At 44.7% G+C, this 288,358-nt stretch overlaps 2 protein-coding genes across 13 annotated transcripts in view; both read right to left on the reverse strand.

The window, feature by feature from the left end:
* Positions 1-9,982, reverse strand: part of ZNF518B (zinc finger protein 518B) — a 19,363-nt gene extending 9,381 nt beyond the window's left edge. For 2 of the 12 annotated variants that reach the window (XM_081304244.1, XM_081304245.1), the window contains exons 1-2: positions 9,881-9,982; positions 1,947-2,028 (exon numbers count right to left, since the gene is read on the reverse strand). The gene's annotated coding sequence lies outside the window, so the exon portion shown is untranslated. Of the gene's footprint in view, positions 1-1,283; positions 2,029-7,184; positions 7,614-9,880 lie in introns of those variants that run through there. The other 10 variants (XM_081304241.1, XM_081304240.1, XM_081304239.1 and 7 more) reach the window with 9 other exon arrangements.
* Positions 9,983-26,865: 16,883 nt separating this feature from the next.
* CLNK (cytokine dependent hematopoietic cell linker) lies at positions 26,866-192,423 on the reverse strand (the record flags this gene model as incomplete). Its single annotated transcript, XM_081303475.1, is given in 21 exon segments — positions 26,866-27,219; positions 31,863-32,018; positions 35,571-35,648; positions 38,944-39,077; positions 46,561-46,601; positions 49,669-49,769; positions 55,449-55,476; positions 61,383-61,490; positions 62,847-62,866; positions 63,078-63,103; positions 77,709-77,754; positions 82,697-82,803; positions 84,190-84,295; positions 84,299-84,324; positions 84,513-84,654; positions 89,637-89,674; positions 100,522-100,550; positions 110,545-110,616; positions 166,617-166,669; positions 191,261-191,366; positions 192,374-192,423. Coding segments are annotated over 21 exon segments (1,614 nt in total). The 3' UTR covers positions 26,866-27,072.
* Positions 192,424-288,358: the final 95,935 nt, after the last annotated feature.

Genomic DNA, 288,358 nt, shown 5'->3' on the forward strand with positions numbered 1-288,358 from the left:
TATTCTGAGTGCTGCAGGGCAGTGGACCAAGGCGGACTGGTCCCTATGCTCAGGTGCGCAATGACAGAGGACAAGCCAAGCCTGTACTCATTGTCAAGCAGAAGGGGGAGAACTAGGTAAAAAACATGGTAAGCCAAGGTGACCTAGGTGACTGGGGTGTGACCCCAACGTGTGTCCTGGAAAAGTCTCCACAGAAAAGACAAAGGTCGCTGGAAAGTGGGCATGGTGCACTTGAGGAAGGAGGGAGGAGTGGGCAGCTGCCAACATGGTCGGAGGGACAGGGAGACTGGCTGAGGAGAGCTGTGTGACGGGTTTCACAAGACAGGGGCTTTTCCTCTGCCTGAGATGGAGGACCAGGTGAGGCCTGGAGCAGCGGCATGACATCTGATTTATGTTCCAACAGTCTCTAGCCACCACGAGGCCAAGAGTCTACAGAAGACAAGACGATGGCAGTGGGGAGACATGGACGGCTTGGGTTGGGCAGCAGGAGTGACCAGTGTTTCCCAGAGCAACGATCCTTCGACACTCATATTCTACATGTTACTCAGGGACTAATTTTCAACTCATCTTTAATGGCACTTATTTTTTTCAAAGTATACAGAACCAGGAGCTTGACAGAAATCATTCTTGCCAGAAGCCTTTCTTTTATGATCTTAGAAAACCACTTAAATCTCTGGAGTTCAAATTGTCATCTGGCAATTAGAATTAAGAACGCCGATCCAGCATCACCCACAGAGCTGCTGTGATAACTAAGACACTAAAACCTTTCTCCAAGTGCCAGGAGGCACAGAGGGACTCAGGTCTCTTCCATGGTGGGCAATATGAGTGTCGGTCAGCAGCACAGGGCCATCAGGCCAAGATCCACACAAAGGTAGCGGGAAAGTGCTTTCTGTAGGGTGGGAAGAAGCAACTGCTACATATTCAGACCTGGCATGAAACTTGCCTTTCGAAAACAGCTTTGAAAAGCAACAAAAGAACGTACAGTGTACAATAATAAGCCCTATTTTCTCCTGCAGTGTTCTCTCCCTATTCTGCTGTGAAAGATAGTTACCTTCTTTCAAAAGCAATTTCCAGTGTGCAGTCAAACCCTGATGGCATCTAGATCCAGCCCTGACCAGCCTTGCATGCACACGGCATCCAGGCAGCTAGTGGACAGAGGCCTGGGGCTATAAGATGCTGTAAGATGCTGTCCCTCTTCTCCACCTACAGTAGGGCACCACTGCTTGGGAGGAGACACATGAATGCCCTGAGCTGGCAACACATGACACAGGAGGGACACATACCTTCTAGTCTACTGCACTCCTGGTGCAGACCACAGGCTCCTCTTCAGGAGTCACTAGAGATGAGTGCATTTTATTTTCCAGATCTATAAACTAGGTTCAGTGAAGGGAGTTAGAAGGGACACAATGAACTTCTGCTAGGTGGCCTCAGGCGAATTACCCATCTGTAGCTGCTCGTTCATTTATACAACACAAGGCCGGGCCATGTGATTTCTAAGACCAGTCTGATATCGCTGACCCTTGAAATCTGACTTGACCACACAAGAACCCTACATCTGTATGTTCATGCCGACATTCTTAGCCAGCTAAACCAAGCGCCACAGCTGCACTTAGAACCTCAGCGAACCACAGGCCCAAAGGATGCAGAGGCTGAAGTCAGGTGATAGAAGGATGAGGTTCCGAGGTTTCTGCATTCTGAAGGAGCCTTAGAATCACAGCAAAGACACTCTCCTGGGCTGCAACCGTTGGCTAGGGAATCCCAGGCTCTGGGGAGAGGGCAGGGGAAGAGGCACCTGGGTGTGGAAAGCCATTTCAGGTAAAGCTGATGTGAAGCCCATATTAGAAATCACCAGCTAAAGTGTCCAGCGACACTTCACCTTAAAACTTCCCCACCACTGACCACGCGTCAAGCTCCTCCTTCGTTAGGCAGCGGATTTTGCTTTTCACCTAGTTTTCATTGTTAACAATTTGCTCCTAAATGAAACAGGAACTGGCTTCCCTGTAACTTTCTTCCATCTTGACACTGGAGCTGCAAAAAAGAAACAACTTAATCACTCTTAATAGACCAGCTAATAATCTGCACATCTCTTATCTAGTAGTCCTTGATTCTTAATTCTGTCCCAAAGGTTTGAATACCAATCAATACGTAAAATCTCTTCTGTCATCTACCAGCCTCTGGAAGAGACTAAATTACTTAACCTAGCACAACTTGCTCTTCAACTGTTTCAACATATAATTCTCAAAAGTCACATGCCAACATTCCTTTTTTTTTTTTTTTTTGAAGAATTGTTCAACCCAGGATTACATTTGCACATTTCCAGTTTTTCAGCGTTTTTCTCAGCCTCCGCGATTTTTAAAAAATCAAGAAATGCTGTTTTGCCACTTTTCTCTCCAATCTTTTAAAAACTTAAAGGGTGTTATTCTTCCTGAAACTTGAGAACAGACTGGACTGCAAGATCATGACCATCAGCAAGAAGTGGACAGCAACTGGAAAGAAGTCCTCAGAGAATCAGGCTGGTTCTGATGCCTGAGAAACACACACTTTTTTTTGAGGCACCTCTGCAAAAATATCTAAGCAGCTGTGTGTGCGCCTCAACTTCTGGTAGGGCTATATCCCAATAAACCCACTGTAAATCGAAAACATTGTAAGTGAAAAATGCATTTAATCCGCCTAACCTACTGCTCGTCAGAGCTTAGCCTAACCTGCCTTCAATGTGTTCAGAACCATTACCTAGGTCTACAGTTGGCAAACCACCCAGCATAAAGACTATCAGATATTCATGCATTGAATACCTCATTTTATTTATTGACTACAGTGGCTATCGAATATGGTGTTGGTTATTACACTTGCGGCTGCGTGGCCTATTGGGAGTTCACTGCCTCTGCCCTGCATCATAATACTGTTGTATTGCACATCACTAGCCTGGGAAGAGAACAAAATTCAAAATTAGGAGCATAATTTCTACTGAGTGCATGTTGCTTTTATAACAAAATCATGAGTAGAACCATCATAGGTTAAACACCATCTGTATTCTGAACTGAGAATCCATAGGAGCAACTGATAATATGAAGCACGAATCTATGACCTGCAGTTTCATGGGCGAAGCAGGGAATCTGGCCATGAGTGCACTGTCAATTGTTTGACAGCATCTTTCTTGGTTTCTAAACTGTTTTCAAAATAAATTAGTATTACTACTTTGCCATTTTCCTCATTCTTGGTGGAAAAGATGGGAGGTTCCTTCAATACAAATCTGTGGCTAGTTGCATCAGGGTGTGGCCCTTGGAATAGCTCAAATGTAATACTTCAAGATAAAAGTAAATGCACAGAGCAGCAGGGAACCACAAAGTGGCCAAGATATTGGTATTTGCATATGAATACTCCTGAGAGCTCCCAAGCCCCAGTTCTTTGCATACAAAGTCCTCTATCCAAATACAACCACCAAAGAAGTTGAGTCTTCTGGATAAGTAATTGCTCAGTGGGCTGATAACAGAGGATTATATAAACACAGTAGATAAAGATTTGTGCATGGGTGCACTGGATGCTGAGGGCACTCAAGAAAACACCACACTAAATCAGTGTCAGAGTTCACAGACTTTCCCAACTCACCCAGCCATACAGAAGCCCTGTACTTGACTTCCTGGGACTAGAAACATACTTTTATTTTTCTCTTTCATATAATTTAGAAGTGCTCTCAAAAACACAGAAATAATAGTCTTATTATCATTATGGCACAAAATGTCCCTACCATTTAGATGCCTGTTTGGTATAAGCTATTCAAGCAGCAGAAGTGAGCTTTTCAATATAGAATTACCTACAGCAAAACTCCGCATGACAGCCATGCAGGAGAGAAGCAGCCCTCTGCCTAAGAAGCCTGCTGTCCGCACTGTCTTGTCCTCCTCAAAGGAAAGGCCTGGGAGGAGGCCCAACACTCTCCCGCACTGTGTGTGTGTGTGTGTGTGTGTGTGTGTGTGTGTGTGTGTGTGGTTCCTCTTCTTCATTTTTGAGCTTACTCGTCCTGATTTCCAAAATACTTATTATGGGGACATGAGGGGAAAATCGCTGAGTTTGGAAGAAACCAGTTAAGTGATACTAAGGATTATAAAATGTGCAAGATTGTATAAGTTCTTACTAAAAATGAAGCATCTGACTTCTAAATGCTGGAAGTGACTCATGCTCAACAGAATTAGCAGAGAAATAAGAGGTAAAATCGTGTTTAAAGCTATAGATTCTGGAAAGAGACTACAGGGTTTAAAATCATAGGATTTCCTAGATGTGAGGCCTGGGCAAACTGATTCCTTACCAGGAGAGCAGACATCAGCAGGACCCCCACCTTTCTATTGTTTTAATGAAGACATTTTGCCAATCATAAGAAGGGCTAAATTACAGGCTTCTTAGCTGCCTAACAATTGCTCTTTCCAGAATATACACTGAATTTCATTTTATAATTTTAATCACAATTGTTTGGTTGTACAGATTAAAATAGGTTTACCTCTAGGGCAAGACCTCCTGTTAGTTTTAGTGACAAAGGCTACCAGCTGCATACAATCTCCACAGAACTCGAACTCACAGAGCTTTGGGTGTGAGCAGGTTACTGACCTGCCTTCCCCAGCCTGCCCCTAGAAGCACAGCCACACGGTGAGAGCCCTGTAGCAGGAAGGTACCTCTGAGCTGGATGTTAGCATGAAACAGGAGAGGCAGGCCTATTATATCACCTACATTTTCGTGCACGAAGGGTGTCCAAAAAACTCAGAGCTAGTAGGCTGGCTGCTGGCATCCTCTGTGGATGAGAAGCCAACGGAAGCAACTCTTTTCAGGCATTCTGACTTAGAAACTCTAATGTCTCACTGTGGCTCCCACCACATCCCTTACTGGAGCAGGGGTACAGCTGATATGCCCATGAAAAGCACAGGAATGGGGCTGGAGGGTCTAGGGTTCAAACTCTGGTCCTGTCCTGTATTTGCTGGGTGTCTAGACAAGTGATTCCTCTCTATTTGTTGCAAGGAAACAGCTTTACCACCCTCAAACTTAAAGGGCTATTAGGAGTAAGGTATGTAAAGTCCCCAGGCCAATGGCACAGCCACTCAAAAACTGTACCTGTGTGTTCCTTTGACTCTTTGGCTATAAAAAGGCTCATCTTACTAGTTTTTCCCAGTGACCCAAATTTTAACACAATTTTACCCTAAGTGCTCAGAAGCATGTAGAAGAGCGACAGCGGATAAGGGTAAAAAAGAAAGAAATCCGACATTTGCCATGTTAACTGGACATACTTCCTCAGTAGGATTATTTAGGAAGAAACTGTTGCCTCAGCAAGAGTTTTTTTCTGACCATTACAACAAATCAGAATTGAATTGAATGGATAAATAGATCTCAACAGGAAAAAATAACAATTAAGCATTGCAATCTTTATGCCAAACTACCTCACACTTAGAATGACTGAACTGCAAACTGGGTGCCATCCTGATGGCCAAAAAATACTTCTAGAGGTTGCCAACAAACACGCTTCCCTGGGGACCTGACATTTCCTTCTGAAACTGTACTGCATGGACAACAGACAAAGAGGAAGGCTGCAGGAGATGGTTCCTCTGTTCTCCAGATGAATGCAGCTTGGTGTAACCACGGAAAGCATAATGACCCCGGAAGCAGGACACCCCGGAAGCAGGACAAAGTCCAAAACCTAGGTCTTGACACTAGTTGTGATTTCATACTGGTTAAGCTGGGCCTGGGTACTCTCGTTTGTAAACTGCAAGGAAGAAATGACTAACTGTCATGGTGCTGCCAGGTACATGCAGGTGGCTTTATGCTGGGCAGAGACATTTCATCATAAAATAAGTCAACGTATATTTGTTAAGGTTCTTTCCACCGTTGGAAAAGGCAGTAAGGTCCAGAGAAGCAGAGATTAGCAAGCTTAACAAATGAGCCTAATGGAACAAAGGTCCACACCCACCCAAGCTAGGATCCTCAATCCTGTCTACAGAGTTCTTGGGAGATGACTTGGCCCAGCTAGGCACATCAACTGAATCAATTAGGAAACAAAGGGATTTTAAGGCTTCTCCCCCCTTTACAATTTGAGAGAAAAACCTTTAAAAAGAAAGTGACCAATGCTAATGTCCATGAAGTTTAAAGCTTATTGTTTTATATATGAAAAAAAAAAAACATGCTAAGGAGTAAATCTATATTAGCATTAAGTATATATAGAAGATAAGGAAAAGGAGTACTGCAAGCAATATCACAAGATTCCTCATTAAAGAAGACTCCAAGTGACTTCGGATGCTCTTAATGATGCTAAAAATGTACACACAGATTTTTGGTTATTTCCATTTTTTTTGCCTCTGGAAAAATACCCAAAATTTTGCAGAAAAAAAAAATGAGTTAGGAGTTTAATTAAAAGTATAATCAAACAGAGACAAAATCTCCTCCTCCATTAGTGGTTCTTACCTTGGCTATGTAAAGGTGAACCTTGTCAGGACATGCCCAGGATGTTTAAGGAGGTCCCTGGAACAGTGGGTTACCTATTGCACACTGGAGTTACCTGGGAGCTTTAACAAGGATGCCTGGGCCCTAACCCCCCAAGACTCCAGTTTAATTGGAAGGGGCTGAGGGCAAGGGGCAGTCCAGACACTGAGGTTTGTAAAGCTTCCCAGATGATTCCAATATGCAGCTGAGGTTGAGAATCACCTGGCCCTCCAGGGGCAGGTGCACAGAGAAGTGCACGGAATAATGACACCCTGGATAGTACTTTATACTGGAGGCAAGGCTAAGCCATTGCCTTGGGACTGTAATGGAGTGACTAGACAGGAGGTCTCAGGGTTCTACTCCTGCCTCGCCATGTGACCTTGGTATGTCACTGATTTTAAGGTGAGTAATGCCACAATCTACTTTGCAGGTTCTCAGAAACTTGAATGTTCCTGGTAGTGCCTGGCATGGTATTGACAACAATGAGCACAGAGCAGATGATCTGATCCCAACACCCACCATGGGCTGCTGTGCCTAAGGAGTGTGACAGAAGATGGGGGAAGATGGGTAGTTTCAGTGAGGATCCCTATATCAGGGAACTGAACAGGTGTGCTCAGTGGCTGGCTGCTTGTCAATCCTGGAGCACCATGGCTCAGGTGAGGTAGAAGAGGTGCCTGAAGAAGCAGGTTCATATGTTACCTGGGTACTCTTCAAAACAAGCCTTCATGTACCTGCTTCTTCCAAGAGCAAAGGTCTGCAGAAAGTATGAGGCTTTGCTAAGGCCACAAGGTTGGAGATCAACTGCTGCCAAAGGGTGTCAAATCTAAACTGCTTTCCATTACACTGCCATGTCAAGCTGGTGTCAAGCTGTAAACTGAAGTCGCAGCCAGGATCTCCTGCCACTTGAGTACTGTTCTTACTTCCTGCCTGAAGCTACAGACAAGAGTCAAAATGTTGCAAGACTCAAGGGCTCTTCCTTCCCTTTCAGGCGTCCTTCTCTTCTCAAGCACCGAGGGCCACTGGTCTCAAAGCTTCCGGCCCTGAGTAGGCGTCTACCTTAGGCTCAGAACCCTGGGTTCCACAGCTGCCTGCAACAGAAGCCAGACAGTTGGATTTACGTCCTGGAGCTGCAAATCCTTGGTTTCTTGGGCACTTTTCTCCTAGAGAATAGCAGGAATGAGCTCTAGAAGTGCCTCTCAGACACCGATGTGTGTAGCAGTCACTTTGGGAGCTCAAATAAAGAGAGGAGTCCCAAGATTCATGTGACCTAATGCATCAGATGGCTCTTTTCCTAGGGTGGGGCCCAGGCATGGGGTTTAAAATTCTTTCCAGGTGATTTTTAAGCTACCCTACCCCCTTCCCATGATGGGAGAGTCTGAATTAAATGATCCAGCTGCTTTTACTTTAAGAATGAACCCTGGAAATTATAGTGGGCTGGGTTCGCATATGTGAACCAAAAATACAGTAGATGACAGGCAATGTGAGAACAATTGAAGACTGGGAAAATCCTCACTGGTGAAGCCCCTTTACCATAACCAACATCAATGGGTTGGCCATAGAAGTCACTCAATACAACCGGATGAAAGAATGAGGGAATGACTGAAAGCAACACCTTCCTAGTGACAATCATAAAATGTTCTTTGTTCTTCTCGAACAAAACACTAGCCCAGATCCCCTTACTTAAAGGCAAATAGAGCAGGAGAAACAGAAGTGTGATTTTTTTTTTTAATGGTTGTTACTGGGTTTTTAAAATCTACATTAGTTTAGGGTAACACGTCAGGGAGGAGTCCCAATAAAAGAATGCTCTCCTTTGTTCTTTTCAAAGCACACTTGTAATGAATGTTACAGCATAATGAAACTGGATACATGCAAAAGTGTTATTTTTCAAGGTTACTATATTAGACTCAAAATAGAAAGTAAGCAAAAAAAAATTCATCCTTGGTTAAAAAATCACAATTTAAAAATTGGAATGCTCTATTTGTATTCTACTTAAAGAAACGATATAACATTGGTTTCTAAACCATATTTTCTGAGTTGCAATAATACCCTTGGCCTGTATCTGTCATGGTGTACAATCATGGGTTGGGTTGAACTTTGCACATGTGACTCAGAAGGACTGGGAGACATTCCCATGCTCCTTCATTGCTCTTCTATAGTCAGGTACTGCAGGTTTCTGGAGGCCACAATTTTCTTCCAAGGTGATTTCAATTCTAAACTTGCAGGACAATGTTCTAAGGACTCCAACACAATGTTACAGTTTAGCAGGTAGGCTTCTATTTTTAAAGAGAACAAAGTACTTGGTATTTCACTTTTTATTTTGTAATGTCACTCTGACAAATCATTCATTATCCTAGTTTTAAAAACCAGGGGCATTTTAAGGGGATATTTTAAATACCAGCCTACACGCCGGGGTTAAATGTCCTCTTCTAAGGCTTTCTTTTCTTGGTTACCAAATGTTCATTCTTTTGCATCCTTCTCCTGGCCTTTTTAAACTGACCCCAAACCCCAAGCCAACAGGGGGGGGGGGGGGAGGCGGGCTGGGATGCAGAGGGCCCACAGAATGACACCAGGTTTTGGGGACAATTCAAAGCTTCCTCCGGCGTAGACCCCTCCGCTCTGCTCCCCCATCTCATGCATGGGTCCTCCACCGACAGGGCCTTTCCGACAGGACACCCTCTCCGACCCTCCAAGGAAAGACAATGAGGTCTGGTTCTCAAGTTTATTGTTGGCACGCTCACACCGACGGCACCCTTATCCGAGGCCAGTCCACGTTGCACAGCGTGGCGCGAGGAAGGGAGGCGCGGGGACAGAGGGACTCCCTCGTCCTGTACCAGGGGCCGTCCGGGTCCCCTCGAGAGGTCACCGGGCGATCTTCTAGCTACTGAAGACCAAAGAACGTCAACGCCGGCCTCCGAGGCCCGCAGGAGGCTTTAAAAATGGCCTCTTACACACTTCCTGCTCGAGCGACCGGTAGGGAACCTCGCAGGCTGCATCATTTAAAACCTGGGGGCGGGGACCCGCGGCCCTGCGGCCACACCGCCGCCAGCTCCGTTCTCCGCGCCGGTCCCTACCCGCCGGCCCGCGGGCGGCGGCACAAAGGCGGGCGGAGGGCCAGGGAGGGGGCGCGACCCCCGGCGCGCTGTGACCCCGGTCCCCGCCGCCGTCCCCGCCCCGGCCGCGGCCTGTCACTGGCTGGCGGGAGCCCTGGTGGCGCCCCCTGACCCCGGCCCCCGCGGGGTGCCTGCGGGGGTGGGGAGGGCGCGGGGCCACGGTGCAGGCCGGGGGTGGGGACTCCCTCCCCGGGGCCGCGGGCCTCCACCCGCAGGCGCCCGCCGGGTCCTCGTCAGGCCCCCGCCCCGCGCTGCCCCGAGTCCCGGTCCGCTCCTGCCCCGCGTACCGGGCCCTTCCCTCCCGGTCAGCCACTCACCCGGCGGCCAGTCCAGGGTCCGCGTCCTTACCCAGGGGTGTCTACACCGCCAGCGTCCGGCGCTGCTGCTGCGGCCGCCGCACCCGCTGTAGGTTCCTACCCGGGGGGGCGGAGCCGGGACAGCGCGCGTGCGCAGTGCGGTGGCTGCGGTGGCGAGGCCAGCACCAGAGGTCCCTAAGTCTGTGCCGCCCCTTGGCTTTGAGATGCCCAGGGCCTGAGCTCTCCACCCCGCCTCGGTGGCTTCTGGGCCCTGCTTTGGACTTAACACCGAACCCGGGCATTGGCATCCACAGCGCGCAATGTCCACACTGAGGGCGCACATCAGCAGCTTCCTCTGCGAAAAGAGAACTCCTTTCACCTCCTCTGGTAGCCCAGCAGACAGACGTTGGTGAGAGCCTGCGGGTCCTGGGTCCTGAGGAGTGGAGCTGGGCCCCTGCCCGCACGGAGCGTTCAGTCCTGCCACAGGTGAGCAAAAGCGAGAGCACAGGAGCTCAGGTCCTCAGCCCCCAGCTTCTACCTCCTTGCAGAGAGGAGAAGATATGGAGGAGAATGTCACATGCAGCAGTGAAGAGGATGGCCCTGGAGTCCTGGATTCGAATGCCACGCCTGTTATCCTAGCCATTGGACCTTGGACCTGGAGGTCCCATGACTTCTCTTAAGTCTCGTGGTTTTCATTTCCGTTGCGAGGCTCAGAGTAGATCACGACTGTGGGAGAGACTGCAGATCGTGCGAGCTCATTTAGCGCCAACAATTTTTCCCTCTCCGCCTAGACTACAGTACGCTTTTCAGGGAACCAGCTACTCCTCACATAATGTATGCATCTAGGGTCTTCAGGAAGAAAGATGTATCCTCTCTGAGTAAAGAAAGGAACCATATGGACAGGGCACCCTAATCAGTGATCCCAATGTAGCTCCCCTCAAAATAAAACTGCTCCCCAGAAAATAAAACTGCCCCCGCCCCCAGCAAGGGAAGATTGTGGCAGGGTGGCATCCTCACTGGGAAAGTGTGTTTCCAAGTCCTGGTAGGACGAAGGGCAAGGCTGGTGTCCAACCCCTATCTACTGGCTGCCGAGGTCAGAGTGCCTGGACCTGGGCAGTATACTGCACAGAAGACTTGCAGGGTTGCAATATTTCCCAGGATTCCCAGCACACAGTAGTGGAGTTCAGGAAGAAAGTGCCATCCAAGAGGCCAAGACCTTCTACCCTGAAACAACAGAAGCCTGGCAGAAAGAATGTTGATCCTAGAGGTGGTGCTCCCCTTCCCTGAGAAGTATCCTCTTGAACTGCTCTGATCAGGGAGCTACTAGACTCCTGTGCTGTGTCTCCTAGGGCTTAAAGAAGCAAATGGACCCCTTCTTAGACAAATACATTGAGGTGTACAGTTCAGAGTCTCCCCCAGGAGGAGGATAGGTTAAGAAGGACATTGAGAATAACAACTGTCCACTGTCTGAGAAGCTCAGCTGTCAGAAGGAGGCAAATTAGAAAAACTAGTCAGTTCTATGGATTGCAGAATCAATCAGAAGTCTTAAGATTTAGAGAAAAAATTCCTTAACTGTTAGCCCAAATTGTCTGTCCTTGTAACTTCCATTCTGTTCTCTTTAGTCACATGGAATTGATGAAAGGTCACCTGTGGTTTCCTCCACGTTTCTCTGGAGTCGGAGCTGTTATAAAGCCCAGCTTTGGTGGTTGGAAGCTGCAAGTCTGCTCCCTAACCTGGGTGAACCTCAGTTTCTCAGTCAACAGCAGACCTTCCTATAGTAGGGTTGAACAGCTGGACCTTCCTCACACCAGGTTGCCAATGTTTAGTGAGAGAGAAGGCAGGTAAGGACTCATCACAGTCTCCTGCAGATAAGATGTGACTAAAAACTAACATTTTTTTCAGAAGCCCAGATATAGTGAGATAAAATGGTTTGCAAAGGGTCTGGAAACTGGATGTTCACAGCCTGTAAACCAAGCAGGAAAGAAACCACTCCTGCAGAAACCTTTAAGGTTGACGTGTCGTGCCCCAAAAGTCTTTTGATGGAAAGGCAGTTCATCCAGAAATGTGAACCTCTGCACACTGCCCTCCTTCCCCATGCTCTAGTATAGTTTGTCTAAGTTCTTTTTCAGTGTTCTCTGGTCATTTCTGACATAGATTGAATAATGTTCCCCAGAAAGACATGTTAAAGTCCTGAGCCCATGAATATGACCTGTTGTGGGGAGAGTGTTGGGGGAGAAAGAAAGAAAACAACTATATTTGCAGATGTAATCAAGTTAAGAGGCCATTAGGGTGGGGTCCTTACCCAATATAAACAGGGTCCTTATAAAAAGAGATGGAGGAGACTGCCACATGAAGACAGAAAGGAAGGACAGCACTGAAGACAGAGGTGGACACTGGAGTTGCACAGCCACAGAGCAAGAAACACAGAGGTGATTAGAAGCTGGGCAACCAGTCTGGATTCGCCCATGACTTTTGGAGGGCATATGACCATGTTGACTCCTCAATTTCAGCTTTCTGGCCTTGGAAATGCAGGATGATAGATATCTGTTAATTATGACAAGACTAAGAATCCTCCTAGTTACAACTGCCTAAGATGCAGGAGAAAAGAGAGAAGATGTGAAAGCAACCAGTCATGTAGTGGAAGGACTGGGAGCTGCCATTCATTTTCTTGTGCATCTAAACTCATTGCTTTTGAGCACCTATGCAGTCAGGCACAGGCTGCGGATTAAGGGTGGAGTGAGGAACAGGATAATGCCAGCCCTCAGGGAGCATTCATTTTATTCGAGAGTTTTTAGATCACAAACCTGTGAAGGGATATATGATCAATATTTAGGAGTGCTACATGCCAGGGAGAAGATAAAATGGGGTAGTGCGATGTGGAAGGGAGAGAAACATAGATGGTGGAAGGCTCCCTCAAGGGGCCTTGGAGATGAGATCACACAGATGGAAAGGAGCTTTCTGCAAGGGGTGGGGCAAGTCCACAGGCCGAGAGACCAGCAGAATTTGGGCATGCTGGCAGAGGAGAAGGAAGGGTTGGATTTAGGTCACCCTAGTAATTTAAGCACTGTGTGATCCTTAGGAGTCCTTTGTTGAATTCTGCTAGAAGAAACTTGTGGCTTGGAGGAAGGTCTCCATGAATCTTCTAAGATGGTCCTTTCTCTACACCTCCCTCCACACCACACCACCCTGTTTTGTTTTTCCTATTGGCCTCAAGCACTGACCAACATTAATTATATTACTTGACCAGAACCCTACCGGCTCTTGGAAAAGGGTCAGGTCTCTTATACCAGGCCAGGATTCTTGCACTAGCATTGGGAGGTACAGACTGTAATTCTCAGACATTTTATTTATGAACAGAAGACCCGAGAAAGTGACATTTTTTTCTTCAAAAAATTTTCAGAAATTTCCAGTAACTTCCTCGAGCCTCAATTTACTCATCTGTGTAAGAGGGATTACCGCCCCTTTGCCCAGGGTCCCCAAAGTGGTATACAACGGTCTGGATACTCAAACTGCCCTCCTTGAAGTACTAGGGCGCAGGGAGTGAAGGCTGTAGAGTCCGAATTTCCTTACTCATCTTGCCCAGCTGTGTGACCTTTAGCAAGTTACTGCCTTCTCTGAGATGCTTTTCTGAAGTGTAAAACAAGAGTAACCAGAGCAGCCTTTCGGGGAGGTTGCCAGGGCGCAGGTGCATGGACCATTCCCCAGGACACACGCTCCCCCGACTGCGCGGTCTCTTTGATGGTGCCTTTCTGCGGGCGCCCTGCACCAAGCCGCAAAGAGCTTGGTGGGGTTGGTTCCAAGCTACAAACCATTCACTGGGCATGCGCGGCTGGTAGAACCTCGAATGCAAGAGCGCTGCGGTGCTCCGGGCGGCCGGTGGCGTCGCTGCGGGCGGGGCCTCTGCAGAGTGAGTAGATCTCTACCGGCTCGGACTACGGGGCGCCGGCTCCTGGGGCGCCTGCTCGTCAGGCCGCTGGCGGCCACTGTCGCCGCCCCTAGCCACCCGCTTTTGTTTCGCTTATGCATGGGGAGCGAAGCATCCGTCGGGGACTAGACCCTGGGCTTGCAAAATAACCTAGGACTCCGCAGGGTGCTGTGCACGCCTGGTGAGCGCCCTGATGCTCTCCTGACCTAGATTGCCCTGGAGCTGAAGGGCTCCAGGCGAGATCACAATCCCCCCCCCCCCACCCTCCAGTTTCTCAGACACAAATAAACACTCTTTGCTGCCTCTGGGGTGCAAGCTCCACCAAGGGTCTGTTTTGTTCATCTTGGAGGCCTCGGGGGTCTAGCGCAGTGCCTAGTACCGAAAGGGCCAGCTCCCAGCCCACTCTTGGGCCGCCGCAGAGCCGCCAGCATCCCTGCCTAGACCCGGGCTATGCAAAGTGTGGTGGGAACTGCAGCCATTCCCAGACTGACTCAGGAGGGGAGGGGACACAAAGGCTGAGTGCGCATTTAGAAACTCACTGTAGAGGAATTCGGTGGGGCAGAGTCCAACTCGGGGTGGCAGCTTCTGGCTAGGGTCGCACAGATGCATGTAGGGCCAAAAATGACTGGAGTTGGGGGAAAACCTGGTCCTTCCTTAGGTGGTTCTAGGATGCACCCCCGCCCCTCCCCCCCAACCTGTGGTCTTCTCTTGCTGCACTATTCTCCTCTCACCTTCTATTCTACTCTCATCCATACTACTGAAGCCAGATTTAAAGATAGGTTGTTAGTGTAGTTAGGTAAATCGGGTCTAGTATAGAGTAAGATAAAGGAAATGGAGGCCATTATAGAGAATGGAGTCCAGGAGACCAGAGCAGCACTTGGGGAAATTGGAACGTTAATATATGCAAGGCCAGGAACCAATCCTAAGAAACTGTTATAGAAGCAGCTCCCAGCAAACTGTGATGTGCTAATCAAAAACTGCCCCAGGCCCTTCCTGCCCAGATTACTCCTCCAGCCCACCTGTCTCCCACTTTTTGGCCTTCCCACCTGTATTCTATCACTGCAAGATAAAAGGAAACAAAGGACATGAATGTGGGAATACTAAAAGAAGACTTTAGCTATAAAAAAGGGAAGACCTCCCCTTTCCACGGATTCCTTCTTTCTGTCCCCTTCTTCCTCCTGGGAGAAGTCTTTTCTGCTGTCTTTTAATAAAGCTTCTACTTTCCACTCTTCACTTGCATGCTTCTCTGGTGCTATACTTCAGCATCAGGGAAGCCAGGTCTAGTCACCGGTAAACAGCAGTAACACTACAGCACCCAGGGCAGACCCTCCACAGAGCGAATGGGATGCCAATTCCCTGCTTGCCAGTCCTCTAGGATCCTCCAGTTCCACCAGCTAATATGTCACCAGCTACCAAGGCAGAGGGGAGAAGAGCTTGGCTTTCAATTTGAAGCCATGGATAACTTCCGCTCACACTTAATTGGCCAAAGCCAGTCACATGATCATGCCAAATGAAAGAGGCAGAGTAGCACTATCTTACCCTTTCCCTGGAGAACTGGAACTGTTTCCTAGACCATAACAGATATTGTTATTCATTTTCAGTTTCCTTTCTAGTATACTGTGAGGTCTCTCCTCCCACGAATGACAAAACTCCAGGAAGGCATAAACATTCAGCGGGATTTTTGTTCTTGCTCTTGGCTACATCCCAACACTTGCTGTATTTCTAAGGGATGCATTGGCAACTGTTCTCTTGGGGTTGACTTGTTCTCTCTTCACAAAATCTAGATGAAACTAGAAAGTGCATGGTAATGAACTAGATGTTCCTGAGAACAAAAATTGAGTTCCTCTTGCTCAACTATTGTATTCTGAGCTCCTGATACAGTGGCTGACACATTGCTTATTGAATCATTGATGATCTGGCAAATATATTTTTTGGTATTAGTATAGGAATAATAGCCCACAGAAACTCTTTCCTGTTTGTTCAGGAACTCTGTAAAGACAAAATTGGAAAACTCATTTATTTAATCAAGTAAGTTAAGCAAGATGGGAACATTGTTACTTTAACAATGGTCAGGAAAATTATCCCCTCCCCCCAGAGAAAAACTGTCATATTTAAGGAAAATGAAATTCCAGACTTTGACTTGGGGACCTCATTTTACATACCTAAGCAGAGAGTCAACTCCTTGTGCAGAAGAGCTTAGTTCCCCAAAATGTCAGATTTGGAAAACTTGAGAGAAAAGGTTAGAGGGAGGGGTGGAGCTTGGGGAATGCACCTTGAGGTGAAAGATGTTCTGGGATCAATTGCCAGAGGTTGGGAGTTGCAGACTTTTAACTCAGCTATTCTTAAGGAAAAAGTCACAGGACTTAGTGTTTTATGTTAGAAGCTGCCAGGTCTCCTCCACTTCCTACTCTCCCCTTCTTCCTTAGTAGTACCCCTCTCCCCACCCCTCTAATAGTTGGCATTGAACCCAGGGCATCCCACATGCTAAACAAGTGCCCTAACTCTGAGCTGTGCCTCCAGCCCAATGGAATTCTCTGGTGAGTTCATTTTCTTACACAGTTCCAGAGTATGTTTTATTTGTGTGTGATCTTTTCCCTTTTTATCTATCGCAAAACCATCCCTCCTTTCTCAAATGTGTCCCTATACCACCTCTAACAAATATTAACAAGCTAGTATATTATTTTTTAAACAATTACATACATTTGAGGTTTACAACATGATGTTATTGGATATATATATATATATATATATATATATATATGTAGTAAAATCGTCACTATAGTGAAACAGATTAGCATTTATCATTTTACATACTTTTTTGTTATAAGAGCAACTAAAATAATCTTATTTAACAAAAATTCCTAATACAATTTAACTGTGATCCTTACACTGTGTATTCAATCTCTAGATTTTTCCTTTGACCTACCTGCTACTTTGTATCCTTTGACTTCTTTTATTTCTTCTACCATGATGTCCACAGTAACCATTATTTTGTTTTCTATCTCTTCTGCATATTTGACTTTTTAAAATATTTATACATATGAGTGGGATTGTGCAATTGTATAGATTTTTCTTTCTGTGTCTGGTTTATTGTACTTAGCATAATGTCCTTCAGCTCAGACATGTTCTGGCTAAAGGCAAAATCTGAATAATATTCTGGTGTGTGTGTGTGTGTGTGTGTGTGTGTGTGTGTGTGTGTGTGTGTGTGTCTCTCCACTGATGAGCAGTTGGGGATTTCCATATTTTGGCTATTGTAAGTAATGCTGTAATGAACATTGACGGCACACATCTTTATGAAGTTACCCAAAAGAGGGCTTTCTGGGCCATGTGGTAGTTCTATTTTTAATTTCTTAAAGAAACTCCACAGTGCTTTCCACATTGGTGGCCCCAGTCTGTGTTCTCATCATCCGAGTACTAGGCTTCCCTTTTCCCACCCACCCCATCACTGACATTTGCTATCTGTTATGTTTGTAATAATATCCATTCTAGGGAGTATGAGGTTATATCTCAGTGTGGTTTGACTTTGCATTTCCCTGATGATGGGAAGTATTGGTACCTCTTCATCATTCCTGATGGAATCTTGGATGTCTTCTTTGGAGAAATGTGTTGGGTTATTTGTTGTTGTTGTTGTTTGTTTGTTTTGTTACTGAACTGCATGAGTTCTTTATATCCTTTATTAGGTATATGTTTTTCAAATATTTTTTTCCCAGTCCATCCATTTCCTATTTGTTTTGCTAATTGTTTCCTTTTCTATGCAGAAGCTTGATATATCCCTGATTACTTATTTTTGCTTTGGTAGCATGAGATTTTGGTATGGTATTAAAAAAATATATATATTGTCAAGGCCAATGTCAGGGAGCTTTTACCCTGTGTTATCTTCTAAGAGTTTTGTGACTTCAGTTCTTATATTTGGTTGTCTTAACCATTTTGAGTTGACTTTTTTGTGAATGCTCATCTAGTATATTCTTATGTAACTCTGCTGTAAAAAAAATTAGCCAAACGCACATTCAGCTCTTTTTATATACAGAATAATTCTACACTCATTTGTCCTAAGGTGATTTTTTTCACTGAACATAATAATCCCAGTGGGAAAATTGGTGCAGTGCTGAAGCATCGCATAATATCATAAAGCATGACATTCCACAGCAGGGATATATATCAGTAAATTTAACCATCCTTTTATTAATACATTTTCTTTTGAGTTTTTGTCTTTTCACTTGGCAGACAATGCTTCCATAAACACCCTTTACCTGTATACTTTCTCTTTTAGTAAATAAGTTTTAAATTTTATAGGAATTCATTCTACAGAATAAATTGCAGAGCTAGAAATGATGAGTAAATGAAACATATATGCTATTGTTAACAGAGTTTGCCAGATTAATTTCGTAACTATCACAGTAATTCCAGTGTCTACTGTTGTGCAAACCCTATGGGATCACCCATCCATCCCACCTGCCCCTCACCCTCCTCTTGCATTGGGTGTGAGGACTCTGAACTTTCCTTCGCCTGTTGGGTGAACCACGGTACCTGTGGTCACTTTAGTTGGTGCTCCCCTGGTAATCGTGAGGTGGAGCTTCTTTCATGTTCTATGAGCATCAGGATTTCCTCTCATATAAAATGACTATTTTTATCCTTTAAGGATTTCTCAACTGGACTCTTTGTTCTTATTGTATCAGTTTACAGAAATCACTTTTGTGTCCTATAAAAGAGCCGTTTATCTGACATTCAAATTTCAAATACTTTCCGCAGCTCCTTTTTTATCTTCCGACTTTGCTTATTGTGTTACATGTTGAATTTTCAGTGTTTACATAATCCAGTGTTCTTCACTTCCCTTGGTTTCTGAGTTTCCTGTCTGGTTCAGAAGTCTGCAGCACGCCCATCACTGCTACGAGTGCCAGAGGCATCCAACATTTCCCTGGGTTTTCTTCTGTGTTGCTCATGTGGTATTTTACCTTTAAATGTGTAATTTTTTCATGCAAATGACTTTTGTATGGGAGAAAGGAACATTCCCTCCCTTCTCACACCTTTGATACTCAGTTGTTCTGAAAATGTTTAGTTAAATAAACTACCCTTCTCTCGTTAACTTGTATCATTACCTTTATTAGATCTTCAATTTTATATTTGTGGATTTTCTAGTATTTTTTAGTTACAATGGCTCCCCTGCTCACACATTTTTTAATTGGTGCAGTATAGTTGTACATTCTGATGGGATTTGTTGTTACATATTCTAACTGTGCACAATACACAATGTAACAATTTGGCCTAATCACTCCCAGCACTTCCCTTCCTCCAACCTTCTGCCCCTTGGTCTTTCTGTGTCTCCTGGCTCAGACTTCGCTTGTTTGGTCTGACACTGACAGTTTTGAGGAAGAATGATCAGGCATTTTGGGGAACATCCCTGTCCCTCCCTTTGCATCTGTCTGATGTCGTTCTCATGACCAGAGGGTGGTCGTGGGTGTTTGGGGAAGGCCGCGTGGTAGGGTGTCCTGCTCACGTGTTGTATCAAGGGTGCATGCCCTCAACACGACTTGCTGCCAGGGATCTAAGCTCTATCACCTGGTTCAGGTGCTGTCTGCTGGGTGCTGTCTGGAGCATCATTGCTTCTAACCTCTCCAAACGCACAGAGCTTTGGAGTGTGTGCCAACTAACGTGTATACACACTGCTGGGGTTTGGATGCTTCCTCCAAAATTCAGGGGTTGCCAATGAGAGAGTATTAAGAGGAGGGGTGATTAGGCCTCCAGGACTCCTCCATGAGAATGGGATTGTAGCTCTTATAAAAGAGGGTGCACACATCTTCAGGCCTTCTGCCACTCTGCCTTCTGCCAAATAAGTACACAGCATTCCACCCTCCAGAGGCCACAACAGTTAAGGAGAAAAGTTGGAAGCAGAACTGACCAGACAATAAAACTGCCAATGCCTTGATCTTGGACTTCTTAGCCTCCAGAAAGGGAGAAATAAATTGCATCATTATTACATGACTCTATGTCTAGTGTTTTGTTATAGCATCACAAAGGTAAACGTGAATTCATCCTGATGTTTCCAACTCTAATGCGGTGTCACGTGGACCATTCTGGTCTCATCTCCTTGCTTGTCTATACTCTCCTGTTCCAATAGCAAAAGCCAGCTCTTGCCACCGGCCATCCACCTACCCCTTTGTTCAGCCCCAGTGTACAGGTACACGGAAGCCCCCACGAAGGGTGGTTTCACCAATTGGAGTAGAATTCTTGGTTCCATTCTTTTTTGCTGAGGGCCATGGCCAAGTAGGAATGACGCATCGATATTTCCTTGCCAGCGTACCCCATGTTAAATGGACTTGCCTTGGAATTTCGCTGTTGACCTTGCATGTGTGTTTGAGAAAGGTGACCCTGCTCAATGACCAGGGTGGATCCAGGATTAGGGTGTATCCTGCAGTTTGAGGAAGTATCCCCCTCCTTGGGTTAAGGGCGTTCCCAGTTTAAGACCTTGGGTTTTAGGAAAGTTCGATGTTGAGGATTATTGCTGCTGGAAATAGGGCGTTCCTGCTACCTGAGCTCCCTTTGAGTTCTCGTGAGATTCAGAGAGTATTTTGGGAAGAAAGCCTCGTGGAGGAGGTGAATTGGGAGGAGAACTGGGATTGCCCCAGAGCGTGTGTGGAGGCCGGTGTGAGTTCGGGAATAAAGAATTGCTGTTTGAATCTACAAAGCTGTGTGGTGGCTCGTGATTCTGTGCCCAGCCAAGGCTGCGGCACTTTTTGTCTTTAATCTTATAGTCTATACTCAATTCCAAAGTTAGCATCTTTTCTTCCCATGAATTCACTAATATTTTGTTAAGCATTTTTGTATGTTTGTCAGTCATATTAATCTATAATTTTATTTTTTTATATTTTATCATACTTGTTTATTTATTTATAATTGGTATTAAAACCAATCTTATAAGAAGAGTTGGGAAGTGTTCCTTCTTTCTCTAGTTTCTCCCTTTGAGTTCTTTTACCTTTTTCTGGTTGTAGTTTTTATTTGATGCTGTTCATATTAGTAGTTTCCTCCAAGGTTTTGACTGTTCCTATTTAAGATTGAGGTACAAAGATGTGGGATTAAATGTGTGTGTGTGTGTGTGTGTGTGTGTGTGTGTGTGTGTGTGTGACTCTCCTGTGGCCTGATGAGGCGGGTCTGGCTCTTTTTTAAAAAAAAAAAATTTTTTTTTTTTAGTTGTCAATGGACCTTTACTTTACTTATTTATATATGGTGCTGTGAATTGAACCCAGTGTCTCACACATGCTTGGCAAGCACTGAGCTACAACCACAGCCCTCTGAAAAAGGTTTTTACATTTAGTATGATTCTTAAAAAAAAAAAAATGTTGAGAGGATCCTTCTTGGTCTAGAGCTTTCCTTTTGTGGGAAAAATTCTAATTTCTTTTAAAGATAAGGGGCTATTCAGATGTTCTATTTCTTCTTGTATTTGTGAAAGTATGTTCTGACTCATTGGAATAAAGGTACTTCTGATATTCCTTCAGTATCTCATCGGTGCCTGTGGGATCTGTTGTGTTGTCCCTTCTTTTACTCCATGTTGGTAGTTTCTGTGTTGTTTGCTTATATTTTTGACTGCTGTAGCCAGTTTATTAATATTCTTAATCTTTTTCAAGTATTGGCTTTTGACTTTCCTGGTTTTCCTTATTGTTTATTTTTTATTTCTGCTCTCTTTTTATGATTTGCTTCTCAATTTTATGATTTTACTTCCTTTGAGCTTAATTTATTCTTTCTTTATGGCTGTAGAAACTAAGATACTTAATTTTAAGCCTTCCTTTCCCAATACAAGCATTTAAATCTATCAAACTATAAATGCTTACATTAAGTATTTATTATTTAAGATTACTGCATTCCTCAGATTTTGGAATGTGGCATTTAATTATCCATTGGGACATTTTTAAACTTCCCTTTTGCTTTCTTGACTGAGTCATTTAGAAATGTGTTGTTTAATTTCCAAAAATTTAAAGGTTTTTGTAGACATCTTGCTATTTATGATTTAATTTTTTTCTTTTTTGTTGTTCAAAGGATGTAATCTACTTTTTTTTCAGTTCTTTAAAATTTACTGAGAGTTGTTTTATGTCTTGGGAGGTGGTGCTTCTTAGTGAATGTACTATGTGGACTAGGAAAAAATCTTTATTTTATATTTGTTTTGAAAACTGGCCTGTAAGTGAATGAGGTCTGGTAGGCTATTTGTTTTCTTCCCTTATCAGTTCCTGCCAGTTGTGTGTTAAAATTCCCAACATTCATATGGTTCTGTCCTCTTTTTCCACTGGTGTTCTCCCATTTTTAAAATTTTAAACATTGATTTAAATAGTATTCTATTCCCATTTCATGGATTCCACATCCCATGTCTCTGAGGATACTAAGTACACTTCGCAGTTCTCTTCATCCTATACTTTATCTCTCCCTTTGAGTTCTTTTGCCTCTTTCTGGTTGTAGTTTTTATTTGATGCTATTCATATTAGTAGTTTCCTCCAAGGTTTTGACTGTTCCTATTTAAGATTGAGGTACCAAGATGTGGGATTAAATGTGTGTGTGTGGGGGTGGGACTCTCCTGTGGCCTGATGAGGAGGGTCTGGCTCTTGTGTTGGGGACCAGCGCAGTGTTAGCATCTACAGCACAATTGCTCTATTCTCTCGGTTTATGGTGATCCTTCTATTGCTCTTCCTGGAAGTCTTTTCTCTCAATGGCCACAAAAGGTAGCCTGGTTGACTAAACCCCAGTTTCTGGGGGAGGGATGTGTTGATTGTAATGGGTTTTTATCATGACTGTCAGTAAAAGCTCCTTTTTGTACTACAGTTCCTTTACCAGTCTTCAAGGGTAAATAGTTGCCGCAGTCTTGGCTGGGCACAAAATCACAAGCCACTCACAGCTTTGTAGATTCAAACAGCAATTCTTTATTCCCGAACTCACACCGGCCTCTACACACACGTTCTGGGGAAATCCAAGTTCTGCCGCACAATTCATGTCCCAAATACTTTCTCAATTCCACGAGAACTCAACGGGAACTCAGGCAGCAGGATACGCCCTATTCCCAGCAGCAATAACCTTAAACCTGGAACTGCCTTAAATCCAGATTGTCCTAAACCGGGAACGCCCTAAACCCAAATTATCCTAAACCGGGATACTTCCTAAAACCTGCAGGATACACCCTAAACCTGGATCCACCCTCGTCCTTGAGCAGGGTCACCTTTCTCAAACACACATGCAATGTCACAGCGAATTTCCAAGGCAAGTCCATTTAACATGGGGTACGCTGGCAAGGAAATTTCCGATGTGTCATTCCTACTTGGCAATGGCCCTCAGCAAATAGTGATGGTAAATCCCAATCCTTTCCAGATTTTTGTATTGGAATTCAGCTTGTTTCTTGTCAAATTTCCTCCTGCACAGCTGACATTGATAACTCCATCTGTCCAGTTTTGATAGATACATAGATACCAAGTCTGATGTCTTAACTTGAAGAGTTGGGACTTCTCTGACTCAGTTTGTGAATTACTTGTTAATGCCTTTGCTCATAATGTCAGGTTAATTGCTTTTTGATTTGGTCAAACTTTTGTAAACGTTTACAATTTTAATGTAATTAATCTACCTTTCCCTTTGTGATGTAGGTTTTCATCTTGTTTAAGAATTCTTTCCTTATCCCAAAGTCATAAAATTTATTAGATGAAAATACAAGACTCAATTTCAACTTTGCTTTTGGATTTTTGATTCACACAGAACATATTTTTGTTGATGATTTGAAGTCGAGACGTGATTGTGGTTTATTCTGGACGGTGGGCCACTGACGGCATCGTCTGTCTTTCCCCTAGGATGCTGTCTCCTGTCTTCACTAACCTCTTCTACAGGTGGTCGCAACTTGATTCCAAGGACCCGTACCTCTGACACAAGAGTACTCAACATTAGCCTGTCGAGGGACTTCTGAAGTCATGGTCTAGGGTACCCTCCAAGTCCCTTTGGGAACATTCTGGGAGCCCTTCCCTGACCACATTCTCCATGAGTCGTGTTCCTGCCGACCAATGCCCTGGTGGTGCAGGAGAAGAGAACAGAGCTGCCACATCTGTTATTATGTACCAGATGATTTTCGTGACACATGTGTCTTTAAAAAACAGCTTTATTGAGGTATAATTGATATAGAGAAAACTGGTATCTTTTGTATTTTGATAATGGACAACAGGTATATAAAATGATGCTCAGTGTTACTAATTATCAGGGAAATGCAAATCAGAGTCACAATGAGATATCATCTCACACCTGTTAAGGTGTTCCTTACGTGTGAAGCTCCTGCCTGGCTGTAACTCTCAGAGGAATTGTCTCTTTTTTCATTTTTATCCCCCAAATCCAGCATAGTGCTCATATGTCAAGAATTGTTCTAGAAGTTTTTTTTTTTCTATATCTGTCTTAAATATGATTTCAAAAGGGCTCTAGGGGTAATGGGAAGTGAAACAAAGAAAATTAAAGTACATTTTAAATTCCCTTTTTCCATACTCAGTTCCAGAGAATAATAGAATATTTAATTACATATTTGCTTTCACTTAAGTTAGCTCAGCTATATATCACAGCTGCTCAAAAGAAGTAAATATGCTTAGCTAGAACAAATATTACCAAGGATAAAAAGAGATAAACAAATATAATGCTAATCATATACAACCTAGGCTATCATAAAATGTGCACTGCATGATACACATATGTATGATATGGGCTCTATTTGCCAATGGGGAAATTTGATTATTCTATAGTAATTAGCCCAGATTTAATTAATTACAACTATGATGCAGTTATTCTCTCTTTTATACCCACACCAAGAAGGGAAGTTTTCTATGAAATAAATTGAGAGAAATTTATAATTTCCTGGTTGAGGACTTTTCAAGGCCATTGGGAGATTCATTAAAATATTTAATGTTGGCCTTACCACACAAACTCTCAGTGGTAATTGTTACAATGGAAACACACAGAGTCATAGGAAACCGGTTTAGATTTGACTTATTTGCACACTTGTTGCCTGGAATCACTTATTCACACCTTTGTTTCCAACTCCACAGTAGTGCCTCCCAAAGAACACACATGTGGTATGCAAATCAGTGCTATGACAGTTCTTCACCAAGTTGAAGAGAGAAAGGTTCAGAATGGGGATTATTTAGTCTGAAAAAAACAGCAACTGCACCAATGCTATATCAGACACAGCCTCAATCCTACTGCTCTCCTGAGGCTGAGTATCAAGTGGCTCTTCACACTGAAAATGAGTCAGGGTTGAAGAGGGTTAAATACTGGAATGTGGACATGCCAAGCCCATATATTGAATTTCCAATAACCAATAAAGCAGGCAAAATGAACAGAATCACCTATGAGAACCTTGGCTCCAGTCACAACTATATCACTGTAAGATTTTGGCCAAGGAAGGACAATTTCCTCAATTATAAAACGTGTTAGGAATATCTGCCCTGTCTTCCTTATAGAACTGTCTGTTGTCAGAATTAAATACAGTTACAATTTGATAGCCTCCCTGAGTGGCCCCTCTGGGTCTGCCACAGGACCTGGAGGTATGTTTTCTTCCAGGGAACTGGGCAAAGACAGCATGCAGAGGCACCGAGCCCCGGGCCACTTCTGCCCATGTGATGCTCTGCCTTATAGGCAGCCTTTGGCATGGGTCACGCCATGGCTGGCCAAGAGTCCCTGAGCGGCTGCTCTGCTTCTCCTGCTCTTGCTCTCTCCCTCTCTGCCTCCTCAGCAGCAGCCACAGGGGTCTCCCTGTCTCTCTGTTCTGCGCTTCACGGACCTCCACAGGGAGCTTCCTCATTGCAGGTTCCTGATGGAGCTTGGACACATCACTTCCAGGCCCTCATAAGGGTGAGCACCTGAGTTAGTGTCTGGGTGGATGCCGAGCTCTTCCCAGAGAGCTCTTTGCCTACTGTTTGGGGAAGGGACTTCCCTGGACATTGCTTTCACTAGATTCTATTGCCTTTGAGTCCCATTTGGTTTTACTTCTGCATTAGAGCTCCCGTCACACACACCCCCATGAAGTTTACATTTACACTTTGAGGTCATGGTGTTCCCTTGATTTCAAAGTACCTTTTTAAAAACTTACTTCACTTCAAGAGTTTATTTGTTTTAAGGTAACTCTGTATTTAAATTTTTTTCCCTTTTATGGACTAATTTTTTTTTTTTTTTTTTTTTTTTGTACCAGGGATTGAACCCTGAGCCACATCCCCAGGGTCTTTTTTAATTTTTGAGACAGGGTCTCACTAAGTTGCTTAGGACTTTGCTAAGTTGCTAAGGCTGGTTTTTGAACTTGTGATCCACCTGCCTCAGCCTCTGGAGCCACTGGGATTACAGGTGTGCTCCACTACACCCCACTGGCTCATTCTTATATTGAGGGAGATCAATAACTTCTTTGAACCTTCACTCCCTTATCTGTATTGCAAAACAGGAATCACATTAAATCCTGTTTGTCTTGAGAGGAGGCAATGTCTTGATATGCAATGTCACTGCAAGAATCAGCACTAATTTGAGGACAGTAATTCCGTATCTTTGAACCATTATTGGATTTGTTTAAAAACATTTTTTTTTTTTTTACTCAGATATATGCTCACCTTAAGGTTGGAATGGGATGTGGTCTGAGCTCCTTACTATGAATTTACTAGTTCTGTTTGTCTCAGAGTTATGGTAAACAGAGCCTGCTAGGCACTGGCCCTGTGGACATTTCACACCATAGTCGAAATGTTTGCAGTTTCTGTCCTTCAGCTGATAATCACAAGTGCTCTTGTTTCTCATAGCACATTTTATCCCTATAAAAGAATTTTCTGGATTAATAATAAAGTAGAACTAACATTCCTCAAAGTTTTTAGCACAAAGAATTGTCTGAACATTGTAAATGTGCAAACCCCAAGCAATTCTGAGACAAAAGCCAGCTCAGCACCTTGTGGAGAGGCAGGTTTGGGAACCTCATTTCATCTAGTCATGCTCCGGCCAACTGCAAGTCTTTAAGGAATACCTTCTTGCAGCCTTTGCTGCAACATGAGCATAATACCCTGTTGATAGTTTTTTATTGTTGTTTAGAAAATACTTGTAAGAGGCTGGTTTTTATCCTTGCATGTTATACACATTTCTGTTTCAACTTTCAAAATCATGTTTGATCTTTCCAATTTCCATGCATCATAGAACGTTTACTTTTTTTTTTTTACAAAGTCAAAAAAGTCATCTCTAAATACACAAAAAAATAATCTTTTGAGATAAATGCAAAACGACACACACATTGACTTCAATGAACAAGGAGGAAGCAAGGACCAGGCTAGCCAGGCGGGAAGTGTCCAGGGAGGGTTAGCGGCTGGGTGAGGTAGCATTGCTCCCTGTGGACTCCGGTTTTATCTTTGCCATCGATGAGTGTAATAGGAAAATACTGGTAGTATTCAATGATGTCTTCCACGGAATCAAACTTCTGCAACACACAAAGGAGAGGTAATGGTTTTTAACATTTTTGTGTCTGGTTACACTGTACCTAAGGTGCTCTCTTTTATTCAGGGACAAGGGTACCTCGTCTCACAATTTTCATATATAAAGAGAGGTTAGAGTGATTTTTTTTTTTTTTTTAAGGATTTGGCAAAGAAGGTCTTGAAGGGTGATTGGTAAGATGAGCAGGTGAGAGGAAGTGACAAAGGTGTTCGCCCTAAGCAGCTCTTCATGTTTCCTCCCACAGAGCCTTTCCTGGACTCAGACCTGCTGACCAAGGACCACCCTCCTGTCGCAGCCTTCCCAGGCGGAAGGACTCAGGTGGGCTGATGATGTAGCAAGTATCATGGCGCCTCTGCTGCCTCCTAGCCTCGACCCTACCTGCGCCCAGCCAGAAGGGAGGACATGGCTGGAGCCCAGGAAAGGATGGGAAGTGCTTCTGGTGCTTTCCTTCCTGCCAGCCCTCTTGTCCTCAGGAGTTGTAGTTAGCAAAGACGAGTGGTGACAACTACGGGGCCACTGGTCCTTGGCCAGTCTGGCTGTCCTCCCTGGGCTTCTTATGAAACGGGGAGGCGACTGCAGAGTTCAGTTTCCAGAGATACAAAGTGCTGTAGCAGTGCAATGGGAAGTAAGGTTATTTCACGTTTTGGGGAACCAGGAGGTGTTTTGTTCAGAGTACAGACTTGAAAAGGGCTTTGTGTGATCAGTGATCCTAAATAAGTCACAGCGAAGGTATTGAGACATGAAAAACAGACGTACAGAGCCCAGTCAAGGACGGGTGCTGGGAAGACTTGTGCAGAACTATGCAGACATTCTGATGGGTGGGTTTGGACGAGTTCCTAAGGGCAACATTTGAAGGTAGTTGGGAAGACTTGTTCTCTCTGCCTCCACCCAATCGTCCTCTGCAAGCCCCTGAGGTGAGCAGAGCAGGCGGAATGATCTTTCCTGAAGAGCTAAGGGGATTACAGCTCGGAGAATATATTGACTTCCTCAGAGTCACACAGCTGGGGGGCCAGGGCAGGAATGGAGCTTCATTCTTCTGGGAATAGGACAGAACTCATATGTTGAAATCCTCACCCACAACGTGATGGTATTAAGAAGTGAGGCTTTGGGGAAGTGATCAGGTCATGAGTATGGCACCCTCATGAATGGGGTTCATGTCCCTACTGTAGAGATCCCAGAGAGACCTTTCCGTCGTGTGAGATCAGAGTGAAAAGGCACCATCTATGAACCAGGAAGTAAGTCCTCGGCAGACACTGGGTCTACCTTGATCTTAGACTTCCCAGATTCTGGAACTGGGAGAAAGAAGTTTTTGTTGTTTGTAAGCTACCAGTTCTATAGGATTTTATTATAGCATCCCAAACAGACTGAGACAAGCTGAGACATGGGTTACCTGGTTGAAAACCCTGCCACAGACACTGTCAAAGGCTGAAAGGGTACAAGATACTTAGACTTAATTTCTGTTTTCTCTTTTCCTTAGGCTTGCCCTCAAATAATGAACTCAATAATAATCGTTTTAATGATCTACTAAGTGGATAATGTTTTATATGGCACCATAATTATAATAAGTAGCAGGAAGCAAGGCAGGTACAGTTAATCAGGTTGTCATTTATTATTGACTTCTAGTGACATGCCCACAACTGAAATGTTGCCCCCAAAGAGATTTTTAGAAAAGGTTATAATTATTACTTTTATATGAAATCATTATTTTTTCAGTGGGACAGTAAATGACATCCTAATATTAGATATTGTTTCTTTTTTTACTAGTTGAGGATCAGGGTGATTTACCACTGAGCAACATCCCCAGCACTTTTTAGATTTAAAAATTTTTTTTTAATATTTGTTTTTTAGTTTTAGGTGGACACAATATCTTCATTCTATTTTTATGTGGTGCTGAGACTGACCTCAATCTTGTGATCCTCCTGCCTCTGCCTCCTGAGTTGTTGGGATTACAGGCACATGCCTGTAATATTTATTAAGCCACGCATGGTTTAATATTGGACCTTAAAGTTTAGCTCTGTTGTGTTTATCTTTTGTATTGTGTTTATCATACATGTTTCATTTTTTTCTTGCTAAAAAAGTCAAGTACTCACATGGAAATAAAAGGAGGAGGGGTGTCAGTGGTGGGGGAAAGGCCAAGAGAGATGAGGTGAAATAAAATGATAGGAGTAGTGAGAAATAAACCCATGGTTCATTGTTCATCTTAGTCTTTGAAATTTAATTTATCAAGTAAACATTGAATTTTCAGAAACTTGTAATCACTTGCCGAGGGACCAGTGATTGAAATCGCTGTCTTCTTTCATCTTTCCCAGAATGCCGACTAACAGGACTTTTAAAGCTTAAATAAGGGTTGGTGTTCAGCAGCAGGTAAAGCTCCACAGGTTGCTTAGGGCAGGTGCCTCCCTGGCTGGCCAGGACAGGTACTGAGCCAGTCTCACTGTTGCTTAGGTGCCTGCATAGGTAGGCACAGGTGAACACGGTGTCCCTGGGTGGCAGGGACTCTACCTTTCTCTAGTCTGTTCCCAGGATGGAGCACTGAGTCTAGCAAGGTGCAGGCATAAAATTAATGTTTGGCCAATAGATAAGAAAATGGGCAGAGTGGGCCAAGTGGTGCCCCCCTTCCCGTGTCCATGTTCTTGTCCCAGAATTGATGGCAATCACCTTTCATGTTCACAGGGCTAATCTAATTTTATTGGGTAAAACCAGTATTAAATTAAGAATCTTTTGAGGAGGAGCTCATCCTAGGTTGTCTGGGGCCCCGGATGCAAACCTGTGTTTCCTGAAGTGCTGGGAGACTTTAGCGGGAGCAGAGCCATCAGTGTGAACACAGGCAGAGACTGGGAGGGCGGGGCCACAAGCCACGGAAGCCGATGATGGCATAGTTGCCAGCAGTTGCAGGGTTGAGGAAGGAGCCCACCCTGGAGCCTCTGGAGGGATCACCTCCCCATTGATGCCTTGATTTTCTCTAGCCTCCAGAATGGAGAGAGATTTCTCTTGTTTCAAGCCACCGGATTGTGATAATTTACAATAGTACCCTTGGAAAACCAACACCACAGATGATCACTAAATCTGAATTCAGGAATGAATTTATAGGCATCTGGGTAATTACATGACCCATGTTTCTTAATACATAACAAAGTGGAGTGGCTCAGGAGTTTGAATTGGGTACCTATGGGATTTGCACGCCCTTCGTGCTATTGAGGGGTGCCGACGGACAGAGCCTTTCTAGGGCCTGATCATACTTCTCCTGCAGCCCTATGGTCCTTGCCTAGGCCCGGGGCACACAGCCCTAAGGAAATGCTTTCAGGGATCACACAAGGTGGACTGGATGATGCTTATTAAGCACCTGCCTCTACATGCCTGACATGAGTTCGGTTCTGCTGGAGCTTGGGGACAGCTACAAAGCATGTGAACTAGTAACTGTCCTTGAATACCCTTTTCTCATTATGCATTTCCTGCAGAGGTGGTAACAGTGCCATCTGAACACAGATGCAGGAACCTGCAGATGTCTTGCACTTAGCAGAGCCTTGCTACACCACATTCCTCCATCTCTCTTTCCTTGAAGATGTGAGCTTCTTCTCTAGCAAGGCCAAGGCTCAGATTGAAAGGGCCAGGGACAGCTTCTCTCAAGGAGGATAATTGCAGTTCTCATCCAACGTCCAGCAAACGGTGAGCGCCGTGTAAGTGTTAAGTAACTATCTTAACTTACTTGTTCTGGGCTGTTTTCAAATGGGTAGGTCTTGATGTTATCTGTGACCTTATGAGGAAGCCATTTTTTTTCGATTATATTGACTCCCATTGTTACTGTTTATTAGCCATGACCTTGAACCAGTTACTTAACATTTCTGTGCTTTGGTTTCACCATCTGTTAAATGGAGGTGTCAGCTGCACCTGGATCGAAGGGTGCTCTAAAGACTCTGTGGATCAAGTTAGTTAATGGTTATTCACTGCTCAGAGTGGTGCCAATGCAGAGCAAATGCAAGGAGGAGGTCAGCAAATACATGAAAAGGAAATCCATGTTTAGAGGACACAAAGGAGAGAAAATTATGGGTTCATCAAAAGGGTTTTTTTTTTTTTTTAAATAGGCATTGGGTTCCTAAGGGTCCTTGATGGCCATAATTGGAGTAGCTCCATGACATCCACATGACATCCACATCCTGTATTCTCTAAGGAAGAGGAGCCTTTTAGCCCAAGCATTTATAAATCATAGAATGCTTTTCTTAAAAATGAGAAATTTCTATGGGCTGGAAGAGATGTAGAAGGATAAAGAGAATCGGAGCTGGCAAGTCCATGCACAATCAGTGTTCATCAGAGAGGGGTGATATTCTAGTTATTAAAAGAACTCATTAAAAATAATGAAAATATAGTAACTAACATTTGTGGTGAGTCCCTGCACTGTTGGGTGTTTGGCCTTCATCCACTGGCCAGTCCTCACCACACGGTGAGAACTAGCCTCTCGTCTCTTGGTTTTGAAGCAGGCGTTCTCACCCTGGCTGGGTGTGGCGGGCACATGCACTGGTCTGCTCACTCACCATGCGCTTATTCAGGGCGCCGGGGATGCAGCATCCTCCAGACTCTACCTGTATTTGCTGCTGCCAGCCTGAGCAAGGGCCCCAGGTCAGTTGCACGCACCTCATCTCCTCGGAGCCCGGTCCCCAGTGCGAACTGCTGACTCTTCTCCAGGAAGCGGATTTTCACATTGTAGACTTTGTTCCCATAAAACACCACCAGAACATAGGGCTCTGCCTTGGATTTTGTGGAATGGTCTCGGACCAAGAAAGTACCATCCTGAAGCAAAAGGAATAATGGTCATCTCTCCAGGTACACCAGTGTCCTGCCCGTGTAATGACAACAAGGAATGTTCCTGAGGGTTAGATTCCCATATGGGTTTAGTTTTGGGCAAAACTGTTGTTTATGGAATTTAATGCAGTATGTTTTTATTGAGCAGACAGCCCTCCCGGCCCTCTGACATGCTGTCCTTGCCTCTGTCACCAACCTCCTGTTTCCGGTTCTGCCTGCTGCTTGGGGCTTAGAGAGAGTCAAGCCAACATCAGCTGAGAGGGGAAGATTTTAACCTAAGTAATCAGCCTTGGAGATGGCAATGAGGACCAGGGTCCCCCATAGAAGCAGGGGGCTTTGAGCAGCTGAATACAAAATAAGTGGAGAGACCTGTGAGAGGATGGGATCCACCGGGGGTGAGGCGGAGGCAAAGTCAGGGCAAGGAAGGAAATCTGCCCAGAGAAGAAGGAAAACCAGGAGCTTTGGGGTCCCCCAAGCGTGGTAGAAAGAGAGGGTTTCCAGAAGGTGAACAAGATCAAGGGGTCCAAGGGCTGAGATCTGGCCACGGGTCACAGTGATCAGGCACACTCCAGGGACACGCTCAGGAAGATGGTCCGGTGGTGAAAGGCTGAGGAAGGGAGCGGTCCTCCTGAACCCAGGCCCCCTTGATGGTTATCTTGCATCATTTACATGGTGGGAAGGCTGCAGCTGATTGTATGGACTACTGTGTAGAGAGGTATAAATGACTGAAGATAAATATTTTAGATATAGGTTTTTATATACAATAATTACTTTATGTGTCTCTCTATAAGATATATAGACATGGGTTATATATAGTATTGTGTCTTCATATAGGCTATATATAATATCTCTATAGGTATGGATTGTATGTAGTATTTTGTCTATATAGGCTGCATATGATATCTGTAATAGCTATATAATATCTGTTCATAGGCCTGTGTTGTATATAGTATTTATATATAATTATCTATAATTGAAATTCATAGTTATAGATGTTAATATATGTAATAATGGTAAAAGTACTATACAGTGCTCTACATGCCACAAATACATTAAATTTATAGAGACCTATTACGCTACACGGCAGGCAGCTAAGGTTTACTGAGTAGCTCTTGAGGTGCCCAGCCCTTCACATACACTTCTTCATCTTTACATTAACTCTGAGGGACAGGTATTTTAACGTCACTTTAGAAGGTAAAGGGAATTGAGGCCTAAGAGCTTAAGTGAACTTCCTAAAGCATCAGTCAGTCAATAGAAAACCTAAGAGTCTAACCCAGATTCTTGCTCTTTACATACTCCAGGCTCCAAGCACATAAAGTGTGATTGAGGAATTTTTCTGGAACTTGTTCTGCATAAAGCACTCATCCATAATTGAAACCTTAATACTCCAGCACAGAGCATTGCCAAAGATCAGACAGGGAGAGGGGGCCAAGGCTCCCGGCCAAGTTATGGGTTTATCATCTTAAACTCTACATTGAATTTGTCAAAAGAAATCTGGGCAATCCCTCAGCTTAAATTAAATTATCTTCCATAAATCGGAAACACATTTTGACACGACTGAAACAAACAGAAAAGGAAACTATGCTAAGGAAATCATGAAGTCATTCATCTTAGATTATTTCTTCCCTCCATGCTTCTTGGGAAGAAGCAGAGGCAGGCGCAAAGGGGAGGGAGGGCCGTTTACTGCATGTCCAAGTGAAACATTGTCAGAGGGGCATCTGGTGACGTGCACGTTGCTTTTCTAGCATGGTCTACACCTGGGCTCCACGTGCAGGTCCTCCAAGGGTGCAGTGTGCATTTGGCACTGACCAGCCAAGGAGGGAGTCCACGCTGGAGTCTACCTTCCCTGTCCTTGCCACTCTACCCAGCAGAGGCCAGCACAGCCTGTTTAGTGGAAGGGGAGGTCCTTGAGGTGGGTGTCACCCGGGCACTGTGGCTCCCCATCCAGCTGTGAAGACTGCAGTGCCTCCCAGAGGCATCTGAGGATTAGTGAAAAGGACACTGATCTTGAATACAGGTTCTGCCACTTCTTCCTTTGTGACACAGCCCTTGGCTTAGCCTCTGTCTCCTCATCCAGGAAACGGGATGGTTCCATTTATTCCTGATATGCTCAGAATACTTTACTGGCACCTGTATTAAAACACAAATATGTTCTCTAACAGCTCTGGAAGTCTGGAGTCTAATGTGGATCTCTGTGGCTTGAAGCAATAGGGAAAATCCTATTCCACGACCTTTTCAGTTTCTAAAGGCAGCTAGAATTCCCAGCTCACGTCTCCCCATCAGTGTGACCTAGACTTCTATCACCAGATCTCCTCTCTGACCCTGCTCCCTCTTATAAAGACCCTTGTGATGATTCTGGGCCCAGTTAGTTAGCCCAGGATGACCACTTCACATCAAGATCCCCAACTTAATCTCATCCACAAAGTCCTGTTTTCCATATAAAGTGACATTCACAGGTTCTAGAGATTAGGAGGTGGACATCTTGGGGTGGGCCATGATTGTGTTTATCATAGAAATATATATAACTTATTGATTGATCTACCCATTCTGAGAATGATGTTTTATTAAAATTTATTGGAGACCCATCATATTTATTCAGTGATTAACTGACTCATATTTTTTTTTCCTTACTCAATAATGACCACTGAACCGGTTAGTTGAGGATAGGTTTTGATGTTGAATTAGTCTTGATAAACTTTATATCACTTTTAAGCCACCTACTATGTTCTCTGCACATAGTAGTTGCATGATAACTATTTGCTTTGTGAGGGTGGTTACGGTAGTCATTTGATCTGATTGCAGATATTCTAGTTCTTTTCTTTTTGGCTACATGGTAGGTTTGTACTTCCCCATCCTCTTTGAGGTTAGGTTTGATCATGTGAATTTGGTCAATGATATGTGAGCAGAGGTGAAGTCATTACTTCGGAGAGGAAGTGCAAAGATCTAGAATGTAAAGGTGGAGGCACACCATGGAGACGGCACGGCCAGCAGCCGGATCTACCTAAACAGACCTGTCTTAAACGTGGAGTGCAAAGGAGAAATGATATTTGGTTATGTTAAATGACTGAGACCCCGGGATAGTGTGTTACTGCAGCCTAACCTGTCACGTGCTGACATGCAGCATTCATGGTCCCTGTTCCTTTCCGGAAGAAGTGAAACATAAAGACCCGATGTGCCTTAGGCAGACCTTGAGCAAGGAGATGGGACTTGAGGAATCCAGGAGGAACCTTCCAGTGTTTCCACATTTGATCTCCAAACTTCCTTGGGGTTGATTTTAGTATTTTTCAGTTTATAAATAAAAAAAAAATCTACAGGTAAGGCTATTTAGGAACTCGAGAAAGTCACATAGCTGGAAAGTGGCAAAACCGAGTTGTAGATCTGAAACTGTCCCCTTTTAAATCCCCTTTCCAATGGCCACCTCCCAACACTGAGACGTTCAGGGTGATGCAGGAACTGTGCTGCTTGTCACAGCCTATGACCTAGAGCAGAAAAGCATAAGGCCACTGTGTCACCAGTGACGGCCCCTGCAGAATGTGTTACCTTGTTCTCCTTCATTAACGCCTCTTCTACGGCCTGGCGACTGTACTGTCCAACGTACCACTCGTAGTGCTGGACTTCCTACAGGACAGGTTCCAGGAAGGACATGTTAGGGAGCACCAAAGGGGGGTTCTACCTACCAGTGAGTTCACTCTAATTGTATTTTGTTCTACCAGTGCCCAGTTACAGGTGACTGTGTAGTAGAAATCCAGCACATGAAATCCTGTCCTTGAACCTGGAGATGCCCACAGCTGCTTGGAGAAAAAAGACACAGAAAAAATAACCTCAGCTGGGGATTCTGAGGTTGACAGGAGGGAGAGATGCTTGTCTTTGGGAGTCAGTGGAAAGAGTCTCTGGCTCTGCCCTCAGTGTGGATAATAGACCCTCCGTCTCTCAGGCTTCGAGACCCTGCTGAAGCTGATTGAGGGGGGACGGATATCGTTTGAGGAGCCCAGCTCTCCTGGCCATCACGAAGGCAGCAAGGCAGGAGAGGGGTGTGGATGGAGTGTCTTATGCCACTTGCCTGCAGCCATATGGTGGGGCTGAGATTTTCTCCTTATCCCACACTGCTTTATTTACATCACTGATAAATGGTTTTAGATTCTTTTGATGGTGAAATCCCCCACAACAAGGTGAAGAAAGGACAATTGGAAAGACAAACCACGGACCTGCAATTCTGACAGAGAATTCCAAGGATCAAAAAATTGGGTGACCCCTCTACAAGGCCCTTCTTATTTAGTGTCCCAGGCCATCCCCACACTATTCCTGTGAAACAGGCATGACAGGTAGTGTTGGCGTTAGTAGAGGGACGGTGGAGGCTCAGGAAGTCAAAACCTGCCACGTGGCTGGTAAGACTTAAGGACACAACCCTGGGTCTTTGGTGACTTGGTTGGAGTCTGGCCCTCCCAGTAAACCCAATCCACATACCTGGAGGGCATCAGCAGGCCTGCACAAGTGCCCACCTGCCGCTTCCTTTCCTGCCACCATCTCAGGATGTGAGTCTGGCAGCCAGATGAGCTTGCTGTTCCTAGAAACCCAGCTTTAGACCTGCGCCCAGAACCCCTCCTGTTCTCACTTGCTGTTACCCAGCTTGTCCATTCTCTTCCATCAAGATTGGGACCCACAGTCACCTCTTATTTGAGGCCTCCTTTGTATTACATAACTTCACCTCGTCCACAGCCCCAGGGAGAGTAGGTGCTGGGAGGGTCCAGAAGATAACCCAGTATGTTACTCTGTCTCAAAACCATGTGATAGGTTCCCGGCAGGAGGTGGCTTGGGACCCTACCTCCTGCTGCAGTGTGAGCTGTCTGAAGTCTGGGGTGCTCTTGGCCAGCCTGGGGCTTGGCAGGGCTCCTTCATGGTGCACTTTTAGCTATGCTGATTTATTTGTTCAAGTTGGAGGATGTGTAGAATTTTCTAGGCCTGTGTGTCTCCAGGTGTGGTCGGGAGGGGCCCGAGGTGCAGGCATTGCTCCACTTGGCATTAGGAGGGTAGGAGCAGTGTTGCCCTTCAGTTCTCTTTCTAGACTTCTGAGTAATTCAAGAGGAACATTTCATTTTTGTGCATGTCTTTAATATCTCCGACATTTTTAATCTCTCCTTTAACATAAGAGAAACTCTTTTGCTGATAGCCAGTGGCAGGCTTCGAGATCCTGCTATGATTTCATTGCCCACTTTTGTTTCTGTTGCAATGATTCTAAAAATAAGTTGTGATAAAATAATGTAAAAATTTGCCATTTAAGTGATGATTCAAAGGCATTAACTACACTTACTTCCAAACCGTTTTCACGTTATGCATCTCCAAGACTCTTTCATTCTCCGCAAGTGAAACTGCACCCATTAACAACAACTATGACCCTTACCTCTCCAGTCCTTTGGCCTCTATGAGTTTGATTTCTCTAGGTCCCTCGTATAGAGGAAACACACATTGTCCTTCAGTGTCTGTTGAATTTCACTCACACACTGTTTTCAAAATTGATTCACATTGTACCACGTGTCAGAACTTCATTCCTTATTGGAGCTGAATAATTTGCATGTGTGTGTGTGTGTGTGTGTGTGTGTGTGTGCGCGCGCACAACATTTTGCTTATCCATTCATCTGTCAATGGACATTTAGGTTCTTTACATCTGCTAGCTATTATCAATAGTTTCATTATGAACATGAGTGTACGCATATCTGTATGACTGCTTTCAATCCTTTTGGGGGAAATACTGGGAAGTAGAATTAGTTTTAAGATTGCTTCCTATCCATGGCATGGAATACAATTTTTTTAAAAAAATTTATTTAGAGTAGTGATTCAAAAGGAAAACAGTCTACTTAAAGTAGATTATTAAGTAAATACCATGGTTGGCAGTAAATAATTGAAAGCAGGGAACATCCTGTTCTAGTCTGAGCCACTCTTCTGCCCCTAAGGAACCCTGATGGGCTTGACCTTGGGTGAGATCCAGTTAGAACCCAGGATCCCATGCTTACAGGGATGGCAGAGTGAAAGGCGTCCAGGTACAGGGGAAGGGTCAATAGAAGATGTGAGGGCAGTGATTTTCCTGAGTCTAAATTAAGAGTAAAAGACAACTTTTAGAATTAGGTTGGAATTAATGTTAAGTATAAGGACAACAAAGGCCTTTGAGATGGTGCAGGGAGTATGAGGAGTGGACCAGAGGTGCCCACATGCTCTGCTTCTGCCTACCATCCTTGGCAAATTGATGAACGATACAGGAGCATGGGATGCACACCAGACAAAGTGCATCTGTCCACGCTGCATGGACAACCTGTGATGAGTGACGTCACAGGTGAGGAGAGAAGGGCACACCAGCTACAAAGCAAGCTCTTCCTCCACACAGCTGAGTGCAGACTGGTCCCAGAGGGAGTGGATCCAATGAGTGGAGCTGGTTTTACAGCCAGAACAGGAAAGAGATGAAAGACAGAACTTTGCCATCTCTCCCCTCTGTAGGTCTCTTCTGGGACAGGGACCATAGCCTCTAGTACACTGCTTGGTACATAAGTGCCCAGGAAATGTTCATTGGACTGGTCAGTGAAGTGAGTGTGTGATATGTGAATATTTCGTTTGAGAAAGAATTGCCATATGCAAATCCTAGTTAAATCCCCACAAGATTATTTAACCTCCACGAGTCCAATCATCTCTATTTTATGGATTAATGAACAAAAATAGTTGAGAATCTGGAAACACACAGCTTGAAGAAACTGATGAAACAATAGTACAGAAAATACTTTTAGAAATGTTGAACCCCAAATATGTAGCCATAAAGGAAACAAATCAATGCTAATCACAATAACCCCCTCTTGGGCATTGCCCGCTGAAGCTCTCTTCAGATGCAACTTACACCCAGAAGGACGAGGTGAAGAAGTGTCTGGCTTACCTTCTCATCAGATGGGGCTGGAAAAGGTTCTCTCCAGCTTGTGTCTGGATGGGGCAGTGTGTTTCCAGGAGGGCCGTGGCTGGCAGGGGACTGGCACCTCTGGGCAGAGCAGGCCTGCATGCTGCCCTCATCATCTGGGAAGAGAGAAGTCACTGCAGAGTGTGACGGCATTACCAGCTCAGCCTGCCTCCCCTGCACGAGGCAAGGATCCTCCCACTGCCCATCTGTGGCCACTGTCCTGGCTGCACCCACCTCCTCTCCTCGAGGGCTGCCCCCTCTGCACTTTCTCTAGCTTCAGCTTTCACCTCTTTCCCTCTCTCCACAGGGCACCCGGAGTAATCTTTTAAAAATGTCATTCTGACTTTACCACTTCCTGTTTCAAAATCCTCCCATGATTCCCTTCCTCCCTGGAACAAGAGCAAAACTTCTTCCTTGTGTTCTAAAGCTCTCTCCATCCTCACCCTCCTCCACATCGCCCGCTCTGTTCTGGCCGTAATGAACTCTGTTCAGTTTCTAAAACATGCCAAGCTCATTCACAACTCAGGAAATACCATTTAAAAAATTGAAATAATAACTTCAAAAAAATGAAACGCCACTTTTTAAACTCGAACGAATGACTGATAGGCTCACCTTGGCTATTCAAACTTAAGTAGTTGGCAAGTATTTTTTTTTTAAATGAAGAAAGTGAACTTATCACTTCATGGGAAAAAGGGGCAGCATTTGTTGCTAATCATAAATTTAGACTTTGCAAGTGCAGATTGGAATCAGGGAAAGCTTGCTTCTGCCTCTGTGACGTAAGAGCATCCCAACAGACTTTTCTGGTGAGATTGGTGGTGTCACTTGCAAAAGTGTAACTTTAAAAGTATATGGGGCTGGGGATGTGGCTCAAGCGGTAGCACACTCGCCTGGCATGCGTGCGGCCCGGATTCGATCCTCAGCACCACATACCAACAAAGATGTTGTGTCCGCCAAATACTAAAAAATAAATATTAAAATTCTCTCTCTCTCTCACTCTTTCTTTAAAAAAAATAAATTAAAAAAAAATAAAAGTATTATCACATGTTGTTATGGTTTGGGTCTTAAATGTCTTCCAAAGCCCAGGTGTTGAAGGCTTGGTCCCTAGGACATGAGGCAATTGGGAGGTAGTTGAAACTTGGGGAGCTGCAGCCTAATTAGAGGAAGTTGGGTCATTGGGGATGCCTTGAAGGGAGTGCTGGGACCCAGATCCTTCCTCTCTCTCAGCTCCCTGACCACTGTGAGCTGAGAAGCCTGCTCTACCACACACACTCCTCATGACATTCTGCCTGACCACAGGCCCAAAGTGTTGGGGCCAAGTGACTGTGGACTGAGATCTCTGAAACCATAAGTCAAAACAAACCTTTTCCATGTATGAAGTGGTTTATCTTGGGTATTTGTCATAGTCATAGAAATGAAACACTCATACTGCTAACATTGGAAGATTTCTTGTTATCTGCGAACTATTATTTTTCAAGTACCAATGTATGGATGCTGTGAAATCACTCCTAGGTGAAGGTTAATTCAAACGCTCAATAGACAAGTACATTTTAAAGTAGTCAATGGAAAAAAGATCATTGATATAGTAGGCTATCCCCTGGAACTTAAATTTAAGATACTACCACACTTGCCAAGTTTTGATATGCCATTTTCTCTATATACTTCAACCAAAATAATATTTCCATTGTATGTCCTTCCAGTAAACACAAATTAAAGATGAAATTCCTTGAATTGAGATCACAAGGATGGAGTGAGGTACAAGGAGGAATAACCAGACATTTGTAACTGCTAGTAATTCTAAGTGAGGAATATCTGTTCAGAAATCACGAGACTTTGAAAGTTTTAAAAATATGTGAATAAAATATGTATGTAAAATACTGGACCAAATAACATAGAATTGAAGAAAGGCGATCAATGCAAGAACAATTACAAGCATTACAGTCTTAATATGGTCTAAAAATATAACCAAAATTACAGTCCTAGTTAATAGATTAACAAGAACTTTGAAAGAATGGGCTACTTCCAACCTGATGAATTTTTGAGATGAAATACTAAATAAAACATCAGCAAATGTTTATAAGCCAGTTACCATAACATTTAGGATGTATCTGTATTAACTCTGCTTCTTGAACCAACTGAGCATGTATTCGGCTACAAGTAAGCCAACTTTCCTTCCAAGATGTCTAAGAAGAGCAAATACTACTACTGATATCTGGACAGTTCCATCTTGGTGGTACCATTGACTGTGGCTTTTAATGTTGAGACTAGGAGTGTTAGTTATATGGAATTATATTATCAAAATATTTGTAATAGAAAACTAATCTAAATTCAATTCAATTAAATTTATCATAGTAAATTATTTTCACCTACCAATTTATGACCTTAAAAACAGGAATATGAAAAAAAAAACCAGGAATATGGCTAAAGAAACCCTCTCCTTCTCAATTTTTATAAGTAGTAAGGCTTTTATAAATAATAAAGCTTTGAAATGATGCAGAATCCATATTCTTAAATGCTTTCAGTTATTCGTATTATTTGAGAAGAGAATACCAGCTTCAGTTTTTAAAAACTCAAACATACTTTAACTTAAAATGTTAAAGGTAACCAATGGAATTTGGAATATACAACTTTCAAAAAAGAGAAAGAAAAGGGGGAGTATAAAGAAGAGATGGGTCCAATATATCATAGGAAAAACAAACAAACTAAAAAGTCAATAAAAATAGGCTAAATAGGCACAAAATGCTATAAAATAGATCCAGAATATTCACAATCAAAATAAATACCAGAGATGCAAATTTAGCCTTTAAAAATCAGATGCAAGTTGGTTTAAAAATTCCATGATGTGCTAACTGCACATGGAGTGCAATGAAACAGAGAAATCCTAAGTAAAATCATGGAGAACTAGACACCAGGCAAATCCCGACCAAGAGAATGCTAACAGCTATGCTGGTGTAGAGTAGATCAGCTCCAAAACTTTATTTTAGATTGTAGTGCAGCAGTATGCAGAGACTCGCTATTTAAATGACCATAACTGCTTTTTCAGCATGGGTTGAAGCAGTAAGAACATTCTTGAAGGTAAAACAGTCATTAACAGCATTTCCTGCCACATAGTTTGTGTTTCATTCATAACAGTTTCAGTGATTTTGAATTTTTCATGATTTTGTGGCAACTGATTTATTATTTTTCAACCCTGCAAGCCTTGCTTGAATATTTAAAGAGTCTTGCTTAACAAAGAGTGTTTGGAAACAGTTATGCACTTGTAGTCTGTTCAGAGAATGAGTTCAACAAAACAACTTTGCTGCAGAATTTTCTCCGGAAAGCTCTGCTTGAGTCTTTGTTGAATGAATGAAATTCTGAGCATGTATTCAGCTACAAGTAAGGAGTCAATTTTGTTATAAAATTAGGGAAGCAGTTAAGCTTTGGAAGGTTCTTCTCACATACAGGGAACACTGCATTTGCATTTTACAACCCTATGACATAGGACTCTTAGAAAAGGAGGGTCACAGTAATGAAGAGATTGACACAATGTAAATGCAAGAATGACCTCGCAGGTGGTGAGTAACAGGCAAGGCAGGGTAGCCTATTGCAAAATCATACTGATATCAGTAATCACTAATGCATTCTTTCCTTTCTTTTTTTGTTTCTTTTCTTTCATTCCTTTCTTCCTTCCCTCCCTCCCTCCCTCTTTCCTTTCTTTCTATTGGAGATGGAACCCAGGGGCACTGAACTACTGAGCTACATCCCCAGCCTTGTTTTATATTTTATTTAAAGACAGGGTCTTGCTGAGTTGCTTAGGGCTTGCTAAGTTGCTGGGGTTGGCTTTGAACCTATGATCCTCATGCCTCAGCCTCAGATCCCTCCAAGCCACTGGGATTACAGGCATGCGCCACTGTGCCTGGCTTATTTTAAAATTCTTATGCCACTTAGTCTGTCAAAACTTATAAATCATTTTAATCAAGTACTTCACTGCCATTTACTAGAAGACTTTTTAATTTAATGTTGTACTTTAAATTGATTTTATAACCCTATATATTTTTAAAAATTTTTAATTTGTTTTAATTAGTTATACATGACAGTAGAATGCATTTATGCACTTTGATATACATAGATGGAATATAATTTCTCATTTTTCTGAGTGTACATGCTGCAGAATCATATTGGTCATGCAGTCACATATATACATACAGTAATAATGTCTGTTCCATTCTACTATCTTTCCTATTCCCATCACTTCCCTCTACCTAATCTAAGGTAAAGCTATTCTTCCATAGTGCCCCCCCCCCCCACCTTATTGTGAATTAGCTTCGGCATATTAGAGAAAACATTTGGCCTTTAGTTTTGTGGGATTGGCTTATTTCACTTAGCATGATAGTCTCCAACTCCACCCATTTACTGGCAAATGCCATAATTTTACTCTTCTTTAAAGCTGAAATATATTCCATTGAGTATAGACTCCTAAAGCTCAAGAAGTAAAATCAAACATTAATAAATGGGATGGATTCAAATTAAAAAGAATTTCCTTCTCAGCAAAGGAAACAATTAATAAATAATTAATACAGATTGGGAGAAAACCTTTACCACATCCATCTCTGATAAAGCATTAATTGCTAGGATATATAAAGAACTCAAAAAACTTAACACCATAAAAACAAATAAACCAATCAATAAATAGGCTAAGGAACTAAACAGACACTTCATGGAAGAAGAGATACAATTGATCAACAAATATATGAAAACGTGTTCAACATCTCTAGCAATTAGAGAAATGCAAATCAAAACTACTCTAAGATTTCATCTCACTCCTGTCAGAATGGCAATTATCAAGAATACAGGCAACAATAAATATTGGTGAGGATGTGTTGAAAAGGCACACTCATACATTGTTGGTGGAACTACAAATTGGTATAACCACTATGGAAAGCAGTATGGAGATTCCTCATAAAATTAGGAATGAAACCAGCATTTGACCCAGTTATCCCACTCCTCAATTATACCTAAAGGACTTAAAATCAGCATACTACAGCGATACAGCCACATTAATGTTTATAGCAACTTAATTCACAATAGCTAGACTAAGGAACCATCCTAGGTGTCCCTCAATAGATGAATGGATAAAGAAAATGTGGTATTTATATTCAATGGAATATTAATCAGCTTTAAAGAAGAGTAAAATAATATTTTTTAAAAATTAGTAAACGAAAGTGATAAACAAGCTGGGTGCGGTGGCACATGCCTGTATTCCCAGCGTCTTGAAAGGCTGAGGCAGGAGGATTGTGAGTTCAAAGCCATCCTCAGCAATAGTGAGGCGCTAAGCAACTCAATGAGACCCTGTGTCTAAATAAAATACAAAAAAGGACTGGGGATGTGGTTCAGTGGTCGAGTGCCCCTGAGTTCAATCCATGATACCCCCACTCCCCACAAAGTGATAAACAAAAGGGAAAACAAATCTTCCACAATTCCATCTTCAGAGAATAATACTGATACTATTTGGGGGTATACACAGGTATTCCTAGACCCTCATCCAACATGTCAAATCATGTTTGTTTTTTTTTTATTCTGCACACTGTTGGATGGTGGGTGGATCACTCTCTATGAAGTTTGGCTTGAACTCATTGATGAGAACAAGCATGTTTACCAGTGACTGAACTAAACTTTCCCAAATTCTTGTCCCAGGTGTAAGACAAGGACAACAACCTCATGTCCACAGAGATGTAGATTTCACTGGTGTCTGTGAATGTCCATCCTTGAGATGTGTAAGCTGAAGCCGTGTGCTTGAGAGGCTCTGCTAGGTGGGGTGGGGAGTGTTTTCTGCACATCCAACCTTTCCAAGGACCGGTGACCCAGATGGGGTTTTTCCTCAGGAGAATGAACACACAGCGAGTTGGTGGAGGAGTTTCACATGCACTTAAGCACAGGTCAGCAGGTGGGCCTCTGCTCTGCCTCCCTAGGACCTACCCCAATATTGGATATGAATCCAGGTCTGTTGACTGAAAGAGGAAACAGTGGAGGCTAAAGCGTTTCCCCTGCTCAGTCCAGACTTCTTTAAAGAACCTTGCTTCCTCTGAGATGAGATGAGAACTAGCTACAAGATCCCAGTCCTATGATCTACCCACAGCTGGATAAGGCCAGTCCCCTCTTTAACACTACCTTTTCATTCTTGTATTGGTTTTTACTTTGTATTATGCATGATTTTATTTTATTTAATTAATTAAATTATTATTTTGGTGCTGGGGATGAACTCAGGGGTGCTCTACCACTGAGGCACATCTTCAGTCCTTTCTGTTTTCTTTTGAGACAGCTAGGTTGCTGAGGCTGGCTTTGAAATTGCAATCCTCCTGCCTCAGCATCCCAAGTTGTTGGGATTATCGGCGTGTGCCACCAAACCTGGCATGGTTTTTCAAGCTAAGACTCTGGATTCCTCTCTAAGTCGTGGTTCTGCTTCATATCACTGCAACCCCCATTAGGGATGCCCTTCCTGGGCCTGCTCAGTCCCTGGACTTTCCCCCGAGACGTGCCAATCTATTCATCTTATACTGTTCCTGACAGCCAATCCCTGGGATTCCCAGGGACGACTCCATTGTGTTAATCACAGCTTTCTGTAGAGTAGGGGAAATGAGTTCATCTTGATCTTAGAATGGGAAAACGGAATCCCAGATGGCTTAGAGCAGAAGTGAAAGGAGGAGACCAGAGAGGAAGTGGGAAGTCTACTGAGGTCAGTGGTAGAGAGAAAGAAGGGAATGCACAAAAGCAGACAGGGTCTAGAGAGGGCTGAGGGCTGTGTGTGTGTGTGTACATCACATCCACAGGAATACGAATTACTTGAACTTTATGGATGGGGAGGGTGAACTTGCTCAAAGGTGGCCCACTGTAGGGAGAGAGGCAGAACTGGACCAAGGTCAGCAGTGCCCCTCAGCTCCCCACTGTACCCCTGGGGTGAGCTTCCTGCAGCATAACGCTGTTGTTGGAAGCGAAGAAAGAAAGGCAGAGGCACATGGAAGTTCTAGTTTGGGAAAAAGGATACTCATAATGTCAAAGCCCACCTCCAACTGTCACGGCTGCTGTGTCTGCGTGCTGTTCTGAACTTGTGCACGGGCCCTTGTGAGTTTTCTCTATACAGTTGATCTGTCAGAGGGGTCAGTTGCATTTTTTCCATTTTCTAGATTGCTTTTAGGTAAATGACTATCACACCCAAAGGACTGGGACAATTATTCATCAAAATCAACTGTTGGAGAGAATGGGGGACTGTTGCTTTGATCCATCTGCCATGGACAATACATTTGAGGAAATTAAAGAGACACGTTTTAAGGTCCAGCAACTTCTCTTTAATAAAAAAGAAATGATTCATCAATGAAGACATTTACAATAATGTTCATAACATAATGTTCATAAAAGGAAAACACTGGAAACGACTTCAGTGATTATACTTATGAATTTAAATAGTTGTATTCATCCAAAGAAATATTATCAGTCACTGAAAAGGAGCTGATCACTTCTGTGCACGTGAGTTCAGTGACTGTGAGGTTCACAAAAGTTAATTCATGTGCAGGAATATCATAGTATGATGCCTTACCTGCTTATTTCACAATCTTAAAGTGCACTTACCTCTGTCTTGCAGATTGTCGTGGCTTCGCACAAATGAAGAGCTGGAGAAAATGATAGCATGTTAGACTTTCCTATGGTGTTCACACTCCATCCAGGGGCAAGGTCAATGGTAACGGCTGAAACTGCATTAAAGCACTTCATATTTTACTGAATAGGCTAGAAGAATTGTTGGTTTTCTATGGCAACCAGAGGCTGGCTCTTCCCCTCCTCATCCAAGGCCAGCAAATATTAGATATGAAATGCAAACACTGATCCACAGAAGTTCTTCCCAGGTCACTGCAGTGAGCACACATCAGATTTTTTTTTTTTTTTTTTTTTTTTTTTTACTTTTTAAAGTCGTGAGTTTGACTTGCCTTGTACTTAGTCATAGAAATTAATACTTGGCTGGTTGGGCTCCTATTCTATAGAAACTGCTCACCCACTGAGAGTCAGCTCTAGCTGGGAAGAAGAGTACAGAGGTCTCATTCCATCTTGAAATGTGAGCTGGGTGAGAAAATGATATTGACTATTATCGGGAGTTCCATAAAGAAAAAGGGATTAGAAGGCTGTGAGACATCACAATAGCAATAAGCATTTCTAAACACAAGACAGAGGCTCCAAGGCAGCAGTTAGCGGCTTCCCTTAGCACCTTGCTCGAATTTTCTGGCTCATTTTGTATTGTGGTCAGCATCTGTGGACAGGAGCTCCAGGTGCTAAGACAGTTAAATCTGATTTCATGGTATGCGCTCTGTTCCAAGGCGTGTGCTATTGACTGAAAGAGCCTCTGGGTTAATTATCTGGAACTTGACCCTTTTCTAGCACTGATTGAAATCACCTGGGTATGGATCTGGGTTTTTGTTACCCCCAGGGAAGCCCGCGGGGCCTTCCAGCTTGCTTTGTACAAGAAAATGCCAGCAGACCCTTCGGCCACCACAGTGTGCTGTACCAAGGGTCAGACTTCTGCCATCCAGGCTCTCCACTGTTGAAACCAGGGTCCCTCTATTGAGAGCCAGTGGACACTTCTGTTAAATGTCTGAGGAAATAACAAGCAGCCAGATTGTTCTAATTTTCCAGAATTTTTAGGAAATATTGAAAGAGGAGGAATATCCTCTGAGGATATTCTAGTTCTTAAGTACAGACTTTATAAGGTCAGAAGAAAAAAAATACCAAAATAACACAACTAAAACTAAGATAAAAGTCACAATTCTTTCATTTAACAAACACACGTTGAGCACTTTCTAGATGTGTGATGTGTTTGACGACAATAACATGAATGCACATGCTCTCTGCCCTGGGAGAGCTGGCCTCTTGCAGGGGAGACACACTTGCATTGTAATCAGAGCACACCTGGTACACACTGTGGAGAAGGTGTGCCCAGCACACGTCCCTGAGCAGGGAAAGGTCACTAACGGACAGCATTGCCTTGGAAGAGGGCCTGGGGATTCTGGGAGTCATCAGAAGTCTATCACAGCAGTGCAGAGAGGAGCTGATGGCCCTGGTCTGCCTTCGAGAGCTGGGGAGGAAGGGGAGACATAGGGAGACTCAAGACATATGGTGGAGTAGGATTTTGGGAGTTGGGAATGGACTGGATGGGAAGAGAGACAATGGGAAGAAAGTTCACCAGGACTGAGGCGAGAAAGTCTGCAGGAAGACATTGCTGGTTGGGACTGGGAGTAGAAATGAAGAGCTAATTTCCACAGAATCAGCTGTGATGCTTGTGAACTATCTAAAGAACACTGATGTGCAGGTCTGGAGCCAGAAGAGGAGGTCTGGGCAGAAGCTGGAGGGAGGTGGATTATCAACATGGCTTGACATTGGGCACTGAGATGTCTGAGATTGCATAGGTCTCTAGGGACAAAAAAAAAAGAGCCTCAGATAAACTGAGTAACACCAACATTTAGAGTCAGTTTGGGAAATAACTCTAAGAAAGGCAATTATGCCAGAATCAGGAGACTTTGTGAAATAAATTAAATAAGCAAATAAAGTAAGCCAAAACCTATCAACCAACCACAACAGGTATACATCTGAATGAAAGCTCATTATCTTTTCACCATAATGATACATTTTTCTCTTAGAAAGTTATGTGAAGGAAGGGTGTTCTGTTTGATGTTGTATCACATCAGGGGGTCGAATAGCAAATGCCCTGGAAGGGGGATAGAGCAACAGTCCCAGCACCCACGAGCTAAGGGGCGAGAACATGTTGGTAAAGGCACCAAGTCGGACAAGGTGAGGATGTGACAGGGAGAAGGGAAGGGGCGTGTGGCGTCATGGCGTGTGGTGCCATGTGCAGGCCTGTCCACAGAACTGAGAGCTGGTGTTGACCAGGCTCTTACTTTATGCCTGGTTCTGCTCGGAGCTTCCCAAGTGGGACTGAGATGCTGGCCAAGTCACACTGCTCACTGGTATGGCGGCACGGGTCTCACTCCTGTAGGTCCTGCTCAACCAGAGTTCTACTCTGTCCCACTGAATAAAGACAGAATAAAAGGCTAGCCCCAGCGAGCTCCCGATTCAGTCTGGTTCTAAGCTGAGCAGGAGCTGAGCAGTGTGTGCAGGGAGTGGCGGGAACCGAGGTCGGTCCCTGGCCAGGATGGGATTGGGAAGTGGGCTCGCAGCAGCGACTTTGTGGAGGTCTTGGTTTTTGAACAAGCCACTATTAAGTTAAAGTGACTTGGTAATGAGTCATTCGCCAGAGGCTTTGTGTCTTCAGCTCTTCAGTGGAATTGACAGCTGTCACAATAAACTGATCAGGCGATTGTCTAATTGGAAATGCATTTTTAACACTATGAAGTTCTGTTCCAAAGAGACTATTATTGGCTCCGATGTGAACGCCAACTGAGAATAACTAGAAATGACCAACTTTTCCTCCAAGAGTGATTAGCATCCATTCCAGGTAATCTGATCTAGTCAGTATTCAATTCTTTCCCCTGCTCTTCACTAACACATGGGCCAGTCATAAATTAGAGAAAGAACAACATCATTAGATTCAATGATAGTTGGAGTTCACAGGTTCTCCTCATGCCTCAACACTGCCGTCAAAATCAAAAGCCAAGGAGCCTTGGTAGTCATTGTCCAAGAGAGCACCTTGCTACTCCCAAGCTGCAACCTGAGGGGGACTTTGTGACTCCTCACCTGGTCAGGGCAAGAGGAATCTTCCGCGTGTTTCGGCTTTGCAATGGCTGGGATGATGCTGGCCTCATCTTGTCATGGGAAACTGTAAAGGTGTGACATAACTTGGTCAGATTGCATGTTGAAAGTGATCAAGGACTGTTAGAAGCCAACTCGAATGTCCATAATTTCATGCAAATAATTTCTGATTATTATTACTGGGATGTAGATGTCATTGCAAACTCTACAACCCTCTCGGATCCTGGGGGTATCTTTTCTCTGAGACTATAAAAATTACATTGAGCATTTACAATTGGGAACACACATTACCAAACTTCCTGGAAACACAGAGTACTGCCTTGGGAGATATTACATGGATTATGTTACACCAGTTAGTTTAAAGACTTCTAACTTGATTCTCATTCATTCACATCACTCTGCAAATATTTACTGAATAGCTTCTATAAGATAGGTCTTTTTCCAGAATCTGGGGTCACAGTGAGAAGGGAGAAGTGGTTATTACATTCCAAGGAAAGGTGATGGGAACTAGGCATGCAATGCCTCAATGCTCGCATTTCACACAGTGTGAGTGACAGGAAGTAAGTAAAGCTCTACTTTGGATCCAGAGTGATTATGGGGCCCAAGCAGACCTTCTGAGAGATGAGCTCTGAGCTGAGCTCTTAGTGAGAAGAAAGTTAAACCAGAGGACTGCTCTGGGTGATGCAGGGGACAGGTAGCCCAGTGCTAGCACAAGACACCTGTGTTCTCAGACCCTTCCTGCAAAAGGGAGGGGAGTTTCCAGGACTCTGGTATTGACTGGCAGTTCCCAGGTGGTCACACCAGGGCTATGTTTTCTCATTGATCATCAACTTTAAAAAAGCTCTACAAACATACTCATTGGAGTTAGTTAGTAATTACATATGCCATTGGTGTGGCTGCTAATGATTTCCTTTTTATCATGGATGGAGTTAACTAGCCATCCAGAATTACCAAGAGCACAGACTACTCCTGAATATGAAATTCCATGAACCCTCTCCCAGTTGTGACTGTAGGTAATGAAGCCAGGGAAGCATGCAGACACTGATGACACTGTTTTAGGATGTTACTTTGTTCTGTGTCCAAGGTTGGTCACAAACTAAAAGTCTTTGATTGAACGACTGTGATTACTTGAAATGTGATTGGAGCTACTGACTGGTCCATTAATAACACATCCCAGAAATTCATTCTGTGCCATCAACAGCCACCCAGAGCTTCTGGCCCTCTTGAGCTGAACCATGTCACATTTTGTGCTGATGACCACTGGAGCCTGGTGCAACGACACCTGAGTTTGCATGTTGAAATTTACTGCAGGGAAGGACATGCTTTCATTAAGTTTTAAAATTATTTGAAATTGTCCATGAAATCCCCATTGCTCCATCGGGGATCTGTGGGATGTCACAAAATCAGGTAGGCCCCTCTTTGGATTTAACTTCCTCATTATATACTGAAGAGCAGACTTGAGACCCCCAGAGGATGGGCACTTGTCTCTGGTTCCCTCTTTGGGCCAGAACATATTTTGCCTCTGAACATATTTTATCATTCAAAATGGATGGCATTTCAAACAAAGGTGGACATCAGGCACTGCCTGCTCCATATCCTGCCACTTAGTGGGTGTCAGACTGCATGCCTCTCTGAAAATGTTGAAAGTGATCAAGGACTGTTAGAAGCTAACTCAAATGACCAGATTTTCATGCAAATAATTTATGATTATTATTACTGGGATGTAGATGTCATTGGAAACTCTAATGTGTGTGTGTGTGAGAGTGTGTGTGTGTGTGTGTGTGTGTGTTGTGGCAGGGACACCAAGGTCTCTTTGCCCAGTGGCAGGGGTGACAATGTGACTCCTTTTGGTAATACCTAGGCTGAAGAAAGACCTCTTATTTAACCCAGATATAAATTTCCTTGCTTAGACCAGAGGACGCTGAGTGGACTGTGAGGTCCTAGGCCCCTCTGATCCCTTCACCATGTGCACGTATCTTACATCCTGGGCTTCAGTTACAATGCTTGTAAATTATGACTAGAGATCTAGAAACAGCACATCCTAATGGCAGTAGGGAAAGAAAGTTAAGGTAAAGAATTTACCTTCTCCTGCTTCAAGGACCTGTATTTAAAAAAAAAAAAAAAAAAACAACCATTGAGTGACATTCTGTGTTACAGAATTTAATATAATACTATCTGTGCTTTTAAAAAAATTGGTTATAGTAGAATTTCAGGAAGAATTTTGTTAGCATAAATTTTTTAAAAAATAGAATTCTGAAAAAAATTTTGTTAGTATAGAGTTTTAAAAAATCCATAATTCTCCAAAAGACTGAACAAAAACCAACTGGAAAGTAATTTAACTGAACAAAAACCAATTTAATTTCAAGGGTCTTAGACATGCTTTATTCCTATTGCAACAATTGCCTCAATGAGACTATTTCCAAGAAACAACCTGAACTCTGGACCAAGCTCAGGTATAAGGTGTTCAGCCTCATGACTCACAGTGTCATACAGCTGGGCAGCATCACACGTCCAGATAAATAAGAATGGTTAACTTTGGTGTGTTCCTTGCTTATTGAACTCTGATGAAGGCATCTGAAGTAGTGATGTAGGCTGGACTGGGGGGGGGGGCACTGGGAGCACGCCTCGGCGGAGCACTGGAGTCCAGGATAAAAGCTAGGCCCCCCATGCATTTACATGCTAGTACGTCTTCATCGTACATGTGTGTGTAGGCAAAAAACAGTTCAAAGAGATATAAAATACCAACAGAGATTGTGTTTCGGTGATAAGGCTATGAGTAATCTTTTCTGTATACTTCTGTTCTGAAATGTTTTTTTTAAAAATAAGCAGAAGATACTTGCATTATTCTTTTTAAACACAGCCATTTATCTTCCCAAACATTTCCTTTCTCTTTCTTTCCTTAAAAGTGTCAGAGTTCCTGACTGTCCTTTGTTATGAAAATGTCCACATTTATTGGACTGGTATCCCTCACCACAGTGAGCTCTTGAAGAAGCAAGAATCTTTACAGTAGAATCTGTATGATATTTGCTGAAAGGCATGTTTGACCACGAATAATTATGTGAAGTTTGGTTCGTGTATTGAGTCACCTGGAGATGACCTCAGGTGTCAGTTTCATAGGAACTTGTTTAACCTATGGGATGAGAAGGCCATTGGTACTCTAATGAGGTTTGTGAAACTTTTGAAATAAAAGTGGTTTTTCTCTATAAATATGTGCAGACATTTTTGGTGAAATGAGGATGGTATTTAACTCAGCATCAAATTATTAAAGGAATAATTTAATGTCCTTGAAGTAGAGAAAATGTAAAATGTCCTTGGCTTACAGAGGAGATCCAAAGAGGTGATGCCATCTGCCCATGTTCCCATAGCCATCCTGCAGCTAAGCTGGCCCAAGCCCAGCTCTGCCAACTCACATTTGCTCCACAGATAGATAAGAAACCTGCAGCAACAGTTTGCTCACAGGGGCATCCTATGTCTTGTCTGAAGCCAGCAAACAGAACTTTTGTTTTAAAGACCATGGTACCCCTAGGATTCTGGAAGGAGGACAAACTGTTCATTAGGAGAGCAAATCAAAGCAAATCCATGGCCAAGAACAAAGGGCCACGAATGCATTCTAACCAGTGGTTTAGAAGGCTCCCTGGTGAGGCCTCCCCAGGACTTTGAACCTGGCAGTTAGCAGTGCTCACTCAGAGGCAGGAGCTCTCCGCTGTCAAAGGAGAGGGAGGCAGAAGGTAAGAGCAGAGGAGGAGCTTCCTCTGGGAGAGCAGTTGTTTTATCTCACTGAGACCCAGTCAACTTTTTGCTTGAGGGCTCTGAATTTAAAATCAATGCAGTTAGAAAAGTGCAGTATCTCTTGTTTTTCTACTTTAACTTTTTTTGTTGTTAGAAAATCAGCATATTCAAGTGAGAGAGAAATGTCACCTCCTGCTGTCCATCCTCCTTCCCTCTTGCTCCCTCCTCTCCTTTCCCTCCCTCGCTCCCTCCCTTCCTTCCTTCTTTTCTTTCTTCCTTCCTTAGTATCTCCTTCCTCTCTTTTCTTTTTACTTTAGCTCAGGCTGTCCCTCTAATTTTTAAGGCAGAGAGTCAGGACTCTGGGGAGTAGACCTGGGCTTGGCGATTTCAGGGACTGGCCTGTCTTCTGCCATCTGTGGACATTGGCAGTTTGTCACCCCTCTGTCTTCATGTTTTCTTTCAGGGCTTTGTAGGGATGAGGTGAGACTATGATTCTCTATTCACTTTGAAAACTACAGAGGGCCATGTGCATCTGAGTCAGCACATCATTTCTGCTGAAATATATTTTACTTTGCAAGACATAATTAAGCAATCACTTCATGTGCACACACACATGGCATTTGCCTCCTGGATGGGCTTTTGCAATGGAGAAATGACCTTGAATCTCAGCCTAGACAAACAATGCAGAAGCAGGTTGGCAAAACTTATGCAAGAATGAGTATTTCTATTAGATCCTGTTCTTCAGAGGACGCCGTCTTCCAACAGAAGCCAGCCAAAGAGGCAAGGAGAACCAACAGCTCTGCACGCTTCCTGCTGCCTCCCCATTTCCTTCTTGCTCGCTGGTGATTGGAGGGGGCACATGTCCTGTGAGACTGATCTTTGTGTTATAGACTTGAAGTCATCTTGAGTGGCAGCCAGCCTCTACTTGAGGCACAGAAACCCAATCTAGAGGCAGAGTTCTGGGTTCAGGTACCTTAGATGTGCAGGGTCCCCTAGCAAGAGCACAGTGACCTGCTGCTCCTTCTCAGGGGTGCTCAGGAACTCCCGTGACTCCCAGAAGGGCAGAGCATGGAGAAGTCCTCTATGGTACCACACTCATCTCATCCATTACTGATATATGTGATCCTTCTTGACATGGTTCCTTTGTGGATTTTAGGGACTAAAGGTACTAAATGTCTTGTTCGAGTGACAAACTGGACGTGTGACTAATGATGTTTGCATTCTCAAAAAAGCAACAAATACAAAGAAAAGAAGGAAGTAAACGGACCTTTATGGTCTAGCGGAGGTATAGGGCAAATACCAGACAAGAACTCAGCCCCTTAGGAGTCCAATGTGAGCAAGGTAAGGCCATTCCTGCCGGTGGATGGAAGTTTTTCATCAGTCACAGGGCCCATCGCCTTCTTAAGGAACTTCCTCTTTGGGAACTTAAGGACATGAGCCTTGGAGGGCTCTGTGATTGTGCCATCCTGCCTCATGTCCTAGTTGAGCCTCTACTGGCTCCTTGGCCATTTGTGTATTTACTTTGACTTTATCACAACTTTGCACAGAAATGTGTCCCTCTCTTCCTGGTGTGTGGGGCATTTGCCAAATTTCATAAACCCTAGTAGGGGGCAGAGCAGGGTTCACACCTAGATTGGTGAGGCTCTGAATCTCATCTGTCTGCCACTCTGCAGTCCTGTTTTCCCTGTGAAGATCAAGCAGTGTAGAGTCTACAGCTGCCAACACCTCATTTCTGTGCGGTGGAGGTTGGAATCCAGGAGGGAGGTTTCGTGTTTTTCCTGTGGGAAGGGGGCATGTTCCCACTGCATCCGTCAACACTGAATGACCATGGGGTAGAGGAGGGTCTGCGTCTACCCTCTGGATCATGACCTGTTTAACTTAGGTTTCTCATCTTTAAAGCAGGGGGATCATTCATTCTGAGCATGGCTACCACAAGAACAAAGTATGATAAGGTACCCAGAGAGAATCTTGCTCATTGTGGACACCTCATGCACACGAATTCCCTTTTTGTTTCCCAGGACAAAATTGCTACTTACCCCACGTAAGTCCTTTAAGCTTATCTGTCTGTATGAAAAAGAAAAATGGTGTTAATAAAAAACAATTCATAATGGCCAAGATAGAGTCATCCTGAGCCCTTATAAAACTCTGTCATTGCCAAATTAACAGCCCGTAATCCAGTGTGATATTTATCACTCTTCTATAAATCTAAAGCAGGTTATTTTTTTCTCATAATTTTCTGAGGAATAAAAAGAAGCCAATATAAAAGGTGGTGACTGCAAGGACACAAATATGCTTGCTTCTCATTTTAGGAGAATTGAAATAACGTTGTCATTTCTCCTGACATTTGATTCCCATGTCAGATTTCATTAGCACAGTCAGACCTATTGTTAGCTAGATTTTTAAAGCTCTCACTTTTTTTCTCCTCTGAGAAAATGTAAAAGGTTTAAATATGAAGCTGTCAGGTAGAGTGGCAGCCCAGGAAGGTGTGTGTAAAAGAAAGATTACTGACAATGAAAGGGAGCCTGAGACAGGAAAAGAATCATGAGACTGAGAGGAAAAGGGAAAGAATCCAACGAAGAATTCTACTCTGTGGACACTGGCCGAGTCTCAGCATCATCTCCCAGATGTTCATTATATTGGAAAGTCAACTTCTCCAAACCTCATTTTCTCGTGTGCAGAATGTCAACAAGTGTCCTCATCTTGGAGGGTTATTGTGAGAACTGCTAGAGATAATAAGAAAAATGGGGCATTCAGTGGGCAAGGTGTTCGAATGTGGCCAAACTCCCCAGGGGAACTAAGGATGTGTGGGCTGTGGGTGCCCGTCCCAGCTACCATGTCCATCAGTGAAAGGCCAGGAACTGAAGGATGCTGGGGGTTAAAGACTGCCACGCCAACTTCACAGGCGCTGTGGATCCAAAGCTTTCCGGGTCTCTCTGTCTTGGACAAAATGGCCCCAGAGCACATGGATCTCAGACACTTTCTGGTCTCGAATTTCCAAGCTAGGGCAACTGTCCTTGGGTTCCACAGCTTTTAACGATCATCTCAGCCCATCGGAGACAGATAGCACCTCGGCACCTCCCTTGCCTTTTAGTTAGCAGGTAAGAAGTAAGAGATATAGTCAGAAGCAACCAAGTAAAACAAACACCTGTACTATTAATTATTTTGCAGTTAAATTGAGACTAATCTCAGTATTCTTAATGTTTAAGAGACTCTGGCATAGTAGGGGTGTTGATGGACTGACTATGTGGCTTCAATTTAAACATTGATTTTTAAATAATTGATTTTGGACTTTCAATTTTAAGTTACAATAGTCAAGACACATTTTAACTCCGTTTGAAAAGCATTTGAATCAACTCCATTTGTAAAGCATTTAAACTGTGCACGAGAAATTGATTTTTTCTGTATTTATCTCTCTCTATACATTTACTTTATGTGATTTACAAAAATTGTTAAAGTTTGGTTGCTAGAATTTAAAACTACCTTGTCAGTAATAAAAGTACTTAAAATCAGGTATTCTCAATTTATAAAGACATTTCAAATATTCAAGTAGATTTAACTGAGTTTGTAAGTACTTACTAAGATGCCTTAAACTATCTTGGTTGAGTTAGTTCACATTTGTAGAACAAGCAGAGTGACTGTGTTTCTCTTCCCATAAAATAACTCAATTTATAAATAGAGCAATGAGTTTTACAGATTGAAACTTGAGGCTTCAGGAAAGGTAGGTTTTGGAATGTGTCATTTTAACAAGCTGAATTTTAAGACAATGTGGGGACTCTAAGAAGCCTCTTCTTTGCATAGCAGGGTGAGGCCCTCTGGCCTCTGCACATTTGATCCTTCCCAGGCCCACGTGGAGTCAGAGGGAGCCTCTCTGACCTCCTTGGTTTGTCCATGGAGATGGCCAAGGACACATGGCCATTAACTACTTGGAAAAAGAGTTCTTACATTATTTCCTTTGCATAATGTGTGCTTAGTATAAATTTAAGGATATTATCATTTACTACAATTGTGGACCTTCTTGAACATCTTTTAGTTTACAATGAATTGGATTTGAATCCTTTCTTTGTCATCTATGGGCTCTGTCACCCCTGATAAGTTCGGTTCCCTCTCTGAAACTTAGTTTTCCCATCTACGAAATGGACAAATCCAGCCAGTCATGGAGCAGCCGGGCTAATACAGACAAAAGACTCCTGATGGGCAGGTAGATGCAGGAAATGTTGTTGGTTGCTCTCATTATCACTCCAGATGAGTTTATGCGGTGCTTGGCCATGGTGTTAAAATTGCGGTGGATCCATAGTTGTGAAGTCCCTCCCTTTTTAATTCCCTTTCAGAGGACTTCCAGGAGAGGACTTCCACTGGAATCTTACCCAGTGGAAAGATTTCCTAAGCACCAATCTAACATTTGCGTCTCATTTCTTATAATAGAAATTTCCCCAGGCTGGGCCGCAATTATATATGGTCAAAAGTCTCTGTTTGAATTAAATTTACTTAAGTGAAGAAAAAATGAACTAGGGAAAGACATATTAAATAGGTAGATATTGTAACAATAATAATCGTGGTGCAGAAGTGGTTGAGGACATCCCACCCGTGTTCTCCAAACTTCAAAGACCTCAGGTTAGTTGCCAATGAATGATCTAAATGACATTTCTGTGAACTGAAGTGCTTCCATTCAGCTATTGTTTAGTGAAGCCAAGACTTAGCTTTAAAAAAGAGAATGGCAGAGCTGGTGGGGACAAACAGGGGCTGAAAGACAATAGCTGGAACCACAGCCGCCATTCAGGGCAGCGTGGCAATCATGGGCTGCAGCTGCCACAGCCAGGTTGTCCACAATCCATGCCACTGAGGGCCAGCTGCACATCACAGTCCCTGCCTGGGGGTGGGGGGGGCGACACATCCCCAGTGCCTGACAAAGCAGCTGCTGGGAAGGGGAGGGGTGCATTTTCCCAGCCTCACTGGGTTGTTAATATATTTTTTTTTAAAGAGAGAGTGAGAGAGGAGAGAGAGAGAGAGAGAGAATTTTTAATATTTATTTTTAGTTCTCGGCGGACACAACATCTTTGTTGGTATGTGGTGCTGAGGATCGAACCCGGGCCGCATGCATGCGAGGCGAGTGCGCTACCGCTTGAGCCATATCCCCAGCCCCTCACTGGGTTGTTTACATGTGACCTGGGTCACCACTAAGGCTGCCTGACCACCCATGTGGACCCTGCTGGAGTGCAGTGGAAATCACAGCTCTCCTCCTCAGCACATGCTCCTCTGCCGGTGGCATTCCCAGAGCCCCCCAAGACGCTGCATGCCTCTGTCCCTCAGAAGCCACTTGCCATCCTGTGGCTTTGACTGAGTTACCTCACCTCTCTGACACCTGGTGACATGATGGGCACCATTACTGAGCACCTAAGTACCATCGTAGCCTTGGGATACCGTACTTTACAGGGCGGCTGGAGGAGGTGACAGGACAAAATGCCATCCCTCCCTGGAGCCCTTTGTAGCAGAGAGATCCAGCCCAGTTCTCAACACACCTAAAAATGATCGAATGCATGTGAACTGCAACTACCCAGAGACACAAGTGCCAACCTCCCAAGAGACCAACACCACTTCAATGGTGGCATTGTTGTGTGATTGCAGGGGGACACTTCAGTGAGGGAGGGATCCTGATTGGAAACCGGGGCATAGACAAGCCTCAGAGGTCTTAAAGAACGTTCTGGAATTATGCAGCCAGAAGTGGCTCAGGTGAAATCCAAACCAGTTCTTCTGGGGCCCAAGATCCTGTTCTTTCCAGCACAAAGAAGCAGAAAAAAGATCAAAGCCCCTTCTTCACATCAAATAACCTCAGCACATGGGGTATTTATCAGTCCCATTTCCTGTGTCCTGACTTCTCTGTGGTCTGACCAGTCCTTAACATTTTGACCAAGAGTTTTGGGATGGTTCATTTTGTATTTTCAATTCTGATGACACCACGCATAGGTCTGAGGTTCTACTGCCTCTCTGCTTCTCACTCTGAAAGTGAAAATCCAAATGGAGCAAATTTGTCAACTCCTGTTCTGGTTAGGTGCCCTTGGAAGCTGTAGCAGGAGATACATGTTTGTCAGACACTCAAGGCAATGTGTCAGTCACTGCCAGGAAGCGTGGATGCTTAAATGAGCTAGCCTTTCCCTTTGGAGTGGAGGGCTAGGTTAGAATCTCAGGGCATTACAAGGGGTGAGAAGGGCATGCACAGAAAGGGGCTCAAGGTCATAAACATGCAGTAACTGTCACAGATATGTGCTGTCGATGGGGTGTAGTTAGGTAAATCGGGTCTAATACTGAGTGAAATCTAAAACGGAGGCCATGCTGAGAATGATTCCAGGAAACACAGGACAACTCATGGAATGGAAAGGCCCTAGGCCAAAGTCCACCCCAGAGGAATGTTAATGGAACCCAGGAAACAGCCCCCAACAGATTGGGAGATAGCCCATCCCAAAGAAGTGTTAATGAAGTCCTTCCTGCCCAGATTACTTGTTACATTCCATCACCAAAACTATAAAAAGGGGAGACAACCGCACTTCCATGGATTCCACCTCTTGGGTCCCCTTCTTCCTCCGGGAGAAGTCTTTTCTGCTGTCCTTTAATAAACTTCTAATTTCTACTCTGACCTTGCCTCGGTGTTATTCTTCAACACTGGGGAAGCAAGGACTTGTCACCGGTCAACATCGGTAACACCATTGGATCCTCACGTTAGCCCACAAGGCAGGAGGTGGACATTGATACCTTTCTTTCTTCCTGAGAAAAGCCTTGGCTTAAAAAAGTCTATACCTTATTTTTCAGGTTTTCAGGGTGTCCTGAGGCAGGGTCTCTTCAGCAGTGCACAGAACTTCCCTAGCTTCATGCTCCTGTTTAGGGCTCCCCGGCACACAGTGGGGTGCTCAGCAGCCACTCTGCTCTTCTCATTGCATGCCAGCACCATCCCTCCACCCACCCACCCACCAGCCAACCAACCAACCAAACAACCAACCAACCAAGTCTTCACAGCCCCATATTCTCCAGACTGTCCCCAGGGGGGAGGAGGGACAAAGCTGCCTCCAGCTGAGAACTGCTCCCCACAGGCGCCAGTGCATAAACAGCACAACCTCCATGTCAACGTGGCAGTTTGACTGCAGATGTGAACCCCCATGCCATTTCCCACAGACCAGAAGGACATGCCTTGGAACACAGGGTGCTTCTTGGAAGAAGTCTGTTACGTGGGACTGTAAAGGATGCAAAGACGAAACCTTCACCAGACAGCTGGGGGGCGATGGCATTGGCCATTTGTGTCCCCATCAGAACCCGTGCTGCATGGGATCCCCACAGAAGCTCAGAATGCGCCTGGTGTCCTCAATTCCCAGGACGATTCCTGAGATACGTTTCCTGGAGAAGTCATCTAGAGAAGTCATGCCCTGGGCCTCAACCTGCTACTGTAGTCTGCAGTCACAAAGCAGAGAGAAGGGAGGGAGGGGCGCAGCCTCAGCGCTAACTTCCCAAAGAAGGCAATTTTGGCTTTCTCTGTTTGTTGGTTTAGCCACATTTTATGCATGTTTGGGACTATAGATCATCATTAGCCCTTAATTCCAGAGGTTTGGCTTTTATATATTTGTCAAAAATGGCAGGAGCGTTTTTAACAGGAGGGGTTTAAATCATGGTGCTATTTCCCCAGCCTGAGTGTTTGGTCCTGGATAGTCAGAACCCTCTTTTGATTTTTACATACAGTGCCCTGAATTCCTCCTGGGTGTAACATTTTCTTTAACAAATTCAGGCCTCGAGGGAGCAATTCTTTCAATAGCTGATTTGATTACTGAGAGGCTGTGCTTTCTGTGAACAATCAAACCACCGGCTTCTAAAACCTTTCCCTCTGGGTGACCTTGGCCCCCTCGCCCCTGGGGCAGTGCCTTCAGAGAAGACCCCTCCCCTCCCACCACTCTTCCTGGTCATTTCACCTGCAGCAAGAATAAGGCTCTCACCTGGGCCCTCCCTGGGCTTCTGGAGAGGTGTGTCTCTGAGGGAGAGGTGCACTGCTCTCTGGTGCCGGGGGCAGGGGCTGGTGCTGCTTCGGGAGAGTGGCGGGAGGCCTGGGTGAAGATCACAGGGTGAAGACCACAGTGGGGCCTGAGCCTGCCTGCAGCTCGGGACGCTCCTCACCCTGCCTCCTGCATCCTGAGCTCTACACAGCAGCCCGACCCATTCCACATTCCACGTAGCTCCAAATGTCAGGGCAATCATTCTTCTAAGGAGTCTAAATCTACTTCCCCGAACCTGCCCTTTGATCTGTTGCTATTTCCTACAGCATGGGATGTGATTTTCTCCAGGGCATCTTGTACTTTTCAAAATGAAATGCTGCCTGTTTAGTGTTAGGAATCCTGGGGAAAGAAGAACAGAGGCCTCCATCCCTCCTAGACTGGAAGACCTGAGTTAACAGGGAAGGGTCTTAAGATCGACGAATGCCCCCTCACCCAGTTTATGTACTCATTGATTCATTGATTCATAGTGTGTCGGGCCCTTTGGTAGATGCTGGAGATGCAGAGAGGAAAAGACACAGCGTTGACTGCAAGATGCTTCCCTCTGGGAGGGAGGAGAGGGAGGTGGAGAAACCATGGCCAGAGCCGGCCACCAATGCTGCAGAGCCGCACAGGCCCAGGGAGGCAACGCGAGGGACCGACTGAGAATGATTCCAGGAAACACAGGACAACTCATGGAATGGAAAGGCCCTAGGCCAAAGTCCACCCCAGAGGAATGTTAATGGAACCCAGGAAACAGCCCCCAACAGATTGGGAGATAGCCCATCCCAAAGAAGTGTTAATGAAGTCCTTCCTGCCCAGATTACTTGTTACATTCCATCACCAAAACTATAAAAAGGGGAGACAACCGCACTTCCATGGATTCCACCTCTTGGGTCCCCTTCTTCCTCCGGGAGAAGTCTTTTCTGCTGTCCTTTAATAAACTTCTAATTTCTACTCTGACCTTGCCTCCAGCTCTTGCCTCTATGTACATGGAGAAATATCCTAGCGCCTGTGTTTCTCTGGAGAATGCTCTTCCTTAAACATATGTTTCCACATTGTAAGCCCTTCACCCAAATTCCAAGTCCATCCACCTATCGACTTATGATTGAGGTATGTGGAGTGGGCGTGGGCCGCTGCCTGTGCACCTGGGCATGAGATGCATACGCCTATTTGATCTGGTGATTTCTGTACTAAGAGAACGGAGGGAAAGAGGAAGGGACAGGCAGAAAGACACTCATGGAGAAACAGTAAGGGAAGGGACACTGGGCAGGTAACTGTGAATGAAGGTGGGACTAAATGGACCACTGGAGACTGGGTCAGTCCTGTCCATTGTGTCAGGTTTCTGGGGTCAATTGTCTCTCCCTTCAGGCACCAGCACAAACGGTTTAAGTATTAAAGCAAAACAAAAAACGATTTTCAATGTCTTACCGAGGAGGCGGCAAAGGAGTCTGTGAAATGAAGGAGAATTGGAAATTACATTTGTTGTTCTTTTCGAAGCTCCAAGGGGTGAATTTATTTTTTGTGTTTATGATTAGAAATTACAAATAATGATCAAACTCCTAGAACATATTTTTCAAGTAATATCTTAAGCTTCTATATGGTCCATATTTCTATACTTAAAAAAAAGAGAAACGAATATATTTTAATGACTTGACTTACCATGTTTCCCTTTATGGATCTGTTCTCTAAAACACAAGAAGAAAATGCAGTGAATTTATAGAAAACATTGTCAAGTGCTATTCTTACATAGGCTTAAGCGGAAATCATTCCTGTTTTAAATACTGTTGATGATAAACGTTGATTAATAGTTGCTGAGATCTTAGTAGGTACCTGGCATGATGCTAAGCGCTATACTTCTGCGGTCTTATTAAATCTCACCTTCACTGAAGAAAATGAGATGTTGGGAAGTTAACCATCCCATCCACAGTCACCCACTCACCCAGCTAATAATATATGGCAGAATGATCGTGGGGTGACTCAGAACCTCCTGTTCCTGGTTGGAATTACCATTCCTTATATTTACATCTATACTGTGTGTGTGTGAGTGCGTGTGAGTGTGTGTGTGTGTGTGTGTGTGTGTGTAGTTTTACACATATGTGTATAATTAATTTGATTTTCTTTCTTGTAACTTCATGGAACTTTTTCCAAGCAGAAGAAAAATAGAAGGGTTTTGAAGTCCCCCAGAATCTGGATAACAAAAGTAGGAACCAATTAGGCAGGAGAATTTCTCAAGATCAACTAACTACAGAAACAGCCTGACCGGGGCCTGGAAAAGATTTTTCTGACTTCTCTGCAGTTTTATTTCCACGATTCAATTGAATTCAAAGGAAATCATTGAGCTGCTACTCTGAGCTAAACCTAGCATGAGGCACGGAGGGGGGGGGAACAGAAGCAATCTTTAGAAACCTCCAGGAGCTGGGGCTGGGGACAGGTTTGAACTCCCCACCCCATGTCACTGGGGGCTTCACTTCACTTTGCTTTCTATCAACTTTGTCTTCACATTTTTTTTTCTAATTTTGTAAAAGGTCCAGCTGGCCCTAAACAACCCAATACAAACTGGTCTGGAAGATTTTAATACATCTTCCAGGTCAAAAGTAATTACTTCATTGAATAAAATTGCCCTTCTCCCTATTTCATTTCCATTTTTGGAAGACATTTTTAAAATGGGTGGAATCGACCTCTTCATCTAATTCCAAATGCTCACCGAGTACAAACGAGTAAGAGGATCTGCCGTCGTAAAAATGCAAACCATGACCTGGGATGCACCTTGCCAGCAGCCGCTGTCCAGGTGGTGCCACATCTTTGACTATTAAAGAAAAATCAGGCCACACAACAATTGCTCCAGCCACCAAATTATCAAACCTGAACTTAATTTTCCTTCATGTCATTTCTTATTGGTGTCCCTGAGGAGCTTCGTGGGCCACTGCGGGCTTGCACTAACTCGCCCTGTGGAAGCAGGAGTCGGCTCTCCAACAGGAATTATTCCAGAGCCACCACTGCTTCTGTTGGGGACCAATTCAATTCACTGGAAAGAAAATTCAATGAGATTCCGGTTCTAATGCAGCAGGAACAGTCCACTCATCCTTTTAGAGATGCCTATTCATTTTGCTTCAGTGTCCAAGAGTTTAGAAAAGGACGGGAGTGTTTCTTTTGTTCATTAACTTATTGATCACCTAGATCGGGTGTGGATTTCTTTTTAATGTATTTATTGATGTAGGTGTGAGGGAATACAATACCCAAAAAACCAGAGTTACCATTGCCTTGCTACTTACATTCCCATGGCAGGGCCTGGAAATTCATAAAAAAAAGTATAAATAGGTAATGACAGGCAAAGACAAAGAAGCAGGTCACGGGGACAGCAGGGACATGGAGAGAAGACGAGGGGCTGGGGCTGTTTTTCAGACAGGTCTGAGGAGGCATCTCTGCTTAGGTGAGGAACCAGAGGCCTGAAGAGGGTGACGGAGCATATCCTGTAGGTGTCTGGGAAGAAGATTCCAGGCAGAGGGGACAGTGAGTGCAAAGGATTCAAGGTGGGAAAGAGCGGGTAGAGAGGTCGGAGAGGAGATGGTGGCGCTGGAGGAACTCGGGGATCACCCAGGGTCTTGCACACTGTGGTAAGAAGGTTGCCTTAACCACAGTCAATCTTTTTACCACTTTGCTGACGTCCAAGGACATCTCAGTGAGTTTGGTGAGGGCATGCCACCACCAGCATGATAAACACATCCGTCACCTCCCGAGGGTTCCTCCTGCTCTATTTATTACTGTTTTTTGAATTGGCATTTTTGGTTGAGAACATTTAATAAAAGATTTACCCTTTTGGCAAATTTAAAGCAGTTTTGTTAGTAGCAGGCATTATGCTACACAGGTCTGCAGAACTTTTTCATTTTGTGTCACTCAGACTTGGTACCAGTTAAGCCTCACCTCATCACCTGCTCCTCGTTGCTCCTGGCGACCACCATTCTGCTCATAGTTTCTATGAGTTTGACCATTTTAGATTCCACAGAAGTGACATCAGACAGTATTTCATCAATGTCTGGCTTGTTTCTCCTAACAGAACACTGCCCTCCAGGTCCGACCACACCATTGCAAATGGATTGAGAGGATCCGCTTCCTTTTAAGGTGGAAACACACTCCATTCTTTATCCATTCATCGTCTGTGACACCCAGGTTGCTTCCACATCTTTGCTATGGTGAATTATGCTGCAAGGGACATGGGTGGACCTGTCTTCAAAATCCCAATTTCAGTTCTTCTGATGCAAATCAGAAGTGGAATTCCTGAATCACATGCTGATTCTACTTTTAATTGTTGGAGGAACCCCCACACTGATTTCCATGATGACAAACCGATGCACATTCTCATCCACGGTGTGCAAGGGCTCCCCTTTCTCCACATCATGGTGGACACTTGCCATCTTGTTGTTTTAAATTAGTTATCTTAACAGGTGTGAGGTGCACTGTGGCTCTGGTTTGCATTTCACTAATGCCTAGAGATTCTGAGCTTTCCCTTGTATATGCCTATTGGCTAACCCTCTGTTATCCTGGGAGAAGAAAAGTCCACCCTTGCCCATCTTCAATCAGGTCACTCTTCTTTCCCCCTGCTATTGTGTAAATTCTTGTGTGTTTTGGATATTAACCCTTTATCAGATGCATGTTTTGCAAATATTTGCTCCCATTTTATAGTTTGCTTTTCATTCATTGATTGCTTGCAGTACAGAAACATTTTCATTGGATGAAATCTTGCTTATTTTTGCTTTTGTTGCCTGTGCTTTTGGTTTCATATCCAAAAGTTATTGTCTTGGCCAATGTCATGAGGCATTTCCCTGTTTTTTCTTATGGGAATTCCATGGTTTTGGATCCTGAAGTTTAACCTTCATTCCATCCCAAGTTGGATTCCTTGCATGATGTGTCCCGAAGATCCAACTCTTTACTCTTCTGCATAATGTGGATATCAGTCCTCCCAACAGCTTTTATCGAAGAGGCCAAATCTTCCCACCCCAAATAATTGTGTATTCTTGATGCTTTCATAGAAAATCAGGACTGTGCATCTGTAGGTTTATCTCTGGGCTACTCATTCTGCTTCATTGGTCTACAAGTGCATTTTATCCTACGCTGCCCTGACCACTACACCCAGTAAGAAAACTTGAAATCAGGAAGCGCGATGCCTCCAGTCTTGTTCCTCTTACTCAAGGTTGCTGCTCAGTCTTTCCAGGTGAACATGGTGAATCATTCTGGTGCCCTGTCCATGTGTCCTCTGTCTTCACTATGTTGTTTTTCTAGCCAGCTGGTATTTCTCTGTCACTTTTTAAATTTTGTACAAATACTATCAATAACAGCACCAAGGCCTCGAGGAGGATTGAAGCCACATCAGCTATGCCCACTGCTGAGCACTGAGGCCGGGAGCTTCACTTACTCCTTGCTTAGATTATCAGTATTCTATAAAGTGGAAGGGCCAGGTGACCTTGAGGGGGTTCACAGGTGAGAAAACTAGATCAGACATGAAAGTAGCTTGCAAACAGCTGTCCTACAGCTTTGGTGGCAATTCAGAAAAATTTGACAAATTTTTTAAACTTGGAGGTCTTGTTTAATAAAGTAATAGCAAGTTAGGCATTTTCAATAATGAAAAGGTAAGATTTGGAGTTGAATCTCTTGAGATTGAATCTTGATTTTGCTACTAACTTGGGCAGGATGGTGGCAAGTACTTGATAAATGTTTATGAAACAAATGCATTGAGGAATGAATGAGCATCCTCATCCAGGAAAGTGGAGGGTGATACTTATACTTCATGGGAATTTATATGTGAAATAAATGAGTCAATGTTCTTCAAGCTGTTGTTCTTATTGTATGCCTGTGTTACTATTATAATCATGTAATGGAAAATTAGAGGGGAGATGGGAATTTGTTTCTTGGATAAGTACACAGATATTCTCAAATGCTAAGTTTCTTGTCAAACAAAAGGAGCCAACTGGTTGTTCTTCAAGGTCCTTCCTGTCTCAAAACGTGAACAGTTTTCACTTGAAGAAGGCTGTCGCGCAGGACGCCATCTGGTGGCCAGTGGTGTTACTAGCATCGTCTGCCCAGAGTGCTTTTCATTCTTGAAAGAGGTGTCAGGTCAGCCGCCCCAGGTTCCTCTGGGGAGTAAGGCAGGACGTTGGTCTATTTCCTCTGCAACCCACTAGGGAGAAACCATGAAGAAGTGAATTGCACGGTGTTCCTGGAGGTGAAAGCCAGGCTTCCTGGCGAGGGAAGAAGTCCTAAGAGACCTGTTCATGATGTGTTGTTGTTAAAGTTTCAAGACTTTTGTCACCTGGTGTTAAATACTGCCATTATTGAAAGATTGATCAAAACAAAGGTAATCACCGTGGCAGTGCACCCCTGCTGGCAGACCAACAAAGCAGCTTATGAGCCAAGTGGCTAGTCATATCGGGGTCATTGACCCCCATTGCAGCTATGGTTGGAGTCAGAATCTCATCTCTTCTGCGCCCTCCCCCACTCCAGGTTCACAGTCACTTCTGCAGCCTGAAACCTGGCCTGCGGGAGAATTCACACCAGGAGAACCAAGGTACAGATCAGGGTCCGACTTCCTGTTTGGTTCCTTGTCAAGATTTAAGAAAGCGATAGAGAAGATGTTAATGAGGCAGACTCATTTCAAAAGTGTCCTGTCTGCAGCTGTTACTTAGTGGAGAGTGAAAACTGAAGAAATACAACTTGACTCTTTCACCAAGAGATTCAGATTAGAAAGTGCCCAAGTCCTTATATGAATTGCAGCCTCGGTTTGGCTGCAGATACAATAGCTTGGAAAATCTTCAAAAGTCTTCTGTAAGGACTGTTGGGAAAAGTATAAATGGCAGCCGTACCCCAGAGAAAAAACCCCAACATGGCGCCTAAGGACTTCTTCTTCCTACCTTCTTCTTCTCTGCAGTGGCGCGAAAAGTTCCCGCCCTTGTGAACTCTCCCGCCGGCGCCAATTTCAAACCTCGCTGGCGGGGAACCTTAGCCCCAATGAGAACTAATTCCTGGGCGCAGGAACTGATATCTGGAAGAACTTGCCAATAAACGGGTGGCCTGGCATTTATCTAAGCCCTACCATCTCCCCTTTAGTTCTATATAAGCACACAGCTTTTTGCAATAAAATTGGAATTCTCCCGGCGAAGTGTCTTCGCGTGGGGAATTCTTTCAAGGACCGACTGACTATGGAATTGTGATAAAAGTGCTGTGTCATTTACTGTTATTTCAAAATAGTGTATGATACACATCCTTTTATCAGTAAAATGTAAAGTGACTTCAAATACAGATGCACTTTTCTTTTTTCCCTCTAGAGATCTAGTTTGGGTGAATGATTTAATACAAATTACTTGGCCTGAGTTTTATATCCTTATTTGTGATTTTAAAGGGCTGGCAAAGAAGATATGGAGGAGCCAATATTCTGCCTCTTAGTGCAAGAGACAATGATGCAATCGAGTGGTCACAAATGACATCTGTGAAGCCTTCAAGCTGGGTTCAAAGCCCACATTAGTCACTTACTGACCTTGGACAAGTTATTTCAATGTTCTGGGTTTCAATGCCCATGTTTTTACTGTAGAATTGAAGCCAGATTTAAAGTTAGGTAGTCAGTGTAGTTAGGTAAATCGGGTCTAATACCGAGTGAAATCTAAAATGGAGGCCATGCTGGGAATGACTCAGGGAAAACACAGGACAATTCATGGAATGTTAATGAAGTCCTAAAAAGGCCCTAGGCCAAAGTCCACCTCAAAGAAGTGTTAATGAACAGCCCCCAACAAACTCAAAGATACCCCATCCCAAAGAAGTGATAATGAAGTCCTTCCTGCCCAGATGACTTCTTTGGCCCACCTGTGTCCCAACCCCTCCCACCTACATTCCATCCCCAAAACTATAAAAAGGGGAAACAACCGCACTTCCACGGATTCCACCTCTTGGGTCCCCTTCTTCCTCCGGGAGAAGTCTTTTCTGCTGTCCTTTAATAGACTTCTAATTTCTACTCTGACCTTGCCTCGGAGTGCTTCTTTGGTGTTATTCTTCAACATCGGGGAAGCAAGGACTCGTCACCGGTCAACAGCGGTATCAGAATGCTGATAATGACATCTAGTTCCTTAGATTGTGATGATTAAATATAATAATATTTGGCTTTCACTAAGCTTTTCATCCAATTTGTGTTGAATACATGCAGTTCCCTTTGTCTATAGAATAGAATTGTACAAACCCACACTTTCAGAAATAGACCATCAGTGTGATATTCTGTAGTTAGAGAAATGGCCTTGGGGGAAAATTGCATAGATCTTGGCCTTACTCAGAACATTTAATATGTCTAAAAGTCTTATGAGGAAGTGAACTGTCAGGATACTGTCCTGGGGATTAACTTCGTGAGCGTCCCAAAAAAAGCAGCTTATGAGCCAAGTGGCTAGTCATGTACGTTTGGCAAGGCCTGTTTGAGAAGCATCTCCAAGGCTATCCACACTTTCTGAAGTTAATGGCAGCAATAAATGACTGAACCTGGTCTTTGGGCTGCGGTGGGGAGTGGTCAAGTTAGGCAAAGCCAAGGATGTCTAAAGGCCCTTCACACAAGGTCAGCTGGTGCCAGTTTTAGGCACAGGTGCTTGGACAGTCTTTAAGCTGGGCTTGGTGAGGGTGATTTACCTCCACTGTACCTGTGTCGAGAACGTTAGGAAAGGCACCTAGAATGAACCTGGGGAGGTCTCTGTTCTGCTGACCCAGGAGGGCCAGGGAGCGGGAAGGGCACAGGTGGGAGAAGTGATGGTTTGAGGCTGGAGGAGCAAGGACCAGAGGAGTGCAGTGGATGCATTTGTCCATATGAACCCTACGCGTGGATTCACAAAACGCTGGTGACCACGGATTTCTGCTGTTCCCACAGATGGGCTAGTAAGGCCCAGGGAAGGAAAATGGCTAATTTAGAAGGTTGAAATGCAGATGGGGCCAGAAGCAACCCAGGCCTCTTCTCTCGCCCCTCCAGAAGCCCCACCTAGAAGGAATGTGGGACTGAGGCCCCAGGTGCATTCCTAGGTTGCTGAGGGCCATTGCCAAATAGGAATGACGCATCGGAAATTTCCTTGCCAGCTTACCCCATGTTAAATGGACTTGCCTTGGAAATTCGCTGTGACATTGCATGTGTCTTTGAGAAAGGTGACCCTGCTCAAGGACGAGGGTGGATCCAGGTTTAGGGTGTATCCTGCAGGTTTTAGGAAGTATCCCCGGTTTAAGACAATTTGGGTTTCGGGCGTTCCTGGTTTAAAACAATCTGGGTTTCAGGCAGTTCCAGGTTTAAGATTATTGCTGCTGGGAATAGGGCGTATCCTGCTGCCTGAGTTCCCGTGGAGTTCTTGTGGAATTGAGAAAGTATTTGGGACGTGAATTGTGCGGCAGAACTTGGATTTCCCCAGAACGTGTGTAGAGGCCAGTGTGAGTTCGGGAATAAAGAATTGCTGTTTGAATCTACAAAGCTGTGAGTGGCTCGTGATCTTGTGCCCAGCCAAGACTGCAGCACTAGGTGCCCTGTGACAGGGGACAGAGATGCAGTGATCCCCTGATACACTGTTAAAATGGGCTCCATTATGGAAGTAATGTAACCGCCATTTATCAGCTGAGTCTGCTGTGGGGGAATGAAGGTTCCCAAACGTGGCCTCTGAGATTGAGGCAATCTAGATAATTTTTAAAATAAATTTGTCTATAACAGATTTATTTTCTAGACTACACTGCAAACTAGGTAGAGTGTGAGACGCATCAGCCTGCAGAGAGGGTGAGGAGGTGAACCAAGGGGTCTTTAATTCAGTGCTACACGCCTCAGTTGAGGCCCTCCTTTGTGGTGGGTTTTGTGCCTTGAAAGCAGAGAAATACCTTATGAGGGGGTGCTATCTCCTCCAGCTGACAGAGGTACCTCTCAATTGAGAGAGGTTCACCATGTGGTAGGTCACACTAAAGCTGGGATTGAACCAGGTGACTAGTCCCTGAGCCTGGCATTCAAACACATTTTAACTTCTCTGGGTAGCGAAAGTGCAGTAGGACATCCCCTGAGGTCCTTGCCTCACTCTTGGGTTCAGTGTTCCTGGCTAGATGAGGCCCTCTGGGGAGACACAGGCCTCCCCAGCTGTCATTCTGCATGCACTTGATGGAGTCCCCCTGTACTTAGTGGAGAACTCCGCACACTGAGCTCCAACTTGCCAGAGGTCACCTGTGAGCCCACACAGCTCAGGATGCTGGGGCAAATCAACTGTAGACCAGGGGACCTGCGGTGAGGCAAGCGTGCTGTGCCCCCCCCCCCCCCCCCCCCCCGCCTTCCAGGAGCCCACTCTCAGGTAGGGGATGGACACAGAAGCAGTGCCTGCCATAGGGCCTGGAACAGGCAAGAAGCTGGCTTGCGTGGAGCATACAGATGGTGTCAAATACTACTGTCTTCATTATGACGAAATCAGATATATTTCACCTTTTGAGCTTCCTATATTTCTCTGGCTTTAAAAATCTTCTTCCTCACCGTTCCTTAGAATACTTGGGGGGTCCACCTATGACCCCATGGATCCGATATCTGAGGATGCACAAGTCCCTTAGGTTAAATGGCACAGGAGTTTCAGATAACTGCTGCACACCCTCCTGTAGACTCTAAGTCATCTCTAGATTCCTCTTAGTGCCTAAGCCAACTGAGCCCTGTGGATAGTGGCTACACTGGATTGTTTAGGTAATAATGATAATGAAAAACATTTTCTACATATTCAGTATGGACACAAATTTTTGGAATATTTTCAATCATTGGCTGGTTGGCTCCTAGCATGGAACCCACAGCTCTGGAGGCTGACGGTTTGAGGAATTTTTCCTTTACCAATTTAATGTTGACCTTTCCTGGTCTTTTCTTCAAGTTGTGATGGACAATATGGAATTAGGAAATAATACTAGGAAGGAGAGAGGGCAAGCTTGCCATTCTCCACTAATTCCTGAGGGCTGCCCGGGAGAGCAGGAAGGACGGACAGGGTTTGTGTCCACAGGCTTCTGTGCATGGGGCTTTCATGGGTCAAGGAATGTCTGTGTAGTGACATCATTCCCAGAGCCAAGGTGCAGAATCACCCTAGGGGCCCATCTTTGGAGGAATGAAGAAAAATATGGTATATCCGCATAGTTAATATTATTTAGCCACAAAAGAAGAATGGAATTCTATGATACATAGCGAAATGGATGGAGCTGGGGGACCTGATGTTAACTGAAATAAGCAGATCCAGAAAGACAGCTACTGCATGTTCTCTCTCATGTGTGGAAACTAAGAGAGAGAGAGAGAGAGAGAGAGAGAGAGAGAGAGAGAGAGAGAGAAGCTGACCTGATGTTGAATACTGATTAGAGTTTGAGAAGCAGGTGGTTAAAGGGAGGTTGATTTGCTCAGTGCACACTGGATACATGTACTATAAATCACACTGAGCCCCATTAATATGTGTAATTAATACATTAATCAAAAATATATGTAACCCCCAAGGAATCATTCCGAATGGGGGATGTACAGTGAACCTCAGCAGGAAGGAACATCGGGCTCAGTGTCAGCCTGTTTGAAGTGCCTCCTAAGAGCCTGTGCTCAGGAATCTGACCCGGGGAACAAGCCCACGAATGCTGAAGTTGGCGGCTCTCCATGCCGAATCCCCTCCTGGAGACCCACAGTGCTCTGGAGAGTGGGGCTGTAGAGAGCTCTGCGGGGCTGTAGAGAGCTCTGCTGGTTCCTGCTTCTCCCAGTGTTTCCCAGGACAATGCATGCAGAGGCCCTTTTATATAATGTGACTCTTAGCCTCTCATGACTTCTAGCATCTGTGTGGAACGAGCTCCAACAGGAGGAGGCTGTAGGAAGACAGAGCTGTCCTTTATGCTGGGCTGAAAGTAAACAGTTGGTGCTGTTAAAGGAGGAGTCTCCTGGGAAGGTGGAGGCCCTCTTTTTTGTTCAGGAGTCTGTGAGGGATGCTGCGCCTCACTTCCGAGAGGGGCTGGGTGATGGAGGTTCTGCCATTATAAACCCAATGGCCCTTCCTTACACTGGAGCTGACTCCTCAGACAAGCAGATTTAGAGGCCACACCCAGGGTGAGCAGCTGGGCCCAGGTGGCCTGGGACTCCTCTGGTTTAGTCCTGAAGTCCTGCTTCTCAGGATCCCCTCAGCCCCAGAGCAGACAGGTCTTCTCCCAAATTTGCAAAGAAAAAAAGAGTGTTTTTCATTCTTCATAAATATTAAGTGATGTTGAAATGGTTTTGAGTGGAGGAGCATATTTCATCTTTGTAAAGATAGTTATTGAACATTGAAATTCTTCTATGAAATGGAGTTTTCATCAGGGAATTGTTATTGGGAGATACAGATTTTCTTGAGCTTCTTTTATTGAGAAGCTTGTTTTCCAGTTCTGTTCATGATGGCTTGTCTACTGGGAAATGCATTTGCTGCATCAAGCAGTTATTGGATGCCTTTCCTTTAGTCTAAGCCTCATTATTTTCCCTGTGTGGTGATGAGACAAGATATTGCTCTGTATTCCTATTAATGAGCGACCTCACAAAGTTTGTAACATTAACTTTGATCCAAGTATTTGTAACAGTGCCTACGTTGCTTTTGAGCTGTGGCTTGTGGCTGAAATAAACTTAAACATAAAATGATAGGGGAATAATCTTAAATTTATTTCTGATCAATGCTGAGGGCCATTACCAAGTAGGAATGACGCATCGAAATTTCCTTGCCAGCGTACCCCATGTTAAATGGACTTGCCTTGGAATTTCGCTGTTGACATTGCATGTGTGTTTGAGAAAGGTGACCCTACTCAAGGACGAGGGTGGATCCAGGATTAGGGTGTATCCTGCAGTTTGAGGAAGTATAGTATCCGGTCCTTGGGTTTAGGGCGTTCCCAGTTTAAGACAATAGGGATTTTAGGGAAGTTGGAGGTTGAAGATTATTGCTGCCGGGATTAGGGCGTTCCTGCTGCCTGAGCTCCCGTTGAGCTGTCGTGAGATTCAGAGAGGATTTTGGGAAGAAAGCCTCGTGTAGTAGGTGAATTGGGCAGGAGAACTGGGATTGCCCCAGAATGTGTGTGGAGGCCGGTGTGAGTTCGGGAATAAAGAATTGCTGTTTGAATCTACAAAGCTGTGTGGTGGCTCGTGATTCTGTGCCCAGCCAAGACTGTGGCAGATAAACTCTGTAACTTAAGCCTTGTTATTTCAGTAAAGGTGAGGCGTACAGGATGCTAAACTCCACTCTTATTCTGTGTGTGTGTGTTTGTGTGTGTGTGTGTGTGTGTGTGTGTGTGTGAGAGAGAGAGAGAGAGAGAGAGAGAGAGAGAGAGAGAGAACACACCCTGCCACTAGGGGGCATGATCCCCAAGACCAATGCCCGTCTTCGCAGCTGTGTGGTTAGGATGGGTGGGACTTGGAGATCCAGGAGTTTGCAAAGTATTATGCCCTGAAGGTTTGGAAGCGTCCCTGCAGGGAGTGAGCCTGCCTTTGGACTGCTTGTCAGCCTTAAGGGAGCCTCTTTCCTGGCTAAGCCTCTTCATGTGAAACCAGGGAGTTGAACAAGATTAACTCAAACTCATTTCTGATTCTAATTTCTGTAGAACCCAACCTTGTCTAAAAGCAGCTTGGGATAAAGGTCTTTTGAGGGCGTGGTGTAGAATCCTATTTTGCTTCTTTCCAGCCAAGCTCATGTTTCAGTTGCCTCCGCATAATTCTCTTTCCTTGCTTGGGTGGTTGATTGTGTTTCCTACAAACTCATTCCTGAGTTAGAAGCTTGTTACTTCAGAGGGCATGGTCTAGAGTCCTGCCTGGTTCACACCTAGGGCCCAAGGGAATGCCTGTCAGCTGCTTTTTCTGCTGTTGGTTTTTCGAAGAAGCTCAGCCATGTCATATTTAAAAATCACAGCTGTCCTCCTCTGGAAGTGAAGGGCTTTTCTCTGGGTGCTAGCGGTTCATCACGACAACTCACACTCTAAGCACTCTGTCTCCAAGTAAACTTTCACCCGTTTTTAGGAATAAAAAAAAAAAAAGTCAAGCGTCAGAGAAGATAAGTTCTTGAAATCTGATGGCTTCCAGATAATGTCAGATGTGATTGCAAGAAAAATGGTATAAAATGTAGATTAACATAAATCTATAACTGCTCAACTTGATGAAAAATATCACCACAGGATCCTTCCATTACTGAACCAACTGATATGGCTTTTCACCCCCTATGACATTTTGTGAGAATGAATAAATTATCTGAGAATGTGTTTGCATCAGAAATCTAGAATTTTTTAATAAACACATAAATCATCCAAGCATTTTTCCAGCAAAATGCCGGATCCTAAAAATGGGAAGTATCCTGTTAACTTCCCCCCTCCAGCTTCCTCCTTGTGTAGCAGCTTAGAGCTCCAGGCAGGAGTGCAGAACCATCCGCTATGTGAAGACTAGGACTCCCTCTGAAGGAGGCTGCTGGTGGCCTCCTCTTAGGCCCAGCAAGCCTCGGCTGGGTGAGCCTGGTTTGTGCTGAGGTCCTCTCTGTAGTTATGACCTCCTGTTACACAGGGGTTTACTTTAATAAACAATATTTTTTTTTGTAGCTGTGATCTACACCAGCACGCTATACACAGTAGGCAGCATTAATATAATCCTGAGAGATACGTCCTGTTGCTTTCCCTAAGGAACTGGTTTGCTTTTTGTTATAGGAAATTAATAACACATAAAGGAGCTTGATTTCCTTTTTGCTCATGCTACCAGGAAGCTTACAAGCCAACTAGCAATTTGATTTTAATGGAATTTAGCAGTGTGTATCTGACAATCCTACGTTTTACGTTAATCATATCATCTAAGTAGATTTCCCCTAAGATTCTAATGCTCCTCTCTCTTATTGTTCAAGTTTTTATTAACTACTCCAATACTTTTGTGAACTCAAGCGAAGTGTAGATAAGCACCCAGATGGAGAAATAAGGAGTCATGTGGATATGTGAATAATGGCTGAATAAACTTTTGAGCTGAAGAAGCAAGGACATCGTCCTCAGAGAATTATAAGAAGATAGCACAATCATGCAGTCCTTTCTCATTGGTTTCTCCCAAGACCCTTTTCTCACTGAAAGCCTACAAGCATACCGTTATGACCCAGGACATTATTGTGACCCTCTGGGTTCCTGGTCCCTTTCTCTGACAAGAGGAGTGAAAATACCTTTTCTTAGAAGGAAAATGCATCAGTCAATGGAGCTGAGTCCTAAATCTGTGTGCATGGAAGCTAAAGCTATGTGCATGGAAGTCCTTTTAAGGACTAGAGACATACAGGGGGATCCACCTGCCTCAGGGAGGTCCCTGCAGTGAGCTGTCAGCAGGCCTTGCCCAAGGCAGAGATGGAGAGGAGAAAAGCCTGGCTCAGAGAGGCTGGTGTCTAATTAGGGCCCCACAGTGGGGAGCAGCAGAGCCTGGGTTCTTTCCTTGCTTGTGCACCCTGCTCCCTGCTGTGAGCATCCCCCACTTCCCCTTGCAGGACCCCTCTGCCTCCACCCTGCTCTCTGCCCGGACACTGACCATCAGGGACACACAGGCTGTGCCACCCTCTCATTTTGGTTGAGTTCAGCCAATGGGAAGCTCCCACAGGAGCCGTCCCTTCATTCCTTTGGGTCTGGGTGGTGACAGGAAGCAGCTCCTTTGTACTCTGACCTGACTGAGTGTGCAGTCTCCTGCTGGGACCCTAACTGTGACATGGTCTCATTAAAGAAAAGGTGGCACCAGCAAGACACCACAGAATACGGGGATCAGACACAAGAGGAGAGGGATAGGTTTCAGTACTGGGGAGTGCGCGGGAGGGTGAGAGAGGCTCTGTGATGGCCCCGTCCTAGCTGCCCTGCCCAGCCAGACTTCTCTGGTGCTTCTGGCTCGGGTGAAATGGATCATTTCCTTTCAGGCTGGGACCTGCATTTTCATCTTCAAATTGAATTGTTTGGCCTGAATATTTAAAATCTGCTTTCATGTTAATTTATCAACATTTTACATAGATTTCTATTTTGCGATTTTGCTGGGTATGTGGCTATAGAAACCACAGAGTTATATATAATATAATCCATGTGTTTGAAAACAATCCGTCTCTCATTAGGCAGCAAAATACGAATTTTGTCAATTTCTCTGTCCATAGGCAACACAATGAAGAGGCACAAGCCTGCCTGACTCTAAACGACATATTTCCTGAAGGGTAATTCGGTAGATCACCTTGTGAAAGGTCCCCACTGTCACCACCAACAACACAAGATCTTAGAAATAAAGTAGACCTTCTCACACTTGGGACTTCTGTGCCATGACTTTACCTCTGGGGTGGTGTCTTCTCATGTCCTTGGAAACGGCTCTGTCTACCTGTAGAAGACAATATGACACCATTATCTCTCTAATGTCATCTAGCATCCCCTGCTCTGTGTGAGTGGATCCCAGAGACCAATGCACAAGTCCCCAAGTCCCGATGCACTGGGGGCAAGATGCCTGTGGCAGCCAGGGAGGGACATGCAGAATGTGCACTGCCACGGGGAAGGGCGCAGTGGCTCCAGTGGTATTTGTCATTAACTCTTGGGTTTGGATTCCTTGGAAAATTGGGAATGGAACCACCATTTGACCCAGATATCCCACTCCTTGGTCTATACCCAAAGGGCTTAAAAAGAGGTTAGATCATTACTATCCAAAGTACAGGTATGAAGACGCGAATTGGTGTGAATATACTATGTATACAACTGGAGATATGAAAAATTGTGCTCTATATGTGTAATAAGAATTGTAATGCATTCCACTGTCAAATATAAATAAAAATAAAATAAAAGGAAAAAAAAAAAAGACTCTGACTCCGGTTTGCACCATGGCGTTAATATGAAGATCCAGCCATCTATCAGCACGGGGAAGCCATGGAGCAGGGGATCAAACCGAGGCCCATAAGCTGCGGCTGGTCTCGGATGCTGCCTCCACCAGTGCTGGCTGTGACAACACAGGTCACTTGCCCAGCCTCTTTCCTCATCTGTGAAATGGAGGTAACAGGAGGACAGCGTCCTTGTGAGGATGGGAGGGGATGTGGCACTGCGGGCAGTGTGCCTAGAGGGTGAGGTGTCGCCATCACACTGAACTCCACTGCGTCCACATTGACGCGTCACCGACCTTTGTGCGCTGCTGAGTGTCGCGCAGGAACCCTGGCTGCAGGGAGGGGCAGGTGAGGGCAGGTGAGGACGCTGTCCTTAGGCGCCAGCTCTCTGCCTGCCTGGGCCCAGACCAGCAGTGGGCCGAGTGCTTGTCTTGAGGGCACCGAGTCGAGGTGGTCACAGTGGATGCTGTGCTGCTGGTCAGTCTGACCCGCCTGAGCGCTGGCTGGAAGTTCTTGTGACTCGGCCTCCTATGCCGCGCCAGCAGCCTCGGCTCCGCCAGAGTCACCTGTGGGGACCCTCGTGCTGGAGGGTCAGTCGTGTTCTTGGTGCACCTCACTCCTGGGCGCCTGCCCCACGGGGAGGGTCTGCCCAGTGTCCTCAGCCCACCCCTTCCTCGCCTGCTGTGGACGCAGGAAGGTGCTCTGATGTCCCATTGCAGACGGGGCTCAGGATGCCAGGGGCTCAGCACGGGGCTTCCTCGGGGCCCCCCAGGGCTCCTGCTCTTTCGCCTCAGAGCTAAATTCTGCTTGGTACCTTCGATGGACCTTCTGCAGGAGTTTCTCGTGTTTCCCCGGGGACAGGTGCCTCTGATGGTATCAGCACAGAACCCCAGGCCCAGGAAAGCTTCCCGTTGGACTTCTGGCATTTTCCATCAACTCCGGGTTTCCTGGTGCCTGCTGTGTGCCCGCAACAGTGCTGGGTCTTGAGGGCCCAAGCAGGGCTAGAGCTTGGACTCTAAAGCTGTCCCCACGGGTTTACAGGTTCTTCAGCCTCAGCTCTGTTGAGATTTGGGGCTTGGTAACTCTGTGTTCGCTCTCTCTCTCTCTCTCTCTCTTTCTGTGTGTGTGTGTGTGTGTGTGTGTGTGTGTGTGTGTGTGTCTCCTGTGTCCTGGACAAGGCTTAGCAGCCCCTCATCCTCACCCACTAGACGTCAGAACAACACCGGAACAACCTAGAAGTCTCTGTTCTTTGACAAAGGCCCTGGAAGGCAGCGCCTCCAGCCAGAGGCACTGATGACCTTGCCTTAGTGTGGGACTGCTCTGCTCGGCCAGGGCCTATGTAGAGGCCTCTGCCAGCAGCTCAGCCAGGCAGCTGGGTGCTCTCTGCCTCCGGTGCTGGCCTCGATCCTAGCCCTTCCCATGGCATGGAGACTGCCCACCTGGCTGGCTGCCTCCTTTGCTAGATGGAGGGCTCTAGCTCATCTTGATCCTCCCACCACCAAGCACAGTGCTTGTTTCACAGTAAATGCCCCCCAAACAGCAGCAGTCTGGGACAAGACTGTTGCAGCCACCCCAGGAGTGGAGATAAGAACTGGCCTCTGTAAGAGCTATTGATGATCCGTTTCACAGATAGTTTAATCTCAACATGAAAGTACAAAAGAAGACTCAGCCCCTGGAAATGAGGTGGTAATGAAAAGATAATCTGCTTATCATAAAAACTTTGATGAATCAAATAGTAATTATAAAAGTAAAACTCTTTATCTGAATGGAGGCTAAGACCTTGTTTAACTTAGAAGACAACCTCCCTCCCGGCCACATTTTCCCTCCTTCCTCTCCAGCCCTTTTCTCTTTCTCCCATGATCTCCCTTGACTTCATGGAGTGAGACTGTGGTTCCACCTGCAAAGTGACCTTGAGGTTTGTTGGAATTGGAAGCTACGAAGATGACAGGAAGGAACGTAAAAGTAGTACTAAGAACAGAGTCTTAAATTTTGACAGTTGTTTTAGAAAAGTCAAATGAGGATTATTCTTCCTAAGCAGCAACAACAAAAATTCCACCCACCAAGGGCTCATCTTTGTGTACATGGGATGGTCAAGGGCTTAGGTAAGGAAACTGAGTGCATCCACTCCTGCACAGCGGGGCCAGGACTGTGGTCAGCCATGGGTCCCACCACTGTGGAGCTCTTTCTTCCCCAGACATGGGCTGTGCTTTACCAGAGTGTCCTGACACCCTCCTGCCTGTCAAACCACCCCCCGTGGACCTGCCTCAGGTTCAGAATCTGGTGATGGTTGAGAACAGTGGTAGAAAAGTGGGAAAAAAAACCCCTTGAAGGCCAGACTGAGAAAATGTTCTTGGGAACAGACAGCAATATGGGCAGAGACTGGACTCTCCTTCCCGTGGAACAGCCTCCATTCTCCAAGACTCGGTTCAGACAGGGACTGCTCATTTTCATCGACTTAGGATCTATGGAGAACCACTCACAGTGTGGCAACTTGCCAGTTGCTGGGGCCCAAAGAGGCCCTGACCGTGACACCTCAGAGAAGGTGAGTAGCTGTCCAGAAGGCATGCAGCTTGTAAGATCGCCACTGTTCCTTGATAATGTTCGTCTTGCAAGGTTATTTTAAGGATCATGCATCATTCATTCATTTAGTCTGATCTCTACTGAGGAAGGTTTTCCTTGAGGTCCTTTATCCTGCCTCAGGGATGTTTTTCAAAGCATGCTGCACTTGCCACAGAGCCTATCCATCACTCATTTCTTATGACACCCCCTCCCCCTGGCATGTAAGTTTCATGAGCGCAGGGATCCGGTGTTCACTGTCCCTGGTCTGTGATCACAGGTGCCCCTGGCAGGCTGAAGAGCTCTGGAGTGGACATGTCCAGGGAAGGCGTGTCTTTGCTGCTGCTGTGCAGAACCGGGAGCAGGCCCCTCACGTCTCTTGCTGTCTCATTGGATAGGTCTTGTGAAAGTGGCATGGTTTGGCACAATGTGTACCTTCCTTTTCTTCTCTGTTGAGATTTGAATGTTTGTCTCTCTGAAGCTTGGGGTGGAATTGAATTGCCATGGGAGTAGTCTTAAGAGGCAGATCATTAGGAGGTGATTGAGCTGTGTGGGCTCCGCCCTCCTGGGTGGACTCAGGCCCTGTCTTGGGAGTGGGTTTGACATCATGGGGTGAGGTCATTACAGAAAGGGGGCTGTGGCCCCCTTCTCTTTCTCCCTCCACTGCACTCCCCCCCTCTCTTTGCCCTTCCGCCATGGCCTGATACAGAATGAAAGCCCCTGCCAGATGCTGGCACCTTGACCTCCACTTCCCAGCTCCCAGATGGTGAGAAACAAGTTCTGTTCATTTTTATCAATATCCAGTTTCAGATATTTTGCTACAGGTACACAAACAGATGGAGACATGGTTGGTATTAACAAAAGTCCCCAAGTCAATGTGAACATACAGTGCACAAACTAAGAAAACGTTAACAGTGAAATTCTTTCTTTTATAAAAAAACCATGATTAAAAAAGTAATATCCCACTTTGGTGTGAGGTCTAGAAATTGGACATTCCTGTACAGGGCTTCTAGGGAGGTAAATTGAAATAAATTTTCAGGAAGAAAATTAAAAAAATTATGTCACAGAAATGGTTAAAATATTTTCACTCAATGGTTAAGAAGAAAAATTAAAAATTTTATAATGGGTATGACAGATCTATAAAAATACTACTTCTGAGCCCTTGTTTATCAAATGGAAAATTTTCTCAATGTGAAAAGAAGAGAAAACCAGGTATATATCATATACAACAAGCATTCTTTTGCATGAAATATAGCTGCATAGATATGCATCAAAATATTGTGGTCAATAAACTGCAGCCCCAGGGGTGTGGGCGATGAGTAATCTATTTTATGCATTTCTTCATTAAGAAAATTAAATGCTAGCAAGCTTCTTATTAAAAATAAAAATCCATATACATTTCCATTTACAAAATACTTCCATAAAGTTATCTGTTGTAGTTTTCCAAACGGCCCTTGGAAGCAAGCTTGGCAGGGATGTTCATTCCTGTTTTGCACATGAGGTCAGAGAGACTTGGAGAGGTGGTTGGACCACCCAGTGAGCAGTTCAGGGTACTGGGTGGAGACTCTGGGAAAAATGATGCGATGATTGGAATGATTTGATTGTTAAGTCCTGGCTCCAAAGAAAGCAGGAGGATCAGATGAGATGTACGTGTAAGTCGTGGCCTGATGCCTGGCTCACGGCAAACCTTCAACAAAAGCTAGTTCTTCCTTCCAGATGCTTCCATAGCACCAGGACCCTACCAGTCATGTGTCAGCTCCTTAACCCCTTGAACCTGTCCCTCTCGTTACCTAGAGAGATGCCTTGGGGACTTGGCTGGGGCCACTCTTCCCCTGAGGTCCCACCAGTTAGGAAGTGCCCTGCTTGGGTTGGGGGTCCCATGGTCCAGCCTTTACTCACTTCTTCCAGCCTCATCCACATGTTCCTGGATGGCCCCAGAGAGGGCAAAGAGGCCTTGGCATGAAGCAGAGGAGAAGTGTCCATCACACGCTTGAAGCAGCGTGTATCTGTGCAAAGAGGAAAAACAGCAGAGTCAGACCCTCCAGTTTACAGAATCTGTACACCTCTACAAACTCAGAATCATCACAACACAGGGATGAAGCATCCACCCGCCTTGACTTATCCCTTGAGGAGAGAGGTGCCAACAGGAGAAATTGCTCCTGGGGTTCACACAAATCCACGCTGAAGTCTGGGCTGGCTGTCCTTCATATTTTCATCCCCTGAAACAGGCTGCTGATCCTTCAATGAAACCGCCATTTGACCCAGCTATTTCATTCCTCAGAATCTATGCAAAGGACTTAAAATCAGCATACTACAGTGACTTGGCCACATCAATATTTATAGCAGCCGAATTCACAATAGCTAAGCTATGGAACTAACCTAGGTGCCCTTCAACAGATGAATGGATAAAGAAAATGTGGCACATATACACAATGAAATATTACTCAGCCTTAAAGAAGAATGAAATTATGACATTTGCCAGTAAATGAATGAACCTGAAACTATCATGCTAAGGGAAATAACCAATCCCCCCCAAAACCAAAGTCTGAATGTTCTCTCTGATATCCAGATGCTGACACACAATAAGGGGTGGGAGCAGGGAAGAATAGAAATTCACTGGATTAGACAAAGGGGAATGAAGGGAAGGAAGGGGGGATGGGAATAAGACTGCAGTAGAATGAATCGGACATAATTTGCCTACGATCATATTTGAATACATGACCTGTGAAACTCCACAAGATGTACAACCACAAAAACAGGGAGTTGTACCCCATAAATGTATAATATGTCAAAATGCATTCTACTGTCATGTATTTAAAAAAACAAAACAAAAAACAAAAACCTGCGCTCTGCCGCCCCCTCCCTAGGTCCTCCCCACCCCAGCCCAGGCCCTCATTTGACAGGGTGTCCCATATTCCTCTGTTCATCGTTTCTGCCACTAGATGGAGACCTTCAGGAGGGGATGGCTACCCTTTCTTTGCCCCTGTGACCAGATCAGATCTAAAATGGTAGCTGGAGCAATGCAGTTACTCAGTGAATGACTTTTCAGTAAATGAACAAAAGGTTATCATCATTATTTGCAAGATGATTCTTTCCTAAAAACGGCCATAGATTCATTTCTGGGAGCCAGGCCCTCAGGAACCCCATGGGCCCCCCTTTCCTTTCCCAGGTGTGTTTTGCTAAGGTTGGAGAACCCTGAACGCTGCCCTGCGTGCCCCAGGGGGGAGGCCAAGGCAAGGGAAGCTGGTCTTCCTCCTCGTGGGTGTGAATTCTCGGCCATGCCCTGGAGGTCCTCTGAGGCTGCTCAGCCAAGCTAAAACCCCAGCTTTGACTCCTCCCCTTCGCCATGCCACCCCCATCTTCCCTGCGTGGCCTAGGTCCTGCCTGCCCACCTCCTGCCATGCTCCCAGGGCTCAGGAAGGGCCTCATTGTGAGAGTGACAGCAGACAGTTTGGGGCTTTGTCTCAGTGCCAGGTCCTCTAGTGAAAGCTCAATGTCTCATTCATGAGATCTTCTACAAAACTGTCCTATTATTACAAAACCCGTGTTTGATAGAGAAAGGGACTTCCAGGTACGTGCTCAAGGTCACACAGCCAGGAAGCCAGGGAGGCAGGATCTTAACTGAGGGTTGTTTACTTCAGAATCTGCCCCCTTATCCCTGCGGGGTACAGCAGCACAGACGAGCACCTTCAGGCTTGAGGTAGCCCCGCGTTACCTGCATACTCGGACTCCTCGATAGGCCTGGAGGGCCGAATTTTCAATGATGGCCACACATCCACCATCTGGAGCTCAGGGTCCTCATACTCATCCTCACTGTGGTATTCTGTCACATCCGGGGCTGCAGCGAATTTCCTTTCCTAGGTAGGCAGCAACATTCCAGGGAGTCAAAGGAAGGGACAAGGCTGGAAGGGGGCAGAGACTGCAGAGCTGGCTGGGAGGGACAGGGATCCTTAGCTGCAACTTCACTGATACAAAGGCCTGGGGTCTTAGGTAGGAATTTAATTCTTGTGACAGGCAGAATTCTAAAGATGTCCCTCAAATATTCTTATCTCTGACTGTTCAATCAAATACCTACCTGGGTACTTTTTGAAGGGACAGAACAGATTAGTTAGCTGACTTTAAAACCGGGAGTTGATCCTGGGTTACTTGGGTGAGCCCCACGTCATTATGTGGGCACTTAAACGCAATGAGGGCTCCGATTCCCTGATGTGATGATTTTCTATATATTAAAAAAATCCTAAAAGATTTACTGAAAATTATTGGAACTAATAAAGCATTCAGAAAGTTATCAGACTAAATGACCAATTGGATATAAAATCCCATGTATGTGTACAAATTAGTAATAACAATTTTTATCTCTATAAACTAGCAATAATGATTTAAAAATCAAAATTAATAAAAATGACATTAATGATACCATCAAAAAGAATAAAATGCTTAAGAATAAATTTAGCAAAAGAAGTTAAAACGTGTGCACTAAAATTTGCAAAAATGTTGTTGGAAGTTGGAAAGACACAGGACTTAATATTGCTAAGATAGGAAGACTGACATACAGATTCATCAAAGTCCCCACCAAAACCTCAGTGGCTTTCTCATGCACCAAGGGCGGGGCACGTGAGTCCACAGCAAAGGGCAGCCATCTTCGACCCAATGGGAGAGCACACCAGTCCTTTGGCACTTTGATTTGGGACTTCTGTTTTCCAGGACTGTGTGAAAATAACTTGTTCAAGCCACCAGTCTATGGGATTTTGTTATGGAGGTCCAAGCAGACCAATGTAGGCACATATCAAGGGCTCTGGGGCTGACACCTGGCAATGGCAGGAATGGGTACCAGTCCTCAATAGATGTCCTCACATGTAACGGTCATCATAGTAGCTATGCACTGGGGTCTGGAGCCAGCATGGTACCCTGTGTGAGCAGGGTCATGACTAAATTCTTGATTTCTTCCACCACCACAGAGTGACCCAGGGATCAGTCATCCTCCCTGGATCTCAGAATGATCAACATTTCCCTAAAACCAATTTTAGTCTTTAATTTGTGCCTGAGAGAAGTTCAAGTGCCAAAGATGGGATTGAGCCCATCAATGCTGAAGTTTTGAAAGATCTAAACAGCATCACACAAAGTCAAAAACACAGGAAGACAGAAACATCTAGTTTCATGCACATCTCCCAATTTGGTCCTCAGAATAAAGAAATTTTATCTTTCTTTTAAAACTATGGAACCTGGCGTCGGTGACTTGCTAAAGCTGCACAGGTCACTGGTGCCATTGCCGGGTAGAAACAGAACTTTTTTTTACCATATCCATACTGGAACCCAGCACCAGAAATTTAAAATTTTTCTCTGCCCCCAAAATGAAGAGCAGAGCATCCAGGACCTTCCTTGGGTGGACTGCTACCCAGATAGGGCAGTGGGGACAGTGTAAGCCCAGGATGAGACTGATGGTTCTGCAGGGAGAGTCATTTCTTCCCAGTCCCAGCCTCGCACCTCCACGTGGGCCTCTGATGTCTCTGGACTCGGTGTTTTTACTCTCAAGGGCTGAAAATGTAAAGCTAAGTTGTTGCTTTATAGACTTAACTGTATTTGGGTCCCCCCCCTTTTTTTTCTTTCACACACAATAGATTCTTTATATAAGATTGTTAAGATTCTGTGATTCTTTATATAAGATTCTTTATATAAGATTGTTAAATAAGTGCCTAAAGTAATAGATTTTAACAAAGCTTAGGGTATAATTATTCCTATGTGTGTGATTTCAAAATTTTATTTATGCCATAATGTGTCTAGTTATAAAGGTATTTTTAATGGGATCTACTTCAAACCTATTTTTGAATCAGATGGCCACAAACACACACACACACACACACACACAATTCAGTTACACAACATTGTAGAATAACTTTGCAATCAGAAGTGCCTTAAGAACCCTTGAGACTGACAATAGATAAAATGGATAGATATGACTCATCCCAAATAAATCTCTCCTCTCTCTCTCTCTTTCTACAAACAGACCAAAATATTATATCCACCACTGGGGACAAAAGTCTGGAGAGTCTGGTACATACTCTCTCAGTTGTGGTTCTTGATGGCTTCCTGCCACCTCCTGCCCCATGGTGTCTAGACAAAAGGGTCGGATGAAAAGTAGGTTCTTCTAACGGGTCCCAGATTTCCCCAAAGAGGCCACACCCATGGCCCTAACAGTGCACCTAGTGTCCTTCCAACAAAGTCCATCTGTGGGCTCCTGAAGGGGTCCCCTGCGTGCTCCAGTGCAGAACTCAGTTCTATATGCAGTTCCAGAACCAAGGCAAAGTCGTGAACAGAGTGCATGATGGTGGATGCCCAGTGGGGTCCCCAGGCCCCTGTGCTGTGAGAGCAGGGAGGAGCCAGCCTACCAACCACCTCCCTCTCTCCTCTTGGAGCCTCTAGCCCTTGCTAACTACTATGTGCTTAGGTTTCGTGTGTGCCTTCTAACACGGTGTAAACAGGGAAATCCAGGGGGGAGTTTATTGCAGGGAGGGACCTGGGATGAGACAGACTAGTGGAAGTTCCAGCTCTGCCTCCTTCCAGGGAGTTCTCTAAGCTCCTCAGGTGGGTTACTAAAGAGTCTCAGGGCTCAAAGTCTATGCCTTTCCTGTCATCCCCATCACAGAAGTTTGGTAAAGATGAGTTACAGATGAGTCCCGTCTCCAGGTGAGCCATGCTGCAGGAGGGACTCCCCAGGTCCCCAGGTGGGAGGCCCCCCGGGCTTCCTTGGCTCTGAGCATTTTTGAGGTAAGGATGCAGTGGGCAGCCTGAGCTCGTGCTCTCCATGGGACACCATAAGAAGTGGGCTGAGGGGTCTGTGGACCACCATCTTGACTTCCAGTTGCTGGTCCTTCTGCTCCCAGCAGAAGGCTGGCCTCAAGTCTTCCCTGAGGAGAGGACTCGGTCAACTTGTCAAGTTTAACAGAGCCAAGCACCCAGTGACAAGGGGCCCTGCAGTGACCTCCCAGCAGGAACGCGGTAGAAGAGAAGAGTCTGGCACCTGAAGGAAAGAGGGTAAGCCACGGGACACAGAGATGGAGCAGGACCATTTTCATGGCAGCCTGGGGCTGTGCCTCAGAGACTGGGCATTGTCCCTCCTTAGTCTGTCTCCTCACCTAGCGTAGGAGGGAAGGAGGGCTAGGACTAGGAAGTTCCTGGATGTGAAACCAAGTAAGAAGCTGGGTGACAGCATGGCTCAGTGGTCACTCTGTCGTAGATCGAAACTGTGGTTTGCTTTCTGACTGTGGAGGCTACTTGACCTCCCTCACTCAGATGCCCAGTCGGTAAACTGGAGATGACTAAGCCTACTTTACTTGGTCCTTGGTTGTCAAAGGTTAATTGAGGAGATGCCTATGAAGGCTCCACTTGGCATCTGCTCTGTAAGGAGAGCTCAGTATATCTTAGGAGGCTTCCCTCTCACTGATGTCTGGACTGGGAAGAGCCAGGGCCTAGGGCTGGGCAAGGCTTCTGGAAAGTGAAGTCCTGCAGACATGGTGGAGGAGCACAGAGCTGGGCTCTGGAACTGCATGGAAACTGAGTTCTTTGCTGGAGCACAGCAGGGGACTCCTTCGGGAGCCCACAGATGGACTTTGTTGGAAGGACAACAGGTGCACTGTTAGGGCCATGGGTATGGCCTCTTTGGGGGAAATCTGGGGCCTGTTAGAAGAACCTGCTTTTCACCTAACCCTTTGGCTAGACTCCATGGGGGCTGGTGGTGGCCGGAAGCCACCAAGAACTACAAGTTTGTAGGTATCAAAGGCTGACCAGACTTTCTTCCCCAGAGGTGGATATAAATATTTTGATCTATTTCTTTCTAGAAAGAGAGAGACACAGAAAGAGTGAAAGAGAGAAAGATTTGTTTGGGATGAGTCATATCTATAATTTTTTATCCATTATCTGTAAGTCTCAAGGGTTCTTAATTGCATGTTCAATATCCACTGTCCATGAGCCTCCTTATTTAAAAGAATATTGTGTGCTTGTGTGTATGTGTATGTGTGCTTGTGTGTGTGTGTATGTGTGTGTGTGTGTGTGTGTGTGTGTGTGTGTGTCTCCTGGGTAGGGGTCCATTAGCCTAAATAAAAATTCTAAATAAGTACTTCAGAGTAACAAGTCAATGATTTTAGATGTAGATTTCACCTATATCTAAACATGTGTGAATATATAAGCTATTTAAATTATATGCGTATATAATTTAACAATACTGTTACTTGTAATAGTAGATATTTGAGTAGTGTTCTAAATTTTAATCTTTTTTTAGTTTTAAAAATTATTTGTAAATATTTCAAATGGCTTCATAAGTGGATATAAGACATTCCACTATTTCTGTATTACTAAATACTTAGCTTCGTTCCAATGTGTTACCATTTAGAATATATTATTACAAAATATCAGTGAATGTTTTTAAATGTGTAATCTGAAATTTAGGTTAGATTCCTTAGTTTATACTGTTAATCACAGAATTATTGGGTCAAACATTGTGTATTTTATATCATTTAGTTAATATTGTGAAATTGCTTCTAGAAAGTTTCTTTCAATTTAAAATTTCACAATGAACAAAGCGCCTTTTCCACAACACACTCACCAGGACACTGTGTTGGTATCTTCACCTTTTTCAACCTTAATTTTTAATCTTTATGTTATGACTCGGGAATTAGAACATAGTTTTATACCCAAGGATTGAAGCACACTTTTCCTTGCCAGGGAAGTAAGCCTTTTGGAAAGTCTTCTTTCTCTTGTAAATTCATCAAATGACTTGAAAACAGCCTCTGGCTTTGTAGGCGTCAAAGGCTCACCCAACAGTTAGGGCAAGCAGTGGACTTACCCTGTGGGGAAGAGGCTGGCGGATAGCCTGGTCCTGGGCTGCGAAAAAACACAGCAGACATTAGTCACGGCCACCCTGGTGAGAGCTCAGAACACGCAGAGGACGGGACCCTGTTCCCCCAGAAATCTCCTGTTCCTCTCAGTTCACCTTGCTTTACGACATGCCCACATTTCCCTGGTTTCCTGTTGCTCTTGGAACAGGGGGATGGACAAGGGGAAAGACGGAAACTCAGAGGGGACTGTGGAGGCAGGAAGGCTCGCTCCGCTCTTTCCACAGCAGTTGGAAATGCTCCCTGAAAGTGGCAGGATGCCAGAGGAACCCCACCCCACTGCCCCGGGAGCCCTGACTGAGAAGATAAGAATGAGGTCAGCTCCTCTCCCCTCTCCTCTGTGGTGCAGCATGTTGTATTTACCAGGCTGCCCTCCTCCCCCGTCTCCTCCAATGCACCGAGAATATTTTGAGGGCAGGGCTCATATTTATCCATTCATCTATCCCTAGCTCCAAGCACAAGTCCCCAGAGAAGCCTTGTGTTTTTGATAGGTGTTTGTCGAATAAATATTATCCCGTTGAGGTTTCTCAAATCTCACCTCCTTAATTTGGGCTCTTGTTATAAAAGATTGCCTGAGGTCCTGCAGCCCACTCAATATTCGGTTTTAAGCTTGACCTTCAGATTATGTAAACCTCTAAGGAACTGCTCATGTGAATGCAGATTCTTTTGGTTCCTCGTAGACCTATTTTTTCTCAATTGCATTGTAGTTTCGTACTGTATTAGTCTGTGATGAGCATGAAAGCAAGAGACGTTCTTAATCACCTTCTCTTCATTAGCACACACATGAGATGTTTCTTGCAGGCCTCAGGACCAGAAACTATGAGGTTTGTAGCAACTGGCTTGCTCTGATTTAATGGAAAACATTATTTCTGTAAGAAATTACTTTTCCCTCCTTCCTTTGGCTGCAAAGGTCTTCAGGGCAAACTGCTGCCCTTCATCGGGCGCTGTAGAAGACCATGGTGTGGCCCCTGCGACATCTTGCTTCCGCTTCATTATTTTCTTAAACTCTTGTCCTTTTACCCTGAATGCCCTTACCATGCCAAAACGTGAAGCACACAGCTGTGAGTTGTGTCAGAATGCCCACATCTCTTGTAGCCTCGCTCATGAGAGTGTGCTCAGTGGAAGCCCTGTTCCTTGGTGTCTGCCCAGGACTCATGCATGGGGAAAGTGCTAACCAGCCCAGGACATCTCCCTGGGATGAAGAGCCAGGAGGAGTAGGGTCCTGTCTGCAACTGACCCCTGTCCTAGCCTATGGGGGTGGTAAGAAGAACAGCTGAGACTACCCTGGGCCATGACTGACAGCTTCCTGACCCAGCACAATTATGTCCCCACTGAGATCCCTGGCAGAGAAGTCACAAGTTTCCCAGCTCTTCAGAGTAGCAATTTGTACTTTCTCGTGAATTGAATTAAATTAATCAGGACAGTCATTAAGGGCCAGCTGGCCCGGAAGGAGCAAATGAGCAGAGAATTACTAGGGATCTGCTCTGGCCCTCCTCATCCAGGAAAGCAGCTCCTTGGTCTAATTCAGGGTTCAGTCTGATTTCATGTTGGGACATTGGCTTGAAGAGTGTGGTCATTTGCTGACATCCCCAGGGGGCTCTGTGGGGTCTCTTTTCTCACCTAAGGCCAGCGTTCCGGTCTCTTGGATTCCCCAAATATGCTTCATACCCCTTGGGTCATCCTGTACCCACCCACCTGGTGTCCTCAACCCGCCCCCCTCCCCGTTGCTTCCCAAATGCTGTGTCCTTTGAGATCTACTGTCCCCGACTCCTGGGCATCCCTCAGGCCACCTTAACCTCACTGAATTGTTAAAGCACTTATTTTCTGTCCCTCTCACCAGGACACTTAAATAAAAATAGGCAGCCTTTGAAGACTTGTTTGGTGCATGTATACACTTTCTTTAGAGAAGGGCTTGTCTTTTATCTTTCTTTCCCAGAATACATCTCTATGTTCTCCATCCGTACAGAGTTTTGATATACGATTCTAAGCGGCGTTCCAGAACTTTGCATTCATTCATCTCACCCATCACCACAGCATACAGTCCAGATTCCACGCGTGGTCCAAGAGCCTTGGTCTCCCCATGATACCTGCCGGTCTCTTTGACAAAGCTTCTCTGCTGAACCAAGCTCCAGGCTAGCTCCTCTAGTCTCAGTTGGGTCCTGGCCCCTGGACTTCTGTGTTTGCTTTAGCATTGTTCAATTTCAGCAAAATCTTCCGAAGTCAGTGTAGGCAGGATCCACCCCCCTCCATGTCTGTTCACCTTCCATATCTCACTGGGCTCCCCATCCTCCACCACTGCCCTCTGGGGATGCCTGCTCCCCCTGGCCTGCCTCCAGCATGATCCTGTGGGGTCAGGTTAGCCCAAAGTCTCCTCATCTCTGATGTTTCCTTTCAGTAATTTTGCATCCTGTGACTCCACCCTGCTCCTAGGCCATATATCCCCACTTTTCCTGTATTCCGAGTTGAGCCCATCTTTTTCCTCCACTGCAGTAGACCCTGTGCCCTTGCCCACCATCTGGAATAAGCCCAGTCTCACTCTTCTTTAAGGACATTGCGAAATTGTTTCTTCAATGCTTTCTCCCCTTTGAACTCTAGTGAGCGCACCAGTGTGCTCACCAGACCCATTTCCTTTCCCATGGGCACCAAGCTCCTGAGTACTTCCCAGTGCCTTCTGTGTTGGGTGGGCATGGCAACCAGGATGTGCTGGGTGTGACTGGCTCCATCCAGGCTGGCCCTCTGGACCTGCATGCTCTTGCTTTGCCTTAGCCAGTGGCTGCCCATGGCCCCTGGGGATAATAGAAGCCATTGAGTAAAAGTGAGTGAATGTTTGGAAAAAGACTTTCTTCAGTCCGTCCTCCCTGGATTGTGATGTGAGAAGTAAACCTCTGTTCTATTTCACCACTTAAAAATTTTATGGTTTATTCATTATAGATATTACTCCTGCCCAATTAAAACCTCCTTTTTAGTTTCTCTATACCATCTAGGAACAAAGCCAATCAACAAATTATAAGCTAGACTGGTTCCTGCTTCTCCCAAGGCTGAGGCAAGATTTTAGACTCTTGATTAGTCCGGTCACCCAGCATATTGCAGAGACCAGCATATGGTATGTGCTCGGTGGGTGAACAGCTGTATCAGAGCCAGCACAGGTACAGGGGAAGCCCCAGGACCAGAACCCATGGTAAGATCTTAAGTAGATGCTGGTATTAGCTTTTAGTTGCTGTGATAAAATATCAGAGGAAAACAAAGGAGTAAAGATGTCTTTTGGCTCACATTCTCAGAGGTTTCAGTTCATGGTTGGTTAGCTCCATTGTTTCTGGGCCTGGACTTAGGTGGAACATCATGGTGGAAGGTATGGAGGACCAAAGCTGCCTCCTTGCAGCTGGTAAGGAGAGAGAGAGAGAGAGAGAGAGAGAGAGAGAGAGAGAGAGAGAGAGAGAGAGAGAGAGAGAGACGCCAGGGAGAAGATATATCCTGATATACCCTTCCAGGGCACATGGCACATACCCCGTGACTTACTTCCTCCAACTGGCCCTACATCCTACAATTTCCATTGCCTTCCAATAATGCCATCAAATTATAAATCTATCAGTAGATTAATTCATTGATGAGCTCAGAGCTCTCATGATCCAACCACTTTTCAGGAGTCCCACCTCTGAACATGGCTGCACTGGGGACCAGGCTTTTAATATGGCCAACGTTTCAAATCCAAACCCTAACAACCTTCATTGCTAGGTGAACTTGAATCTGACCCTTCCTCTTGCTGGACCTCAGATTCCCATCAAAGTGGCCCACTCCAAACTCATTCGGGTCTTTGCGTCTTCCTGCACCTGAAGGATAAGTTGATGCTACAGTTTGGATGTTGACTGTCCCTCAAAGGCCCATCTCCTAAAGGCTTGGTCTCCAAACTGTGGTACTGTTGGGAGGTGGTGTAATCTTTAAGAAGTGGGGCCTAGTGGGAGGAAGTTATGTCATTCGGGATGCACCCTTGAAGGGGACATTGGGACCCTGGCCCCTTCCTGTCCCTGATGAGGTGAGCAGCTTTACTCCACTGTGGGCTCCTGCCATGAGGTGCTGCCTCACCATGGGCTGGGAAGCAATGAGCCATCTGACTATGGACTGAGACCTCTGAAACCATAAGCCTAAGTAAGCCTTTCTTCCCTGTAAGTTGGTTATCTCAGGTATTTTAATCACGGTGATGGCAGGCTGACTAATACAGTTGGCTTCTTAATGAGAGTCACTTTCTAAAAAGCAAAAGGAAACTGCTCAGGAGCTTTTAACATCAGCCCCGAAAGAGTTATGGTTCTGTCGTGAGGGTCTGTGGAGAGCCATCCATCACCCACAGGCACCAAACAGCTCCGCAGAACAACTGACTGCTGCGCGCCCCTCAAGGAAACATCTTTCTACAAATAACAACATTCCTTTGAAAGTTATTTCCCAGAGGGAAGTGAAGATGAATATGTGTGGTCTAAAGCCCAGGGGTACGCAGACAGGCAGAAGGCAATCACCCCAGCCCGGTAGCCATCCACCTGGACACGGTTCCCATGCCTACAGGAGCAGAGCCCGATGACTAAGGCACATGGCCAATGTCCCTTGAGCTGCACTCCCCCACCTTGGCCCTGGACTCTCCTTGGTAAAGAAGAAAGCCAGAAAACCTCGATCCAGGCCAAACCTGGGGAAGCAGAGCCAGGTTTTACACAAGCTCCCACAATGCCGTTCATTCACTCCAAAGTTAGAACCAGTGACCTCAGAGGGCCACCCTTTTCCAGAGACACTTTGGCCACTTAAGTTAGAAATGGAGCCTCAAGACTGGAGCGGCAAGGCTGGTGCCATGGCCCACACCTTGCTTGGTGGCTTCACAGGGACACCTGTCCAGCTGAGCCCCAGGTGCAGCTGCATGGGCCATTCCCGTTCCAAGGATACTACAGGCTGCGAATTCCCAGCAGGCCCAGGATGAGAGCAGGCTCCCTGTGTGAGAAGAGAAGTCAAGGCAGGACCTTCAGGGTTCTGACCACCCTGTCTCTTTAGGAGGTGAACTTGGCAGATTTCTCGGATCTTTTCTAGCTGGACAGGTTTCCCAAGCAAAACCGGCTTCTGTTTTCATTTCAGTTATGGGAGAGAGCTCGGGGGAGCAGAGAGGAGGGACAGGGACGGGGCCACTGAGAGCTGGCTCCAACTCCAAGGCATCCATCAGGACATACTTCCAAATGTGTGGTCAGCAAACCTTGTCCACCCATCTCTCAGGAGTCCATGCAGGACAGCTGTCTCTCCCTGGGTCTCTGCGCCTTGCCTTCTCAGGTGCTGGGCAGCTGGCCATGCCAAGTCTGTATGGCGTGTCTGCCTTATAGCTCCATGAGGCCCTGAGTCTGGACCTGGAATCTAGGCACAGAATCAACTCACAATTTCCAAGAAACTTTCTAAAGTTGCTATGCTCTTTCTGTTTCTTCTTTCTCTTTTCTTCCTCCACCCTGCTCCAGGGAGCATAGAACTTACTATTTTAGTCTGTAGGATTGAGGCCAATACAGAGGGAGGAGGAAGATGGGAGGAGCCCAGTCTCTGAAAACATCCCAAGGCAGAGCTGCCCACTGGCCTTGGACTGCTAACTTGGAATACAATAAACACCTCCTGAGGTTAAGCCCTGAGGACATTTTTTCTATGTCTTTTAGTCTTTCATGCTTTATCTCCTCATGGGGGCCAGCTTTGGAGTTCCCCAGTAGTGGAGTGGAGTCTTGGATCAAAGGCAAGAGGAAGGCAAGGTGTGTTTCATGATAGCGGAATGACAAGTTCTAGCTTCAAACCCTGGCCGTTCTGACCAAGAGGCCCCAGGCACACCCCACCCCTGGTGAACCTTGTTAACTACTGTCACCCTGTGGAATGGGTATAATAGTGTCTACCCCAAAGAGCTGCTGGAAAGTTTCGGCCCATGGCAAGGAGGTAGGAAATCGGCTCACAGTTTCTGGAGGGTATCCCCCCGGCTCAGTGCCCACAAACAAGATGCTGTGTTCTGGGTTTGTCTTTTCAAGTTCAATTTCGTGACCACATTTTTCTCACCCAGTTTAAGTTGTTAACATTGGTTTCAGCTCTATTGTAGGAACTTGTTCACTACCTTTTGCTCATTTTTAAGTAAAACGTGACTTTTTCAGCATTGGGCTCTGCTGACATCCACCCGGCTCTCCTTCACAAGGGTTCTTCAAGCTTTACTCCCTTTTGGCTGTGGGGCTCAGGTCAATGAGAGGCGAAAGCCTGATTTCTCTAACAACACCCCAGGTGCATCCCGATGGCTCAAAGTTCTACTTCACTGATTTCTTTCCAACCTATCTGACATTTCTGGGGCTCAGTTTACCTTATCCATACAGTGGGAATAAACGTACCTCACTGGTAAGTGAGGCAAGGTCACAAAATGCCTGGCGAGTACCAGGGACTCTGTGTGTTAACGGCTTTCATTTCCCTCACCCTGGGTCTTAGGACTTGCTGGTGGTATGAGAGAACCAGCGTTGAAGTTTTGGGCTGTGGTCTTACAACCCTGGTCTCCTATTGGTACCACTGCCAGTTTTGTTTTGGAGAAGCTGGCGGGTACTTCAGATGCTATAAAACAGAGGGCAGCAAGGTGACTTCTTGTGTGGCAGAAATGGGAGAGTCCACAACCCTTCCCTGGCAGGAACTGAGAGAATCCTCAGGTCAGCCTCTATCCATGTTTGATGGAGAGGCAGGAACAGCCTTCTTTACATTCCTTTCCATTACCTCTGAGTAAAGGGTTAGGAGGTGAGTGGGCTTGACTCCGTGGCTCATGTTGGCCAAGAAGGTAGAAAAGAAGGGAGGGTAGAAGAAAGGGAAGAGAGAGAAACAGAGACAAAATAGATGTAAGTTATGCATTACTTGATGGTAGCTATGTTCTGAGACATGAATCATTAGGCGACTTTGTTATGTGAATGTCACCAAGTGCACTTACACAGACCTGAATGGCTGAGGTGAATCACTCCACGGGGTCCTTGATGCCAGCAAGAGCCCCAGTGAGCATGAGATGTGAGACTGCTGCCAGCAAACATGCATCCTGCTTTACAGCGCTTATAAGCAGGAGCATTCCAGAATGTTGATACAAAGTATGGTATGATAAACACATAAAGAAGCAACATAGTTTATCATCACTATCAAGTATTATGTGCTGTACATAATTGTATGTGCTGTGTTTGCAAGACTGGCAGTGGGGTAGGTTTGTTTAAACCAGCTTCAGCACAAATATGTAATACTTGATGCACAACATCACAGTGGCACCAGGTGATAGGAATTTTTCAGCTCTGTTGAAGTCTTATGGGGTGACCATCACGTATGTGGTCTTTATGTGGTGCATGACTGCATATGAGAGTCTGTATGTTTCCTGTCTCTCTGAAGACAGAAACTCAGTCATTTAGCTTTCTTGGCATTTCCATTTTATTCTCTGAACCACAATTCCCTGATCTGAGATTGTGAGTTGATAATTCCAAGTCACAGATAGCTACAGTAGAAACAGTCACTGGGAGTTTGAAGAAGAGGCCTATCATTCTCATTGGGTGGCCCTTGGAAGTTCACCTGTCTTTTCTAGAGCTTGATTTCCTCATTTGCAAAGCATTTACTACAACCCAAGCCCAGCAGAGTCCTTGGGGTCTTACCTTTTCATTTTTATTAAACAAAAAATCTGCCCAACGCTGGCTTTTGTGTCTGTCACATTATGGACCTACTGCCACCTGGCTGAATGGAGGGTTGATAGTGAACAGGAGAAGACAAATCTTACATGCTCTTACTCAGCTTTAATGAACGGGAGGAGCCTCCCTCCCACTCCTTGGTGCCTTCAGAAACCCAGATGGGACGTGAGACGGTCCTTGGCTAGCTAATTGACAGCAGCTTTCTGGTGGGGACAGTCTTGATATCTTTCTGGTCCCACACCCTGCCTTTTATTCCTTCTGGGGCCTCAGACAGTGATTCTCAATAGAACATCCTGGAACTACCTGAACTGGCATCATCTTGGTGACACGAGGCTGCCCTGGCCTCACTCTAGGCCCGGGATTGACATTAGGCATTTTAATTCTGTGACTCCAACATTCACTGGCTTTGGAGGTGATCGCAGCCCTTGGGTTTGCCAGTCTTGGGCTGATTTGAAACTCTGGCTTGTGCTGAAAAGACGCCTTGGCCCAGCAATTTGGCTGTCCACTTCTGGATTTGTTTCTGTCCACCCACGGTCCGCACGTCCTGGACAGGACCAGGCGGACTGTCCTCTGCTCCCTCACTCTAGTTGCTGAAGGATCTGCAAGGCGCCAGCAGGGGGCACTGGACGCTCACTATTCTGTACCGGCCTTTCCTCCTCCAATCCCAAAATCCTTATTAATTTTTCTTTTAAAAGTGGGAAAAAATCAGCCTTGAAGACTTCTTTCCTTAGAAAACTAGAAAAAAAATCAAATGTTCCTGGACAAAATGAAATTTCTTGTCTTTTTAATCAAATCAGCCAAAGTCTATCTTTTTCATGGTTTTTATTGCATAGGGTGACCTACGACGGAAGGACCCACTTTCTAAATAAGGCTATCTTCTCCAATTTTATTCTTCACTCAGTGGGAGGAGAAACTCATGAGTTTATTTTATGGAAAAATATAGCTCTTTTCTCTCTGTATAAGCCTCTGAGAAGGTATTGACATTGACGGATTGCCCAAGTCTGAATATGTGTCTGTCTTTTACAGGCCTGGAGAATTTTTTTTTTCCTAAGAATTTATATCTTGATAGATTGTTTCTAGTATACAAAATATATGTGACTGTAGAAAAATTGTAAGGCACATATATGCAAAAAAGGAGAGAATAAAAATCACTACCGTGTCCATACCAAGATAGCCACTATAAATATTTGATTGTAGCCATGTCTGTCCCCCAGCTCTAGTGTGTGCATGCATGATCACATGGTTTATGTTGTTTTCTACAAAATAACATGCTATCAACATCAACATATCCATGCCAATGGGCATGCTTCAACATCATCATCATTTTTATTTTTTTTTCAGTGCTGGGGATTAAGTCCAGGGCCTGGTGAATGCTAGGCAAACTCTCTACCACTGAGCAACACCCTGCAGCCCAACATCATCATTTTAAATGACTACAAAGCAATTTCTTGTATGGATGCCCAGCCATATTTTTAACTAATCCTATGATTAAAAAATTGAAAACAACTTTAAGTATCTGAGATTGTTATAAATGTCCCTGAGATGGTTAGCCTCTTCGTTAACTTTTTGAGGCTTTGGTTTGTTCTTTTCCTTGCTTGTGTTTCTAGATTATTGTTAGTGAAATGCAGCCTCCAACTGGCAGCGTTTCTCTACCTGGAGGTGGGTGGGGAGCCAGCTGGAGCTTGAGAGGTAGGTAGGTACAGCTGGCTGCTCTACTCTACCTGCCTGGGCTCTGAGATGCCCGTCAATGTATCAGAAAAGCAGCTGAATTCACTGGGCCCCTTAGGATTTTCTCCCTCTAGGTCTCGAGTGGATGGTGGAAAGGATGAGAGGTGGCAAGAAGGTGGTATATTTGAGACCAAAAGGCCTCTGGTACAACTTGGAAGTACCTACCTAAGAGAGCACACTCCTCCTCAGTCCTGAGTGGGAAGTTTATTAGGAACATTTTCTATAGGAGGGGTTAGGGTGGGGTGCTCATGCCCTAAGTAAACTCACACTCTGATTTAGCTCTTGTTTTTGCCAGATTCTCCTGAACGCATGTTGAGGGCCGGATTCAGACCTCAACGTGTTCCATAAGGAAATGTTCCAATATGCCTGCCCTGGTCCCATCACCTCTCTGCACGCTCCCTCTAGACCCTCACTGACTCCTTCTGTCTCCTTCTGGTCACCATGTCTAGCCACCTGCTCTCTAGAGAAGTTCAATGGGACTTTCCCTGAAATAATCACCCTCCAAGACCAACCTTACATGCTGTTACTCACACTTTAATGGCTTCCACTAAGGGCCTAATGCCAGGAAATTGGCTCTGAAGAGAGATCCAGGAGAAACATAAAATGTGGTTTCTGAATCACTTCAACCCTCGTTTCTGGGGAAACCCATGATATAGTGCTTAGTTGAATGAACACCACTGAGCACCCACAATCCTGGTGCTTAGGCAGATTTAGACCCACTTCACAGATGAAGGAGTTCAGTCTCAGAGAGATATGCACTCCATCCAAGGCTGGCAGCTAATTAATGGAGAGCCAGGATCCGGCACCACCCCCCATCTGCCAGCTTCCAGGGCTTGTACCAGCTGTACCCTGGAGGGAAAGACTTCAAGCAGCTAAGAGCATGTAAAACAGGCCGATAGTTTTATTGAAATAAAAACAGCTATCAAGAGGCAGAGTCCAACTTCCTTCCTGGAAGTTCGGCTGACTTTAACGACTTGCTTGTAATCAACAGAGTGTGTTGGAAATGATGCTATGTGACTTCTGAGGCCAGGTCAGAAGCCACTTGCAGCTTCAGCCTTGTCACTTGGGATGCTTGCTGTCTGGCTTTTCGTCTTGGGATACTCCCTCTCAACACTGCTCACTGTTCTGTGGTAAGGTCCACCCAAGCCCAAGGTGCAGCCTTTGTCATCCAGGCCCACCCACCAGCCCACTGAAGAAGCCCCAGCTGACTGACCCTTCCCACTGGAGGCACAAACGAAAGGAGTCTGCAGAGAGAGCCTTTGCCCCTGTTCACTGTCCAGAGTCCTGAATTGCAAAGCCCATGAGCACAATAAAGGGTTGTTGGTTTCTCTGCCACATAAAGAATGAAAAACAGAGAGGGGTGGAAAAGCAGCCCGACAGACAGACCCAGGCTGACCTTCCCAGAGCTTAGGAGGAAGAGGCCCTGACTCACCTGTGGTCCTGTGGAGGTGAGGCCATGACCTAGGGCAGAAAAGAGAACCAATGTCAGTGTCTGGCACCAAGCTCCCTGGCCTCTCCCAAAGGGCTGTCATCAGAGGCCATCTGACAAGTCATCCCGTGAAAAGGCTTTATGTTTGTGTGACTATAGGCTGGAAAAGACACTAGGGAAAATGTGGAAAATAGAAAAAGGCATGTAGGAAAAAAAACACATTTTTGTTGATTCTCATGTACATATGTGTATGTGTATGTGTATGTGAAGATGCTTGCACACATCTAAACATAAACATAAACATATATATGCATATAAAATAATATAAAAGAATGTACAGGATCTCAGCCAGGTGCAGTGGCACACACCTGTAATCTCAGTATCTTGGGAAGCTGAGGCAGGAGGATCCAAAGTTTGAGGCCAGCTTCGGTAACTTAGACTATGCCTCAAAAAAACAGAAAGAAGTGGAGATATGGCTCAGTGGTAAGGCGCCCTTGATTTCAAGCCCAGGTCCATGTTTTTTTTTTTTTTTTTCTTTAAGAATGCAGGGTCTTGATGTTACGGATATATTCTCTTTCAATGTTATTCAAAACCATGATATTTATCAGTTCTATGATATTTTGGAAGAGGATTTAGTTCTCGCTGTTTTTGACTATTGTAAATACCATCACCATGTGTACTCATTCTTGCATTTTTAATCTCATCTCTGAATATTCAATCTAGTGCAGTGAACGGGCCACGTAGCAGGGACATTTGAGGCTTCTTGTTGCAAGATACTCGTCTGCTTCTGAATGGGTTTTGTCAGTTCCTATTCTTATCCACAGAATGTTAAATGACCATTTCACTATGTCTCACCACCATTAAGTCCATATTTTAAAATCATTTGCTTCCTTGGCCCTTGGGTCCTTATTTTAATTCCTTGAATACTAATGAGATTGAATTACTTTTTCAAATGTTTTGGGCCACATGGGTGTCCTCCTTGGTAAATTCTCTGTCAGGCCTTGGACTTTCCAGCTCTCCCCTGGACAGTGTGCCTTTGGAAGCAGCCTCATCCTAGATTTCACAGATTCGAAAAGCCCAGAGGCACTGGAAAGCTCTGGAGGACATGGCTTCCGTGGTCCAACTTGTTTGTGCCTTTGGTAATCCCTGGTCCTTGTAGTGCACATTTCCTCTGAGGCTCACCAAGTGCGTCACAGGAACAATTAATTGAGCATCGCAACACACGTTGAGTGTAAATATTTATGAGGCCTGTTTGGTGGTTAGGATGTTGGGCACAGAGTAGTTAAGTGGTGAGGTGCTCGTCATCAGGCCACGGTCCATGAATCCAGCTCATAGTCTACCCTGATGCTTTCTCTTCAGTTTCATCCAAAATAACCTTGTGGGGTACCTGTGACTGCTCCACTTTACAGAATAGGAAATAGGACATTCATAGGGCTTCACATTGCCTCATCCAGGGAGCCCTAAGAGCCAGGGATTGGCCACCAGCCTGTCTGTTCTCCTGCCTCGATGTCCCCTCACCCCCAGCCTGTGGGAAGTGGCAAGTCATGCTCTGGAGGCCCCGTGCATCTGCGTCCTCAGAGCCCTTGTGGTTAGCAGCTGGCACCCTTTCAAGTTGCGTGAGATCCTGCAGAAATTAACGATAAATCATCCAGGGAGGAGTAAATCATTTACTTGGGGCCTGTGAGCTCTCTCTCGACACCTCAGACATATGGCCTCTTCTCTGACATCCTGGTCTTTGATTAAGGCCTCAAAAAGGCTCTTAGACTTGAAACTCAGGACATGCGGATCAGAAAGGACATGCTTTTGTGATGTGTACAGTGAGCTCACTGTAAGTGTGGCTTGACATTCCATTGATGGAAGGCAGTGATTCCAGCTCAGGCTGCTGGTGAGGCTGAGCCCGGGGACTTGGAATACAAGGCAAGCTCCTCCAGAGAGTCTAGAATGAACTTGGGCTTTGACATTGACTTTCTTCTGACCTGGCTTACCTGGGTTTCCGAAGCAAAAGCATGTTGGAGATAATGCAACCTAATCTGTTGGTTTTACAGGGGGGAGAACTGGGCCCAGTACTGCTGGCAGGCTCCCCCCACCAGAGTCTGGGAGGTGGAGCTGAGGTTCTCTGACATCCAAACACAGAAGAACAGAGGGAAGAGAAAAGAACATGGCTACAACATGGTCCTCTGCATTTCTGTCTGGACACGGATCTAGGCTCATCTAGGCTCAACTCCAGCTAGTAGGCTTTTTTTTTTTTTAATAAGCCAGTTTGACCTATTTATATTGATTTTCACAACCCCCTCCAATTCGATATTCTTTAAAAAATTTTTTGACATATAAAAATCTGTAATTAGTTAATATGTACAATTTGATGAGTTTGGAGATATAACCGTGAATGGATAAATACTATAGAATATAATTTTTTAAAAAAATCTAAAATCAACTCACAGAAGCAGAGGGGGAGGGTTGTGGCCTAGGGAGAGGGGAAGAGTCAAAGGCACCAAATTTTGATTATAAGAGACCAACAGGTCGTGGACAGCGTTCTGGGCAGCACAGTGCATAGCTGACAAGAGTGTGCTGTATATTTAAAATTTTGCTCCTAAAGTAGATTATGTGCAATAATAATAATAATAAAAATAATAATAATAAATTGAGAGGGAAAGAAAGTTTCAGAGGTTATAGATAGGTTTATGGCACAGATTTCACCTGACAGACACTTCTAGTTCTACTTTGGCAGATGCAACCAGACTTTACAGATTTGAATAATAGGTAAAAAGGTGCAGTGAACAGTTTGGCCCCCTCCATGATGCTTAGTGTTTACAAGCCTATAGCAGCAGCTTAGACTGCAGAGTGGAGGTCTGGAGCTTCCTCCCATTTGCTGAAGCCATCTGAAAGTGGCTTATCTGCTCTGCTCTGCCTCTCTGCGGGGGCCCCCAAAGTGGTGGTGCTCATTCATATGTCATATCCTCTGGGATTATGCACCGCGGGGCTCTCCGTGCGTCAGTACAAGCCAAGTGAATTAGCAGAGGAAGCATCAGCAAAACAGGGAACAGGGTTGTTATTCCAGCTGAGCCCGCTGCTGTGAGCCAGAGAGCCTGAGAAACAAGGGGGGAGGGAGAGGAGCAAGACTGGAACCATAGCCTGGGGCCTGGGGAAGAGGGCGTCTGGATGTCACGGTGCTGTCTGGCTGGCGAGTGGACATCATCTTGACACTGCAGCTGACAAGCTATCTGTAAAGGCTCTTTGCAGCTTGACAGCCCAGAGTGATGAATGAACGGTGCTGCTAGCGAACTTCATGGGGATTTGATGGGTCCTCTCCATGTTCCAGCAAGGCCATCGTGGTAGCAAGCTGCCTCTTGCAGGGAATTATAAGATGTGTCCCAGCTCCCTTTTGTCAACAACATCAATAACAGCCATGTGCAAATGGGCCACAGCTGGATGGTGTCCTAGCACCCTGCTTCCTTTGGCACCTGGGTCAGAGTGAGCAGGTCTTCCTTCCTCTGCATTTCTGGTGTGTACAGACAGGTGTCAATGTCGTGCCAGGGGAGTTCAGTGCATAGGAAATGAACAAAGCTGACCTTTCTGCCCAGGTCTGTGGTTTTCAATTTTTAAGGCTCATTACAAAGACAGATTTTTAGTTCTGAATTATTTTAAAATTTTAATACTTTTAAATAATTTAATACATTTAATGATTTTTAATTTTTAAAGACTAGTAAAGTAAACATGGCTCTCCCCCTATCTCTCTCGCCTTGGCCAGGAAGAATTGCATCGGATGACGCAGGCAGGGTGTACTTGCCTTCTCCTTATCCATGGGAAACAGAGTTTGGGTGGCATGTTATTCCTGTCCCATAGAGACAGCACTTGGTCCCGTCTCCAGGGTCAAGGTCCTGGCATGGAGACTAATGACTCATTGCCCCCTCGAGTACGGTGTGTAGAGTCCCCTCTGGATCTCTCCAGGCACCAACTGCTAGTCCAGAATTCAGCAGCAAACCCTTGGGAATGATCCAGGTGATTCACCCTGCCAGGCTTCCCGGCTCCCAACCCTCCAAGATGAATTGCTTAGTTTCAAATCTCGTTTTAAGCTCTACCTCTGAAATTAAAAGGCTACTCCAGAATAAAGACAATTGATATTTCTCAGAGTCATTTTAAATACAGAGGGAAATGAAGAAGGACCTAAAATTTCCCTCTTCCCTTTGTTTGAATGTCCTCACTGCATCAGGAACTGAGTGCTCTCTGAAAGGCCTTTCTCACAAGCCTCGTGGCAGTTCTTGGTGGGCAGCATCTTTATCTCCATTTTAGGGCTCTTATAGAGTTCTGGTGCCAAATGGAGCATTGAAGACATCAACTCACCCTTCTGTTTTGCAGATAGACTGAGTGTGGTCAGCCCCCTGAGGAGCCACGGTGCTTTGTGGTCACAGCCCTCCTGCCTGATGATAGGACCCACTGGCCATAGTCTCCATGCTCAGAGGGGGAAATTCACAGGGGAAACTCAGGACTCAGGTCTGGACATGCAGTGTGCCCTGAGAACAGGGCACCTGGAGGGCCACGTTAGCATGCCAGTGTCATCAGGGGCCATGTGAAGCTTTGCAAGGCATGTGAATAAAGGGTGTTCAAGCTGCAGCTCAGAAAGGTCACATGGGATCACACAGGATTGATTGGAGAGGGAAGAATGGGGCTTATGGTAGTCCAGAGAAAAGGGCAAGGTGGAGGGCTTTCCTTGCTTCCCACGTGGCACCAAAGCCACCTCTCGCCCCTGGGCAGGTCCCTGGCACCTGTCAGATGGAACTCACACTCTACAACTACAAGAGCACAGCTTGAATTCTGATTTCCTACACTGGTTTTCCTGCTCCTAACAGGGAGACCAGAGGCGTGCATGCCTGGGACGTGGCCCGTGTGCACAAGCATGTTGCCAAATGAGCACGGGTGAGCTGGTGCTGGGTGAGGGGTGAAAACCACAAGCACGTGCCCAGGGAAGCATGGACCAGCCACCCGAATGCAAGATGGCCTAGAGAAGCACTGCTGGCCTAGTCTGGGTCTGCACTTGGACTTGTCCTATCCCAACAAGCCACTGAGCATCCACGTGTGGTAGGACTCCTCATGAATGCACAATTACTCTGCAATTCCCCTGGAGCAGCTTCTACATGTTTGTTCCATGTTGGAGACTGGATAGCATCTCTGACCCCATGTTACTTTGGAGCAGATGAAACTCACCCCCAGGTGGAATAGAGCCAAGTCTCATATTTAATAAGTGGATGAATGGGTCCATTCCTTCTTAAGGGCATCCCTGATTAGTTTCAAGAATTTTTTAAATAGACACATAAAAATTGTACACACTATGGATGTTTTGATATATGTGTACATTGTATAGTGTTCAAGTCAAGAATTCTTTTCTCTATTTTATATTTATAAAAAATATTTAGGGCATGCAAACACCTGTAGGGGCTGTGGAGAGAACACTGAAAGTATTTGGTGTCCCTCATGGCTGTGGTGGCTCACACCCTGGGTCCTCTTGGCTCGCGGAGGCCCAGCCTGTTCCCATCTCCTGGGAACCTGCCCTGCCAGAGCTATACGGACTCCTCCCTCTTATGAGCTCCTGTAGAATTTCTTGCTCTAGTAATATACTTAGTAAAGCTAGAAAGTCACATATGATTTAATTTATTATTGATCTCATATGCATATATTTTCGTTTTTTTCTTTTCTGAGTTGTATTTTAAGTTGAGGATAGCAAGTTTTTATGAGCTATAATCTTTTCCAGATAAGCTATCAATGTCCCTGACAGATACTTAAAAATGAAAGCAAAATTCATCATTTTGATGGGTTCTGCTGCAGACAAATAAGAGTAGCAGGATGATTCGCCACGCCTAGCTTGACGGGCAGGTTCCTGTAGGGGGCTGTCAAAACCTGAGTCCTCTACCCCTACTTGGTCTCTGTCTAGTCTCTTTGTCCCTCCAACCCTCTCCTGTTAAAGTGCCTTTTGTTACCTGTTTAGGTGTCTGGTATACAGCAGGCACAGTAGGAGGCTCTTGGTATAGTATAGGCAGTGGACACCTTAAAGCCCGCGTGGGTCCTGATTTTATTCTCCTTCCCCCACCTCCCGAAAATGTTTATTGAGCATTTATGACATAGGATCCCCATATGCAGAGTCTGAAGAAAGTTGGTGGCCGCTCCTTTGGATCTGGCATCCTCTGTAAAGGCATACTGGACCCTAGGGGAGCTCTTGTGGGCCAGATCTTTCAGGAGGACACCCTGCCTTCTACCAGTTGTGGGGAAGAGGTAGAAGTTGTTGTTGTGGATCTCTCTGTGCTAGAGAGGCCCAGAGCAGCCGCACAGGAGGAGCATGGGCAGAGCAGTGGCAGCTGTGCCCTCAGGCTCCTGGGTGTGCTTACTGGAGGGGCCCAGGAGGGGCCTCCAAGTGCACAGAATGGAAGAGAGCATCGTCTCCTCAGTGAGAGGACTGGCCCCAGGGGACCCTGAGAAATTACAGCCACCTGCACCTTTTTGCCCTGGAATGAACTACGTGAGCTCGTGGCAGAGGGGAAAATTGATCATGAATGAGGCAATGCATTGGGAAGGTCTGAGGGGACAACACACAGTTAGTACTGAGCTGTCCAGAGGGGGCAGCAGGGCACAGGCATGTGGCAAATGGAGGAAGTGGTTGGAAACCTGGCTCTGGAGACAGGACTTGGTCAACCTTCACCTTCTGATCTCACTGTGTCCCTCGGCTTGGGTTCTGCCGTGCACACAATGCCCTGCCTTACAATGTATCTTGGTCTATTGTCCCTTTATATTTCCACACCCCTCCACCCCACAGATGAACATCCTGATGGCAGGGGGGTGTCTTGTTCACCTTTGCTTTTCCAAAGGCTCCCCACAGTGGCCTCCAGGAGGTTCCTCTAAGGGGAGAGGCACTCGGGCACTCACGGTTCTCTCCCCTGCCCCCTCCTGAAGATCTTCACTCTGTCCTGCTTTCATTCAGTGGGAAGGGACAGAGCAGGAGTCAGGCCCAGAGGCCTCTCTTCCAGCTGTGCTCTTGGGAGTGAGGCTTCTTGCCAAGGTTTCTGAACAGGCTTCCGTATTGCAGGGCAGCCGATTTACACACAGCTGCCTGACGTTGCTGGCAGTAGACCGGAGTCTGAGAATCTGTATTTCTAAGTTCCCAGGTGATGCTGATGGTGCTGGTCCCTGCTCCACACTCTGAGAACCACTGCTGAGAGGCAGCACCTTTATGCAGCTGTTGACAGATGTGCTTCTCAGGAAGGGGAAGCACATGGCTCTCCTTCAAATGGGGAGTCTCAACAGAGGCAGACTACTGACCCTTAGGAATGGGAAACTAAATCCATGCATAAACAGATGTCCTTTGGTGTGTGCAGGATGTTGGTTCCAGCTCCACCATACCAAAATCCATAGGTGCTCACATCTCCTGTATAAAATTGTGTTGGATTTTCGTGTAACTTACACACATCCCCTGTCTACTTTAAATCATCTTTGATTTACTTAGAATAACAAATACAATGCAAATGCTATGTGAACAGTTGTTATACCATATTGTTTAAAAATAATGACAAGTCAAATGTTTGCACATGCTCAGTACAGACCTAAGTTTTTCAACATTTTTGATCTGTGGTTGGTTGAATCCAGGGGTGCAGAGCCCACCGCTGTGGGGGCCAACTGTGCACTGATGGATAAGAAGGTTTTGATCATTAAAATGCAGAAGTGGCACTGGATTTGAAGTCAGCTCAGTAGCTCTGTGACCACGGCCATAACATGCAACCTCTTTCAGGCTACTTTTCCCTAGCACTGAATGGGAATAAAAATATCTATGGAGTGTAATTGTGAGGGTTCATTGCCGAAGTTCCTTTGAACATCTGGTGCCTATTAGGTATTCACCTGCTGAGCGTGGACTCAAATTGGCAACACCAATTGGAATGTTTCTGTCACTATATAATGGGGACATAGCACAAAGTAAAAGAGATCAGGCAAACACCATGAGCTGTTGGGACATACTCCTCTTGCTATCAGAGATGGGTCATGGTTCTGGATATGGGAATAATCTGTACTGTTCTTGGAATGTCTCTTGGGCTGTATCTTCTGAGTGGACCTGACACTCAGCTTAGTGTTTTACTCTGTAAGTTACCGGGAGGCTACATGTGCATATTTGAGCCCTCTGCCTAGGTCTGGAGAGTCAGCACCCACACCTAACAGCATGAGGGCAATGGTGTGAGATGACCAGAGACAGATTCCATATTAGTAATGATCATGATATCTACCACGTACTGCTCTGCAACTCGTTATCCTCTGTGTTTTCTTTCCTGTGGAAGGGAGACTAGTGAAGTGTGACTGCTAGGATCCTGCGAGAGCTGCCCTAAGCTCTTAGATAATGTCTAGCACAGGGTGGGCACTCAGAGACTGTTAGCCTTCATTATACATCTAGAACCTGCTACCTTTCAGGTATGCCACAGTGGTCATTGATTTATTCCCCAGACACAGGCACTTCTAGGTTCAGGTATTTGATGAAGAACAAGAGACACTGCTTTTTCAAATGCCATTTTAAAAGTACATGAGGTGCTGTCCCAGGCCACACAGTAAGCAAGTCAGCTGAGATTTCAGTTGGGTTCCATGGGCTGGTTCTGTACTGTAAGCTGCCCACCTCTAGCTCCCCTTCTCCTGCATTATCTAGTGCTGGTCACTGTTGCCTCTATGGGGAATGGATAGTAGAACTCACATGCAGCTTCTGGGCATTTTGATTTGATTTATGTATTTCAAATGCTAATTTATATTCATATAATACTTCCATTATAAAATATGCAGTGGTACAGAAATTTGTATGTATATGGGGTTTGTTTTTTTAAATTTGGGTTTATAAATGGTTTGGAACAGGTTGTAGAAACATCATCTGTTGCTCTTTTTAATATATCTTGAGCATGCTATGACACATTCTGAAATAATTTGCTTTGGAAAAAAAGCATTGCTCTCCTCTCTGTCTTATTTTTTCCCCCTCAAATGAAACTGTAAATATTACTTTGATGTATGTAATTGCTTCAACTCTCTCCATTCGAAGGAAGGCTTCTAACCCTTCCATTCCCTATCTCTTGCTTTTGTCAGAAAATAAGAAAAATGAACTTAAAATGCATTATTCAAATGTTTTCAATGTAAACATTAAAGAAGACTGAGAACAGCCACAAATTTTCCTTTGCTTAAAGTGGTTTTGAAAAACAATGCCAGTATTTTGTCTTACGGGCATTCATTTACTCTGCTTAGGGAAAATATTTATTCTAGCAGGACTTACGATCTCAAGACTGCTTGCAGCCTGTGCACACAGTAGGCCCTGCAGAGACTTTGCTGGACAGGCTTGAGTTGAACTGAGCTGGGATGGGAGGATGGTCATACTCATTTAGACCCCTGGACCACGCTGGGAAGACTGACCACCCCAGGAGGGCGTGGTGAGGGAGTGCTGGCTGCGAGCAGGGCCCTCATATGTTCTGAGCCTCAGGATGTTGCCAGGGAGTCTGCAGGTCAGTGCAGAGCTGGACTTGACTGGGTTTGGTCTCTTCTCAGTAATTTAATTGACACTTGAAGCTGGACTATCTGTGGGCTCTTGTGAGCAGGACTGGGTCTTTTGTCTCTGCTTTTTCAATAGTCTGTGAAAATCCTGATGGCATAACTGCTCAGTACACATTTTTCTCAGTTGAGGGACAAAAAAACTTGATGATACAGGCAGGCAGCTCTCTATTGCCTGCTGGCTTGTGAGACCCTGAGGTGAACTTGTGGTCAGATGCATGCTCCGTCATCTAATCACTCACTGCAGAGGGACAGATGTCCCCCTCAGTGGCTCTCTCTCGGGCTCCAGCCCTGCTGGCTGTGCAGACCAGTCAAACTCCTTCTTTTGGCCTCTGGGTAGCCTCTGAGCTCATTACCAGAGCTGTACCTCAGTCACATGGACATTTTCCATGTGAATGGGTGCATACGATGGCCAGTTTATTTGCCACAGAATAAAAATTTTCATTTCTCTTTCAATAAATGAGTGAAGATTCTGACCTGTTTTTCGGCAGAGTGGAGTTCTGGAATTTCAAATCACTGGATTTTTCTTTTGTTGTCCTTTTATTGCCCCTGGGATGAAAGAAAATAGATTACAGCCAGGAGATAGCAAGAAGCTAAGGGAAAAATTAATTAAGTGCATTCATTCATAGGGAAAAAAACCCCCACCAGTCAGATGTAAGTAATTAACGCCTTACACACGATTCTGAATCCCTCTTTGCATTTCCACTGGGGTTAAAAAAGTTCATGTTTAAAGTAATTTAATTACTTAAAAACACTTTTATAAAAGTGTAAGAGCACCATCATACAGGGGTAGTATTATGGGGCGGGGACCTGCGGCCTCTCCCACATCAGCAGAGCCACCTTGGTATTGTTCCAAGCTCCAAGATCCTCCAACAGACTCATTCCCCAAACACCAAGTGCATTGTTTCTGCCACATGGTTCACCAGAGGCTGCTGAGATACTGCAAGGATGTCAACTGTGAGCCAGTGGCCAGCACATTCTAGATGGTTCCCTATATTTGTTGAATTGGACAAAACTCTAGTAAACATCATCTCACAGGAAGGCAGACTCAAAGTAAGAGCAGCTCTGATCCGAGTAATCTTTATGAAACTCCCATGTAATTTAGGCACTTTGCTAAGGCACTTTCCATGAAGAAATTAAATCATTTCAAATTGAAGTAATTTGTTAAAATTCATTAAATGCATTCACTATCATAAGCCCTCATTGTTATGCATCCCTAGTTCATTTAATTAGGCCAGTTCAATAAACTTTCTTTCTCTTTGCACACATTTCATCAGCTTTATCAAACACTTACTGGTGACTTTTTCCTCCATAAACAGAATTTCCTTGAACATCAGCCCATAAGGTGGTCTTACCTCATCTCTCCTGCTCTCCTTCATTTGGGCTAGCCTTGCCTCTTGGGCCCTGGACTGTCCCTGGCTTCATCCCACAGGGCTCTCTCAGGTCCAGTGTCCCTTTTCTGGGACACTGATTGTCTTCCTTTTTTTGACTATCTCAGGTCTCTGACCTCGGCTCAGGGGTACTTCCCTAGAGAAACTTATACATGGCGAGGACAGGCAGTAAATGAACAATCTCATTTTATCATATTGCTCTATATGTGCCTGTGTGTTCCTCTCCCCTCGTGTTGGTCCTCTTGCCAGGTGGCATATCTTGGGCATCCTTTTCTTTCCCAGAACACTGGCTAACCCACCCAACATGCTGTTGGGACCCTTTGTAAGATAATTAATAGTTACATGGATAAGTAGATAACTGACCTGCCAGGCTGGGTTCATGTGCAATAGTGAACCATGTACTTACTTAGGTGTGTAAAGTCCTTGCATAGAGAACTCTGCACACTCCAGGAGAGCTGAAATTGCCACAGGCTTGTGGGGAAACTGAGTCCCAGAGTCCCTGGCTCAGCCAATGAATCATCCTGCACTCCCTCCACATTCTGTTAAAACAGAGCACATGGCCAGCGAGGTCCAGCTTCTCATCCTGACTGCCCTCACAGCACTGAGGGTCCATGCTTTTCAGCCACCTCTGAATCCTTTTGTACTTTACTTCTTCATGGTCAGTCAATAAGATCCACCTAGTCCTCCTTCACCCCTCTTCCTGTTTCCTCGCTTCCCTGCATTCCTTCTGGAACTGACCTCTGCAGACCTGCATCACCTGCCATATGGACCCAACAGAAACCGGTTCTGGGTCATAGAATCAAAATATATCTACTGTGGTGGGTTGAGTGGTGGGCACCACAGTGTGTGTCCACCTGGAGCCTGTGCCTGTGACCTTACTTGGAAAAAGAGTCTTTGAAGACATAGTTAAGCAAATAATATTGAGATGAGACCATCCTGGTACAAAGTGGGTCTAAATTCCTGGCATGTCTAAATTCCTTGGAGAAGAAAGGAGGAGGAAACCTGAGGAAGAAGGTCGTGTGAGGATCCATGTGAAGAAGGAGGCAGAGACCGGGGCAATGCTTCCACCAGCCAGGGGACCCTGGGAGCCACCCAAAGCCAGAGGAGGCAAGGGAATATCCATCCCTAGGGCTTTTGGAGGGAGCATGGCTGAGCTGATTCTTTCCTTTCAGACTTCTAGTCTCTGGAAGGTGTTTAAAGTCACCCAGTTTGTGGCGGCATTTTAGGGCAGAACTGGGGAAATAATATGCTGACCACCTACCCTGTCCCGGGGAAGAGAATGAGTCAGAGTCCCATGGAAGCCTGAGCAGGGCAATGCACACGCCATGGTGAACACACACACACGCTCGAAGAAGAAAGGGAGAAGACGGTCAGATCATTAGGTGGAGGGAGAGGTCAAGGAGGGCCTCTGGGTGGTGACGCTGGTTTGGAATTGAAGGACATGTACATATTTGCAGACAGATGACTTGGTGAGATGGGGGTGACCCATAAGGAGGGGAGTCTATCCAGCAAACGAGAGATACCGTCTCCAGTCCAGCCTGGCCATTTCTCTCATGTCTCACCTGTGTTGTGGGATGCCCTCAGCTACAGCCTTGGCAGATGCACAGGAATGAAAACCAGTGAGAAATTGCACACGTTGCCCTGAAGGTGTGATTCTCTTTCAAGGACTAGTCCAGGTAGATTTTTTTTTAAACTCTTAAGATCATGAATAATAATGACATATGACATTCTAATTGGAGTGCTAATCAGAACAGCCAAACACTTCTGTAAGACTTAGGGCTCCCTGGTCACTGTTGACTCTCACACGTGTTAACCCATTTCACGCTCCCAGCAGCCTGGTGGGGCCGGTTCCCCACCCTCTAGAGCTTTCTCTCCTATTCAGCTCCTGCTCTGTCTCTTCAGAAACTGTCTCAGGTTGGGCTCCCGAGAAACGGGCGCTGAGGCAGAGATGGTGCAGCACGTCAGAGTCCCATGGAAGCCTGAGCAGGGGGCTTCCCAGGATCAACCCTGTGCAGGGAAGAGCAGGGGCAGCGCTGGGCAGGGGCAGTGCTGGGCTTCTGGTTGATAGTCTCAACCATAGACATCTCAGTGATTGAAATGAAGGTCTTGGAGAGCTCTCCTGAGCTGGGGTGGGAGGACTGGGCTGTGGACCATGGTGGGCCAGTCAGTGGCTGCGAGTGCTCCAGGTGGGGCAACTCCATTCAAACAAGGCTGAGGACAAGACCTGGGCAGCATCTAGGACAAGACCAGGTTGGATTCTGACCCTGTATTTAGTGAGCCTGAGGACCCTCCAGAGAAGAGGAGCTGGGCTCTAATTTTTAGTAAAAGAGAAGAAGAAAGAACCCAAAGAAGAAGGAAGAATATGGCCAAGGGCAGGAGTTATCCTGAGAGCAGATGACCCCTGGCAAGGAGTGGACAAGCAGGTGACGTGGGATGGGCACACGGGGGGTGTGCACTCTGGTGCCTGGTTTCCATTTGAACGCAGTCCTGACAGCTGAGCAAGTCACTCTATTTATCTTGTTCCCAGGGCACACACAGGGAAGGGTGGATTATTGCACTTTCCTCACATGTCCATCGCTTATTAGTGATCACATGCATTATCTAGGGCCCAATTCTTTCCACCAATTCCTAATTAACATCACAGGTAGGCAACCAGCTGCATCAAGGACAGTTGACATTGTATTTCTACCAGGTCAAAGTGCACGTTACTCAATTTCAGGGAAGCCAATCTACGTCTTGGAGCTATTACCTAATTTGACCACAAAGTTGTTCCTTTATTTTGGGGGGGTGCAGTTGGTGCATAGCATGCCCTTATTATTCCATACAGCAGGGGATACCAACACAAAGTGCCTTTCAACTTGAGACCAAGCAATATCTAAGAAGCTCAAGACCTGCTGCCAATGTAGACTTCCTACTTCAAATGCAGATCATTCCAATCTTCCTTCCACCTTCCTTCCTCTGGGGCCCTTGGGTGCTCTGGATGGTCATTCTATGTGGATTTGACTTTCTCCAAATGCAGTGGCTGTATCATTGTTAGCCAGTGTGTGGCTCAATATTTTCTTAGAATATTGAATTCCAGCATGTCCTTTACAGCAGGAACTCCAGCCTCATTATCTAATCTCATTCTACAAAACTTCAAAAGCTGTATCATTGCATAACCTTAGAATTCCTTCCAGTCCTTGCCAAAGGCTTTGAGTGCTCCAGCCAGCTTCTGCACAGCATACGGCCTAGACCAGGACACATCTTTCCATGTAATGAGATCCCTTTGGCCAGGTCAAGTTTTGTCCCTTCATTTTCTGGTATAGGAAGCTCATCCCTAGTGACATCCTTGAAACATTGACACTGTCTTTGTTCCGCTGTCTCCTCTAAATTATCATCAGGCCCACTGTGAAGCCCTAAAGTCCTTCTGTACTAGTTGTGCCTCGGTTTTCTCATACTCACAGCATCTGCTTGTCCCCACCCTTAGAGAGAGGGAAGTCGGGACAATGGCTCATGTTGTCAAGCACAGAGGATCTTTCTTCTCAGCGGGCAGCAGTGCCAGCTCTTACAGACCTGTGATCCCAGCGTGACCCAGCTGTGCCAGCAGGACACGGTGTGCTTTTGCATGGTCCTCCAGGAGCCACAGCCTCCCTGTGGCCACTGTGGCCCTTCCTTTGCTCTAGCATCACCTTGGACTCACCTTGGGCTTCTGTGAGATTTCCTTCTCCTTCATACAATGATGAAAATTTCTACTGCCTTGTGAAGTCTGTGTGATTGGGTTTGTTCTTTCTCCCTTACACAATTCACCAATTCTCCCTTGGTGGAAATCACCAGGTCTGGATACCCGTGGTCATAAATCCTTAAACAACAGAGTGCTTAGTTGCCTTTCAAAAAATGCCTCCAGAAACCACTCAGACAGTTTGAAATTGTCTTTTTGAGAATGAACATGTGTAGAAGCCAGCTCGTGCAGCCAATGACCTTTTGATGTCACAAGCTCAAAATTCCCCTCTCAGAACATGAAAACCATTTCCTCCCACCTTGCCAAAGGAAATATGTTGTCCTTGAAGGGGCATAATGACCAGTTAGGGAACCCTAGGGTTCCCCTTCTCACCATCCAATCAGCAAGCAGCTTCTCCTCTTTCCCTTCCTATAAATCCCCATCCTTCCCCAACCCTCCAGGCTGGTGGACTTTGCAATAAAGCTTTTCCTTTTTGCAAAACCCTGGTGCTGTAGCACTGCCTTTTACATGTGTCAGGGAGTCAGCCCTTGTGTCACTGTTATCAATTCTTTCCCCTTACTTTTTTTTTTCAATTAAAAAAATTTTTTAAAGTTGTTGATAGACCTTTATTTTACTTATTTATATGTGGTGCTGAGAACTGAACCCAGTGTGTCACACATGCCAGGCAAGTGTGTTACCACTGAGCCCAGCCCCAGCCCCAGCCCCAGCCCAGTGTCCCCTTACTTTCTGTATTGTGTCTTCAGAAGGAAGGAACACACGCTTGATTAGCATCTTACAGATATTACAGTATCTTTTGTCTCATTCTTAGACACTGTGCATACTGTATCAGTCATTGCTACCTAACAATGTTACCCAAAATGTAGAGCTTAAAAAACCTGCAGTTTTGATGTTGCTTTTTTTTCTGGTCGGTTGGGGACTCCAGCTCAGCTTGATGGGCTTCTCTGCTTCAGGTCTCCTGAGAGGCTGCCATCAGGGTGACTGCTAGTTTTGGATTCTCATCTCAGAGCTCCAGTGGGAGGGGTCTGCCTCTGAGTGTGGCACTTGATGACAGGATAGACTCTCTTTTGGCCAGTTGGGCTGGAGGGCTCATTTCCTCGCTGGACGCCCATTGGAGTCTGCCCTCAGTTCCTTATGGCCTCTGAAGTGAGCCCTCAACCCGCGGGGTCTGATGCCAACTGCATGTAGACAAGGTCAAAATAAGGACAGGTGAGCCTCCCTGACATAGTGGCTTCCCCTATCAACTCCTGTCAACCAAGAAGACAAGAAAAAAAGCCAGTCTTATGTGCTGTAGTCATGGAAGTGACTTCCCATCAATGTCCTATTATTTGGGACCCTGTGAAGTACATATTTGGTTTTGTCCACAGTTTTCAGCTCAGAGCTGTGCTCCTTTGTAATTTCCTGAGAGACTGGAGCAATACAAGGATCTTTTGTGAAAATATTTGGCTTTTTGTCCTCTGGTTTCTGACACAGCTCAGAGCAGCTCTGAGTGATAAAGGTAGAAGGCAAGGTGTCCTTTGTTATTCATAATGAACCCCTTTTGGAATGTGGGTCAATGAAGCGGGTGTTTGAAAAGTTCCTAGATAACCACTGGGTGGGTGGGGCTGGTTGCCAAGGAAACCAACCACATGATCAGGGGGTTGGAACTCACAGCCTCAACCCCCATCTGAGGAGAATAGGGACTGAAAGTTGAGTTGACTACCAATGGCCAATGATTCAGTCAATCCTGCCTATGGGAGGAAGCTTCAATAAACCCCCAAAGAACTGAGTTCAGGAGTTTCCTGTTGGTGAACAAGAACGCATCCCAGTGCTTTGAGGGTGGCCAACCCCAGCTCCTAGGGGACCCTAGCTCCTGAGCTCTCAGCCCTTCCAGACCCCTCCCTGTGTGTCTCCACATCTGGCTGATCTTTCCTACCTTTAAAGAGATCCTTTGTAGCAGAGGGTAACTAGAAGTAAGATGTTTCCCTGAGTCCTGTGAGCTGCTCTAGCAAATCCGTGGAACCCAGGCAGGGGTCATGGAAACCCTGATGTGCAGACTGTAAGTCACAAGCACAGAGCTTATGGCCTCTGAAGTGAGGGCAGTCTTGAGGGACTGAGCCCTCAACCTGTGGGGTCTGATGCCAACTGCATGTAGACAGGTCAAAATAAGGACAAGCAGCTGGAGTCCGCTGGAGCCTCTGCAGAAATGACTGCATGGCGTGCGGAGGCAGCCCCGCACATGGGCGCCAGGTGTGCTGTGGGGAGCACGGTGTGTGAGCAGAGAGAACAGCCGCAGGAGCCCCTCACACTTAGGGGCATTGCCCAGGGAGGGCGATGGGTACCAGAGCGTGTGGGGGGTGCAGGCTTTACAGTCCATCCTCCGCACACGCGGCTTCCTCTGCAGGGGTGTATGAATGGGGATGATGCTTTAGCAACTCCTGGAGAGTTTCTTGTAAGCCTCCAGGCCAAAGCAGCTAGGATCTTTCTGCTGCCTGCTGTGTAGCCATATATGTCCTCTGAAACTATCAAGTCAGTCCTTATGAGCTTTTCAGCAAGCTCCACAGGCTTTAGCAAATACCAGAACAGACCGGTCCCCCTCCCCCAACACCTGTCTCCTCCTGTGAGAGGCCAGTGCAATCACTGTGGCAGGATGCGATGCTCCCGACTCCCTCAGAATGGTCACCAAGTCAGTGTCACGCCTTTGTGGTGACACTTGGTGACACTTCCCCAGGTGATTGGTACCCTTTGGGTCCCTGAGTGAGATTGGCAGAGGTGGTATGTGTAAGCTTCCTTCAAGTCACATTTCAGTACACGGCTTCTTCTAAACCCAGAGGATGGCCAGCGCTCTCCTTGTGCATCCAAGTCAGTCCCAGGCTCTTGGGCGTGTGATGTACCCAGACTGGAGCCTGACTCCACCTAGGTGCTGGCACCACTCCACTCTGAAAAAGTGAAGGGCCCCCCAGAGCCTTCTAGCTACAGTGATTTATAGAGTATGAATTAAAATATATTTACACAGAACCTGTTCTCTCAAGTTCATGAAGCCCACCTCCATTTCCTATTCTCTCATATTTTTAAATTAACTATCTGGCCCCTGACAGTTTGAGCTGGTGACCCTTCCCAGGGAGCTGGAGAGGAGAGTCCACTCAGTACTGAACTGACCACAGGGAGAGCCTGCCCTTCTTGCCCCCACCTACTTGGCGCCTTTCCAGTTCCGCGTCCTGCTGGTGAATTTTATGTGTCAACTTGGCTAGCTCATGCTGTCCAGATGCCACTCTACATGTTGCTGTGAAGGTATTTCTTAAATATGATTTTGTATTTATGTTCCCCAGGCTTTGAGTAAAGTGGATGGCCCTTCATGATGTCGGTTGGCCTCCTCTAATCACTTGAAGGCCGTGAGAGTAAAGGTAGAAGTTTCCTGAAGAAGAAATTCTGCTTCAAGATGGCAACATAGAGGACAGCCTGAGTTTCTAGACTGTTGCCCTGAGGAATTGGGATTCTGGGATGAAATCATCTCTTACATGCATCTTCAGGCTTCTGGCCTCCCCTACAGATTTCAGACCCACTAAGCTCCACAGTCCAGGAGCCAATTCCTTATAGACTCTCTCTTCTCAAATGCCATCATACATCTCTATCAATCAATCTGTCTGTCTGTCTGTCTATCTATCTATCTACCTACCTACCTACCTGGATGATTTGTTTTTTTTCCTCTAAGGAGCTCTGACCAATAGATGTGGTAAAGATTCAGTTATTGGAAATTACCTTCCAACAGACAAGAGTTGGGAAACATCATTAACAGGTAGTAAATGCCTGCAATATTGTAGGTGTGGCCCTGGGTGAGCTGAAGGAATCCTCACAATTCCTCAAATAAAAGACTCACATTGTCCTCATTTTACAGATGAAGAAACCAAGATTCAGGGATCCAGTCACTGAAGGTCTATAGTTCCATGTATCCCAGTTTAAAACCTGTCACTTCACAGAACAGACTCCAGAGTTCATAGGTAGTCCACCCTGCACTGGCTGAAGAATAGCTGGGGGACTCTCAGCACTGTGTCTGTGCCCAAGGGTCCTCTGAGAGCCAAGCAGGACTTTCAGGAGGCTGAGAAGAACAGTGACATGTAAACTGGTCCTATCCCATTACCGTGGCCTCAGTGTGGGACATCCCCCTACCATCCCCCGCCAGAGTCAGGCTGGAGTTTGGGCTATGGTGAGGTCACAGTGGTGCCGTTAGTTATTGGGACATCCCCCTACCATCCCCCCGCCAGAGTCAGGCTGGAGTTTGGGCTATGGTGAGGTCACAGCGGTGCCGTTAGTTATAGCATGTGGTCCAACCTCCTGACGGGGATCACCCTGTGAACCCTTGCCTCACTATCTTGCAGGATCTGCAGGGAGGCAGATGGTGATGGGCATCATACCCTGCTCAGAGACTGCAAAGCAGAGAAGTTCTGGGATCTCACTGTGACTCTGCTCTCTATGACTCACTATCCACCAAATGCGGAGGCCATGCCTGCCCTGCCTGGTGACACATTTATAGCAGAAAGTAAGGAGAATGATTTGGAAAAAAAAAAAAAAAAAGAAGAAGAAGACAGACTTTGAAGCAGCTTCCAGTTTTGAGGCATCGCTCCCAGGGCCTGCCTGTCCTGCCCAGTGTCTCTGCTTGTTACGTTCACAGTCACGAGCCTGGGTCACAGTTCCAGGGACAGCTTGCTGTGGGAGAATGACAGCTCGGTTAGGCCACTCAGGTTGGATCCTGAACTGTTCTACTGACTCATTGTATTGGCCCAACTAAATTGCTCAACCATTCCAGGTCCTGGCCACTTCACTTGTGAGACCAGAGGGTGGGGCTCCTTGTGCTGACCATGATGGACAGTGACCACATAGGTCCTGGGCGTTTTGTGGTTTCTGCCTTAAAAGGAGAGCCATGAGAGTCCTGACTCCTAAGCAGCTGCACATGGAGCGGAAAAGCCCTAAAACCCATGCCCCAAGAGGGCTGTAACATGCTGCCTGGCTCAAGGGTCCTGTGCTTAGTGAAGCTCCTTGATCTTTCACCTGGACCCCAAAAAGGCTCTTTTGATGACCTCCTGGACACCAACCCCTTTCTACTTGAGGACGCCTGCAATTTTGCCTCAGTTGTCCTTTCAGGCCTTGAGTTTGTTTGGCCACCTGCAGGCAGGCCATCTGCTCTTCTTGTGGGATGAAACCCTGCAAGCTGATCACTCCATGGGACATCCCCTCTGCGTGTGATCCCATTTCTCTCTCTCCTCCTCCCTCTCCATCTCTTCATCCCCAAACTCTCCTTGGTCTTCTAGCCCCTGCTCAGACATCATCTTTCTGAATAATCTTTCTTGAATGTGCGTAGGAGATGGACCCTCTGCCCCTGTGGGCCAGGAAGCAGTTGCTCGCCTCCATGAATGACAACCCTATCTCCACGTCCCCACCTGGACCTTGCCCCGCTCCCCCTGCTTCCTCTTTGCTCCTGAAAGGCTGTCTCAGGAGCATGGGAACAGAGTCCTCTCAGACTCAGGTCCTTCCCCAGGCTGAACTGGAGTTGGCCGGCACATCCTGGCGCTGTCTTTGATCAGGTATTTACCCAGTAGCGGTGGCTGAGTGTTGTATTAGGCTCTGTCTGAGTCCGTGCAGGCTGCTGGAACAAATACTGTAGTCTGGGGGCTTAAGCAACCAATTTTTATTTCTCACAGTTCTGTAGACTGGGAAGGGCAAGATCAAGATGCAGGCAGAACGAGCACCTGCTGAGGGCCTGTCTCCTGGTTTGTAGGTGGCCATCTTCTTATTGTACCCTCATGTGGCCAAGAAAAATACTGAGGCATCTTTCTGTGTTTCTTCTTATAAAGGCACTAATCTCATCCACAAATGCTGTACCTTCACAACCTAATTACCTCCCCAAAGTCCCAAATACCATTATTAGGGGTTAGGATTTCAACCTATGCATTCCAGAGGATGCAAATGTTAATCGGACTGGGATACAGGTGGACAAGGCAGGACAGGGTCTGCCTTCAGGAAACCAATGGCCACACCAGAAAATGGGGGGCTCTCATCCCCTCTGCCTTTGTCTCTTCTATAGTTTCCTAATCTGAATGATCACCTGGTGTCTCCTAATTTACTCCTCCTGACTCATCAGCTGCTTGGTTCCAGGATGGCCTATCTGGTTCTGATCTGGTTTCCCGTGTCCACAGGGCCACACTGCCTGTTGGATTCTACCTGCTCAGATGGCAGCCCCTCCCACATGGGACCTCTTTCAGGCTCCTGGGGTCCCCGGGTGTTACTCACCCCTACCTTCCCCTGGCTCAGCAGAAGCCCCAGGTTCTCTGTTGAAGCGGATCAGGCCTCACTTCTCAGGGGTCACCACCAGCATAGCCATCCTCTGTCAGGTACCACTTCCACCGAGACCCTGAGCTTCCTGACATCAGTGCGACCTTTGCGTACCTCCCACAGAGCATCAGCAGAGGACAAGCCTTACAGGGAGGCAAGGATCTCTCAAGGGAATAACCAACTCTGGTTTCCTAAGGCAGAAACTGTGTCCAGAATGTTCTAGACTAGCTCTGCCTGTGGGCTACAGGTGCAGAGTGGAAGGTGGCATCTGATTTTAGCTCTTCCTTTTCCCGGAGCTATGACCTTAAAGAATCTCAGAGCGTGGAGCTGGGAGAAAAAAACGGAATCATCTGTTTGAATCTGTTAATTTAAAGATGAGGAAAATTAGGTCTCGAGAAATGAAAGAAGCTGTCCCAGCTGCCAGATGCTGACCGAGAACAGTCCTTCCACACCCCAGGCCAGGAGCACCGTTCATGGTCCCTGTCATCGGCTCTGAGCTCCTTAGAACTCGTCTTCTCATTCAGCCTCCTTGTGTGCCTTTGAAATTTATGCTCCTCTTTTTCTTTGTAATTTTCTTGAGGAGAGCAAGAAAGACTAAAAAAGAAAATCTAATTTAGAAAACAAGTAATCCTGAATCCTTATGTCCAGGTTTCAAGAAATCCCAGAAAATCTTTTTCTCCTTTATTTTTTTTCTTGCTTAAATTTGGACTCAGCAGAAGGAAATAAATGAACCAAGACAAAGAGCAGCCTTACAGCTCATCTTCTCAAATGCTTTCTCCTTTCTTTTCCCTCCCTTGACTGGCAGGGAATGCAGCTTCTAATAGACCATCAATGTTCACGATGAGCAAATACAATAACAACAGCGAATTACCCTTTCTGCAGGTCTATGGATGTGTTCATAGTGGAATTTAATTTATAGATGGTCATGGCTGAAAGATTCTGGATGCGTGATAGAAAACAACATGAAAAACCAATAAGTGCATTTTTAAAAAACTCTCAGAAAATTTGATTTGTGCCTGGTCAGTGCACACCAGTAAAACCCCCAAGGAACAGAAGCCTAAGTGACCTTTGCCTGCGGTCTGTGGAAATGCCAGAGGGGGCTTGTGCTTTGAGTGCAGGAGGGACTGCTAGAGAGGGGGGTCCCTCCAGGAGAACAGTCTTCCCTCCATCCCTTTGTTCAACATTGTCTGACTCCAGAGAGTCCAAGAAAAGAAGGGAAATCAAGGCCGGGAGGAAATGAGAAGGCCCAAGGCCAGCTGCTGGGTGTGGCTTCTGCCTCCTTTCCTCTGGTGGTCCCCAGGGCCTTTCAAGGTCTCCGTCTCTGTTCATACCTCTTATCACTTCTGGCCACCCACCCAGCATGCTGCAGAGACTGGTTAAAATCGGAAGCTTCCACTACCCACTGTTACAGCCCACCCATCTCCTGAGCATGGCACATGGGCCTTCCTCCGTCTGGTCCGGGGAGACTCTCCACTGTTCTCTCCCTTCAGCGCCAGCTTTGCACCTGAAGGCAGTGCTATGAGACTTGCCTCCCTGAGTGGGTCTGACCCTGCAGTATAAATTCACCCATTCTTTCTACAGTTTCTAGGGTGAAAGGCCCACAGACTAACAGTCAAGGCCAGCTTTGTGGTTCTAGGCCACCTGGGTTTGTCCTGTAGCCAACTGAGTGTTGAGACCGATTAAGAGACTTGCCTTCATCTCTCAGTGCAAAGATGACATTGGTGCATTTACATATTCCCAGCCCTCAGAGTGGGGTTCTGCCCACACGATTGGCTTAAAGTTACAGACAAGCTTTAATGGAAGATCTGTCCATCATCACAGTCCTCAGGAGGAAGCAAAAGTTTGAAATAAGTCCCTAAAACACAAGGGAATGGATCAATTGCCTTGTGAAAGACTCTACTTAAGTATGTGTCAACTACATTCCTCTAGTCCTATTGATAGCTTATGGGTGAAACTTCATTCCTATTTTACAGACAGAGAAGAAGATGCACAGAGAGGCAAAGCATGTTACCTGCAGCTGTTCAGCTCTAAGTGCTGGAGTGGGATGCAGTAAAAGGCCTGTCTTTCTCTAAGACCATTTCTTTCTATTGCATCATACTTGGGTTCATGGAAATGGAGAGTGGCCAGGATCCAAAAGTTATCCCAGGATTTGTCTGCTGTTGTCCAACCTAGTTCCTTTCCCCCACTGCTGAGCTCTGAGCTGCAGCAGGTCTAGCTTATCATATGGGTTGGCAACACCAGTTTTCACAGCCCCCCATCAAAAGATAGCCAAACCTGGAAAAGCAGGATTGGAGCTAATCATTGTAATACATCCTCTCTTCTGTGCTGCCCAGGGACTCTTTAAGAGCATCATTTGGCACTGGGGGTATTTAATTTTGCTGTATTTTGAGAATATTATAAGAATTAAATGAGATAGTGCACGCAAAATACTTAGAATAGTGTTTGGAATGGGGTAAGTCCTCAATAAACATGTAGGCTGGAAATCTTTTCCAAATTAATTCAATCACACATTTTTCCCCCTTAGTGTGCAATATGAGCTCAGAGTGAACCATTGAACCAAGCAGAGTTCCTGCCTCCCATGGAATAAAGACCAAAGGACCCTGTTCTTGGAATAGAGGAGACTGACCATAACAATCAACAGAAGGAATCAAGAATGGATGTGGCACGTGGCAGGTGGAAGGTGCTCTGGGGGGACGGGAGTGCCAGGTGGCTGGGGTGGGCAGGCAGGTGGGGTATTCCACGGGCTGGTCAAAGTGAGAAGGAGAGAACGAGAGACGGCACTGTGGCTTCAGCTATGAGTCTCTGAAAGGAGAACCTCAGGTCCAGGGAATGAATGGAGCAAAGGCCCCGGGGCAGGAGTGCAGCTTTTGGTGGAGTCACAGGAAGGAGGTTATGTGGCTGACCTGGGGTGAGTGCAGGGTGGACGACAGAGACAGTGCCAGAGATCTGGGGACTCAGGGCAGGGGCAGTGAGGCCCTGCAGTCACTGGGAGGCCTTAGACCCAGGCTCCAAATACACGAGAAGCCAATGTAGGGTCCAGACGGAGGAGCATGGTGCCCCCAGTGATGTGTCCAAGCATCTCCATGCCTGTGGCCTGCAGAGTACATGGATTGGTGGGGGATGAAATGTGTTGAAATGTGTCCTGCAGAAGTTCAAGTGCTGGAATCAAACATAATCCCCAAATTTGTATGTTAATGGCATTTGGAGGTGGGGTCTTTGGGAGATAATTAGGATTCATTGAGGGCATGAGGGTGGGGCCCCACCATGGCTTCATTAGGAGAGGAAGAGGCCTAGTCGATCACACTGGCTCTGACTTGTCACACAATGCCCTGTGCCACGTTATGGTGCAGCAAATAGGCCCTCACCAGATGTGGTGCCACACTCTGGACTGCACAGCCTTCAGTAGGTGAGCTAATCAGAATTTTTTTTCTTTATAAACTACCTGGTTTCAGGTATTTTGTTTTGGGAACTAAGACAGGGATAGTATAGAAGGAAAGAGATGGTTTTGGAAGCTGTGGTAATACCCCAAGCAAGAAATGGTGTGCTAGGACTAGGGTCAAGGTGTGGAGGCATTATTCTGCTATTAACAATAGCTGAGACTGTGGCAGTCTCCTGTCACCTCTCCCAAGTCTGCTTGTAGAATTAATGTCCTCTTCATAACTGTTTCCCTAGAAACCACTACACAACCAGGTTTCCCAGTGTTTCATATTTTCCTCTCTGTTCTGTTCTGTACAGTTTTTCTAGCTTCTTGGCTTTGTCTTTGGCAGCCTCCTGGAGATGTTCTGTCCCACCTGGAGTACTGATCATACTGTGCTTAGGATTCCAGAGGAAGCAGAGAGCTGGGCTGGCCTTGTGCCCTGAAAGCTCAAGTCACCTACTGTGGTGACGCCAGGCCAGCTGGAGATGGGTGAGCAGCCCTTGATATCTGGGCTTGCCTCTCCAGATCCTGCTTTCTCCAGCCAGGAGATAAGATTTCAGACCGCTTGAGCACTGAGATTGCTGGCTCCAACTTCAGAGCAGTAAACGGCAGTATTCAGGTAAAGTCCCAAGTCTGTCATCAGGAAGTTGGTAATAAAGGAAGCACTCAACATGGGACCCGCACGGTGGGAAGAAGATGAGCAGGGCCCCTGTGTGGTACCGAGTGTGTGTGGGAGTTGCTCACATCGGCACTGCAGGGCTGAGTTCTGCAATAACATTTTAAGAGGTTTCTATGCTAGATGTTAAAAACAGCCATTATTAAAACTTAAATTATGTAAAATTACAAGTGAATAAGTTATATTAAAAGAAAACATAATAAAAACACCAAGTGCACCACTTTCTAGTTATTTTGCTGAATTTTTCTATTGTTTGTGGTCTTAGTTTTATGTACATCTGTTACCTCTGTATGCGGGAAGTGGGCTGTATGCTCTCTTCCCCACTCTGCAGTAGTGACTTCACACAGACAGCCTGACATTGGCCATCGGGGGGGATATTTACACCACAGAAATTGGCACAGGTGACAAATCAGGGGTTGGTTCTTATTAAGAAAACGATTTGAGAAATTTAATTTAAAAGTGTACCATGTCTATAGTTGTAGCACTGTGCATATTATAAAAATTGAAGAGGTTATCTTGCGATATTTGAAATTATTATTTGATTCAGCAAAGAATTTGCTTCTATCTCTGATGAACAAGTTCTGACATATGTCCCTGTTGATTTGCTTATTAACATAAGGAAAAAATATCCTTTTCCTTTACATTAGTGAGGAAATATTGCTGTCAGAACTGCCTCATCTGTCAACTGCAACACAGATTTGCCAAGGATATAAGAGTTCAGCAAAAAAAAAAAAAAAAATCAATGAAACCATTCTGTGAGAATCGATCAACTATGTGGAATTGATGATAAAGAGTACTGTGTATTTCACTATTATTTGTAAATGGCATGCTACAAATCTCTTATTTCAGTAAAACGTATAATAAACTTGTGCATGTATATATGTATATCGCTGCCATGAGTATTGTTTGCCACTGCTAATGCACCTTGAACCTCTGCCACTCATGGTGTCCTATGGTAAAGTGAGCTGCCATGGTTTAGATATGAGGTGCCCCCCTGATTCTCATGCAAGAGAGTTGAGAAGTGAAATCACTGGGCTATGAGAGCCTTCACCTGAGCAGTGCATTAATCGGCTGATATGGATTAAATGGGTGATAACCTTAGGCACATGGGGAGTGGCTGGAGGAGGTGGTCCCACGGGTGGTGTGCCTTTGGGGTTTATATTTTGTCCTTGGAGAGTGGAGAGTTCCCTCTCTCATTCTCTTTTTCTGCTTCCTATTTCCATGTCCTGAGCAGTTTTGCTCTAAACGCCTTTCCGCCATGAGGTTCTGCTCACCTTGGGTCCAGAGCTCTCAAGTTGGCCATCTGTGGGCCTCTGAAACTATGAGTGTCAAGTAAACTTTTCCTCCATATGTTCTCGTCACATCTTTGGTCACAGTGACAAAAAATATGACCCGAACATGAGTTTAGCTTGGCGGCCAGTTACAGCTGGCACAGGGCACATCTGGCATTAGAGCCCCGGTTTCTGGCCTGATGCAATAACTCCTCCACTCTCAGCCACACGCTCTTCATCTCTAGAGCGAGATCAACAACAAGTGAAAGTTAATTCTCTTCCCCTTTCAAGTACAGGAACAAGGAGAGCAAATCCCTTAGAATTTCATCCCTTTTGTCCCAAAGTGAGTGTCAATTAGGGACCTCCTCCTCCCTTGCCTAATGTGCTAACTCCTCAATATTCGTTTTGCTATTCTCCGAGTTCAAGTCCCCTGCGTCTGCAGTTGTAACTGGAGGAGCTCTGAACCCAGGGCAGAGCCAAGTCCAAATATCCTATTTCCTCCTATAAAAATCTTGGTCGATAGCACTAATGTGAAAAAAGGGGAAGAAAAGATCCAGATTTCTTCTGAGAACTGTAGGGTGACCTGTAGCTGGGAGGTGCAGGCTTCTCATCAAGGGGACCAACGCTGGTCATTGATTTGCTTTCTTGCTTCTGTCTTTTTCTGTGCTAGGCACTTAGTAGGTACCTACCCTGTCTGCTGTAGTAAACTGTAATGAGATGACATTCACCTTTGCTCAGAGCACTGAAATAATGGCTGTCATAGGTGATTCATGACCTCAGGCAACCTTCTGAAGCTCCTGGCTTGACTTCCGAGGAACTCTCACTATTATTCTGTTCTCCCTGAACCATGAACTGAAAAGAAGGAGAGAAAGGAGGTGAAAATATTATTATTATTATTATTATTATTATTATTTCTGGCAGGTTCACTCTGTAGCTCAAGCCCTTGTCTTCTGTCCAGGATGAGCGGGCGCGGGTGAGAAGGAACAGCTTTTGTGTTTGTTTTTCATCCAAGGCTGGAGGGAGAGGGTGAGCAGGGCATGTGTCTCCTGTCGGAATCACTAGCATGCCCATTGAGAAGCAAAGAGGAAATGGGCTTCTACCAAAGTGTCAAGATCTGGGGACAGTTTCTTAAAAAAGGTAAACATGAATTCACCTTACAACCCTGAAATCCACTTCTAGGTCCACGCCAGAAAAATACAAATATGTTTCTATCCACAGACCTGTGCACAGGTGCTTGCAGCAGTTTCATTCATGACGGCCCCCAAAGGAAAACAACCTAACTGTCCATCGACGGGTGAGAGACCAAACGGACAGGCCTGTGCAGCAGAACAATCTAAAGGAATGAATAGCACACATGTTACACCATCCTTAACCGTAATGCCAAGAGAAAGAAGCAGGAGACCCAAGAGTTAGACTGTAGGGTCCACTTATCTGACCGTCCAGAGAAAGCCAGTCTCTGGAGATGGAAAGTAGGTTAGCGGTTGGTTGCCTGGGGCAGGGCAGCGGTTGAAAGACTGGAATTAACCTTCAGTGGGTGTGAGGCAAAGGTTCTAAACAGGTTTATGGTGATGGTCACACAATTTGGCAAATTTACTAAAAAATCATGAGTTGTAATATTTGAAACCGGAGAGTCAGCTGACATGTACAGTGTCCCTAAGTCAGTTCATGTTGAACAGGGGTGTCTCTTTTTAGCTCTGATCAGTTGTGGAAGCACATCTCAGTTCTCCTCTCCCATGGAACCACATGGTTACCTGGACGCTCCACCCCACAGGCCACCCACCTCAGTGACATGGGGTCACATGAGTCCTCCTTAGCTGTGCCTGCTGGCAGGGGAACACCTGGACCCAGCGCTCTGACCCATGTTGCCACACTAGTCAGAGCTGCGCATGCTAATTACCCTTCAGGAAAATAAACCCACTCTGGCTTCAGGACTTTGTGCTTCTAAGCCCCTCAGACCCCTTGCGCTGCTGCCAAGGAATCAGAACAGACACCCACGGGAGGCAGGTGGAGTCTCGGGAACTGTGCCGCCTGAGGTCAATTCCTTGTTGGAAATAAAATCAAACCTCCCTCTCACCACATCTTGGCTGCTCTCTGAGTGACAGTGACCTCACAGCTGGGGTATTAGAAGGAGCTTCATCTGTGCAGGAAACACTGGCGTGTGTGTGTGTGCGTGTGTGTGTGTGTGTGTGTGTGTGTGTGTGTGTGTTTGTAGGGGTTGTAGGTGGAAAAAGAAAAAAAAAGAAAATTAAAGAAAAGAAAGGGAAGGTGCAGGAGTGTGAGCGGGTGGGAATAGATCTCTATGATTCTCAAAACACAAAACACCAACAGAAAGGCAGCTAGATGGTGCCGCAGCCCCCCACCTGGCTTTCTCACTTCCATTTTGCTGATGAAGAAACTGAGTCCAAGGGAGGTGACATGCTCCCCCCACCCCGCCCCCGACACATACTCCCTGGGGAGTCTCAGGGGACAGAGGAGGGAGCCACAGCTGGCCCAGTTTTCTTTCCTCAAAAGAGTGTTGAGAACTCTGTAGCCTGGACTTCCCTGCCTTGCCAGGGTCTTCACGGCCAAGTGAGAAACCCCTGTGTGGGGAAAGGAGAGGAGCCTGACACTGTCCATCTCCTTGTGTCTGCCCCTCTCCTCAGACCCTCCAGGACTCAAGGTGAAAACAGGAAACTGAAGTCCAGACAGGGGCCCACCCTGCCCCCTCATTGGGCAGCAGCACTTCCTCTTCCTTTCCTGTGCTGTGTGATTTCACCAGGAGCCGTCCCTTCACCTGGGGCCACCTGCTTCATCCTTTCCGTGGAGTTTTGGCACCCAGAGTCTCCACACCAAAAGCAAGGCCCCAAACCTTCCTATCACTTGGATTGTCCCCTCCCTCGGGGATTGACTTGGCTGCCCAGGACTGTTACCTGGTGATGCCGGGTGGGGCTGTCTCCAGCCTTGCTGTCCTCCCTTGCATTTCCGTGACAACACCATTTATTCCATCCCTGGCACATGGTATCTAGTGCCTCCTCAGGAGGTCTGTTCTCCCTTGTCAGTCCTCCTCAGGGCTCCTGCCTGCCTGCCCTGACCCTGCCCTCACTCTCAGGATTTTCTGCGCTACTTCTCTGGTGCTGTTTGCTGTATCATTCTGTAACTGCTCTTTTGCTTGCCCCTCTGTGCCTTGAAGCAAAACAGAAGCAGCCTTCCAAAGAGGGCAGACAAACTGCAGTACATCTGGAGGCCAGGAGACTCTTGAGGCTGGGGGTCTGTACCTTGCCTGGCTTCTAATTCCCAGCCCCAAGCACAGCTCTTGGAAAGTTGATATTATTAAACGTTTATAGGGATAGATGAGCAACCCAACTCAAGAAAGCTAAGTGTCAGTGAGGCCTTTGCATTCTGGGGTTCAGTGGATTCCTTTGTGACAAGAGCATCGTCTTTGACAGAGCTCTTGCTAGAAATGTGGCCTCTGCCTGACTCCAGGGGGATCCAGTTGAGACTCCCAGATGTTAGCCATTGGAATCTCCAGCCCTTGATCTCATTCTATCCTTAGATTCCCTAAGCCAATGCCAGCTTTACTGCTATTCTTCTGTCCTCCACAGGAAGAGGTTAAGGAAAAAAACTCAAGAAAAAGGGTGATGCACATTCTGAAAAGTGAGGGGCAGCTGACTTTCCATGAGGGCTCTGGACCCAGCGCTTCTCAGTGAACTTTCTTTGTATGCAGCCCCCAAATTTCCCACCGCTAGCCTATTGTCCCATGATTAGATGCTGGGGCTCCACAGGTAAGAGATGAGCAATTCTAAGGGTAATTGAACACTCCACAAATTTTCCCAGTGGATCAGCACTGAACCATTTAGCCCAGGTATTTCTGTGATTGTGATGCTGAGAAAATGTATGCCGTTAAATGGTTCTCAAATCACTCTTTCCTCTGAGCAAAACAGGACTTGGTATTTGCAGTGCAGGTTGTAAAAGCAAGTGGCTTGGGAACAATGACTGCTTAGAGATTAGGAGAAAAGAAGCTTTTGTTGGAAATTTGAGTCCTTGAAATCTAGGCATCAAAGATTTAAAGAATAGAAAATACTTAAATGTCTTTGAGGTCTTTACCCTTTTATTTGATAAATGTGATGCAGATTGTCAGGGGCTCAGCCAGGCTGTCATGAAGATTATTCCCATTATACAGATGCAGAGATGGAATTCTGTGGTCACACAGCTTAACAGGGGTGATTCTGGGGGATAAATTTGGATCACAGGTTTCTCCAGATAAGAATTTTTTTTTATCATTCTTGTGACCATTTAAAGACATAAAAGAAATGTTATCCTTCTTTGATGGTTTGGCTGGTTGTTACAGAACAGCTCTTGGCTAACTGTAACATAGAAAGAGGGTCTTGGTTCCACCTTCTTTGAAATGGTGCAGGGCAGAGAGGGGTCTTCACAGCACAGCAGGGATGGCTCCCCCCCAGGGGCTGCAGCTTCCCTCGGGTGCTTTTTTGACACGGTCGTGGCTCTGGTATCTAACCTGGTGCCATGGTGGCAGAGGGAATGCAATACACATCACCCCAAGTCTACTCTATGGAGTTCTCCCCATTTGAGCGTACAATCCAGTGATTTTTATTATGCAAAAGTTTTAGTTGGCTTGGGCTGCTGCCCAGCACACCAGACACTGGGTGACTGAAGCAACATGTATTTACTGCAGCTTTGGAGCCAGTTAGTTCAAGATTAGGGTGCCAGGAGGGTCAATTCATGGTTAGGGGCTCCTTTCTGGCTTACAGAGAGCTGCTTTCTTGTTTGGTACACATGGTGGAGAGAGAGGGAGCTCTGGTCCCTTCATGTCTCCTTAGAAGGGGACCAGTCCCACCATGGGGGCTCCATCCCATCACCACAGGCAAAAGTAGTTACCTCCTAAGGCCTCACTTTCTAATGCAATTGCACTGGGGATTAGGGCACACGGTGGTTAGAATGTTTGTGACCCCTCCAAAATTCAAATTGAGACTCCATCCCCAAGGAAACAACATAAAAAGGTGGGGGCCTTGGGGTGGTGACTTCATCATGAGGGCTTTGCTCTCAGGCATGGATCAGCTCTCTTGTAGAAGGACTAGAGGGACCTAGTGGGCCCCTTCTGTCCTTTTCAGCTTGTGAGGACTCGGTGTTTGAGGTGCCATCTTGGAGACTGTGCCCTCTCTGGGCACTAAAGCTAAAGCAACTTGATCATGAGCTTCCTGGACTCCAGAACTGTGGAAATAACTTTCTGTGTATAGATTCCCAGTGCCAGGTACTTTGTTATAGCAGTAGAAATAAATGAAGACACTGCTTCAACATATGGATACTGGGGGAGTGCAAACATTCAGTCCATAGCAGTAAACATTCAGTCCATAGTGATACCTCAATAAAGCTTTGAGAATATGAACAAAATTTTATATTATCAGAGAAAGGGTAACCCTTTATTCAATTAATTCACTGTTTGGCTTCAAGAGCTCCTGCCAAGAAGTTCTTCTATGGGTTTTTAGATATAGATCTCAGGATTGAAAGGGTTAACAGATCATTAGCTCCAGGATTTAGGGTATGAAGAATCAGGGAGGCAGTTCTCTTGCAGAATGTTTCTTAAATAAAGTTTTGCTCATTTCTCTTTCTTTCTTTTTTTTTTTAAAGAGAGAGTGAGATAGGAGAGAGAGAGAGAAGAGAATTTTTAATATTTATTTTTAGTTCTCGGCGGACACAACATCTTTGTTGGTATGTGGTGCTGAGGATCGAACCCGGGCCGCACGCATGCCAGGCGAGCGCGCTACCGCTTGAGCCACATCCCCAGCCCCTCATTTCTCTTTCAACAACTATTTGCTGGGCATCTCTTCAGTGCCTTTGTTAATATGATGTCATCAAAGTAAGCATTCTGGTGTCTTCTGGCCTGGGATCAAATGTCGGCCCTAACCTGTAGATATACGGACTTAGGCAATGTCAGTACCCACTTCTACGCCCCAGGGTCCTTCTCTATAAATCAGGTATAGGGCTAGTGTTTATTGGATTCTTGAAAAGACTAAATGGCTGGTGCCTGACACATTATAATATTCAAATGAATTAGAATAATAATGACGAAAATGCAGGCACACAAGTGATACAACTCTGTGACCTGATTTCTAAAGACTCCCTGTTCAGAGGGAAAAAAAAAAGGGGGTCAAATGAATAAGCAGTTTTGATTTAGTGCTTTGAAAACTACTGAAATGGTAAAAATACTGTCCCTGCAGAAGGGAGACTCAACTTTAGGAAACCGTCTGTGGAACCCCAGCCAGGCCAGATGTCCAGTCTCAAAGGAAAGAACAGGCCAGAGGAGAAGGGAGGGACCCATGAGACCTTACCAGGCAGCGACTCAGCTTCACCTTGGAAGGCTGACACTTGCTAGGACGTGAATCCCTGGGAGATGAGAACCTCCCAGGACTGCAGCACCCATGGCTTTGGAGCATTTTCTGTTTTCCCAGCCCTTAGGTGTTCTGTTAGCATCATTTAAACAAGTCAGGGTATTGGAGCTGGAGGGACATCAGTACATGCTAAGCAGGGCAGCACCAGTGTTACGCCAAACCCTGATCTTAAGATGTGCTGGCCAAATCCATTCCACGAGGAGCGGCAGACTCATGTGAAGTCATCTGTGCAGGACTTCTCAGGACATTTAATATGTTAACAAACATCACGAAACTCAAGAGAGAGAGAAAGAGTCTGTCCTGCTTCCCAACCTGATTGAAACGACCCATGTTTTTCTTCTGCAGAGGTGTGGAATGCTTGTGACTCGTGTTTGGAGAAATGGTGAATTTACCCAAACTCCTTGTGCTATGGTGGTGAGGACAGAGAATGACAGAGGGCATGTGACCAGTCCAGCATCTGCAAACTAGCTGGCGAGAACCCAGGTTGGACTTGAGTTTCCTTGATTCTGTGTCACTGATTGCAGGGCTCCAACTTGTCTTTTCTGCAGTTTCCAAAAATGAACTACAGAGGTTTATGAACAGAGGAATAAGAGACATCATGATATTTTGACTGTATCTTTGCCCCCAAAGCGGCAGGCACATCAAGAGCACAGTGGCAGCAGCTCTAAGACGTCCTGGCATGGAGACGTCCTGCCTAGGAGCTGTTAAACCACGCGGGACTTTGAAGGGGATGGGGATGTCGTCTGCCAGGATCTGAGTGTCGCTATCACAGGGAAACACCAGTTGCAGGGATGGTGAGCAGGCCTGTCCCCCCCTGTGAGGAGGGAGAGGTCGGTGAATAACGGGAGAGACGGGGGCAAATGGGGAAGCCTGTCCCCACTGTGAGGACATCCCAGCCCCTCCTGTTGGCTCTTCTTGCTGATTCTACTCTCATCTGGGCTCTTCTGGTCTCTCCCCTGCTCCCTCTAGACCCAGTGAGATCATTCATGAACCTGAGAGGTGAAGAGGAGTGACAGTTGTGGCACCAAGGGTGTGTGTGGGTGTGTGCACACACTTGTGTGGAAGAGAAGGAGAACAAGGCAAGACAGACAGAGAGGCAGGGAGCCCGGGAGAGGGACAGAGTGACAGAGACAGAGGCAGAGAAATGTGAGAAGTGCTAAAACCAAGCCTCCTCCTTTAGGACTCAGTGCAGCGCAGGGCCAGGGCTCTCACGGGGCAGAGGGGCTCCTCTGGACCAGGGTAGTGACCACACTTGCCAGGCATGTCCATTTCCCCAGTGGCCTTCTGGAAACCCAGGGGGGAGGCATGGCTGTGCTCATCCTGCAGCCACACACTCTGAATCCTTGACTTGTCCTTGACTGGTCAGTGGTGGCACTAGCTTGCAACCCACGCCCTCCTGCCCCCAGGGCTCATGTCCTTTCCACTCTGCAGTGACCAGTCATCTAGGGCCAGCTCTGCATCCTTCCCTATAGCCTCAGGGACCTCACCTCAGAGCCCTGGGTCTCCGTCTCTGTCTGTGTCCAAAGAGGATTTCCCTGAGGGTGACAGACTGATCATTTCTTCTGGAAGGATGGACCCTGCCCCCACCCCTCCGGGTTTTACTCATTCTCTCCTCCCAATTCCTGCGATTTCATTGACCTGAACCAGTCTGTCTTTATTCCCACTGATTCTCTCGATTGCCCTTTGATTAATTCACACAGAGCTCCTTCTTTCCTCCTGAGGAAATGGGAAAAATCAGGCCCCCTCTTCCTGTCTTCCTTCCTTCAATTCTTTTTTTTTTTTAAATTAAATTTGTTTTCAGGTTTATATTTATGGAACGTTTTTATTGTAAAATCAATTCTTGGACATTGTAGAAAACTGAGAAAATAGGTACAAGAAAAAAGAGGAAAATAACGATCAGGTAATACAAATGTTGACATGTTCTTGTTTATAACACGATCACTCATAAATCATTATATCTTTGGTAAAAATATGTGCATTAAGATCTGTACCTCCATGAAATCATATTCGGTGGTCGCACTCTCATAATATGACTCTGTACACATTTTAGCAATTTCCCAAGTGCACAGTTGCAGGTGCATGCTCTAATGCTGATGTGTCGTGTAATGCCACCTCTGGCCTCTACTCTTGGTCCTGTCACTCAAGACCACCTATTCCTCGAGCAGCAGCTTAACTACTCCTTGATTAAATTTCCTGCTAGACAGGGAGGGCTTCTGTGCCTCCTTTCCTCCTAGAATCAGACCAGACCTGGCTCTCACGTTTCGCTGCCCCCTGCTCTGCAAACTTCTCCCACCTGCTGTCCAGGAGCCACAGGCATGTTGAGGGCAGGGTTTCCCTCCCGTCTGAAGGACTTATGCTTTTGCAGAAAGGTGGATGAACACAGAGAATGGGTTTGTCTTACTGACGAAAACTGTGAGTCCTCCAGAGACCTCCCCCTAGGGATGGGACTTGCGGCAGGACCTTGGGGCTGCACAGTGTCCAAGGTGTTGGAGGTGAGTGTTTCCTTTGTGCAGAAGAGGAAGCACATTATACAGCTCAAAGCCCAGCCTGCCAGGCCCCAAGAGTGCCCCTGCTCCAGGGATTTTAGTCTGGCAAATGAGAATCCTTCCCTCCTAATCCTGCCCCTTTCTCCCTCTGTTCTGGCTTTTGAAGGAAATTTTCAAACATCACTAACCACATAAGCTTCTGAGTAGTTGCCTATTCAATAGTTTCAACATCATTTTCTGTTTCATAACAGAGTATAGGGTTGACTCATCCATTCAGACAATACTGCCACTTGGGGCTATGATCAGAGTAACATACTGTTGACACCTTTACTCAGCCAGCAAATTTCCCGCTGTGTGGGAGATGGCTTCTATTTCATCCTTTTTGGAAGGACTGTCTTTGAATGGCAGGGGCCACCTGCCCCAAGCCTGACCTTTTGGACCCCACTCTTATCTTCAGGGGCATCCTGAGCCCCTAGCCTCTGGGTTGTACAACCTCTGATATGTCTCATGCTCCAGGGCTCCCTGTACAGTGAGGCTCAGGCCAGACCTTCCAGGGCTCTCTATCTCCCTCCTCCCTTCCTCCTTCCCCTTCGGGTTCTGCTAGGAATCCCTCCATAAGTCACATGCACAAGAATGCAGGCCTCAGACTTTGCTGCTAGAGGGACTAGCATGTGGCACAAGGACTATCAGACCCTGAGAGGGACTTCAGCAGATTGAACTCTCTCCACTGGCAAGACCATGTCCCCTTCTTGCTCCCTCCAGTCTATGTCCAGAAAGTAGCCCACAGGACCTGTTCAAAACATGCATCTGTTTATGTTGATCACATGCCTGAAACTTTTCCTGTCCTGTCCTTGAGCTTGGGACCAAGACCACATGGATGTGCATGCTCTGGCCTTTGTTGACCTTGGAAGGCTCCCCTGACCTCTCTCCTGACTTGGCCACACTGCTCTTCCCTTTCCTCACAAGGGCCACTCTCTTTTCTGCCTCAAAGTCTTTCTCTGTGTGGTTCATGCAGACAAGATGTTTATTTTTTCTTTGCTTGGTTTTCCAATTGTCCTTCAGTTTTCGATTCAAGGTTACATTCTTACTGAGGAGATCAACACTCCCTCCCAGAAGTCATCCTGAACTTAGAGTCGTGTGCAAATATTTGTTTGTGAGATTATTCACTTTTCTTCTTTTGGAAGGAATGCAAAGTGTCTGCAAGGCAGGATGTCTCCTCTCACTCACCAGGACAGGACAACACCCAGAACAACTCCTGGCCCGTTGCAATTGGAGCAGAGGGTGAAACCTTGAGGGGCCCGGGCCTGGGAGGCAGAGCTCCTTGGGCCAAGCCATGTGGTCCTGGTCTCTGTCTTCATCCCTCAGTGAGGACAGCTGTGCTGGCCTCCCTCACGGTGATTTTCATAGGAGCTGACCGAGGGTGGAAAGGAGGGGGGCAGTTGACCTTCCCAAGGCTTCCCGGCAATCTGGGTCAAGGTAATGGAGTGCCCACTTAGGAGGCTGCCTGATGTCTACACTCACAGAAATGGACCTGGAAAGGGGGCACTGACACCTGCCAGGGCTGTGAGAGGGACGCCCACACCTGGCACAACTCAGGACAAGATCCAGCACTTCGGGAAACCTCAGGGAGTCTGCACATTTACCCAGGAAGGCTCTGCCCAGGCCAGAGACACCCAAGCCCACTTCATGTTCAAGGTGATCTTCAAAACCGTGGAGCTCATGGGGATGGGTAGGACTGTGGTAGGGACTGGGCAGTGGTCACTGCCCTGGCTGCTCCTTGGGAAAAGCTTTCAGATAGAGTCACGGGCTCTCTCAAGACTTGGAGAATTGAGCCCCCATGAGGGAGGCCCAGGGACTCATTTATTTCCAACCTTCAGAAATGAAAATAGTAAACTACCTTCCTCTAGTCTGCACCCAGGGCTCCCGCCGCTGCCAGCCAATCCCTGCTCTCATGTGGGCCTGGTGAGTCCCTGATGGTCACCATGGGAAGTCCCTGGTGGACGAGTTCCCATGGGCTGCACTGGGACTCAGATGGCTCTGTGAGACAAGTGAGAGCGCTCCCCCTTCCCCATTACACCGAGGACAAAGTGGGACCCAGCAGTGCAAAGCAGGGCCTGGCCCAGACTCTCACAGAGGGCAGAGCGGGGTCCCCTGCGTCTGCTTGACCAGAGGTCCTGGCTACTTCATCCTTTCTTCTCACTGTACACCAAGCCCGGCTCTGTGTGCTGTGGGTTCAGAAACCATGGACTCACTGTCTCCAAATAGGCGTGAACCCCAGGAAGGGAGGAGCCCATAAATCAGGTAGGGTGGAGGAGGAAAGTCTCACCGCGGCTCCCTCCGCCCCACCTCACACCCATCCCCTGCCCACGGTCTGAGCGTCCTTCTTTCCCACTCCTTCATTCCGCCATCTGTTTGGACGACTCGGCAGCGATTACAGAAAGCATAGACGAGCAAGGAGACTCCCTCCCCGCATCTACTGCCCCACGACAGCAGCGCTTCAAGTGCCAGCGCTCTTGAAGGAATCAGCCTTTTCCAATTCACTCTGCAGCTTAATGAGAACCTTCTCTGTGCCTTCCATTTCCCCTGCTCCTGCCTAGCAGTCTCTGGGTCAACGTGATGAGGTCAGCCCCTGAAGAGCTCTACAGGATAGAGGCAGAGTCTGGGTGACTCCTGCCCATAGCATATTGATTGAAGAGCATTTCCAGGCTGCCTAAGGTACCTGTGCCCCCTCACAAGGGCGAGCACCTTCGCAGGAAGTCATTTAATTGCATTCTGTTCCAGGTTGAAAACCAGAGAAGAGTGGGAGCCGAGATATTGCCTCTGCCCCAGGGGCTGAGATGAGGGAAAGGGAAATGAAATGGCGGGGGAGGAAGGGTCCCCTAATCAGAGGGAGCTAGACTTTTTGTGTATTATTGTATGGTCTGAAAATAAGTCAACACTTAGTGGGCAGGTAAATACACAGGTAGGCAGATATTTAAACAGACACAGGCCCTGGGGTAGAGTGGAGACGTTTCTCATCTGCCACCGCAGCTTAAGTGAGATCACTGTAATAGTGTGTCTACCCCATCACCAAGCAACCAAAAGACAGGAGAGAAAGGAAACGGAACGAAGGGGAAATAGTTCAACTGCAGTGTCAGGCGGTTAGAAAGTTTCCCATCTCCTGTTTCATTCTCAAAGCAACTCTGCAACATAGGACTTCTTACTACCTTTTAGGGGAACTCAAACAGGCAAAGGGATTTTCCCAATTGTCTTCCAAATGTCACCCAGTGAGTGGATAACAGAGCAAGGACTCAAACGTGTCATCTTCTAAGGTCCCTCTTTTTATTTGAACCCTAAGCCTCTTCTTTTGAACTGTAGGCTCAGTATGCATGTTACCTGGACCACATATAAGTTACAATATTAAATGGTGGCTGAAGACAGGGACAGCTTTTGTACAGAGCAGCCACCTGCTATTTCTAATATTAAATATCCAAAATGTAATTCTCTTATTCCAAAGCTACATTCCTCCAGATGCCCTTGGTTTGAGAGTGGCACCTCCTTTCACCCATTTGTATGGTACAGAAGCCCAGGAGTCCTGCTTGAGCATCAGAAGACCCTGGACCTATCTATAACCAATCTTGGAGAGGTTTCCTCCTGCCTCAGTCTACTTTGTATTGTTATGACAGAGTACCTGAGGTTGGGTAATGTATTAATAAAGAGAGACTTATTTGGTTTATAATTCTGGTGGCTGAAAAATGCAAGCAGCATTGTGATTATGCCTGATGTCTCATCCACTCTGAAACCAGCATTGATCTCTGCCAAGGGTGGTGACCTGTGGCTTAACTACCTTTCACTAGGCCCTGCCTCTTAAAGATCCGTCTCTCAAGATTGACACGCAGGGGACCCCACTCACAGCACATGAGCCCTCATGGGCAAACCATGACCTCATGTCTGAACCACAGCCCCTTCCCAGGCCTCCTGTCTGTCCACTCGTCTCCGCCTGGTCTCTGCCCAGCGCTGCCATCTTTGCCTGTCTCCCAGGCCTTGGAGGGTGGTGTTGACTCTCTTAGGAGAGCCAGCAAGGTCAAAACTGAAGTTTTCATTTCACAGGCAAGGACAAGGAGACCCACAGAAGTTCAGAACCACCCATCCAAGGTCACACAGGGAGAGTGGGGTCTGATGGACTCCCTGAGCTTTGTGCTTAGTCATCATTGTGACTGCATCTCCTTGGTCATGCTGTTTCTGAAAGGTACCAGGGCTCAGGAAAGAGTGACAAACCACTAGTTAGTCAGGGAAAGCCTTGAGAAGGGACACTGAGGACAGGCTAATAGAGGAAGACTGGATACTTTCCCTGAAAAACAAAAACATCCCACAGGAAGCTCAGGTATAAAAGGAAACTCCTGGGTGGTCCCTGTGGGAGCTGTCCTGGGCCTTAGCCCTGGGTCAGGAGTCAGGCCCCCAGCTCTTGGATAGCCTGCTGTGCACCCTTCATGTGGGGAAGAGGCTGAAGTCATAAGTTCTCCTACTGCATTTCCCCGTGACTCTCCTCCGCGGTTTCTGCTTTTCCACATCTGAAGAAAAGAGAAAGTAACCCCGCAGCCCGGCTCCTGCCCACTGGGCATGCACTGCTTCTCTCTGGAGGACCCTGGGCTTCCAGTGCTAGTCACCGCGAGCACCCCAGCTGCCTGCAGCTCCTCGGTGCCACCTCCACCTCCCCAGCCTTCCCGGTCACACCTTGGTTTTTCCATACTTGTCACTGTCAGCCACTGAAGGTTTTATGCTTCCCCTGGACAGACCCCCTGAAGAACAGCTGGCCTTTCCCTTCAGTCATTCAGATTAGTGACAATCACCAAGATGAGGAAGGATCTGAGGTGTCACCTCTGGAAGGGACTTTGGAGAAACTGAAGCCCAGCGAAGGCAGGCCCTGCCCCACTGCACAGCAGGTGGACAGCAGATGGGAAACCTGGGTCACTCAACCCCACATCGGGAGCTCTCCCTGCTGTGATGGCCTTTTGGTTACTTCCAAGAGAGGTGACAATCCTAGGAGACTTCATCCCACCTGGTTTCTAGATTGGTGGTACTTTTCCCTAAGTGGGGAGGTGTCATATTAAGAACTTTAAAAAGAGTGTTATTGTTTTGACGAAGATTTAGTGAGAGAAGCTGAGTGCTAGGATGGTTTTAGGAGTTCTTCTAGGCTCTTGACACTAGGTAGTGGACACACGCTGCTCATTTTGACTGACCGTGGGGGCCTAGTCACCAGATCCACTTCTATTGGCAGGAGTGGTCAGGTGATCCGGTTTGACCCATCGGATTTCTCCATTTTCTAGGGCAATTTCTCCATTGATTGGGCCTGTCCTGCCCTAGCTCTGGTCTCTTGGTAGGATGTGGGTGGACTCCAGCCAAGAGAAAGCAGGCCTGCTCTCTCCTCTGGGATGATGTGTTCCCTAGATGGTGTGATCTTAGGTACTGCTGGCCATTTTTGCTTTATGTGGAAAGAAGCTGAAAATAAAGACAAAACTGAGGAGAGCAGAGAGAGACACCCAACGGCACCCGAACCCAGCTGAGTTCAAGACTCTCCCAGGTTTGTAAGCCAGTGAATTACTCTTGGGGCCTAAATGGGTTTGAGTGAATTGTTAGTCCATCTAAGGATAGAGACTTTTGAAAGTCTTACAGGTTAAATACCTCACCCACAGTCCCTGGCTAGGAAACGGTGATTTTGGGGTTGAAAGTGGTTCCTGTCGCCAAATTCCTTTTGCTTCTAGATTAGGCTCCTGTTTCCAACATCAAGTATCTGGATACACAAGGGGATTCAGGCATGCAAATCTGGACTTCCACATTGAAACAAATGCTAGCCCCACGCGTGGCATATGGTATATGATCCAGGAGAACATAGATGCGAGAAATTCTGCTCAAGGGCTGCTGGGGAGACATCTCAAGAACTGTCCCAGGCTGAATTATGTCCTCTAAAGGGACATGTTGGACATGTTGAGTTTGCACATCTGGTTCCTGTGGATGTGAGCTTTGGAAATACTGTCTTGGCAGCTGTAGTGAAGACTTGAGTCAAGCTCATCCTGGAGTGGCACCGGGCCTTTAATCCAGCACAGCTGGCTTGTTTTTAAGAGGAAAGACCCCACACCAGGCCACACAGGGAGGAGACAGATGCGCAGAGAGGGCAGATGGTCACTGAGGCCCAGACCAGAGGGCTGTGGCTGCAAGTCAAGGAAAGCTGAGAAGTGTCAGCAGCCGCCCGAAGCAGGGGAGAGGCCGTGGCCCTATTGGAAACCTTGATGTTGGACATTTGGTCTTCAGCACTGTGAGAGAATAAACTTCTGTTGCTTTAGACACCCAGTTCGTGGCAGTTTGTCATGGCAGCCCTCGGGACGTGACACAAGCAGATGACACCTAGATGAAGATGCGTGGTGGGGCCCGTGTGGGCACGGCAGAGGGATGGCAGCCTACTGAGCACGGAGCCAGCTGTGCCCCTGCCTCTGGGGCCTGGCACTCAGGTGGGCCGTTGCAGCTGTGGCAGAGAAGCCCTCAACTGAGTTTGGTTCAAGCCAAGGCTGCTCTGCTCCTGGGAGGATCCATAGCCTCCTGGGGAGAACTCTTACTATGAAATGTAGTTGATGTGATGTGATGTGATGACGGCATGGTAATTTGTAAAAATCCATGTTCCTGAGCATGAAAGGGAGCGCTATCAGTACTTACTCTGGGGAGACAGTGTGAACTAGAACTGTGTGTGTCAAGCTGGGATGCATGGTCACCCCAATCAGAGGTGGCTTGGTGGAAAGCAGATAAGAGGGCACAATGATGACGTGAAATGTGCCCAGGATCAAGGAGTCTGGGAACCTGTTTGTGACCTGGCTTTGATAGAGATAGTCTTGGTAAACTTGAACAAACCGTTACTCTGCTTCTTGAGGTTTCTTTGAAATGGGAACGATGATTAACCTCATGACACTGTGTAAACGTCTGTGTAAGAGGCATATTCATTGCAGACAGCTGGGTCGCTTTCATTGATTGTTCTTTTTGCTGTTCTTGGCAGTGCTAGATTGTCATTCCTGGGTGAATTAAAGCTGGGTTCCCACCTCTGCCTGCTAGACTCAGCTGGGAAGATCTATTGAACACATGTTATACCAGTTTGCTTGGGTTTCTGTAGCAAAGAACCACAGACTGTGTGTCTTCAACAACTGAAATGCATCATTTCACAATTTTGGAGACTGGAAGTCTGAGATCAAAGTTCCTCCAAGGGCCTTTCTCCTCGGCTGGCAGCTGTTTGGCTTACATCTGTCTTCACGTGGTGTTCCCACTGTACGGCAGTGTCCAGGTTTCTTCTTTCCATAAGGACACGAGTCACATTGGTTTAGGGACCACCTACAGACCTAATTTTAAGTTAATGATCTCTTTACAAGGCCCTAACTACACACCGCCACAAGGATTGAGGACTTCCACAGATGAATTTGGGAGGCTGATCAGCCCATGACAGGCCATCCCTTATCTCTGAAAATGCACTATCTTTCAAGGCCAAGTTCATTGTGTTGAAGGGATTTCAAGGACACACTTGCTCTGGTGACCTGGAGACACGGCCCATAGAAAGCTGAGTGTAGCATCCAATTCCAGTTCATTCCTGGCACTGGTGAATGAGGCTGCGTGACACATGGCTCAGACACGATGTACTGCTTTGTTAATGGCTTTGGCTCATTGTCCAAAACATATTCTCAGCTCAGACCGTGACTAAGGGCCTCAGGGTCTGGGGGTGCCCTGATGGGCTGGTGGAGGGTGCGATTGCTCACCAGCTAATAACAGGGCATGATACTGAGAGGTCACAGAGATGCCCTCTGAGCCTCTGTGTCCCATCACTAGAACAAGAAAAGCTCTCTGTATCACATAACTCACAGAGCCATTGTGACAAACAAATAAGAACATAAGCTTATAGTTTCCAGATCTCCACTGACCAATAGAGTGGCCTCATGTGCTCCCACGGCTACTTACATTTAAGCTGGAATGAATGAAAAGTCAGTTCCTCACTCTTACTAGTCACATTTTAAGTTTTCAGTGTTCACAAGTGTCCAATGACCACTCTATAGGACAGTGTGGACTAAGAGCACGTTCCTGTCATCACAGAAAGGTCTTGGTGGTGCTGATGTGAATGCCTCACACACTGCCCCCAGCCCCTGAAAGGAGATACTACTATGCTGACCAAAGCCTGGAGGCACCATGATGTTCCTTCTTTTGTGTCCCTCACAGAGTGGAATAACTGGGACTCCGCCGGAGAACTGTCCAATTTCTAGAGCCTGGGGCTATTTCAGTATACACATTATATTTTCAACTTAATGATGCATATTTTTTTTTCTGTCATTAGAGACCACAAAACCATTATCCAACCTGCAAAGCAGTAAGCACACATCTGACTTTGTGGCGCTCTGCCAAGGAGGCCAGCCAGGGTTCCTCTGCACTGGGCAGGAGGCTGGGCTGAGATCTGTGAGGAGGACGCAAGGTCTGTCTTCCTTGCTCTTTCTCCGTCCCCCACACACATGCTCAACATGCACATCCAGCCTCCTATATTATCATTCTCCCCCCACAGCCAATGCTGTGCCATGTTAGGGAAGCTACGTAAACCTTTTTCGCCTCCTGCCCCTTGGCACGGTAGGGCTCCTACGGCCAGGCTACTCGTTCCCATCACCAGGCTTAGAGGCAGACTCCCGAGAGCTGTTTCCACCGTGCGCCCTCCTCCATCATCCTGCTTCTGCTTTCTCCCCAGCACTGCAGGCGGCTGCTTCCCCACCCAAGAACGGTCCTTGTAGCAAGAACTATAAATAGCACCATGAAACCTACTCAGAGGCAGATGAAAGGCGGCTGCTGGAAGCCAGCACGGAGCATGCTCACCTGGGAGGCTGCACTCCAAGCTTCAGAGACAGCCTTCGCAGCAGCTGGAAGGGGGCCACGGCTCAGGGGGCGCAGGGAGGCTGCCTCTGGAAGCTCATTCACCCCCACCCTCCAGCGTACCACAGCTAGTTTTCACGTGAAAGAAAGAATCAAGTATTAGTCCAGAACATGTGATTTTGCTTTGAGTATCCAGAAGCTACGGACAGTCCCCAACAAGATGACAGTTGGCTTACAAGTATTTGACCCTGTGATTAAAAAATGATGACAGTGATATGCATCCAGTAGAAGCCATACTTGGAATCCTGAACGTGGATCTTACAGTCCTTTTCTCCCAGTGGGGGAGTACAGTGAGCTGCAGTTCCTCGTCCACCATGAGCATTTTTGACTTAATGCATTTTCTGGTGGGTTTATATGGATGTGACCACGTTGTGAATGGAGGAGTGCTTGTATAAGGGGAAAATATAGTGCTCTAGCATGATCCATACCTCTAGGGCTAGGGGAACTGTCCCCATGTGGGACAGCTGGAGCAGGACCCTGGGGGCTTTGCTGGGGATGTGTGACAGGGCTGGCAGGGTGGGGTTTTATGGGCCTCTAGGGTGGTGGCCCAGATGGAAAATGGGGAGCTGCAAAGGCATTTCTGAGGTAGTGCTGTTAGGAGCAGAAGACTCAGAGGGGAAAGAGATGGAAGGCATTCCCACCTTCTGTAACTGATAATCTGGGTCTGCACTCAGGACTCAGCATGACTGCAGCAGGTGAACTGCTGCTCACTGCAGTGGGTCCTAGTGCTCTTGGGAAGGAGACCAAACATGGAGCCAGGGCTGCAGAGGAATAGGTGATGGGTCACCCAGAGTCCCTTTTGAGGTGAAGGACTGTTTCCCCAGCTATTAGGAAGCTGCTCATAGATAGCTTCCAGCTGCAAGAGCTCTCCATCCAAATGAAGGAATGAATGAGTGACACCACCCAGCTTTCAAGTACCTCATTCACTAATTTGGCATTGTCAAGCATACCACCACAATCACTAACATGGGAGAAGCACATTTTGTGAATTAATTTTAGAAAAAATGGTCAAGTTACAAACAAGAGTATAAATACAGACATCTGACATATAACAGCCCTTTACTATTTTCAGCTTATAATGCCATACATATTCTGACTTCATGTTCAGGTCCTCCTGCCTTGTACCTGACACCTGCCCCAGAATAGCTCTGTGACATACAGAGAGGGCCAAGGAACTGCACTTGGTCTTGGGTGGCTTATGATTGGGATGCAGAGGTGCTGGGACAAAGGCAAAGTGAGAGGGAGCAGCTGCAGAGAGGAGGTTCCATGAGGAACAAGAGTAAGTGGCACGTCCTAAAAGTGGTGCAGCAGAACAGAAAAGGAAAAAAATAATAATAAAGTAAAGCAAAAAGCAGTGACCCACCCCATTTCAATGGGACACATTGTCATTTAATTTTGGGTAGCTGAGAGAGTTACCTAATTTCTTCAATCCTCAGTTGACTCAACTTCAAGATGTGAATGATTACATTTGCCCCTGAGAAGGAGAGCTAAAATAGCAGACACTGGGCACATTTAAAATGTCTGATGCTGCAAAGCTGTACGTCACCATTTTTAATGCTTATTTCAGCAGGTATCTGGTAAATCTATGTTGATGGATAACAGATGAATCCATCCCATGCAAATCAGGCTCTATACATACACATGGACAGATACACAGACATGGTGCTTAATGAACAGTGCAAATTTTCTGGTTCCTAGCTATTGTGTGATCCTGACCTTCTGGTTTTCTTTGCTCCCCATAACCCAATCAATAAAATGTCTGTTGAATGCCTGCTCTGTTCCTGGAAGGCTGGATTCATTCCTTGATTCTTGAGGTGAGGTAGAACATCTTGGCAGAAGAGTGTGGCAGAGGGAAATGGCTCAGGACATCATACCAGGAAGTGGGTGGGGAGGGAGGGAGAGAGGGAGAGGTGAGGGGAGAGACCTGGCTTAACAAGGACAAAATATATACTCCAAAGGCACATCCCCAAGGTTTCACCTCCTCTAGCCACATCCTACCTGTCTACAGTTACCAAACTGTTACCAGTCAGTTAATCCCTATCAGGATTAATTCACTGATAAGGTCAAGGCTCTCATAACTCAATCATTTCACTTATAAACTTTCTTGCATTTTCTCACACATAAGCTTTTGGGGCCACCTAATATCTAAACCACAATGACAGAGAAGTGTCACAGTAGGAGGAGCCACACCAGTATCTCCACATCCTCACAACTCCTCTGCTTTATCATGTGTCCCCAACTCATGCTTCAGAAGTAGGTCATAACATTTCAAAGTAGCAAAACAATTGTAAACTCTCAGTATCCCTAAGGAATGTCCAAATGTCCCAAAGGGAAATTCCACTGTGACATCTCTGGGCATCAACAGCACCAAATATTTTACATTCCTCAATTCTTTCTGCTCTGGCCTAGTCTATCACCATAGTTCCCTCGATCACATTACATGGAAATCCCTTTTCTCTGTTGTGAACCTCAGTGAGCTTGGCTTTGTGTTGCAGAACTAAAGCTGGGTTGGCAAGAAGGGACTGGAGAAGGTCCAAGTAGGCTTTATAATATGGAGATGAATTTGGGTGATACAGGAGCAAGAGGTAAGGACACCCAGTGGAGGGAAGAGAGGCGGCCAGTGGGATGTAAGGAAGGAGAACAGTTGTCAGAAAGTTGTCATGGTGAAGGGATGCATCTATGGTGATTTAAGTTGTTTCTGGATCACAGTATGATGTTTTCCATTCTGTTCGGATTTTTTTTTTTAGTGCATTACAGTTCTAAACAATATTGGGGTTAATTTTGACATATGCATATAAGCATGGGATATAAGTTGTTTCAATTCAGATTCAAGTACTTACTTCTCCTTTCTCTCTCCTTCTCTTTCCCTTGATCCCCTTCTTCTATTCTACTGAACTTCCTTCAAATTATTTGTAGGTCTTTATTAAAATTAGTGCTTTATGGATATGCATAAAGGTAAAATTCGCCAAGGTATATTCATACATTAATATGGCATAAATTTAGTCAGTTTCATTTCACCTTCCTCTTCTCATGTCCTCCCCCATCCTCTTTCATTACTGCAATGATCTCCCCACTATTCTCAGAGGAATCCCCTTCCCTCACTCTGCCTTTTTCTCCCTTATTTTGCTCTAGTTTCTGCATATGAGAGAAAACATTCAACCCTTGACTTTGAGTCTGGCTTATTTTACTTAGCATGATGTCCTCAAGTTCCATCCATTTACCAGAAAAGCCATACTTTCCATACTTTCATTCTTTATGATGGAATAAAACTCTATTTTGTGTGTGTGTGTGTGTGTGTGTGTGTGTATGTCACGTTTATGTAATCCATTCATATACTGAAAGGCATCTGGACTGGTTCCATAACTTAGTGATTGTGAGTTGTTCTGCTATAAACACTGATGCATCTATATCACTATAGTATGCTAATTTAGATCTTTTGGATAAATATCAAGGAATGGGATGGCTGTGTCATATGGAGATTCCATTCCTAATTTTTTGAGGAATCTCCATACTGCTTTCCATCTTGATTTTACTAATTCATAGTCTCATCAGTAATGTATGAGTATACCTTTTCTCCCACAAACTCACCAGCATTTACCATTATTTGTGTTCTTGACAATTGCCATTCTGGCTAGAGTGATGTATAATCTCAGTCTAGTTTTGGTTTGCATTTCCCAGATTGCTTGGGAAGTTGAACATTTTTTCATATGTATTTATGTACCTTCACAATAACTCAATACTGTGCCTTCTAGATGTTTGGCCTGTCTGTGCTACAGTCCATGTAGTAATCAGTTGAACCTCACAGCTCAATGACACAGTGCTGTTCTCATCACCATCTTACAGGTGAGAAAACTGAGGCTCAGTGAGGCTTTATTATATATAGAAGTTCTTCCTGCCAGAAGGGACATGTCCAGGTGGACCTCAGACTGTCTGTCTTATAGATAGAATGTAGTGGAGACTTGGGAAAGAGATCAAGGGGAAGCAGGTAGAGCCCTCACCTTGGAAGCAAAATGTAAAAGGTCACCAGAAATCTTAACAGTCAGGATGAATATTGTTTGAGTGCAGTATTTTTTAAAATTAAAACTAATACAATAATCCATAATGAAAAACTCCAATTTAAAAATAAAGATGTATTAGTGTGTCTGATTTTCTTTCCCCCACTGACTCCAATATGGCTCAGCAAAAAATGGGATAGCTGGGTATTGAAGGGTATCGGACTTTCTCCTCCTCCTCCTCCTCCTCCTCCTCCTCCTCCTTCTTCCCTTATTTTTTCAGGTGCCAGGGATCAAACCCCAGGCCTCACACATGCTCAGTGTGTGCTATACTGCTGAGCTGCACCACCAGCCCCATCCCACCACTTCTTAATCCTTGTCTTCCACCCTGACCAGAGATGGCCGTGAGGAGGGACTTCTGCTGTGGACATGAAAAAAGAGGAAGCTGAAATGAAATTGACTAAACTATGCTACATACATGTATGAATATACCTTGTTGAATTGTACCTTTATGCGTATCTATAAAGCACTAGTCCTTAGATAGGGCTTTACGTTTCCAATCTTAGTCAAGGTTTAGGGCAAGTGTCATGCCTCCCCGTTCTTGTGCCTGAGTTATCTTGAAACACCTTTAGGGTTTGACCCTGGGGCCATAGAGGGTGTGGGCTAAAGGAGGAAACATCCTTCTTCCAAAATACCTTCCGACTCCCTCCTCTCCAGGCTTCCACTCCAGCCTCAGGCAGGTGCTTCTCTGCGGAGCCAAGCACCCTGTGCCTCCCTCTGTCACAGCACTTGTTGCCTCTAGTGGCTGATGATGTGGTGTAAAGACACAGAGAAGGGGTGACCGACAGAGCCAGACATTCAGGTCACTCTCCCAGTGCCAGTCATGGTCCCATCTGTAACAGAGCTCACGTGATACCTGAGAAGCAAATAAACGTGGTTCAAGGGGACTTTTTAACTCTGTTGTTCTAGGACTCTGTGTGCCTCTTGAGATATCACTTCCTCTCCTTTCTCAAGGTAAAACCTTATAATTCTTCCTGGTTAAGTAGGGATGACACAAGTGCTTAACTCAGACAGACTTGAGTTTACATACTTAACTGCCTAATCTTTCACTTTGGAGATAATGATACATTTAATTCTCATTCATTCTGTAGGAGGATCCTATGGCATAATATATATGCTGGTACGTAGTGAGTATTTAAAAAATGGCACATGTACACAAACAGATACACACACACACACACACATTATAGCTATTTATATAGATGACTGTTTTGAAAAGATCAGATTTGTGTAGCAGTTAGTTTGAATGCCTTTTTGTTTTTAAACAAAACACAACCAAATGTGAATTAGAGTCTGCACCTTGCAAAGTTATGGTTTATTTTTAAATCCAGACAGCTTTGGCATTTGAAAGGACAGTCTATGCCACTTGTGTGTCAGCTCAGGAAATAGGCCCAAGACTTGAAGTGTAAAGTGAAATGACTCGATGATGGGTATCCAGGACATGTTATCAGCTTTGGAGCAGATGTGTCCAAGCAAATCCATTTTGTCAAGAAGAAATTCTCTCCTGCCTGTGAACCTCTGAAAAGAACAGAGCGAAGGCAGAAGTGGGCCCACAAGCTATGTGCTTCCAGGCTCCCCTGCAATCAAGGAAGAGGAGTGCTGCCTTTCCTGAGCCAGGCCAGGGCCCTCACCTCCCTTTCCTTTTCATTGCACATACACTTTGAAGCTGCATTTCATTATTACAATTCCATAAATGAAACTATCTGTGACTCTCAGGAGCCAAAGCATCAACATTCAAATCATTATTCCTAACTATTGATAAACTCTAGGACTGACTTTGAGCAGATGGCAACTGGCTCAACCCCAGGACTATTTTTAAGCCATCGGTGTGGCAACATTAAAAGCATTCTCTGAAAAAAGTCTTGTTGTCAACACTATCCTGAGGAAACTTGTCCCCAAGGCAGTCTGTTCTTGGGTAGATTTTTTCCCCTCTCTTTTTGTTGCCATCACTGAACATTGTATGCCCCTCCAACCCAATGCTGTCTGGGGGGTATTTTCATTTGTGTATCTCCCAGGCCTATAGACTATGAGCTGCTCAGGGGCTGCTCACATCACCAGCACCTGTTGGGTGGGTACGGGCTGGGTGTGACACATAGGAGTCACAGCTCATCCTAGGCTGGCCCTGGGGTTACCACCCCAAACACGTTGCCCTCAAGAAATCCTTTTCTCAACTATTTTTCTATGTGATTCTTTGGTTAAAAATGGGGTTTGTGAAATTTCAGTCATGGAATCTCAGGCTCTTTGGGAGATCCTAAACTCTTCCACCTTTTTATCCTTCCTGATTACTTTTTATGAGGTCTGAGCTGGTAGATTATGAATGTGAAGTCCTTTAGGGCTTGTATATAGCTAGACATCTGTCCCCTTTGAATCTTGAATTTTGTTACCAGGAAATATTTAGATTCTTTGTTAGTCATTAATTCCAGTGAAGAAAAAGAAGACAACTTACTTGGGACAGAGGAGTCAGAGGAGCCCTTATTTATGGACATATATATGAACTTTGTGATAGGACTTGTGGGAAAATGCCATGTTAACTCCTCTTAAGTTATGGATATGAACTGCTTATCAGCAGTTGCAGGGAGAGAAGTACTCCATACCAAGTACCCACTGTGTGAGGCTTTTCCTACATATCCCAGTACTTTCCAGAGGGTGGCATTATAATCATCACTTCACAGAGAAGAAACTAACTGTAAGAACAATTGCTTCATCTGTTCATCCAGCCCACCCACCCAAGACATTATTCCAATGATGGATATGTAAGAATGATGAATTTGGAAGCTGCTCTGAAGCCCAGAAATGCTCCTCCAATCCTTCAACGGCTAGCATAGATTATACTCTGATTATATTCCAAGTTTACAGATTCTAAGTCAGTGCTCATTCCACTGCATGAAACTGTGTCAAATCTAGTCATTCCATTATGACAGCTCAGGATACTAGCGGGTACCAGAAAATTCATCTTCTGCATAGTTTGCAAACTGTAAAGAAATGGCGTAATGTTTTCCATTTCACTTGTACCTCATTCTTTAAGACAGGTTCACAATCTTTATACTAATATTTTCGGTTAGCTAACTTTCTGTATAAAATATTATGCAATGCAATATCAGATCCTTATGATTCCTTTAAACTGATTAAAATCTTTTCCATGCATGAACTCAGGTGACATCTTGTGAGATATACTTTTATCTGTGCTCTGTAGTTGAGGAAAATGACCAATTTATCTGACTCCCAGTTGCTGCTAGATGCTGAGCTATTATTACCTGATGACTCCAATAAAAAAAAAACTAACAATTAACAGACACATGCTAATAGGTATTTCCCAGGTACTTTACAAACATTTCTTGTCTCATCTGGCAGATGATGGAGGGAAGATTGGCACTGTGGGCCAGCTGATTTCAAGGCTTAATCTCTTTCTACGTAATCTCTTTTCATAGTGGCTGTAGTCATCTATATTCAGGATCAAACATTCTGCCATTTCAAGCAGTAGCATTTGAAATATGCTGGAGAAAATGGGTAGAGGTTATTATATCTTTTTCTTTATAAGGGGGCACAAAGCTTATAGAAGAAAGGTCGTGTCTGGGGTCACAGAGCTTGTGAGTGTTCCGGAGAGAACCATAGCTCAGGCTTCCTGATTCTGAGTCAATGGCTCCCCACTCTGTTTCATTTTTTTGGGGGCCTTCATGCCCAAAGCTTGAGAGAACAAAGCACTTCAGTAGTAACACAAATTTCTCTCAAAGACTTCTCAAACATCTCATGGCTCTTTTCTATTTCAGGACTTCAACATCCACTATCCTAGGGATGTGTTTCCCTGAGAATGAGAACCTTGTGTCCACTAGCCCTGGGTAATGCCCCCTCTCTCATCTGGCAAGCCAGAGAGATCCAGCTCTCCCACCTTAATGGATGGGCTAGTTCCTGAATCCTTTCTCTATCAAGAGTAAATATTACCCTAAATATTACTCCATGTTTACACATAAAGCATTTTCTAAAAAATGAGATAATGTCTTCGAATAGGAGTAGCACAAAATTTCGCATGTAGAGGAGTTTAATCCTTGCACATTAGATGAGCATTTGCAGACCTCTGTGAATCACATTAAGAACACACCAGTTCCAGAGATGTATTACTTTTCTTAACATGAAAATAACAGCACCATCACTAAAGCTGAAATACAGTATCTTTTTTCTCCTATTTTAACTGAAATACAAATTTAAAAAAAAATAAGTTCCAATTTATTTATTTTATCTTACTTTTCTGAAGCATAATAGACACTTGACTGAACATTCCTTTGAAAACATTTTTAATAACTTAGTTTTCAATCAATATCTGGCAAGAGTAAAGACTACTACTTAAAGTGAGCCCAAAACTCAAGGAAAGCCAGTGAAGGAGAGAACCCTGAGGGGCAGCAGAGCGCTGGAGTCGACTCTCCTCAGTGGCTTCACTTACATGGGAGAGTGGCCTTTGGTTTCCATGGCCTGGCAGAGCATGGGGGAAACAAAGCCCAGGTGATCTGCGCTGTGGAACAGTCTGGAAGGAGTGCAGAGAGGGAGTGTGGTAGGAGGAGTCTGGTGGGAGACTCCCGCCCCATGGTCCACTGGACCCAGAAGAGCTGACACTCAGTGCAAGGGTGGACTACAGCCTGTCTTCTGCATGCTCAAGCACTGGTACCTACTGACGTCTTCCCCCTGAGATTTTGCAAACACACATGGATTTCCAGCCTAGATTTGTCCAATGCCTTCAGCCTGAGTTGTGTAAGGAAGTCCTGTCTTGGTTGTTCCTTCTCGTACCTGACAAAAGGCAAACCCAGATCCTGTGAGCACACCTTCAGCATGAGCTTCAGAGGATTCCCACCGATTATATAAATCTGAGTCATACTGACAAAATCAAAGACTTAAGGTAAGGAAGCATTGGGAAGAGCTAGAAGACACTATGCACAACAGAATTGGTGGCTCAGTCTTTATGTGTTGAAATTATTACAGCATATGAACTGAGCATATGTACTATATGTAAGGAAAAAATGAGGATTTAAACAACTTAACAAAACTCCTGTGGATATTTCTAAAACATTGCATTCAGCTATGGCAGAAAAGGCACATAGGAAAAGGGGTCCATGTTTACACATAAAGCATTTTCTAAAAAACTCCCATGAAATAGCAGCATGAGGACTATGACTACTACGTGGTCAGGTTAGAATACATTATGAAAAATCTGAATTTATTTTTCAATCAGTAAGCCATGAGTCAAATAATAAATGGTAAGTGGGAATAAAAATACTTAAAGTTGAAGAGTAATATAACATGTGGAACTGAAATATTTATTTTAGAAAAGAAAAAGTTAAAATTTAATTGCAAAAGCACCTGACTTTGTAGATCTATAACATAACAAAGCAAAATACCAAGAACACACAGAAAGTGAACTAGTAAAGATAAGAGCAGAATGTGGGAGATAAAATTATAATGCAGAGGACTCATGGAAATATGAGCCTTTCGCAAACTTGATCAGGAATAAAAGGGAACACACTGGCAGACTAAATCAGACTTGCTGAAGAGGAAATAACTGGGCTCACAGAGGTTAAAAAGAGAGTATCAGTGAATAAACAGTTATTTAGAAAAAATACAACAAAAATTACTCATGAAGGAACAGTAAAATTATTTTTCTTTAACCAACAATGATATTGCATTAATAACTAATAATCTTCTCCCAAGAAAGTCCAAGATAGTTTTATTGACTTGGAAATATATTCTTCCTCATCATTCAATCTCTTGTCCTGAATAGGAAATTAGGAAATGCTGTGCTTTATTTGCTGAAGCTAGCACAGACCTGGTGACAATAACCATCAAGGAGAGTAGAGAAAAAGAACACAATAGGCCATTCTCACTAATACTAGTAATCCACTGCACCAGTATATTTAAAAAATATGTATTACAACCAAATTCAATGTGTCTCAGAAATTCAACTTTTGCTTAACATTAGGAAAGTCATTAATATAAATGCTTACATTAACAGAAAGGAAGGGGAAAATACACACTCATTTTAACCAATACAGAAAAATATTAAGTAAATTTAATTCATTTTTTAAACTTATAAAAAACTAAGGTGACAACTAAGCCTCGACCTGACATTCAAAGGTTACCCACATCTGAAACAAACCTGGGTCTTGTGGTGAAGCAATGGGTTCCCTTTCCAGACGATGAACCAGGATGCCCACTTTACCACTTTAGTTTAGCACTGTTCTGGGGATTCTCACCAAAGACATCAGACAAGGAGAAAAGGACAAGAAATGGGGAGGAAGGAATCTAATTAAGTGACTTACGGATGACACTCTTATCTACCTAACATATACAACAGAGTCAACAGCCAGATCAGCTGAATTGACAAAACAACATTTAGGGAGCTTGCTGTACACATTAATTTATGATTTTAAAAAATTATATATATATATATATATATATATATATATATATATATATATATATATATACACACATTAATTTATGATTTTAAAAGATATATATATGCACACATTAATTTATGATTTAAAGAGATATACATATGTATATATATATTTTTTTAAATCATAAATTAATGTGATACACACACATGTATATATGTATGGCAGTGGAACATATCAAACTCTTTATGATTCATTCCTTCATTCTTTCATATGTGTGTCTGTGTGTGTGTATATATATATATATATATATGTGTGTGTGTGTGTGTGTGTATGTGTATATACACACCAACAAAAAAAAACTTGAGAAAAAAAAGATTTTGCTATCTTAGCATTCAAAATATCAGTAAAATATGTAAAGTGCCTGGAAATTAATCTCTTACAAGATCCCAAGGTCCAGTTCCTTCAAAAGAAAACTGCAAAATCTCATTGAATTATGTTGAATAAATTCTTTTTCTCTGGAGATATACAAAGTGTTCATGAACTGGAAGACTTAATATCAGAAGAAAGTCATTTCTCTTTAAATTTATCCATAGATTTAAAGTAATTTCTATCAAAATCTAAGAGAGAGAGAGAGAGAGAGAGAGAGAGAGAGAGAGAGAGACTCTATTGATAAGACTATTCAATATTCACATGAAAGGACAAAGTTTCACAAGTAAATTAATTGATGTACAAACTGGGGGATGTCAATTTCTAGACGTCATGAATTATTATAAAGTTATACTAATTAGGACTTGTGGAACTGCCGTGGGGTAGATATCCTAATTATGCCATGGGAGAGGAGGCCCTAGGAAGGGGCACCTGTGTAAGAGAACTTGGTTTATGCAGAACTGGCATTGCCCATCAGTGGGGAAGGGGTAGAATTTTTAAAATGAGATGGTGAGAAATTTTTTTGTCCACATGAACAAAAGTGATCACCCCTTTACACCAAGCACAAAGTAATCAACCCCATTCTGCTAAAAAAGGACACATTTTATCATGTTTGGAATTAAATATGAAAGGCGATCTTAATGATACCAGGTTAAGTTTCTTTAAACAATGAAGAAAATGAAAGAATTGATAAAGAGTTTGATACGTTTCACTGCCTAAAATTGTGGTCATCAAAATAAATAAATATATAAATAAAAGATAATGAAGATTTAAGTCACAAACTGGGTAAAGTGAACAGAATATACAACGTGTACAAATCAATATAAAGAAAAAAAAAAAAGACAAAAGGCCTGACAGAAAAGTGAGTGAAATATTTGAAAGTTACTCTGTGTAGAAGAGAAAAACAGTTCAGCCACATCCTTAGTCAACAAGATGTAAGTTAAAACCGCCAGTCAGTTTGGTAAAGATTAAAACTGACAATATGGTGGGGTGATAAGGTCCTGTGGTGAGATTGTCACTCACGTCTCTTGTGGAGCCTACCATGGCCCCATGAATTGGAGACCCTGACACTGCATGACAGAGTTGAAGGCACGCCTACCCTGGACCCCAGAAATCTCAATTCCAGGAATCTGTCCTGCCTACAATACTGGTACCAGGACACACCAACTAGATTGGTCTTAGCAGCATCAGTGTAAGAAGACCCAGGAATCAACTGAAATGTTCACAGGACAGAGGATGAATCAGTACATAAGGAAATATTAGACGGCCATGAAATTGAAGAAACAGGGGCTCTCCAAAGTTGCACGGATTATCTGTCAGTCAGGGCAGTTAGAAAACAGATTGTCTTACAATAATAGCTAGCAGAGAGAGAGAGCTTACACTATGTTCCAGGGAACATTTTACAGGGAGTATTTTAAACGTGTTATATGAATTCGCTCATTCAGTCTTCACAAGATCACTATGAAATGCGCATATTATTATTCCCATTTTGTGGCTGAGGAGACAAGCACAGGAGTTGACATCTTGCTTGAGATGCTACAGCTGGCGACTGCAGAACCTGGAAGTCTGGGGACAGAATATATCCTGTAGTATGAGAATCTAATTAAGTGACTTACAGATGACACTCTTATCTACCTAACATATACAACAGAGTCAACAGTATGATTGTACTGGCTGAAATTAAAAAGCAGGCAAAACTAAAGTGTTTTTGATGATACAAACACACATAGTAACTAAGCCTTGAATACAGAGTTATGTAAATAAGCTGAGTGAACGATTAACACAAGATTCAGGATGCTGTTTTCTGGGACGTGAGGAGCTGTGGTCACGGAAGCATCATATAACATCACTAAACGGAGAATGGTTACACTGATCTGAACTGTTCTACCCTTCCTGATATCTTACATGTTTTAATAACTATTCTTTTATATCTAATCAATATTTAAAGCAATTGGAAGAATCAAAGGGAGAACATGAAACCTGGCTGACAGAGACACTTCATATTTCTCCTTCATAACCTGCGTGGCTGTGGGTAAGGCCCTTGGCAGGGTCCACAGAAACTGAACTGGATATAGAATTTTCACTATTCAAAGATTTTTTCTTCAAACAAACAACTCTGCCAACACTGGCAGCACTGATGCCTCTGATTGCAGCCCCACCAAAAACAAGCTCTGCAGCCCCCGGAGCCTACCCGGAGCAGGCTCTACAAATTGCCCCCCGGAAATGGGCCTTCATTCTCCTGATTTTATACCCTGGCTCCTTCTTTTCCCCAATTATAGAGACAGATGAGAAATTAAATTTCACCATCCATCTGAAGTGGTCAGGAAATTCTCTCTCTAATTACTTGGAATCAGTTTTTGAGCACAAAAGTCAAATTATCCATTCAATGTTCCTTCCCACAGTCAATCCTGATGGAGCTTCCCGGGGCTGTCATCGCCTGGGCAGTCCCTCTCCACTGTCTCCTGCATTTGCTGCTTGGTAAGGTCCCACCATTTCTAATCCTCACCTTGCCAGATGCCCCTCCAAGGCCACCCCACCTTTCCTCAGGTCTTGCTCCCAAACAGAACAGCCATCCACTCTGTCCCCATAGCCCTTGGCTCACAGGTGGGGTGGGAAGCCCCTGAGCATCCCGCTGGCTCACTCTTAGCTGTTTATTGGCTGTCACTCTTGTCCTGAATAAGTGTTCTTCACAGCGAGGCTCAAGTCCTGAGAGACTCTATTGCTCCCTGAATATCTAACAGCTAACAGCCTTCAGGAACGATATTGTGATGACGTTGGAAGTGGGACACTGTGTACTCCAGCACCCACTGCTGTCTCCATGGCACTCCAAGAGGAGCTTGACACCAGCACCTCTTTTGATCTCCTCTGGTTCGAAGCTGGGAGAGCTCTACCTGGGTTCTCTGGTGCTCTTCCATCTAGATGCTTATCATCAGGGATGCTGAAGATGGTTTCAGGACCCTCATTGTGGTGCCTTGTGTCCCCACCTCTGTCTCTCCAAGGACATTTTGCCAAGTCCTCGCTGCATGATTTGGCCTTCTTGTAGCATGGTGGTCACCACCCAAGACCTGGGTGGAAGCTGACTTCCGTAGACAGGAAGCAGCGCTGCCTGGACAGTGGACAGCTCTTCTGTCTGTTGGTCACAACTGTCGCAGGCTCATGAAAGTCAGAAGAGGTGGAGAAGCAGATTCCTCTGAATGGGGTGTGTGCAGGTCACATGGCAGAATACCACGTGGGGTGGAAACGTTGCTGTAGCCATCTTTGGGCACACTATTGGCTCCCCCTGTGGAATGCCCTCTATGTGACACCACGGTGGTGCCGAATATAGTGTGTGTGTGTTGCCACTTCAATTCTCCACAACCTTTTAACAAAGTTACTATTACTGTTTTAATTTAACGAAGAAAACGAGGCCTGGAGAGCCTAATAGGTGTCTCATGTGTCACATCCAGTGAGTGGCAGAGCGATATTCCCATCAGGTTATGCTGGAGTCTGAACTCTTAATCACTGAAGTACTTGGTGTCACTACCATGAGAACTAAGTAAATGTTTGACTTTCATATCTGTTTCCATGGATTAACCTCAGCAGGATTCTTTTTAAGCTCTTAAAATCTCCAAAAAATTACTTCTAATAATTTTTAAAATAAAACTAATAGAGCAGAAGGCCAGGCAAGATTGGACAGAAGCAGGAGGCGCTCAGTCACGCTCCTCTGGGACCCGGTCTCTATTCACCTGGGATGTCTAGGCAGCCTGATCTCCAGGAAATCCCCTTTCCTCTCTTCAATGCATTCTTTTTCCAGAACTTCCTCAAGGACAGTGGTCCCAAATCTTATCCACACAAAGCTTTTGGCAATCATTTCATCATACCCGTAGCACTTGGACATGACCAAAGGTTTCCATGAATTCAGTTCTCTATGCCTTCTGTGCAGGGGAATATACTGGGTATCGATGAGGGAGGGGAGACGTGCAAGTGGCTGTCAGCTTGGTCTTCATGGATGATCCCATCATCAATGATGGACCTTATTTCCAATCCTTGGCGACACATTTACATAATCAAATACTCTGCATTCATTATAAATTGTCATTAGTTTCTCCAAACACTGGCCTAGCTCATAAGATTCCCAGGGGTTGCTTGCTTTTTTTCCCCCTTCTAATTGTCAGATAGTAAAACACAGTTTCTTAATATTGAACATGATTCTATTAATAGAAGTTGTCAAATTAGCACATGAGTTACATTGTTTTTCAGCAGTGAAAAAGAATATAAAATAGGGATGTCTAAATAATGAAAGTTGTATAGCTATAAAAATGATGTTGGTAACATTGGAAAACACCTATAATACATTAAGTTAAAAAACAAACTAGAATATGTAATTGTGTAAAGAACCTTAAAAGGAAATGCCCAATAATATTGAACATTCTCCGATGGTTTATCAGTGGTAGTTTTTCTTTATGTATATATTTTTGTATTTTAAACCATTCTATAATAAAATGAATGACTTCTATGAACATAACAAAATCAAATATTAAAATAACTCACAGCCTTCTTTGTGATGTTTTTAAAGACAATAACCATGAAAATCCAGCCTTCTGGACAGTCAACAGGAGACCAAGTTTGCTCTCCTAGAAGTCTCCCAAGTGGTGTAAGCTAGTCCCTTCAGCTAGTTCCATCACCAGCTGGCAATATTGTCATTAAGAAAGAGGAAGTTCACCTTAAACCTATCCAGTTCCCATCATGGACCATCGTCACTGTCTCGGAGCCTGAGATACCTGCAGCTCCTGCAGAGGCACCATGGGCCATGTCTGCAGCCTCTGGAAGCCCTCTCCCCGACTCTCGCTGTGTTCTCTTACAGCTTGCAGTTTTTTAATTACCAGCCAACCACAAATCTGAATCCTAGCAGTGCAACTTGGATGGCACCGGAGGACAGGCCCGGCTGGCCGAGGGCTGGTTCATAATTACTTCTGGGTAACCAGGAGGGCAGCCATACTGACACTCTGGTAGGTGGAGGACTCTGCTCTCAGGGTGCCAGAATTGCTGCTTCCCATTTTCCCAGATTCAGTGGGATTTACACTTATTAATTCCTGCAAATCAAAATGAAGTCCCTCCCCGAGGTCCAAAGCAGGGGTTGTTCACACATCATGAAGGAAAATAATGACCTGGAGTTGACATGGAGTTTGATTTGATCATTTCTACAAGAGAAGGAGGAACCACCCACTGGGCATCCCTACGTGCTGGACACTGGGCTGAGGGCTTTTGGGAGCAGCTCCTAGACCCCCATCTGGGGACTCAGTGATTTGACCCAGCAAGGTTTTGAAGGGAAATATGCCTCTAATAAGTAGTCGTTCAGTTTGGTGATGGGTCCCTGATGAGAAATACACAGGGCTTTGTTGTTAATTTTTGCAGAGCTGGTTGATGTGGCACAAAACCATGGACTTTGGAGTCAGAGATGTGTGGCTCTAACTCCTGGCTCTGAATTTGGGGATTTCCTTATTCCCAAGGAGGGGCTCCTGCAACAACATGGGAAGTGCATTTGAGTGCTGAGCAGCCAGGAAACCTGACCCAGAGCCTCATGCAAAATGGCTAGCAGAGTGACCGGCCGGTAGGAGGTGGCCCTTGCCCCTTCATTTCCATGACCGTACACTGAATGCAAGTGAGGAAAATATTTCAAGAAAGAATCAACACTTTGCTTAGTGAAATGAATGAGGTCAACGAATATTAATTAACTCGAAGCTGCCTTTGGCCATGTCAACACAGGGAGGAGCTCACTTGCTGCTTGCTAGCTCACCATCTTAGAAGCCAGTGATCTCTTTATCCTGAGTATTCTGGAAGAGTCACAGTTCTGTCTCACAGAGCTGTTGCTGAGGGGTTATACCATGTGGAAGCTCACATTATGCCTCTAAAATCTCTATTTTATTGTTGTTATTAACTGTCTAAACTCTTTCCAAATAAGCAAATGCAAAAGATATGTTTCCTAATGCAAAGAAAAAGCACTAGTTTAACAGTCGACTCTTGGAGTAGGGTCGTGTTGCAGACAGCGGCACACACAGCACTGGTACTGGGGACGTTACACAGCCTACTCTAATATTCCTAGAGTTGAGTCTAATCTTGGAGGTAAAACTGCATCGTGAGACTCTAAAGATGGCAACTTAAGCATCCAACACCAAGGACAAGATCAACACACCACCAAATAAAACACAGGTTCACCTTATTTCACCCAAGTTCCTTAGCACCAGGAATTCAGAATACTGTGGATGAAATAATAAGACACACGTTCTGTATACTCTGAGATGTCCCCAGCAAGGTCTGGAGCCACCCCCTCATCAAACACACTATTTTTGTTTTGGAACATCAGGATAGCCCCACTCAGTGGGATTAAGGAAGAATCTACAAAGCCATCTCACGCAGGTCAGACTTCGCTCCCACATTAGTCACCAAGGTCTTTTGTCATTTCAAAGCCTTTTGCTTTTGACATGATGGCAAAGAGATTGCCAGCCTTATTTTAGTAGTAGCTTTACAACACCATAATTCTGAAGAAAATTTAATAATGCAGGATGATGGCTCATAAAATAAGACAGTATTGAGTGGATGACTGAAAACAATATGGAGTTTTAAAGTTTTCTAAACTTTTAAAACATTCCATGTTGAGGTAGAAAATTGACGTATCTGAAGCCAAGTAGCGGTTCTTTCTGAGTTCTAGGATAATTGACAATTCTCATTTTCTTCTTTGTGCTTTTGAATGTTTTCTAAAATTGCCACCAGGATTAGAAATAAATTTAACAACAAACAAAGCTAATTTACTTTTATACCTTCTCAGTGTATTTAAAAGTGGGCACTTTCCGGGTACTTGCTCTCCCAGCAGGCCTAGTCTGGGTTCCAGGGGAGCATGGTCCACTCTCTAGAGGATTCTGGCCAGGATAGAGTGTGGCTTACTGGAAAGGGCCGAAACAAGGGTTTGGTGACCTTGTCTCTTCTGAACATTCAGAACCTCAGCCTCTAGGTTCTCATCAGTCCTGTCCACACTACAGAAGACACACTGGAAACCAAGCCCCAGGGTGGAGCCGGGCGTCCGCAGGCTTGTCTCCTCATCTATCACTCACAGCACTGGGGTACTCCAAGGAACGAGGCTTTCTGCAGTTCAATGGATGGTTAGGGAATCTGTGCGGTTTGTTGCCCAGAAAGTCAGTGCAAAATAGTCTGCTAATTTCAGAAGCAATTTAGAATAATGACATCCAGGCCCCTTCTTAACTTGTATGGAGTTTTTCTATCATTTTCTACATAATAGCCAAATGATCTGCTAAACATACGGTTAACACTGTCTGAGAGCAGAGACTAGATCTTCATCATTTTAAGTGAGGCACCTTGCTCAGTGCCTGATTTGGTGTATATGTTATAATAAATAAATGCTGTAGTCAGAACTCATGCAGTTATACACAAGGATGTGAGCAGATTTTTCTCATTGTAGGTATGTGCACCTATGTATGTAAATTGTGTGAGTATATATGGCTGTGCAAATATATAGCTGTGCTCACATATGTGCATACATGTGTGTATACACTATCTGTTTCTTCTGCATGCCTTTGTACTCATTAATTCACTATTAAAGAGACTAATTGGAGATACCGAGATGGTTTAAATGTGGCCCTCTGAAGTCCATGCTAAACCCTCATCCCCACGGTGATGGTGTTGGGGGTAGAGACTTGGGGAGGTAATGAGGGGTGGAGTCCTCAACAATGGCTCTTGTGCCCTCATAAAAGCCACCCAGGGAGCTCCCTCACCCTTCCTCCCAGGTAAGGACACAGAAGGTGCTATCTGTAAACAAGGAAGTGAACCCTCGCCAGACACCACATCTGCCAGCACCTTCTTCTTGGAATTTCCAAGGCTCCAGGACTGTAAGAAATACATTTCTGCTGTTTATGAGTTACCTGACCTAAGGTACTTTGCTATAGCAGCCCAAGCAGACTAAGACAGATAGCAAGGAATTAGTCATAGTCACAAAAGACATTTAGAATTCTAGTCGTAGAATTGTAGGAAATTCTAGGAACAGAATTGTAAGACATCATTCTTCAACCCTGGCTGCACTTAGACCCAACTGAGCACTAAGAAAGTAAGAGGATGGATGTCCAGGTGTTCTGACTTCCTTGGCTTGGGAGAGGAGACTAAGATTGTTCTCTGTCCAGAGCTTCCTTGGCGACTGTACGTTCTGTTGGACTTAGAATCCGCTGCCTTGTGTCAATAGGGTCGACCTTCACTGAGGAAGGAGATGCTCCCTCAAAGGCACATGCCCTGCATGGGGGGTAAGGGAACATGCATTCTAAACCACATTCACACCAAGTCTGACATGTGGCACCTCCTCTGAGTCACACCCTGGCCATTGCTGCAGACACTTGTCCAGTGTGTGGGGAAGGAGATATTTCTGAAAACCACTGTTCTAGTCCAGTGCTGCTCAGACTTTGTTGTGTCTACGATTCAGCTGGGGAGCTGATAAAAATACAGAATCTGATTCAGAATCTGGGCTGGACTCTGCATTTTTAAGAAGCCCTCCGGGGGATGCTGCTTTGACAAAATCCCACAGAGCTGAAAATGCTGGGCAGGAGGCCATGGCAGTTGAGGGTAACATAAGAGGGCAGCTTACTCTTCATTTATGTGGTACCAGCATTTATATGGCACCGTATATATGGACAGCTTACCGTTCATTTATGTGCCTTTCTCTTTAGTGTGTGTGTGTATGTGGGAGAGGGTTCTCATTTTAATGTTTCTGTTTCATTTCAGGATGGGTTAGAAAGCAATTCCATATGGATTGGTGACCTGAGGCTGCATTAAGAAGAAAGAGTGAAGATGAATTTGGGTTTGATGGTGTGGGGACAAGTGTGGAAGAAGTGTTATTCATCGAGGCAACTTCAAGTATGGAGGTAACTAAGACAGGCAGGTGGGCTCCATGTTGGCTCATTCTAAGAGGAGAAAACTGAAGTACACGATGATGGTGTGGCTGGTTCTGTCGTCTGTGGACTGTCAGTTTCACACCTGTAGTTACTTTAAAGCTGATATTATGATGCTACCCTTTGGGATGCTTGAGAAGCAGCCATGGTCAAGAGGACAACTGTCTGTCTAAAAGCGAAATCTACCTAAAGTTATAGACATGAGGGGGACATCTTCTCTCTACAAGGAGACCACTGCTACAGGGTGAGCTCAATGAATGACATAAAAGGCAAGACCCAAGGGCAGGAGTCTCAACTGCAGAGCCAGGTGGAGGCTCACGCAAACATGGCAGGATTGTCAGTCATCACCCACTACCCTCAACGAGGGGTCCAGCGCTGAGAAGAAAGCCCGCTGTGGTGTATTGAATGGTGGCCCTAAACAAGTTCATCTGAGTCTCTGTGAATATGACCTTCTTTGGAGAAAGGGTCTTTGCAGATATAATCAAGGATCTTGATATGAAATCATTCTGGATTATCCAGGAGAATACAGGTGAATCTTAAACAGCAAATGTCTTTATAAGAGAGGAACAGAGGAGACTATAAGACAGGAACAAAATGACAGAGACACAGAGAAGAAGCTCGGGCACACACGGCCTCAAACCAAGGGGAGCCTGGATCCCCAGGAGCTGGGGGAGGCAGCAAGGATTCCCCCAGAGCCTTCAGAGTGAGCAGGCCCTGCTGGCATCTTGGTGTTGAGCTTGAGCTTCCAGAACAGCGGGAGAATAAATTTCTGTCCCCTTAAGATGTGCAGATAGTGGTGATTTCTTAGGACTCTGGTGCGCCTGCCTTACTTCCTGTCCACCATCTCCACAAGCCTCTTGGGTCTGAGCAGGCATCCCCTTCGCTGAGTTGCCACAGAGGAACTGGCTCACTCACCTGATGGCAGCCTTGCCTCCCTCCTTGTGTCCTTCCCGGTTCCCACAGTGGAGGGATCATGGATGGAGCACTATGTCTGGATCCATTATTGTGTTCTGTGCCATCCCAGGCAAGTCACCTGGACCAGGAAGATGATACCCAGGGCAGCCGGGGGGTGCCTGCCCTCCCCATCCAACCCGACTTAAGGACCAAGAGGAAAGGGTAGCTGCTCCGGGCCAACGGTGATGTTCCGTGAGCTTGATTGACTCAGGCGCGAGCCCTTCGGAGGCCTGAGCACCATGGAACTCCCCCTACCTTTATCAGGGTAACCGGATGGACACAAGCTCCAGCTTCCCCCTACTGTGGGCCTGAACATGGGCAGGTGAAACACCCTGTCACTTGGGCATCTGTGGGCAGTCATGACTGGGGCTGTCGGAGCACCCACTGCTCTTCTGTGTCTCTCTGGACCCTGGCTCTGTACCATTGTCTGTCACCTGTGCTGGCCCCCAAACCCCCTCTAGGACCTGGGGTCATGGGGAAAACAGGCATGCTTCTTCCTCCAGGCCAGATGTGCTCTCCAAAGGGCTAAGTGACTTTCTCAATATCTCAATGTCACGCGGCTGTGAAATGATAGGGCCAGTGGTTTAGGCAGGTTTGCTTGTCTCTGAACTCACATTCTTTCTGGTGCAGACCCTTTGCCTCTCACTTCACACCAGAGGAGAACAGTGGCAAATAAACAAAGCAAATGAATAGGTGAGTTATGCAAATTTTAGAGTTAGTACACCAAATTTTCTCGATTTTTTTTTTGGCATTATAAATATTTCTTAAACCTTTGACATCTGCTCTTTTGACCATATTCAAAAGCATCATGTATGCACAATAGTGTTTTTGAATCAGTTGTATATTTTGTGTCCAAACCAATCACATCATTCATTTTGAGTTGTCCACAGGAGAAAGCAGGACACAGGCTTCCTCCTGGGGAAACAAGGGTCTGAGCTGCTGGTGTTTTCTTAAACCTTCACAAAACTGGGAATGGAATGACTCATGGTTTTCTGGGTGCCCTTCTAGAAGCAGCCCCTTATCCTTGTTCCAGCTACACACCCACCCCCGGTCAGAAAAAGTGGCCTCTTCCCCCAAAACACATTACTGGAAACGGAGTTGTTTGAGCACCCAAGCACACTTCTGCAGTCCCAGCCTCAGGAAATGCCCTTCCCCTGGGGACACAGTGGCACCATTCCTTAGCACATTGTCTGGGCGGTGGCTCCTATCCCCATTAGGAGATGGGAGCACAGTACTTACAGACTGTTCATCGCTCTCGGCTCACGGCAAATAAGGGGGCTCTTCAACTCAGCCTGTGGAAACAAAGCAAACGCTTTACCTGATACGTCATATTTGAATTCTGTTGAACACGCTATTGTCGCTTCTTGTTAAAGTTGGGTGCAGGTGTTGGCTTAGAGGAACGATGGAAAGAGAATCAGTGCAGGTCAAGGATGGGTTTATTTCTGGAACGGGGTGGAGGAGGGGACTTTTACCCCTGTCACGCTGTCCTCCTTCTGTCAGCACACATCCCATCTGCCCTGGGGAGCTGAGCAAACTTGCACTGAGCCTGCTTTTTCCCTGGGGTGCAATTGTGTGCTCCCCTGGGCACCTGGGCACGCTAGCCCGGATGCTGCTGGTGCTGCTCTGAGTGCAGGGCTTGCCGAAGTGCAGAAGAAGGGACGCTTTCTTTTCTGAGTGTGACCTCTCTGTATTTATTGGAGGTTACATTTATGTGCCACTTCACACAGGCCACAGCATTTTGTTTGATCCCTGTTTTCACCCACAAGGGAGACATTATTAGCTCCCATATAAATTAGTAGCAGTGACTTTGGAAATATTCAATATCATTTAATCCACTCAAAGACCTTGGTAGGTATAAAGGAAATTTCCCTCTGTGTCAGGTGGGGGGTTCAGCAAGAAACAGGTGGCAACCTCAAATTGGTTAATTTGAGAACTTTGAATAAAGAGACGTTCTAACATGTGTGGGCAAGATGAAGAGAATCTACAAGGGTCAGAGAAGTATCTGGAGGTGTTAGGAAAGGGCTGTTATGGTGCCTGGTCCTGGAGGGTCATGGAGTGAGTGGTCACCAGAGCCAGAGGCAGGGCTGGGTGGAGAGGAGCTTGGCTCTCAGCTGAGAGAGCATAGGGAAGAAGCTGCAGAGTGTGGAGGGAAAATCCCCATAGTATGATCCTCCTGCCCTGGATCTCCTCTGCTGTCTCCTATTGACCAAACTGGACAGGAAGCCAGGGAGGTGGAACTATTGATATGGTTTATGTCCATCAGCCTCTGGGGGCTCCCAGCTGAGGAAGAGAGTGGATTTCAGTTAGAGAATGAGAGCCAGGGAGATTAAATTATGTGCCCAAGATCAGCCATCTGCAATAAGAGCCCAGATCCTAAAACTCTTATTTCCTAACCTGTCAGCACTTCATTATCCAACCATTTATCCAATCACCACTTACTGAAAATAGACTTTGTGCAAATATTGTGCCTAATGAGACCTGGACCCTGCCCTCCAGTGCTCCCCAAACTAAGGAAGTACAGTTTCTGCTTCCTTCTAGCATCAAAATGCTTTGTAAAACTGATGCATCAAAAAACAGAACAAAACAAAATAAAAAAAAAAACCCACAACAGGTCCTAACCCTGCCTTTAAAAGCAAGAGAATCTCTGTAGAAGAGACAAGTACTTTTGGTCTTGCTGAATAAGTCTGATCTCCTAGGCTCAGTGGTCAGGAAGGTGTTCCAGGCCAGTGGAGCACCACGTGCAGGGCTGTGAAGATGCTAGATTGTTCTGGGTGCCATGACAGCTTTGCAGGGTTTGGTAGGACCACAGAAGCCAGCAGCGTGGATATTGGAGGCACATGGAAAAGAGGAGGGCCCATTGCATGGTGATGGCCAAAGATCGGGCATGCCTAGGGATGGGGTTTGGCCAGTAACTGTGGCAAAGTTACTGAAGTGCTGGACTGAGCTCCAGATCCTCTGATATCCTGTGCATCACCCCATAGCGCATCCCCTCTTCTTATATTTCTAGCTTGGTCCTGACAGTAGGGACAGGAAAGGGAGCTGCTAGGCTTTCACTCACAAGTGGTCCTCTGTGGGCAGTCTAGAGCATTTAGTTCCTGGCTTTCTTTGGAAGTTATCACCTCCACTTGAAACTTTGCCCATATGATACAATGTGCATTGAATACTCCAAGAGTCCTGGACTGGAAGTTGGGAAACTCTGTCTAGTTTGAGTGCTGCATTATGTAGCTGTGTGATCTAGAGGAGTGTTCAGTCTCTCCTCATTTATTAGTGGCAGTATCAATATCTCTTTTTTGCAGTATTAACTGTGAAATAAGCTGATGCTTTATGCATTTCTATGCAGAAAATGTCTTACAAACTAAAGCATGTTATAAAATATGGACATACAATTACTAATATAATAAGCTTTGCAAGTTGCTTTAACACCTTTCATATTATGTTTGATCATTAACAAGAATTTTGGATATTACTTCTTGGAGGGGTTGAATTCTTGGTTATGGTTAAATAAGAGAAATTGCCCACCCCTAAAAACATCTATCACTTTAGAATTCTTGTTACTCCATTCATTACCTTGAATTCAGTAAGTAGCGCTGAGATGGAATAACATAAGTTAGTCTTCACGGAGGACACCCTGTGTGCCTGGCTCTTAGCCAGCTGTATGCAGAGCAAGGGAATCAGGAGATACAGGGCAGTTCTTTCCAAGACTTACTGCCTCTGATCAGTAAGGGAGGAAAGTGGCCAACCCTCACCCTGCCACCCATTGTGTGGCTTTGAACAGATTACTGGCGCTCTCTGGGCCCTGATTTCTTCATCTGACATATGAACAAGCTGGACCAACAATATTCTTCCAGCTCAAAATTCCATGAAATAGTTCCCTTAAAAAACTACAATCCATCCACATCTGATAACAACAAAAAAAGTTGTTTTAAAATTCAGAAATACACACACACACACACACACACATCTTTTTGTCTTCTCCAATACAACTCCTCACAAAATAAACCTTCAGAGATTCAGAGGCCTCTGCCAAATTGCTACCTCATAGGACAGAGTGCAGCTGGGGGGATCCCTATATTTTACCTACGTGCAATTTGACTTGTATCATCTATGTTTAAAAAAAAAATTCAAGGAGATATTCTATTTGGCTTTTGAGAGGTTTGAGATATCCATTGTATGAGAATAGTTTTTAAATATTTTAAAGAGAACCCGAACTTTACTGGCATTGTAGAAAGCAAAATTTGGGGTGTTAGAGACCCATACCAGAGTCTGTTTGGCCACATGGGGTCATCAGCAAGACAAAGTGGAGCTCTCTGCACTGCCCTGTGTCCAAAGAGCACAACACACTTATTTGAGCTCAATTGTTTAGTAAAGGATATGGTGAGAATTTGAGCCAGTCAGGAAGCGTTTTGTGTCCACAGGTTTTATGAAGATAATCAAGTACAGAAAAGATAAGGCCCTTCCCTTCCTGCACTTTTTCAAAGAAAAGGGATGAGCATTGATCAGCTGCTCTGGTCCCTAACCCCTGCACTAACCCCTAAGGATTTGTTTTTTCATCTTTATTTTATTCAAAACCAAACTGACACTTGCATTAGGTAATTGGCTTTGCATGGCACGAGTAACCAGCTGGCATTCAGTCCTAGCGTCCCTGCCTAGGACTCTGAGTTATGCTTTGGAACAACTGCTTGCTGATTTGGAGACTGTTTGCTTATCTGTAGAATGGGGGTGGGCACAATCTCTTATGAGGATCATGTGAGAAAATGAGTTCTGAGTCACGAGGACATGGGGGTTAACACTAACTCGGACTGCAAGAGTAACTAATGCCTTGGAACACTCCTAGGTTTGTGTGTGTCTCCAGGAAGGATAGGTGTGTATGGGGTTGTTCACAGCCGCTAATCGCACCATGCAGAATTACCTGGGCGCTTTAAAATTTAGAACACCCTGAAAAATCTGATTCAGTTGTCCTGGGGAGGAGCCCAGGTCCAGCCGTTAAGTGCCTCAGCTATTGTAACAGGCGGAGAGGCCCCAGGGAGAAAGCAGAGCATCCCTGACTTCCGTCTCACATCCGTCTGCCCAGCATCACTCACGGATGTCTTCTCACCAAACAGGCTGGTGTTTCTTATACTCAGGTAAAATGTCAAATAATCACACATTCATTTGCCTTCTGTCTCAAGTCCATGAAAACCAGAAATTCAGGAAATGCCACTGATCATAAAGAGACCTCCTTCCATTCAGAATTATTTCTGAGTTGACCTTGAGCTTTAAAAAATTCACCACATCCAAATATTCGTAGACATGGATGAGAGGGGGAAAGATATTATTCCTGGTTTATGGAGACACAATATGTGTACCTCTTTATGGGGCAGAGTATGATCATCTGATACATGTATATGGTGTGCAATGTTCAAATCAGAGTGCCTAATACATCTCCTTCAGCCCTCATCATTTCTGTGTGTGGGGAACTCTCATGCTCTTCTGATGGGAAAGGTTTCTAATTACACAGAGATTTTTCAGATTTGATCTATAGGTAAGGAGGAAGTGAAATCCAGGCTTGTGAAACTTAAAAGGAAGTGTTTATTCATGTAGTCTGCAATCATTTATTGAGGATCTACCATGTGCTGGGCACATTCCAGATACTAGGAATTAAAGGCCCTGGAGCGAGTCCCCTGTGCTCACAGCTAGTGCTCCCTGGTGCTGTAAACGGCCACGTGGAGATAGATGAAATACAGCTTTGTCTGTAAGAGAGGTAAGTAGGGAGTCACTGGCACACAGAGGGAGGTATTTTCCAAGCCAGCCCACTTAGCTTCCTACGGAGCCAGCTCATCTCAACATCCCCAAGAATTCACCCCAGCCTCAGGACCAGCATGACAACAGGGACGAAGGAAGCAGGTCTTCCAGCTGAGGGGCGCCCCTGGCCCCAGTCTGTGGGTCTTTCTCCAGGGACCTCAGGATTTGCTCAGGCTAAACAACTCTAACATGCTCTTGTTTTGACTCTCACCAGGGAGCAGGTGTGTCTCAGCAGAGAGAAAAGTCTCATTGTGTTTTCTACCTTCACCTTCTATAGGGATCAGGGCCTTCACTTCCCTTTTTCTCCCTGGTTAGCCACAGAAATAACAAGCAAGCCTGGCTTTCCTTGTCAAAGACAGGTGACACACGGCACCAGCCATCTGTCAGTCCCACTTGTGGAACCCTGATTTATAGCAGGGCACTTGGCACAAAAGATATCATATCAGAGCTGGCTTTGCCATAGTGGAGCTGGAAAGTGCTCTTGAGGGTCTCAAGAGCAGACTGCACCTCACCTTCAGGACCCATGGTCAGGGTGGGACTAGGCAGGAAGAGACACAGTCAGGTGGAGTGCTAAGGAGGTGCAAAGGGGCCCCATCCCTCAGGGAGTCCACTTGGAGAGGGTGTCGCTTTTCATGCATTTATCCAATAAGGAAGAATGCCACTGTACTGAGTGTCAGGTGCCAAAGCACACGTAATTGCAAATATCATCCTGGCTGCTGAAATTGCCTGTGAACCAGGCTCAAAAACTCAGGCCAAAGAGCCAGAATATGTTCATGATTTATTTTGGATTAGAAATATATGCTTCCATTTCAACAGCAGAGTTCTCACAGACTTCACAGACCCTGATCTGGGGCTCCTGGGGACACTCTTCAGGTAGGAGAAGAGTCATGTCAAAGGGCGCACAGCACAGCTGATGTTCCAAGAGCAGCATTCCTGACTTCAGTATCCATTTTGGTCAAACCATTTTGGTTTTGGAGGTGATGGTCCCAGTGATTATATTTGGTTAGCTCATTAAGTACTTAGTTTGTGGGTTGAAAAAATTTTATAAAGATAATGGATTTGATGGATAAAAACCTTAGTGGTTTTTTGAATAAGCAGAAAACTAAAATTAAGGAAACAAGGATATATGTGGAAGCATGCTAAAGATTTCTAAAGAGTGTGTATATTAGATCTGATGTTAAAACCAGGGTGTCTGCTTTTGAGCTTAAAGCCTGCCTGGATTCTCAGTGAATGTGTTAGGAGGCAAAGACGAGTTGTACAAATGGATCGGATTTTGGTGTGGATCTTAATCCGAAAATAATTAATACCCTTATGGAATCATAAGCAGTTTAAACAATTGAAAATGTGTAACTCAACAAATCGCGTTGTCTTGTTATCCTTGAGAACTCTTGTTATCCACTGGGAATTCACCAATGCAATGCTACCAAACTGTGCTTGCAAAGAAACATTTTATCATAAATATTTCTGCCGCATTTTACCTGATCCAAAAATTAATATTTCATGAAGCAAAAACAATGCTTTACAGTAAGCAATTTTTTTTCTTCTCAAACATTTCTCATTTATTCCTGGAAAATAAAGCTTATAAAAGTACTAGCTTCTGCTTATTTGAAACTTTAAGAAACATCATTATAATGACAACATACCTGGCAAGATATAGGAAATGACCAAAAGCAAACTACAAGGTGCTGAAGAAAATGTGTGCATCTGTCAATCAAGAAGGGAAGATGTAGCTGCAGAGCCCAAACTGGGTCAAGGCTGAAGGATAAGGTCTAAATTAAAGCTCGATGCTTTTTTCTCATTAAAACAGGAAAACAAGAAAAGAAACTCAATATAAAATGCTTCCAAACACACATCTGATTCTCTCCTCACATATCTAACATACCCAAAATGATAGAATTGAGGGAGAAAGTAACATTTGTATATTTGGGGAAAGGGCCTGGGTGTGTGTGTGTGTGTGAATTTGTGCACACACTTGCAGGAGCTTTCAGTAAGCATGCTGAAACTAAGACTTCTGAGATGCAGATATTTATTAATTTGGCTGCAATTCAAAATGATATGTAATTTTCTTCTATTTTCATATCAAAAATTAGAAAGCCACATTTCAGCGATGCTCATACTTAGAGAAAAAAATGTATGCTGATTGGATTTCTAATTCTAACCCTGGACAGAGCAATCAGCTAAATTTAATTAAATATAAGACTTAATTTTATTGGATTTCCAATGAGTGGAGGCATTTGAAGTCAAATGGATTATTATTATAGATTTTTTTTCATGGGAATAGAGAAGGCTGCTTTCTCAGTTTTTCTGTTATTAAGTATGGGAGTATTTTTAGAATGATTTTGCAACTGTCTTGGTAACAAGTAACTCCCCTCACATTCCTTAAGGCAATATGCATGTTCATCCATTCGTTACTTGAAATGACTTTGAAAACACCCCTAATACATTGACACAATCCACAGTTTTTGGGTTTATTACTCTTGGAGCATTTTGTTTTCAAAAGCCATTTCCTTCCCTTCTTCCCTTTGCTATCTAATTCTGCAGAAAGGGTCCCTATTCTTCCCCAGGAGATTTTTCTCTACCCTTTTATTTTGTGTTGTAGTAAACTAGACCCCCTCTTTATGCTCTCCTTTCCGCATTCACCTATTTTGTCTTATATTCATTTCTTTCTTTGATCCTACCTTCTTTTTCTTCTTTATCTTCTTCCTTCTTTTCATCTGACCTTCCCTCTCTTTGCTTTTAATACAGAAGCTACTTTACTGTGCAGAGAAAATGAAGTGGTGGCATGTACATTCATTGTCATCTGGCTGTTTATCATCCAGCTGTAGTCTACCAAGTAGATTACAGCATGGTGTACTTGTGATGTTCACCTAGATCTTAATGAAGTGGTTGCTTAATTTGGCTTTAGGACTTACCTCTGCCTCACCCCTGTTTTCATGAGTCTTTTTTAAATGATGGCAGAATCCCACTGTCTAGGGGTGTGACCGCTAGGCCTAAATCAATCAATCATCCTCACTGTGACTTAGTGTGTATTAAGTGATTAACGCTTGAGGTGTACTGAAATTGTAGGGAAAGAAAGGCAGAAGAAGATGGGCTAAGACTCAGGGCTTGCGAGACACATACCCCAGTTCTAGACTGGCTGAAGACCCTACCTGCCCCACAGACAGTAAAAGCCAATGGCAAAGGCAATATAGCAATGCATTCTTTCAATACCATTAATTAAGCACCTGCTGTATGCTGGTTATTTTCTGCATAGCTGTTTCATGATATGAGCCTGGAAGAGGTTTGTGAGAAAATTCTAATCCAAAGAGAAAGTAAGAAAGCCCAGGTGTTCTAATTCAGACTGGATCAAGAGTAGCTTAATTTATGAGAGTAATAATGGTAATAATAATAATTCCATTTACTGTATACCAGAAGCCAAGTTAGCGCATTTTGTTCAGTTTAGATTCCATCGTGTGGCAATAATCCAAATGACCCAGATTTTTCAATACTGAGCAATTCTGTCATTTGGTTCAGGGAGAATTCTTCTGAGCCAAATCTGTTGAGTGAAGAAAACACACAGCATGGATCCCGATGAGATCATCCCTTCCTCTGTGACCTCAAAAACACTTGGAACTTCTGATTTGAGCTTCCTTCAGTGTAATTAACTATTTCTTTGTCCCTTCTTCTACTCAGGATCATGCACCTAGCAAGATGTGAGTGGGCCTTTAAGCCCAGCTATGCTGAACTCTCCATGGGTTGTCCAACTTAAGCCTCAGTTTCTCTGGTCTAAAAAATGGGGATACAAGTGCTTGTACTTCCTCTCTCATGGGATTTGGATTTTGAAGACCAAATGTGATCAGAGAAGTTAAAGTCCCTCATAAACTTTAAATCATCATGCAAGTATAATTGAACAAATAGTTATTGGGCTGTTTCTGTGAAGATGCTGAGGATCTGAAATTGGCAAGGAAAGTGTTCTAAAGCAATTTCTATGATTTTTCACATAATGTTAAAATTTTCAGAGGGTCATCTAAGAAATTTTAAGAGACCTCCAAGGCTTTGCTAGATGACTGATAAAAATATATACAAATATGATGAGATTTGCTTTTTGTAAAAATCACCCTAAAATAAAACTTCTCTAGGTCTAAAATCTTAAAAAGAGCAAAAGGTAAAAAACATCTACTGAAGGTTTATATGAATATAAAATGAAATCATGATTATAATGCTAACAATAATTAACATAGCCATTATCATGTATTTTGCACTTAATAGTCATTACAACATGTGTTTTTTTTCATGCTAAATTTCTTCTTTAATCACAGATCTGAAATTTCATTGTAAAATGAATACATGAGGAATGCATGAAGTACTGAGGGGTTAAATGACTTGCCTGAATTCCTACTCCTAAGTGTCTGAATTCAAACCCAGGCTATCTATTTTTATGACTGGATGGGTGGTGTGGTGGAAAGAATTTGGAAACAGAGGAAGAGGTGGGTGGGAGGAGTGTGAAGATGGCCTCATGAAATGTCCACATAGGGGAGCTGACCAGGAGATTCCCCAGCCCTGTGTGAGGAGGCCTACACATCTGTGGGCTGAAAACATCTGTATATAGTCAGTGCTGAGTCAGACTGGCCCTGGGTGCCTTCCCAGGCATTGGCTACCAGTAGTAGCTCAGAACACCCAGCTCTTGCAATGACAGTTGTGACTCTGCTTACCAAGTACCTCCCGCTAGCAATTTGGTACCCTGAGAGCAAACATGCCAATCATCAGAACCCATGACTCGAATCTGGTTTGAATGAAGTAACAACTCGTGTATGTAAAGGCCAGAACGCTAGATAGGAACAACGGCCTGCACTCTGTCAGCATGAAGTGGAAAGTATGAGTCTGCAAGGGCATGAAAATGCAGGTCCTCAAGGAGTCCACAAAGATTTAACCCTCTCAGCGGCTGTGCTGGGCTGCCAGTCAGCCTCGACTTTATCCCCAACTAAATTCAACAGAGAACCTACCGGGATCAAAGGTTGTGAACCAAATAGATGGTGTTGAATTTCCATATGTGTCCAGACCTTTTGAATCATTTGATTTGGCACGGAAACAGTTGTCATAGTGCCATTGAGGTGTGGCGCTCCATTTGTCAAGCTTAGGTATGAGGGAGGAGTATTTTGAATAAAATCACCAATAAATCTTTCGAAAACCACACATTTTGCTAATACTTGTGGCACATCTATGAGTCCTAAAATGCTGTTGGTTAGTTGGAAAGAATGTGAAGGCAAAAAGAGCCTCAATTGGATGAAAACTGTTTATCCTTGAGATCCATTACACAGCATAGTGAATATGGTAGATAATGTATTGCACATTTCAAAATTATGAATAGAGTTCATTTCAAATATTCTAACCACAAAAGTTACTTAAGGTGATAGATATGTTAATTATCTTGATTTAATTATTACATCATGCATGAATAAATCATAATATTGCTTTTTACCCCATAAGTTTACACACACACACACACATAACTATTTTGTCAAATAATAATTAAAAATTAAAAAAGAGAAAGTTATGGTATGACCATAACTCTGGATACACTCAGAATGGCATCAGCACCATATAAAAAATAGGATCTTGGGATTGAGGTGGACCTGGATGCCATTTGTCTTATTCTCTGATTTACTGTGTGGCATAGACAAGGTATGGAGTCTCTTCTAAAAAGGAAGAATAAGTACATATATTAAAATCTGAGAAACACTGAGTAATCAATGTCTGACACATATCAAGCCCTCAAATGGCCATCTGCAAATCAAAATTATTTGAAGAACATGATTCAAATTAAGCATAATAATTAGGATGATTCTCAAAGTACTCTGTCACTGAAGTAACAACAACAAAGATTACAAAAAAAAAAGCCCTGTGGTAGCTTTTTTCCACTGTTCTTTTTTTCGTGGTTATTTTATTTTTTGAATTGTAATACTTAGCTTGATGCTTCTCAGTTTCAGTGATAACTTGCTTTGCACTGGAAATTTTTTGTTGAGTTTGTTTAAATCTTAAATACGAGTAGATCCAATACATCTCTCTCTGTTTAATAATTTAATCCCATTGCACATTCTCTCTTTCCCATGCTTGGAGGGCTAGGCATAGCCTGGAGGGACTCTGCAGAACTCTGACCTTGGCAGAACGTGGCTGTGGGTTGTGGTGGGGTTGGGACTGGTTTAAGGTAGTAGTATGCTCTAGATCTAGCTCTTACTTGCCCTGTGACCTCGGCGCAGTGCTGCCCAGCTGCCATTCACCCACCTGCTGAGCATCTGTTCTGTATCCAACGTTGTTGTATTACCTCTCAAACTCACAGTACCCCACAAAGTGTACTATGCCAACCAGTTTCAAACTAAAAATCACCAAAGCAGCAAAAAGAAGATCAGAGAGATTCAGCCATTTACCCAAAGCCACGCAAACCACATGCTTGATTCATATCCAGTTTTGATTGATCTCAAAGTCCTTTCTCTTTCCATCTTACCATGCTGTACACTGCCATCAACTTCTCGGAGCCTCAGTTTCAACATCTCTCAACTGATATAATCCATGCTGTCCTGCTTCATCAGGTTGTTAAGATCGTTAAGTGAGAAAACATGTCCTCAAAGGCTCTGGAGACTGTACAAAGCTATGCAACTGTGGTATGTTATGATTCTCTAATGAGATTATTAAAATATTCATACATCTGTGTGTATTAATAAACCCCACAGTAATTGTGGGCATGTTTTAATGAATAAGGTCAGAGCTGATCTGAGGCGAGGAAGGAGAAGTAACAGAGAAATAGGCCAATATTTATTATGTATGTACTGTCAAGTACATACTATATTCTATATAATATTTCTTTTAAATATCATATTATCGAGTCTAAATAATTCTCCATGTAAGACTAATGTGATCTGGTTCCATTACAAAGATTCAGGGATCCAGGAGCAGAGATAAAGAAAGATGCCTGGTCCCAGGGGCAGTTATGACCCTGACTGACTGGGTCAGGCATTGAATCCTAGTCTTCCAAGACAGGAGTTGGCTGATGGCAAAGTGGGGCCAGAAATGGAGTCTCCAGGGTCGGTCGGAGGGTAGAGAAAGATGCAGATTTTGGTTTCAGCATGGCTTGTGTATGGAGTCTTCCAAAGGACTCCATGGAGAGCAGAAGCAGAAATGCCACTACTAAGATGTCCAATGTCAAAGACCAACCACTCCAGGACTGAGGTTCAAGAATGAGCTCTATGAAGCCGCACACAGACAGCCCACTACCCCTGTCAATCAGCTTTTGGGGAGAAGCAGTTTAGACTTGGATTCTGGTACTGAATTCATTACTGTCTGGGAAAACTTGAACATGTTGCTTAGACCCCTCAAATTCTTCATCTATGAAACAGGGAGAATAATAGCAAGCACTCAAAGTCAGGGACAAGGAAGGGTAGGTGGGCTCACACACTCGCATGGCTGGAGGGAGCCAGCTGCCCTTCCTGCATCTTCAGAGAGCATATTTTCTCTTAAGCTTCTCAGAGAATTTCTGAAGCTCCGCCATTGCTCTGGTAGGTCTTCCATTAGCCAGACTTACCATGGCCTTCCTGATCTTTGAAATGACACTGGACACCATCATAGGAGCTTCAGGTAAGAGACTATGGTGAAAAACAACAAAGTGGGTATGAAGGAGGGGCAGTCCTGCCGTCGCATCTTAAATCAGATCGCCTCTGATGACACTCTCCTTTCTCTCTCACTCACTCCACTTTATTTGTTCTCTCTGAGAAAAACCTGGGGGAGAAGCCTCCTGGCACCACTGGAGGGCAAGCATTTCATCCCAGCTTTCATCTCACCCTCGAGTCTTCGCCCCGAGGGGGGAAGGATTTTGCCTGATTCCAAAGCGCACATCTCCCACACCAAAGCCCATAGAGAAATGTGTTAACTTAGAAGATAGAAAATGCCTTTCCATGGGGCTCCGGAGTCTGCCTCTGCTTTGAGCCACCTCCTTTGACTTGAGGCTGCCTTCCTGGGGTCTGTCCTAATGAAGGTCGGCCCAGAAAGCCTGCGAGTCACCTGGTCTTTAGGCTTTAGCAGCACACAGTTGGGGGTCCAAGCTCTGGGAAGAGCAGATTGAAAACTTTCAGTCTTTTAATTTTTTTATAGGTGGGCATCTTGAAGCCTTTCCCTGCAAAATGAAGGGGACCCTAGGGCCCTGGCTAAGGGAGCCAGCTTCCTCTTGGGCATTTGATGCTATAGAGGAGGCCCAGGCCCTCATGTTAGGGAGGGCTTTTCTTGTTTGGTGTGGCTCTCTTTCCCTAGGATCATGTATAGCCGGGAGGTGACCATGAGTCCCCATGCAGAAGCAGCTCGCCTGTTTGGTTTACCTGAATAGCCTGCAGAGTACCAGGAGCCCAGGATTGCAGTGTCTGTGGCCCATGAGGGGGCCCCGCAGCAGCATAGTGCAGAACCCAGGGAGCTGGGGGTCCTTCAGGGAGGGAGTCCGATTGTTCTTGGTGCTGAGCGGGGTCCTTCTGCAGAAGCCTTCTCAATTGTCCGTTTTAGTTTTGATTTCCTGTGAAATGAGGTCACAGACTTGGGGAGGCGTGACCTGTGGGCAGGCAGGACTTCCTCTTGAGATGAAGTACCACAAATGAAGGTGAGAGAAGCTGAGGTCTCCCAATCCAAAGCTGTCCTTTCAGGGACACAGTGGTGGTTGGCGACTCTTCACAGTCACCGGCATGCCCTGCTGGGCAGCACTCACACCTAACAGCGGGGGCTCCCCTGGTTCTTTCAGGTGCAAACTGCATTCAATCACCTTGTGATCCGATGGCTTCCGAAGCTGTCCAAGACAAGAACACAGGGACTGGGATACGAAGTGCCTGGTTCTTATTCTTGCTGTGTTCGTTATTAGCTATGGGTTCTTGGGCAAATTGTCATTTATTTTTCAAGTAATTCTCTTGTCTTTGATGGAGAAATAACGATACTTATATTTCAGAATGATTGCAAGAAATGGACGCGGTTATGTAGATAAAGTCACGTAGCACTATTTTCTTCACAGACTAGGTGCTTAATATACTTTCATTTCTTTCTGCCTGACCTTGGTACTTTAAAGAGGGCCTCACCTGAGCCTGTCAATCTCTTCTGGGTACTTGTCAACTCCATACTTTAGTTTTAGATAAATTGATGTTATGGATGTTGGATTCCATAATAAACCCCCACAGTATTTATAGTAAATTAAAAGGCGCTTCATTTGTTGTTGGGTAAATAACTCTAGTTTGGTTTTAAAAGATGGTACTGAACTAAGCAGTCCCTGAATGTGAATTATGTGCCAGGTACTTGTGTGTCAAGCAACTTAAGAACATTTCCTTATGAGCTGGCTGAGCAAGTAATCTTATTCCTAGCCATGTGGCAAAACATTTTTAATCACATTTTGTAATTTCACTTTTATCAATTAGCTTTTGCTGCACTTGGGGCTTAACACAATAACCATGTTTTTAGTTCACCCTTGTGTGGGTCACTCGGTCGGTTTGCTTCATCCAGAGTGAACCCGGACAGAGACCTCTTAAGAGGTGGATGCAGAAGAGTTGATTGTCACCTTTACTGACAAATAGTCTAAAAGCTGGTGTTCACGTCTATTCAGTGTCTGGTCTGTAATGATATTCCAAGTCTTATTTTACCTAGGAAGAATAGAAGATTGTTTGGTAGAGCAAGAAAGTGGCTAGTAGTAGAGGTGATATTGATAGTTTCTTTTCAGGACTATCATGCATGCATCATCTATTATCTATGAACTATTTATTATATATCCAGCACTCCAATACCACTGAAAATACCACTGGGTGAAAGACCTAACTAATCTGAGTCCTCATGGAGTTTAAAATCTAGAGGAGTAAAATGTAAATGAATGAACTTCACATACCTCTAGAACTACAAGCTGCGGTAAATGCAAGAGTTGGGCCTGCTAGAACAGTCATTCATCAACCAGTTATTGAGCCCCCTCTACCTGCTATTTGCCAGGCCCTGGGCTAGGTGTGGGGATATGGAGTGGAGAAGAAAACTGATGTCCCAAATCACAAGGAGCTTAGAATCGAGCAAGGTGAGAGGTATTGGACAGGAAACGATCAAGAGGTGTGTGCCCTGGGGTGGGAATCAAGAGGGACCGATGCCTGTGGGAGGCTAGTCCATCCTCCACTCGAGGTTCATGAAGGACTTCCCTCTGGGAGGCGACCAGGAAGCTAAAGTCTGTAGGATGAGCAGGAGATTGTAGAGCAAAAGAGGGGGAAATAAGGAAAAGAGAGAAGGAAAGGAAGGGAGGGGAGAAAGATGGAAGGAGATACAGAAAGAGGGAAGGCAGCAGGACAGAGCAGAGGGGGACAGGGGAGGGACGGAGTAGGGTGTCAGGGGGCAACACTCAAGGCCAAGGGGGCCGTGTCGGGTGCCTGGGTGGGAGAAGGCGCAGCTCACTGCAGGGCCTCACTGCAGAGAAGGCAGGGAGAGTGGGAGGCACAGGCCTCAAGCTCCCCATGTCCACGGCCACCCACTGGCTCCAACTGACCTCTTCCTCTCACTGCTGCTGTCCCTTGTTCCACCGTTAGACAGGCCCCTCAGATTCATCTTCTCTTTGGTGGCCGTTTATTTTGTGTTGGTTCCTTCAGGAGCTCGAGCCCCTCGCCGTCCTCACTCCACCTCCCCCCTGCACAGCCATGGACCTTGAGTCATAGGAGGGCGACCAGGGACGATCGGAGGTGTCTGGGTTATGATTGTCCAGGGTGTTGCTGAGAGGCCACCTGGTAGAGCAAGGCACCTGGCCCTTCTGTGGGCAACAGGAACCACGGCTTCTGTAGGAGGAGTAACAAGGGCTCAGTGCTTCCCTCCTGCAGGGTCCAGTTCTGTGCCTGGCATGTGCCTCACATCAGCTCCCTCGTGTCTCTGGACTTCCCTTGAAGTGCCATTGGGGATATGGGGCCACCAGTCACCAAGACGGATAAAGACAGGCTGCATCTGTGCATAGAGGATGTGAGGTGTGTTCAGGGTTGTGAGTGGGTCTGGGCTTGACTTAGTGTTTGTTGCTTTTGCTTTCTGGCCAATTCACTCAGGGCATGAAACTCTAGAGTAGATCAAGTGAAAGAATTACAGGGAGAAGAAGAAAGGAGGAAAGGAGGAAAAGAGGAGGAAGAGGAGGAGGAGGAGGAGGAGGAAGAGGAGGGGGAGGAGGAGGAGGAGGAGAAGAAAGGAGGAAAGAAGGAAAGGAGAGGAGAAGGAGGAGAAGGAGGAGGGGGAGGAGGAGGAGGAGGAGGAGGAGGGAAGGGGAAGGGGAAGACCACTGAACAAGACGTTTAGGGCCAATCGTATTCAGGTAGGTTCACAGTTTGGGGGTGGCTGGGAAAGAAGGAGGTTGACCCTGTTGGGAGGCTGCAGGGTAAGCCCAGTCAGCTTTGGGATTACACTGGTTTAGTTCAGATCCTGCCCAGCTCCACTTACTGAATGAATTTAGGCAAGTTATCAAACGCAACCAATTTTCTCATTTTCTCATCTTTAAAAAGTGTGTAACGCTATCAGCCTCTCAGCATTAGTAAAGGCATGAAATTATAAAATCATCTTGCAAACGCAGGTAGAGACATACAGCAGCATCCTGGAGCTCATTCAAACAGGAGACATTTGCATTTTTTTTCAACTTCTACTGTGAGTTTCATGCACATGAAGAGAAACTGACATTTTAATCTAGACTTTAAAAGTCATTTTATTTTTAACCTTTTAAATTTTGAAATGATTATAGACTCACCAAAAAAAAAAAAAAAACAGAAAAAAAAGATGAGGAGAAAGCAGAGTCCCCTCAGTGTCCCCTGCCTGGCTCCACCCGGGGAACGTCTCGTGGATAAACATGCTGTGCAGAAGCGGATTCAGTCCTCACACGCTTCCTCTCTGAAGCGAGGCCATGTGCTGGGGGAGCGAATGGCCAGCCTGGCCTGACCGCACTACTTCCTGCTGTTCCTGCTCTTGCAGATTCTTCTCCAATTTTTTTGAACAAGATAAATTCAGGTGTTAAAAGACATCCCGGCTGGTGCTGGGCGGACATCCCGGTGCCCGGTGGCGTTTGGTTTCCTCTTTTCAGCTGGTAGTGACAGCCAAGTGCAGGCTCCTGTCAGGCAGCTGGTCTCAGGCCGATGTCATGGGCTGGGTTTGGATCCCACAGCACACCTCCAGACACAAAGGGAGAGCCGGCAACAGCTCTGGAGAAGGCTGCGTTCTTTGCTTTCTAAATTCCTACTTGAGAGTGCAGTCTCCTACCGTAGATCCAAACCACAAGTTGGTAACCAATGACACGAGAGCTCCTGAGTGGAACCTGGGTTAATTGGCGCTAGCATTTCTGATTTATTAAAGTTAAGCACCTGTTTGTCACTGGTGCCTCAGGAATTTGGCCCCCCGGGCCCCTGAGAGGGGCTCAGCTCACGCTAATTGTCCTTCTCCTCATCTGCATTCCTTCTCCTTAGGAGGCATATGGGATGCTCTGCATTCTGGGCTGAGTTCTCCTCTTCACGTGTGATGGACACTTTTCCAAGCGGTGTCTCTGCTGGATTTTAGACAGGCTCAACTCAGTGGCTCTGTGACACCAGTGGGACAATTTTTATGACTGCTAAGGAATAGTTTCCTGAGAAAAAGCTCAAAATAGAAACCAGCCAAATGTGTCTAGTTGTCTGGGGCACTGTGGGGGTGTTCCATGGGGGGCTGTTATCTCTGGCAGGGATCCTCAGTGTTCCCCAATTCCTGCTCCAACCACCCTGACAGAGGCCTCCCACAGGAAGGAAGAAGGCAACGTGGGTGAAGAGGTCCCTGCGGGAGCACCCGTCACAGGGGAGGGGAGATCATTCTGAGCACCACAGGCTTCTGATTTTGCATTTATTTACGAGACTGGTTTTGTTTCATTCATGTCTGAGTTCTTCAATCACGGGAGGAGAGGAGATGATACAGAAAGAGCCCTTCCCTAAATTCTCTGCCCTGAATTCCCTTGATGTTCCCAATTCTTCATTCACAGAAACGATAGGCAGGTTATCAATGAATAAATCTCCATGGATTACAGAGTCATTGCTGACTCCAGAGGGCCTGCTGAGGACAACCCAGCATCCTCTGTCACTGTCATGGGCACTTCACAGACACGCGCGCGCCATGGGGCCTCCGTGCTGGGGTCATCCTTGCTGTCACCCACCTGAAAGTAGGATCACCGCCACCGGTGATAGCTCAGTTCACCCCTCCATACCCTCTCAACGTTGGCACCAAGAGGCTGAAGTACATAAGCAGTTCTGTCCTACTGACACCGTGGGGAGAGGTAGTGGCAACGGCTACTGTACCTGATTGCCAATGGCCCATGGAGCAGTGCAGCACCACGAAGGGATGACACAATAGAGAACGGCAGGTATAGGGTGGGGGTCTTTGTATAAGGTGGTCTGAGATGGAATCTGTGTGAGACAACATTTGAGTTGAGGTCTGAGAGATGAAATTGACCCAGCCAGGGGTTGCCCTGGAGGAAAGAGACTCCCAGGCCTACTAATCAGTTTTCACTACTGTGAAAAAATACCTGAGGAGATCAACTTAAAGGAGGAAACATTTATTTCATAGTTTCAGATGTGTCAGTCCACAGTGGGTTGGTCCCATGGTTGTGAGCTTGTGGTGAAGTGGAAGGAACTTTGTAATAGGGAGGATGTGGTCATAAATGTTCACCTTATGGCAGCCAGGAAGGACAGAAAGAGAGAGAGAGAGAGAAAGAGGGATAAGATATTGTCCCCAAAAGCATGCTTCTAAGGACCCTCCAATAAAGTTTTACCTCCTACAGTCTCCACCACCACCACCCACTAGTCCATTCAACTATGAATATATCACTGGACTAATCCACTGATGAGGTGGATCCAGTGATCCAATCATTTCCCCAAGCCCCACCTCTGAACAGGCTGCCCTGGGGACCAAGCCTTCCACACAGCCTTTGGGAGACAGTCCAGATCCAAGCACCCAGTCAGAGGAGCACCATGAGGAATTCCTTTGCAGGTGTTTATGTTTAAACTAGAAACTTCTTGAAGGTGTCTGTAATTATTCCTCATCTTGGAATCTATTAGAATGCTAAGGCCTCCACTGGCATCACCCAGCAATAGTTAGTTGGCTGAACAACTTTGGTCTAAACCTGTTGTTTTTAAATGAGAAACTGGAGTCCTTACAAGGTGGGGTGGCTGAGTCCCACAGGGAATGGGAGGAAGAACTATGACAGAGGCCAAGTTCAAGTATTTAAGTCAATCTCTTTCCAGTTCAGCATAGCTCTGTCTCCTAATTCCACATGTTAATGACACGTATAGCTAGCCATTTTTCTTGTGTGGAGACTTGTTTAGACAAATCTGGCTGGGGATGTGACATCACCCACCAAAAAAAAAAAAATCTGCTGTGGGTTGTTTGCCAAACACTTTTCCCTGAGGTTAAAAACACGGTAGTATTTTTAAACCATGTAGGCAAAATCACTCCCTCTCCAAGAAGGGACTGAAATCCTTGCCAGGGTTGCTAAATTGGCAGGGCAAAGGGCCCACACCATCTGTCCTCACTCTGGCTGGGCTTAGGTCTTGAAGCAAGACTCAGATTAATCAAAGGCTGCACAGAGGCTTGCGGAGGAGCCCTGATGGGCCCCAGGTTAGCACTGGGTGGTGAGCAAGCTGTGGGAGGGACAAAGAAGGACTCCGAACCCTGGAGAAGGCGGCCAAGGGAGCACCCTCCAGCAGCAGGGCCTCAGGCTTCGTGCAGGGGCAGGACTATTACTGCCCTCCCTCATTCTGTTTCTCTTTCACTTTTTACTTTTTTCTTTTCGGTCAGGAAAAGGGAAGGAAACCAGGAGAACGTTTCTCTCTGGAGAGCAAACGGAGCCATGATCTCTGGCAATGGCGGAGTGACTGACAGTTTTCAAAGGTCTCTATTCTTGTTTTCCTTCATTTGTGTTTTAGCCTAGCATACACAGACCTTTAACATGATTTTGAGAGGCAAAGACATTGACTTCGAACCCCTGCCGGCCCTGCACACCCAGCCAGGGCAGCTCTGATCTCTCACCTTAGATCGATGGCCTTTGCTGGCATTGTGTCCATCCTGAAGGGGAGGTAGCAGAGGTGCAGCAAAGTTAAAAGTCGGGGCAGAGTCCCTGTCAGCAGCTGCTGACCCTGTGACCGAGACAGTATGGCTGAGGTTCTTCCCCAGCCTCCTTCTAAGGAGAACATTCTGCAACCCCCGGGGTCTTTTTTTTTTTTTTGACTTGGGAGATATAATTTTTAATTTTTTTTTAATTGGTTGTTCACAACATTACAAAGCTAACCCCCGGGGTCTTGAAGGGCATGTAGGAGCATAGCTCATAATGGTGTCTGAATCAGATCCACACATCAGAAACCCTCAAGATATTTTACAACATCCATACGAGGATCCTAAGGAAAAGGTCATTAAAAAACGGAAAAATGCAGAGCAACAAATTCTAAGGAATGTTCTTGAAATGTGTGGGGTTTAGTCTCTCCCCGAATCTGCCACGTTGAACAACCCCAGGAACAGAGCTGGTGCTCAATGAATATTAATAAAAGTCTGATAGAAGCTTCAGGAGGCCAGGTCTGTCTCTGTATCCACTCAATCTGTTCCCAGTACTCTCAACAACACTTGCTCAGCCTTGTAAATTAGCAGATAAAAAAGAGAAAAAGAAAGGGCTAATTAGACTTCCAAACTGGTGCCAAAAGATTTGAATATTAAGCCTCCATATGTTGATAACAGGTCTTAGATGAAGGTTTGGCTCCTGTACTGAGAGATTGCCAAATATGGATTGAGTTCCACCTGAATCAGTTAACCAGGGGCAGGGTTGTCACTGTAGGACCTCTCGAGTTTATGTAACAAAACTTCAGTGGGGAAGCAGCACCCATTCCTGAGCACCCATTCCTGGACCTGCAGAACTGCTGCTTTATCTGGCTGTGTTTGAGATTTGCACATCCTCACAATGGGTGCCCAAGGGACAATGACGTGTAAAGGCCATGCGATAACGAGTCTGCTGGTGTTCATGGAGAAAGACACGGAACAAGAGTTGGGTGTAATTAAAGACTGGATTTGCTCGGTGACGTTTTGGTGCGGAGCCTGTTGTGAGTTGAACCGTGTGTCTCTTGCAGAGATGTGTTGTAGTCCTAGCTCCCAGAAGATTAGAATGTCACCTGATTTGGAAAGTCTGTGTAGATCAATAAAGTTTAAGATGAGGTGGGTCCCAGACAAGATGGCTCATTAAGAGGGGAGACAGAGAAAGAGAGCAGCCTGTGAAGACTGAGAAACATGGGGAGGAGATGGCCCTGTGGAGATAGAGGCTGGCACTGGAGCGAAGCCGCCCCAAGCCAAAGAGTGCCCGGCAACCAGAAGCCAGAAGGGGCAAGGAAGGACCCTCCCCTGGAGGCTTCCGAGGGAGCATGGCCCTGCCAATGCCTTGATTTGAGTATCAGCCCCCAGAACCCTAAGAAAATGAATTTCATGGTTGGAAGTCACCCAGTCTGCAGTTCTTGTTATAGGAGCCCCAGGAGACAGACAAAGGGCCACCTGTTTGTCACTCGGAAACACCATTAATTTCACAAGCCCTGTAGAAAAACTATTTTCATACTGAAAGACTGTCAGTCTGTAGTTACATACCTCTTTTTATTCTCACTAAAACAATTGTTTTTTAAAAATGTGATTTCAAATTAATTTCCTGAGGTTTCCTAGGGATACAAATAGAACAGAGCAAAACTATGTATTATAGAGTGGGAAGTTCATGGCTTAAACCGTCTTGCAGGTCTGGTGGTCAGAGACCTATGAACAGCAGCTATCCTTTGTTTAAATGGCACTTGAGATGATATTGTCAGATATTCTAGGCCTTCCCTAGCATGGTACGTGGACTTCCTCAGCCTTTGCTATCATTGCTGGGGGGGCCATCCATAGGGCCCCACCCTTGACGTGTCCCCCTACAATCGCCATGTCAGTCTTCTAAGCAGCATTAGTCCCAGCAACCTAAGAGCAGCCAAGGCACCCCAGTTCTGCTTAGAGTCTATTCTACCAGTTGGGCCTAAATATGGCCTTCAGCTAACCAGTTATAACTTAGGGGTCAGAAGAGGGGGAAGGTCACCCTGGAGTCCGGGCCAGGCAGGACCCAGCTCCTCTTGGTCTTGCTGCTCTTTGGCCCTTGGCCCTCTGCACAGATCCAGCTCTATGGTAGCTGCAGTCTACCCGAGCTGTGGCCGCTCCCTGAGCTGCCCCTCCATGTCTGCTTCCCACCCTGATGTCCACACCCTCAACCTGTGCTGCACTCCCTGCCTTCCGTGAATGACACACATGATTGCAAGGAAATCCTGGAGCAAAGCCCCCTCAAGAAAAGTCAGTTGAGCACCTGGGTTTGCAGAGCTATCACAGAGGGTCCAGGCGGGAATCTCTCCGACATTGGTCCCCTGCCAGCTCCCACCTCAAGTTGCCCGTGAGGAATTGCTGAGTTCTGACATGGTTCCCTTAGCTTCTGGAGTCCAGGGGTACAAATGCTTGAGAACTGCGGCTCCTTGAGAACTAGCTGTATTTTAAGAGTCTGTTCAGGTGGTTTAGGAGTTGTGTCTTTTTTTATTTTTAATTTTTGGCACTGAGGATTGAGCCCAGGGGCACTTAACTACCGAGCCACATCCCCAGCCCTTTTTATGTTTTGTTTTTGAGACAGGGTCTCACTAATTTGCTTTGAGCTTTTCTAAGTCTCTTAGGGTCTCACTAAGTTACTTAGGGCCTTGCTAAGTTGCTGGGGCTGATATTGAACTTGTGATTCCCTTGCCTTAGCCTCCAGAGCTGCTGGGATAACAGGAGTGTGCCACCATGCCTGGCTTCCAGCCCAAATCTCTAAACAAAGGTGAAGAAGCACCTTTTACCTCCCCTGTGAATGAACTTACTGCGAAGATTACTTTTGAGATTGCTTGACAAGCCATGAGGTGTCCAGCCACTTGGTCAAACATTATTCTGGGTGTGTCTGTGAGGGTGTTTCTGAGTGAGATGAACATTTGTTGCCTTTCCTGATGGGCTTTATCCAATCAGTTGAACACCAGGATAGAGCACACAGACAGACCAGAAGGGGGACTCTACTCATTTGATTGCCTGGACTGGGACTTTGGTCTTTCCAGCCTTCCAATTCAGACTGAAACATTGACCCTTCTTGAGTCTTGAGGCCACAGACTTCTGACGCCACTGGCTCCCCTGAATCTCAGGATTCACATTGGAACTAAGCCATCAGCTCCTTTGACCCTCCAGCCTGCTGACTGTAGATCTTGGGGTTTTCCTCTGTCCTCATATGAGTTGATTCCTTAGTAATGTCCTGAGTGACTTTATATAGAGACCCTGTTATTTTGCGGGAGACTGAAGTGGGCTCCTGTTATACACTGACAGTGCTTCACATTTTCCCCAAACTTAATACTTGTTACTTCATTCAAATCTCAGAGCCTGACTTGTGATGGTAGTATCATTTTAATTTTATAGATATATGGATAAGGAAGCTCAGGACTTGGGGAAAGGAAATGAGTTGTTAACATGCAACTTAAATCCGGGGCCAGGAAGCCGAAAGCACCTGACTTTGAGCCATGTGCTTCCCATTTTTTTGGCAGAGGTGACTCTTAAAATTGACAGTTTAGATTCTTAAGTGAGCTGGTAAGGCCCACGAATATGGGTGGGGAAAATCACCTACATCAATCCCCTCTGTCTTTCATAAAGTGAAGGAAATACCATTTTTGCATAAACAGTGGCAAACTGAGTGCCCTGGTGGAAATCAAACATGATGAGACACCTAGAATTAAACAGAATTCCTATTTAGGGGTAAAACAGTCCAGCTGTTTTACTATTTTGAAATATTTTAGCAAATGGGGAAGATTTCAACTTGCTGGAATTAGTGGTCACCCTCTGCACCTGTGGAATGTCTTACCGGCTCTCCAATCCATGCCTGGGCAACATTTCTCTCAGCCCTCAATTGATTCTCCCATTTCTTCTGTAAAGATCTCCATGGGGCTCTCTCCATCAGACTTTCCTGGCCAAAAGTATAATCTGTCTGTTTCATTTCTTTGTCCACCATGCTGCAGGTTTTGTAAGCAGAATCGTCTGTTTCAGACGTGGTTGTGTCTATTGCTTGTGGACATAAATCAAGATACTATACTTTCCTTCAAACATCCCCTCTCTTGCCCCTCTCCCCACCAGTGGGGACGAATGTCCTACTTCAACTCCCGACCTCTCCAAGCCTGGACATGTGGGAGAACACAGCTGAAAACAGCCTCGTTTGCTGACACCCCCAACCTTTGCTGAGCTCCTTGTCCTTGTCATGTCCTTTCCAGAGACAAACACAGTCCCTGCTCTCCAGGAGCTCCCTGAGGTGAGAAACTGGAAATACATAGAAATATCATTTAGCAAATGAAGAAACAGTGCAAGTGGTCTGGGAATAAGGCTGGTCATTTGCAGGAGGGAAGGACAATGCACTCTACAGGGCTTGCCCTGGCCATTGTATTAAGTACTTCTCCGAGATCAGTAGAGGAAAGGGACCAAAGGGTGTGGGGCAGGGAAAATGCTGGGAAGTGATATGGGCCAAATTATATTGTTGTATGGTATGCATATATGAATATGTAACTCAGAATCCCATCATTACGTACAATAAAAAATGTGTCCACATCTTTGCTCATTAGTTTCTTCTAATACCTCTATGACATAACTTAATGACACTCCATTTTTTAGATGGGGAAACTGAGAGACAGACAGGTAAGGTGACATGAGGCCACCCAGCAAATCTATGAGCTGAAAGCTGATCCGTGTGTTCTGGTTCCTGAGTTGATAATCTCAGGACCGTCCTCCACCATCTCAGTAGAGGTGATGTTGAGGTTGAGCAGTGGGTGGCTGTGGGAGTCACATTCCAGGTAGACTCCAGTCACATTCCAGTCAGATTCCAGGTAGATGTTTATGCAGCTGCAAGAGACAGGTAAAGGCAGGGAGGGGGACCTGTGGCCGGAACGCCTGGTGCACAGGTAGAGACACAAGGCCAAGAAGTGAGGCTGGGCAGGTCAGCCTACTTACATTCTTCCAAATAAATGCTTCCCTGTTTATTCTAAGGACAAGAAGCCATTGAATTTTATCTGGTTTGTGAAGACCTGAAGCTCTGAAAGAGGAAGGCAGTGGGTTCTCACGAGTGTCCAGATGCCAGGGAACTGGAAGATGGCGTCAGCAGGAGGAGCAGGGAGCCTGGGATGAACAGGGAGAGATGGGAGAAGCAGACTCAGGGTGTGGTCATGCAAGAGACGCCAGGGCTGTGGCCAGGTTCGGGGTGTCCACAGGAGCACCTAGGGCACAGCAGGAAGGAGAAGGACCTGGGGTGTTATTGCTGGTGGCACTTGGGAGGTCTGCCTGAGGTGAGTGCAGCACACACTCTGGACTAGATAATGAGGCTGTGAGATAGCAACCTGTAACGGAGACTGGGCTTCTTGCAGCTGTGCCTTCAGTGTGGTGACGTAGATAGTTGACTGCTTCTCAGGGAAGAGGTGTGGAGCAGATGGTGGACAGCACTCTAGCCAGGTATCACTCGTAAGCTATGGAAGTTAGCAGCCTTAAGTGAATTATTATTTATAAGCCATCTAGAATAATGCCTGGAACTTATAAGTGCTTGTTAAATAAGTAAACAAATGAGCTCCATCTGGACGGCAGCTGGGCTGCTGCTTCTCACTTGACGCAGGCTGGTCCTGGGCAGAGGAGCAGAGGGGCTGCCTGAGGAGTGGGGCGTCCCAGGAGCAGCCTGGAAGCCCAGGAGAAGGGCCATTCTGAGGCAGGAGCTCAGTCAGGAGGAGCTTTCCTCAAGGAGAAATTCCACAGGGCAGAATTCCCAGGGGCCATTAAGCTGGAGATGGGAAGTTTCCACTCCAGGATGAGCGTGGACATGTGCTCTGCAGCATGACAGGTGACAGGAGTCGACATCTTTATCCATTAGATTAATGGGTTCAGCTTCGAACCCGTAGCTGGGGGTGTTAACCACACTTTAGATCCACATGCCACAGTGGGCCACTTTCCACTTCACCAAGTGACTTCATAGTCATTTACTGAGCACCTCCCATGTGCCCTGTGCTGAGTCACTGGTGGGGGACAGAGAGCAGAGAGTATGGTGTTGTGGGAGACGTGCACGCTGGTCTGCCATCTCAGCCCATCTCCCTGTGCCCCTGCTCTGAGCTCTTCTCTCTCCCCCGCAGCCCTTTGCTCACAGGGTTCTGCATTCCTCCGTGTGGCTGATGGAGGCAGGTGCAGAAGCCATCTCAGAAACTGCCAGTTCCCTTTGAGTCTCCAAGCTCCACGAGAGCAGGGTCCTGTTATCCTTGGGGAAGGAATGGTTTATACGAGATTTTTCAGGAAGAACAGGAGTAACTAGAGAAGAGAGGGAGAAGAAAACTTCAGAGGGTGGGGAAGAATGGGGTGGGGGAAGAGAGAGAGAGAGAGAGAGAGAGAGAGAGAGAGAGAGAGAGAGAGAGAGAGAGGAGAAGGAGGAGGAGGAGGAGGAGGAGGAGGAGGAGGAGGAGGAGGAGGAGGAGGAGGAGGAGGAGGAGGGAAAGACCCCCCCGCCCCCACCAAGTGAACAGAGTCGGCTGCCTCCATCTCTCTTATGTCAAATGCTTCTTTCCTTTAAGTTCTCTAAAATGCCATTTCAGGAAATCGTGTTTTCTGTTTTGTAAAATGACTCATGTAAAAGAGCTCTTTTGTTGTCATTGGCATTAAAAATAAATTCTGAATAGAATAACTGGAACCGTTTTTATTTTCATTCTTGGCTTTTTATATGAAATGATGGAACTCCAAGTTTAAATTTTCTTATGCTGCTTTAAAAATGAATGCTTCCTTGCTGACAGATGCCAGCTGCCTACCCGAGCCCCTGGGGACGGTACTGCCTCCAGCCCCATTTCCCCTGCACCTTGATCAAACATATACTGGAGGAGGGCCCACGCTGCCCCTCCTGGCTGGGCGGACTGGGGAGGGAGGAGCTGCTGGGACAGCACATGGCCCCTGGTTCCAGGCCGTGGCACCTCTGCCCAGGGCAGCTGGTGCTGACAGAGCCTCTGTGCCACAGGGTTCGGCCTCCCTGTGCTCCACATTCCAGGTAAGCTGCTTCCTGCCTGCGGGACTGGGGTGCACTCAACTGCCTTCTCAGCCCCCAACTGAGAAAAAGAAATGACTCAGTTGCTTGCAGCGCCTGGTGAGAGGCCCAACCCACTGAACACACAGGATTGCCGGACAGAGAAACAGAAATGCACCTGGCCTTCCTGGCTTAACGTCTTTCTCCTTTAGATGCAATCCTAGCCAGGTCCCCAATTTCTGAAGGTGGCAGGAAACTCCTAGAGAATGCAGCCTGTGGAAGTAGGGCTCAGCCACGCTCCTGAGGATGAGCTCTGGGAGTGTCCCTGGGGCCCGAAAGCATGGCCATCCCCAATACAGATGCTGATGGCTTCTTGGTTTGTTCTTGGACCTGGGTTCTTGTGGGCTGAATGAGAAACTTCAGGAGGAAGAGTTGGCTCCAGTCACCAGAAGATGTGAGTGAACAACACTCCCCTTTGGTGTCACAAGGTCTCCTGGGACTGGAGCCCCTCTGCATCGCTGTGGCTTCTGTGGCACAGAGGCCCAAGTGTGGGGACCTGGGGAGAGGAAGTGCCCTTGTGGGGTAGGTGTGGGGAAAGGACCAGTGGAATGGGAAGCACTTGTTTGGGATCCAGTTCTAAGATTTACTCACAAGCTTCTTTAAAACACCCCCTGGGAAAGAAATGCCAGTAGATCAGGTGGAAGGAGCAGAGTCTGCCTGGGAGTCTTTCTGCAGCAAGTGGAGAGGTCCTTCCCCAGATGGTGTGACCTTGGAAGGCACTAGTCACACCCAGGACTTTGTCATTTTATCTATTTGCTGCTATAACAAATTGCCAAAAATTTAGTGACTTAAACAACACCTTGTTATTATTATTTTTAAAGCTGAATGTTCTGGCACCAGCATGCTGAAATGGGTCTTGTTAGGCTAACACCCAGGTGTTGGCAGGCTGGGCTCCTTTTGGAGCTCCTAGGGGACAGTCCACTTTCCTGACCTACAGCCTCTTGCGGCTGCCCTCCCTGCTCAGCTCCCTCCAGCATCCCCAAGCCCAGCAGCCCTGGGTGGAGTCTCTCCTGCTGCCTCACCCTGACCTCCTCTTCTGCCTCCCTCCTCCACATACTTAAAGACTCTTGTGACAGCATTGCCCCCCTCCAGATAATATAGAATATATATTTTTTTCTATTTTAAAGAAGCTAATTACCACTCTTGATTCCATCTGTACCTTAATTCCAATACAACAGCCCTGCAAGCCAGACTTGCCATGGGCATTGTGTTCATGAGCTAGGTGACCCTGCAGACATTTTACCTGATGGCCCAGCGCTTCCTCACCAGGGGAAGTGAAGCCTGGAATTCCCACGGGTATGGACCAGGCCGAGGAGTCACCCATCCTCCCCCAGCACATGGTCCCTGAGCCCACCACCCTGTCTGGAGACAAAGCAGTTGTGGGGAGTGCAAGGAGCAGGACTAGGGGCTCTGTGACAAGGTCTTGCTCTGTTCTCCGGCTGAAGTGACATACTTGCAGGTTTGCATAGACTCAGAGGGCACCCTCCAAGAAGAAAGTGGGGCGAGGTGTGTTGGGAAGCCACCTGCCTCAGGACTTGGAGCCCTAGCCTGGGTGTTTTGGGCAAGTCACCACTTCTTCTCCTTGTGACCCTCTATTGGAAGGGTCATGAGCAGAGTCTAACCTTCTGCACCTCAGGGATCTCCCAAGGGCTGAGCTGTTATCACTGTAGGTTAGAGGGACCCACAGGGGAAACATGGAGGCAGGAGCAGGATTTGTTTCTCTCCTGAGCTGACTACACCGAGTGCCCTGCCCCGGGGCCCATGGCTTCCCTGGTGTACCATCAATGATGCCAAAATAAACACTGGGGTTTCACTGGGCAGGAACAATCTGTGTTTCACACCCTCCTGCTACAGTCTCTGGAAAGATCAGGTCTGTCAGCATCAGGTGTGGGGACATCAGGGAGAAGGAGAAAGTAGGTAAGTGCCATTCCATTCCGTCTCCCAGGGTTTCCACGATCTATTCAGTTTTCTTCATCCATTCTCAACATCTTGGAAAATATAGGAAAGGTTTTGCGATTTTCTTTTGTACAGGAAAAGTGAAGCCTGAAATTCCCATGGGCCATGGACCTGGCGGAGGAGTCACCCATCCTCCCCCAGCATGTGGTCCCTGAGCTCAATCTCTCTGTCAGGGACCAGAGGCATCCTCAGGACACCATCAAGGTTCATCATCTTGCATTCATTCAGAGGATAGGAGGAGACAGGGTCTGATGACCGCTCTGCACTGGCACGGAAGAGAGCAGGAGGTGATGTGGGTGCAGCACAGAGAAGGGTGTGTTAGTCCCAAAGACACCAGTGAGACAGTGTGGACAGGGTCAGTGCTTACCCAGGGAGGAAAAGAGGCAAGGTTGATGTCCACTGGACCAAGACAGGACAAAGTGGGTTCCAAACAATGGGAAGGAGGCAAGAGATGCCTGGGCCCGTGTAGAGGACAGTGAGGGGGTGCTTCAGATGGTAGAGTGTCAGGAGAAGCCTGCATAGGGGACAGCATTGGATGTGGGGTCAGGGAGACTGGCTCCAACCCTGTTCTGTCACCTCCTGCTACATCTTAACCCCAGCTTTTATATCTGGCTGCAGAAATTGTTTTCTCCTCGCTGCCATGATGATTGATTTGGAAAGCCATATAAACAGCTACCATGGTATTTATTTCTTCCAAGTAGTATTTTGGGTGCTTTATATACACCAAATTGTCTAATTTTCTCACAGATGAAGAGCCCCTTTGAAGAACCTGCCCGTGGTCACATGTGATCAGCGGCAGAGCTGGCATTCAGTGACAGCGTTGCTGTAAACCAGTGCATGTAGATGGTGCCCAAGGAGCACTGGCAAAATCCTGCATGTGGTAGGGCAGAGGCTGCCGGAGGCCAGAGGGGAGGCCTGTGCTTGGCATGTGTCCCGTGGACCACCACTCAAGGATGGTTGGCCATGACATGGCTGGATTTTCATTTTGGGACGATCACTCTGGTGACAGGGAACAGGAAGGTCTGGAATGGATTCAACAGAACATTATCTCTGCAAGATTTTGGAGAACCTTCTGTGCACAGTGAAAGACATTTATGAGCCTGCATTCCTAGCCTTAGAGTGTCATGGAAGGAGCACAGATTGTGAAGAAAGGGAGACTGACATTCAACAGGGGACTGCCAAAATACACAGAGACCACTTCTATGTTGTAAACTTGTCTTTCTCAATTTTTCTAGAAGATGGGCAGGTCTATTGAAAATACTGGCTTAACAAATCAGTGTGGATGAACATACAAACAGCATTAAATATTCTACTTGGGCAAGGACTCACTTAATAGCTTTGGTAATGTTCTTTTGATTCTAAAGAAGTGTGGTACCAGACAGAATGAGGGAGCATGGGTTTCAGCTATATCCTTAAACTGTTCTATTCTCATCTGTAAAATATAGCACTTGCAAGACAAAACACTTCTTAACCAGAAGATACTGCAAATAGGCTATCTATAAGTCTCATATTTGTTGAGCACCTACTATAATACCCAGTAGCTATGTCTTCCAAGTGGTCTAATACTGGACATGTCCAAGCACTGTAATTGGGGAAGTTTTCTTATTTTTCCAAGTGAGGTTGGTGTAATTATGTTCCCATTTCACGGGTGAAGGAAATGGGATCTCAGAGTTCCTTTCCCCAAATCTCACAGTGAATTTCAAATTTGTTTCTGTCTGACTGCAGCCCCCATGTGTGGTCTTCAGGTCTGGCCACATTGGAAGACTGATGGCAGAGATGGCCATGATTCTGCATCCCTCTCTGCAGCCAGGTCCTGGCAGTGTGAGCTCCCCAAGCAGCAAAGTCTGTGTCTCTGCCCTTTGAACCTGGGCTGCCTGTGGCTTGCTCTGGCTGGAAGGATGTTGCAGTGATACTGTGCCAATTTCAAGTCCAGGCCTCAGGAGATCTTATAGACCCTGCCAAATAGCTCACCAGTAAAGACCACGGGGCTGGGCTGCTGGGAGATGAGCCCAAGGACCCGTCATCCAGCTGACACGTGCAGACTTGAGAGGCCATCCCAGATCAGCCTGTCATCAGCGGATGGCCTGAAAGCTCAGAGACACAGGGTGATGTCAAACCAGCCAAGCCTGCACCCAGCCCTCAAAGTCAGAAGCTCAGGGAATGAGGACTGTCTCAAGTCACCGTTTTGGAGTTGTTTGTTAGGCAGGGTTATTGATAGCTGATCCGATAACCATTTGATTGATTATCCAGATAGAAATGCTGAGAGGGAAAGAGGACTCTATTAACGAGTCCCCCAAGGCAACCAGCAAAGGGAGCTGCCCGGTTGCTCTCCCTGAGAATTTTAACTCAAACGTTCACGAACCTGGGCTGGGGACAGGAACATAGCCCCTGGATTTCTCAGCAGAGGAGTGAACCACGGGGAGGTATCTCTGTTTATCAGTCAGAGGGAGAAGAATGGCCAGGAGGGTCAGGGGTCAGAGAGACAGAGCCAAGTGGACACCCCAGGAGCACCCTCCAGAGCCTCCCAGGAGGAGGGAAAACACTGGGCGGATCTCTCCTGGAGGGAAGAAAGGCAGGTGAAGGAAACTCTGGTGAAGAAACAGGAGGGCACCTGCGTGGTTTTGGCCCGTGCCCCTAATAAGAACTGGTGGGACTTTGAGCAGGGCTGACATGCAAGACGCTGCTCTGGCTGATTTGAAAGTGCTAACTCACTCCACCTGCACAGAAACTCTTGACGGGTCCTGTCTTCAGCCCCATTTACACCTCAGGGGACCATAGCTTTGGGCTGAGGATCCCAATGCAGGGAGCGCGTCATTGGAAATGGAGCTTGGTGTGTTCAGCTCCCAAGGCAGAGGCCTGTCGTTCTTGCTAGCTGCCGGGGCGCCTCCCGGACACTGAGGGTAATCTCCTCTAGATGAGGGCATTCAGGCCGTGTGAGTGCCTCACTTGTAGTGCTCTGGTTCCCTCTCATCACTGGCTTCTGGCGGAGTCCTCTTCTCTGGTGGCCTCCACGGGGAAAGTCCAGTGAGCATGGGTGAGAGGACCCTGTGGAACTGACAGGGCAGAGCCCGTGGAGTTGCCTTGTGGGCTTGAGGTCTGTGGCTGTGGCTTCACCTGAGTCACAGGTGGAGCCCAGGAGGCTGACTTGGTCCTGTGGTCAACAGGTGAAGGTGCCCATCTCTCAGGAGGGGAAGATCCCGAGATCACCAGGGCAGAGGCAGAACTGTGGGTGGCAACTCTGCTCTCTTGAGGTGGGGGAGCTGGTGCTGGACTTCTACCTGCGACATTAAAGCACCTTTGCTCTTTTCTGCTTTGTTGCCGGATGTGGTGGCTGTTAGGAACGGGGAGGGCGCCCAGGTTCTTCCTTTCTGCAGCGTGGGATTTGGTGTTCCATATGAGCATAAAAATGATTAATTTCTCTTAGGAAAAACAAGTGCTCCCTAATGTGGGTCTTTAATCTCACAGAAGAGCTTCTAGCCTAATGCTGCTGACTTGTAGAACATTCCCTCCCAAAGAAGAGCTGCCAAATAGTTTTGAATTATAAAAAAAATATGTATGAATATATAAAACAAAATGTCTCAGAGAACTCTGGCACAGAGAGCCTTGGAAATACATACTGTGTAGCTTTTCTTTACTAAGACTTTTTGTATTTGATGACTGGTTTTGTTCCACTTAAAAAAAGGAAGGATATTTTTATTCTTCACCAATCTTTTAAACACTTTAAAGATTAAAGCCCCTTCTCTTTCCGAGACACTGAGTAGGGGCTTAGGCTGTGTCTGGGCAGCCCGACTCTATCCTGTTCTCCACTGAGGACCTGGGGACTCCACTTCATCAGTAAATTTTCTGGGCTCCAGATCTTCTTCCCTAATAATGGAAGGGAATAGAAATAGCTTGTTCCTTAAGTCTTTTCAATGCCAACATTCTACGGAAGTATTTAGAAGAAGTCGTGCAAACTAGCCCTGTGATCTGTACCATGAAAAGAAGGTTTGAAGTCAGGAGAAGTTTCAGAAATACTTTTGGGGATTCCGGAGGTCCATTAGCATATTCAACAGAATGTGAAGGCAGAAATATTGGCCAAGGCTCTCGGAGACAATGGGTATCTTTTTCAAAGGAGGTGCTAGACCATATGCAGGAAGTTCAAAGTAGAAGATCAAAAGCTAGTTAGATGTCGCACCCACATTCAGGGTATCAAAAAGGCCAGCAGAGTGGAGAGAGATTTTATTTGAATATTAGTTTTGGAAATTATAATGCTGAGCTATGAGAACTTTTCAATGATAGAGAGGAAAGAAGGGAGGTACCTCTTTCTACTTGCAGTTTGGTGATGGTGGGGCTTACAGCAGGACCACTCAGAGGATTTTGCAAAAGTCCCCTGCGGTGGTAAACAGGCCAGGTCAAGGAGGTGGTCACATGTTCTGGAATCTGAGTTTTCTAGGATCAATCTGAAGAGTCAGAGATGAACTGATTGGCTGAACCTGAAGGAACTGGGGTGGAGTCTGGGGTAAGGTGTATGGAGGATCCTAGTCTCCAAGAATTTCTCTGGGGAAAGGATGTGTGGGAGTTTTCTCATGGACAAAGTGAACTTCATGAGTAGGAGAGAGATGCTGTGAATCAGCTCAAGATGGCCCTGGAGGGAGGAAGGGAAAGGAGGAAGCCAAGAGGAAGGGCCAGAGGAAGATGTGGGCCTCATCCCCATCCGAGAGCTTTAAGGAGACAGGCCTCTAACAATGAACCTGAGTTGAGGGCCTCTGAAGTGGAGCTCTGAAGTTACTTCATGGATCCTCCTACGACTAACAAACCCTGTCACCTGCTCACAACATGTTGTCAATCTGCCCCACATGATGCAGACCTGGAGAGGCAGATGCTGTGGGCGAGAGGTGTCAGGAGAAACCACTAGGGAGGAGAAAGAGCAAAACCAACTGGACCTCCCGGGGCTGCAGGTGCCACACGCCATGCCCCACCTGGGAGGGGAGGGGCCAGCCCCAAATCAAGGCTGGAACTTTGCTTCTTAAATTGTAATAAACTTTTAAAATAAAGTAAGATTGTAAGATTACACTTGTGATTCAAACTGAGCAGATTTTTTTTTTTTTTTTAACTCAAGAGCGTCTATGGGCAGAGAAGGGCCAGCCTCGGGTTGAACAGAATCAGCAGGGCAGAGCCTGAAGTGGTCTTGTGCTGGCATCCAGCAGCAGCTCAGGCTCCCAACAGGAACACTCCACCAACAAAGAAACTTGTCAGCCTTGACTTGGGTTTTCCAAACGCATTTTTTATGTTTTCCACACGAGACCAATTAATATGCCATGGTAAATAGAACAATTTGGAACACACTTAGGTGTATATTGTTCAAATGGCTAAATATTTTCTTTTAGATTAATATAGAGAGGGCAGTTGCTTTGATTTACACCAACCCCAGATCCCCAAATCAGGACAAAAGGTGATATATAAACACCTTCCAGTCCTTACATCTTGTTTAGGCTAAAGTATTTAGATTACACATTCATAGATTTATGCGTATGAGTGGTTTATTTTTCACACTGATTCTGTTGCTAATAGCTTATTCAGATTTCACTGGAAAAATCACCCTCACCAAAATCCTGATTTCAGTTTTTTGTCTTCTGAAAAACAGTTGAAATATGTATTCTGATTTTTGATTTAGGAATTATGCTCAGTGCAGTTAGAGAAATTGAAAATGGTTGGGAAGAGGCAAGGGTCTAATCTTCATTTTTATATTCAGATTTTTTCTTTCATTATTTATTTCTTTATGGGGGGCTGTGGTTGAAACCGGCCTTGTGGGCTTGGCAGGCGCTCAACCACTGAACCATAGCTCCAGTCTGACACTTTGCTTTTAATTCACTTAGGCACCTACATTTTTTTTCCTACCTTAAATCAACATCCTTATTCAGTTTCAGTATCAGTAATGAGGCAGTCATATAGTTTTTATGATCATGTTTCATTTTTAAAAGGGAAAACAATGAACTGCCTGAAATATCTTCCATTAAAGAACAGGTTCCTCTTAGTGTCCTTTACATATAATCAAAGTGGATATTTCAGGTCCTTGCTATTTAAAAGGGAGTCCGCATGATGGACCTGCAGAGTCAGAAGGCTTTGGGACCTTGTTAGAAATACAGGACTCAGCCCTTCCCAGCCTTCTGTATGAGCAGCCCTCTGGTGCACAAGACCTCTGGAAGTGCTGTTGGATGTTCAGTGTGGGGTTATTTCCAACATGGTCTCTCTTTCCTTATTTCTTTTTGTTCTATTTTTCCTTTAAATTCACTTTTTTGGGTAGCTTCAGCTACCCTAAGAATTTTGAATTGTTTGCATTACTTGAATAACTATAAAACTATAATCAGAACCATGAATCAAATTCCCTGCTTGTTGTTGAGGTCTGGCTCTTTATGTACCAAAGCTCTTTCAAGCGTGGTTATCTGGTCTCCACCCTCCAGCACACAGCAAACAGGATTCAAGGCCTCGGGCCCAGCGTCTGTGGGGAGCGAGCTGGGGGCTTTGCTGCTTGGCAGAAGACACACCACCACCCAGCAGCTCAGAATCAGGATCTGAGTCGTGGAAAAGAGGTGGATTCTTTTCCTGAGCTTCTCCTGCTTGGGAAGGTAGGGAAGATTTTAGTGACAGGGAAACAAGTGTTGAACATGCATGATTATTTTTAACACTGGGATTTCTGAGTGAATGCTGCAAAAAATGAGGCTTTAGCAATATTAAATCAAGAAGCAGCTTCTACCTGAATTAATGCTGGAGAATTCTTCTTCACAAGAGTCCACATTAACTCTCTCATGGCCTGGGAAAATTTTGATGGCTGATTTTTCTTTTATTCATTTCTTTTCTTTGTTTTTTTTTACTTTCTGTTGGTTTTGTGGGTTAGGGTTCTGGTAAGGTCAGGTAAGCAGGCTAATGAGAATACATAATGTCCCACCTGAGGGTGCACAGGAACAGTTCAATGTTTCTAAAGAAGAAGGAGGAATGTGTTGGATGTCTGCTTTTTGAGTATGGAGGGGACATACTTTTACTAAATCTCTCCACTCAGTGCAACTAAAAGTCTAGATATTTTGTTTTTTAAGCATGAAGAAAATTGAAATGTGAGGAGAAGGTGCCAGACAGGCCAGGGAGCCTTAGATACCTACATAACATTTTGCTTTTAATTCCCTTATGCACCTACATTTTTTTCCTACCTTAAACCAACATCCTGATTCGTTCCCCAAGCTGTCTTTCTATTTTTCTCATCTTAAATGAGAAGCTGAGGAAGGCCAACTGACCCCGGGGAAAGAAACCTCAACTTGAGCATGTCTTCCTTCTGCCTGAAGGAACAGGAAAGGTGTGCTGGCAAGACTGCAAAGCTTCAGAAAATAACCGTCACCCAACACCACACACAGAACTGTGGTCCACCCACAGCGGCAGGCCCCAAATCCCTGCTGGGGTGCTGCCAGGGGCAGCTGAGTGGGGAGCTGGAACTGTCCTCTTGCCGGCAGGAATGAGCCCCCCCCCCCCATGACAAGGGCAGAGGAGACCACCTCACTGAGCAGCATCAGCTATGGCTCCCTCCCACAGGGGTGGGACCCAAGGAGTCTAGGGGAGAGCACAAGGCACCTAATGCCTCCCACCTGGACTCCTACACCCACCTGACCCTGGGAGCCAGAGGCAGCTTCTCTCCTCCCTTTTCCAAATGAAGTCAAAAGAACCAGCAAAGGTGTAAGTTTAAATAGGATCCAGGATGGCAGCCTCATTCCCAGGGCATACAGCTTTCAATCAAAATCCACTCATCACACCAAGATCCAGAATGTCCTGCTTGATGAGAAGACGATCAATAGATGGCAACAGGGAGATGGCAGAGGGGTTAGATTGATCACCTAATGCCATCCCAGAAATTGCTTCAGTGAGCAATTAACAGCATGCGTGACAGAGATGACAGGACAAGTCTTAGCAGAGGAGGGTGAAATATCAATGACGGGAAGAAGATACGAGGGAGAACCAAGAGGAGGTGCTAGAAATAAAAATATAATAACCCAATTAACCAAACAAAACACCCCTCAGTGGACCGGAGCAATGGCAGAAGGAGGGGTCAGAATGGAGAAGAGTGAGTGGGGAGCAGAAAGACAGAAAACAGTCTGTGTATGATGGAGAAGGGAGTGGAACTCACACACCACCACGAGCCTCTGTGATCGCCTCACAGACCGCAGGACAAGACCAAAGGGCTAAGCCCATCAGGGAGGTCCAGGAGAGAGAGGAGGAGGAGGGCAGGGTGGAAACAACAACTACGACAAGGAGAGAAATGAACTACAGTAGATGGGGTAGAGAGAGAAGTTGGGAGGGGAGGGGAGGGGGGATAGTAGGGGATAGGAAAGGTAGCAGAATACAACAATTACTAATAGGGCATTATGTAAAATTGTGGATGTGTAACCGATGTGATTCTGCAATCTGCATTTGGGGTAAAATTGGGGGTCCATAACCCACTTCAATCTAATGTATGAAATATGATATGTCAAGAGCTTTGTAATGTTGTGAACAACCAATAAAAAATTAAAAAAAAAAAGATAAAATAAAGATACTGTGTCATCCTAAAAAAAAAAAAAAAAAAAAAAAAAGAAACAACAACTACGGGTGACTTTGCACTTGGATAAAAGGCACAAACCGACGAGTAATAGGAGTCCAGCCAAGTCCCAGCATAACAGATAAAAATGAAAAATCATATTCCATGTATCATCAATGGCCATGTGGGCAATGAAACTGAAAATCAGACACCATTTCAAATCACGACAAAAAACACTTAGATGTTCATTTAGAAAACATGCATAGGACTTGCGGGCTGCAAAGTACAAAAATGATTTAAAAATTACTAAAGAAGAGCTAAATAAATGTAGAGTCAAACTTTGTTCCTGGATTGGAAGGTGGCACAGGAAAGAACTCAGTTCTCTTTGGTCTGAGATACAAGTTTAGTAGGATTATTATCAAGATCCTACCAAAGTATTTTGTGATATAGTCATGATTATCCTAAAATATGTATGAGAAGGTGAAAAAATCGAATTGACAAAATAGCTTTCGGACCAAAAAAAAAAAAAAAAGAATTAAATGAAAAATCAGTTTGCTCTATTGCCAGACTTATTAGGTAATGACAATAATCAAGGCTGTGTTGTATTGGCAGAAAGATAGACATCAATGGCACCAATCTTGGGGACAGAGAAAGAGACCCCCACTCTCAAAGGACATTGACAAAGGTCTGCATGAAGCTATGGAGGAGGAGGGCGTTCTAAATAGGATCATGGACGTGCAGATGCAAAACCAAAACCAAGACTATGTCTCACATTTTACATAAAAACTACTCAAAGTGGATTTTGGACTGAAATGCAAAAAAAAAAAAAAAAAAAAAAACCCAAAACAAAACAAAAAACAAACAAAAAAACATTGGGCATTGGGCTTTGGGTGTAGCTCAGAGCCAGAGGTCTTTTCTAACACACGAGAGACTGAGTTCAGTCCCCAGGGCTACAATAAACAAAAACAAACAACAAAACAAAAATAATTTAAAAAACCCACATGATAAAACTTGTGGGGAAAAATTGGACAGAAACTGAGATCAAGGGCTACGCAAAGAGCACTTACACTTGATACTGGGAGCACCATTTATAAGAGGTAAAAGTGATCAACTGGACTTCATCAAAATTAAAAAAGGCTTGCTCTCTGAAAGTCACAATTGAGAGGGTGGAAGGCAAACTCTGGGTTGGGAGGAAATGTGTAAACCACAAGCTGACAGAGAACCAGAATCTAGATGGCCTGGCAACCTCTCAGAACTCAGCAAACAAATGTTCACGTAGGAAATGGTGGAGCGACAGGAGCAGGCATTGCAGGGAGGAGCCCAGAAGGCAGGGGCACAGGAGGGTCCTCCTCACAAGTCCTCAGGACCCTGCAAATAAAACCACAGGAGAGCACACCACAGACCTATTAGAAAGGCTAAAGCAAGAGCCCTGGGACATTTGCTTTCCATCATACCATGAAAATGTCATTAGGTGCAATGAGATAAAGGTAGAGATCCAAGCAAAATAAAAATATAAAATATACAGTGCCAAAACCAAGGGCTGACACAGGTGTGGGAGACTGGATTATGCATGCATGGCTCTTGGGAATGGAAGCCAGGACAGGTGTTCTAGAAAACCTTCTGGCTGTTTCTTTAAGCACTATCAACTAAAAACTGCAGTCCTAGATTTGGAAACTTGCATTCACACAAAAACTCTTACCCTGTTCATAATAAACTCCCAAATGGAAACAGCACAAATGTCCTTCAGTTTGTGGATGAGTAAGCAAACAGTGGTATATTTGTATCATCACATACTAATCAACAATAAAAAAAATGAATGAATGATACACACACATGACTTGAATGAATCTTTAGAGAATAATATTGAGTGGGAAAAAAGCCAGATTAGAAAGATTACTTACTGTGCAATTCCATCAATGCAACAGTGTGGAAACGAGAAGGTTGCAGATGTGGAGAATAAAAAAGAAGCACTTGGCAGGGATTGAGGAACCCCACCTATGAGCAGTGCTGCTTTGGGGACCAAGCCTTCATTATATCAGCCTTTGGGGGACGTTCCAGGTCCAATCCATAGCACCCAGTCACCCTCTGCTTTCATAAGCAGGTCTCGAATACAAGGCAACAGGGGATTCTTGGGCCATGAACAATATTGGAATTTGACTTGGAAATCCAACCCAACTCTGCAAGGACCTCTAGGGATCTGGTACCTCTCCTCTTTCCACTGGCAAGCTTCTCAGCAAAGCTATTGCTTTTTCTGTCATCTTGAGGACGTGAAGTCTAGAGAGGGTGAACAGTCACACTAATAGGGGGGTTGAATGCTAAAGACCAGTTTGAGAGTTGTGGAAAATTCTATGGTGAACTCAAAGCCACTGAAAGGTCACCCCATAAGTAATCAGTAAGGATTCAGACTGGGGGTTGTACCCAGAATTCATTTTCTTGCTGTGTTAATGGTGGGGCAGAATGGGGTTCATTTAATTGACTTCCAGATTCATAGCTTTATACACTGTTAAATGGGGTTAAGCCTATATCATGCACGGCAGGTGGAAGCCCAGCTGGGCTCAGCCATTCTGGAATGTGGTCAGGCAGGACTCATTGAAATAGAGCATGCGACACCCTTAGGGTAGCAATGCGATTGCTGGGTGTGGACCTAGGGAGAGCCACAGGCTTATATGTGCTGGGACAGACAGGATGCTGCCTGGAGTTTGTGGAGATGAGGAAATAGGGAGAGAGCTTACACCTCTCTAGAGAAATGAGTGAATGAAATACAAGGGATGAAAATAGGGGGACTCTGGGCAGCATCGAGAACAAACGAGGTAGAGTAGTGGGTACCAGAACCAGAGATTGCCCAGTGCCTGATAACCTACACCATTCAGGGCCCCGCCTGATCCTAGTGAATCAGAAAATCTGATATTGGAGCCCAGCAATCTGTTTTTAATTAGTCCTCTAGAAGATTCTGATGTTCGCTGAAAGTCAAAGGCTACTGAACTAGATAGAGGTATGCATGAGTAGATATTGAACATCTTAAATTAAAAGATTTTGCCTCTCAGTGGATATTTGACAATGCCTGGGACACAAATGTCATGACTAGGGAAGGGATTCCGGAATCTACCACAGAAGCCAGTGACACTGTTGAACACGGGACAACGTACAGCAAAGAATTATCCAGTCCTGGGTGTCAATGGCGACAGCATTGAGGAGCTCTGAAGCATTTGCCTTGCCAATCCTCTCATCTCCCTAAATAGTGCTTAGAAGCGTGCTTGCTGTGAGTTTCTAACTCAGTGTTCTTTTGTTCTGTTGGGAGAAGAAACATCAACAGAACAATATTTTATCCTGAAGTTTATGAATATCAAAAAGCATCTATTTGGTTGACCATAGTTTGGAGATGTAGACTGACCTAATGCCGAAGGCAAGATGTCCAGTTTCACCCTGGCACCTTAAACAACTGGTTACTGCAGGTTTGCCATCCCCTCGGTGGTCACTGGTCTGTGGTGTAGCCTTGCTCATGATTTCAATACATGTATGTAATATCATTCTGTACTTACTGAACTTTAAACATATCCAAGATTGATTACATTACAGGGCCATTAATTATTTTAAGGAAACATTTTTCCAGAAACTTTAACCAATATGCATGTTATACATAATAGTTGCTGTCAGCTTCCTGGCAGTACATAATCATTGTTGGTATCTCATACTTGAATGTTTGGCTCATGGCTGAGAATGCCCACTCTTCTGGATGTGTCTCTGTGTTCCATTCGGCATAAGCTTCTTTGCACTGGAGGCTCTTTGGAGTCACATCCAGTTGTACTGAGTTGGTGCCATGGTTTGCTCTTGATGTTGACTAAACCTTTGAACTGTAAGAACAATACTAGCATTTTTGAGAAAAGGCAATTTACGTGCAATTAATTACCTGTCCACTCTGCCCTTTCCCTTGAAACATTCCCTTGGCCATGCTCCTTCAATGTTTAATGTTCAGTTACTATGCAGAGCAAAATTAAATCAATGAGGAATGGAAAACACATGCTGGAAGTTTTCCTGGAACATAACTAGGTGCAGTCCGAAGACAATATGTTTTTTATTGCCATCTTCCCCCAAAAGAACAGGATATTGAATACAGATGCATATTAATAAGTCAGAGCCCTAACTTTATTTAAGTAAACCATCAGGAAGTTGGACAGCACAGTCTGTGGGAGTCCAGTCACGCCACTTCACTCAGAGTACCTCTGGGTTCCCACCTGCTCATTGAGGGGTCCCGGTGTCCACCATCTATGGCTGTCCTTGCTCCAGTGGAAGCTCATCACTGCATCACTGACCTTCACATTGGGCAGAATGTCCTTCTGCAGGGTGGTGGTCCCTCATGGTCCCCACATCACTGAGGGATGCCATCATTTAGGGCACTGTACTCAGAAATCAGAGAGTCACTGGACAAGTCCCGTGTTCCCACCCTTAATATCAGTCCACTAACAAGTCTCATTGATGCTTCTGTGTCCAAAGCGTATTCTAAAATCTGCTCAAGCCTCTCTCCTTGATTCTTACTTGCTGTAGACTCCAGGAGTTCTTGCTGGTTGAGTATAATGACCTTGAAATGAGAAATGCTTTATTTTTACTTTATCTTATTTTTATAGTTATACCTTTTGTTATTATATAAGTGTACATATTATGAGGTATAGTTTGGAAATTCAATATATGTATACAATGTATAATGATGAAACCAAGGTATTTCACATTTTCATCTCCTTAAATATTTATTTAAAAAATTTAGTTTGCCTATAATCATCATTCGTATGTATGAGGTTCAGTGTGATGTTTCTGTGTATGCATACAATATGTACTGATCAAATCAGGCAATTAACATTTCCATTTCCTTATTATTATTTTATGTTTGGCATCTTTGAGCTCCTTTTAGTTACTCAAAAAATATATAATAGGTTATTGTGATGGATCATCGCCCCTCTGTGCTGGACACACCAGAACTGGCTTCTTCTGTCTAATGGTGTGCTGGTGCCAATCTTGTTATGCATTTTTAATCATGCGTTTGAACACAGGTCTGGCTGGCTCCAAATTTTCCATTTCCCCTGCTTCAGAGGGGACTTCCAGCCACAAATGAAGCATGTTCTGTTCTCTAGACATAGAAATAGGACCACCACTGAAATTGATGTTTCCTAGTCCCCCAGGGCCTTAAGATTTAGAGGAAGAAATGAACCAATCACAGTCTTACATGCTTCATGAAATGGAAGCGTAGAATGGCTTAGATTTCCATGCACACCTAGCATGACGTCCTCCAGCTCATGCTCCGGAGTACATCTAACTGTCTCAGTGTCTGCACTTTCTGTCCTCACATGCCTCCTGTACATATTTCACCTGGCATGGATCTAAGCATGAACTGTGGCCTGTCTTTAATCTACATGCGTGCAAACACTATGTATACATGGACTTACTAAGGGTAGGTTGGCAAGGAAGACTACAGTCAAGAGCTATTTACCTCCTGTCAACAAAAACCTCAAATGAAATACCAGTCAATCTTTTTCTTAACACATTCTGACTGGGCACCCACACAGGTCTGGTGGCCAGACCCCAGCCTCCTGCCATGGGCTGCCGTCCATTTCACGCAGCCCAGCTAGCCACATCCTTTGTACCTTAGCTTCTGCACACCAACTCTTCGGGCTTCCCCTTAACCTCAAGTAGCTCATCAATGCTATTCCAAAAGAAGACAGCCTCCCCCTAAAGAACTCTCCTTCACCTAAGGTAATATACTATTATTCTCCCGTGAAGGGGGCTAAAGATTTCAGCACAAGTTAAATGTTCCTGGTGATTTGAGTTTAATATTCTTTTTTACAGTTATTGAGAGCTTCATAGGAGCTGGGCATTACTTTGTTGCCAGGGACATCATAATGGGGTGCAAAACCCAGCAATAATTACATGTAATAGTGTCAGACACTGTTAATGAGTGGCTACAGAGGAAGAAGCCATTTAGGAAGAGATTCAGTAAAAGATATCATGCACATGTGAGTCTAAGCTAGACTGGGGGTCTGAGAAGGGAGCCACAAGAAAGCTAGGGTGGGAGAGTCCCGCGCAGCGGATGCTTCTCAAAAGTCGACAGTGGTCTCCTCAGGAGCAGCCCTCCTGGTGCTGAGCATTTGTGCACGTCCAAGGTGCGGCCCTTCTCACTGTGGCTGATGTCCAACCACCCTTGTGGAGCGTCTGCTCATGGACTGTGGAAGACGAGCCCAGCAGCCATCAGGAGGCTGCATTTCCAGCACACGGAAAGGACCCATAGTGAAAGTCACCAGGAAGCAATGAGTTTTGAGTATTTCTTACCTTTGTTTTAATACAATTTTATTCATGAGCTTATGTAAGTTAATTTTAATAATAGCGCTGTTGACAACCGGTTTGTACAATTCCTGAAAATTTAAAGTCAGTCCCTATGAGCCCATTCGGGCTGCATCCTGCTCACACCTGAAAGCAGAGTGGATTCAACAAGGTGTGTGAAGGACGCGGAGGAAACAGCCTGTGCAAGGCCTGTGTTGGGGCTTGGCACGGTTTGTAAGTAGAGGGGAAAGGCCCTGCTGTGGGGGGCGGGGATCCTGTGGTCACTGAGTGGTTTCATTCCAACTGGGTAAAGAGGGCCAAGGGTTAAGCTCTGAATGAGGACAGGATTGCCCTCCTGTTCCTCCCGACTCTGATGCTCCGTGATAATCAAGGGGAGATCAAATTTTTAGAGGACAGAAGAGTTAAGAACTGATGAACAAAGAACAGAGAAATTGTGTCGTGCACATTATAAGTAGATGTTTAAACACACCAGCCACTTGAGGATAAAAGCAACCTTATCTTTAAAATAAGTAGCCACAGGAAGCAAGGTGAGTCAGGTGTGGTTTCCCTTCCTCCCTCTTCACGGGTTCCTACCTTTGAATCATCACTTCCTCCAAGTGTCAGACGATTGTATCTGCTCATATATTTTACCAACATGATCCTAGGAAGGGTGGGGATTTTTACGCCACTCCCTTTTGGTGAGAATGGAGGACAGTAGGAAGTAGACGCTGTAGCTTCTCATTTTCAGAAACTCCTTGTGCAAGAGTTCAGAGAACCAAAGATCAGGGAGACTAAGGGATATCTTCAGATAGAAGAGAAAATCTACCAGGGGCATTGACCTCCATGTCTCCTCCATCCCCCAGGTTTGAGTCATAGCTTCTAGATTCCAGGCTCCCTGTCTCTGTGGGGCCTCTGCCATTGTTTGTCCTGGTCGCCCCTCTGACAGGACCCCTGAAGCAGGTACAGTCCTGTGGCTGCTCCCAAACCCTGTGCCGCAGCCCACCTCTGACCACCCACCCTGGGTATTCCTGACAACACCCACCCCTCCCCTTCACTGCTGGTTTAGCCTCTGTCCCCATCAGTCCTGGCTGGGGCTGGTGTTAGGAAGAATACCTTTGGAGATAGTCAAATTCCTACTTTCCAGTGTATTAACTGTTTGACACCTGGGAAGCTAGGGGAGCTCTCTGGGCCTTAGTGGTCTGGTGTATAAAATAAGAATTGGGATCTTTTTTTCAGGTTAGGAGTTGAGAAAATTTTCAAAGTACCTGGAATGATGAGTGAATGATAATGTACTAATTTCTATAATTATTATTTTTTATCTGCTCCCTGACCTGCCACCAGTCTAGGTACTTTTCAAAGACCTGACAATTTACTGATTCATTCTGAGCACGTGCCACGTGCCAGACACCACCCTGCCAGACTTCCTCTTGCTGGCCAGAGTCATAGGAGCTATTTCCCCAGTGCAGGGTACATTTTGTCCAGGGGATGCTTTAGCCACTTTTCAGCTGCTAGGCCACATGCTAGAGAGCTGCAGGACCACATCCAGGTGCAACTGCTCCCAGAGAACCGATATTTCTGTGCATCCTCCAGGCTTGGCGTCTTCCTCCTGAAGAGTCAGGTCTGGATGCATTCTCCTTAAAGTTCATTTTAAACGTTAATGTCTGGCTTGCCAACTTGTTAGACATTGTGTCTTTTGTTCCCTCTTATCTAATTATTTATTTAGGAGGAGACATGGGAAGGAGATGGAGTACTATTCAATAATCAGGTCTATGTGCCTGTACTTGGGTGGAAATTTTAAGTCATTATCTCATTTCTTTCCTCAAACAACCACATGAAGAGGCATCCTTTGCCTGCTTCTGTAATTAAGCTAGATGAAGGTCAGAGAGATTAAGAAACTGGCTCCCCATTCCAGGATTTGTGAAGGCCGGACGAGGACAGAAGAGCTAAGAACTGATGAACAAAGAATAGAGAAATTGTCCTCAAAATTTGTCCTCAAAACCTGAGTATAGTGTTGCATGCAATTCTAGAAATTTAGCACATTCTTGGAGCTGGTAGTGGACCAACTGCTGCCACCACTTGAATGCTAGAACGAGGTCAGTGGCATTGTTCTGTCAAGCAAGAGGGTCTTGACGTCACTCAGCCCCGTCATTCCTGCCTCTTTATGAGAGAATTCTGTTTTCTTTTAAGGGGGTCAGTTTGCAGACAATGTTGTCCTTTTCACCATTACCAGAAGCATAAGAAAAGGAAAGTTTAATAGACTCACCATTGAAGCTGCAGCAACTTAGTAAGAAACAGGACTGAACGACTTGCAAGCGCCTTCACCAAGCATCTTTCACCTTAGGGCCCAAATCTCAGCTGCCGTAACCGACAGAACCAGCAGGTTTTCTTCTCTGTCAAAATGTCCAGTGCCTTACCTCAGTGCTTGTTCAGAAAACTCAGCCTTTGTAACTCCCTTGTGAGGATCTGGGACTCTCAGGATCTTGTCCATTCAATAAGCACAAAGAGAAGCCAAAGCAGACGGAAAGCCCCTGCCTGTCCCTGATGAGGACAGGAAGCTGCCAGCAAGAGCCTGAACTCTGCTGGCTTGGGGACAAAGCAGGTGGACAGAGCCCAGGCAGGGCTACAAGCCCAGCTCACACCTGCTGTTGACATCAAACAGTCCCGTGTTCCCCTGGCACCTGTCTTTATGTCCGTGAAGGCTGAGCTCTGAGCACAGGAAACTCAAGGCTTTTTGTCCCCATTAGAATCTTCCTAAAGCAAAGGTAAAATGTGCCATTTCTCTCCTTTATTTGTGGGTTTTCTGTGTACAATCTGGATGCTAATGTTTTGTGCGTACCTTGCAAATATCTTCTCCCAGGATGGGCTTGCCTCCTCGCTGTTCTCACGGCATCTTTTGATGAACAGAAGTTCATATCCCATTTCATATTGATTGGTGGCTGTTGCCTGGAGCCTCACTTTACAAAGGTTCTGAGACTGTGAGCCGGTTCAGTGGAAAAGAGCACCAGGATCTATTAGAAAGCCTGACAACCATGGGACCCCCAGGATCATCGATTTACAGCCCTCAAAGAAGCTGGCTGGCTAGTCAGTGATTTCAGTTCACATTCCTACAGAGGTGCCCATTTGTTGGAACTCTGAAGACAAACAAATGAAATGATAGAAACTCCCTAAATAATTTTCTGTATTCCTGGATAATACAGACCATTGGCAGAAAGTAGAGACAAACATATTATCCCTTAAGGAGATGGACAAATTTCATCATCTTAGGAGAGATTAGGAAAGTTCTAGACGTGAAGAATGAAGAAGAGTTTGCCAAGCAGGAAGTAAATCGTGAGTAAAGAATCAGTTATACAAGAAGAATAGCTTCCAGAGATCTGTTGCTTGGCATGGGACCCCTAGTCAACAGTCCTGAGTTAAGAACTCAGAAGTTTGTTGGGGGTAGCTTTCATGTTAAGTGTTCTTGTCAAGCAAATAACAAAAAATAAAGGACACGAAGAAACTTTGGCAAGTGATGGATGTGCTGCTCCCTCTTGTTGTGGTGGTGGTTTCAAGGTTTTGGGCCTATGTCCTAAATCCTGAAGTTGTAAGCATGGCACCTGTGCAGATTATTCTGCAGGGAGGTTATAAGACTTCTTAAAAGCATCTCAAGAAGTAAAAATGGGCAGTGGACATCATGGTGTGCTCATGGAAGTGCAAGCCCTGGGCAGGCCTGGGTGATGCAGGTGTGGCCAAGGGTGGTGAGGGAGGAGTTGGCCGGGTCCCTGTCTTCAGAATTGGAGGCTTTCTTCTTCAGGTTATGGGGTGCCAGATCCTGGGCTCATCCTTTGGTCAGCACCAGGGTCAAGGTGTGTTAGATAATTACAGAGCTGGAGAGATGGGGAAGTCTGGGCAACGAGGACACAAGGCCAGGAGGGCCTCAGCAGCGAGCAGGTGCAGTGCGGTAGCCTCTGCTGTCTCAACAATGAGCTGGGCTCAGGCCTCCAGTTTGGCTCTGGCAGAAGCTTCTGTTTGAAGACAGGAAAGGTAGTTTGTGACAGTCTCTAAAAGGTAATGGGAGTAAAGGGCAATTAAAAGAGCCTCAGGTCCCAGAGTTGGGGCAGAAACCCATTTGTCCATCTTGGACCCACGGGGAGGGAAAGACACTGGGACCAGCACTGGGCCTTTGAGTGGGTCTTGTGCCTTGTGAGGAGACTACTTTCAGAACCGGGCGGAAGGATCAGTGTGACCAGAACATAGCTGCCATGACACATGGAACCTTGAACCAATGAGCTCCCTGCAGCCTTGGCTGAGCCTCTTCAGAGGCCTGAGGTCAAGTCCATGCTGGGCCCCTGTGGCTCCAAGTTCTGAGCCCAGCTGGCCCTTCCAGGCAAGGTGAAGTAGCCCCAACATGTCCAACACCAGCAGAGGGCACAGTGGTCCTCCTGGCTGCAGTACAAGAACTGGGTTGGGTGTGCCAGGCTGACTTAGCCCTGCCCGCCTCTCCTCTTCCTCCTCTTGTAGCCAGGACTTATGAAATGGAGCCAGTTAGGAGATGGAGCCGTTCAGAACTGCACTCCTGGACTCAGTCTAAGGTCCATCTGTGAGCTGAACTCTGGACTCCAGCTTTATCTCTGTGTCTTACCAGGGATGGCCTGTGTCTCCATTTTTATCAGAAACATTTCAGGTATTGCCCAGCTGAGTGACCTCCATCCATGGTCAGGACTCTTGGAGGACCCGATAATTCTTCTTCATAACAAAGAGAACAGTCCCACTTCCTAGAGATGATATGACCTTCTTAAGAGTGTTGATGAAACGGGCACACCATGCACCAGACGACTTTGCTCAGTCTTCAACAACAAATGCCATGGTTGCCGTGGCAATGATGGTGATGATTCTGATGTCTGCTGACCTCCCGTCCCCGTGAAGCCAGATTTAAAGTTAGGTAGTCAGTGTAATTAGGTAAATCGGGTCTAATATCCAGTGAAATCTAAAATGGAGGCCATGCTGGGAATGACTCAGGGAAAACACAGGACAACTCATGGAATGTTAATGAAGTCCCGAAAAGGCCCTAGGCCAAAGTCCACCTCAAAGAAACAGCCCCCAACAGATTTGGAGATAGCCCATCCCAGAGAAGTGATAAGCCCATCCCAAAAGTCCTTCCTGCCCGTTTGGCCCACCTGTGTCCTAACCCTTCCCACCTACATTCCATCACCAAAACTACAAAAAGGGGAAACAACCGCACTTCCACGGATTCCACCTCTTGGGTCTCCTTCTTCCTCCGGGAGAAGTCTTTTCTGCTGTCCTTTAATAAACTTCTAATTTCTACTCTGACCTGGCCTCGGTGTGCTTCTCTGGTGTTATTCTTCAACATCGGGGAAGCAAGGACTCGTCACCGGTCAACAGCGGTATCACCCGTCCCCGTGAGTCAGAGCGAGCTCACCTCCCCACCAGCCCCACTTGCTCCAGAGAGAGAAGAGCAGGTGCGTGGGTTAGCGCAGGAGTCAGCACGGGCCAAGGAAAGGAGAGGAAGGCGGAAAGAAAACTCAAGCTGGAGAAAGAGGCCGGAGCCGATTCTAATTTTAAATGTTCAATGACCTCTGTGTGCTTTAGGAATAGGGTAGTTACGGGATCCCGATGCAAAGATAGAATACAAATGAGGAGTTGTAGGGAACAATGCGAGTTGCCCAACAGGATCAATTCCCTTTGGGGCCTTAAGGCTGTGCTCTGAGGGTGGTGCATTGAAAACCCCTGTCACTTTTCTCCGGGCCTGTTACTTTGTTTTCCTCTTTGTCTCTGACGAATCTTTAGTGTTTCACATAACAAACTGTATTGTCATTTTCTGTTTGTCTTGCCCACCAGACTCGGACTGGGAGGTGAGGATGAGGTGGAGGTGAGGATGAGGTGTGTCTGTTCCCGTGTTTCCTGCTCTAGGTAGGCTACAGAGGTGTGTGAGTAGAATAAAAGCTGGAACCTCTCAGACAGGATTGGCAAACAGTTCTCAAAGAGAAACAAGAAACAGAAAAGGATCAACCAAAGTGGGACCCTGCCTAGGAAGGAGAAAGGCATGAACGGTCAGCGGCGCTGGTGGGGTGGGTGAGAAGCCTCCCAAACACCATGTTGGAGCAGAGGCGGGGAGGCCAGATGGAGCCCCTCAGGGACGTCAGAGCCTATGGGAGACAAAGACCACTGAAGGCTGCGTCCCCCAGCCACTATTTTAAAACCACTTTTGAAAAGAAGTCTGTGTGGAAGGAAAGAATTTGTGCCATTAGAATGTATTTTCCTTTTATGTTCTTATCTGCTTCCTTCACAAGCTATTTTTGGTAAGTCTGCATTAACCTTCTAACAAAATGCCAATTAAAGCAACTTTTAATAGGCTGTGTTTAGAAGACTGGATCCAAAGAGGAAAGTGTGTCAGGTTGGCCCGCCGTGTGGAAGCCAGGTCCTTAATCCTGTTTAGATGGTGACTGAAATGGGCCCTTGTTTTCACCTGGGACGGACACGTGCCGGATGGAAAGCCAGCTCTCCAGGTGGCCAGCAGGAGCAGGTGCGTCTTGTGCTCTGCTGCCCTTGATGGCTATCTTTTCCTCTCTTTTTCCTTTTGCCATCAGTTCTTTTCTTAATAGTATCTTGATTCCCAGACGTTGTTGAATGACATCTCAGCATGCATGTCGATGACATGAACTGGCAATACGCTGGCATGTGTGCCGAGGCTCTGAACACTTTACGTGACATCAGCCTTCAGTAACTTCCGGGAATGTGAAGGACACCACACAGCTCTGTTTACACTTGGTTGGCAGGTGCTCTGGACGGAGTTCCAGTTGACCTTCAGGACTTGTTGAAAATCAGCCTCGAAGTGGAACCAAGGAAAGATCTAGGTCCTGCACACACCTTTCTAGATCAGCTGGATCCTGGCTTCACTGTTGCCTCACTGCATCCTGATGCACCCTGCTCTATCTCCTCCCTCCTACATGGGACGCCTTTCTATTCACCGAGTCTCCTCCAGGTGTTGGTCCTCCATGCCCTTCAGCTCTGTGTGCTGACCTCATCCACAGATCTTATCTCTCTGAACTGTCACCACAGTCAATTGTCACACTGTCCATTATACTGAAAGCTAACAGAAGGCAGGTCTTTACACTATTGACCAATACAAGGCAGGCTGATGCAATAAGTGCCCAACCTACAACTATAAAATAAAGAAAATTTAAAAATGAGAATAGGATGTGATTCTCATCCATAGACACCCATGTGCATAGTTTATTGATAAATACAGATGGTAAGTGAAGAATGGCTATGGACAGGAAGGTGGGGGGAAGATGGCCAGGGAGATAGATGCTTAAGTTGATACTGGAGGCAGGGCTGGAAGGATGGATGATGTGGGACCAGTGTTGGTGTCTCATCTCACTGCTTCTTCATTCTTTATGACCTTTGTTTTCAGTTCTTTGACAATTCCAAGAGTGCCCATCTTCTATTGAATTAGTTGGTTTCCTTTCCTACTCTGCCTGAAAAAGTGGGAAATCCAATTTTTGTTATTGTTGAATTTAACAAGTGCTCAGTTTTTCAGAATTGCCTACAACTGATCTAGTTTCCTTTGGAAGTAGTGTGAGAAAGTAGAATGTTCTAGTCAGTTGTCTCTGATGAGATGTGTCTTGGGAGTCCACCCGCTGTAAAAGCAAGGAAGCCAAGGCAAACCATATTGATGGGGTCACTTCCAATCACAGTGGGGCTGGAGGGAGAGGCTGTCCCTGTCCTGATGTCATTCCCACTAAATGAAATCACAGTGTTGGATCAAGGTGTTGCCATGAGGAAGCTCCCTGGCTCTCTGTTCGGTGGCTTATATGCTGCATGGTTGCTGTCAACAGTGCACCACTCCTAAGTCCCAGGTCTATGGAGAAATCTGAGTTAGCATTGTCCAGCAGAAAACACTTGTAACCTGCAGAACTGGACACAGCTCTCAAGCCATAGGAAGCCCTGGGTTCTTCAGAAGTGAAATATGAGTTTCACGGGTTGGCTAGAATGGGAACTCTCATGGTAGCAGCACCTGTACTAGGTCTGGGTTTCAGTGTGGGCAAAGCTTCCCAGGGTTGGAGATGGCATCTGGCATGAGTATGGCTTATTCAGCAGGTATGAGCTGGGCAAGGAATTCTTAACTGCTGGAAAGTGAAGATGAGAACTACATCCTCATCAAATTTACTTCTTTCTAATTATATGGCTGTTTATAAGAATCTTGTAAAGGCAAGTATGCATTTTAAATTTTTGTCTTAAGAACTCTGAATTTGGCTTTATGACCTATTGTTATGACTTTTTGATCCAATATCATGAAGACTGAACTTCTAGTTCTCCACCTCCTGTCTCTTAACTGACTTGCTATTCATATTCTTTCTCTCCCAACCCTTAAATAGAGGTGTCTAGTCTAGGTGATACAGAGATGTTAGTACCTCCATTACAGACCATTTGTTAGGTTCACTAGAAATTATTTATGAATTTTGAGTTAAGCAATTTAACTGCAAATGTTCATATTGTCATATGATGACAATAAAAAGGACTATATAATATTGCTGAAAATACTCCCAGTATTTTCCATTTCTTAACTATGACCATGGCTAAGTTGCCACCCACTCCTAATCTAAGATTCCACATCTGTGAAGTCAAGATGCCCCTGATTGAGTTCTTAGAAAAATTGAATCAAGAACAAAAGAAAGAAGAAATGAGTCAACCTGAGGAAAGCATGGTGCAGGGTGTCTCACATACAGAACATTCTCAGAACATGCTGCTTCCCCTTAGGAAACTTGCCTGGAGCATATCTTACCTGCCCAGCAATGTCAGCAACGGTACCACGCTTGATAGTTTGGTGTTTGCCAGTTTCTGTATCTCACCTCATCAAATATACTACACAGAATTCTGAAAATAACCAGTGCTATGTTATTTGCAGACAGGGAGACATTCCACATGGGAGATATGAGTGTTGGATGTGATGTCCTGTCTCCAACCCTTTGATTGCTGTATGCTCAAAGTCCGTATTAGCCAGTATGGCCACCAAGACCATGTCTAATCTACTTTCTTCAGCTTTGGCTCCCATTGCTCCTCTCCATGGATATCCATGCGAGGAAGACTGCTGCTCCAGCACCCATGGTTACCTGGATGTGCTTCTCCCTCTGCAGGGGATGTAGCCAGAGCCATCTTTATAAAATAAAGTCCTGGTCCTTGCCCTGCCTCCAGGTGGGAAGCCACTGGATGTCTTGGGCTTTGGGACATCCAAAGCCATGCCCCACGGGCCTCCACAGAACCCACCTCAGCTGTCTGCGGGGTCTTATGTCCCTCCCCTCTCTCCACTTGGTCTCCTCCACAGGCCCTGGCTCCTTACTTTCCTCACACTCCATAAGAATGCTTTATTTCAGGGATTTTGAGTTTTTTTCCTTCTTCCTGGAAATGTCTCATCCCAGGTTTCTAAATGGCTGGCTGCTTTCCTCCTTAGGTTACTGATGAAATGTTGTCTGCTTGGGCTCTTTCCTGAAGGCACTATATTAAATATCATCACCTTCTTTGTCCTTTCTGCTTGCTATGCTGCTTTGTTATTATGACCACTGGGCAAGTCTGCCTTTATTTAAGCTTACCACACATGGGAGCATGTGGTGTGTCTCATTTCATCTTCTTTGCTCAGAGAAGAACTTTGTGAGCCGTTAACCATTACCTCACTTGAAGGGCCGGAGCCTCACCTCTCTAAGGTGTTCCTGACACTTCTCTTTTGCCGAGGGTGCCTTGTTATTGTATTTAAATATGGTGCAGCCTTCTGTGGCTCACTCAAATCCACCATCTTTTTGAGCCCATGAGTGAATATCTATCTACAGCCGTTATCTGGTCCTGTACATTGCTAGATAAATGACAAAATTTACCTGTCAACTGTCATCTGTAGCCTTGGATGACAGTCATCCTTCAGTATCCATGGGAGAGAGCTAGGAAGACTTCCTGTGGATACGAAAACCGGTGAGGTATTATACCAAAAATGGTAAAGAATTTGCATGTAACCTACACGCAAGCTCCCACAAACTTTATCTCTTGATAACTTATAATCCCTTGTGCAATGTAGATGTTAGCTAAGAAGTTATAATGGTGTATTACTTGGAGAAAGATGACTAGGAACATTTCCATGCATGTTAAATACATATGTGATTGGATTTTCATATGCATTTGATCCAGGATTGACAGAATTCACCAAAATGGAATCTATGGATATGGAAAGCCAGGAGGATTGGGTTTTGTGGATAGATCCTGGGATCAGATGGTGTAGAATCAGCTCCTGCAGCCATTCATGACTGGGGACCTTGTGCAAGTTGCTTAGTACACTTGTGTGTCACCTCCTCACCTGTTGAGAACAATACTGGTACTTACTTTGTGCATTAGCTGCATGAATTAAATGTGTTTCATTCATCAAACCATCATGGCTGGCACTTGTAGGTGTTTGGGCAACACTTGCACTTCCTTTTATCTCCCAACTCAGCTGGGTCAGATCAAACGCTTTGTTCTTTTCATGTCCTGTAACATCTGCAGGGGCCTTCCACACGGCAGGTGCTCAAGAACTCTGTTGACTTTTGGTAAAATTATTTCCCAAAAGAAATGCCAGAAGAAATGTCTAGAAAAATTATGCCAAAGCAGTTATGCTTGGAAAGCTGTTTGGGGACTGAGAAGGGATAAAGGAGAGTCTCAAAAGGAAATCCCCTCACACACGCATGTCAAAAATACTTACGGGCAAGCCCTTTTGCCTGGGGTGGAGTCCAGGAGAAGTGCATGCAAGGTGTTTGTAGGAACACGCATGTGAAGAAGTGGTTGTCCCACAGTTTGAGAAGTGCTGAAATGCAGGTGTCTGTGAAGTGTTACCTCGTCACAGCGGTCGTTTATGGATGGGAATGTATTGGACAGTAACTTTCTCTGGATGATTCAGGTAGCTTCTATTTCTATTTCTGTGTGCTGCAAAAGTGGTTTTGAAATCGAGAATGGTGTTAAAATTGAAAATGGAATAAGGTCCCCGGGGAACAAGAACAGAAGTGGTTTGGGGAGAATATGCCGAAACTGTGTAAAACAAGAAGCACAGATTGAATAAAAATTATTGATTTCTTCAGGTTTCACTATAATCTGAAAAACATTTTTTTTCTCTGGGAACAACTCATAAGACTTGAATAAGACTTAGTGTGTGTTGCCTTGCTCTTGCAGTGGCTGTTAATTAAAAAGAGTGTTTCAGGGCTCTGTGCTCTCTTATTAGAGGCTGTGAAGGTGGCATAAAGCTGTAGGTGGCTGCCAGGTCCATGTGGAGCAAACCACATTCAAGCCTCCAGGTCCTCGTCACGGTGCTTACTCTCACCCGTCTGTCCCCACTGTCATTCAGGTACCTGTCTCCTCTGGCAATGTCTTTCAAGGAGAAAAGCAAAATTAGGACAGTTTTCTGATTAATACAGACTTAAAAATGTCATTATTGCCAATATTTCTAGGAGATACAAGATAAAGTAGGCTTCTTTTACTTGTGAATTGACCTGTTATACTAGTGTGTTTCTTTTTTTTTTTTTTTCTTTTTAAATTAGTCTTTGTAAATATGTGACCCATGTTCCAACTGGAAGCTGAAATTGACACAAGACCAATATGTATACAAAAATCATTTGCTTTTCTACACTTTAGCAATGAATAATCTACAAGCTGAACTAAGAAAACAATTCCATTTACCATAACAGTAAAGATAATAAAATTCTCAGGAATAAATTTAATAAATGTACAAGGTTGTATGAAACTAAAACATTGTTAGAGGAAATTAAAGAAGAATCTAAATAAAGGGAGAACTACCCTAACTTCATGTCTCAGAAGACTTAAAACTGCTAACATGGCAAGACTCCTGAAATCCACCAACAGATTCACCACAGTCTCTATAAAGTTCCCAGCTGATTTCTTTTGAAGAATTTGACAAACTGATCATGAAATCTATATGGCAAAGCAAAGGACTTTGATTAGCTAAAGTGGTCCTGAAAAAAAGAAACAAGGTAAGAATTCACAGGTTTTGATTTCAAAACTTAGCACAAATATGCAGTAATCAAGATAGTGTGGCTCTTGCATATAAATGAACCACAGGACAATGGAATAGAGTCAAGAGGACAAAAGCAGACCCTTACACCGATCATCCAAACTTAAAGATTTTTTATTGTTTTTCCCCCAAAGCACCAGCAACCATGTGAACAAGTCACAAAATGCGAGAACATACTTGCAAATCATATATTTGACAAGGGGTTTATATGTAGAATATATAAAGAATTTTTAAAACAGAGGAACACAATTAAAATTGGGCAAAGATAGGGATAGATATTATTTTCCCAAAGAAATAGAAAATATTTTGTTTTCAAAGAACACATAAAAGTGGTCAATGGACACATAAAACAATGTTGAACAGCATTAGTCATTAGAGAAATAGATATCATAAGGAGCCACCACATCATACCCAGCGTGTGTATGTGTGGGGGCATTAAAATAAAAAAACAGCAACAGACATGATTAAGAATGTGGAGAACGCGTTAGTTATATTGTGACTTAGAGATTCTGCGTCTGGCATACCCAAGAGAAACAAAAATATACTTCATACAAAAACTTGCACAGGATGGCCAAAGAATGGAAGCAACCCAAGTATCCCTCATTGATAAGGGGGCAAAGTGTGATGTATCTATACAATGAAATAAACAGGCATAAAATACCCATGTGGCTGCAACAGGACAAATGATGGAACAATAGGGCAAGTGGAAGAAGCCTGCAGCCAGGGGCTGTGTACTTTAGATTCCATTTACAGGGGCTGTCCTAAAGAGGAGAACCCTCTGGGACAGGAAGTAGATTGGAGGCGGCTGGGAAGAAGGGGTAGAGGGCACAGCGCCTGGTCACTGCTCTGGAGTGTTATGGTCTACAATAATAATCCTGTGCAGACAGAACTCACAGATAAAAGACTTTGACAGTGAATTTTGTGATGTACAAGTCACATCTCAAAACAGCTGTTTTGGAAGAAGCCTGCAATGACAAAGTTGAAACTGACGACACAGAACTCGTGTTCGGAGCATAGCCAACAGTGGCCCTGGTCTGCCAGCCCCACTCCTGAGGCTGGGCACCATCTCCACTCTGGGTAACTCTGCATGTTAGGAAACACAATAGCTGCTGTTATTATATTGCCACATCATACAGTTGTAGTTACTTTCTATTTGGGCCTGTTGTTGTGAGCCGGCCACAAACAGCTTTATACCACTAAGCGTTGAATAATCTGTGCCTTGTTTGGTTCTGAGGATTGATATTGGCTCCATTTGTCAGAAACAAAACTGAGACTTGGGAAGGAAGGAAAATTTCCCAGGGTCCTAAGAGAATGGCTAAAAAAGCTAAAATCTGGTAGACTTCACAGTCCATTCTTAATTCATAGTCAATATGGAGCACACTGGCCCAATTTTAAACTAAACTCCGTTGCCTTTAATGACTGCCCCTTTCTTTCTTTTGTGATTCCGTGTCACCTAGGGAAGTGTAGCCCCGCTCGTACTGAAAGGCCTTTTGCTTATTTGAAGGTATTTTCATGTCATCTTCTCCATCTCAATTGCCATCCCTTCTACCTTAGGCTTGTGACGTTACCATCTTGAGCTCTTTCCTAGGTCTATCTTAAAGCACTATCCAGAGGTCAAAGAATAAGATGAAGTTACTCCAGCTCTGCTATTCTAAGAGCCTTGAAAATGAGGTTCCCAACCAGCCTTTAAAGTTAAACATGATTTTGCATATGAGAAAAACTGAGTTCAGAGAGGTTGATATTTTGTCTAACATCACACAGTCATAAAACAACCAGCACACAGGTCTTAAAACTAAGTCTGGTACAGTTTGTCACCACTGACCTGAATTAGTTAGTAGACTGGAAATTTCCCATTTCTTCAACATCATAAACAAACAAGAATTGATTATGCTACCCAGAAGGAGTCTACCGAAGAACTAAAATTCTCCAAGCAGCTGGAGGCTGTAGATTTTAGGGGGAGGAAGTTAGTCTGGGGCCAAGCTTATTTGTTGTAATTACAAGTCCTTAAAAGTTCAGAAGGACTTTTTGTTTGCAGGGCTGGCCCCTTTCTCTTGAACTGTGCCCTGTTTTCAGAGTGCCTTCTAACTGGCTTAAAAAAAATTAAAAGAAAAGAAAAGAAAACCTTGGCAGTTATTTTGAGTAGAGCATAAAATCTGCCTTTTGTGCTGAAGGATATTTTCCCCTGAAACTCGTGGAGACATGGCAGCTCCCTGGCATGAGGCAAGCCTGGGCGCAGCCTGCCCTGGTTTGGAAGCCCAGCCTCTGGCTGCAGTAGTAGTCCCAGCCAGGGATGGCAGCCACCTCTCCACCTGCCATTGAAGGCATAAACCAGGCTTTATTTTAATGAGGCGGTTGGAACTGGCTGCCTGAAGTCAAGCTATGGCAACCACAGGACTGTCAACACAGTAAACAAAGGGCAGCCCTTTCTATAGACTTCTTGGAATTCTCCCAGAAGTGAGTCTTCTCCACCCAAACAGAGCAGGCTGGGGCCCAGGGGCTTTCCTCTGAGAGGCTGCTCCAGGCTCCTACTTTTACTTTCAGAATGAAAACCAAGGATGTGTGGGTGAGCGAGGGAACTTGGAGGCAGGTCTGGGCTCCTGGCCGTGCAGGGGTATTGCTAGAAGAGGGGGAAACTGAGGGCCAGGCTGGCATCAGTAACTCTGCACGTACTATCCTGATGTCAGGCTGCACGTCCCCAGGAATGGTCAACCTGATGCTTAAACGTTGTCAGATTCTGGAACATTTCAGATTTTTCAGATTTTCAAAACATAGATTCTCAACTAGTGAAGTCTATGCAGATTTTCAAAATTAAAAACAAAACAAAACAGACAAAAAAACAAACAAACAAACAAAAAAACCTGAGAGATATGAAACACCTCTTGTTCCAAATATGTTGGGCAAGGTGTACTCAGCCCATGAACTGGGATGTGTGTGTGTAATATGCATATAGATTAAATATGTGCAGGTACATATGTAATGTTACATATTTTACATATAAATAACATTTTCGTATAATATACATTGTTGAGAGCCACAGCGGGGGGGGGGGGGGGGGGCAGCAAACTTCCAGCTGCCAGCAAACTTCCAGCTGCCGGCTGATGATTGGCTCACAGGGGCCCCAGCAACATCTAGCTGATTGGCTCCTCTGCAGTGATGTTCATTGGGCTGTTTCTCCGCCCTTCAGACTTCCAGCTGATGATTGGTTCACAGAGGCCCCAGCAACATCTAGCTGATTGGCTCCTCTGCGGTGATGTTCATTGGGCTGTTTCCCTGCCCTTCAGACTGCCAGCTGATGATTGGCTCACAGCGGCCCCAGCAACATCTAGCTGATTGGCTCCTCCTCGGAGCTGCTTATTAGGGGACTTCTTTGGCTCCGCCCACGCGACCCAGCCAATCAGCCTCAAGAGCAGGAGGATTGTGGGAGGTGGTGAGGTTTGTGTGGGGGTGAGAGGCTTGTGGGAAGCCGGTGGTGGCAGTTGGGCTCTGAGGGTTTTTTCCTGAGGAGCGGTTTTGTTTGGCGTTTGTAGTTCTAAAAATAAAGTTAGTTTCTTTTGACAAGTGGCTCCTGAATTGTGCCCAGCCAGACTGCGGCAATACATATATTTGATTTATAAAATTGTCAAAAGTTAAGAACTAGATCTGGAATTTGAGCGCAGACCTGTACCACCCCATGCATTTGCCACCACATCTCATGGTCTCACCATAAAGTGAAAGTAATATTTTTTTTCTATGATTCAATTAGACTTCTAGGTACATCACTGAGTTAAGGAAATAGTTCATAGTCTCCCATGGAAGTTTCTCCTGATTACTGGCCTCTATTTTCTTTCTAAGACTCTGGGTCTAACCCACTCTTAGAAGGTCAGATCTCACATGTGTGGCACTCTCAAGTCCCTTCATTACTGCGCTCAATGGGCACGTTCATGGGGGCCATGGAAATAGCAAGGGGGATGTGAACAGGGCCTTGCTCCAGGTCCTGTGTTCTGCAGGAAGGAGCCAGGGCTTCCGCGGGGCCGTGTAGCACTATTGGGAGAGAGTGTGCTACTCAGGCCAAGGGGACAGGGGTGCTCTTTGAGGGAGTGGTATTTCTGAATGAAATAAAAGAACACCCTGGACAGATGTCCTCTAGAGCATGCCCGGCAGAAGGACCCTTAGAATCCCTCGAAGCAAATTTCTGTTTTGTAAAGGAAGATTACATTTTAAGCATCAATATGTGGTTAAGGACTTACCCACATTTGGGGATTTTTGTTCTTGGTGCTCTGGATCCCATGCCAGTACCTTGGTGACAAGATAGCTAAGTCTACAACTGCTACAGAGAGTCACAGCCCAGCACTAGCCTGCAGTGTGGTCTAATCTGATGACAGGGAGGTCCTTGCAGTGGGCACTATTCTGAAGACTTCCCTATAAAGACGAATGCAAATCTTCTAGACTTATCAGCCTCAGGATTTTCTTTGTGAGGATCCTGCTTTGCCATTGAAGCCTGAGATCATCCATGATGATAGGTAAACACAATTGGTTGTGAGCCAGAGAAACATTATTTACTAAAACAGGCAGCTGGCTGCAGGCCCTGGCCTGACAGTTACCTCTTGAATGATCCTTCAGGGACCCCAAGGTCTGGATGGACATCTGCCCTCCCGTGGGCCACAGCCACTGTGAGGCCTTTGGTTTTTTTTCTGGCTTCTCTCTGCTCCTGTTCCTGCCATCACAGCCAGCTTCCTGCACCCCCCCACCACTGAGCTTTCTGCATCTGGTGCTTGACCTCTACTCCAGGGTGCTCAATCCATGGTCCAGCATGGTAGGGTCCCCCCAGGGAGCTGATAGATTCAGAACCCCTGTCTTGTCCTTCTCCCTGCCACACCTGGACAACTGCTCTATTATATTTCTGGGATCATGGATGGTTACAAACTAGGTGCCCTGTAATATTCTCAACTAAGGTATTAGCTGTTGTATTGCAAACAGGGCACTTTTGTCTCTATCACCTTTGAACCCACAGAACCCAGTGCATTGGTCTTGACCCAGCAGGCAAAGCAGGGTCTGTTGAATGCATGTGTGACATACAAAGGATGACAGCTGCTATGTGTGGCCACAGGCCTTGTCTGGAGTATGCATTTTTTTGAATACGTTTCTGGAATTTTCTTCATTTATTTTTAATTTGTTTTACATGACAACAGAATGCATTACAATTCATATTACACATTTAGAGCACAGTTTTTCATATCTCTGGTTGTACACAAAGTAGAATCACACCATTTGTGTCTTCATACTTAGGGTAATGATGTCCATCTCATTTTACCTTCTTTCTTATCCCCCATACCCCCTCCCTTCCTCTCCCTCCCCTTTGCTCTATCTAGAGTTCAGCTAATCCTCCCATGCCCCTCCCCACCACATTATGAATCAGCATCCTTCAATCAGAGAAAACATTTGGCATTTGTTTTGGGGGATTGGCTAACTTCACTTAACATTATATTCTCCAACTCCATCCATTTACCTGCAAATGCCATGATTTTATTCTCTTTAATGTGGAATAAAATTCCATTGTGTATATATACCACATTTTATTTACCCATTCATCTACTGAAGGGCATCTAGGTTGGTTCCACAGTTTAGCTATTGTGAATTGTGCTGCTATAAACATTGATGTGGCTGTGTCCCTGTAGTCTGCTGTTTTTAAGTCCTTTGGGTATAGACCAAGAAATGGGATAGCTGGGTCAAATGATGGTTCCATTCCCAGCTTTCTAAGGACTCCCCATACTGCTTTCCATATTGGCTGCACCAATTCGCAGTCCCACCAGCAGTGTATGAGTGTGCCTTTCCCCCACATCCTCACCAGCACTTATTGTTGTTTGTCTTCATAATAGCTGCCATTCTGACTGGGGTGAGATGGTATCTTAGAGTAGTTTTGATTTACATTTCTCTAATTTTCTTCATTTTTAATGAACTCTCTTTATTCTTTTTTTCCTCCATATAATTCAAATAAACTTGATTATCTGGTTTCTAAATTCACAAAAGACTCAAAGCTAAATCAGAGCATTGCGTGTTTTAGAATGGGAAGCTAAGCAGGGAAGTTTACTTTTATTCCCCTTCCAGGGAGGCAGGAAGAAGGGGGGAGGTGAGGAGCAGGAACCTCACTGCTTGAAGTGCTGGGGGTTGGGGGCTGCTGCAGGATGAGATTACTCCCCGCTAAGGAAACCTAGGCTGGAAGGGGCAAGCTACAGCAGGGACCATCAGCCCTGCGAGTGGGGATTCAAAATGGGGCTCCAGACAGTGTGTTCTGCCCACGATCCTCCATGTAAAACAGTGTGAAGCCTAGGCCAAGTAAGATGTTCCTGAGTCTAGAGAATCTTTTTTGACAACAACATATTTTAGGTACCCCTAAGTTTCTAAAAAATTCTGAAAGTGCTCTGGGGAGTAAGCTTTGGATGTGTTTGTTAAATTCTTAAACTTAACTTGAGCTTAAATGGAAGGTCCCTGTAGATGCCACTTCTGAATCCAGTTCCATCACTTGTCTTAAAGATGCAGTGCATCCTTGCTGTGCATGGCGGGTCGATCCTGGGTACAATCAGACACCAAAGCAGGAGGCAAACAGTAGGACTTTGCCCCTTATCAACATTTTTGCTTTTGATTGCTTCTCAGAAGAAAGCAGGAAATCTTCCAGTGCAGAAAAAACATTCTGTGTTACTCATACAGTTGAATCAAACCATAACATTGTCAAGTCCTGACACCCATGGTGCTCCTTAAAACAGAAAATTGCAAATTCTAAGCTATCAAATTGATAGTTTTCTGCCACTTCTTTCAGTTGGCATTTAATAAGTGCACTAGTTAAATCTCCAAAATGTGGATAGACTGAACTCATGCGGTCAACAAATTGAAAGCATAAACAGCCTGGAAGGTTTTTTTTTGTTGTTGTTGTTTGTTTGTTTTTTGTTTTTTTTTTAAACCCTAACTTTCATTAGTTATTCACATCACTCCAACTTGAAAGAGGTAGAATAAGGGGTGAGCTGAGTTTTTCAATCACTGCTATTTTTGAAGACCTGCTCTGAGCCGAGTGGATGGCACACAGAAGCAAACCCCACCAGAGCTCAGAGTGCAGAAAGGGAGACAGGGTCCAACACAGCACAATGCCTTCTGTAGACACCAACAGAGCTGAGGGAGGATGGAGATGAAGGGGGGTGTCTGGATCTGTCTAGGAGAGTCGTTGAGTGTTTTTTTTTTTTTTTTTTTAAAGAGAGAGTGAGAGACAGAGAGAGAGAGAGAGAGAGAGAGAGAGAGAGAGATTTTTTTTTTTTTAATCTTTATTTTTTTGTTTTCGGCAGGCACAACATCTTTGTTTGTATGTGGTGCTGAGGATCGAACCCGGGCCGCACGCATGCCAGGCGAGCGCGCTACCACTTGAGCCACATCCCCAGCCCTCGTTGAGTGTTTTTGAGGACGTATTAGCAAAGTCTTGAACGATAGGTAGGAATTTATCAGGTGAATAAAGAGTGGAGATGGGAGTACGTTCAACCAGAAGTGACAGGAGATTCAAAGGCAAATGTGCTCATGTTGGTTAATCTGTCTGATGTGATCATCCCATAGTGTGGACTGAAACACTGCAATGCCCCTTGAATACCAACCATGGTTACTTGTCATTTAAAAATCTGTGTAAGCCGGGCACAGTGGGACTCGTCTGTAATTCCAGTGGCTTGGGAAGCTTAATAGGAGGATAGCAAGTTCAAATCCAGCCTCAGCCTCAGCAGCGGCAAGGTGCTAAGCAACTCAGTGAAACCCTGTCTCTAAATGAAATACAAAATGGGGCTGGGGATGTGACTCAGTGGTCGAGGGCCCCTGAGTTCAATCCCCGGTACCCTCACAAATATATATATATATATATATAAAACAAATGGGCATAAACCCACATGATACCTGAAGAGGGAGGAATTGAGACATACTGTAGTTTAAAGGGCAGTGAGGACGGGCAGGGTAGAGGCTGCACAATAATGAGGTGGGGAACAAGGAGGGATGGAGGCCCAGGAGGGATCAAGCCAGATGCAACTAAACTCACAAAAACCTGAATCTTATGTTAGAGCTCGGCTTACACTAGTTCATTGCTTCAGGGTGATTTCACTAAATAACCCATTAAAAAATCTTAAAACATTTTTAATTAATTTCCAGAGGTGCAGTGAGTGCACTTCCTTATTCCCTATCCAGTAGTAATCCCCACTCATTGTTGTTAAGTCTCGAAATAAATAGAGATTCTTTAAATCCTGGATGGCTGAGATTAAAATTCTATGTTGGAAGGAAAAAAAATAAAAAAAGACTTGACACTATTAAATCCTACCTCTAATTAAAATTAGGAGGGGATTTAAATTAATATCCAGAAATAAGCCAAGGGCTCAAAGAAATGAATACAAATGTTAGGAAACGGTTATATTTTGCAGCAAATTCACTACTATTTCCCAAACGCATCTGCTCAGACTGTACTTGATGCAGCGAGAGGTCATGTGGTAGTGACTTGTAAGAGGACTAAGTAAAAGGATGCAAGTTTGAGGCTTTGTATATTTAAAATCTTTGAGGCTCTCAAAACCAAAGAGAGGCCCCAGCTATATCCCTGAAATACCTCTGTGTGTGTGCAAAAGATCTCTTTTTAAAAGCATTCAAGATACTCATCAACTTGGCAGGAATTCCTGGGGAACCAGTGATTTCTGGTTTATTCTATTAATATTTTTGATTTATTATTATTTTGGTTCATTAGTATTCTATTTCTGGTTTATTCTATTATTCTCTATTAGGCATCTTTGAGTCCCGAGATTACCCTGAGAGAAGGAGCTGGGGCCAGAAGTCCTCAGCCTGCGCCTGGGGTAAGCCTTGCCTGCTCTCCCACTATCAGGTGGAAACAGTTGCACCCAAGGACTTGCCATAGTGTCTGCCTGCACAGTGCATTAGGGGCTCCGTCCTCTGGTCCCACACTGCTGCCTATGAGGCAGCCTCCACGGGTGGTCTCCAGAACCTCACACTGGTGGCTTAGCTCATCTTCCTCACTCTAGGATGACTCCAGTTCTCTCTCCACCCTGCTGATCTAATAATATAAATAAATATCTGAATACAGCCAGCCCTTGGTCAAAATCCTTCATCAACTCCCTGTGACTGTAGAATTGACAGTCCTGGCTTTAGCACATGTATCTACGAGGCAACCCAGCACATCTCTCTGAAAATGGCCTTGTAGCTCACTGCTTACAGCTTCAGGCTATGCCAGCCTATGCTCCCTCTCTGGGCCTTTGGACATTCTCACTCCCTGCCTGATATTTCGTTCTGCTATTTCCTTCTATGCTAACAAAAGAAAAACACCTTCTCTAAGAACCACCCCTAATTCTCAGCCAGGTCACTACCCCTTCCCTTTCCTCCTAGGTATATAGTCTTTGCTGAGGTGACTGGGGACTCCTTGAGAAAGGACCAGAGCTCTGCCACTTCTGGTTTGCAGGGTGTTGCTTGGAGCCAGCCTGGCCTGAAGTCCACAGTGGTAAATGAGGGCGGACTCTCCTGCCTGTTCAAGCTCAGCCCCTGCCGTGCTGAGATTCCTGTGAGTGGCCTCTCCTGTTCCTCCTGGGAACTCCAGCAGCTTAACCGAGCTCCCTGGGGGCCTGGTTCAGATGATCTTGTTCCATGTTCTTCAGGTGTGTGATGGGGATGGAAGCCCACAGTCCTTCAGAGGGAACACCTGGGGCTCACAGCAGGGCCAGGAGGCGTGGAGGGGCTCTTGAAGGCCTGCTCACGGCCCTGGGGATTTGCTCCTCAGAACTGTGAGTCACTGTGGAAACCGTGTCCTCCGGCTCCTTTCAAGGCTGAGAGACTGTTTAAGGTGACAAAAATCTGGTCTTTCTGAGGGGAAATGAAAACCAAAGGCCATCTCCCCACAGCCTTCCCCATTCTCCTTCCCCTCCCTGCTCTGGATGCAGTACCCCCCTGATAAAGAAGGCCGCCATGCCAGGACAGAACTGTGCTGACCACCCTGTGGAGCTCCTGACCGGCTGTGCTGGCTGAGGAAGGTGAGACCCCTGGCCGCACCCATAGCCGCTGCACTTTGGCTTCAGGTTACATAACCTTTCCTGCCAAGTCAAAACCACCACTCCCTGCCCTGCAAATAGGTTCCCTTCATATTCTTCCTAGTGTCTTTAATTAAAAGTAGCAGCATTATCAACAAAGAATGCACAAGTAGTAAAATCAGTAGATACTGAGCCAGAATTGTCTGGGCAGCCTGTGAGCACCTGAAGGCAGGTGGGCTTGAGCAGACTTTACCCAACAGGAAACCCAGGCTGGAGAAGAGGGTTTCGAGCACAGAAGGAAGAGGCACTCTTTCTTTTAAACTACAGTATCTTCCTTCCTGCCAAATGCACCTTCTCCAGGAAGATATAACCAATTAGGTCATTCACAAGGCCCAGAAAAAATAATCTGTGAAAGGGAAACAATTTAAGGCGCAAAGACCATTGCTTTGTTCTGCCGTTCCTATTTATCATGCTTTTGGCTTTTCTTGGGTTGTTTCTGCTTAGTGAAACGTCAATATCTTTATGCTCCTCTATTTTATTAAGTATATTGAGCATGGGAATTGAATTCACAAAATGTATTTTGAAAAGTACAAATGTTTTGCAAATGGAGATAGTATTAAAATTATTATAGTTATGAGTTTTTCTCCTGCTATAGCTTGCTGTTTGCTGTTTCATCTAATCGGTTTTATTGTTCTGAAGCCAGATTTAAAGTCAGGTAGTCAGTGTAGTTAGGTAAATCGGGTCTAATACCGAGTGAAATCTAAAATGGAGGCCATGCTGGAAATGACTCAGGAAAAACACAGGACAATGGAATGTTAATGGAGCCCAGGAAACAGCCCCCAACAGATTTGAAGATAGCCCTTCACAAAGAAGTGTTAATAAACAGCCCCCAGCAAACTTAAAGATACCCCATCCCAAAGAAGTGATAAAGAAGTCCTTCCTGCCTGGCCCACCGGTGTCCCAACCCCTCCCACCTACATTCCATCACCAAAACTATAAGAAGGGGAAACAACCGCACTTCCGCGGATTCCACCTTTTGGGTCCCCTTCTTCCTCTGGGAGAAGTCTTTTCTGCTGTCCTTTAATAAACTTCTACTTTCTACTCTGACCTTGCCTCGGCGTGCTTCTTTGATGTTATTCTTCAACATCGGGGGAAGCAAGGACTCGTCACCGGTCAACAGCGGTATCATATTGGAGGTCCCATACCGAGATCTACACCGGGGTAAGTGCATGCACCCCATGTCTGTTTGAGGTGCATCTTTTTCTCTCTTTCTTTCTGGAGGATAAGGTGGGCACCCGACGGCTACTTAAACGCAATTAGTGCAGCCGCCACTCTACAAGACTCGGGTGAGAGGTTTCTCGGCCTAGGCAGCTCTCAATCACCTGTTCAATACAGAGCAGGCATGTTGGGTTCTGCCAAAGCCGATTCCAACTTTTCTGTCTGGGCCCAAAGAGCAATTGGTGTGAGTACACAGTGTCCCTAATCCCGATCTGCCTCGGATGCATGGAGGTGGAAGAAGGAGTTTGGAACAACTGCGGAATTCCGGTCTGGGCTACTCTCAGACGTTTCCAAAGGTTCCTTTCTCTTGAGCCCCCTTCCGACAGCCCTCAGGGGTATCTAGGGTGATCGGTAGATGAATGGCACTGAGGGAAAGCCCCAATCACATTTGCCTCCGTATGGGCTACGCGCAACACTCCCAACCCCGCATCCATTCCTCCTGGATGCTTCCCTTCCTTCGCAGGTCAGAAATGTTAGCAATTCAGGTTGCAAGACTGAGAAAGGCATAAAATAATTAGTAAAATCAGCCCAGGTTCCCTAAGATGCATAGGTAACTTTTACTAGTCTGTTTTACCGTCCAATATTTAAAATGTGCTGTGTTCCTTAAGCTGCTAAGAGAAGCATTTTTTAGAATCAACTCCTCCGGTAATCTGCTACCTTACAACCAGTAGATATCCCTTAACACTTAGGCGGCTCCTTTAGTCTACAGAGCAAAGACAACAACAAAAGAACACAGGATTCTCTTTTGCAATGGTTTTTTAGTGGTCGGGAGGAAAGCAGTAAGGCCCTTAAGTCTGAATCCTCCCAGGGTCTCTAGCACAGGGCAAACTGAGACCCTAGCAATTTGCTAAAGGGGACCAGAAACCCCTTGGCAAAGCAAGGTGAGAGACGGGTTTTCTGGACCGTTTAGGAAGCTCAAACTTAGGGAGACGTCCCTAATGAGAACAGTTTTCTCCGGTGCAGCGTGGGCACCTAAGTCCTGTTTTCTTCTCACTCAGTCGGGAGCTTCTCTCTCTCCAATACGCCAGGTGCACCACTAGCCTGCGTATTGAAAAATTGGGATAAATTTGAACCTCAGATGCTCAAGAAAAAGCGCCTCATTTTCTTGGCCTGGCCTCAATACAAACTCTCTGGAGAAAACTGGCCACCAGAGGAAAATATCAATTTTAATGCAATTTTACAGTTTGATAAAATTTACAAAAAAAAGGAAATGGTGTGAGGTGCCGTATGTTCTTTGCTCTAACGGAAAATCCTAAATTATGTCAACAATGTGAAGTAGACTTAACTATGATATCTGCCATGTGAAGGAAAAAATCCTGGACTCACTGAGGAAAAGAATCAAGAGAAAAATTTGGGCCGATCAAAGTACATACCCCCTTCCCCCTTCAAGACCTAAGGCAGATAAAAACTGACTCTACTGGAAAGTTAGGAGATATGCCAGATTGCCTAGGATTGGATCTATCCAAAGGAGCTAATCTTGCAAGTGAAAGGGAAACTGAGGAATTCCCAGCAGCTGCCAGAGCCATTTTCGCTTTGGGGAAAATTTCCTCATAATTTCCCTGCACTTAAGGATTGCTCCACCTAAATGCAGTAAAGTCAGTCACACTGAGACACCTATAGTTGCCCTTATGTGAGAACATCTGGTCCACTCATGAGGAAATCTAAGGTGCCACTGATTAAGAGTCATAATTAAATGGAAGTTCAAAACCTGGAGAGATTTTTTCTTATCTGGTCTGTTTTAAAGGTTATTATAGATTGTTTCTTGAGGATAATCTAGGCTAAATGTGTGTCTAAAAGATGTTTCATTGTAACATCTGGTATCTAAATGAGTTTGAAGCATTGCGTAATCTTGCAGTTAAAAGTTAGGGTTAAATAATTGATTAGTTTGATTTCAGATAATTCATGCAGGAGAAATTAAATACTTCCAAGTTGGCAAGTAACTCCCAATCATTCAGTTTTATTTTTTCATCAATTTTTGAACTGGGTAGCCTAAGGAGATTTCACTAGGTATACAGTGCATTGATTTGGACAAGGATAGTAAATTATGATTTGGTATGTTTCTCTCAGTGTGTAAGATTTAGGAAAAAGTGTTGAATTAAAACATTGGTCTGGCTTATTAAAATGACATTAATTAGCAACAGTCTTGGGAATTTTCAAAGCTTAATTTTAGATATACATGGTAGTGTGTGGATTTTTTCCAGGTGATTTAATGTAACTTAATACTACTTTAGGAACTTCAGAACAAAGAAAGTAACTTAATGATCCTGAAGGAACTTCTTCTGATGGTGGCTTTTTATTATCAAGAAAGATCCTATTTTCAGTTTTGTGTGAGCAAGTTTTTCTAGTGTAGGAAGATATAAAGATGTGAAATCTTGTAAACTGTATCTTAAACTTTTACCATATTTTCAACTTCCAAACCTGAAAATTGTGACTTATGGTTAAAATGCCTTAGACATGAAGTTTCTGCTCAAAATTCCAGTTTTCCCAGTTCCTTCCAGACCTCAGCCAGGACTTAAATTGATATGCAAATAAAAGAAGCCTGGAGCACTCAGTAGGAGACAGATCTGAGGCCCAAGGAAAAAAAAAGTAAAGGTGTCTTACCTGAACTCAAACTAGATTAAACCAAAGAGTAAATTGTATGGCATTTACTAATTACTGGCCAGTCAATTTTTTCTAGGACTTTTGCCTTTTCTTAGATTCTATGTTTTTTTTGAGCTCATGATTTTTATTGTACAGACAAGCTAATGTTTTTCTGATAAGTTCTATTTTTGATCAACTGGAGTTTTTTAAACATTGCAATGAGATTTCACCTGAGAAAGCTGCAAAGGCCTTTTGTGTTATGTGTTACACTTGTGTTACGTGTTGTATGTACGTATGTCTGTGTGTATGTCCATATGTCATGCAGTGATATGACAATTGACAGATGAGGAGCGCTCATGAAAAATTAAAAATGGATCCAAATATCTTTGATTCACGTGATTCAAATGGCTCAATTTAAGTTGGGTAAACAGATGAAAGTAAAGATGTCTTTAAAATTAAGCTTATAAGTTTTTCTAGGTGTTCAAAAAGGCCCTAATAAAATGTTGATGTCTATGAAATAATCTGCTTAAATTCAAAAGTTTACAAGTATTGTTTCAATGTGAAGAAAAGGAGGTTAACAGATAAAAAGAGAAACTAAAAGGTTCTAGATTTCTGGATAAGAGTCTATATGATGAAGTAATTAAGAGGGTTTAAATAAATGATATGAAGAAGGTCTGTGCAAGTTGGCTATAAGTGTAAGTTTTTGAGCAAGTAATCTTAAAGACATTAAACAGCTGGTTAAACAAGTGCTGTTGTTTTAGAGAATTGTGCTATGTTATTTCTTTAAAAGCTAAACTTGGTTAATATAAAAACATCAATGTAATTGGTGCCATTAATGTGTTCATATCTTCCAGGTATACAAGTCTGTAAGGTAGAAGCTTTAGAAAGAGCATTATATCAAGCTGGTGTTCTAAAAGTGTATGGTAATTTTAGGCTTAAAAGAAAAACATGTTGGAAGTTTATTTATATCACTTGTGTTCTATAACTGTACTTATTATCAATAAGTTATGTAAAGTTCCATGTTACTTTTTACACTGAGATACAATTTAAATGTATTTTTAAGTTAATGAGAGCCTAATCTATGTAAAGGTTTTATTGCAAAACACAAAAGTACTTTGCTACTTTCCAACAAGAGGTTAGAAGCTTCCAGCCTTCCTTTAATTCATGTTTTAGATGCGATATTATGTTGTGTTAGCTAATATTCTTGTGAACTTAAGCAACAATTTATGTAGGCTTTATAAAATGATGTTTAAAAAAAGCAAAGATCAGCTTCAGAACTATAGTATTTAAGATTTATGAAGAGCCCCACCTTACTTGAGATAAGGCTCTATGTCCCATATCATGTGAAAGTGACTATGAAAGAAGTAGGCTAGATTTTAGTGCATTTAAAGTTGTGCCCAAAAGTTGGTTTTTGTCACGATTGCTAGGATATCAAACGGGATATACTCCACCAAAATTCAAGATAGCTATTATATGAACTAAATGTTTTTACTCTTGATAATTTTATCTTGTAGTTTTCTTATAAATGATTTAAGATTGCCTGTTAATGTTTTGCAGAGGTACTAATTTAAGAGCTCACTACCTGGGTTAATTTAAGACAAGAAGTTATCACCTACAAGATAGAGAGATAGACATTAAAGCTCAGTGCTCTTAATATAAGGCTGTTAACTTATTTTGCTGGATGTTTAAGATTAAGTTTTAAAATTAAAAATTTGGCTCTTGCCCTCTGAGTCAGTCTGAATCAGGGAATAGGGGACTTCTTCAAAGGGCTCTGCAACTCTAGGCCACATAACCTCCTGATCAGGGAGATTAATGAGACCAGTGGAAGACAGGAAGCCAGTCAGTGCATTTGCTGTAAAGAGGAGGGTCATCAACAAGAGAGACATCCCTGATGCTTCCGAGGGAAGCCACATGGTCAAGCAAGGCCTGGACCCATCCTAGCGCAAATGGCACTAGCAGAACTGAGAAGCTGCTGTGAAGTTCCCGAGGACTCCCAGAGTAACTCAGCTGACTGTTAACAATAGATTGAAACAGAAGTCAGTTTGACTTACTTCATCTTAAACACTTAGCAAAGACAGTCAAAGCCAAAACACAGCTATTCCTGAACATTTTAATAATAATGATAGTTAAATGAAACTTCCATAAATAAGTAAACTGGAGGCTACAAAAGAGATTCTCAGACAGGAATGCCTGATAACTATCAAAAGGAACTGCCAGAGTAGTTTTTAGTTTAAGGCCCACAGATATTCCTAACCTACACAGGTAGACTTGGTGTTTGCTAGTATGAGTATCCAGCATTAGGTAACAGAATTAAATATTTCTATTAGACACAAAAAGGATTTTGCAAGATCAGATGATATTAAATTATTAAACTATATCTTAAGGGAAGGACAACTGTAACCCTAAAAGTTAAATGTTGTGTTTACATCCCTGACATTTCTGGCAATGTGACAAATATCCTTAAAGATTTACATGCTCAGATAGAAGCCATGTCCTCAGCAACTTTGTCATGGAGACAATATCTTAGCTCCTGGTTCTTGGTACTTCCTGGTGGAAAACATTGTTAGTCTTTGTCTTTGCCATCATACTCATTGGCATATTCCTGTGCTGTGGGACAATATGGTTCCAGTACTAATGAATTCTTGTTTCTCTTATAGACCACCCATCACTCAGATGGCCCTCCAGCCTATTACTTCTCAATTGGACTTCTATCATGGACCACTCAATAGACCCGATTTTTAAAAGGGGACTCCAAACTGCTTGCCCCAACATCGCCCCTTTTGTCAGCCTGAAGAAGCCAGAAAGATCTTCTTCGCCCCCTTTCCTTACAGCAGTAAGGAGTTCCCAAATTAGAGGGGGGAATAAAACCAGATTTAAAGTCAGGTAGTCAGTGTAGTTAGGTAAATCGGGTCTAATACCGAGTGAAATCTAAAATGGAGGCCATGCTGGAAATGACTCAGGAAAAACACAGGACAATGGAATGTTAATGGAGCCCAGGAAACAGCCCCCAACAGATTTGAAGATAGCCCTTCACAAAGAAGTGTTAATAAACAGCCCCCAGCAAACTTAAAGATACCCCATCCCAAAGAAGTGATAAAGAAGTCCTTCCTGCCTAGCCCACCGGTGTCCCAACCCCTCCCACCTACATTCCATCACCAAAACTATAAGAAGGGGAAACAACCGCACTTCCGCGGATTCCACCTTTTGGGTCCCCTTCTTCCTCTGGGAGAAGTCTTTTCTGCTGTCCTTTAATAAACTTCTACTTTCTACTCTGACCTTGCCTCGGCGTGCTTCTTTGATGTTATTCTTCAACATCGGTATCATCGGTCAACAGCGGTATCAGTTCCAAGAGGGAGGATGCCCACTAACTGATTCCCAGGATCCACTTTCCCTCTCTCTCATATTAATGGAGCGTCATGGTTTTGCTCAGTGGCAATGTTCTTAGCTACACACGACATTCCCCGTTTCCCTGGTAGTTGAGGATGACCACAGGAAACATTTTGGACAACTTGAGAAAACCCTTACAGAAGTGGACTGGCCAGAGTCTGCTTGTTCACTTTCCTTTCCACATGGGCTTGTCTGGAATGTAGGCAGGATGGCTGGGGTTGTTGGGATTTGAGTACCAAGGCAGCCAGGAAGGCTTTGTTCCCAACACCTTGAGCCAACAAACTAAAGACAAGAAAACATGTACTTTGAACATATGTGAGAAGGAAATACTTTCCTGTCATGGTTTGAATCTGAGCTGTCCCCTAAGGTCAGGCACTGAAGGCTTGGTCTCCAATGCAACCATGTTCAGAGGTGGGGCTTTGGGGATTGATGGGATCATGAGGACTCTGATCCATTGGTGGGATCATAGTTGAACAACTATTGGGAGGTGGTGTGCACTATAAGACATACTTGGAGGAAACAGGTCACTGGGGGCATGCCCTGCCAAGGGTATATTGTCTTCCCAGCCCCTTCCTCCCTCTTTCTCTACTTCTGAACCATTACGGTGAACAGTTCTGTTCTACCATGTCCTCTTGGCCATGACATTGTACCTCACCACAAGCACATTGCAATGGAGCCAGCTGAACTTGGATTGAAATTTCTGAAACTGTGAGCCAAAATCAATCTTTTCTCCTTTAAGTTGATTTTCTGCAGTATTTTGTCATAGCAATGAGAAGATGACTAAAACACCCCCCTAACTTGCTAAGTTCCTGTTATATGCATTTCACATCATGTCCTGCTAAACTCAATCCCTAAATGACACAGTCAACAAAATATATTATTTTATTGAAAAAAATATATATATAAAATTCTGGACTAGAAGTATGAGATCTCTTATCTTTTAAATGCAATTCTTTATTTTATTCTTATCATGTCTTCACATTTTAACTGAAGTGATTTTTTACTTCCTTGTTTAAAATTCTACAACAGATTTTCATTGCCCTGAGGATAGAGTTCTGAATCCTTATTAAAATTAAAAATCTTTTCTAGATATGTCCCTTGCCCACCTCCTCATCCTCAGCCCAAATTTCTTTGCCCTTTTTCTCTCTCCACAGCACATTGATTTTGTTCTTGCTCCAGGTAGGTACAAAGCAGAGCCCTTTGTTTTGCCTTCTGATGGGCAATTTCTTTTGAATGGAGCATCCCCCCATCCTTACTTCCTCTTTACCGATCAAAATATATGGAACACAATTCATGACTCCCTTGGACTGGCTTCCTCTGTGCCACTATGACTAACCCTTTGACAAATTACTTTCTCAGTGTCTTGCCCATTGGACTGTCAACTCAAATAGAAGAGAACTTGCATGGCTTGCTTATTCTCATTTCCCTAAACACTCAGTCTTGTTATAAAGCAAGCACTTAGCTCTAATATGAGTGTAGACTTCAGTAAGTCACCTATCTGTTCTTGGTGATTGCTTTTGAGAGAAACCCCAACTAAGGCTTCAGATACAAAAAGTTTATTTGGAAGTTGATCCCAGAAAAAACTTGGGGATGGGGGAAATGAGAGATGGAGAAAAAAGGAAGCTTATAAGAAGAGAATTGTTAAGCAAGTTTTGATCATTGGCACTATGCATGATGGACACTAGCTTATTTCTCTGGAGAATTCTGAGAGAAATTGTAGAAATCATCTTGCAGCTTCTTTGGGAAGGGATGGAGAGCAGAGGAATCAGCCCCCACCAGGAACTGGTCAGGACTGTTGGAGGTGGTGAGCACTCCCCAGCACGGTTGGCCCTTCTGGACTCAGGCAGAGAACTTTCCTTCTAAAGGAAACCAAAGCTTCAGCGAGAGAGTGTGGATTCTGGAGCTTGGAAGAGGCAGTGTGGTAGGTTCCCGGGTTGTGAATGAACACCACAGAGTCTGCCCCGTCATGTTCTCAACCACAACTGCTCACTTATAAATTGGACATGAAAGCCACGTACGATAGTTCCAAAAACTGAATACAGACTCTATCTCTAACACAAAATTTCCAATGAATCTTATCTGAATTATATTTTCCACACAGTTTTACTTCTTTAGAAACTGAAGAATTTATTTCTTTTTAGGTTTAAATTAAGTTAAAACATCATGTTTATTATAGATTAAGTAGAGTCCTGTCATTCATCTGGAGAGAAGACCTGATAGAGCTTATCAGGTAGGTATCACCTTGTTTACTGGTTTCTAGTTGCAACAAAGGGAAAAAAAAGATCTATCACAGACCAAGTGCAGAGAGATGATGGCTACCATGGACAGAAGCTGGCTTCCCAGTCAGGTGGACCAGGCTGCTTCCCCCCATAGATAAACCAGGGCAAATCTGGGAAGGTAATTGTCTTCCTCTTCTCTATAGAATAGGGATTTTACACACACACACACACACACACACACACACACACACCTATGTGTGTGTGTATATATATATGTATGTGTATGTTCATATCTGTAGTAAATATTAGATAATTAAGAAATGCAAAACAGTATAGAATAGAGGGTTGGAGTCACATTATCTTGATTCTTGTTCTAGCTGCACAGCATTAGAAATATCTTTTAATCTAAGTTTCAGTTTCTTTACTAATTTAAAGGGAATAATAATAGTAGTGCTTAATTCCTGTGTCTTAATAATGAAGTACAAAAAAGTTTCTAGCACTGAGAAAGTTCTCAATATCAGTTAGTCACAATTATTTTTATTAGTATTATTATATTTGTGTTAATATTAATGTTATTTTTTCAAACAGTATTTCTGTATATATTTTAAGAGTCTTGTAACTTTATTCTTATGATCTTTAAAAAAAATATATCTTTTGATCGTAAGCTTTGTCTTGCATTATTAAAATTCCAGTCTTTATTTGCAGATCATACTTGCATTACTTTGAATTCTTCATTATTGGGGAGTTTTCAACTTAGAATTGATCCTGGGGCTTCCAATGACCCATACAGAGTGAACAGATGATGATTTAGTTTTCAACCTTAAAGTGTCTCTCTCTCTCTCTCTCTCTCTCTCTCATTCACTCCAGATCTTTCCTCTCTACCCCATTGCTATCTTGCTGATAGCTGGGTGTAAATGAAGCATTGCCATAAATTACACTGACTAACCAGGTGTCATGGGTCTTTGCTGAGGGTCAAGTCACTAACCGGGTAAAATTGCTGGCCTCCCCTAAATCACCTTCCAACTCCAATAAGTGTTGGTCTAGCACATTTGCACATTACCCTAAGACACCTCTATGGTACCTTAGCCACAGGGTACAGGGCTGACATATTAACAAGAATGCCTTTTGCATTGAGGCTATCAGAAGTCTCCCTTCAACCATGACTTTAATTGCCGATTACAGATAGAAGTCAAATTTTCAGGAAGCAGAATGTGCATGCAAGAGGAGGGCTAAAAGTTCAATGACTTTCTGAGAGGCAGAGTGCTACTTTTAAAGATCAAACTCTGCTCAGGTTTGTCACAGTAGTTTGAAACTTGAAGGGATCTCAGGGCTCTTGTAGTTATAATTTCCTTCCTTTGCAGAAGAGGAAAGTCAGGCTCAGAAAGGTTAATGAATTGCCCAAGGTCACATAGAACAGTGCTTCCCAAACTTGGTGAGCATAAGAGCTACCTGAAGGGATCTTGTTACAGTGCAGATCTTGATTCAGCATTCTAGGTGGGGCTGGGGATCTGCATTTCTACAAGTTCTCAGAGGCTGCCGCTGGGGCCAGTCCATGGACTACTCTGTGGGTAGCAAGGGCATTCTGTGAGTGAGAATTAAGAACCCAGGGCTTTTTGGTATCTCACTTATGCTTTATTTTACCTAGTGAATTATTCTTTGTTTCTAGAAACAGAATGTTCAAAATACAATGGCTCTGAGAGGTGACAGTCACTAGTCACTTTAGGAGAGGTGTTATGCATTCAAAACAGAGTCTGAGTTTACAAGATGTTCAAGTAGATGGCCAAGGAGTCCCTGATGAATCCATCTAAATACAATGGCATTGTGAAGGAGGCTACAGCACACCATTCAGAAGGACTGCTTCAGGGAGAGAGTGGGGTAGCTACCGACCCTCAGCTTCTAAGGCTGTATAAACATGGCAGGGCTCAACAGGGCTCCATAACCCAAGTTCATGCCTGCTTCTTGGGTACTCTGCATTCTCTGACATGCTGTGTAGTTATTTCTCCTGTCTTCAATGACATCATTGGTATAGATGTTTATTATGCGTCAAATTGTGTCCTCTCCAAATTCACATGTTGAACTCCTAGCTGCCAGGACTTTAGACTTTGACTGTGTTTAGAGATAGGACCTTTAAAGAGGTGATTATCATAAATGAGGGCCTTAATCCAATATGAATGATGAATATGAATGATGTTCTTATAAGAAGAGGAGATTAGGATACAGACACACACAGACAGAGCCCTTGTGAAGACAGAGGGAGATGACGACCATCCACAGCCACGGAGGGAGGACTCAGGAAGAGCCCATCCTGCAGAAACCTTATATTGGACTTGAGGCCTGGAAAAATGTGACAAAACAGATGTCTGTCAGTTAAGCCACACAGCCTGATATTTCATTATAGCAGCTCTTGAAAATGAATTTACCATCCTTGGTAACTGTCACAACTCCCTGTGAGGTTTCTTGTTTGGAGGGCCAAGAGCTTTTGTAACAGGAAATGCTGAGGGTAAGTCACTGAAAATACCTGTCCCTATGTCAATTGTAAATATAAAACAATACTGCATACCAGCAGGAATAGCAGAAATTAGCATCCTTAAAGACCTAAGATGTGGGGATGGTGGCTCCTATTGTTTTGTTGTTTGATTTCCTATACTGATATCTGCAAAACCCACATAGATCCTAGAGGGTGACAATAATGCTACTTGAATTAATGCAAATAGTAGACCCAGTGATAGCTTCTGGGTCATATGGGGGTGTCTATTAGAACAGATTGGCCTGTTTCCAGGTACATGACAGGTGGCCATCAAGGTAGCACATTCATTTTTTTACTATCCCTATTGAAAAGAGGGCTAGGATTTGCCTTGCTCTGCCCTAGGTAACAGTGAATGTGAACTGTCCTGCCCAGAACTGTGAACTCTCCCACACTCCGCAGTCCTACATATCCCTGATCTGAAGACTCCAGGAACATCAATCAGTCCACAAGATTGGCAAAGTCATCCTGATCCAACTGATGGGCAAGACGGGGCTGGTGCTTTGGAAACCTTCCTAAGGCACAAGAACACCTGAGGGCAGGGGTAAGCCCTTCAAAGAGCCAAGCCCACTGGATCTCAGGGACTTCTTTTCTGGCAAAACATGAGAAAAAGAAGGTAGAACATGCATTTACATGTGGAGACCTTAGCGTCAGAGAAATTCTGTTGTGGAGTAACAAAATGGCCTAAGTTTGAAAAAGTGATATATTTAGTTTTTTCCCATGGACCTTCAACTGCACGAGGATCTAACTGGTCATGAATAAGTAAGACACTTGCATTTTGTTACTGTACAGGGGAGAATGTTCATTTTTGGTGATAAAAGGAAGCATCACATGAGATGTTTAGTAGTGTCAGTTATGTAACAAATCCAACAAATCTTAGCACACCTGTTTGACATTATCGACATTAGTGACTTGCTTTTCAGAAAATCCTTATTGTCTACTAGATCCCAAGCTTGATTAAAGAAAGCCCTCTTATAATTTAGTCAGAGCTTATGAATACCTGAATTGAATTCAAATAGAGCTGTTTGGAGGACAATATGAGTTAATACGTATTAAATACTTAGGTTCTTAGCACATATCTATCACTCAACAAGGTTATTTATTTTTGACATTAGTCTTTCTTTTCTATAGGAAAGCAAAGTAAGCTTATAATATAGGCTTGATCCAGAGAATAGCTACTGTAAGTTTGGATCATAAGAAAAAAAATACCAATATTAGCCTGGCAGAGGGAGAGGAAGGAGGTTACACAAGGAGAAGATTGGGATTAGGTGAACGCTTCTGAACTTTGGCACCAATGCCGATTTTGGACCACATAATGCTTTGCTGGGGGCTGCCATTTTCATTGTAGGGTGTTTAGCAGCCTCTGCATTCCCCAGTTGTGACAACTGAAATATCTCCAAACATGTGTAGAGGGGTGGTTCCAATGGACCGTGGCTGGGAACCACCACACTGGATGAGAAGAGGAATTTGCTTGAACCACAGCAGCAGCAGGGAGCTGGGGCTAGAAGACATTGTCAGGAGGTGTCTGGGGAACTTGGTGATTGAGTACCTGGGAGGAGTCAAGGGAAAGAACAAATAGAAGTTCTGTGTTTGTTCTTAACACTTGGGGTTAAAATGATAGTGTATGAAGAAGGGAAGCTGGGTTAATGGAAGAAGTGTTTGGTTTTCTAATAGGGGATCCTTGGGGACCTGCGTCTACCCTTTATATTGGTGGTGGATGATTTTGCATGCATTATCACACTAATTGTAGCTACCTGAAGAAAGGTCCTTTCCCTGTCTCCACACACATTATGAGATTCCAAGACTAAGTGCCTTTCCCAAGTCACAGAGCTTCTAAGAGATGCAGATTTGGACCTGCTTCTCCTGACTGTCCTGGGCCAGTCACCACCTTCTTGGGGTCCAGAAAAACTTGCTGGAGGAAGGCATTTTGGAAGATCCCAGAGGGAAGGGTGAGAGAGGCTCACTTTGTCCTGCAGTGAGAGAGGCAGAGTCACATGGTCTGGGGTCTGACTGGAGTCAGCTGAAATGGCGCCCAGGTATTTGCATGACTGCAGTCATGAAGAGGCTCTCAACAATACCTGGCCTCCTCCAGCAAGCAGACAATGCTCACACTTACTCTGCTGGTGAATCCTGTGCCTGTTCTTTTCTCGGCTTCAAACAGAAGGCAGATTTTGGCAGCTGGGTGCCAGCTGCACCTCCAGAGGATTACTCATATGCACCCTTGGAGAGCTGCTTTCTTCTCAGCCAAGCTCAAATTCCCTTCATTTCATCTTAGAGCATGTGAATCAGGCAGGAGATGGATCAGAGAGAACATTATGCCAGGGAGCAAGGCAAGGTGAGCATCCTAGCTGCAAGGGGGCTGTCATTTTCTGTGAGAATCATGCTATGGGTGTTAGCTTTCCAGATGCTTAGCTCTGGTGTGCTAGCCTAGAACAGAAATTAAAGATAACAGATAATCCAAAAACATCCTTCTGTAGAAAGTGATCCAGCAGGCAAAAGGTAGGTATGAAAGATGTCTCAGAAGAGATTCTCAATAAATTGCTACCCACAGTTGCCTCTAGAAGGACTCAGCAGAGAGCAAGCTTGAAACAACTGACTCTCCACTGAATGCGTTTTTTGAGCATGTGATTTCTCCATGGGAACACATGATTTGGAAAGAAGCATGTTGTGGTAGAAGTCAGGGTGTGGGCAGCCAGGGGAAGAGGTTGAAGGTGCTTCTGGAAATACTATTTTTGTTCTCTTTCTTGAGCTGCGTACTCACTCTGTGAAAATTCTTTGAGCTGTCCATTAATGGTTCCTGTCCTTGTCTCTGAACATGGTATATTTTCATGAAATACCCAAAGCAAAATATGTTTAAAAAGTTAAAAAAGCAAAAAATAGTCTTTAAAAGTCGATTGGTAGAAGCAGTGATTCATTATTTAGTTTGAAAAAGCAAAAATGTCCCCTTTATGCTTACTTTGTGACATTAACTTAGGTTACAAAGGTGAGTGAGGCAAGCTCCCTCCCTCCCCTGGAGAAGACCCAGCCTTCTGAAGGAGAGACGGTGAGGTGTCCAAGAGAGCCGGATTCGCATTCTGTCACTGCTGTAGCCTATTACCACAGCCCAACCGGAGATAATGATCTCGCAGGTCAGCGGTGGAAGTGCCATGGTATCTTGGGGCTGGAAGTGTCCCCAGGGCTGTGTCCCTTCTGAAGGTTCCACAGAGATGTGTTTCCTGGACTTTTCCAGCTTGCACCGTCTGCCTGTATTTTTTGGCTCATGGTCTCTTTTCCCGTCTTCAAAGCACATCCCCTCCAACTCTGATTCTGTTGTCACACCACCTTTTTCTGACTGTGCCAATTGTTTTTCTCATTTTCTTCATTTATTTTTTTTCCTGTATAGATTACATTTTATTTTTATTTATTTTTTAGTTATTATTATTAGTTGTTGAAAACATTACAAAGCTCTTGACATATCATATTTCATACATTTGATTCAAGCAGATTAAATGCTGATGATTACTTTGGACCCTCCAGGATAACCCAGGATTATCTGTCTCAAGATCCTTAATTCTATCTGCAAGGTCCCTTTTTGCCATGTAAGGTAACACAGTTCAGGGTTCTGGGCATCTGTGGGGTGTCATTATCCTGTCTACTGCTGTGTATAATGTAAGCAGCTCAAATGAAAAGAAGGGAGAAGGTCACCATGGGAGGAGATGAGGATGAGAAGCAGCAGGTACTAGGAAGCACTTAGGTGAGGTGCCAGGTGGTGGAGGTGGGTGTACGTGAGCGGATGCCAGACCTGGGGTCACTTGTGCAAGTTTCTGCAGGTGTCATCTGCAGGCTTGCCTGTGTCCAACCACCCTGAGGGGGTTTTCTGAGGAAGCAGCCTTCCCACCAATCTGGATGAGGAGTCACAAGTGAATGGGAGGAAGAGCAGGGAGCACTGGAGGCAGAGGATGAGCCTGTGAAGAACCTGAGATGCTGATGGGCAGGAGCATAGCCTGCATCAAGGAGAGAGCGAGGGAAGACATAGAGATGGGGCTGACAAACAAGGAAGGAACCTGCTGCTGGGATGCTTCAGGTAGCATCTTGAGAATCCATTGACAAAGGCCAGTGGGTTCTCACCCATCTCTATAGCTCCTTCTCAGCAGCATCTCGTGACAAAACACCGTGACATGTCGTGACATATCTGCACTGAGAATTCTGGAAGCATAAGAGAAAATTTAACTCTTCCCAGTGTCTTTCACATAGCAAGAATGGCCTTCAGATTGGTACACTTTGTGGGTTAGTTAGGATGTGAAAGGGCTCCACATTGTCAGTTATGTCTTCCTCATCTGAATTCCTGGGAAGTGAAGGGTCTTCATTTCATTTTGTCAGGTAGAGCCAGAGTTAAGGGGCCTATGACACGATACAGAGGGTGCTAGTCAGTTGAATATTATTCTATCTGTCTTAGTACATTTTGTGCTCTTATAACAAAACAACTGAGAGCGAATACTTTATAATGGGCATAAGTTTATCTGTCTCTTTGTTCCAGAAGCTGGGAAGTCCAAGACTGAGGGACTGTATCTGGCAACTGTCTTCCTGCTATTTCATTTCATGGCAGAGGACAAACAACCATGTGCAAGTGAGAGGGAAAGGGGTGAATTAGTCACTTCATCAAGGACCCATGCTCTCCCAAACTAGCCCACTCCCACAGCAAGGATTTTTGTCCATTTGTGAGGACAGAGGAGCCCTTGCCACCTAATCACCTCTAAAGGCCCTACCTCCCGAGACTGTCATACCAGGGATTATGTCTCCATCGCGTGAACTTGGGGGGCAAATGAAACCACAGCACACCCATCGTTTCTCTCTGCAGGCATCCTGATATCCCAGTGCTTCCATAGTTGCAACCCATGTCCACTCTAGTTAGGATGCTTATTCCATTGCTGTTCTCGGAGTGAACTCTAGATTCCAGCCAGATGTATTTATTTTCCATTTACCAAAAAAATCTACATGCCCATCTCCCTGCTTTTCTCCTGCCACCACCTACCTACCTTCCCAGGAATGAAACAATACACCATTAAGCATCTTATGTCTGTGCTTCTCAGTGACACTTTCCCTAGACAACACAATCAATATGCTATTTTCCTAATCCTGTGACATTATTGGGACAGTAAGGCATAATGGAGGCATGTGAACTTTGAAGTCCATAAGTCCAGGCTGGCCATTTAATAGCTTGGGGAAACAAAATTGGATCCCTTGAATTTTCATTTGTTCCACTTTATGAATGAATACACAGAAGCAAAGCTAAGTTCTATTCAAGAGGGAAGAAGTTCTTTAGCAACCATTGGCTTTCCTAGGGACTAGAAAAAATATCGATAGGGTTGATGGGCTGTGTTTGCCAGCACACCCAGTTGGGTATAAAAGGTGAAAACTCCCTCTGTCCCAGGGCAATGCTAAGAGAGTAGAGCAAGGCCAAAAGAAGGTATTAGTCGAGATTCTCCAAGGAAACAGAAGTCAGAGGAGATATGCAGACAAACATATAAAGAGATTTATTTTAAGAACTTGACTTAAACAATTGAGGGAGCTGGCAAATCTGAAATCTTTAGGACTGCCAGCTGGAAATTCTACCAAGTTGATGTGTGTCTAAAGGCAGCCAAGAGGCAGAATTCCTTCCTCATCAGGGGATTTCAATCTTTTCTCTTGAGGCCCTCAACTAATTGGATGAGGCTATCAACATATGGAAGAGAATCTGCTTTCTCAAAGTCTACTGGTTTCAATGATAACCAAATCTAAAAAATACCTCCATAACATCTAGACTTGTGCTTTGAACAAAGAATTAGGATCCACATCCTAGTCAGTGGATTCATAAGGTTGATCAGCTTAAGTGGTGACTCATTCTAAGAACTTAACAGGATTTGGAAATATTTTCTCCCATCCCATACTTTGTTGCTCCATTCTGTTATTTATTCCCCTGGGTGTGCACAAGTTTTAGTTCAATAAAATGCCATTTCTCTGTTTGCACTTGTTACCTGTGCTTTGAGGACCATATTAAAAAAAAAAAATCATTGCCCAGATCAGTGCCCTGGAACTTTTCCTTTATTTTCTTTTGGTAGTTTTACAGCATTGGGTATTACTTCTAAGTCTTTAATCCATCTTGTTTTGGATTTTGTATATGGTGTGAGGTAAAGAACTATTTTTATTCTTCTGAGGGTAGATATCCAGTTTTTGTAAACACCATTTGCTGAAGAAACTCTCTTTTCCCCTGTTGTGTGTTCGTGGCAACTTTGTTTAAAATCAATTTATTGCAAGGCATGGATTTGTGTCTGGGATCTCTGTCCTGGTCCATTGGTCCCTGTTTCAGTTTAATGTGAGCACCATTCTTATTTTGATTATTATAGCTTTGTAGCATATTTTGAAGTCAGCATGATGCTTCCACCTTCCACCTATGTTTGTCTTTTTGCCTAAGATTGTTTTGGTTATTTGGGGTCTTTCAAGTATCTTCATTTCTGTGAAATATGTCATTGTTGTTTTGATAGGGATTGCTTTGAATCTGTAGATCACGTTGGGCACCATGAGTATTTTAATAATATCACTTCTTCCAATTCATGAATTCATGAACACAAATTGAGAGTTCCCTGGGGGCAGCTGAAGATGACAAAAGTAGTAGTGGAAATGATAGTGTAGTGGAGACAGAGCCCAATATACTTAAGATGTCCTGAGAAATAGGGTTTTTGAGCAACATGGTGGAAATATAGCACAAATAAGGAAAGGTGGGCAATGAGATTTCCCCAGTACTAGGTAAGACAAAGACTTCAGCAAAAACATACCAAAATATTCTTTTAAGCATCCAATTTAAAGTGAGTTTAAGGAAATCCTTGTTAATTTCAATGTCTAGAAGCAGTGTGTTTGTATTTGGAGAACAAAGGTGAGGGAGTTGTCTTGATGTTTGAGTTGCATCAGAACAAATCAACCCTCAGAGACAAAACATAGGGAAGGCTTTAGAGCAAGAATTGAAGAAGTGAAGTCTCTGTCATGATCTATAGAGAGTTGTTTCTAAGAGGCATAGGGTAGGTCCTGCATAGAGAATTAGGATTAGGACATTTCAAACTTAAAATTCCAGGACAGTGACCAGAAGGCAAGAGCATGTAGGGTGCTCAGACTGGTATCACTTGGGGTACAGCATTTGACAGGAGTGCTGGGATGATTAAAGTAGGCAGGTATCTGCAGACTAAGTACAATGCCTGGCCTGGAGCAGATCAACAATAGGCCACAGCAGTTGTTACCTTTACAATGGTTATTAGCATGTAGCAGTAATTTTGTGAATGCATCTTATCTGATTTGTCAGTGCACTTCCTAATTCCTTTAGCACAGAGACTGTGTCTCACCAATCTTTTCATGAAGATTTATAGACACTTCCTACTTGAAAGCACAGCTCAGAACATCTGGGAGACACCAAGATGAATCTACTAATCTCATCTCAAATGAATTCAAAATGAAAAAGGGGAGATAAAATTCACCCGTACAATTTCAGTTCAACCTACAAAGCAACATATCAAATGGTGGCCCTTGATTTTTTTGTCTGATTCATATATATATATATATATATATATATATATATATATATATATATATATTCAATATATATATATATATATATTCAATATATATATTCAATTTGGTGCCAATGTTTCAAAATCTAAAAGTTTTACATAAAAAATCTGAATTTCTTTAAGATTCTTTTGAAAAGCTGCTAAGGCCACCTACTGCAGTCCCAGTACTAATTGGTGCTTAATGATATTTACTGGGTTAATAAATAAATTGAGAAATCAATGAATGTGAAATCACTGGAATATAAAAACAGTGTTTACCCTAAGAAGGCAGGAGGTCTGCCTGTTTACCTCTGTACCCACAAGATGTAAAAACAATATAAGTTGAGTTGATGGTGAGTCCTTTCATGAAGAATAATAGATAATAGGAGGAGTCTGTTGATTTGAAATCACCACTAGAGTTTCAAGTGGGAAATTTAAATGTAGCCTTCTGATCCCTTGACAATAAAAGACCAGAAACTGAGGGTCTACTTTATGCCATGGGCCAAGAAAAAAAAAAAAAAAACTAGCAGAACCAAACTTACAAAGTGGCCCAACTTACAAAGAAGTTTTCTTGGGAACAAACCTGGAGCTATGTCAACAACTTCAATCTTAGCTACCATTTTACTGAGATCTCGAAGAATAGAAACTTCTGAGATAGATGTACTCATAGACAGCCCACTAATTCTCAGAACAGACTTATGGTGTATGGATCAGTTATTTGTGACCTTGATGGTATTGCCAAAAGAAGAGTTACAAAATCCTAAATAAAATTATTGCTTCTTCACATGGGAAGAGATCAGGCAGTCCTACTAATCTGAACTGGGCCACTGGGGGGCTGAGGGTCAGCTGGTTATTGACCGATCCAGGAAGGGTTTGGGCTGTAGTGAGTCTGCGCATGTGACCCTCATCCTCCAGGGTAGCCCCAGCATGTGCTCATGATGGAAGAAGGAGTTCAAAGGACCCAGAAGGTCCTGTGAGGGTCTTTTTAAGCCTTTGTTTGCATTGGAGTTGTTCACATTACACTGGCCAATGCAAACTGCTTGGCTATTCTGGATCCACAGGGTGGAGAAATAAATCCTTGTTTCTTAGTGAGGAACTTCAAAGGGTCAAGGCCAATGACGTGTATACTTGGAGTGAGGAATTATGACCACCAATGAAATACGTGGGAAAGTTAGCCCAATTTTTATGATGAAACAGAAGCTTACATAACCAAAAACAAACAAAAATTTAAGAAGTTTGTAGATTTGAGTTTTAACCCCAGATCTCTTGAGTTCTACCCCACATTTATTTTACCATAATTGCAATTTTGAAGGAATGCTGATAGTTTATGATAAATCAAAAGCACACGCATGGTGCTCTAAACTGAAGATGTCAAATCAGCTAAATCATCTTTTGTCTGTAAGAAATCTGGGATATATAGTAGAAAATGAATATTTTTACTAGACACACTAGGTACTATTAAATAGAGGTAAGAAGTACGAGATATGATTCTCTTCACAAAAGAACCGAAATCCACTGTATGCACTTAGTGGAAGGGAGTAGAAAGTTGTCCCCAGGCATCACCATGTCTGAGTGGACTTGGAAGGTGAGCGGGTTCTGAGGAAAGACAGAAGGAAAGGGAATCCTGGCAATGAAAGAGTCAACAGGAGAGAGGTGAGGAGGAGAGCAGCTACCTGGGATCTAGCTGAGTACTTTTATTTCTTGAGCACAGGCCTTCAGTCTTGAGCGGCATCAAAATTACCTGGAACACCTAACAAAAAAGCAGCCCCAGGGACCATCCTTCAGAGGCGTGAGTACAGCCGGTCAGGCCTAGAGGTTGGGTGTGTCTTCATCCAGCAGATCAGTGGTTCTGATGCAGGTGCAGTTAATCTCTCAGGGGATTAGTGCACCAATTAGGCTCAAAGTCCTATAACCCAGTCATTTTACCTCTAAACTTTCTTGCACTGTCTCATACATGAGCTTTTGGGAGACAATTCACATGTAAACCATAGCATTGCACAATCTGACTTTCAGCTTTTTAAATGTTGAGCTGAAATAAACCTTTGTTTCCTTTAAAGCATCCACCTTTGGTATTTTGTTATAATAATATGAAAATGGATTAAGACAGCCATAATTGGAGAAATACCCTTTTTGTGAGGCTCAAGAAACAGAAACAGGTAGTCAGATCATTGAGGATCAGATAAAGAAGGATGTTTAAATCATGCTGACCACTGAGTTTATTTTCTTTGTAATAAAGAGCTCTCATGTTAAATCAAGATAATATTGAGATTACCCTTAAATGTTGGAAAGTCACTTTTCCTGTGTTGTGGCATTAAAATTAAAACTGACAGGAATGTGAGCAAGAGACATCCTTTGGGAGGTAGTCATAATAATCCAGTTGACTCTCAGCAAAGATTCAGGAGATTCTGATGCAGCACATAATTGGTTATGGATCATTGTTGTAAGTTGATTGCACTCATTATTTATATGATGAATGAATGAGGAAACAAATGTAAAAAGAGAGTGTATTTGGGGTAGGAGACATGCAGACTTACCATTCAAACTCTTAGGAATTGGAATTGGGCACATATTTGGAGAACTCTAATTGTTGGTGAGCTGAACATTGATGGTGTGTATTTGTCCAGACATGAATCTCCTGCCTGAATTTAACATCCTTTGCATCTAATCCTCTTGGAGGGAGTAGAACTCCTTTATTGAAGGATCGTTAAACATACACATCTCCTTCCAAGATTAATTAAGCAATCTCTCTGGGTCCATTCTATTAACCTGTAATTAGAATGTGAAGATACTCATGCTTCACGACACACACTTTAATTGCATCTCACCGTGTGCTGATCATGCATACTCTATTGGAAAACAAGCGGGATTTGGAGATTGGTTGCAAAGAAAAGTGGCTGTCACTTCTGGCCTACTGCCAGGCATGGTGGCCTCAGTTTCCCATGTTCCTTTATCCAGTGGATCCTGTCGGTAGACTTCCCTGAGAAAGGGAGCAGGTGGGAGGATTCTAGTGTCTGGGCATCTTGTAAAACAGGTCAACTAAGGTCCATTAAACTGGTATTTGTACCTTCCTAAGTTTCTTCCCTTCCCAAAGCTTATTAGCTTATTTCTGGTAAGAACAGATTGATTAAGATGGCATTCACCAGTATAGATCACAAAGTTGGAAAAGGGAGCACAGATATTAGTGTCCCACTCTTTTAAAGCAAAAACTAGAATTTGAGAATAGGTTCCAAACTTGTTCTTCTGATTTCCGAACTAAGTTTTTCTGATATTCAGCCCAAGTCTCACTCTCAGGTGTTCTTGTCCACCTCGACAGGCGGGAGAGTGCACATCTCACATTTTCCTTTATAAGCTGTGGCAGAGGTATTTTACCTTCCCAACTCTCTTCCATCGCTGTGTTCAAGAAGCACTTCCTGAGCCACAGCACAGAGCTCATACTTGAAAAGACCCCAGTTCCTGTCCTGTTGGAGCTTGCAGTCTCAAAATTAATTCATGGCAGTTTTTATAAAATTGTAATATTTCATTTAAATGGGTGATATCTGTGATCCCATCAAAATTCAGCTGGACTCCTTGTTTATGTCCTTACCCAGCATGGATAGTAGTGACATTTCTTCATTGGCAGAACAACAGATCCAGAAGCAGAGTCTGAAAATTAGAGGAAAAACAAGAAAACTGTAGGGGATTGAATGATGTCCCTCCCAAATATATGAATATCTCCTAATCCCTGAACCTGAGAAAGTGACTTTGAAAAGGGTCCTTGCAGGTATGATCTAAATATCTAAAGATAATTTGGATTGTCCAGAGGAGCCCTAAATCCAATGACAAGTATTCTCATCAGAGAGGGCAGAGGAGAAGCACACAGAGAGAGGTGAAGATCACATGAGGTTGGAGACAGAGCTCAGAGTGATGTAGACACGGGCAAGGAGTGCCCCAGGCCACCAGGAGCTGGAGATGCAAGAAAAGATGCTTCTCTAGAGCCTTTTGAGGAGTGAGGCTCTATGACAATCTTGGAGAGAATAAATTCATGTGGAAAGCAGTCCTGTTTGTGGCCACTTGTTTGGGCATCCCAGAACCAAGAGACAGCTCACAGTACAGGCACTAAGGTGAGATGGGCAAGCACATGGTATCAGACCTTGGAGGAGGAGCTCATCCTTAGGTTCAGACAAGCATGAGGTCAGACATGGTAGGATCCTAAGGTTCAGCCCAAAGCATCCAGCTGGTCTCACTCCACTGGAGGCCAGCTTAGAACAGAACTCCAAGACAACAGGACTGACAGAGAGAAGGCATTTCCAGAAAAGAAAAGGCAGCAATGTCAAATGTTAGGAAGGCCAATGGTGACCATTGAGCCCCTGAACACAGGGGTGGTGTCCCTTTGTGCCTTTTTGTCCTTGAGTCTCCTGGTGCCCGTGTAGGCCAGAGACTATCAGAGAGAAAGTGAGGGCAGCAATGACAGAGAGTGCTTGCCTTCACACGTCGCATCTCAGTTCTGACGAGAGCGTCATTCCTACCTCAGAGGTGGAAGACTGAGGCTCAGAGGAGAGGACCCATGACTGGGACTCCCAGGTTTCTGTGACTCCCGCCACACCACTGGGGCCATCTGTGGTCAGCTCTGATTTCCCCATGGTTTGATTCCTGCCTTCTTTCTGAACACCTCCTACTGTACTCCTCACTATCTTAGGGTCTGAGTAAGATATTTCTGCCTGCCTCTGACTCACAGTCAGGGAGGGGGAGAGCTAGAGTTAACTGGTTAGCATAAAGGAAGGTAAAGAAGACAAACAGGGAAGAGAAGCAGGAGCAGCAGTGCGGGGGCTCAGAAGCCAGACCCTGACTCTGGGTAAACAAGGACCCGCCAACCAACCCTCGGGGGAAATGCCTCACCTCTATGTGAATTTGTTCAATCTGAGGCAACTTCTACCTCAGTTGGACCAAGAAGCCATCTTCTAGCTCTTTTTCTCTGTTGATTTTCAGTGTTTAAAAATACCTTCAAAGCAAGTGAGGAAATCACTTTCCATTTTGCCAATGTTTGCTTTTCAGTGTTTTGAATGAATCGTCTCTGCAAACTGCTAAGCTAATTGAAGTGCCACCCTTCCAGCTGAGAAAACATCCTGCTTTGCCAAGGCACATTTGCTTGTGTACCCAACGTCACTACGCCAGGGGCCAGGGCTGGGGAAATAATCCATGTTAGCCCCAATGCCAGGTGCAGCATGGAAAGTCTTTGGGGAGGATGGGGCTGAGCTTTGAAGGGACCATTTCACACATGAACAGATACTTCTCTTTGTTGAGAAATGCAAAGAATGCATATCTCAGAGAGGCCAAGTGATTTGCCCATGGCTGCAGACAGAAGGATGCAGTCAGGTCTCAAGACTGTCCTGCCCCAGCAAGTGCCGAACTGACTCAGAGCAGAGGCTAATTCCTAAAAGGCTAGAGGAGTTTAATTTCCTCCCTATATTTGAGATTTTATTCAATTAAAGAACTTGGGTTTTAAGTTCAGTTCTGTATCACCTCTGCCCTTATTTGACTATTTCTTATGTTCCAAATATGTCATTTAGTGTCTTGTGAACAAGACACTTACCAAAAAAATAAACAAACAAATGAAAATAAAAGGCTTTAAAAAAAGACTCTTAAAAGGAGCATCAACACTTTTCATGAATCAGATTTATTTGAGCAAAGTGATAGTTGAAGTTGATTGAGGAGAGAAGAGACCTGATGCTTCACAGAATTATTCAGTCTCTTACAAAGGGAGAGAGAGACTGTATGTTGAATTGGAATTCACTTTGAAAATTACCTGTTTTTTCTTCCTTAATTAAAATTACTGTGCTCAACTCAAAGCAGAGCATTTTTAGAAAAAAATAATTTATTATTAATATTAACAAGTATTAATTGGACTGATTAATGGATTTGACTGTAACATTTCCATACATACCACACCCATCCTCCCTACACCTTCCATCTGCCTCTTCCCTGGTACCCTCTCCCCTCTCCCCTTCCCTATTGGTCTCTCTTCTACTTTCAAATCTTTGTTTTTTTAAAGTTTTACAAATGGGATTACAACAAATTAAAAGACTTCTGTATAGCCAGTGAAAAAAGTAAGAGAGTGAGAAGTCAATCTACAGGGTGGGAAAGAGTTTCGGTAGCTATTCACCTGACAGAAGATTAATAGAGAACATGAAGCTGAGCTTTTGAATGGTTGAAAGTTAGCCAGATTTAGACAAGACCAACTAATATTTTGGGTCAAGCAAACCCTTCTGCAAGTGAGTGGATTTCCAGATATGAGTCACTGATACAGACAAAATTATCTGTCCCCAATACCCAGCATCCAACTTGGGACTTGGCATATAGAATGCATATTAATATAACTTATTGAGAAAAATCGGGTTATATTTAAGTGACTGGATACCTTAACACTCTTTGAATTTAAACAGTCTCCTAAGCAAACATTCCTGAGAATGAGTATGTGGAAGTCAAAACATCAGAGAAATATGTCATGTGCAACACATGGAGGACCTCACTTAGAGACAAAGTGTGAAGGGTTTGAATGTCGAGCTTGGCTCTGTAAAGCTCACTAAAGTCCAGCCTGGGTCAGCAATGCATCACTTAAATAGTATAATAAAAACAGTAACACTCATTAATGACGACTGGTTTTCAGGCGCAGTTCTGAGTATGTTATGTTAATATATTCTCTATCCATTAACAACACAGCTCTATCCCCTTACAAGTGGAGAAACCAAGGCACAGATGATTACTCACCTTGCATGATGATAGGAAGTGGCACGGCCAGGCTGGGGAACCCAGGGCAGCTGGCTTCTGCACAAGGCGCGTGCCGCCTGCTTCACTTGCATATCAGCTCCTGAAATCCAGACCTGGCATCCATCATCCATCTGCCCTTCTTCCTTTTTAAAATTTTAAGCCCAAAATAGTGTCTGAACAGTGCTCTTTATGCCTTTTGCGTTTATTTTTATTGTTGTTATATTTATCATTAACTACTCTGTTTCAGAGGCTTTAACTAAACCATCTAAAGTAATGGCCCCCATAAGTCTTGGAGGCGGCTGTGCTAGTTCCAGTATACATAGAAATGTGGGCAGGGAGGGGTTAAGGATTCCACCCAAAGTCTCCAAGCTGGCAAGGGGCAGAGATGGGATTTAAATCAAAGTTTTTATATGCCTCCAAAGTGGAGCTTCTCTCTTTCTCTCCATGCACCCCTCAGCAAATTACAGGCTAACATTTAACTTGTGATTTCTTGCACAATCATACCCTCTCCTAAAAAGGGGGGGGGCGGTGCTAACAGAAGCTCAGTCCCAGCAGTGAGTCCTTTGCTCTGGTGTGGTTGTTTTAGTCTGCTTTTTCACCGATGCGACTGAAAGACCCCCAGAACAACTGTAGAGGAGGAGAGGTTTATTTAGGGGCTTGCAATTTCAGAGGTCTCAGTCTATAGACAGCAGGCACCATTCCTCAGGGCTCAAGGTCAGGCAGGACATCATGGTGGAAGAGTGTGGTAGAGGGAAGCAGCTCACATAATGATCAGAAAGGAGAGAGAGAGAGAGAGAGAGAGAGAGAGAGAGAGAGAGAGAGAGAGATCTCCACTTGCCAGATACAGATATATACCCCAAAGTAAAGCCCCCAATTTCCACCTCCTCCAGCCACACCCAACACTTCAGTTACCACTCAGTTAAACCCTATCAGGGGAGTCACTCACTGATTGGGTTGAGACTCTCACAACCCAATCATTTCTCCTCTGAACCTTCTTACATTGTCTCACATCTCACACCTGAGATTTTGGAGGACACCTCACTTCCAATCTCTAACAGTGATCCTCTGAGCTTCTGTCTTCTTCTTCTTCCATTCTCAAAGGGCAGCTTCCTGCACACGCTCCACTCCCCAGACCCTCCTAGGCTGAAAGGCGTATTAAATTCTGTTTCTGTGCTGTTCCTTTTATTCTCCCCCATCTCGTTCTTGGAGCTGGCGTTTCAGTGTCTGTGTGGCATGGGGAGGGCTGGGGTGTCCCTGGGCGTGAATGTGTATCTGAAGGTAGCCACGGTTCTGGAGAATCTCTATGACCCAGAGCACTGGTGTGCTGTTCCCGTGTTGGGATGGCTCTCATCTTCCCCTCGCAGCCTGGTTCTCAAAACCACAGTCATTTTTAGGTCTGTGTCTTGAGCTCTGAGAAGAGTTCATGTCAAGGGCAATGGAACTGGAAAGAAGATCTAAAGTAGACCAGGAAGGGGGGTTCTAGGGAGTTACTTACATAAACCATGAGTCTGATGCAATCCAAAAGGCCTAATGCAGAGATACTGGGCAGGTGCTTGAATGTTTTCAAAATGAGCATCCTCTGAGAGACTGCAGTTTCTTTCTTGACACAAGGAGAATGTATCTGTGACTGCCACCACAATGTACCAGGCATTTTACCCTGTCACCTGACTGGGTCAGTTGTGGGCCTATGACCCTCGAGGTCCAGAGAGGGTTAGATTCTGAAGATTTTTCCAGTGACCTGGCTCTCAAGTCATTGCTGGCTCCAAAATCCTGCATTTCCCAGGGCAGTCTGTGCTCTTTTGTTGTGTTGATTTCAAACGTGAAACTCAACCTTTTCCTCAAGTTAGACTGGGGATTATTCCTGCCATGCAAGAGCCAGGCTGCGGCTCCCTCCCTTGGCTGAATCTTCTGTTCTCCCTGTGACCCGGCGCCCAGCATGGGATTTCTCATGCTGTAGAAGATCAAACTATTTTTGTGAGATAAAAGGACCTCCACGTTTTTATCATGTAGATTTGGAATCTGAGAGCTGGAAGGACCCACTTTATTGTTCTGACAGATGAACACTTGTATTCCATGGCTCATGGAGTCATCATCTTATCCCATTCACTCTCACCACAAACAGTTCAAGGGCCCAGAGATGAGGACTTGGGCTCTTGTTGCCGGTACTTGTCAATGTGGCCCTACTTGAAAATAGGATCTTTGTAGACATGGTCATCACATTAAATTGGGCTTATACTGGAATAGGGTGAGCCCTAATCCAGTGACTAATGTCCTTATAAGAGGATGAGAGGACACACAGGAACACTTGGGGACATCACTATATAAGACAGAGGCAGAGACTGGAGCCACGTGTCCACAAGCCAAGGCATGCCGAGACCACTCGGACCACCTGAAGCCAACAGAGAGCCTTGGAGGTGGCTTCTTCAGAGCTGTCAAGAGGGACCAAGCTTGATGACACCTTGTCATCTGCTTCTGGCCTCCTGAGATGCTTTTGGCTCTTTGCTACTGCAGCCCCAGGAGATTAACACAAGCTCAGAGTCATCAGTCGGTTTTCCTGTGGACACAGAGAAGCCAGTGGCCTGGGTAGGACTCCGTAGGTGGTGGACTCCTACCTCATCCTCAAGCACCAGGGCCCTTCTCCTAGCCCACCCATTTTCTGCTCCCTGTTTGGGTGCTGGTCCCATAGCAGCCAGCTTGCAGGTGCTGCATGTATGTCACTCATGAGCAAACTGAATTTGTGGGAGGGAAAGCGAAGGAGCAAAGGCCCACACCCGGGTAGGGGCCAAGGTTAAGATGCATCTTGCTTTCGCTTTCTCCCCTTTGAGCTCCTCACATCTTTCAGCACGTCTTTTGATTACAAAAGCTGCCCAGGCTCTTTGAAGACACACTGAAGTAGGGAAGTCCAGTAGGGACAGCCCAGTTCCCAGGTGTGACTCTTCCCTGCCATCTTGCTGGTGCTGTTGGCACTTAATTTCTAATATTGATAATTCATGGACATCTTCCCAACACACGGACATTAACACATGGACACATGTTCCCGTGATTTATAGAACAGGAATACCATTTGTGCTCTTCCCCCCAAACAAAACATTGCCACAGTGTTCTGTAGCAAAGACAGATGTGTTCCACACTGTGCTTGGCAAAGGGCATCTGAGAAGCTCCCAGGGTCTAGGTGCTGTCAGAGATGCTGAAAAAGATCTCAGAGTCGGTTCCATGCAGTGACTAAGTCCATCTGCAAGGCTCCTCCTGGCAGTGGGATTGCTGGGTCAAAGGATTGGGGTACATTAACATTTTAATCAATAATTACATTGTTGTATTTTACAATGATGTTTGACAAATTCCCATTTATATTGCTGAATTTTAGTCTTTAAGGATTCTAACAAATGTTTAAAATATTGGCTCTAATAATTTTCATCTCTAAGAATTAGTCTTCTCCTCTGATTTTCTCTCTGTCTCTCTCCCCCATTCTTTGTAGCAGGCGATTCTGATTTGGAAAATATAATAGCTTCATTAATGTCTCACTGGTAATATGTGGAAGGAGAATTAAACACGGCACGTCCTGCTTTTTAAATCCCCCTCTCTCTTGTGTTCTGAGGCCCAGAAGCCAGTGGCAGGAGTTTGGTGTGGGCTCTGTTTCCGATGGACTGTGTAGACTATAGGAAGCAGGTGGCCCCTCTTCCTCGTCTTAAAAAGGAACCACGGTTCTTCCTTGCTGGTAGTGTGTAGTGAGGGTTGGTTGAGGCGGGGGCCTGGTGGGCTCAGATGCAGCCAGGTTCCAGTGATAAGTTCACTGTAATTGTCATTTGATGCTGTTTTCTCCAAACTCCCAGAGATCAGATCCCTGCTTCCACACTGAAACTGACGTGGGAAGAACTAGAGGACTTACGGTAGGTGGAAGGTATGGATTTCTCCGTACTTAGAGTTGGCCCTTCAGAACCATAAGTTCTACATCCACAGATTCAACAACTTCCAATCAAATATGATAAGCATTTCTAGTTGCCCCTGAGTGCTACAAGTGAAGTGACTTAGGTACATGCAGTAAGGCCTCCACCGTGGCACGGGCCCTGTCTCTGCAGCTCTGGTGGGTTGAGCACTCTTTGACTGGGTTCTCGTGGGTGTCCTCTGTAGTCCGGCCAACAATGACAGCGTCAGTCCAAACATGTATGCTCTTTTCCTTGTTATTATTCCCTAAACAGCCCAGTCCAATAACCATTTATATAGTGAGTCAGGTTTTTGTCTTTGTGACCAAAATACCTGTCAAGAAAAATTTAGTGGCGGGAAAGCTTATTTGTGGCTCATGGCTTAAGAGGTTCAGTTCATAGTCTTCCTTCTCCTTTGCTCTGAACCTGAAGAGAGAAAGAACATTCATAGAAGCTGAGAGCAGAGAGAGAATGCAAGGAGCCAAGGACAAGATATAGTCTCCAAGGGCATGCCCCCAGTGACCTACCTCCTCCAGCCACAGGCCACCTGCCTGCAGTTACCTCCCAGTAGTACATTCAAGTTACTGATACATGAAATGGATTAATCCACTGTTAGGTTATTGTTATGATTTGGATATGAGGTGTCCCCCAAAATCTCATGTGTGAGACAATGCAAGAAGGTTCAGAGGAAAAATGATTGGTCTTAACCCAATCAGTGAATTAATCCCTCATGGGATTAACTGAGTGGTAACTAGAAGCAGGAAGGGTATGGCTGGAGGAGGTGGTTACTTGGGCGTGTGGCTATGGGGCATATATTTTGTATCTGGAGCTGGGGTCTCTCTCTCTGCTTCTTGACCACCATGATGTGAGCCGCTTCCCTCTGCCACACACTTCACCATGATGTTCAGCCTCACCTCGAGCCCTGAGGAATGGAGCTGGCCTCCTCTGGACTAAGACCTCTGAAACCATGAGCCCTCAAATAAACTTTTTCTCCCTTACAGTTGTGCTGGTCAGATCCTTTAGTCACAGCAGCAAAAAAGCTGACTAAAACAGTTATATTCCTTATAATCTAATTATTTCAGTCGTGAACACTCCTGCATTGTCTCGTACATGAGCCTTCAGCAGATTCCACATATACAAATGTTAACACGAAGCATTTTCACTGTAGTAGGTATTATAATTGGTCTGGAGATGATGTCCAGGATATGGCAGGCTGTGCATAGGCTATATGCAAACATGTCACCATCATATATGATGGATGTGAGCAAGTGCAGGTTTTGTTGTATCAGGGAACCAATCCCCTGCAGATACCAATGAGTGGCTAATTTATTTTCTTAGCACAGGATTCTCCTCCATGAGAAGTGGACAGTAGGCCCCATGGGTCAATGAAGGGGAAATTCAGGCAGCAGCTTCTGGCTGGAGAGCAAGGAAGGCTGCTGTCCAGCTGCTGTTCTTAATTCCTGAGAAAGCTGCTTTTTTTCTCTTTCACCCCTTTCACTTGGTCTCTTGTGGAGGTTAAAGCTTTCTGGGGCCTTGTTCTCTAACAGAGGAGAGCTCCCTGGAGGGATCTTAACCCCCTTTCTCACTTGGACTAGTTTTTGTTTTTTGTTTTTTTCATTTACCAACTGTTTACAGAACATCCTGGCTGGTCCCTTTCTGGGCATGGGTGGTACTGAGTGATTGGATGGCTCTTGTTCACATGAGTTTAATGCCTAGTGGGGTCAGGGAGGTTGTGCGGATGGAGAGTAAACAGGAAGTGTCAGGTGAGAAAGTACTGAGCCTGCTTTGGCTGGCATTGTATTCTCAATTGGATGTGTTAAGTGACGGGGATGAGTGTATTTTGCTGCAATGTTCAGATGAGCAGGTCAAGGGTCAGGGCAGTAACTCCTGCCCAAGCCAGGGTATGAGGAGGTCAGAGCTTTACCTCTGACGGGACCCCTCCTGGGCTTTTTGAACGCTAGAGGTGGCCAGGTGGAGCTCCTGGGCAGGACCGAGAATGGTGGAGGAGGCAGAGGTAGTTTCCTCTCACGCTTTGTGGGCAGCAGCAAGTTTCTCATGAGGCTTTATTTGGGACATCGCTGGAAATCTATACAGGAGTTTAACTGGCAGTCTATCCCCAAATAAGTGAGCCACACAATATTTTTTCTTATTTTTAGTTTTCAGTTGATCATTAGAATTGCATGTATTTGTTGTGTACAACATTCTTTAAAGTATAAATTCAACATGGAAGATTAAATTTAGTTAAATGACAAGTGCATATCTCACATAGTTGTAATATTTATGGTGAGAACACTTGATAATTTCTGCATTTTTTTTTCAGAATACAAAATATTATCAATAACTATAGTTGCCATGCTGTTCCATAGAATCTCTTGAACTGATTCATCTTCGTTGTAACTATGTATCTTTTGACAACACCTCACCATTCTGCCCTCCCCAGTAACCACCCCAGCCATGTCCTCTCTAATTCTATGCAGTCTACTTTTGGAGACTCCACACAGAAGTGGGGCCGTGCAGTATTTGTCTTTCTGTGCCTGGCTTATTTCACTTAACATGATGTTCTCCAGGCTCATCTGTGGTGTAGTGACTGACAGGATTCCATTCCTTATGGCTGAATGACTTTCTATTGCATGTAGATACCAAGTTTTCTTTACGCATTTGAAGCCAGATTTAAAGTTAGGTAGTCAGTGTAGTTAGGTAAATCGGGTCTAATACAGAGTGAGATCTAAAATGGAGGCCATGCTGGGAATGACTCAAGGAAAATACAGGACAATGGAATGTTAATGAAGTCCTGAAAAGGCCCTAGGCCAAAGTCCACCTCAAAGAAGTGTTAATGAACAGCCCCCAACAAACTCAAAGATACCCCATCCCAAAGAAATGATAATGAAGTCCTTCCTGCCCAGATGACTTCTTTGGCCCACCTGTGTCCCAACCCCTCCCACCTACATTCCATCCCCAAAACTATAAGAAAGGGAAACAACCGCACTTCCACGGATTCCACCTCTTGGGTCCCCTTCTTCCTCCGGGAGAAGTCTTTTCCTCTGTCCTCTAATAAACTTCTAATTTCTACTCTGACCTTGCCTCGGCGTGCTTCTTTGGTGTTATTCTTCAACATCGGGGAAGCAAGGACTCGTCACCGGTCAACAGCGGTATCACATTCACCACTGATTGTCACATAGGTTGATTGCATACCTTGGCTCTTGTAAATGGTGTGGTAATAAACAAGGGAGTGCAGGTGTGTCTTCAGCAAACTTGTTTCAAAAATGCCTTTAGAAAAAACCATTTTCTCTAAGCATTTGGTGTTATCATTTGTATCAGAGATCCCCAATTGAGAGTCGTACTGTGTGTCAGTCAAGCATCATTCCAGTACAGTGAACAGCACCAGCTCCTTCCAACAGGACTGTGAGAGGGGCGTCTGATCATCATTGTTGAGGCTAAGAAACTAAGACTGAAAAATTCAGTGAGAGGCTCAGCGTCTCACAGCTAGACGGAGCCAGAATGCAAATGCAAGTCCACTTGGCTCTCAATCTTTGCCTTTTGAAATATGCCATCCTTTTATATGTTTTCTGCTTTAATTTAGGACTGGTTCTGGGTACAAAAAAAAAAATAGATTGCAAAGATAAAAATCAAAATCCTAGCTCAGAGAGGATGAGCTACAGAGAAGGCATAAGAAACTTTGGACTTGACCTAAGCCAAGTGTGAGTTTACCTGGAAAAGCTCTGAAGCAGGGCCTGCATCACCTCCAGACCTGCAGGAGGAAGGGCCCCTGTGGTACTTTCCCTCCCACCTGCTCTCCGGAAGGATGTGCCATTTTTCCATATCCATGTTAATTTAAACTCACACATGAATGTCAAACTTATTCTCATTAATTTTAATTTTATAACATTTTTCTCCATCCTGTGTAAAGTTTCTCTTAGAATGCTATAATCTGTTCAGCTCGGGTGCATTCATCCTGATTATTTAACCTCGGCTAATTTTTGACGACTTTTCTCCAAAGCTCCCGCACACATTCTGCAGCAGCAGCGTATTTCCAGTGGAGTAATCAAGATTTCCTGTGATATGACATCTCTTTTCACTGGGCCCAGGTCTTTTCATTATTTAATCCTTTATTTCTTTTAGTAGGTGGGAACTGAGAATTTAAATTGAACATTGGCAATGAAGAAAAGCTTAAATTCAGACTGAGAACAAATGTACATGTCTCTAAGTGTGGATATCTTTGGATAACAATAAAAAGTATAAAAAAATCCTGAATTAAAAAAGAAAATACATGAATGGTGACCAAGAGGGAAAAAAATGGATTTAGTTGGAAATATCAGTTTTGTGGATTCCTTCCTTTTTAACCTTGGGGAAGTCATTTAACCACTTTGAAATAGTTTTTCTATTTTCTTTCATAAGCTACCTTATGTAATCTACCAAAAAAGGTAATAGCATAGTTTCACAGTTATGAGAATTAATGACGTGACCCAAACCATATAGCATGTGTTTGGCAAAGACGGTCTTTTGGGTCATAGATAATCAGCATCAACCTGCGTGAATTCCACAAGACCATAGGAAGCTTCTTAGAAAGTGGGGGCATCAGGCTTAGGTGGTCAACAGATCCAAAGCCTAGCAAGTGGGTGGAAATCAAAAGGACAGATTTCAGTAGAGGGTGTCCAGAATTCCATGCCTGTGTGACTAGGGGACCTGAGAGAGTAAAGAAAGCAGCTGTCGGACCTAGATTCTGGGCACCCTGTACTTACCAGTCCTCATAAATGGAGATGTCCACTTGCCTAAGCTAAGTTAAGACATCCATCCGCCACCCATCTGTCCATTCAGCCATCTGTCCACTCCCCCATCCAAAGTATATTGAGGTCTTTTTACATGGTAGGTACTAGGCCACGTATTGAGGAAGAAATTCTGAGTAACCTGTGTTCCTGTCTTAGAATTTATAGTCCAGGTGTCTCAAGAATCATTAACATGAGAATAGTATAAATATATAAATATAAATTGTGACAAATGCTATGAAGAAATGGAAATGGCATCTGGGGCCTGACTAGCCTCCCTGAAGAGTGTGATGTGATGTTGGACCTGAATTGTGGTGGGCGCTAACCAGGAGGAGGGAGCGATACGCACCACTTCTGGTAGCAGGATGTCACGTGAGAGGTCATGGATCTGACCTCTCAGTGTGTTGGTTGTACCATGCTCCCTGTGTTCTTGGCAGGACCAGGACTTGGCTGTAGGGTTGTAGGAAACCAGACCAGGCAGGTGGACAGGGCTTGCCCACAGGGTCTGCAAGGTGGTGTCTTGACCTCAAGAATATGAGGTTTGATGGAGGGTGAGTCAACAATCAGATTTATATTTTAAAATTGTTGCCCAGACTTCAGAGACTGTCTGAAGGGGAGAAGTCATGGGGAGACCCCATGCTGAGCCGTACACAGGCACTCCCCTTGTGCCTGTGGACAAATAGATAGTAAAAAACTCCCTGAGACTGGAACCCAAGTCCTAAAGAATCAGTGTCCTCACAATAGGAAATGCTGTAGGGGGCGCTGTGTGGAAGCAGAAGAGAATGACCCCAATAGCACGCCAGGTGGGTGAAATAGTGCCCTAGCTGCTCTAGCTGGAATGCTCTTTGCCTCCCAAAGCTTCGTGTGTTGGGAGCTCGGTCCTCAGTGTTGTGAAGTCAAGAGGTGGTACTTACTTTTTAGAGTTAAGGTCTAGTGGGAAGTGCTTAGATCCATTGGTGGCCCTACCCTCTAAAGGGGCCGTGGGACCCCAGTCACTCCCTGCTTCTTGTTTGGAGATGTGTTCTCTCCCTGACATACATACTCCCACCATGGTGTGATAGTCAAGCTGGCCCTCACTGGAGCTAAGCCAAGGTCAATTTCATGTCCTTGAACATTCTTTCTTTATAAACTAAGCCTGTCTCAGTTATCTCATTATAGTAATGAAAAACAGATAAATACATAGTCTGTATTAGTTTTCTAGGGATGCCATGGAACAAAGTTCTACAAATTGGGTGGCTTTAGGTAACAAAAAAATGTATTTCCCTAGTTCTTCTGAAGCCTGGAAGTCCAAATTAACAGGTCAGGAGGACCATGATATCTCTGAAGTCTCTAAGGGAGATTCTTTCTTGCCCGACTTTCTTTTAGTTTCTGTGATTGCCAAAGATTCTTGGTGTAACTTGGCTTATGGATCTGACCCTCCCATCTCTGCATCCATCTTCACTGCTCTTCTGTCTTCATGGCTGCCTCCTTGTATGGACACCATCATGTAGAATTAGATACCTCATTTTACTTGATTGCATCTGCAAAACTCCTATTTACACATAAGTTCACATTCTTAGATGCTGGGGATTATGACCTCCACATATCTTTTGAGGCTATAGTTGAACCTATAACATGGACATTCCCATCCTCAGGCCTCACATCAGTATTCACGGGGTTCCTTCTTTCTGCCTGTGCTTTTCCTGTGCTTCATTGCCTCTAGCTCTTGCTACCCTGGGTGCCTGCAAGATGCCTGCAAGGCTGCCACAGGTGCTTGCAAAGTGTCTACAATAGGTCTGATTTTTGGACAATATACCCAGCAGTCTTATGGGGAAGGTGTTACCCTCCTCCTGTTGCAGATAGGGACATGGAAATTTGGAGAGTCTAGAACTCCCATTTTGCAAAGCTGGGAAGTCAAAGGTTGGCATTTGTGATTAGCTGTGTTCTGTTTTGTTTTACCCCGAGCCCAGGATCTGTCATTTTTCTTTCTCTGCACTGTGGGGAGGAGAAGCCCCACGCTGTGCTCCCTGGGTGCCACCTACTGCAAAGAGGAATCTCAGGCAAGCACTGGTGCATCCAGAGGGGCCTCAGATTGGGATTGTTCAGGAAACAGGTCAAGGGTCAGGGTTTCTCCTCAGACTTCTCAATGAGAATAGTCTGTAATTAGCTGTTGCATAATCCCACTCTCTGACACATAATTGTTAAAAATTATACAATGAGAATCTCCATTAAAATAAGTGTGCATTGTTATTGGTGAAATTGGGTTAAAAAGAGAGAGTTTTAGGAAAATGAGATCTGCTATTTTCTTCTCTTATTTCCTTTCCTTTCTTCCCCCACCCCCATTCTCTTCCAGTTTATTGTATAGATGAGTTTTCTGTGTGTGTTTGAGCAAATAACAAAGCAGTAAAAGGATCTGATTCATGGTCACATGACGTGTTAGTCAGATTTTTCTTGCTTTAACCAAAATATCTGACAAGCACAACTTAGAGGAGGAGAGGTTTCCCTTGGCTCATGGCCGGTGCCGGGCACGTCTGCACGGCATGTGTCTAGAGGCTGCCTCTCCCCTCTGGGTGTCCAGGGTTCCTTGTGGTGCAGTGTTTGGGATTCCCCTTGCTGTAGTGTGTCCTAGGAAGGGCATTGCAAAGTCTCGCCGATGGCTTATGACCCCGCCGTCATCCCTGCTCTGGTGGGATACCTTGAGTCACTTTTTGCTGGAGTCCACTTTGCCCTGTGGCAGACCTCGTGCACAGGTCCTTCACTCAGCTTTAGTCCAGCTGTGCCCCACAGACGAGCAGGAAGCATGCCCTTGGCCACACTTTGCAGCATGTTTCTGCTGCAGCTTGCTTTCTTCTGTCTGCAGCTGGGGCAGCTCCAGCTATCCTGTCCCCTGTAGGCCAGGGTCCAGCCCCATCCCTGTGCCTCCGACTCTTTAAGGCTCATGTCAGTTTATGAGGGTGCTCTGTAACTGTGTGCTGCAGGACGGAGACTTGGGGTTCTCCCACATATCTGTCCTCACCTCCTCAGGGAAGGGGAAAAGATACCGTCACCCTTTTAGACAGTTTTCTTGAAAACAGCCCATCGGTCAATCTGCTGAATACATATCTGAAATTTTTTTTGTAGATAGATAGTTTGGAGGGGGGAGTTTGAGCTAAGGGTCTCAGGACTTGTTTTGCCCCTCTCTTGGTAGATGTGGCAGAGATATGTCTAGCTCCATCTATGGAATATAAAGGGCAATTAATTTCCATTGTTACAGCTTTGAGATCCCAATGGGAACCATGGAGGTAGATATATTCCATTTACTGATTTGAAGAGTCACAAGAGATCACCTACCATGTGTCCCCAGCAAGCATGAGAAGTTTAAGGTGACCAGAGTAAGTCAATTTTGTGCTGGGAAGAGAGAGAGTGTCGGGAAGTCAGGCAGGTTGGGCCCAGATCATAGACCCTGCATGCTCCTATTGCCCTCCTACAGGGTACCTGCTCCATCTCACTCTTACCTTATGGGGGTCTTGGTCCAACTCAGGCTGTTCCCTCTTTTCCCAGCACCATTTTAAAACCAGCTATAGTAGCTGAAAACTGTCCCCAACATTTATGATCACCCAGAACCTCAGAATGTGGCTGCATGTGGAAATAGAGTCCTTGCAGTTATAAATACGTAAGGATCAGGACATATTGGATTACAGTGTGTTTTAGTCAGCTTTTTCATGGCTATGCTAAAGGATCTAACCAACACAACTACAGAGGAGGAAGAGTTTATCTGAGAGCTCCTAGCTTCAGAGGTCTTAGTCCATAGAAGGCCGGCTCCATTCCTCAGGGCTCAAGGTGAGGCGGAACCTCATGGCGGGAGAGAAGTAGCTCACATCACGGTATTCAAGAAGCAGAGAGAGATCCCACTCACCAGATACAAATATATTCCCAAAGCTACACCCAGTTCTCACCTCCTCCAGCTACACCCCACCACTTCTGTTACCACTCAGTTAATCCCTGCAGGGGATTAGATCACTGATTAGGTTAAAATTCTTAAAACCCCTTCATTTCTCTTCTGAACCTTCTGGCATTGTCTCACACGTGAGCTTTTGGGGGACACCTCACATCAAAGCCATAACATGGTGAGCCCTGAATTTAGTGATTGTTGTCCTTCTAAGATGCTGAGAGGACACAGTGAGGCACAGACAACAACACTGTGCAAGGTGGGGTCAAAAAGTGGAGGGCTGAGTTGGCAGCCATGGTTGCTGAGGATGGCCAGAACCACAGGAAGCCCGAGAGGCAAGGAAGGTCCCCAGCCACTGGAGGGACGGCACCCTACTGGCAGCTAGACTATGGACCTCTGGCTGCAGAACTGTGAGAGAACATTTTTTTGTTGTTGTTTTAGATGACTGAATTTGTGGCTTCTTTCTTTTTCTTTTGTGGCAGCCCTAGGAAACCAGCAGACCACTGTCCACTATTTCTGCATCAATTTTCTGCTCAAAGACAACACACATCCCTCAGATGGCAGAAATCGGCCTGGTGTTCCTCATCCGGTTTTCCTCAACCTAGTGCTTTGACATGGAGACAAATATTGAATATTTGTTGCAATAAAAGCATTGATTTATAGCTGATAATTAGCTTTAATTTGAAATCACTTCACAATAAATTAAAACTTTATAATAAACACAGAAGAAGTGTGAATGGAAGAAATGAAAAATTACGTGCTATTTACCTCCTACTATTGTTCCTGCCTCCTGATAGATCCACTCCCCAATTAACTTCAAGTTCTCACTCAATTATTTGGGTCAATTCATGTTCTTTGGAAACAGTTTACATCTTTATTCAATGCATTTAAGCTTCATCTGAGGGAGTGAACTGATTACAAAAAAACCCCAGCAAAATAAAAACAATTTTGAAACTGCAAGTAAGTGGGAAATTATTAAAAATAACTTGGATAATGGTTTGAGGAGAGCATAATTTTATTTTAATTTACCGGGAGAGGGAAAATTGTCCAATTATTAGAACACACAAAAGGAAAGATAATGTGTATCTTCATTAACAAATGGTTTATGTGATGATTTTTTTTTGTGTGGATTTGTCAGGGCTGAGTCTTAGCCCCTTATTTATTATGTTTCCAACTTGACCATTTATTTTAAATAGTTCTTTTTTACTTATGTTGAGAAAAGTTGTTATAGATAAAATGCTGCACAAGGGGCCAAAAAAAAAAAAAAAAAAGAAAGAAAGAAAGAAAGAAAATGGTGGTTCTGGTCACATAAAATGGTATTTCTTTAAAATGAGGAAAGGGGTCTAAATTATCAAAGCAACCGAAATATGGGAATTTCAAACAAGGAATTAAAAAGATGGATTTTTTTTCCCATTGTGTACACTCTCCGTCTTGGGTACCATATACAAGATTATGTACAAAAACAAGTGGAAGGCAGTGTACCTCACTCGTATTAGAAACTTAATATGGTTAAGTGTTTTGAGTGGCATCTTTTCGGTGGGGGATCACACTTGTCTGAATTACTGCAAATGCCACATTGGCAGGGCTCAGATTAATGAGGGCTGCCTGCATATGTAAAATCGAGAGGTAATATCCGGACACTGCTTCCTTGTTTCTTTCCTAATAAGTCATTCCCAGATGGCGAGTTATACTCCAGAGCCTGGAGTTTTTCAAGTGGTGTTAATTTTTTCCATCGTACTTCCTGCTGATCGATACTGCTACCAAAAGCTGCTTTCTGCAATGAATACAATTTAGCTAATGAGGAAGTAGGCAGCACTTCTGTTTGAATTATGGATCGTGTGAGGAGAAAGAGGCTTCACCATATGTCACTTTCTTGAGAGCAAGTGAAGGAGGATTCGTACTATTATTTTATTGAAACCAGAATTGCTTAAGTTGCTGGCTTTCTAGATTTGATGGCTCTTTGGGTGGGTGGGTAAATAATTTTGTAAGTGGAGATTTATTCCCAATAAAACACTACCAGCCAGTGGCAGTTAGGAAATGGGGTTCTGCTTTCTGTTTATTTTTTTGGGGGAAACCTTAAAAGAAAGAGGCCAGTCTCTTCTTGAACTCCTTTTTCAAGTAGACAGCAATCTTGAACCATGGACTTGAACAAGTACTAACTCAGCTTTCAGTATCTCAAGGCTGCCATCCTAGGATGACCCCAGCATCGTTGAAAGTGCCTGCCTGAGAAACTCAAGATTGTCCAAAGAATTCACTATTGGTTCTGACCAACCCATGAGGATGGGCCCCTGCCTCCCAGCCTTGTTGGGTGTAGCAATCTCACTACAGTAAGCATTGCGTATTCCCACTCTCTCCCTTTAAAACCCCCAGTCACCTCTGTAAAGGTCAAAGTTGAATTCAGCTCACAGTAGACTCACTCCTATTGTAATTAAGGTCTGCCCTGGCCACTTTAACCAGCTTTGTTTCTCTTTGACAGAGGCCATGATTCTCTTGTCATTGAAGAGTCCCCCAGAGCTCTTGGATTTTCTAATTTGGTATTGTGAGGTCAACTTAACCGGGATGCCCAGACACCCAGTAAAGCGTTATTTCTGGATGAGTCTGTGGGAGTGTTCCCAAAAGAGATTAGCACTTGAGTTAGTGGACTGGATATGAAAGATTCACCAACGAAGACGGCATCATCAAATCTGCCAGGGCTTGAATAGAACAAAAGGATGAAGGGAAAATGTTTCAGTCAGCCTTTTCATCTCCATGATCAAAAAAACTGACAAGAACAAGGTACAGGGGGAAAATTGTGTTTTGGCTCACAGTTTCAGAGGTTCAGTCCATGGTCAGCTGACTGCATAGCTCTAGGCCTGAGGTGAGGCAGAAGAGCATGACAGAGGACAGCAGCTCAGGACGTGCCAACTAGGAAGTGAGCTCCACTCATCAGGGACAAAATATAAAACCCAAAGGTACACCCCCAGTGACCTCCTTCCTCCAGCCATAGGTTACCTGCACAGAGTTACCATTCATTAATACACAGCAGTGGACCAATCCACTGATTAGGTTACAGTGCTCTTAGTGTGATCATTTCATCTCTGAAAATTCTTGCATTGTCTCACACATGAGTTTTGGGGGGACACTTCATATCTAAACCATAGCCGAGGATATATTCACTCTGTTCTGCCTGAGAAAGGATATTCATCTTTTTTCTGCCGTTTGATATCAGGGATACTGGTTCTTGGGCCTTCAGACTCAGAGGAGACTTGAGCCTGTGGCTCCCACAGCTCTCAGGAGTTTGGAGATGGGTTGGATTTCACTGGCACCTTCCCTAGGTTCTCCAGCTTGCAGAGAGCAGGTGAAACCTCTCAGCCTCCAACATCCCATCAGCCAACTGCTCATAACAAATTTCTTTCTGTGTATCTTATGTCTACGTATATTCTGTGGGTTCCCTTTCTCACCATAGTCCATATTTATACAGATGTCTTAATTGCCAGGGTTCTCTGAGGGCATTAATGGTTAAGTTTGTGTGGCATTTCTTGCTTAATACCTGTTCCCTGAAAATACCCCTACTCACTTAGCAAAGAGAATTTGTTCATGTGAAATTTCCTCACCACGTGAACAAAACTCTTCTTTGGTCTTTTCCATCACCGCACTGAAGGAACATTTTCAGTTTACCCAAGGTCTTAGGAGTCGGGGAAACATAATCCATTGGAAGAGATCAAAGATGGAACACTAGCTCTACTGCTTGGAAGTCAAATTATATTGAGGACTCCCTCCTAGTCCTCATAGGAACATCACTACACCAAAGGGCTCATATTCTGTGGATACGATAAAAAGTAATGGAGCTGTCTCCTGGGTGGCTCAGACCTCACAGTCTAGAAATCAAAAAAATAATCACAAGAAACAATATGTTTAATTAGACAACATTCTCTGATGGTGAAACTGTGGGAACAAGCATTCTTTACATTGTTGTTTTAAATTGAAAATAATACAACAGCTAGAGAGGGAAGTTGGGCAATACTTGTCAAAATGTTTATGCATATTTATTCTTTGATCTTATACATTCACATCTAGGTAAATATCACAGATATAAATAGGCAAAAGAAAAAAATCTCAAGGGTTAGGGTTAGGGCTTGGATCTTAAATGTTCCTCAGAGGCCATGTGTTAAAGACCTGGTCCCCACTCACTGGTGCTATTGGGAAATTGTGGAACCTTTAGGAGATGAGGCTCAGTGGGAGGAGGTTGGGTCATTGGGGATGTGCCCTGGAAGGGGATACAGGGATTCTGGCCCAATATCTCTGCCTCCTGGCCATCATTAAGTGAGTAGTTTTCTTCTACCCTGCACATCTATCATGATGTATTGCCTCGCCACAGGCCCCAAAGCAACATGGCCAAGTGACCATGGACTGAAATCTATGAAACCATGAGCCAAATTCACTCTTTTTTGTTTACACATTGATTCCTTTGGAAGTTTTGTCACAGTGATGGAACACTGACTGACACAAGAAGTATGACAAAGTTGAGCATCACAACACCATTTGACCTGCTGCAGGAGAGGAGTCACCCTGGCAGGGATAATTGACCTGCTGGACAAAAGAGGTCAGGTTGCAGGTACATGATAGAGGTACAGAAATTGCAAGGAAATTGTATGATCAACTTGTGATTATGAATAAATGTGCAGATCCAAATTCCCAGGAAGGAAAGATGGAGTCATGTTCTCAACCCCTGCTCATAAGCCAGCACGGCCTGATGAATGGACATCGAGGAGGCAGACAATGGGAACCAGTTGCATCTTAGACTTAACTATAACAGAGAGTTCCTAAATTTGTCCCACTGCTCGTCCTGAGTTTTCCATAAGAAATAGGGCCTGGAAAAATCATGATAAAGGTGTTGCTGCAATGTTAGGGCTGAAGAAGATCTGCCTGGTGAAAAGTATGGGATGGTGGTAGCTGGGGAGCTTGCTAACCAACTCTATCTGCATGGTCCTCTGGCTTCTTCTGTTATGAAGCAAAGAGGTTCCAGTTTTCACACCTGATTTCCAATTAATTGCCTGCCACTTACTTAGGCTATTCATTTTCATTTTGTAATACATCAATGGTGCTTAGCAATAGTTATCTTTTATGGGCTGAATTGCTCCTGAATTTACTTGTTGAAATTTGGATAGTCCATGTGGCTATAATTAGAGCCAGTTACTATAAGGAGATAAAGATTAAATAAGATCATTAGGGTGAGATACTAATCCAATAGCCCTTCATCTAAGTGCCCTTATATGAAGAGGAAAGGATGACACGGCTCACTCACTTCCATATGCTCAAAGATGAAAACTATGTGGGGGCACAGTGAGCAGGTAACTATATGCCAACTGAGGAAGGAGGCCATAGAAATGACCAAACTCTACTGGTACCTTGATCTTGAACTTCTAGTCTCCAGAACTGTGAAGTTTCTGTTATTGAAGTCACCCGGTCTGTGGTTTTCTGTTGTAGTAGTTCTAGAAAACCAGTATCCTTAAGAGTTACCATTTCCTCCAGATGTGTCAAATGTTAAAAATGCTTCTTATATGTATTCATTTCCACTGAAATGCTCTTTCCAGTTCACTTCCAGTAAATGTAATATCTGGGCTTCTATCTTCTGTGAAATCTCTCCCCATTTCACCTCCCATCAAGGATGGAGTCCTCCTCCTGTCTAGTTGTAAGTCATCTAAAACCTCTTCTCACTGCCTACCTCATCCTTCCACTCCTGTGCCAACAGATGCAAAATGGGTTTTCTGAAAGCAGGTGCTGAGGTTGCTGCAAGGCACCAAGTAGGGATCAACACTTAGATGGGAAGCTGGATTGTTCAAGGAAGAAGTGAGTTGTGACACAGACCCATCAAGCCTCAGAAGACTCAGTGTTTGTGTGAAAATTATGGAGCCAAACTGCCTGTCAGAGGACTCTCTGCCGAGCCCACATTGCAAGGTCTTCCTTCTTTCTTCCACCTTGCATGTTCTCTAGAGATGGGCTGTCTACGACAGGGTGTAACCTCAGGACTTCAACTGGGGAAGTCTGCAATCAGGTAGACCCTGAAGTTGGTGGATGTCTTCTAACCAGGTTCTCACAGTGGGATAAGCAAATACTTCTTCATGAGGAACATGAATATCGCACCATCGCAAGTACCTCTGTAAAAACCTGCAGAAGTCATTCTTAATGATGAAATGTTTAAAAGCATTTCTCCTAATTATAGAAAAAATAGCTTTATCTCTTAGCTCTTTTGTTTGTCATGTTATTAAAGTTATCTGGTATTGTAGTAAGGCTAGGAAAAATAAATAAAATAATAAATAAAAATAAAATAAAAAAATAAATAAAATAATAAAGATTGTAAAAGAAGAAACAAAATTTTCATTATTTTTTTTAAAGAGAGAGAGAGAGAGAGAATTTTTTTAATATTTATTTTTTTTTTAGTTTTCGGCGGACACAACATCTTTGTTGGTATGTGGTGCTGAGGATCGAACCCGGGCCGCACACATGCCAGGCAAGCGCGCTACCACTTGAGCCACATCCCCAGCCCAAAATTTTCATTATTACTGGAGTCTCTGAAACACTTTGCATAACATCTGAGATACTAAGGGAGCCTTGGTCGAATATACTGATTGCCACAATAATGCATATGCAGAAATTTTCTGCAAATAATGAAAATTTTGTTTCTTCTTTTACAATCTTTATTATTTCATTTATTTTTACTAGCCTTACTACAATACCAGATAACTTTAATTTACTAGGATTTATTACAGCCCACACCAATAGAATCCAGAAGAAGTCATGTTCTGACCTTCTTTTTCTCTTTCTCTTTATTAGTAGGCTGACTTTTGGAACATGGCCACCATTTTGGAAGGAAGCCCAGACCACATGGAGAGGTCACATGGGGATATTGTAGTGAAGAGCCACAGCTAAGTTCTTAGCTAATAGTCAGCATCAATGTTGGCAAGAAAAAAAGACTTCAAATGATTCCAGTGCCCAGCTGAAGACATTAAACACAGAGACAACCATTCCTGTTTGAATTCACCACCTGCAGAAACCATGAGTGATAAATATTTATCATTGCTTTAAGCCACTGGGTTTGGGGATAATTTCTTATACACCAATGAGTTGCTACAAATATTGAAAAACTCTAGGTAAAGTATTAGAATTAATAAGAATTTAACATGACTGCTGGATATAAAATCAATATAAAGATCAGTTATAATTTTATTTACTAACAGCATATGGAAGTCAAATTTAATACTCTACACTAGCATAAAAATACAATCGCCTAAGACTCTATACAATAAATTCATGCAGATTTGCTTCAAATCTAATGTATTGAAGAAGACATAAAAGGAGGTATGTATTATGCTCACAGATTCTTAGAGTCAATATGTATAGATATTAACTCTCTCCAAAATTGATTTATTATGCTATGCTAACCAAATTCCTTTGTAACCTGATGAGCTGATTCTAGAATTCATAGAGAGCTGCAAAGGCTAAGGATAGCTGTGGCCTCCAGAAGAACCAGTGAGTTCTCATTCTCCAGATATAAAGAGGACTTAGAGCACTGGGCCATTGGTGCAAGGTTTGGGGCTTTTGTAATAGGGAACACTGTAAGCCTGGATGTTGGCCATTCTGTTCTTTCTCTGTTGCCCACAGATATGGAAGCTTTAACTGTGGCAGAAGTGGTACTCTAGGCCAGTGGTGAACTGTTGGTCTTTTCCGTGAATGTCACAGAGAGAACTTGGTACCTCTACTGAGCAAGATGGAATTAGATCCTCCACACAGAAACAAATTGTAGGTGGATTAAGACCTGTGTGTAAAAGGTAATAAAATAAAGTTTAAAAATACAGAAAAAATATCTTTAGAAATTTGTCCTTAATAAAATCTTAAAGAGCCCTTTGCCTCCAGTGAAGACTGGTCCATGCTGCAACATTACAATTATGAATCCCTGTTCATGAAACAAGTCTTTAGAGGTACGGGTGGAATGACATGAGCCTGTGAATCCTTCAACATAATTCAGTGGGGGTAGTGAAGAAGTGGGGGGGCGGGCATAGTTGGTGCAAGTGTGGCTGAGATGGTGACTAATATGGCTGGATTTGGTCATCATAGCAGGAATAGGAAATTACTCAAATGCCCGTAAGAGTGAGATAGATGAAAATATGTGACACAACACACAAAGGAACAACACATTTCATACAGAGACACAGAGGTTCTCACCTGGAGCACAAGGAACAAGCCACAGACAGTCTGTCCTCTAGGATTCAGAAAAAGGCCAAAGCCTAATGACGTTTGTGGAGAGGCCACACAGGGCTGGAAAGATGTCAAGGGAGGGAGGGTCAGTTTCACATTTTGTGCAGTGGTTATCTCAGGGGAGGTGAGGCAGAGGTGTTTATTTCGAAATGGCTTTCAAAACTTCACTTCTTAATGAAGTTCTGTACCTGTTTCCTTCATTTCTACCTTTTATATTGCATATGCATATTTTATGTACTTTTCTGCATAGAAAATGCAACTCACAATAGAAAAAGAAAAATTATAGTAGAAATAGCTGTTCTGGTGAAGCACAAGAAGAGTAGTCGTATTCCATATGCAGTACTTGCATTTGAATTTGTGAATCAGGTCCTTTATTATTTCAGTGGTCCCCATCTATCCATGCAGGATTCCTTCCAAGACCCCTGTGGATGCCCAAATCCTAACACCATGTACCATATATATAGTTTTTTCATGTACATACATTTAATGTCTTTTCCATCTTCACTAAAGCACATATACAATGTAGCTTTCACTTTTTCAGTCTGAGGTGTGTCAGCAAAACCAGTACAAGTTTCCTTTTCTTCTTCAAATCTTCAGATAGAAGATATATTTTTAATGTAGATATTAGCAACTTCATCACATGATTTTTTTTCTTATTGAGAACTTTCCAACTTTTACTTAAAGGAAGTACTTTACAATTCTTCTCTGACATATTTAAGTTGCCTGCACCACTGCTCTTGTACTTCAGGGCCCTTTAAAAGTAAGATAATGGCTACTTTAACAACACAACTGTGATACTTTGACAGTTGGTTTGATAACAGGTGGCTCCTAAGTGACTAATGGGTTGTAGCATACACAGCATGGATACACTGGACAGAGGTGACTCTTGTCATGGATGGAGCAGAGAAGTTTGGAATGGTGCAAGATTTCATCAAATTACTGATACTGGTGTGCAATTAAAAGCTCATGAATTATATCTGGAATTTTCCATTTTATGTTTGGATTGCATTTGTCCAGGGGTAATTGAAACCACAGAAAGCAAAGCTACAGCCGAGGAGGTACTACTGTATTTTATTAAATGAATTAGGTGCCTTTATTTGGACTTGCTTCAAAGATTAAGTATCACCATTGTCATTCTCGGATGTATTTATTGGCCTGCAAATTTCATTCACTGTTCTCTGTGTGAGGCACACTATTATGTACAGAGACTAAATAGTGAAGGAGACTCAGGGCCAGTGCAGTGGCACACATCTGTAATTTCAGTGGCTTGGGAGGCTGAGATAGGAGGATCATAAGCTCAAGTCTGCCTCAGAAACTTAGCAGTCTCAAATAAAAAATGAGAACGGCTGGGGAGATGGTTTAGGGGTTAAGTGCCCCTGAATCCCTGGTACCAAAGTGGGTGGGGAGACTCAAGCTTTGCTCTCAAGGAGTTTGCATTTAGAGATGAATGTGTTCAGTGCAAATGAAGTTGAACTGCTCACAGCCCTGAGCAGTAGTTCCCTGGAACAGGTATCAGGAAGCCCAACACAGGTTGCTAGGCCCATCCACAGAGCTTCAGATATGGTAGATGTCGGGAAGGGCCTGAGAACCCACAATCCCAGCCAGTTCCCAGGCTATGCCAATCCAAGGAACCCTACGTTGAGAACCACTGATTTCTATTATTTTCACAATCTTAAAGATCTTCCTTAATTTCAATTCTCAGGTGATTTTTTTTTGTTTAAAAATTAATGAAAATAAGAGGAAAACATTAAACAGCCTGTAAATACTGAAAGTTTAAAATAGACTGTTTCTAAATTTTATAAAAACACTGTTTTCTTTTTCTTTTCTTCTCTTTTTTTTTTAAGATCTCGTTTTTTTTTTTTTTTTTCTTGGTGTTTGTTTTTTACAAATAAATCTAGGGTGATAAGAAAGGGGGAAGATGAGATGCCTGTGCCTAACCTAAGTGGGGAGAGGGAAACTCGTTCGTCCTTGCTGATCAGCCAGCGCATCGTGGGCACAGAGGCCGGACTCTCTGCAGACTTCACCCACTGACTGTCTGGGGGCAGCTGGAGGGAGCCAGCTTCTAGAGACGACTGTAAAAACACTCAAAATTGGAAAATCACCCTTGGAGATAGTAGTTATTGAAAAGTAAATAGATTATGAGGGGCAGAGAAGAGAAAGATCAGCATAAATACCCAAATAAACACATTCTTTTTCTTTTGCCTCCCAAATGAGTGGTCAGGAAGTGGCCCGTCCAGGTCTGGGCAAGGTGCTGGATGGAGCGATCAGGGCACAAGATCCCTTGTGCTTTCGTGGTTACATCCTTAGCTGGCGGCTTTCCTCATGATCACTGAAAGGTGCTGCCCCTGGGTGCATCACACTGTAGTCCAGGAAGGGAGGAAGAAAGAGAGCAACTCACGGAAGGGCATACCACCTGAGTTTCTCATTCTGTTAGGCAAGTGAAACTCTCCTGGAAGGTGCAACTGGAAATTTGCTGCTTTCACCCTCTAACAACCAGTGTCTGAATTTCTTCATCTCCAAAAAAGAATTAAAGGTGGTCTTGCCTTATCAGAGTGTTGTGGGGATTTACACAGGAGTTGACGGAGGTAGACCACAGTTCCCCCTATATATGATATACACGTAATCAAATAATCATGCTGTGCAGCTTCACTGTATACAACTTTGTCAGTTAAATATTTCAAAATAAAATATTGATAACAAAGGAAAACCAAAATATTTTAAATAAAGAAAAATTGCTTGAATCTCATTGTTTGAAATTACATCACATGACTAACTTAGGCTAGAAAGAGGACAGGAGGATGGGATTGGATTCAGGGTTGGTTAGCTACAGGGTCTGCGGCACCAAGAAGAGACTGTCTTAGTCTCAGACTTTCATGATGTCAGGGAACACCAGTGCTCTGGAATATATAATTTATCTTAGTGGGAGATTTCTCCTGATAGAGTTTGATTCTACCCCATGCATATCCCAGAGCAGAGGGCAGGTGAACTTACCTCCTATCCTGTGGAGTCCATCTTGCCTGGCTTTTATAGTATGGTGGCTAACTGTGCCATCTTTGAAACCAGACTTGATGGAGTGATTCCCAGCTCCTTTGAGGAGTTGAGTGACTTTGAGCAAGTTACTTGCAACCAGTATCTGAATTTCTTCATCTCCAAAAAAGAATTAAAGGTCGTTCTTGCCTTATCAGAGTGTTGTGGGGATTTACACAGGAGTTGACGGAGGTAGACCACAGTTCCCCCTATATATGATATACATGTAATCAAATAATCATGTTGTGCAGCTTCTCTGTATACAACTTTGTCAGTTAAATATTTAAAAATAAAATATTGATAACAAAGGAAAACCAAAATATTTTAAATAAAGAAAAATTGCCTGAATCTCATTGTTTGGAATTACATCACGTGACTAACTTAGGCTAGAAAGAGGACAGGAGGATGAGATTGGATTCAGGGTTGATTAGCCACAGGGTCTGCGGCACCAAGAAGAGACTGTCTTAGTCTCAGACTTCCATGATGGCAGGGGATGCCAGTGCTCTGGAATATATAATTTATCTTAGTGGGAGATTTCTCCTGATAGAGTTTGATTCTACCCCATGCATATCCCAGAGCAGGGCAGGTGAACTTACCTCCTATCCTGTGGACTCCATCTTGCCTGGCTTTTATAGTATGGTGGCTAACTGTGCCATCTTTGAAACCAGACTTGATGGAGTGATTCCCAGCTCCTTTGAGCAATTGTGTGACTTTGAGCAAGTTACTTGCAACCAGTGTCTGAATTTCTTCATCTCCAAAAAAGAATCAAAGGTGATTCTTGCCTTATCAGAGTGTTGTGGGGATTTACACAGGAGTTGACCGAGGTAGACGCACAGTGCCCAGCCCACAGAAAGCACTCCTGAGTGTGGGCCATTATCCTTCTGGGTCTACATTTACATGGCCTGACCCTGATTGCCGGGTGGATTTGAGATGCCTTTCAATGCCTTTCTACTTCTCAAAGACTCTAATTTTCCAGTTTCCCTTTGCCTTTCCTTTCTCTGGAGCCTGGAACTGTCCAGCGTAAGTTTCTAGGTGTTTGAGCTGAAGCAGGCAGGAGTTCCTAGTCCTGGGGAAGCAGCTGCGGCCCTCCCTCTTCCCCAGTGACCTGTGGGGCCTGGGATGCCCTCCCTAGGAAAGGCGCTGCTGAGACCTGCATCTCTTCCCCCTGAGGAGCCCAGCGCCCTGTGGATTCCCAGTGGCAGCCACGATGTTTCTGAACACAGTCTGCCTTTAGGAGCATCTGAGCCCTACGCCTCTACCCCAGTTCCTCAAGAAACTGTCTCTTCCCAGGCTTTTAAATGTTCCAGCTTAAAATAGCATTTATATTTGCTGAATTTCCCCTTCTGTCCCTGTACTCCTTTGGGAGGGCTCAGCTGGGTTTCCTAACCTTCTTTTCTTCTTTAGTGGGTCGTGCTCCTTCCCTAGCACAGGAGCAACCGGCACTCTTCGAGGCTTCTCTGCCCTCTTTCCCCTTCCTTCCCCACAGCTTTCTGGCCCAGATATTTATTTCACTAGTATTTTCCTCCAGATCATCTCTCGTGGGGTTCTCTTAGTGAAAGAGAGACATTAATGAGCCCCAGGCCTGCAAAAGGCAGATGCTCAGAGTCGGATGATGTGACCCAGCCAGCGTTTGACATAGAGACCTGCATCTAACCCAGACCCCGTCTCGCTGTCTTATATTCCTGACTGGTTCTTCTATAGATTTCAGATTTGCTGTACACAAATGTTCATCTTTCATTCCATAAATTCACCAATCATATTCCTTTAGGAACAATGGATATCTACACACCCATTTTAATTAGTAGGTCTTTGAGACATACCCAGTAACTCTTAATCAAATTAATAAAGTTTTTAATTGGTCCTTACCATTCTTCACCATGAGATGATGCTAGAGTATGAAACATAAGCCCCTTTTCTTTGGCAGGCATCAGTCCCCAGTTTTTTTTTTTTTAAATTAAATTACTTGGAGAAGGCCATCATCTTCCTCTCAGGTACACTCGGGGAGTGCTCCCAGGGTTGACGTCATGTTGTGACCTTTGGTATTAAAGTAGTTTTATAACAATTCAAGTGAATGTTTGGTTAGTGGCCAGACACTGTCTGTAATAGAATATTGTACCGTATAAATCAAAATACCTAGAAGAGAGAATTTTGAATGCTCTCATAAGACAGAAATGATAAATGATGGGGTGACGGAAAAACTACGTATTCTGAATGGATCCTGAGTGCCAAAACATCACTCTGCTCTCCACAAACATGTACAACGAGTATCTGTCAATTCAAAATAAATGTTTTTGAAAGCAGATATTTAGAAAAAAATATATTACTGATATGTTCAAATCACTTTCTGTAAAATCTATAGGACATTGGAATACTAATGAATTCAATTTAATACTGAAATTTTAGATTACAATATTCTGGAGGTCAGCAAACTTATGTATCGGTACCATTTCCATTTTCAGGGAAAAATAATTTAATTTATAAGAAAAAAGATCCATCTGAACATGAACATTAATGTCAATGAATTTCATTGCAAGTTACTACAGTTTTAAAAACCTTTTGAAATAATCTTGAAATTCCTATAAAGAGAAAATATGCTGCAAAACTTTGTGTTATTTCTGTTTTATGTTTATATGTGAGGACTTTTATCATAAAAAATGAAGTGATCACATTATATATGATATCTATTCAAATGCTTCTGATTAAGCAACTTCAGTTTATGGGTATGACAAACCACATGCACCCTCAATGTTAACAGTATTTTCTGTATAAACTTTGTTCCACAGCCAATAAGCTGCTCAATGTCAACTATCAATTTGCATTTATCTTTGTATTTCCAACTACATTTATATCTAACAAATACTCAGTATCTTTCAAAAGAGATCAAATTCATTGTGCCATGGGTTAAATTCTTTGAAATCCAAGTTTCTCTTTTAAGAAAACTGCTGACTGTTGACCCTGTTAGTCTAGAGAGGGAACAGAGAAAAGATAAAATGCAGATTCATGATTTATTTTTAATTTTTTAAAGTGTGAATGTATATTTTCACCTGTAAGTTGATCAATATTTAATTTATATTAAAGACGTAAAATTTATGATTCAATTTTATATAATAGTAAAATATTATTTCAAATTGAGAAAATAAATGAATTTCTTCATTCCACACCCTGGTTTTATAAAACCTAACACGAATCTCTTTAATGAAAATGCTTGTTTTCACATACCCTTTTGCTGCATTTTTTTTTTTTTTTGTACTAGGGATTGAACCCAGGGACACTTAACCACTATATATCCCTGGTCCATTTCGTATATTTTATTTAGAGACGAGGTCTCACTGAGTTGCTTAGGGTCTTACTAAGTTGCTGAGGCTGGCTTTGTACTCGCAATCCTTCTGTCTCAGCTCCCTGAGCCACTGTTATCATAGGCGTGTGCCACTGTGCCAAGCCTACTGTATTTTTTTTGTATTTGTTCCTCTGAAATGATTATTAGTAAATTCAATGTGATTATACTCCATGCCAAGATTTAGTTTTCTCTCAAAAAAGGAGAAAATATAATGACTTACATGAAATATTTAGAATATCTTCACTCATTAATTCAGTAGTGTTGAGTGCTTAGTAGGTGTCAGGCAGTGGTACACCTGCTGGGGACACACAAGGAAAGAAAACACTGGGCCTCTCTCCGGGAATGCATTGTCTGGTTGCAGGTAGATGGACCCCTGTGTATCCCCCCAAATTTCAATCTCAAAAGGTTAGTGCTATATTAAAAACTAAGTTGAGGAGGTACTGAATGATGGGTATGGGTAAGGGGGTACAATCTCAGGAGACTTTTTCAAGTGACGTTTGAGCAAACATTTGGGCAAAGTGTGGGAGGGAGACAGGAGTGTCCCACACCATTTCTTATTGGCTACAATGGCAAATGTCTTCTACTAAAAACTGCCATGTTTGTGAGTTAGGTTTGCACAAACAGCCTTCTGATGATCTTGCCTGGAGCTCTGACGTTAAGGGCTGCGAGGCCCCCCTCTTTCTCTCTCTTGTTCTCTCTTTGTTCAAATGTGGACTTGAGCTTCATTGGTTCTCAATATGGCTCTCTGGTCCACTCTGGGGGCACATGGGAATGCCAGAGGGTGCTTCCCATTGTCGTAATGATTGGTGGTGGATACATCTGGTATTCGTGCGTGAGGTCCAGGAGAGTCACCTCTTGTGATGTGAAAAAAGTCTAACATAACAGAGGCTGTGCTGCTGGAGGTAGAATGGGGCCTCTGTGGAGAACCCTGGCTGAGAGATTGGGGCTCCTGTGTGGAGCTAAAGTACATGCCAGTACAGAACCAACCCACTCCCGTTGCTGTGTCTCTCCATGACAGAGCCGCCATTGAGCCTCCATCTGGTCCTTCTCCACCTACGGCTTTCTTCCACTTTTCTGATAGGTGTGCTTATGACTGAGTTCTGCCTAGGCTTCTTCCTTTGGGTATCATTTTTCTATTGCTGTGCAACGAGTACTGTAAGGTCAGTGGATGGAAACAGCACCATTTATAAGCTCCCAGCTCCGTGGGTCAGAAGTCTGGCTTTGCACTGTGGGGACAGGACATCCCAAGGCTGGACTCAAGGCATTGGCCAGGCTGAGGTCTTGTCTGGAGGCTCTGAGAAGCATCTGCTTGTTTTATCAGAGTTCAGTGTCTTGCAACTGTAGGCCTAAGGTGTCCCATTTCCTTACTGACACTCTCCCTTGGGTTAAATGATCTGAAATCCAGTATTCTCTTTTAAGAACATCCTAGCTTTTTAGTCTAGAAAGGGGACAGGGAAAGGAAAAATGTATATTAATAATTTCTTGCAAAGTAAAAAAAAAATAACAAAATAACTTTGGCACATAGATTTGGCACCTAGCGGCTGCCCACAGACCTGGCCACCTCTATCTTTGAGGCATCCATGATTTTTTAAAAGTTTCCACTTCCTTGACTCTGACCTGCATGATAGTTCTAGAGGGTCTGTGTGGATAATCTCCTGAATATAATAAGGTCAACTGAATTTCAGCCTTAGCTTTATCTGCAAAATTTCTTTAAAGAAATACCTAGATAAGTATTTGAATTACTGGGAAAAGGTATATGCCCACAAGAGGTAAAGACTTTGAGGAGTTATATTAAAATTCTGTCTTCACATGTGTGAAGCAAATTTACTGAACTATATAATTCCTGTTTATCAGTAAATTTTGTAGGGACAAATCCACTTTGTGAATCTTGAAGCCTTTCACATAATGAGAATATATTCCTGGGGTACAGGATGGGATGCATTTTATATGGCCTTTGCACTTAAGCCAAATTCTCTAATTTTGCATTTAAATTTTTTACTCTACATATAATAATTTATATGTTTATGGGCTGAAGTGTGACAATCTAATACATGTATACAATCTGTATAATCTGCAATAAAGCCTAAATGTTGATTTTCAGCAGTCTGATTCTTATCTTTTAATTACTCTGAACACAATTAGGAAAGAGGGAGTATTGCTTATTAACCCTGCAGAAAACTAGAAATACAGTGTTATAATTTTAGGTATTATATGCTATACCTGCTTAAGAAACACAGTACTCTTGATTGGTCAAGTCCAAGAAAAATCAATAAAATGTTGAAATAGAAACACTGCTTTCATTGATCAGCAGTTCATTATGTTTTAAAATCTATTTAAAAATTCCACAGGAAATATAAGGATAGATTCTTGTCATAAAGTACTAAGAACAGCTAAATCCTTGACATCCCTTTCCCAATATTCCCTCAAGAACAAACTGCTGTAAAATGAACAGCATTATAGATAATTTTCCAATAAACTACGTACCTCTTATCAGCAACTTTGCATTATTAATATCATTATAAATCAAAAGAAAGTCAGTCTTGACAGTCATGCCTCTTCAAAATATCCCCATGAGCCGTTTTGTTGCAGGTTTTTAGGGCCCAATAAAAAGTTCCTCTTTCCTGTCTAAATTCTGAAATGAGTGAGAAATAAAGCAAAAGTGGTGTGGGGTAGAATCTAAGATAGCCACCGATTTTCCATCCCTACTTGGACTCACATACCCTCACCTCAAGGTTCTTTC

This window comes from Spermophilus citellus (genome assembly GCF_964194105.1).
Source record: "Spermophilus citellus genome assembly, chromosome: 8".
Lineage (NCBI taxonomy): Eukaryota > Metazoa > Chordata > Mammalia > Rodentia > Sciuridae > Spermophilus > Spermophilus citellus.